The sequence below is a fragment of the Aythya marila genome (genome assembly GCF_965140915.1).
Source record: "Aythya marila genome assembly, chromosome: 1".
Classification (NCBI taxonomy): domain Eukaryota; kingdom Metazoa; phylum Chordata; class Aves; order Anseriformes; family Anatidae; genus Aythya; species Aythya marila.
In genome coordinates, this window is record NC_139042.1 from 90,063,995 (window position 1) to 90,352,352 (window position 288,358).

Here is a 288,358-nt window from a genome sequence, read left to right on the forward strand (position 1 = left end):
TTGCTTGCAGAGAGGCATGGTGAGCTCAGAATACATCTGCACTGTTAATTACTTATGTGTAAACCATCCAGTCACATTTTTGTCCCTGCCTCCCGGATTTTCACGTGGAAAAACCTTGTTTGGATTCAGCAACTGTAGTGCTGTTCCTAGATGAGCCTAACCTGAGGCTGCCTACTTCAGTGCAGCAGAGCAAGGTGGCTGCGTGGTGCTTACAAAGCTTCTGGCAACAGATTCATGACCTGGCAGCAGCCCAGGTCTGAGAGGCCGTGAATCCCTTCCGCTTGTGGTGGAAAACTCTACTATCACGATAGAAACCATCTAGTGCATTTGTGTGCACCAGGGGGTAACGCAGACAAGGATCAAAGCCAATTTACCATTGCAAAGTTGGCATGAAAATGCCATTTTGTGAAGATAACGAGTGAGATTGCAACACTAGCAATAAAAAAAATGGTGTTTTGTTTCTTTATAAATTTATAGTTTTTATATTTATGAGTATCCATTTCCACTGTTTCTTCTATCAGCTTACTGAATTCTTGTATTTCTCATTCAGTTTATTGGTCTGTGAAATCTGTGTGCATGCGTGACAGATTCGCAGTGTGGCTTCCATATACTACATTACATATGCCAAGAAATATGCTGGTGGAAGACTTTGAACATGAAACACATTCAAAGAGCCTGAGCTTGCATGATGTGTGAAAATCAGATCCCTGTAAGATCCCACACGTGTGATGTGTAAAGATGGGGGCACACAAAATCAGTGATCACTTTAATAAAATGTATTTCTCCCTACAAAATCTCCATTAATAGCTTCTTGAGTCAAAAAGCATGTTCTCTCATTTGCAGTCACTGAAGGATACAAATTATGGGGCTTTGTGTAAGTGTGATGAGTATTTGGAATGATGAAATTTAGGTAAAGGTAAAGTCATTTTTCTTTATTAGAGCATTTCTGCTTAGAGTCTTCTGGAAGTGCTGCTTTTACTGTTCCTCATTATTACCGGTGCTCCAATGCAAACATCCAGAATCCCCCAAGTCAGTTTTCTTCTGAATGTTGTTTTGTCTGACACCACATAGTTTTTGAAAAGAAATTTTTATAAAATTTTAAAACACCAAAGTCTGATTGCTTTGAAACTTTAACAGTCAAATATTTGTTTGCAACCGGGGACAGGAAAATGAAAGCTGAACAGGCACTCCTACTCATACTGGCAATATATATTTTTTTTAATTTATCTTTTAAAAATTAAAAAAAATATATTTTTCATGTGTTTCTATTGTTGGTTGCTATTGAAACTTTGAAAAACCTTCTTAGTGCTTAAAATGTGACACAAAGGAGAGATTGCTTCATTTTTGTCTCTCAAAGATAAGGAAATAATTTCAAAATTATTGAAAGCAATAAAAAGGAAAATGAAAAGCTAAACCAGAACAATTTTGATATTATCTATCTTACTGTGTCAGTGCTGAAAGACAAGAAGAACGAAGCCAAAAAGTCTCTCTCTCTCTCTCTCTGTACCTTAACTTTGGCAGGCTTCACATTTGAAAAATTTTGTGAAAGGTTTTGATTTGCTTTAACTGCAGTTTTTCTTGACATCCAATTCTTAATTTGCAGATAGTTCTGGGAATAAATATGAGTTGTTTTTGGGAAAAAAAAAAAAAAGAAAAAGAAAAAAAAGAATCCTTGCTAGATATGAACTGAAATCTCTTTTGTTATCTACAGAATGCTAAATTTGGACAGCTAGATTAAAAATAGCTAACTATATAATAATTGATTGCATGTCTTTGCTTCCGACTAATCTCCCTCCCCAAATTATGTGAGAAAATTAATTAAACTCATTTGTTAGTAATAGCTACCTTGCACTTATTTCCACAAGCCAAAACTGTCATCTGCAAACATGAGTAAAGACCATTAAAGTTACACTGACTGAATTTCAAGGAAATTTCTTGCAATATGTAAAAGTAATCATGTGCAAATGTATTTGCAGATTGGGACTGTATTCTCACCCAGATACATAATGCAGTTTCCAGGTGGTACCTGTCTGATATTATGTCTATTTTTGTTTTAGCACAATGAATACTCGGCAGCAGAGCAACACCACTCACTGCCTTTTCCTTCTAATATTGTTCATGGCAGAAATCCAATTTATACAGTGTAAATAATCATAATTTTCAATAGGTCGAGGATCTTTCCTGGCAAGAGCATAACCAATGTCATCTACTCTTACTTGTGTCATTCATGATATTTCAGTGACGTGAATTAGCATAAAGAATCCATTACCCATAGAAGGATTGTGGGAGGGGAAAAAAAAAGAAGAAAAAAGAAAACAGAGAACATGCCTAGTGCTGCAAGGCAGAGGGAATTAAAAGCAAATAGCAAAGCAGGTGGAAAAAGCTGACAAGGAAGCTTAATGCACTAAAGAAGTACTGAGAGCATGTGGCCCTGGGGAAGAGCACGGCAATCGGTGTCTTTGAGGCATTGTTCAATCCTCGCACATCATTACTTGGGAGTTAGTTATTGCTAAACACCACTTTTACGTGGGGCTTGCCACATTCCCTAAGCCCTCTCTGGAGACTCTTTTGATGTGTGAAGAAAGGATTTGAGAGTGGATGCCTTTCTCACCTGGAATGTGGTAGGGACTCAAATGCCAAGTGAAGCTCTTCAATTGTCCTGTGAAAAAAAGGATCCAGCAGGATGTTAAGGCAAGAGAGCTTTTCATCGCAGGCTTCTCAAACGGGAGTGATTCATACGCCATCTGTTTTGTCCCTCCACCCAATCGTATGCGCTCCCTGTTTGTGCTGGTTAATGTATTTGCCATCTATCAGAGGGAAAGGAAACTTTGAAGCAGTCAAAACAAACATGCCTGAGGAAGGCTGAAGTTTTGGAAGGGGCTGGTTGGAAAACTGCTGCTGCCCTCCCTGCCCATCGAAACGTGAAGTCCTGGGGGAAGAACTTGCCTGCTGTCAGGGAGCTCTGCCTGTTGGAGGCACGTCAGTGTTATGTGAAACTGTGCCTGAGCAAGCTCCAGAGTGCATGGGGTGGAGAAGAGCAGGGCATGGCACCATGCCCCATGCCCCTGCTCCTCAGTGCCACAGCTCAGTGGTGTGCAGAGGTGGCTGTCCTGCTCCAGAGGCTAACGAAGGTAGAGGATCAGGTGTGGGTTATAATACAGTGAGAAATTATGAGCAGTATGAAGAAGATGAATGGGGACTCTCAGAGCTGCCCAGAAGACATCATTCCTCCAGTGCAAAATCTGGGGGAAACAGATGAAAAGCACCTGTTGTCAGATTCAGAAAAGCCTGGGATATGCTCTGCTACCCAGCACACATCTGAACAGCAGAACTCTTTGCTGCATAATGCTGAAATCCTGTCTGGGACTTGAATAAATAAATGGGGAAGAATATCAAGAGCAATGAAATACAAAGAGAGAAACTCTGATTATTCTTCAGCATAAGCTCTACATAATTTTGGGACAAAAACTTGGCCTCCCAAATCACTAAGCTTTATAAAAGACACAACAGACCCCTGCCAGAATAAACAGGAAAATTAGATTACTGGTGCCTCAGCCATCCGTAGGCTGTAATTTTACTGCGTTTTTGCCTCTGAGCTCCTAGTGGTCAGCTAAAAAGTCTGTCAACAACAAGGTAATATCCCATCGGAGAACGTGGACTGAACATGGTGTGCTCCACCTCCTCTCCAAGACATTGCTTACAGACACCTTAGTGTGATAGTGACAGAGCTTTCTGACAGGACACTGGTAGGTGGTAATGCTGGAGGAAAATCAATAACGGTCTGGGCTCTTCTTAAGCTTTCCATCATGACAAGAGTCAAAAAGCTTGAACAGGGTGAAGGAAAGCTTATGAGAGTGCAGCCTGACCAAGGAGCAGCCTTCCCTCAGCAAACTCTGTCTTCGTCATGTGTTTGTATATAATTTCTCACAGGTTTTAAAATTTCATATGCAAATAGAGAAGGAGGTGCAAGACATGCTGTACACGTGAATGAAAAATATATCTTAAGTCACTGGTAGTTTCAGGTCCTCAGTGGGCAGCCTGACTCCATCACATACAGCACCCCAGAAAGAACTCACAGGTCTGGAGGCAGTTTCAGCCTTAGCCAGGACGTGTCACAGTCTTGTTCCAGCTGGTTTATGGGTTTCCTTTATCAGTGAAAATGTTACCTAGCCAAACGAGATGGAGGAACAAACCGTTCATATCACCAGAAGATCTCCCTCTGTAACAGTTTCCAAACATATGCATTAGGTAATGAGCCTGTTTCCCTGACTATGTGTCACAGCACTTGGTGCTATTCTGGTTGTATTTCGCAAGCTGCCGTTGCATTTTAATACGCTCGCTGCTGGTCTGTTCTGAATCAGCTGTTCTGCTTATTCTCAGGCTGCTTTTGTGAGAAACCGCAGTTACGCCAGGCAGCTTCTGTCAGCCCCACGCCATACTTCTTGCAGGAACATGATTTCCAGCTCTCTCCAGTTTTCCATTTTCATTTCTTCTGTCTCTTACTGCTATTCCTTCTTTCAGTGCAGTGTGAAACCCTTTGTAATGGCAAAGGGCACAGAACCCACTCCATTGGCCTTCATTGCATTTTTTTATTTTTTTTTTTGCCAGTGACAATAGCCACAAATGCACAGTGGTGTAATTCAGTAATTCACATAATTCATGAATGCATTCAGAGAATATGTGCAAGGTGTTGTTCAGAAATCTCAGCCTTTTGCCTGTGAATCTCTGAGACCTTCTTGTGCATTACATCAGCTTTCTTAACAGTTTACACGCCCTTTTCTGTTTCCACCCCTCTGGAAACATTTGTCACGCTGTATTATTTTATTCAGCCCAGCTGTACATAAAATGTAAAGTGTTAATACTTTATTTGGCTAAACGTACGTAATTTGGAAAGACAGGTGAAATGAAGGATTAATCATCAGGCTTTTAACTTTAAGTCTTGTTAGCTGCGGTTTTAAATGTTGTTTATTTGGAATTACAGCGTGGATATGATGTCTAAGTGGAAGTTCTTTACATATATAAATTAAAGCTCCTTCTGTGGTTGATAATAAGCTGGAGGTTTGATTTAGAATCTGTTATTTTCTCTTATACCTGAATATTCAGATAATCTTATCACAAATAACCCAGTGGTGAAGGTACAGCTACCACAGTGACAATAGCGTTTTCTTCCTGCTTTCTATTAATGTCCTTAAGCCTTGACTTACAGGATCTCTCCTGCTGGTTGTGGGAAGGTGATTACACCTGGATGCACACCTCACCTTTGGCATCAATTAAAACAGCTAATTCTGGCACTGTTTGTGATGGTTGGTTTGTGCTGCAGCTTTCCAGCAGCCACAAGTTCAGGTAAGGGAGAGCTGAGCTGTGCTCCTTGCTTTGCCCTTCTCCCTGACCTTCTCCAGCCTGGTCTGCATGTGAGCACCCCCAGACTGGGCTGTACAAGCATTCCCCCAGAAGAAGTCCTGCCTCCCCGCTGAAGGAGGTTTTCTAGCTCCTCTTCTGGAAAATTACAGACATCTGGTTACGTGGCTGTGAGTCTTTGGCATAGAAATAAATTGAAACCAATTTTACTGCTCTCACTGAGTAGTGAAATCACCCTTTATGCAGCTCACAGCTGTCCCAAGTCACCTTCTTTCCTATCTATTTATAGATTTCATGCTCAAGACATCTCAGCTTCAAAATAAATTCTTCTCAGGAAAGAGTGCAGTATTGTCTGGAAAGATAGTGGTACTCCTGCTTTGAATTTGTGCTGTGGAAGAGGGAGAGGTGAATATTACATTTGTCAGAACAGCAATTGAACCAAGAGAATGGAAAAGCACTCACATGATGCTAAGCCAAAAAGGGTATTTTAAAGGATCCTTTTGTGAAACAACTGCTTTGTTTAAACTAAAAGGACATTTTTCAACTTCATTCTGTGACTATTTTATCCTTTTAACCTTTTTCTGCTTTAGATTTTTTTTTTTTTAGAGAAATAGTGTCTTTTCAGAAGAGTTGCTTGTTTTGATGTCAGTCAGAACATAGAGGTATTTCTGAAATGAAGCATTTATGCTTCATTTGGATGCACTGAAGTGGCATCCAAACAGAGTGTTTTGATGTAACATTTCCAGTACTTTTCAAGTTTTATTTTGCAACAATTTTTTTTAGTTCCCAGAGATTTTTTGCCCAGTTTGGGTAAGGGTTGGTCTACATCAGGCAAAGATGATAAGCAAAATTCTTTCCTGAAAGAGACAGAGACAAAAGAATACTCTGAGAAGCAAATCCTTCTTCCTTGACTAGTGCTGGAGGGAAGCAGTTGATTAAATGGTCTTTAGCAGTGCTGTATGATGTTTTTCCATATTCTGCTCTCAGGAACTCATATTTCTTATCTTTCAGATCCGAGGAAAAGTGCCCAAAACTGTGTTGCTAATTGTCACAGAGAGCTGGCACACATGTCATTGTTGCCAGAAAAGTGCTTTTCTTTGAAGGGTTTTAACATTTCCATTTCATTTGTGACTGCCCTCTTTAGAAAGAATGCCATGATAACCATGTTCGAGTGCGGCCTGCTGACAGCACTGAAGATAGACCCTGCCTGCCCGAATATAACTATGCTTGGGAAATATATTAACTCTGAACGAGAAGAGAAGGGAATTTTGAGGAAATCATGGTCAGACTGCATTTCTGGTATCTTATGGAACTTACTTTCTGTGCCCCAGCATTCATCTCATTTCCTAGTGTACGGTTGGTTATATGGTAAAAGGCTCATTTCTTCAGACACCAAAATTCCTGGAGGAGCAGTGACAAGAGCACAGGGGTCTCAGGGGCAGGTGGGTCACCTTGGCCACCCAGGAAGAGAAAGGAGCCCAGCCCTAACCCCTCCCCAGGCTGTCCCAGGGGACCCTCAACCCTCTTATAAGACTCCATTTGTAGCTCTTTTCCCAGGTGAGGGATTCACTATGTAAGCATATGGGTGCAGCAGCTAGAGTCAGACCATGGATCAGAAGACCTATGTGTCTGTGGTGCTGCCACTGGAGAGACTGGAATGTGTAGGTGCATACCTAAGTGTGCAATCACCAGTGAATTTCAAGCTGGACTAGCTGACAAGTATGGTAAGTGCTGTAAGAGACAATATCGATGTGGCCATAGGTCTGGGCCAACTACTGGAGAGACCAGAAAGCTGTGAGCTGACTAACGGAGGGACCAAGGAGTCTAACCCAGCCCTTAGAGAGACCTCGAGGCCTGTGTATGCACACGTGTGTTTATGGGGGAAAGCTGAGGATGACAGGACCAAGGGCCAGCAACCAGCAGCGTGAATGTCTAAGCCCAGTCACAGGGGCATCCACAGTGTGTGTATGCCCACCCATGTGTGTGTGCCCACCCGTGTGTGCACGTGTGTGTCTACAGGGTTTACATGCTCAGTCTTGCTGCAGGCATGGAGCTGCAGCAGCTCTGCCAGCACAGCAGTGTATGGCCTGGCTTTTTAAGTCCACCTTGGTTTGTGTCCACTTCAGCGTGTCTTTGACAAGAGAAACTCTGGAAAATGTTTTCAGCAGTCAAACAGGAGGAGACGAGGACTTGCCAGCATTTGTCATCTGACAATAAGTGTGTAAACAGGCTGGCAAACAGCGTCTCAGATAATCTCTCCACTTGGGTCTGTGATTTATTTCAGTTGAGCCATGACAGAAGAGAAAAGCTTGCATGCATCTTTTATCTTCAGCTCCCACATCACTGGTTGCTGGTGATCCGAGACGCTGAAGAGGTTGTAGCTGGACCAAGCTGGAAGGAGCTGGAGTCTGTAAAGGTCTTTTCTGGGCAGCCACACACAGACCCTGCCACAGTGCAGGATCATCGCCTCTGAGGCCACTGAGGCATGTCATTTTCCAGAGCAAGAGGTTTTGCTCAGTCCTGGGATGCCTTCCAGGGAGGAATTTTTTCTAAACTGGCTTTTATCAGCTTTTCTCTTCCTAAATCACTCTCGCAATTGTTCATAGCTGGCTGTGTTTACTTCACATTTATACAGATTTCCTGTACTGAATAACCACCATTTTATATTAATTATTGGAACACAATGAGGAGAAGAATCGAGGAGAAAAGGAATCAGCTGTGAAATTATCTGTTCATTGCATCAGATTCATGTATTTTCACACAAGGTTTTCACTTCTATAAGAATCTCTAATGCATACCTTTTGCCAAGATAAAGGTATTTCATCCTACCCATTTTTTTTTCCCATCAGAATCCTGTTTTTCTTCCTTCTTTCAACTCATCTATTTATACAGCATTTCTATTGCAATTTACTGCATTGGAAGAAGAACTGTTCAAGCTCAATTTTGCCCTACCTCAAGCCTCTGTACTTTCTGGAGGACAGGATTTGTTGGCTAAGTGGATTAGCTTCTCTCTCTTTGCTGTCCAGGACTCCATCAATATGGTTACTAAAATAATTGGAGATAAAATCTTTGGCACTTAAAACTACATAATTCTGGGGCTGATGCATTTTACACAATGCACATTTGGGACCTGTAGGTGTTATATGGAGTTTGAGAATTTTATTGGATTTATTTTCGGATTTTTAATAACGGGATGAACTCCATTTAGGAAGCAAGTTTATTGTTACCCAGCAATGACCTGTTTGTCACTGTGCACAAGAGGATTTCAAATCTGCACTTTAGAAGATAAGAACGAATAGAAGTTCTGCTGATTGTGTTCCCTTTGGCCTCAGTATTGTGTCCAGACATCTGAGCTGTAGAAGCAGGGAGACAGAGGCAGATCAACCACTTTGTTTTTATCAACCTCTTCAATGTGCAGCATTTTGGGTAAAACCCTTGCTTCCCACTATGGCTGTCTTGTTCCACATCTGCTCTCTTAGCATCACTCATGTGCACCCTTAGCTTTGCTACAGGAAATATGTAGCAGCAGCATTGGTCACAAACACTGCTACAGTCTCTTTTGTTTAACTGATAGCAACTGCAAAATGGGACTGTGTGTGCCAGGCAAGCACATGGCCCAGGTCAGAATTAGGTTAATTAAAAGGAGATAAGCAAGGCAGGAAGTCCTGAAATAGATAATAGTAGTTGGCATGATCTTGACTTTGAGACTTACTTAATAGTTTTCCTTTTCAGACCATTTATTTCTTTTCTAAATTTTATTCTTTTGGGCAAGGAGGGAAGGAAATGTGATTAAGTGAGATTAAGTGTCATTTAATTTGCATTTTTTCCTCTTCCCAGCTATATGTCTACTACTCTTTTTGCTGAAGCCAGTGCTCTTGCCTTCACTGGGGACAGAACAAGAACCTGAATAAATAATTACATGCAGTCCTGTGAAAAGTGATCCACACAGGATTGCAGAATTGTGATGATACCAGTTGCAACAAAAGGCACAGATTTCATGGATAAAAAATGGTGTGTGCTAAAGTACAAGTCTGTGCGTTTGCTTAATTAAAGCTCCTGGAGTCAGGGCGACTGGGCTTGATGCATTTTGCCTGAGAAGGAAAGGAAGCAGCATTAGATCTCTCCCAGATCTTGCTACAGCTTTTTAATGGGGAGGATACCTGTTTGGAAAACCATTGCCAAAGAGTAACCTCTTGGCACTCATGTCCAAGTGTCAGGTCTGTTTTACCTCTTGAACACTTAAACTCACCTGTTACAGTGGTAACAACTCCTCTTTAGTTCTCTGACTGCAGAGAGAGAATATTTTCCTTCTACAAGCGGGTCATACCCTTACTTTGATGACATTACTAACTGTGGACAGCCAATGCAGCTGGCTCAGAAACATTACAGAAAGTTATTAATGAAAATAATTTGCAATGTGTATTTCCAGGGAAAAGCCGCACGTGAGCAGCAGCCACCTGCACAAGAGAGGGTGCCAACAGTGAAGCTCATGGCACACCCTACACCAGGGTGTCAGCACACTGAAAAGCACAAATTCACAGTCTTATTAGGCCTGGCGTAGTCTTGTCAGGATATAGTATCCTGATGAGGGGTTGTCAATACTTTCTGATTTGCGTAGGCTTAGTTTGTCCCCCTGAGACACCAAAGAGATGCTGACTGCCTGATGGCAAAATCTAGCCTTCCTTGCATTGCAGATATTTCAGACATGAAGTTTGGATTGGAAAGCTATACCTCCTCCAGCCACACAAAGAAAAGAATTTCTTTTCTCTAGAAATTAGATCCTCTATGAGATGAACTTCCCATGACTTTTTGGCAGTCAGAGGTATGTTTTTCGCTGAGTTGTATTCTTCACATATTGACTATGCTTCCCATGAAATTACAACTACATTTAACATGAAATTGGCCAGGTTTCACTATCAATTTTCTCATTTTCACCCTTGCAGAAGGGTCTCACAATGCTTAGTGATTGGGCAATTGAACGACAGAAGAAATTCAATGTCAATAAATGCGATGTGATGCATATAGGGGAAAAGCATCCTAGCTGCACATATGGAATGACAGTTTCTAAATTAGCTTTTAGCATTCAGGAAAGAGATTTGGGAGTCATTACCGATGAGTCCCACTGAAAATCAGTTAATTGCCCAGTGGTGGTCAAAAAGATTATTAGGAATTATTAGGAGAAGAATAGAGAGCAAACAAACAAGCAAAAAAAAAAAAAAAAAAAAAAAAAAAAAAGAAGGATGCTTCCATATAAATTCATGGTACATCTGCATCCTGAATATTATTCAGTGACCTCATCGACTCTCATCCACTCAACTCAGGATGGAGAGCTGCAAGTGGCCCAGATAAAGGAGTAAGCAGGCTTCCTGAACTGAGTGGCTTTTGTTTGAGCAAAGGTGAAATACACTGGGTATTTTCAGCCTGCCAAAGAGATGAAGCCTGATAACATCATGAATGGTAATAGGTAGTTGAGGAAAAGAGATTAATTATCATTCCTGACAATGTAAGAATAAGGGCTGATGAAATAATGAGCTGGGCGTTGAAAAAAGCAGCACTCCATCACCCAGCACGTGACGAAGTTGTACAACTCATGGCCACAGGATGTTACAGAGACCAAAATAATAGACGGGCACAAAAGCTGATCGGACAAATTCGCAGGGGATGGGGCCATCCGTTTATGTTCAAAATGATGTTCAGGATGAAACCTCCAGCTCTTCTGGGCTGGGAAGGGCCCCGAGGACCGAGACCCACCTTCCTCCCTGTCCTCCTCCCACTCTGTGTGTGCAGAAATGGCCATTAAGTGCCTTGCCATGCTCACGCCTCCCTGCCAGCCACCCCAGAGCTGGCCAAGACTGGGCTGCATCCACCCCTGTGACTAAGGCACAGTGAGAGAGGAAAATAAAACCCCTCAGTGTGGCAAAGCCCTGAAGTCCTTACTCAACATTGGGCCGAAGCCTCCGTGGTTTGGTCAAAGTCCAGTGGCACATTTGTGGAAGAGGTAGGAGCTGGATAAAGCCCTTTCCTTTCCTGGACACTAACCTCCAATTACAGCTGTCAGTGCAAAACACCTAATATATCCTTCTTCAATTTTCTTTTTCTTTTTCTTTTTTTTTTTTTTTAACCTTGTTGTAACTTTTTTTTTTTTATTGTGTGCTTTTTTTTTTTTTTTTTTTTTTTTTTCTTTATTTCTTTTTCTTTCCCTTTATAGCAGTTAGTTTCTCAGCATAGTCCCTGACCACAAATACTTTTGAGTGGAACATCTGGTTCTAATGTTCGCTCTAGAAATGTTACTTTCTGCAATATCCCACTCCTTCCCCAGATGATATTTTCCCTCTTGTGTTTGCCCAGCACGGCTTGAAAGCAGATCAGTATCTGAAGAAACAAAAGACCCGTCTGAGAACAAAGACTTCAAAAGCCACAAAGTGATTTCCCAGAGTCTGGGGCAGTTGCAAGAGGGTTAGCTTGCAGCCTGGCCATGCAGGCAGGGACACTAAGGGGCTGCCTTTCTCCTCTTCCTCCATACTAACCTTCCCTGCTGCTCCTACCAGCTACCATAACCACACAGACACTTTCAGCTGCTTTCCTTCCTTGTGGTCCCACCTAGTGATCTTCTCCTTTTTTCAGTTCTACTTCTAGGCAGACCCACTCCTCTTCAGAGGAGGAAATACTACTACCCAGACCCCCTTCTCTTGTTCCTCACTGCCATTAAAGCTGTTTTTTTTTTTTTTTTTTTTTTTTTTTCAGAATTGCTAGCTTAAAAGCTGCCCTGTGCTTTGTGAGTAAACAAACTTTCACCTACTTGTAGGCGGGGGGGAGTCCTGCTCTGCATAAAAGAGGCTGTGTAGTTGGTAAAGTGCAGATACAGGATGAAGCAGGAATGTGTAATGTATTTTTGGGCATAGGAAACATGAAAAGCCAGCTGAACTCCAGAGAAAACTGTAGTGCACTTCTGGTATGTTTGCAATACAGATGATGTAAATAATATATGACTCCTGGAAGGAGTGTAGAAATATATAAAGTTTTATGTAGGGAAGCACTGAACACATGTGGGAGATTCAGATGCACCGACAGATCATGGGCTGGGCGCCAAGCCCTGCAATGGTGCCTGCTGTAATTGGGGCTCGGGGACTGAACTACTTTGATTGCAACTCACATCCTGAAAGGGTAAATTGTGCACTGCCGCAACCCACCAAATTATTTAACTTCAGAAAGAAAAAAGAAGGTCCTCAGTGATGGGAGAGGAGGATTTATTATTCTGTTATGTTATCTTTACAAGCCATCCCAATAAACAAATATGATCATGGTTTCGTAAGAGTTCACAAGAACTAGGCTGTCTTACTGGACAACCACTTCATCATTGCCATGAAGCACGGAGAAATGGATCGTGACGCAAAGGCATGAAAAAAACCCAGAACCTTAGTTTAATCGTTTTAAGTCCCTTAGGGCCCTCGCTGTTGAGAGGTGAACAAATCTGAGCATGTTCAACAGATCCTGCTGTAAGTCTGTCCCTGTGCTGGCAGCTTGGCTGGGATCTTTTGTGTCCCCAGGACCTACTGTCTGACTGGGGAGGGAGACTTGCCTCTCCAACCCTGCCCTTTGAGGCAGATCTGGCATCTGGTGCCTCTCTTTCCGTTCAGCTGCCCTGCTTTTTCACATAGCCACTCCCCCAGATCCCTCTTTTTCATGAAAAAAACAGAAGGTAGGTGAGAAGGTCCCAGCTCAGCCTTTGACTCCCACTCTTAAGGCACCCTTTTTACAGTGTTCCTTTCTCCTCTCAACCCAGAGGACATGCCTAACGCCTTTTTCAGCATCAGGATCTTCAGCTATCCTTTTTTTCATCTGCTCATCCATCCATTTAATGCTTAGCATGACTGCAAATGTTTGCCATATGGGCCTGTCTCTTGATATTTTAGTCTGGCCTGAGTTTTGGGTCAGTGATGAGCAGAAAGAACAATTATAAAAAGTCTGTCACATTTGAAAGAAAACCAAATTATAATTTTTATTTATATAATATATAATTTTTATATATTATATAAGCCATATTCTTAACATAGCTTCTTGGACACCTGGGAAAATGTTTACATTGGGATTTTGTTCCAACTGTGCTGAAGTGACGCCAGTAGGACAGAAATTCCCTCTGTAATCATTTGCATGCTTCTGATGCTGGTTAGCACATGGTAAATATGATGAAATAGAGGAAATTGTTTGTAATGCTGGAGGTCAGTAGAAATTCCAATTATTTTACAAAACATGCCTGGAAAGCTAGCTGGCTCGGACAGTCACACCAGAGAGACCTAGTGATCACCACGCACAGCAGCCTCTCTGAAACCTCCCCAGAAATCTCTCTCAGCTTGAAGTCTGGTCTTTCGTGGTTGCTGCACTGGAGCAAATGAAGCAAACCTGCTGTGCTGGGCCCTCATCTTTGCCCAGCAGCTCTGTGAGTGTGGTGGCTTTAGGGAATAACTTTTGTTGTGATGCTGGAAACTGAGGAAAAGTGGCTCTAAAGGAGCAGGAATGTTGTGCTTTGGTGTTTTCTGAAAGTAGACTTTTCAATATAATTATTCAAGAAGATGGGTAAAAGACAGCTACTGCTTTGATCTGTTGCTTTCTCTCTGGTGGTCACAGGGACAACAGCCTGTGGTCACCCTCTGAATGCAGTTGTGCGGTGCTTACAGGATCTGTCCCCAGGGTCTCTACACAACAGGGAAACCCCACAAAAGGACTAGGAAGAACTTCTCAGAAGTCAAAAGGATCATGTTAGAAACTGAAGCAATTTAATAGTTGTCTTTTGTAAGAAGTGCTGTGACAGATAATTTTGTCTTCATTTATATATAAAAAAATATCTTTGATCTGAAAAAAATACCTAATTTTATAGGAAAAGTGCTTTATGGAAAAGGTATTTTGAACTCATTTAGACATAGCTGGCAAATTTTAATTATAGACGAACACTTACTTTAGCACTTTTTAGTCATATTTTACTCCTCGGGAAGCATGGTGGGTCTGAGTCAGCAAGATTCACAGCTGCCTCCAGCCCGGGGAGGAGGCTGGGCAGAGCAGACTCTGCAGCCTACAGATGTTGTGCTCTGTTTTCTTTTCAGCAGCCTCTTGTAACGCTTTGTGAGACCCGGTGATATACTGATTAAGGGGACTTTTATTTTTTATTTTTTTTAAGGGAGAATCTAGATGACAAAAATTACTAGAAACAGTACAATTCCCACAGGTCTGACTGAACGGCATCTGCTTCAGCTAAAGCACTGAGAGGTTTTTGAAACAAGGCAGATGTTCAGGTTTCATTGAAGTAAATATTTTAAGCTATTGTCTTAAGGAGGAATGGCTGGGAAAGCAAAGTTGGCTTATTTTGAGGCAAATGGCAAAGATCAAGCCAATCAACCACCCCCCTCACAAAGGAAGGAGTATGGTTTTGATGTACACTTTGAACTGTCTTTTTTTTTTTTTTTTTTTTTTTTTTATGCAGTAAAAAGTTGATGTTTTGGTCGTGTATCTGAAAGACTAATATTTTGGAAGGAAAGGAAGAAAAAAAAAAAAGAAGGAAACCTGCACTTGGGTGCAGAAACAGGGCTTGCCATGCTGGGGTGGAGGACGGCAATGCAGTGGAAGGGGTGGAAGTGAATTCATCTCTCTCCAAACTCTCTCCAAAACACAAGTATGCATGCTACATGAACATGCTCTTAAAACCCTAGCGGTGCATATATTTTGGACAAAAGTCTTGTTACTTCACCTGTCATTCTGATTTATGCTTCTTAGAGAACATCGAGCTGCAGTCAGGAAAAAAAGAGAAAAGCCATATGGCAGACTATCGTCAAACAAACAAACACATACAATATAGATGCCAAACAGATTTTGTTCAAACAAAAGGAGCAGAAAAACAATCCTAATCCCCTTTGATAACTTTATATGCTTTCATAAAAGAGTATTTACCTGGCTTTCTCTGCCCTTCAAACCTTCTGAACAGACTTGCTCTAAGAACACATGTGCTCAAGGTATTTTCTAATTCAGTCAGGTTTTAATAAGATCACAGTTCACAGGGATAAATATTGCTAACCCTGTAAAAAACTCTGGGAATGGCATCAATTGTAAGTGTTATTGGTGTGTTTTGCATAGCTGAAATATTGTGAGACAGAAAGCAGCTGACTGGGCAGGAGCTGTCATGCCTTGGAAATGGTCCTTCTGCAGGGCCCCCTTCAACCTGGGCTGAAAAATGAATCTTGCTCTCCTGGAGGCCACTGTCACCTCTTTCCCACTGTGGAAACCTCTGAAGCAACCCTTGCTCAGGCAAGCAAGACCTTGCTCATGCTGGGTCTGTGAGTTGGTGGATGCAGGGAGGCTTTTCAGGAACTTGCAATTACAGGGCTATTTTTTTCAAGGAGATAAGTGTCACATCATTTTGAAAGCCCTAGAGCAACACCATCATACCTTTCTGTAAGAGTAAATGAGGAAAGAAATAAAATTTTCTCTCTTCAACTTTTACTAAAGAGAGAAAATTCATTTTATCAATTGTGGAAACATGTAATCCTATTCAGGCTGCAGGACCACACGCAGCTGATGCACGCACACACACATTTCCAAGTACTAGAGTTGGCTTTGGGGTTGCATGCTGAAGTGGGACCGTGAACTTCACAGGGCAGAGACATCTGGATGAGGGGACAAGGACAGTCAGAACTAGGAAAAAAGTAAGAAAACTGGCACTGAGGGCAGGGAGGACAGCAAAACCAGGAATTTGGAGGAAAAGTCTAGAAGGATGGATGGGGCAGTTGCCCAAAGCAATGGAGAATGGAGAAAGTGAAAGGGGACTGAGAGCATCCACAAACACATCCAGAGCTGGCTCTTGTTTTTCCTAAATTCCTGTGCTTCATCATTCCCATACTTCTGGAGTTCTGTGAATGCCTTGGCAAAGTGATTATTTTAGTCATCTCTAAATGGATGCAGATCCTGGAGGCAGAGATTTGCACTAAGGACTGTGCCACAGCTCTGGATTCTTCACGCACAGTGCTAGCTGAATTCCCAAGATGAGACTGATAATTTTTTTCAATAGGAAATTGCTTGTTTCTTGCTCCCCACCCCCTTTTTACAAAAAGGGACTGCCATAGGTTATCTGTACTTTCATCCATGATAAAATGAGTAACTTAATCAGAATTTACCATGGATGCAGTATTATTCCACTCATCTTATTCCACACAGGAAAACTTGTGTTAATTGATTGTGTTAATCACATCCTCCCCTGTTCATCTTAATCCTTACATTTAATTTTATTTGGGTTGTGTTGTTCCCTTGAGGAACTGTGCTTGATCTGAGCACAGTTAGACTTGGCTATGTTTCCTGATGTGCCAAGGAGAGTGGAAGAGTGCTCTGAGGATGTGACTCAATCCAAAGCAAAAAGGACAGAAGGGAGGAAAATGCAAAGAAATCTTGCTGCAAAAAATGAAGTATTGTCTTGGGGCTTATCACTATGAAAATACTAACTAGCTATGCTTGTTCTAGGAAGCAAAGCAGACAGGAGCAAGTTCTTTCACACTGAGGGATGTGAACTAGCACCACCTGCCCCCATGCTGCTGCATGTTCTTCTCCCACAGAGCAAGTGGCCTTGTCCATGCAGCTGAATGGGAGCAGCTACAGCTCTGTGCTGTTTCTTGACATTGTGTGGCAGAGTGGTAATAGGCATGAATCTAAACCATACCTGGGAGTGTGCTAACATCTAAATACTGAGGACCTTCATAAGTGGTGCTTGAGCACAGGCCATGGCCCTGCTCAGTTTCCTTGTATTGATGTAGCTCATGGTCTCCAAACTATGGGCAGTATATTCTTGTTGTGTAAAGTCTGTGCTTATAGGATGCAGAAAGGAGATGCTGCTAGATGGGAATTCCAGATTTACCCTTGAAATTCTTTACTCTTGCAATTTCAGGTCAAATTCTTAGTGTTATGCTAATATAACTTTTCTTGATATAATTTGCCTTAGCCTCAATTTAGGATTGAGGGATTTTTCGTCATAATTTTTTGTAAGTGAGGTAATTACTGGGGATTTAGAATAGGTAATTTTACCCTTGACAATAATTCAGCAATCATTTGTGGTGAGGCAAATAGACATTCAAGCTGGGCAGAGTAAAGCTGAGGTAGAACCTCAAGGGATTATAAAAGGAACCTGCTGATGTGCAGGTTTCTGACTTCCTGGTGTCAGCATTAAGTGACACTATTCAGATAAAACAAGTCTTTTTCTGTGTGGAATAAAGCTTTGTTTCAAAATACCTGTTTGTACCTGCTGAGCAAGACATGAGAATTTGTGTACACAGATATAATGCTCTGTGTTTGATCAGCAAGCCTTAATATTAACCTGTCCCCCATCCTTCAAGTTTCACTGGTTGCAGCAATTAATTTATAATACAGTTATAAAAACACAGGTTGCTGTCACATATAAAAGACCTAAACTAAGCAGAAGCCTAAAGAAGCTTTGATTATATCTGTCCCCTAGGATCTCAAATCCAAACATGGGTTGTTGCAAGTGTTAACAACATGTGGTCACAAGAGGTCGGGCAGTGTCTTGCAAGGGGCTGCCTTCATTCTTAGGTGACAAAACAGGGCAGACTTTAAACAGTACAATAAAAATAATTTCTAAAGCCACAGGGATGTTGATAGCAATGCAATTCTGGTGCAAATCCCCTTGAAGGGCCTTCACTGAGCAACCCTGCTTGATTTCTTGCCACCAAATCTCAGAAATGTCCAAGAAGCAAGTAGACTATGACACTGCCCACTGTCTTGTCCTCTCTTTTGCCCTTCCTAAGCACAGGCCTGCTGTCTGCTCCCCTCCCATGGAAAGAGGATGCTCCAGACCAGCTGCCTGCAGAACTGACCAGCAGAACAGGCTCCCTGCAGATGCCCTCTTCTCTCAGCATTTCACTTTGGGAGCCTCTGTGGAGCTTTGCTTCCCCTGTTCAGGGGCATGCAATGCTGAGAGCTGAGACTACTCAACATACTTTGCAACAGGCTTTAGAAATCCAACGTTTTTTATTTTAACAAGGTTGTCTTTATTGATGGTACATTTGCTCTTGTTCTCTCCAGGCAAGTCTATTAATACACTGATAATGTTTAATCCTTCACCTATTCATGGATAGATAAGCAGGTTGGTACCACGTCTACTCTCCTTAGTGCAGTAGCATAAATTATAGCACAGTGCAAGACTTTCCTAAGCACCTGAGCACTTTATATAATCCCGGTGGAGTTAATAAAGATATTCCTTGCATTATAGCAGATTAATTTATTTTTATTAACGTATCACATCTTTGAATGTTGTAATCATGTCCTAGCTCCAACAAAATGCTGTGATCCCTGCTCCAAAGCTCTTAAAATTTTATGTTAGTCACAAGTCTTTTACCGTGATTAAAGAACTAACAGAGTAAGGGGGACAATAGGAGCCTGATGAAAGTTACAGTTACGAGGATGTCTGTTTTTCCAGAGGCATCACGGTTGCATCACTGAGATTTAGGATTTATTTATTTATTTATTTCTTCTGTTAACATTAGATTAGAAGATACTCACATACTGGCACGCAGTGTGTGAACTTCAAAGGAAAAGTCTTTGGGGAAGGAAAGAGTAAAGACAGTTTTCCAAGATAAAACAGGTACCTTCCTTTGAATCTTTGTTTTTTAATGACACATGAAAAAACACAATTAGAGAAGGAAGTTCTGACTAATTGTAGAGCTGAATGTTGACCTTCTGTACTAAAACACCTTGTCTTCCCACCTCCCTGCCTCTCTCCATCCCCCATCTTTCTTCCATCCTGAGCACAGACACCATCATATTTCTTGCAGTTGTGTAAATTCTTGTCCAGTAACAGTTTTGAAAAAGACCCCAAAATAAAATGACACAGTAATGTTAAAACAAGGGACTTTGAATTTTGGCTGAGGTGTTTAAAACAAAATAATTCAAAAGGCAATTTAAAAGCATTAGTGGACTCAGCCTAACCAAAACCACAATAAATAGCATTTTTCTTTTACTTAGTCCTTCCTTCTTTTTTTTTTTTTTTTTTCCTTAAATGACTTTTGTATTGAAATGGATGCTAATTAAAAGCAGGAAAATCACCAGCTATGTCAGTATAATTTGCATCAATTAGTCACCCAGAAGTTGCTGCAATTCAAGTTTGATCATGCAAAAAATAAAAAAAGCAATAGCCTAAGGGCCTCTGTAAAGGGGGACTAACATGCAGCCATAATACACTGCTAAAAATACCTTATAGCATTTCTGTGTAGACCATGGACAGCTTCTACTCTTTGAGGAGAAAGGTGAAGGTATCTTAAAAAATCCACGTGAGTTCTTAGAAGTGTTTTGTTTATTTTAGAAGCAACCTAACAGACATTTAAATATGAAGATATTCTTGTTTAAAATCCAAAAGGGAGAAGGACAACAAGAAGAAGCATAGTAATCGAGTACCAGCAAACACTACAGCTACCAAATGTTCCCCTCATTACAGCTGAAGACATTACTCTGATAAAGACCCAGTAATTTCTATTCACAACAAATTCCAGAGGCAACAGGATTGTCCAGCTTCATGCCAGCCTGTGCTTACCTTTTTTCTAGGCATTGGCTGATCAATTGTCATGGAAGGGTCAGCCTTGCAAATGCTTGCCCCATCCTTGTGCCTTTTTGGCCCAGCAAGGATTGATGATTTAGGATGTCTCTATGCAGTCCTTAAAAACAAAGCCAAACCCCCCAAAACAACACAACAATCTGCAAACCACAAACAGGAATGGATCTGAGGGTAGATGGGGTTCACTCACTCTTATTTGTTCTCCCTAGAGTTTACGTGTTTCTTACATACATAATGCATTCAGGTTTACTCATTTTTCACTTCAAACCCTACCACGGGTAAAGGGGGCTGATCAGAGTGCACTTACCTTTCCTGCTTGTCAGCTTTTTCAGAACATATGATTTCATACTTATAGACCAGTACTTGCAAGAGCAGCAGTAGAGAACGAAGATGCCAGTCCAGGAATGTGACTGGTCATGGGTTATTAGAAAGATTTTGGGGGCTATCATATTGCACAATTATGCAGTTTCACACTTTTGCCTTGTCCCTGTGCTCAGATTGGGATGCAGATCCTGTGATTGTGCACTGTTGCCCATGGCAAAAATGCTGGGCCCCAGAGGGGTCAGAGTGCAGCTCTTTGTCAGAGATGCTCCTGTTCTTCCAAGAGAAGGACAAACTTGTAGCTCTTGGGAGGAGAAACAGCCAAGTGCTTCTCCTCATTCTCTGGGAACATTTCCCCCTTCTCTTTGTGATTGTTGGTGTGGACACCTTGCAGTTTTTGGCAAAGATAAAACTGCAATTTCTGTTTTGATTTGCATTACCTGGAAATCAAACCAGGGCCTCTAAAGGGCAGTAGGGCTTCCGTGGCAGCTTTCTGGAGTCTCAGTGGCTACAGTGTGTCTGTCTATATGGAAAATATTTTTTAAAACATGCTTGCTATGAGGACTAAATGGCAACATGGGCTGTCTGCCAATAACCTCAAATCTGTAGTGAGAAGTAATTCAGTCTGCTAGCAAGCTGAGCTCTAGCCTTCCTCTCCTGTATAGACTGTCGATTGCTCTGTGATTTACTAAGGGTAGGTACAAAGCATATTTTATTAAGGCAACATCTTCCACTCAAATCATGGTTCTTAAAGTAAAATGCCAACATTTTACTCACTGGCTCCCCAGCACCTCTCAGTCCTACTTTTAAATGTGATATACGGTTGTGAGTGCTGGTCTGCATCACTTGTGGTGGCTTTCAGCATAAGTCATTGCTAGATTTAGCTGCTGCTCTCCATATATCATCAAGCATCTTGAAGCAAATTCATTACCAGAAGGTGGGTGTGTGTCCTTGCTGCATTTTTCCAGCTTATCTAAATTGTTGAAATGTTCAAGCAATGTGCTCTTAAAAGTGGAAGTCTGAAAGTATCAAGCTGAGTTTCAGCTGGCAGGTAAGTGAGGATGCAAGTGACATTTACCATTTACTTCTTATCAAATCCTGTAACAGAGCTGACAGAACATCTCCTTGAGAAAGCCCTTGCTGTTCTCACCAAAAGGAAACATAAAACTGCTGATGTCAGGCAAGGGAGGCAATGCCTCTCTTTCATTACGTGTTGTAACAACTGCCATGTGTGAGGTTACAAACCTTCAATACGAACTACATCTGAGTCTTTCTTCCAAGTGCACTTGGAGCAGGCCCTGGGAGGCTGCAGTCCAGATGTTGCTTTCTGACGTGTTGCATGGTGATGTGACATCCTGGTGTGACAGAGAGACGAGCCTCAAAAGAGATGTGGAATTACCCAACTCAACATTTGGTATGGGAAATGAATACATGTAAATGCCTAACCTATGCACATGCTGAAGATTTGCATGCCTTTGGTGCTGGCATGCCACAGCTCCATGGTCTCAGCAATGAAGGTGTTAAAGCCCAGCACCAGGTCCTTATTCTGTGTTCAAGCTCATGAAAATGTGGTGTGCACTGGCCACAGAAGTGGTGATGGCTGTGACCGGGAGATACCAGCATTCCTGAGGGCAGGGTGTAGGAGATAACAACCCCACAGATTGCATATTAAAAATGGCTCTCTCAATTAAAGACTCAGTTTATTAGCTGCAAGTAACCCTTTAAGGGGTGACTGCACTTGAACAACCCACAAAGAGAGAATGGGTCTGTAGGAATGGGAGCTTCCCCAGGGCAGCATCCTATTTTGTGCTTTGCCGAAGGATCTGGCAAGCCATTAAGGTGTTTGGGTTCAACATAACTGTGCAGGCTTTCCAGACTCTTAGGGCTCTGGCTGAGGCTCTTGGAGCTGCAACAGGTTCTAACAGCACTTTCAGCTGGATAAAATAAAGAGAGCAGGAACTGGAGCCAAGCCAGCATGCAGTTAGCAGAGAGATACAGTTTCCTTTTCATTTTTATAAATTTGTTCCAAGACTGTTTTACTAAGCTCTTGCATTCTTTACAGATGCTGCTTTAGTTTTCAGAAGGACTTCAGGTTGATTGGCAAACTGTCCCATGTCAGGGACATCAAGTCCATTAACGAAGTTCCAGCAAGGAAATGATGATCCTAAATGCTTGTGCACCGCTGTGGAGACCAGCAGCAAGCTGACTGGGGTGCTGGAAAGCTGGGGGGAATCTCCACCTTTGAAATGCATCAATTGTATGTTAGAGACCAGCTCTAGCCAGCATACCCTGTGATTTGGCAGGGCACTGGATGTGCATTACACAGGGTCTCCTGAAATATATGAGAATTGGGAAAGCCATGCAGGAAAAGCTAGGCAGACTTAGAGTGCTATAATTCTATGCCATTGCTGAGGCTGAGTTCCCTGAAATGTACATAAATGTGCTTCCTAGAAACCTTTTTTTTTTTTCTTTTTTTTTTTTTTTTTCTGTTCTCTCATGGCTGGCATGGACTACAGAAAAACCTGCCTGGCAGGTAGCTCCATGTGAGGAGCACACCTGAATGCTGGGAACCCCCAGGAGCTTGGTGGCCATATGTCAGCACCAACAGGCAGAAAGCGAGGAGCTGGAGCACACCTGCAGCCTCCCAAAAGCCAGAGAGAAAGGAGGTTCCTGAAGGGGTATCAGCAGCTGTTCCCAGAGCATACCACACTGAAAAAGTTGTTGTGATGATAACATTAGAGGCCAGAGTGAGGATGTGAAATAATGCTGATCTCAAATACAGGCCAAAAAGGAGGAGTTTGAAGAAAAACATCAGGGGACCAAATGCAGGGATATGTGGAGACACAAGATATTCCCACACACTGAAAATCCATGTGTAATTGAAGCCCTGATGCTTCAATTACACATGAGCACAGAGCAAGGGAAAAATATAGCTGTAGGGAAGGAGTTAGAGGTGCACACTAAAAATACTGCTGAGCCTTTCCTGGGAGGTCTGGAGAAGTACCAGGCTGCATGGGACTGAGGTGCTGTCAATGGGAACCTGTGTCTCCATCATACTTGTGGCTTTGAAGACCATGCCTGCAAGCTGCCCTGTGCTCCCACAGATACCAGAGATATCACGGCCACACAGCCAGGGGAACAGAGAGAAATGTGTGGCAGGGCCACAGGATCAGGCCCCACCAAAGCAGTGGCCAGGACTTTTGGGACACTGACTGCAGCACTGAGTACACGTATCTTGGTTAATGGGAGAGTATTTAAATCTGCATTGAGACCACGTTTTTTTTATGAGAGCTTAGGAGTTGGAATGTGGTGAGAGCAAGGGGGCGGAAGTAAATTTTATCAATTCAACTTAAATCTATTAGCATTTGGTTTGGTCAACTAGTTGCAAACCTGTATAGATATTTGTATTTCAGAGGGAAAAATGGATTATCGTAAGTTAGGTCAAACGAGAGAGGAATTCATTCCAGCCCAGATCAGACAGGTGGTGCTCAGGCTTGCGCTGGACTTGCCTGAAAAGCTGCTTCCCCTTTGTACTTAAAGGACTATATGTGGGAAGCTGAGTTAATTTTTGCATCTCAGCTGAAGGACAGTCACCTCTAGCTGAGGACAAACAGGTGTGCAAACTGATTGCCTTTTAAGCTAAATCAGTGTGAACCACTCTTAAACCAATTTAAACATCTTCTTAGAAATATGTTTCTAGAAAGATCTTATATTTTGCTGTTGCTTGATTGCATCAGCTTAAAATTCACCTTTCAATCAAATTGGTAGAAGTTCACATGTAGTCTAGTCTTCATGCTCCATGGTTCTCAAAAATTAATACAGCCTCAGTCTGAAGATGAATGAACAGGAGGGAAAAAAGCTTTATCTTAGACAGTAATCCTGAGTGTGACTCTGATCTTCTCCAAGTTTAACCTAATGCACTGATATCAAAGCAGATTTTCTCCCTTTACATAGAAATAAATTTGATCAGTGGTTAGGCTGTTAATTTGGCATTACTCAAACAGATGTAAGGTTTTTATAACATTACCAGTTTCTTAATAGTTGAAAAATGAAACTTTACATTAGTGTTGGAGTTGTGGGGGAGAAGCAGAATGAAGAATGGAAAAAGATGATAATATTTGCCCACGGCAGACGATTAAAGAGCAATCTACTTTAACAGTGTCACCTATATAATTTCTCCTGTCTACCCTTGCCACAGTTTTCCTCACCTCAGGGGCAGAGTTGGCATTCTTATCGGAGCTCCTAAATGCTTTCTTGTTTCTGTGAGGTGCTTTGAATATATATATATATATTATACACAGAAAGCCAAAAGTAAATCCACCCCCAGACTCCGCAGAAAAACACAATGATGTCAGGCCACTGCTGGTAGCAGGGAAGGAGTTGAATGTTGTTGCACAGCCACTGCCTTTCTGCTCTTAGACAGCAGAGTGGGCGCATTGCTTTGGCAAAATGAAAACTGTTACTTGATTTTTCATACATGTTAATGTATTACATGTGTTTTCTTAAAGATACCATCATCTTGTCTTTCCTGCTCATTTATTCAGCAAACTTTCCTGTGTGTGAGAGAAAAAAGAACCTTTAACTTTCAGGAATCTGGATTTCTTAAGTTAATGTCTGTTAAAATGCTGTTTTATGTTCAAGAAGCTTGAGCTCCTCATAGTAGTTTGTAGAAACACTTTCTATAAAGGATGTGTCTGAAACGATACATTTGTTTTGGATAAGCTGTGTGCAAGTTCTTCTGTCTTTTGGTGTTAGCCACTGTTTTTTGAAATTGATGCATGGTTGTGCTATCCTACCAGCCTGCTAAACTTCATAGTGTGACAAGATCTCCCCACATCACTAATATCACACTACATTGACATCGAATGTATATTTGAGAGCAACAGTTTATTGTGCAATCAGACAAGACAACTTGTCTATTTGGCTAGTACCTCTTGTTCCAGTGTTGCCTTACCAAAGATGCCAGTCCTTGGTCAGGTTCACTCCTCCCGGAGGCTGATTGCAGAGCTCCCATTGATTTCCATGAAAAAGTGACGCGTTTCTACAGGGAGACTCCAGATACGAGCAGTTATTTGGAGGAAGAAGGAAACCTGCTGCTGCCACAGTGCAACACAGAAATAGGTATGGAAGGACAAGATTTATCTGAGAACAGAATTCGAATAAAGTCATTAACCTGCCATGTCTATGTGTTTTTCATGTTGTCTGCTTTGGTTTGGCCTTTCTGTTATCACATAGGTTACAGAACCTGTTATATTAAATATTTGAAATGGTAATCCATGTAGCTAGGGATAAAAATATTAGATGCAGCAATTCACTTAAAATACACAAAATGAGCGCACCCTTTGAAAAACTCAGGCTTTGTGTTTTATGGCCCCAGTCTGTAGCAATTGCCTGTCTATCAAAGACACTGAGGATTTATGGCTGGATTTAAGAGCTAGTTTCAGGTGCATTCCAGCCATGAAACAACATCACCAGTGCCTCACTTAAAACATACAGAGGGAATAACTTCATGAGCATTTTTCAGCAATGTGGCCTTAAAGCGGCTGCATTTCATTCTGAACCTTTGTTTTGCATTTTGTAACCAGTGAAGAGAAACAAGCTTTACTCCTGCTGGTAGTTGTGAATAGGATAAATGATCTCCCAAAGATTCATGTTGACAGATTCCTATTTTTAGCGTCTGTCTCTTTCCTCTGTCTTCCTGGAAATTTTAAAAGGGTGCCCATTGCTTTGGTACCTAAAAACGTCATTCTTTTAAGCATTCTCTTTGGCCTCTGATATTAGCTTTTGGGTTAGACTCACCTCCATGGATAAATATAAGACTAGTTTACACAAGGAGTAAATATGAGCCCATGTCTCCTCTTTCAGAGGCTTAGACAAAGGTGCCAGTTATATGTAATGAAACCATTAGGCAATTCTTAATGTGCATTTGACTATTTCTTGCTATTTTCTTACACATGATTTAATTACATAGCATTTATTTGGCTTACAGGAAGCTACTTTTAGTATCTTTAATACTACTGCTGGATATCCTAGTGCATTAAACTTATTTCAGAACTGTAAGGCACTACAGAACATTTATAATGTAAGCTCTGTATAAGAAATTCTGAGTTAATCATAACAACACTTTTCATTTCACTTCGCTGTTACAAGCATATCCTCCTCTGGCATAACATTAGAGACATCACTAAATGTTTGAAAATGAAAAGGCAAAGCTAAAATGCTGTTATTAGTCTACCTTTCAGTGCCAACACATTTTCAAACAAGTTTTATGGCTTTGGTGATGGAAAACTGTCTGTTCTCAAGTCTTCCTTAAGGTCTTAAATTCAGCCCAGGCTGGTGTGTCCAAAAGTCATCACCCATTTGACTTGTCTCTGATTAGTTATAGTATTTAGAGCTGTAGAGGTGAGCTGTATGGCTGTCTGTCACAATTGGCATCTGCACCAGAAGTCTTATCAACAACTGGGTACTGAATACAAATGCTTTCTCAGTCCTACATCATCATCAGTTATTCTAATATATTTGTCTGTCAGTCCCCATAACATATATCAGATTTGTTTACACTGAAATGTATGATAGCTGAGTGCTTAATCTGGGATTCGGCAGAAGCATTATTCATTTCTAAGCCCTGAGGAAGCAGAGGTCAGAGACCTGGAGGTTTGACAGGGCCTTCTGTGGAGACCACATTTCCAATGAGGTGTGGATTGTAGCTGGAGGGAGAGCAGAGCCCATGACTTCAGGGGTAACCTAGTGGACAGTACAAGATAAGTAGTCTGGGAGACAAACTTCTTGTCAATCACCCAAAATAGTAGAACAACTGGCTGAAATGTTTCTAGCAAGACTTTGAATATGACTTAAGAAGTCAAAGGAATGTAATGGGTTTATGAGGCAAGGTTTTGGTAGCAGGGGGCTGCAGGGATGTCTTCTGTGACAAGGATCCAGAAGCTGCCCCATGTTAGTTAAGGGACAGTTTCAGACAGCTCCAAAAGGACCTGCCACTGGCCAGAGCCGAGCCAATAAGAGATGTTTGTGCCTCCATGAGAGGATATTTAAGAAAAGGAAAAAAAAATGCTGCACAACAGCAGCTGGAAGAGTGAGGAGTGAGACCTAGCCCTGCAGCCCCCCAGGTGAGTGCAGCAAGAGGGCAGGAGGTGCTCCAGGCAGGCAGCAGCAGTCTCCCTGTGGCCTGTGGAGAGGCCCCTGGTGGAGCAGGCTGTCCCCCTGCAGCCCATGGGTCCCACATGGAGCAGATCTCCACACTGCAGCCCCCCCATGGGTGGAGGAACCCCCGTGGAGCAGGTGGATGTGGCCTGGAGGAGGCTGCGGCCCATGGAGAGCCCCCACAGGAGCAGGGGGCCTGGGGGGAGCTGCCGCCCACCCGTGGGGGACCCGTGCTGGAGCAGTTTGCTCCTGGGGGATGGATGGACCCCGTGGGATGGAGCCGTGTGGGAGCAGTGCTTGAAGAGCTGCTGCCTGTGGGCAACCCATGTGGGATCAGCTGGGGAAGGACGGCATCCCGTGGGAGGGACCCCACGGGGAGTAGGGGCAGGGAGGGACCCTGAGGGAACGGTGGAGACCAAGCCTCATGGACTGACCACAGCCACCATTCCCCCATTTCCCTGTGTCACTCACTGGGAGGAGGTGGATGGGGGTGGATGGGAGGAAGGTGGTTTTACTTTGCTTTCAGTTTCTCAGTGCTCAAGCTTGTTAGTAATAGACAATATATTTATTTATTTCCCTATAAATTTATCTCCCTATACTGAGTCTGTTTGCCCATCACAATAACTACTGAGTGATCTCCCAGTCCTTATCTCAACCCTTGAGCTCTTTACCATCGTATGTTCTCCCCCTTTCCCTTTGGGGAGGGGCAACAAGAGAGCAGTTAGAGCAGTTGTGAAGCTCAGCTGCCCACCTGAGTAAAATGACCACAAGGAGAAAAGCTAGTCAGCCTCATTGGAGTGGAATCTATTTTGCTTATTTTTTTTAATGAAGTATGGGATAAAGTCAAATACTTTAACACCTTCCATTACACTAGACAAATGAAGGGCCTTTGAGGAATTTCTTTCTACTTTCTCTGTTTTCAGTATTACTGATCATAAGCAAATGTTGTAAATAATCAAATTGATGACAGAGTGCACAGGAAAATATTTTAAACTTAAATATTGGAAAAACAAGTGACAGAAAAACAGAAAAAATGAAAATGATCAAGCAGTATTAAAGTTTCCACAATCTGATGGATATGCAAGTTAGAAGATGAATTCTACAAAAAAAATCTTTTAATGTTTTGTATATTGTGAATTTCTCTGACAGAAGAATAAATAATACTTTTATATCTTCTTCAAGTTGTTTTGGTATGAGACAGAAAAATATGCATAAAAATGCTAGAATATTAGAAAAAGTGATACTTGAGTTGTTTAATTAGCTTCCATCCTGGAGTGCTCTTTTTCATGTATAGGAGATCTGAACTGTATTAAAATACTCCCAGTATTGAAAAATACAGCCTGCTGAGTAAAAAGCCCTCTCTGACATGTGCAGGACTTCTGAAGATCCTTTCGCAAGTAGTTTGGGCATGTTTACACCTTTCTTCTGAGCATACTGAACAAATACGTAACTTTGTCAATGTTGGGAGTGATAATACTTTAAATGAGTCTGTGTGGAGCTACCACAGCTACTTCTGAGCCAGTTGTGTGGGGAATTGTCCTTCTGAAGAAAGTATTCACCAGCAGAACTAGAAGTGGCAAGGCTTGTAAGTTTTGATGGCATCACTTAAAACAAAGAGACTTACTTTTTTTTTTATTGCCTTTGAGTCCTTTTCCTAAATTATCTGTCAGCTGTCATGACTCACATTTTCCTGGTAGAAAGAAGGAAAAACCCATCCAAGGAAGGAAGGAGATCCCTTCCCAGCAAATTTCAGGTCTTTTTGACACTTTTCTGAGCTGGAGAAGAGACAAATTCTTTTACTGGGTTGATGGGCTGTGTTGTAACAGATACTAGTTGGAAACAACTGGCTTACTTTTCAGATATCCAAGTATTATTGACTTAAAAATACAACCTGTTGCAATTGGTTTGACTGAACATCCGTTCAGGCTGACCAAAAAAGCCAGCACCTGAAGCCACAGGGTTGGACAACCTAGTCTCTGTTTTTCCAGGTACAATGTCACAGCTCAGTCATAAAATCATGACTAATTAAATGAAAAAGCACTTCAACAAAAAATCTTCAGCTTTTGATTTCTAAACCAAAATCAACACCTAAGGCATTTCAGAAACATGATTTGATTTTTTTTTTTTTTTTTTGTCCTAGGGGCCCTCTGGTGTTGGTTCCTGGCTTGCTTTAACCTACGTGTAGCTAAGGTGTTGATAACTGCTGTTCTCTAAAAAACAGATCAGAGACTGTGACTTTCTACTCTCTCCATTTGCTATTTTAAGAATAGGATTGGGCCAACCTCTGCCTCTGTATGAGGTAAGTTTTGGTAAGATACAAGCAGCTCCTCTAATTTCCCCTAGAGTAGACAAAACCTTTGTTCTGCCAGGGACAAAAAATGGTCCAGCAGTTTCACTGCCTGCTTTCTGCCCAAATGGGAATGCTTTAATGCTTCATCAGGGAGCTATAGTGCAACCTTCTTCACAGTATGTGCCCCCACCAGTGAAATGTGTGCCACTCAGCTTTGGATGAACATAGCAAGTTCTTAAAATAAATTATTTTTTCTTTATTTTTTTTTTCTTTATTTTTTTTCTTTTTTTTTTTTTTCTTTTTCTTTTTTTTTCAGCTTGCTGAGAGTTTGCCAGCATGTAAAACCTGGTGAGGTTTCTGCCCATTCGATCATGAAGTCTGATTTCTGTTATCAGAAATGGTTGAAAAGATGCAGTCATTCATAACAAGGAGAAGGGGAGGGAACAAGACTTTGCTGCCTTTAGAATTGAAGTTACAATTTTTCCTAATGGCATCATAAGCGCATAGATAGTCACCATAGTCTTCTGGTGACTATGACATTCTCCACACCAAAACAGTAAAACAAAGTATGTTTGTGACTAGCACAAAGCGGTCACTAGCATCAGTTCTGCTTCTGAGAGCTCGCCCCACGTAGGCTTTACGTTCTCTTCAAAATGTACATACACCACAGGGGAGAAGGAGGCGTGGGTTGCAGCCAAAGCTCCCATGGCTTCCTCGTTGTTCCTGCGATGGGGCTAAGAAAAGGCTCAGCTGGTAGTTTTCTAAGCTCAGGAACAGAAGCAATGGACTGAATGTTGCTGCATTTAATAAAGAGCAGAAGTCAATTACAGCACCACCCAGGAGGAGGGGTAATTGGGGAAGGAGGTTCAGTGGCACGTCCTTGCCAATTCTCCCTTTTGTTCAGCACAGTATTACCTTCAGTTATGTATGTAGTTATATATTCAATATCCTGAATATAGGCCATGCTGTGGAAGAAATCTACCTGGAGCTTGAGTTTTAAAAGCAAATTCATATTTGAATAATTCCAATACAAAAGACCTCCTAATTTTTGTTGGAGAAGTATTCTTGTTTCCTTCCATGGTTGTATAACACACACTAATGTGAGGGAGCTCTTTGTTCTCTCTGTCAAGGGTGCTGTACCTCTGCGCTATGTAGAACTACCTTGGCTCCTTGTACTGACATTAAGAAAATGAAGCTTTTGTCTGCAGACTATGAGGGGTGCTGTCTGCCAAGAACGATGAGAGTTAAGTCGTGAGGGCAGAAATTGAAGTTATAAGCTGGGCTTTTGGTTTGCCTGTCTGAATTAGTTATAACTCTTGCTGGCAAAGAAACCAGAGCAGCATAGAAGATAGCCCAGGGTTACAGTGATCAATACCGCAAAGTGATAAAGCAAGTCCTGAAGTGTGAGGCAAGGGCGCTCAGATCTTTTAGCACAGCTCCTTACAGGAGGAGACTGATTTCTTCACTTTGTTAAAATCTGCTAAGTCCCTATGTATCTCCTTTGGAAATATATGAATTCTTATCATTATCATTATTATACTGTCAGGTGCCAAACAAACCTAGAAGAAAAAGATGCCCATTTGCCTGGGAAATGTTTGGTGTCAGAATGAGAGGCAGCTGTCAGAGGCAGTCAGGAAATAAAGGAACAGAAAGAAAGTATGAAAACTATTTATCATCAGGAGAAACGGTGGGCTCAGCAAACCAGGAATTTTTGAACTGTTGACTTTCATTTTTGGTGATGAAAAAGATGGTTTTCCACTAAGTTGCAAAACCCCATCAACTTCAAAAGGAGGTAACTTGTGCTTTTAAGCACAAATGTGCAGAGATGACCTGATGCAATAACACTACAGAAGGCTCCCTAAAGCCCACTTAGGTTGCAACTTGCTTTGGTTAGCGCTTATATATTTATGTAATGACAACAGACAGTTTTACAAGTCTTAGACTCAGTCACACATCACCATCATTGGTATGAAAGCTTTCTAGTGATATTAGGCTAGTAAAGAAAACAAATTGAGAGCATGTGTGCACTCACAAGCTACTGCTGGAACTACTGCTTGTTGTGTCAAGCCAAAAGATGGTTGTTTTTTTGTAGCATGAATCTGAAGCTCTACTAACCTGTGCTCTTGCTAGTTGCTTACAGAAGTCAACATTAACATTTGTACTCCAGATGTAAGCCCAGAGTGTGGTTTAGTGCTGCAGTAATGGCATATTGTCCACTTGCAGCCAAGCTAATTTGTGTACCTCTAAAAGCTATCCAGGAATGCTGCAAGGTGCCAAGCACATACCTTCTGGTGCATTATCTGAGTCAATGTTCACCTGCCAGATGAGAGACTTACTTTGGATGCTTTGCTAGGTTTCACAACATTTAGATCTACACTGTAGGCATTGACCCCAGCCCCAGTCACCCTTGTCTCTCTGTATGGCAACTGGAAGAAACGGGCAGCTCTAGGGTACAGTATGTCTCAACTATTTTGGATGTCCCCTCTTCACAAGATAGAACAGCTATTTATCCCTGCAGACTAGGAAGGAACCTTGGCAACAACCTCAGATGTAGTGGTCAACAACATAGACATTCATACTTAGTTTGATGATTTCCATGTTAGATCTTATCTGCATGCTCAGAAGATCGATCCTTCATGAGCAGCCTGAGTGAGGTGGGCTGGCCACAGCTGGCCACCCAAGGGTGCTGGGCTACCTCATAGTGATTGCTTGGCCTCATCACACACACATTGACCACATAGTTTGTTAGGATGGTGGCAGACAGGAAGGAAGAGCCAACTGAGTCTCCTGTGATGCCTTTTGGCATGAATGAAGTGCATTTCTGGGTGCTTCTGTCTTTGTTCTGCCCCCCAAGCATGAACTGCAATCAACTGAGCATGAAAAGACACTGGAGAACATAGGGGATGTTAACTTCCACAAGAAAGAAACTCTGTCACATCCAAAGGATGTAATCTGGATGTCTCCCTGGATCCCAGACAAGACTGTTCTTCTATTTACGTTGTATGGGTGCTGCATGCAGGGGAAACATCGTGACCAGTGAGCAGAGACTTACCGAGGAAGTGGCCCATGTCTGTGTGTCTGCTTGTGCAGCTGCAGGAAACCAGAAGGGTGAAGCAAATGTTGTGGGTGGCCCCATGTTCTCCCCGAAATGCAGTGTCTGTGAGCATGCAGCACACCTGCTCTGCTCCAGCCCTGAGGAGGAAGCCTACATCTGCTAAGGGAGGAAACTGTGCTTTAGCAAAGTGCTGTGCAAGTGTATATAGCACATAGAAGGGAAACTGTTCAAGTATTTCCATAATGGGGCTTCCTATGGTCCAAGTGTGGTAGGAAATGGCAGGCCTGCCCATTCCCTTGTTCCGGTGTTTTTATGCCACAAAATAACCCAGATGTGCCCTCCCAATAATTAGGCCTTACAGGCCATCTGACCCCTTGCCCCCTGCCACCAGCAGTCCTGCTTCCCCATTAAGCCCCGTGCAAAGGCGCAGTGGCACAACCAGCTTCCTCTTCATCAGGTGCATAGAGAAGCTTAAGGGTGGCTGAAGAAAAACAACTGGAGCAGGAATAAATAGATCCAAACAGTCCTTAGCAAAACAATTAAGACGTACACTAGGAGTCTGTGTGCATCACCTGTGCCCTCCTGCTCTGCAGCCCCTTCTCCTGGAGGCTACAGGAGGCTTGGCTGATTTGTGCCCTGCTCTGCTGCTCTTTGCTGAAGGGTGGGATCCTCCTCCAGCAAGCAATCAGTCAATGGCAAATGAACAGGGAAGGCTGCTGAGGCTTCACTAACTGCATTCATTACAAACGTTGTAATTGTAAAGATTTGCTATAATTCAGTTAGCTGCCCTAAAACCCTTGGCAAGCCACATTATTGAAATGATTATTGTTACAAGATTGTTGTAAATTGGAGTCAATCATCCAGACGTGAAATTGTCTTTTTTATTTCTGTGTGGTAGGCAAAAGTCTTCTTATTTTTATTTCTTTAAATTAAAATCTCCTGGTTAGAGTACCTGGAGTACTGTGTAGGACAATGGGATCCTCCCATCTACCTTTCAGAATAACAAATAAAACTTCTTATCTCATAAACAGAAGAACACTGAATCCTCCTAATGTGAGAGCCCACACTGTTTCTCCCAGCAGTTTTTTTTTTTTTTGGTGTTGTTAAAAAAACAGCTGTCAGGGATTGCCTAGGTACAGCTGGCACAGGTTTGCAGAGGAAATAGGCAGCGGGACCGGACCAGAACTCCACCTGCACCCCATGGGAATGACTGCTAAGCAAGCAAATCAGTCAAGGAAAATCATATGTGCACACTTCCAGACACATTTCCAAGAACATATAAAGGAAAAGTAATTAATAAATATTCAAAGTTTCACCTTATTTTTATCAGTTATAAATCGGTGAGCTGTTGTGACAGCCCTGCGCAAGATGGTCTGCTGATTATTTTAAGAAGAGGATCTCTGGATTTGAAGTGGTGGAGGAGCATTGGACTTGCCCATCTCTTAAGGTGCTGGAAATCTTTCCTGGTGTTCAGGCTTGGTGCTTATCCCAGACTGAGCAAACATGATCCTCACCTCTGCTGCTGGTCTTATTGTGTTGCTTTGTGGCGTGAACTGCTGTAGCTGTCATGCAGTAGAATTTTGTGCAGGAGATCTTGTGTAATTAGGACATGTCACCTCTTGGGGCCATAGGAACCTGAAGGGGTGGAGATTATTCTCATCATTACAAATGCCAGCTCAATGATGGGAGTTTCTCCTAAAGGGACTTTGTGTTCTACCTAAAATGGTTAAAGGATACTCCAGTTAAAACTTTATCTGATGATTTGGTCAGGCGCTGGTACAGGCTTTGAAATGAACACTCAGTCTTTGGTCAGAGAAGCACATCTATAAGCAGGGTAAGTTTTACATCAGTTAAAATATAGCCAGCATAGTTGCTGTTAACATAACACTCGTTTGGTGTTAGTGCGCTTTCCCTGATGTGGGCTGCAAGCTCAATCAAAAAGAAAAGCAATCTCTTAGCTCTGGGTGAGCCGTGTTTCCCAAAGGAGCAGCAAAGTGGGAAGAAAAGAGAATTTTTTATCAGTGGGTACCTCTTTAGACTGTATGCCCAGTTTCCTGTCTAAACAAGGACAGATATCTTTAATCATGTGCTTGCACTGCAGGAGCAAAAAGGATCAGTTTTGATGCCCTTTGTTGCTTCCTGGTCAAGTGATAGCACCTGGTGCTGCTGTGGAAACTGTGGAAACAGACACTTCAGCTGTTCATTGCAAAACCCTTACAATTCTTCCTCTGATAAGCAAAGGTTCATGATGTTTTGAAGCTGAAAGCATGGCTAGATTCCAGTAGCTGTCATGAAAGCAGCAGGAAATGGGGCTGAACGTGTCTACCTTCTGCTTCTAGAAGCAGAGGGATGCTCTTGGTGCTTCCCATCCGCTGTGGGAGCAAAACTCCTCCCTTTTTCTCTGCCTGGTGCAGAGAAACCATGCAGTCCAAGAAAGTCTGGAGAGGGAGAAATGGAAAAAGCCAGTGCTTCATGTCTGGATTTATGCGATCTGCCAGCCTCCCCTGGCAGCACAGGAAGGTATCATATTGGAGATCACCCCACTGCTCTCTCCAAGAAGAACCCTTTGCTCCTCAGCACTGATAAGCTCCCCAGCCTAGGTGGAGTGTCACTGAGAAGCTATGTTTTGTCCATTGCTCTCCCTTCTGGAACAAATATATCATGTTTTGGGGGCTGATGAAGTGACTTCACCCCTCCATCTCTTTTTCTGGCTGGCAAACAGCACATACCGCTCCTCAAGCCTATCTCCATGCAACACCAACTAGGGCTTGGGTGGCTGTGACAGGCACACCAGTAACACCTTTTGGACATTTTTCTTCTGCTTATGCCTCTTCATTGTCCCTGGATGCATGCTGTCACCACGTAGTGTGCTCTGCTGCATTAGCACCAAGTAACCTGCCAGACAAGAAAGAGCTTCAGCATTAATTGTTTGGCTGTGACTTTTCCCTGCTCTCAGGTCACTCAGAAGTTTGTTGGTGTGTGACTCTCGAGGGTCCTTCAAACCACTACAGCTTTCATGAGCATCTCTCAAGTACTGCCTACCATGCCTCTCCTATCTCACACTGAAAAAACAGGTGACTTAACTGTGGCAGCAAGGAAAGATATGGAGAAGAAATTCACCAGGAAAAGAAATTATTATCTTCCTAAACAGAAAAGGTGTTATAACTTCAGGGAGGAAATACCAGATCAGGCCTGTGGATGATACTGCAACCTAGAGCCTAGGAGCCAGTTGTGGAATTTTAATTGTATGAACCTACACAATAAGCGTATTTTTCTTTTTACTTCACTTTTCTGTATTCAGCTGATGCTGATGCTATTGTTGTATCCACAAGACCAAATATAACTCCAACCCATTACCTCCCTTGGGAAGAAAGAAACATCAAATGCCTTGCAGATGAATTTGGGGTAAAGCTGAAAGTGAAAAGTTGTTAATTTCAAAGTGGGCAGTGAGAGTGCTGGTCAAATCGGGAGCCTGATGTATCACTGAGCTGAATATAAAGATCTTCTTCCTTTTTTTTTTTTTTTTTTCTCTTCTGAATCAAAAGATTTCATAGGCATTTAAATAAAACTGAAGTGATGTAATTAGTACAAGCCCACGAGAAGTGATTAAATTAATAAGTGTGGCTAGTGCTATAGCTGCATAATGGAAGCCTTCAGTTTTTATTAATTACATGTTTGAAAATCTGGATTAAATAACCAAACTAATAAGTCAAAACACCAATGGCCACGGCATTGTCACTCTGTATAGCAGGGCACCAATTCAGTGCCTAATTGATACAAGAGCTCTAATAACAGAGAGCATGTTTAATTAATAAGGCTCCTAATCAGTCATGAAACTTTTAACAGTTCCTAGTGCTGTGAAATTGTTGTAGTTTACATCCTGCGTGCTACCAAGTGTCAAATCTCTGCAGGCCATGCGTAACGTTGTGTTGGTAGGTGTGCATGAGAAAAGACGTCACCATGCTGCCACACTACAAGGGATGAGGCTGCCTTGTGCATCCTGGTGAGCTCAGTGTTCACGCCTTGGGGGTAAAGGGCTGGAGACCACTTAGCCTTGTTCATGGAGGAAGACCCACATGCCATGGGGATGACTTTTGGGAGACAGAGCAATTGGGTTGGCCCTCAAAAAGGCCTGTCTGGAGGGCAACTTTGCTGGACACAGGCCTCACATCTTTATCAACATACCGAAAATCAAAATTCATGTTTGAAGGTGTTTTGCTATCCTGTAAGTTAAAAAGATTGGAATTTTCCTTCGGTTTTGCTTTTCTGTGAAGAGGAGCAGGGCAAAATGTAGAGAGCCCAAGCAGTCGAGGTGAAGAGGCCGAAATGAGTGGTGGGGAAGCCCATTGGTTCTTCTCTCACTAGCTCCCACTCCTGATCTTTATTGCTGAGTCTAACAGGCACTCACAGACTGATTGTCCTGAGAAGCAGCTCTCTCAGCATTTTATAGACTTTTCAGGCAGGAACTTTCTATATTAAAGAATAGTGTTCACTTTAATGCTCAAGCCATATGCCAAAATTTATCATCCTTCCCATTTAAAGCAGTTCATCTAAATTTGATCCCAGACTTGTGCAATAAAAAGTATAATTAAAGCTGAATGTAAAAATTATTGAACAAATATAATAAAAGGGCAATTAAAATTATCAGGGAGAAGTTATAAAAGTGCAAGAAACTAATGCTAGCAAGTCTCCTAAACTATTACTACAGCAAATATATTTAATCATTCAGATGCCATACTTTTTTACCTCTTGCACGGAACTATAAGCAATACTGTTAAATCAAGGACACATTCTGTGTATTTTTTCTCTAATACCTAGAAAGATTAATTAGAAGGATAAGTTGCTATTAGTATAGGCTTCTGCTCTTTCTCTTAAAATTGGCATACTCATGGCAGCAATTCACTTGCTGAAGAGAACAGCTTATTTAACATTTCCTTCGTGGATTTATTTTCCTCATGAATATATCTAATACTTTTTTTTTTTTTTTTTTTTGTAAAGCTCATGTAATTTTTCAGCATTCCCAATTTCCCATAAAAAGAGGCTCTAAAGCTTAATTCAGTGAGCTGACAGCTGTGCTTTTCTATGCAAACCTGCTACCTGCGAGTTTCACTTTTAACTGGTGTTAGAAGAGACAGTGGAAATCATTCTTTTTTCTCTCTCTCCATGCTGCCTATTCACCAAAAACCATTCTTGTTTGCAGAAGAGCTGTCTAGTCAGTCTGAGCACACTGCATGAGGTCATCCTCCATTGTAAGATTAATGGGAAGAAGGTTCTAGGGAAAACACCTGGTTATCTGCAATGTTAACTGCAGAGAGGTGCTACAGCCAGTGACTGAGTTATGTGGTGACCAGGGGACTCTGAAGGAGGTAGAGAGCTGGACAAGTGGTTCTTGGAAGAGGGTTAGTTTCGAACTGCAAAGACACAGGATATGTGAAGAGAAACTAAATAGAGGAACTGTATCAGTAAGATGGAGCCAAGAGGAACTGTATCAGTAAGATGGAGCCAAACTGATCAGAAAATATTTTAACAACCAGATATGGCAAATGAAAGCATTTGTTTTAAATACTTCATGAACCTGAAAATACCAGATCCAGTACATTATGTAAATTGAGAAGAGCATTTAATCTGTGGTACGTTTTTCTTTGCACCAGGCTGCTAATCTGAAATGTATTGCCATTAGCAGGTGTGTTGTCGTGAAACTTCTGAGTCTTCTGGCTGTGATCAAAGGTGGAGTAGGCTGCAAATGGTGATTAATGAAGATACTGACTCTTTTTTTTTTTTTTTTCTTCAGTGAGCTAAAGCTGAGAATTTGTTTTTAATCCTTTATAAAGACAAAATCAAGAAGCAGCTAAACCAGGCAACAAATAAGCAGACACTTCTTTGTGTGCATGCGATACAACAAATAGGATAAAAGCTATTTCTGGGTTCAGCGGTGTTTGTTGTTTAACACCTACATGTTCTCTAATGGCAGTGGCTGCTGCTCGGTTAATATACTTGACTGGTTTGGTTCTCTGGCTTGTGGCTTTGCTTTGCGGAAACATTCAAAAGCTCACTGATGAAAGGAGTACATCAGAGCGAAGCTGAAGATGGGATGGATGTTTTGAAGCTAACTCAAAACCTCGTAGTCGTAGGAGGGTGGTTAAAGTCTCCAATTTTCCAGAGTTACTGTCTGGTTTGACGTGCGGGTACTCAGTAGTTAAAACCCCTTACAGTGAGTGCTTTTGTGCCGATCAGTGGCTATGCACAATACAATAACCACTGCTGGGAGGAAAGATCAGTGCCTCATGTCCAGAGCCATCATGAAGATGATGGTTAGCTGCAGAGGTTTTGGGGAACTATAGATATTCCCTTCAGAGCTGCAGCAGGTCAGGGCTATCCCGGGAGTAGAGAGGGACAAAGGATATGTGGTGGTCGCTGGAGACTGCCAGGTTATGGGAGAACTGCAAAGCTGTGCTTGCCCCAGGCTGTGAAATAGCTTCTGGTGTCTCCACCGCTGACAAACACCACTAACTCTGCTCTTTGGAGAGTTTTAGTCAGTGCTGGAGGTCAGAGGCCTCACCTGATACAACCCTAGGTAAGCAGGAATTTGTTTCCTGTAGCAGCTGTGTCTTGGCAGAGTAATCATTTGCTTGAGAGGAGACCGCTGCTGAGGGAACAGCATCTCCTCTTTTTTCTCTTTTACTGTAATGTCCATGTGAAAGATGTGATGCAAATGCTGGTTTTGGAGAAAAACTCTGGCTAAAATCCTGACCCCACTGAAGTCAATGGCAGCATTCCTACATATTTCAGAGGGGCCAGAGACGTGTCCTCTATCCTTCTGTTCCCAGCTTCTTCATCCTGGAGAACATGTTTGTTCAAACCAACAAATGTGATACATTCATGATCACAATGGGGGAAAATACAAAACAAACAAATGAACAACAACAACAACAAACAAAACAAAAAACAAACACACACACACAAAAAAAAAAAAAACAACAATGAAAGCAATGTTAAGAAAGATTGCAATGGCGTGAGAATGCCTGACAATGTGAGGGGTGGGGGCTTTTCTCAAGAATAGGGCCAGCTGGCTTCCAGACACAGTCTATTGGGCAAGCTGAGCTAATAGTGTAGTGAAAAATGCAGAGAAATAGCAAAGAGAAATGTCCAAAGCTTGGGGGTATTAGAAAATGCAATAATAAACTCAACTTGTGTCTGTCAGAAACCAAACTGATACAATTTAGGAGGAAATATGCTGGCAGTGTTTTTTTCCCCTCTTCCCTTTTTTATCTTCTTTGATTTTTCCAGCTGGCTCATCTAGCTGAAATTTGAACTGCGTCTGACTTCAAGTTCCTTTCAGGATATTGTGGAATATTTTACATAGCAGTCTGTCTGTCTGACAAAGCAAGATTGTGAAATCTGTAAACCGCAATGTCCTTACTGCCACAATGAAAACATAAATGATAACACTGCCCCATTACCCCGTTAATGGTTGCAGAACAACTCCCACTTGTGGTCTCCATGACTTGGGAGACAACTATATATGCTAGCTGAATATTTTAGCAGATATAGTAGCAGACTAATGCTGGGAATTTTTGGGGGAAGGGAGCATGGTATGAAAACAAACATGATCAATGGCTAAAAAATGCAGTGTGCTAACAAACATTAATAAGTGCTTACTAGGATGGACTTGAATCAAATCTTTAACTCCAGCAGACCATGAAGTATGGTGGGAGTTTGGAGTCCAACCCCAGATCTGCCATCTCATCAGCCTCTCTCTCTTTGCAAAGGGTTGAACCAAACCCACGAAATTCAAAGTCTGTCTGTTAAGAGGCCTGTTGGACATGGAGAACAAAAAAAATGTTGCCTGCATGGAAAAAAACTCCTTTGTTTTGAAGCATGTAAAGACAAAGACAGTTGAGGAAGTGTATTGCAGAGGTGTTTTATTGCCTTTTCAGATAATTTCTGTTGATTTTATTTTATGAGCTTTGGCCACGTTTTTACATTACTAGTGAATAAAGCTCTCATTGTTCAACGGGAGTCATCTGGTGACTCATGAATTTCTTCAAATGCTGCTGAAAAAAACCTTCATGTGATATTGAGAATGCTTCTATAATAGCTACAGGCCTACAGAAAATGAACCGCTGTTGAGCGTGATCAGTTACTGGACTGGGGAGGCTCAGACAATTCAGGATTGATGGCCACAAGGAAGAAGCAAGAGTATGGCATCATCTCTGCTCCTTATGGTAAATAAATCTCCTTGATTTTGTGTCACAAATGCTGATTCTGTGCTTCCAGCTCAGGACACATTCGCGTTCTATGAGTTGAATTTAAAGTGAGTTTAAGTTATTTTTTAATGAATGTTTGCTCTCTCCCTCTTTCAGGAAACACAAGTGTGGACATGCCTTACATAAAACTTGCTGTTAACAGGGAAGTCAAAGGATGTTTGGCTGGGCAAACAACTGCTTTACACGATTTGCCTAATTTTCTAGGTCGTTCTGTATGAAGTGAGTCTTTCAAACCCAGCTTCTCTAACAACTTCACAGTTTTGTGCTCAGGAGGCTCCCGGGTATGCTGTCTGTCTGCAGGCCAAGCAGCATGATGCTTTCGAGGAAAAGTGCCCTTCCTGTCTGGGTGAGTGACTACAGTCCAAAGTGCAGCTGTTGTTATTTTCAAAAAGTTGATGTGAGGGCAGAAGTGCACCAAGCCACTTTATAAACCAGCTGTGGCTTAACTTCCACTTACACATTTTCATTATACTGTTCAACTTATGTATTAGTAAAATGTTAAAAGGGTGATGTCTCACTCCTCTCCAGAGGAGTATCTGGTAATCTCATAGATCAGCTTTTGCCTTATTAAACCAAAACCATGTATAGTGCTCACTTTTTCTTCCTTTAGCTTGCTGTTTCATTATCTAGTATGTTACAGGCAATTCAGAAATACAGTACATTGTTCCCTGGTAAGAACTGCTTCAGGTAAGTAGAACTTAGATCCAAGTCAATGTCTGCTAAAAGAGGTTGGTAAAGATATGTATATATATTTTTTTCAACTTGTGAAGAATATCTTTACATGCACTATTGACATGGGAAATGTACCCTGCCAGGGTCAGTCTGGGGAGCAAAAAAAGCAAAAGTTTCCGTAAATCTGAACCCATGTTTAGAAATGAGAGTTTAAGACTGTGATTTTATACCCATGCTAATATGGGGGGGACAAATTGCATTGTCTGCTGTGATAGACTCTCCCAAGGAGAGTCTTACTTTGTTCCCTACCACTACATACCTTGCCTTAGCCTTAAGTGGGGTCTGGATGGAGCAGGTCCCACATCCTCCTGCAGGGTGCTCTCACATTAAAACGTTTCCCACAACATCCTTTGTCTGGGAGATTTTGCTGCATTTCCTATTTGCATTCTACAGTTCTTGCTGCTGTGTGGTGCTTTCAGGCAGATGGTTATTGCGTGCCTGGAAGCACAAGGGAGGAACCAGAGAGACGAGCTTATACTACACCAGAGAAAAAAAAATGCATCTTCAGTGGCAGCAGGGCCTTTAGGAAAGATCAACACTGAAGATCTTTTCCCTTTTCTGCATAACACTGAAATACTAGGGAGAAATAGGGAGGGCAGACAATATCAGTATAATCCCCTCGTTGACTCTGAAAGAGAGAATCGTGAGACATCTGTAAGTGGTCCCTCTGGGAGCTGGATAAGGTGATGTGTGCATTGACCATAAAGGTCTAAATAGCTGATCAAAATGTGGTTACAGACACTCAGGATGACCAGATTTTCAGGGGTGCTAAGAACTAATAAACGCCTCTGAAGCCAATGGGATTTGTGTGACCGGGTTGCCTTTGCAAATTAAGCATTATAAAACTGAGCCATGTTTTAATACAGCTTTAAAAATACATTAAAATGACCACCTTGCAACCCCAAATACTAAGTAATTTTACATGCAATGTATTAAGAAAAGATAGGAATTAACCTAATGCACCATAACTTATAATATTTAGTGAAAATATTGATATTTCTGTCCTAAACACTGTGCCTCTAATAAGGACACAAAACTATGAGCAGTTTAAATCCAAATCAATGCATTGACAAAACAGCAAATCTTCAAATTACCAAACAATTCAAAGTTAGTGTATTTCTCCATCTAACCTTTCCTATTACTTGCAGCAAACAAAGTCCCACTTACTCATGTGAATGCAACAGCTGACCAGTCAATAGTTAAATATCCTTGTAAGTCTGCCTATGCTGTATTACAAGATATCTGATTGATAATCCTACAAAGCTTCCTCAGTTTAAAAGGGCAATCCTCGATCAAATCTTCTCCGTTTAATGCCTGAACGTCAACTTCTCTCAGTGCCTGCATGCTGTCTGCAGCCATGTATCCTCTAAAATGAGGCCCTGGAAGCACCTCCATATCCTGTTCTTGTATCCTTTGGCTCCAACACAACCCTGCATCACCGTAAGTTCCTAAAATGGGCATGGGCATACCTCTTTTACTGCCATCTTACACCCCTAGTGCTGCAGAAAAGCATTTCTTCCCTCTTCAGAGAACCTGTGAACAGGAGCCCTACTATCAACTTCAGCAAGCAAAGACTATGTGCTCTCTCCTTAGCCTTTCCATAAAGTGGTAAGGGTGCACCAAGAAGGAAGTCCTCTTAGCTTGTACCATTACATTTGTACCATTTACCATTTGGCAAATGGCCAAATGGTAAACTGTCACATGAAGGAACTAAGTTTGTGTATCCACTTCTTACATAATTGCTACTGAATGTATCAGTCAGTGCCCCTGTGACTGATTTTGAATATTCAGTATGAGTTGAGTTGACACAACTAGCAGTGAAACAGATGCTTTGCTTTTCCTTCCCCTTCTGCAGGAAGAGTTCCAAGCCAGCACTGCCTTACAGTGAAACATGGGCTTGACCACAGGACTGGGTCAGTAAGGTCAGTGAATAACTCCTCTGGACACAGTCCTTGCAAGATCCATTTTTCATGGTTCTTGGGTAGGAAAGGATCTGAAATCTTATCCGACTGTGGGTTTTGAAGAAAAGGTAAGCTGTTTGTGGTTCTCAGAACTACCTTTTTAAGATATGAAAACTGAGTTTTCCCTTACAATTTAACATTTCCTCTGCTCTCAATCACAGGAAACATCAGGTGTCAGTGACTTTTCATGACTGATTGTCTGAGCTACATTTTTCATTAATGTAACTCCTGGCCCCCAAACCCAATTCCTGGAGAGGAAACAACAGACATCAATTAATTCTGTAGAGAGTACAGTGGATTACATAATGGTAACATGGGAAAACCAAACCAAACCTTTATCCAGCTATAATCCTGCCACAGTTCAGCTAAAGATTTCATCATTCTGACTAATAGGATTAACACGCACACCAAGGGGCTCCAATTGTCTAGTGTCACTGCCTTATTCATTTAGGTGCTGGCCAGTTTCAGAGCCAGGGAGATCCCTGAAAGGATACCAGTACCAAGCAACACATACTTTCCATTTTTGAGGAATGAATCTGAAGAAATCTTACTAGGACATTTGTTGTTAAAGGGGTAAAGTTATTCAGTATGGAAGTCAAGGTCCTGGGAATAATTTCCTGTAGGTCCTGTAGATAATATCCATGCTTGGCAGCATTCCCGTCTTTAGTCCCAGTTCGTGATTTTTTTTATTCTCCTTTGTTAAATCTTCTGCTTGACTTGCAACCCCAAATGCCAGTCCGCTCTTTTTTTTTTTTACTAGCTAAGTAAATACTAGAACTTTGCTTCATGAAGTGGTAATGTTGGTGTGCAGCAATGTCCAACAGATCTCTGAAAGCCAGGAGCCACAAGGCCTCTGTGCCAGAGCCCACCCAACCAGCCCCAGCACAGGAGCAGGGCGGGCCCAGAGATCATACGCAGGCTCCAACAAGTGTCTGGATCACCAGACAGGCTCATGTTGATGAGACACGAGGTCCAAGGTCAAGCTAGCAAGTCAATCAGTAGGTCAGATCCAGTGAATGCCAGTCAGCTCCAGAAAGACAAGGGAGGCCCAAGGTCAACCTGTGAAGTCAGTCCCTTGGTCAGGGCCTGCCAGGCAGGGACACAATTGTGGCTGAGCTGGAGCACACTCATTTCACAAAGCTTATACATAAACTCCAACTCAGTGAATGCTCAGCACTGAGCTTAAATATCCTGTGGAAGAGGGTATGGGTAGAGGCCCAGATTAGTTTTCTCAAGGTTGTTAAGATCTGATGTCTCACTTGTTCCGTTCTACTCCCTCCAACATCACAGCAATTCATTGGTAACTCATAGATAACACCTGTGGAAAGAAATCATCACAGTGAATGTTCATGATTAATTTTTAATATATAAAAATTTACATAAAAATTCACTTTGTCAACAGAATGATCTTTCTCTTTTTCTTGTTATAATTGAGACCAATGAAGTGCAATGACTGCATATAGGAGGGTCTCTATTAGGGATTCATTTGTTTTCTTTGTCAAAAGATGTTCCTTTAGTGAATATATTGGAGATTTATGAATTGTAGTCTTTAAAATCCTGGAAACAAATATTCAGTACTATCTATCTGAAAAGTGAATGTTGTATTTCCTCTACGTTTGTGTATCCACCTTATACCATGACACTGATTGAGGGTCATGAGTCAAACTCACTGTGCTATCCATGATGACAACATGGGCTGAAGTGATATCACTTGCCACAGGGACCTTAGGAAGGGGCTAGTGCTTATGTATTTAGTATTATGGAGCAGGGAGAAGGATACCAGTGCTCTGATTTCTCTGAGACACTCAGCACTGTATGGTACTACAAAGCAAAAAAACCTGCAAGAGACAGAAAATTGCTCTAATTTAACTTGGACATGTACAGTCTCTTCAAAGAGGAGATTTAGTCTATTAGATTCATCTGTAGTTTTGCTCCAGCTACTCAGCTGTAAGGGGGTTAAGCTGGAGGCAAACAGTGATTCAATTTTATGACCAGACTGAAAATACAAATAAATCTATCGCTCCTGTGTGCTAACTGTAATGTATGCTCAAGTGCAGAATGCTTTAATTGGATATAATAGCTCCGGGTCTGGACTTATATGCATGCACATCAAATCACTCCTTTTAAACCATAAAGTGCTATTCAAATAATTATTTTATTAGTTTCTTCATCTTCCTGTATGGAAGTGTGGAGCATATGACAAGCCCATCAAATGCCTATAGCCATCTCCCTGATAATGTTATTAAATAAGAAAAAGAAAAGGCATTATATTTTTGATGTACTGGCTGATAACACTCAGGAGGCTGAACTGAAGACTGCTGTTGTATTTGTCATCCTGGTGACTGCCTAATGGGAAACCCAGAAGACCAGCAAAGTGTGGGAAAAGTGACACATTGTTGAGGACTGAAGCCTGAGCACCGGGGCTAAGAAATTACAAGCAGTGACTAACACTTAATATTTGACAACAGTGCAGAAAAACAGCTTCTTTCTTCCAGTGAACAGGCTGATGACTATGAATAAAGTTCCAAGTTTCTTTGAGTGATTAGAAACTGGCAGTGTTGTGGGTGCCACATCCTAAAAGTCCTGGAGAAGAATATGGGCAATGCAGCTGCCAGCTAGTTCATGGAGAGCAGCTGCAGGAAGAAAAATAAATAAATAAATAAATAAAGCCTCTGCTTGCCCTTTCAGATGGATGAAAACATGAAAGAGCCCCTGTGAAGAACTGGGTTGCAGTTTCTAAGCAGATAAGTGCAGAGGAAACAGTAAGGAAACTCTGATCCCTGAATGGAAAAAATCCCAATTTTCCTGAATATCCCTTTCAAAGGAAAGGTTGCTTCTCCTTCCTGTGAGAAGTGCTCAGGGTAATGTAGAGCAGTGGAGAGTGAGGCTGTCTGCTCTCATAGACCAGGAGCTGGTGCCTCAGTCTTCTGGTTTAAAAATGCTGTGGGATGGGCTTTTCTGAGTGAGAAAGTCTTCTCCTGTTCAAAAGGTGGAGAGAAAGAAAGGGAAAAGCAGCTGCAAACAGGAGCTGAAACATGTGAATGAACATCACTGAAAGGGCATGGCAAATGCTTGAGCTGGGTTGCTCCTTTATTTAGTAATTTTGTTGTCAAGACGCTAGGGTGAGGAGAGTCTTGATTAGTTTTGTTGCTTCCTAATATCAGTAAGCAGTGCTTTACAACAAAGTACAAGGAAATACCCTTTTTGCTATGGAAACTGTGTGGAGATTTACATCAGTAAATAAGGAGCCCTGCCTCTGCAAGGTCTTTGATTTCCAAACAGAAATAAGAGTCTTTTTACTTCCCTAGGATTTTGGGGTAGCCTGCTGGGTGCTCAGGGGCAACACACAGGTAGCTGGGACTGTGATGAGGCAGCTGGCTTTGCTTTTGAAATATGCATAGCCTTTGTGAATTTAACTTAATTTTGGTTGTGAACAATCAAAATTCAGGAGAGTTATAAGGGGGATCCTATTTTCCTTTTCTCAGGAGAACCCACAGGAGTAAGATAGAGGAATATGTGTGTCTGTGTGAGAGAGAAGCTATTCCTCTCCTGGTACCGTCTATTTCTGCCCCAAGTTTGCAGAGATCTGTTGTGTGCCTCCTCAATGACTGTTTTTGGGATGCATAAGCTGGAGACAAGGAAACAGAAGGGTTCAGATAAATGACTTTACTGAGCAAGCACTCAGGCACGGAGGTGGAGAGCTTACACAGCTTGTGTGGAGTGGCAGGAGATTTGGATGGCTGGTCTGTGAAGCAGAACTGACCAGGAGCACCAGCTCCATCACAGATCCCATCAGGTACACCCATGCTCACAGGTACACACTGTAACTTGGCTTTGGGAAGTGACTGGTGAAAGAGATTGATTCATTCTTAATTTGCCTTTCCTCTGTTTAATAGCCCATATAACATGTAGTTTAAAGATATACACAAGCTAATTAGGAAAGATATATTCTGGATGGGAGTCACAGCTGCATGATGTGAAATTCCTGCAATCACTGAAAAAAAGCCATAAGGGGCTTGTTTACACACTTTAGGCATTCAACTTTAGCTACGCTGCTGTGAATGGCTGAACTTGTGACACTCCATTCTTCCTTCACAGTAAATATTTCTGCAAGAACTTGTAATGCTGCTTGTAATACCTGTCATTAGGATGCTCTTGAAGTCTGGTTTGTGTGCTCAAAATCTTGACCATTGTTTCCAACAGGAGCTGTTGTTTGAATAAAACATCGTTACAGATCCCCTGCAAAATTTGTTTCTTACCCTTAATATTTTCTCCCAGTGATATTGCTGGTATGATTTCTGGAGCTACTTCAGGTTCCATAGGTTTTCTCACCCTTAGATGAGGAATAGTTTATTTTCCTCTGCATCAAATTTTTAATTGTTTTGGTGCAGGCTCCCCTCTTCCCTTACAATACTTAAATGATTTCAAGTTTCTTTTCAGATCTTTTGCTGCTTATCTCTATGGCATTCATTATCAGCAATTTATCATCTTACTGCATTTTTTCATATTTAATATTTCATATTTAAATGCACAATCAATGCATATAACAGTAACAAATCTAAAAAATATTAACATAGCATATATTCCTTATAATGTACTATGTAGTGTGTGTATGCAAAACTATACGTAGTATACATATGATATGCATATACTGCACAATATATACTATACTCTATATACAGTATAGTATATACTATATATATAGTATACTATAGTATATATAGTATACTATAGTATATATAATATATATAGTATTTATATACTATATACTATATAATATACATATAGTATATAGTATAGTATATAGTATATATACTATATAGTATATATACACATACAGTATATAGTATATATAGTATATATACAGTATAGTATATACTGTGCAGTTGACTGTATTTGGTGCAGTATACAGGATTTTCTCTCCAGGTGGAATCAAACCAGTGATGAAGGTTTAATGGATTACCTTAAAACAACATTTTTAACTTAATTTTTCCTTTTTCATGGCTGCATTTTTGAAATTGAGATACTAAAAAGCTATGAAGAAGTCTTCATCATGAAAGATGATCTTTTCATGATACTGGATCCGAAGTGGTATGTACTTTTTCATGACTAGGTGGCTTATACATGTATATCTATTAGCACCCTTAGATTCAGAGTCTGCCCACTTAGTGCTAGCAGGAGATTATTTTCCCTTGCCTGATGTCAATGTGTAATGTAGAACACTCCAGAAAATTCTAGAAAACCTGTGAAGAAAATGTGTAATAGGTTTAAGACTCACGAACCTTAAATGGTTTGGAAAACCTTTAGATAAACTTTGAGGAAGACAGGCTTACTCATTACAAATATTGACTAGCTAAAGGACAAGACTTTGCAAATAAGATGATAAAGTCAATTGAACTCTTCTTATTGTGTGCAGATTAAGTGCTGCTTTCCCACTTTAAAGAAGGTTCCTGCTGTCTTCTGCAATACTGAGAGAGGAGTTCAGTTTACAGCAGAGACAGTAATTTTCAGTCTATCACAGAAAAGCAAACTTTGGTGGGACAGAAATTAGGACCGAAGGATAGATGGAATATCCACAGACAGACCAGAAGCTGGCTTGGAAGTCTGAAGGACCACATCAGATATCTTTTCTTGACTTGTCATACTTACTTACAGTACTTCCAACTGTGAGGATGGAGACTCCACCAAGGCTGGTACAAAACTGAGTTCTGAAACAGAACAGTAGATCTGAGTCTTTACAGTTATTTAAGAAACAGAAAGTGGATCTTAACATACATATTTCAGGATTAATCACCTGAAGTTGGTGTAAAGCAAATGGGAATAAAAAGAAGCCTTCCTTCCTTCTGATAAGGAGGTAATCAGGTGGTTAATAACATTGCAGGACACCAAAGGAGACATCAGGCTGTTCCAGTTCAGTGGCTGCCCTGTTAGGACAACAGTATAATAAGATACACCTAAATGCTGTTAACTTTGGTCTTGTTTCAGATGCAGATGTCCTAAGCAAAGAGTGCACAATTAGGAGGTCCTCATTACTAAAAAATAACTCTGGTCTCCTTTTCTTAGTCTGGAAGCTCTCTTGTTTGTCAGTATTTGCTCTCAGGAGTGTCACTGGGCTAAAGGAGATGTACAATAAAAGATGATACTATCAGGAATAATAAAATAAGAATGTTTATATGCAGGACATTGATTATGTGATAAAAAACCTCATCTCTGTGCACCAAGAAGATACACCAAGATGCACTATGGGCTGAGGGATGCCCACCCAGTGAATCAATGGAGAGGTGTTCTGCAGTGCCTTGCAGTACAAGAGGGTTGCTGGCTACAGGGATACAGGACTCATCATGGGATGCCAAGGAAGCGCATTCAGGAATAGCACAAGACAATACGGGGTGTTTAGGGAGGAACGAAATGTGGCGAAAGGGAGGGATCAAGGCAGTTGGGTGTCAGCAACTGGGGTGGGACTGCAAGATGAAGGTGTCACACACTGAGTGTGGAGGTTTGTATCAGGGTATGATCAACTAGCAAGGACCAACCTGGATGAGCTGGTGGGTAGGTGCAGTGGCAAGGAAGCCGGGGGGGGTATCTCTGAGGGTGAGACACATGGAAGAGCTGGCTACTAGAGGGACCAGGGGCTCCAGACAGCCTTCCAGACACTGTGGGGTCTAAGTGTTGAGTGCAAGACCCACTTACATATGTGTCTGTGTGCAGGTGTGCACTGATGTGCATTCTTCATAGTAATGGACCTCCATTCTGATCAGCCAGGGGAGGGAACAAGATGAGGTCATTGGTGCTGTCTGTGTTTGTATGAGTGCTTGATGTGCATGTGCTGTCCTGTGTGTGTATATATGTGTGATATACATGATTTGTGTGTGTGCCTAATTGGAAAAGATGTTCAGCCTCGCTACATATTGGACCTGGGGGCATGGAGCTGTGGCAGCCTCACCTGCATTGGCCTACTCTTTTTGCTAACTCCCTTGCAGACAGAGGTTTGGATAAAGAAGTTATTTATAATTGCAATAGAATGGAGGGATGAATGAGGATGACGATCTACATACTGTGTTCCTAACAAGTCATGGAGGAGAAAGAGTAAAATCTAACATTTGCCTTTCTACAGTCCTAAGGGAGCCATAAGCACGGTATCTCTGGGGCACTCAGACTACTCTCTCTGTCCCATTTCCATTCCCTAACAGTGGACCAGCCTTTCAGTGTACCCAAAGCTGTGACTAGAACAGAGTGCCTTGAAATGTCACTTGTCATTTTTGAAGGCCTGGGACCAGCTGCAGGGAACAAAAAAAAAGAGAGCTAGGTGAAATGTAAGCTTCCTGAATATGGGCCAGAGACCATGCTAAAGACTTAAAGGTTATTTTTCTTGCTAGGTCAGTCATCACAAAGACAGCTTATCCTCCTAAATGTTGAGGAATCATGCATTTTTCTTATGTATTTTCTGAACATGTATTTCATGACTATGCATGTTTACCAGATTGTAAAATAATGTTTACCAGGAATGCCAAATGCAGTTGATTTGACCGTTCTGTATAGCTGTCCATGTGCTTAGAGTGAAGGCACTAGCATGAGTGCATTTGTGAGCAAGCATATGAGTCTGCACCTGAAGCCAGGAAGGTAGGATGCATGCCTATGGGTTTTCCTCTGATTTACTAGAAGGTCAAGTGATGAAGAATTTGATGTCGGAGAAAATCATGTCAACATAACAGCACCATGGAAGGTCCGTTCTCGTTCAGTCTACATAGCTAAATCATGAAGGTTTAGCAATTCAGAAAGGTGTCTATGATGAAGCATGCTCGGTGTGGTGAGAATGAAGGCTTCTCATTGATATCTGCAGCATATTTCTTTCTGCTTATTTCTACAGGACAAAATGTCATAAGAGGCAACACAGACACAGGGACATTTAATTTAAAGATCAGTGAAGTAGTGTCAGGATATCATTAAGGTTACGGAGATCTGAGGCCAGTCCCAGTAAAACAGGCAGTGCTTTATGCAATAGGTGAGGAACATTCCTGCTCCTCTCCTCCTTTCTTTGGCTTCTATGGTGTAGGATAATGCACTTTGACCTCAACCAAGTGACCCAATATTACTGCTTGCTGCAGTTATAAATTTTGAATGGAAGTTTTTTCATCCTGGCTAGAGGTTTAATATCTAGCTCAATTTAATATCTAGACTGGATCACGGATGTTAGATCATCAAAAAGCAATTAAATTATTTATATTTAGCCTCCTGCATTCTGTTTTGATTGAATTGAAATGGGTATCCTACTTGGCAACAATTGCTTTTTAGTGCAATGTGACAAATACCTGGAACAGTAATGGTTTTGTTTTGCCCCCTGGACTAAGGATGAGGATTATTGCCCCCTGGACTAAGAACAATATAGGTCAAAAGTATGAACTGTGTGGCTGATAAGCTGCTGATCTACTTTCTAGAGGAAGCTAGAAAGCCTCTGGATGCTGTTTGCCTCTATTGTTTATATGATGGTGTTCTGTTGTTGTTTCTTATCTTCAGCTGCAGATTCAGTGAAGGGATCTTTCCTCTGAAATGTTCAGGGCTCCCACTTGCTATGGATAGACAAAGAGACAGGCTTTCTTTCCATGATTTAGTAGTCACTTAGCATATTTGGATAGGTTTTTGAGGCTTGCAGCTTCTTTTGCCAGGTAAAAATTACAGTGGAAGTGTTGTTAGAGGAGGGATGCTATGGATAGGCCTCACTTTAATACCCTGCAGTGACAGAGGAGTTGTCCCTATTTCAAAGATGATGCTCAGACTGCCTACAGACTGTGGAAAGCATCATGGCATCTGCAGCATTTGTTTCCTATTGTCATGCTCTACTTTATACATATAAGAACAGCCAAGCTTAGAATGACTCTCTTGCTCCCTGAAGCATGGCTCTGTAATGGCTGGCTTGGCAATGCTGATAATTGTATAATCTGTGGAGGATCTGGTCCATTTTCCCTGTAGTTCACTACAGATTTTCAATTTCCCAATGACTTTAGTGGACATAAATTCTTAAAATTAATAAGGCCTGGCCTTAGAAAGACTTATGCTATTGCTACAGTTTGTTGACATGAAAGTTGTTGTGGTTGCTATGGTTTTACACAAAGAGCAGCGTGATCTCATGGCTGTCTCTTTTAAAGTAATCAGCAGTACTTGATCTGTACTATACCTGCAGTATGAATAATCAGAAAAGAAGAAAGAGACTGTGTTGGATTTACATGGCAAGGGTTTGGTAGTGGGGGGCTGCAGGGGTGGCCTCTGTGAGCAGAGCCCAGCAGCTGCCCCATGTTGGCTCAAAAAGGGACCTGCCAGTGGCCAGAGCAAAGCCAGAGAGTGACACTGGGTGGGCTTCTGGGAGAGTTAAGAAAGGGAAACAACACCATGCAACAGCGGCTGGGAGAGAGGGGTGAGAAGCAGCCCTGCAGCCCCCAGGTGAGTGCAGCAGGAGGGCAGGAGGTGCTCCAGGCAGGCAGCAGCAGTTCCGCTGCGGCCTGTGCAGGGAGAGGCCCCTGGTGGAGCAGGCTGTCCCCCTGCAGCCCATGGGTCCCACATGGAGCAGATCTCCACACTGCAGCCCCCCCATGGGTGGAGGAGCCCCCGTGGAGCAGGTGGATGTGGCCTGGAGGAGGCTGCGGCCCATGGAGAGCCCCCGCAGGAGCAGGGGGTCTGGGGGGAGCTGCCGCCCACCCGTGGGGGACCCGTGCTGGAGCAGTTTGCTCCTGGGGGATGGATGGACCCCATGTGATGGAGCCTTGTGGGAGCAGTGCTTGAAGAGCTGCTGCCTGTGGGCAGCCCCTGCAGGCTCAGTTGGGGAAGGACGGCATCCCGTGGGAGGGACCCCATGGGGACCAGGGGACGAAGTGTCAGGGACTGACCGCAGCCCCCATTCCCCATTCCCCTGCACTGCTCGGGGGGACAAGGTGGAAGAGGGTGGATGGGGGAAGGTGTTTTTGGTTTCCTTTTAGTTTCTCACTGCTCTAGTCTGCTAGTGAAAGGCAATAAATTAATCTCCCTATACTGAGCCTGTTTTGCCCTTGACGGTAATGTTGTGTGATCACAACAATGAGCGTAAGTTAAGCAATTTGTGGTAGAATTTAGGGTTAGACATCTATATCCTAATTTCTTGTAATCAGGTCCAACATCTTGGTAGAAATGCCGTTCAAATAAAAAAAGTGTCTATTGAAAAAGGTGAAGGATTTGGACCCTGAATAATAATAACTAAAGCAGTTTAATGCTAAGATGAGTCAACTGAAGTGTGATCTATATCTAACTGAAACATTTTCAACAGGAAATTTTGAACGACATGTATTGTAACATGGAAGACAGAGGAACTGGAGATCTGCAAAAGTGTGAGGCAATAGTTGAACAAGACAAAGAATATGATGCTGCATCTTTGCAATTGGTATTACTTCATGAATGTGACATAGCGCAACTGTCATGTAAAGTAGCTACAGATAACCACAACAACACACCAGCTATGTCCCTGGTCTTACGAGTTTCTTCATCAAATCATCGTGTAATGAGGCAGGAGAAGCTGTACCATCTGCAGCTTTCAGAAGGATGAATATAGAGAATATTAATGTTAGTCTTGCAGTGGAAAGACACAGATGGACATTCATCATGACAGACCAGTACAACGTTGCCAAAGCAAGTGAATGCACTGCTTCTGATAACAATGCTGACAATCGTATGTGAGTCCCTGCAAATCTGTACAAAGAACTGAGACACACCAAGGGCTCACTGAGATTTTAAGTCATTGGTAGGTGAGCTAGAGGTGGGGGGGACCTACACATTACAATTTTGAGTAATATGTCATTTCTGGTGCTGCCTTGGGCTACAAAATGAACGTGCATAGATGGGCTTAAACTTTTAAGAAACTCAGACTTGATAAGGCAGGAATTTTCCTGGCAACAGGCACTCTGTTCTCCAGTGACTGAATTGGGTAGTAAAATGTCTCTTTGTTAACCAGTTCTAAATATCAGAAACCTTTGTATGCCCTGCTTCTGGGTCCAGCTCTAAGCAGGGGCTGCAGATGTGCAGGAGACTTTCTACATTATGTGCTGTAGCAGGTGCTTTCCATTCTTTACCTCTCACAACGTTCCCTCATGCTAAGATATTACATGGTCTATATATTAACAGAAAAGCTGTATTTCATACCCAGCACCCAATTTACTCATATTCTGGAGGGTTAGATAAAGACCTTTAATTCAGATTAGACAGGAGTGTTTGAGGGTAGGAGAAGACTATATGGTCCACAAAAAACTGTTTCTGTAAAGCTTCACAATTTATCAGCCCCTTCTACGTTGTTCAAATCTCATTAGTGATGGCACCTTTCTGACCTCTTTTCCTGGAAAAGTGTATCCAGCCATTCTGTAAGCACTCTTTTTCTGTATCTGTGGCTGACTTTGAATATGTGTTTTGCTCTATAGCCTTTTTTTTTTTTTTTTTTTAATAGACAGTCTGTCTGCACATCATAACATGTTTGCTACCAGGATAGGAGTGTGTCAGGCTATGACCCCTTGCTGACAAATTAGATACTATCATAAACAGCTTACTTCATCAGTCTGTTGCCCTCTTTCTCATAGGACTTCTTTACCTCTCACAGTCCCTTTATCCTCTAAGCTAGAAGATAAAGGGAAATAGGCAAATCTTTTTGAGTCACGTTCTCTGAACTCATCACTAGTGGTTTCCACCTTACCAATCCTTCCCCAGTGAACAAAGGTGGGTAGCTGAACACCACTTTGCTAATATTCTTTATGATCTTATCAAACCTTGTGACAAGATAACTAATACTGTATTATCTCACACATCCATGTTATATATTGCATGTCAAAAATAAAGTTAAAATAGCTTGAAAAGTCTAAATTGAATCTTTCAGCATCAGAAAATTCACCCTGAAGGCTGAACACAATACTTTCAATAGTATACTGAGTTCTACTTATGTTTCCCTAAGTTTTAAAATATGCATGGTCACATCCTTTAGACCTTATCGCATTGACAATGAAGGAAGGAGAATTTTTGCCCCGTATGAAGGTGCAAAAGGAAAGCTTTGTGGATATAAAATCTTGCAGTTTTGGCAGGACTGTCTGCAAATAATTCATAAGGATCAGAGAATGAGATTTTTTTTTCTTGTTGTTTTAACTTATTTAAATTCACTGTATTGCACAAAGGAGAATTGAGTGTCTTCATGGCATTAATTAAAAAGGTTAGCAACTTCACAGAGACTGAGCTTCAGAAAGCTCACTGCTTTGAAAGATTCTATCGGTGTAAAAATAAATTCTTTATACTTAAAATGGAGTGCATAATAAAATCCATAAGGATATTGCCTAGCCTAAGGCAATTGTGAGTGGTAATCTTCTGTTGATTCTGTTGGTACCAGTGTTTCACTTGGGGATGATAGGGAGTGGGAGGGAAATTATTTGTTTTATCCCAGAGGACATTTTGAGATTTTTTTTTCTTCCTTGCACAGAATAGGGAAAGAAAACTGAAATCCCGAAAGTTTTCAAGGACTGGCAATCTGAAAATTATGGATCATTTAATTTTCAAGTACCTTTTCAGATGAAACTAGTAGAAGCTGTTGAACAGAAGTCTTGCAAATGGGAGAAACTCCCAAAGTTCACACTTTTTTTTTTTTTTTTTCCCCTAAAAGCTGAAATGGAAATCATCTATTGAAATAGGCGATTTATCAAAAATTCTCAATCAAAATCTAGTCTCAGATTATTTTTCAAAGAATGGCTGACGTTGGAAGAGATACTTCAAGGTCATTTAGTCCAATGCCCTCTGCTCAATTAGGATCACCTGCAGCAAGCTGCTCAAGGGCCATGTCCAGATGGCTTTTGAATGGGTATTTATCCCATTGCTAAGATTCACCCCTCACCCTTCTTTTCTACAGGCTGCAGTCCCAGCTCTCTCAGCCTTTCCTCATAGGAGAGATGCTTCTGTCCTTTCCTCTTTGCGGCCCTTTTCTGGTTTCTCTCCAGCATGTCCATGTCTCTCTTGTACTGGGGAGCCCAGAACTGGGCACAATACTCCAAGGCGGCCTCACCGGGAGGAGGATCACCTGCTGGAAATATTTTGCCTAATGCAGTCCAGGATATCATGAACCCTCTTTGTCACAAGGGCACATTGCTGGTTCACGTTCATCTTGGTGTCCACCTGGGCCCCCATGTTCTTTTCTTCAGAGATGCTTTCCAGCTGGGTGGCCCCCTGCAGGTGCTGGTGCTTGGGGTTGTTCCTCCTGCAGGACTTTGCCCTTGCCCTTATTCGACTTTAGAGGGTTCCTGCCAGCCCACTTCTCCAGCCTGTCCACATCCCTCCAGATGGCAGTGCAACCCTCTGGCCTATCAGCCACAACTCCCCGTTTTGAGTCATCTGCAGATTAGCTCAGAAAACGCTTTGTCTCATCATCCAAATGATTAATGAAGATACTAAACAGGACTGGACCCAGTATTGACCTCTGCTGTACACCACTAGTTCCTGACCTCCAGATAGACTGTATCACTGATCACCATCCTCTGGAATAAATTTTTTTCAGTCCACCTCACTGTCTCCTCATCCAACCCATACTTCATCAGCTTCTCTACGATTATCTTATAGAAGGCAGTGTTAAAAGCCTTAGTGAAGTCTAGGTAGACAGTATCCACTGCTCTCGCCTCATCTAATAAGCCATAAACCACAAGTTTTTGTCTTTAACAAAGACTGACAGCATGTGATGAAACTAGATAGATGCGTGGAGGATATTTCTGAAGTCCCACAGTAGCCCTTAATATATTTTTATATATATGTATATATAAAATACGCTGTGTAAATATGTATGTGAAGTTTATGTAGATGAATGTCAACTTAGCAGTCTTTCTTAAATATGAAACAGACAAACAACATAAATGAAAAAGGTTTCTGGCTGGCTGACATATCCAGCTTTCAAACTTTTCTTCACTGCATTCCTGTGAGCTCCTCATGCAGACCAGTCCTCCCAGTTCTTCTGCAGTCAGCAATCTAAAATGCAGAGACAATGCTTCTTCTTTTGCCTGCCCCTACTGTCTAAATTGTAAACTGTATGCAGACCTGTTGCTTCAGGTTCTCTTGTTCTATCCTTCTGCAAGCTCAGTGTTTAGTCTGAACATGTCTCCATCAAAGCCCAGAGATCTGTTCTCTGTATTCAGAGACAGGTAACTCCAGGCTTCAGAGGGATGGTTGAGACAGATAGCTGAATCGTCCCTTGCTCTTCACAGACTAGTGCGAGATCATAAGCCTAATTTACCTTGATGAATGGTGTGAAAAGAGACAGTCAACAGGAACAATGGTTTTGAGGCTTTGCTTTGAGGTAGTCTAGATACTCAGGGAGCTGGATCTGGTATTGCAGGGGCCTCCCAGAAAACCCCTAAGGAAAGTCAGGGTACCAGCTGCTGCTGGGTGAGGTAAGCTAGAGGAGTCATGGGCTCCTGGCAAGCTGCAGCAGCCTCTCATGAACTCTGCAAGCTGTTCTTGATTAAGGGATGTATTGATTTTTTTGTTCGTTTGTTTGAGCTGACTCCTGAAAAAGCAGAGAAAAGAACACTCTGAACATCTGTGAAGGAGAAAGCCTATGTGAGGACCACCTCAGGGCACATAACTGTTGTCCATCATTGTCTTTCACAGAAGTGGTAATGGCCATTATACATGACTTTTTTTTCCTCTTTTTGGCCTCCGCAATGACATTTGAAAACCACAGATAAAAAATGCATCTTATTTGACATCACAAACATATAACTTTGTTTTTCTTTTTATTAGAAAATGTGCTTTGTAGTTTTATTTGATATTAGTAGTTTGCAACCCCTCCGTGTAACAGTTTCACAGATTTAGTGTATCTGCCACAGAAATATTTCTTTCCTTGCCGTGCTGCACAACCTGTTTGGTGGATAAGGAAATGGCTGGTTGGCCACATCCAAAGAGTAGTGATCAACAGCTTGAATGTCCTGGTGGAGAACAGTAAAGAGAGATGTCCCTCAGGGGGATCAGTCCCTCAGTATTGGGATCTACTGTTTACTATCTTTATAAATGACACAGTGAGATTGAGTGCACCCTCAGGAAGTCTGCAGATGATACCAAGCTGAGTGATGCAGGTGACATTTTGTGGGGAAGGGATGCTGTCCTGAGGTACCTTGAGAGGCTTGAGAAATGAGACCACATGAACCTCATGAAGTTCATCAAGGCCAAATGAAAGGTCCTGCATCTGTGTCAGAGCAATCCTAAACATTGGTACAGACTGCGTGATGAATGGATTGAGAGCAGCCCTGCAGAGAAGAACCTGAGGGTGCTGGTGCATGAAAAATTGGACATGAGATGGCAGTGGACATGCGGTGGTTTTACCTTGCTGGGCAGCTGAGCTCCACCACAACTGCTCTCTCACTCCCTTCTTCAAAAGAAGAGGGGAAGAAGAAAGTATGCTGGAAAGAAAAAAAAAAGACTCATGGATTGAGATAAGGGTAATTTAATTAAAGGGAAAAGAAAGAGAGGGAAAAACAAACAAACAAAAAAACAAACAAAACAAAACAAAACAACAAACGAGCAAAGGCCATTCAGAAGCACAGAGGGAAGAAAAAAAATTACTCTCTACTTCCCATCAACAAGTAATGTTCAGCCACATCCCAGGAAGCAGCATCTCAGTATGTGTAGCAGCTGTCTGGGAGGACAGACATCACCATGAGGGCCCCCCTCTCCTTCCCTTTCCCACCTTTTATTGCTGAGTGTGGCACCACATGGTATGGAATATCTCTTTGGTTGGTTTAGGGCAGCTGCCCTGGTGATGTCCCTTCCCCATGTCTTGCCCATCCCCAGCCTTATGGCTGTATGTGGGGGACATGTGTGGAGGGAGTCTTGATGCTGTGCCAACACTCGGTGAGCCCCATTCTTAAGAAGTCAAGAGGTGTAAAGGTGTCTGCTCTCTCCCACAGAGAAAGAAAGACTTTCTTGCCTGTAACTCCCTAACAGAGCACCTTCCTCCACTCCTGCTATCTAAGGCACGTTGTTCTGCTATTCCCCAATCTCCTGTCTGTGTTGCTTTTCTGAAGGGTTTCAGCAGCTGAGTTGAAATCAATCAGCAAGAAACTCTCAGGTTCACTCAAGAAAACCAAACATTAACCTCATGCCCCACAAAGATATAGATACTATCAGTCTGTAAAAACAAATGGTATTTTCTTTGTCTGCCAGTGATGTAAAGGGTTTTATAATCAACACTGCCTACAACAAGAACTCCTTTTCTCTTCAAATACAAGTATGTCTGTTTTCATTCATATGATTTGAAAAGTCCTTCTATCTTTTTATTTAAAAGTAGATCTCAGCACTGACCAAAATTGAAAGCAACCAGAGAAATTCCATCCTGATATCACAGATACTGTACTTGCAAGCACTGTACAGGAAGTTGTTCACTCCTTTCTTTATCTGTAATTAAATATATTTGTATTTCACATGGATCTAGTCATACCCAGCCATTTGAATTCACAACAAAGCCACAGTCCCATGCTTCTAACTAACCTTAACTTCTATGGCATCTGCAGACTTCAGTTTATGCAACACCCATCAATATGCCTTCTCAGCAAGGAACACAGTTAGGGATTGCTGCACTCCATCATATATTGTGCCCAGGCTTCCCTCCATCAGATGTCAGTTCCTATTCCAGGTACTGGTCCCTACTCTGTAAGCTACAGACTGCCTGTGAGTGTAATCTTCAAGACAGCTCCACGTGAGACAGCTGAAACCCCAATTCAGAGTCAGAATACATTGAATTTCCAGGTGCAAAATCTTATCTGGAGATTGGAGAGAGCCAATTGCAGAGCGAAAAGCAACGCTGGCAATCACAACATGAACCACTTGCCTAAATATAAACATGTAGGGTCACTTAAGATACCCTCAGGTATGGTTTGCAGATGTTTACAGAGGATTGGAAGACATGACACAGGGCTTTGTCACAAGCCATGCCTTCTGGAGAGGTAGCTATGGGCTGGTTGGGGTATCCAAACAGCAAACAAAGTCTTAGACATTTACATTTATGCAGCTAAATCCTGCCTTTGGTAGCAAAGAGGAGCAAAAACAAGAAAAAGAATCAACCCTGGTATGCTAACTAAGAGCAAAAAATCATTCCAAAGTAGAGCTGAGGATGTCTGCATCTGACCTGCTGGGCTGAGAAAAAGCTGCAGTGTTGCACCTCCCCTGACATTCTTAATTTCTGGAAGGGCAATAACGTCTGATGTTCACTTGGGTTGTCAGTCTGACCAATAGGCCTCACTGTTACAGGAAAAAAAAAAAAAAAAAAAAAAAAGAAAAGTAATGGAAAAAAAAGTGCTGGTTTAGGTATATCTGTCCTTTTTAATAGGATGTATCACACATACTCACCAGTGAGAACAGAGACTGGATTATATGTTCCCACATTTGTTCTTGTGCCCAGGTACTGAAATGACTGTGCAAAAAATATCACATTGGAAATAGCCTCTGGTTTAGATTTCAGCAACATGAGCCTTATTTTTTCTCATCAAAGTAAGAAACAAGTGGATGGCAAAACTCTCAGGGACTCTAATAAAAACAGTAACAGACCCCTGGACTTTGCCTCAAGAATCAAATATCATGAAGTTCAGAGGGGCTAGGGGGACCGGTCAGTGTTTGAACAGATGTCACTGTGGAAGTCACCAGACATGCTGAAAAATGTTAGAAATGTTGTGGGACTGGATGAAGGATGAAGAGATTTTATATAATTACTGATTTTTGCATATGTTTTCTAAGTATTTGATTATCTTTCTGTTTATACAGTGTTACTATTTCAACCCCTAGGTGAAAAAGGATAATTTTTTTAAGTCCACAAGTTTACTAACTTGACAAAAAATCCTAAAAAGGGGTAAAGTAGACTTTCAAACCTTCTTTAATAAGCAATATGAATTTTTGTTTGTATTTTTTCCTTTTTATGTTTTTGCTGAATTAAAGATAGATTCTGTGAATGTTGACAGTTCATCTTCTAGAAAGAAGCTTTTATGTTTGTTTCTCTTTTAATGTCATTTGATCCTCTGTTGTGTTTTTAACAATGCAAGAAAAGCCACTAATTCATGCATTATTTATTTCCTTTTTTGCTTTGCTATGTTTTGTTTTGTTCTTTCAGTCACTGTGTTTTAACACATTTTTGTCAGGTGTTTCTTTGACACTGCCTTAAATGAGGTTCTTATTAATATTTCAACTATTTTTTTTTTTTTTTTTGTATATGTAATACTCAAAAGTCTCAGAGTATGCAGAGTATGTAATAATACTGTACATTCTGTATAACTTTTATATTCCTACTGAGGTGACTTAGAAGCTTGGAATCACCTTCCCAATGTGTCATTCCAAGGAACATTACTCATTGAGATAAATGCCTCATTTCAAGGAGCATTATTCATTGTAGTCTTATTGTTAGTTCCATTACACGTTTGCTACTCCGTGGCATATATTGATCAAAATAATTTACATTAGAAATAGCAGATCATGGAACTGTGGTTGCTTAAGGAATCCTTGTTATTAAAGCAATGGCAGTTGCAGTTATTTAAATTACTTTCTATGCCTTTCAGTTGGAGATTTTTTATAAATTCTTCTCCATTTGAATCTTTTCAAGCAGAGGGTTATACCTGCAGTGCTTATCCCAAGAATCATAATACATCTTTTTACTACATTCTCCTTAATTTTCTGATGCTTTTCCAAAGCTCTAGCAGACCCTAGAATCATTAACAAGATAAAACAAACAAAAATATCCTAGGAAATGGGGAAAAAAATGTTTTATGTGTTCAAATCAGTCTTTGGTTTCAATAGTTATGATCTTGACCTTTTGACCTACCTGTGTTCTGAGTCTGGCTGTAACATTCAAGTGTTTAATATACAAAGTTCCAGTTTCAGAAAGTATTTAGAAATTTCATTTTTGTCAGAGACTTAGGAACCAAAGCTGTGAGGTTGTTTCCTTTCTTAATACATACTGGCTAACAAGTTACATTAACAGAGTTTTAGTCTGCAAATAAAATTCAGTACCTTAACAGTGAAAGAGATTTCTTGTGATTATTTCTGAAATGAATGTTCTACTATTTGAATAAGAATTGATAAAACATTTAAATAAAATGATGATATGCTGCTTTTAATTGATAAATATAAGCCATCTACTTGATGCCCACTGACAGGAACGGGGCAAAAAATTTTTTTCAAAAAACTTTATTTTAGCAGTTACTGCAAGGTCAATTCTCGTTTACAGTGCCGCTATTTCAAAGTATGGAAATGTTACATTTTTGGAGATATATTTTGACAGGAATTAATATTTCCAGTTATGACTGGTATAAAACAAGTACTGTAAAGGAGTTAATGAGTGCTCATACTTCAGATTTTAGATTTTTTTTTTTTTTAATAAATCATATGAGAATTACATCTTTAGCGCTACAGAAACATGAATTCTGTGATGCTTGTTTGTGCAGCTAACTGCAGAAATCCATCTAACGCCATCCCCACACAGAATTCTATGTACACCAATGAATAATCCCAGAATCACCGGATGGCCGAGGTTGGAAGGGACCTCTGAAGATCATCTAGTCCAAACCCCTCTGCCAAACAGGATCACCTAGAGCACATTGCACTGGATAGCATCCAGGTGGGTTTTGAATATCTCCAGAGAAGGAGACTCCACAGCCTCTCTGGGCAACCTCTTCCAGTGCTCTGTCACCCTTACAGTAAAGGATTGTCCCCTCATATTCATCTGAAACCTCCTGTGCTTCAGTATGTGCCCATTGCCTCTTGTCCTGTGGCTAGGCACAACTGAAAAGAGACTGGCTCCATCCTCTTGACACCATCCTCTCAGATATTTACATACATTAATAAATTCTCTCCTCAGTCTTCTCTTTTCCAGGCTAGACAGGTCCTATTCTCTCAGTCTGTCCTTGTACGACAGGTGCTCCTGGTGCTGGGGAGCCCAGAACTGGACCCAGTATTCCAGGTGAGGCCTCACCAGGGCTGAGTAGAGGGTGAGGATCACCTCCCTGATCTGCTGGCAAATGCCAAACTCTTCCAAATGCAGTCCAGGATAACATTGGCCTTCTTGGCCACAAGGGCACACAGCTGACTCATGGTCAACCTGCTGTCCACCAGGACTCCAAGGTCCTTCTCTGCAGAGCTGCTCTCCAGCAGGACACCCCCCCAGCATGTACTGGTGCTTGGGGTTATTCCTCCCTAGGTGCAGTAACCTGTACTTGCCCTTGTTGAACTTCACGAGGTTCCTCTCAGCCCAATCCTCCAGCTTGTCGAGGTCCCTCTGAATGGCAGCACAGCCCTCTGGGGTATCAGCCACTCCTCCCAGCTTTGTGTCATCCACAAACTTGCTGAGGGTGCACTCCATTACATCGTCCAGGTCGTTGATGACTAAGTTGAACAACACTGAACCCAGTACTGACCCCTGGGGGACACTGCTAGCTACAGGCCTCCAACTAGACTGCACCACAAAGCACAACTCTGAGCTCTGCCATCCAGCCAGTTCTCAATCCACCTCACCGCCCACTCATCTAGGCTGCACTTCCTGAGCTTGACCATGAGGATATAATGTGATACAGTGTAAAAGCCTTGCTGAAGTCAAGGTGGACAACATCTACTGCTCTCCCCTAATCTAACCAGCTAGTCGTTGTCTCATCATAGAAGGGTATCAGGTTGGTTAAACGTGACTTCCCCTTGGTGAATCCATGCTGACTATTCCTGATCACCTTCTTATCCTCCGCATGCTTGGAGATGACCTCCAGGATGAGCTGTTCCAGGGATGACCTTTCCAGGAGACCTTTCCAGGGATGGAGGTGAGGCTAACTGGCAGGTAGTTGCCTTGGTCCTCCTTCTTGCCTAAATAACCTAAAGGCCCGCTGTTGAGCACTTCAGCAGTAACAGTGCCACTGTTATATTAGAGATATGATGTCACTTTATCCTTTCTGCTTCTCCAGCTGTTTGTTTTGTATTGTGGAGATGTACATACCAGTTCTCCCTGGGGCAGGGACTGTACCACCTCATATGTCAAAACTCATGTCAGATGCTTCTATAAGTAATTAAAATTACAAGCACAATGCATGAGCCTTTCAGCAAGAAACTGAAAGGAGTAGAAGTAAACATCTCCCAGCAAAACCATATTTCTACAGCAGCCAAGCCAGTTACCAACTGCTCTGTTTCAGCTTCCTTGGGGCTAGCCCTGTTATAATACCTCTATAGCATCTGGAATGTATCTTTTCCATTAAAATAAATATATATAATTTTGGCTATTTAAAAGTACTTTAGCAAGAATGCCATTAGCTAGCTGTCTTTCACCTAGAGACACAATGGTATGTATTAGCACTGGCCACTGTCATTTGTGCCAGTCAGCTGACAAACCCTTTGGATGTTGTTTGTTTCTATGAGATACAGATGAATGCCCAAGATATGTGGGCCACCAGTTACTAAGTGCTATATATTGTCCATATAGCAACCCACATCAATCAGATACTGTTTGGCATTTAAAAATAAATTTAGTATTGCCAATTAGTCAGTCATGCCTCTAGTAACTTACTCGATGCTATGATGCTAATCACTTCTGGAAGGCCTTGACATTTTATAATTGAACTGCCAGGTTTGCATTTTGCTGCAATTCATTCACATGTAAGTGTGTCTTGTTAACCACATTATGTTGATTTCTTTTGAAGGCTGGAGGGAAGTGTGGAGTCATGATTCCTGTATTTGTGTGTGGTTACAGTATTCCAGCAACGTACTGGGAGGGTAAAGGATGTTGCTGTCTTTTAGTGAGCTAAACGAAAGGTTGTGAATGGCTTGTCTGTGGATGCACTGCTTACTGACTGACTGGCATTCACTGCCTGTTTCGTTTTACTTTCCTGTCTGTCTATCACCATATATGTCTTCCCTCTTTTCTAAAACTCATGCTCTTACATTTTGGGAGCAGGGACCCTGTTAGATTTTATATATGCAGCCCTTAATAGAGTGCCATGACTGGGAGTCCTAAGTCATGCAGAAAATAATCTAATCCCTTAGTATCTTCCCCTTCATTTTCTTCCCTATTCATTAGCTTAAAGCACTTAGCATCTACAAGAAAGGGGCATAATTTCTAGTGTAGGTTACTGAATAGTGTTAAGCCTGCTTAACAGACCATTTTTTTAATCAGTAACATCTTAGTGCATATCCTTATGAAGCATGGTATTCACTTGAAATAGCTTGTCATTGGGATAGGCTTATATCAAAATACAAAGGCAACTATCCACATACTCAGATGCCTCTGTCATGCCTGCCTGTATTTATTTTCTAAAATGAGATTAAGCAGCTTGAATTGAAATTGTGTGTCATGCATGGCACTGAATGTTGTCACAAAGAGGGTCTACATGCAGCTGAGACAAAACAGTTTAAAGAGATGTTATTTTCATGAGGCTTTCTATACAGAATGGTTAGGTAACTAAAGCAGCAACATCCATAAGATTTAAAGGGTATTAAGAGAAGGAAAAAATAAAAATTCAGTTGCACGACCCTTTATATATCACCATCAGGCTGGGAGGTACCTGTTCCTCATGGATTCACTCAGTTTGGTTCCAGATCTCAGCAGAAAAAATCTGTTGTTTATTCTTGCTGGACACATTTGAAATCTGGAACATTTGGAGTTTTAATGCTGTGAATTTCAAGAAACCAGGTAGCATCAACTACTTCAATTTCTCTGTGCAGAGCACATGAGCTGTGAATAAGAAGTAACCCCTGCAACCAGCCTCCAGCTGATTCACTTCACTTTCAATACGCTAAACCAAATTTGTTCTAGTCTATGGGTTTTCAGAGGAGTGAGATTTAGGCTGAATTTGCCCCATTACTACATCTTTACAGCATATATTATTTGACACTGTACTTTCTCCTGTAGGCTTATTTAACCTCCTGGTGCTTAGCAGTTACTTTAAATGAAGATGGTCAGCAGTTCACTGTGAACAAAGTATGTCTGTTGAGTATGATCTTTGGTGGGACAAACTTATTCTATGAGTTTCGATTGATAAACTCTTGCTCATCTGGAAATGAACTTTGTTTATCACTAATCAGTGGTCTGTCTTTCAAAACCACAGTGACAACAGTAAGGCTGGTAATACTTTCTAACCTGTTTAATGCCTGTTCATTAGAAGCAAACTAGAAATTGATTTTTATTTTTATTTTAATTATTATTATTTTCAGCAGAAGTTGTCAACAGGTAGCTGTTTGTTAAAACTAAAGTGTTCTTTTTCAGCTTTCAGAACATCTGTCTGTATTTCATTTACCACTTTTGCAGGGTGCAAATAACAGCAGGCACACAGACAGAGCTATTAAAAATGTAAGAGCTATTCCAGTAAATCAGTTAGTTTGCAGTAAATCAGTTAGTTTACCACTACTGAAGTTCTGTATGAAATAAGTATCACTGTTGGCAGAATATGATTTCGTAATAAATAATACAAAATATTATCTGTTTTTTTTTTTTTTTTTAAAGGAATTTTGTAGAGAGACTTCAACAATAAATGATTTAATGGGATACATGATGATCAATGGAGCCGCCTCACTGCATCTAAGAACATTGAAAATCCTGGTGTATACAAAATCCTTGGAGGACCTCTGCCTTTTAAAAGGTTGTTACTATCAGTTGACTCTTACTCTTTTCTATTTTTGAAAAGGTGAAAATCTGAGCTTCTAAAGCTTGTAAAGTGTTCAGGAGGGTGAATTATCTCTCCCTACTGGTGGTTGCAGTACTATCAAGTGAGATACATTATGGTCAGCAGAGGCATCTACCTAAATGGGCAGAGATCCTCTGGAGATTAGAGTGTGCAGAGGAAATCATTCTCCACTGGAAAGTGAGACCACTGCAGAGAATTAGATGGGCATACAGGAGAGAACATCTCAGAAATAGATAGGCTCTGTCAAACAGATTTCCTGTTTTGCGGTAGAAGGACAGAAGCAAAAGTGCATTTACACTACAGAAAGCTGGACAAGGTAGAATGAAGAAGGACGAAAGACATGAGGTACTATCCCACATCTAGCCCACCCCTCCATTGTAGCCTGTTTCTATCAACAGTCACATCAAAATCTCACAGAAGTGGCTCTGCACTAATCTTAAACACTCATATTACATGCTCCCCACAGGTTGGCTCCTCCCTATATCAATCACAATAAAGAAAAACTTCCAGTCCTGTATCATTCTTGAAGTTCTCAGATTCTCCCACATTCATCTACTTTCATTCGCCTTGTTGTCTAACAGAGATGGACTCAACAGCAGTTTCCTCCGTGTGAAACGCAAAAATAATATAAATCTACATTTATTCTTCTTGTACATCTAAGGACCACAGTAGCTCTATCAAGTTCTTTCCTCTTCCTTGTTTAATGTTTCTTTAGTTTTCTGTCATCTGCAGATTTTGAAGATAATAGTGTTCTTTCATTCCAGACTGAAAAAAACAAACAAGCAAATAAAAAACACATTCAAAAGCCTAAGGCCAGGGACCAGTCCCTGCGGAACCTCATTAGAAATACCTCCACTAAACCATATTCTCCTGTTTACAGAAAAGGAAAGTATATTTGGAACTTGCAGGCAAAGCAAAGCCAAAAAAAGAGTACGTCTTGGAAGCTTATGGGTGGATAATCACAACAAAAAGTAGTAGTAAAAAGTCTGCAGGAAGAGAGAACAGGAGTGATTAGAAAAGAAAATTACATTTAATGATCATGAAGTATCAGGACAGCCAAACAACATGTGAGATTATGAAAACCATTTAAGGAAAAACGAAAGGGACTGTTTTCCCAGGAAGATGTTATAGTCCTACACTTAAATGAATACTTCATCTTTCAAGAAGAAAATGGATTCCATTTGATTAAGCCAGGGCACAGATGCTCATTAGTGGAATGGGTATAGGGAAATGCAACATGCTATTCCCAAGGTGGAAGTAAAACTCATGAAGGTCATGAAGGTCAAGGCATCTGGATCAGCTGGGCTGGGTAGCATTCATTCTATGTACTGAACAAACTGACATTGAAATTGCAGTTATTTTAAAAACCTAGCATATTGAGAACTTATGCCATATGCGTAGCAAATAGTAAATGTACTGTCTACACTACAAGAAGTGGAAAAAACAACTTAAAAAACAGGACCATTAATCTGAATTCAATGGCATACAAGACTAGAGAACAAATTTTGAAAGAAAGAATATGCAAATACATGAAGATATACTGGTGCAACTTGGTTTCACAAAAAATAACTTGGGCCAGTTTTGTCTGATATTTATCTTTGATGAGATAACTGATTCTCTAGACAAGAAAATACATAGATCTAGTTTATCTAGATTTTCTTTTTTAATTGGTATCACACAAGAAGTTACTAGTTATGCTGAAGAAGAGGTGCATCGCTTATAAGGGGGTAAGGCACAAACTAGAAGGCAGATGACAGTCTTGTAGTGAAAGAGGAATCAACTAGTTTGAATGGGATTCTTAGTGCATTCTTCAAAGGCTAGTCTTGTGACTGATACTCAATTTTCTCATTACTGATAGCCAGAATAATGAATCCAATATTCCTTACATATCAATGCAGTGCTATAACTCCACTGGGAATTGTCTTTGATTAATAAATAAATTCTTCAAAATTTTGAGCTGGGAGTAGTTTGGTCCTTAAGGACTGTTTTGGGAAGCTATGTTCAACATCTTTTATAGATTACTTTGGCACCCGAGAAAATAAATAAATAAAAAAAATAGGAGGCTTGGTTAATCAGAGAAATATAAGATTTTTCTGCTGAGGAATAAGGCAACCTGGACAACTAGAATCATGGAAATACCGTAAAATGATGTAGTCATATACAACAGAGAGCCATGACTTTAGGAATTCATATGACTATGTATGAACCAGACTGATATGAGAAAAAAACACGTAAGTCTTTAACCTGAGTTGGCTGTATTTCCAGTTTATCCTCTTTGGTCTACTTCTCCAAATTACAGCCTACCCTTTCATGGAGACATTAATCTCTTGTCTTACTAAGATCCTTCCACTGTGACCTGAGATTCTGTCACGACTAGGTCAGCAAACCAGCTGCTCTGTGTTGGAGGGAAGATCCCATGCCTGACAACCCTGTAGCAGAAGATTCAGTATATGCCACTGTGGATTATTGAAAGCAGTGATAAACTGCCACTGAATTATAAAATGTAGGAGATTGTGAAAACCACATCTCTGAGGAGTTTACTCAGACAGCAGGAAACTGTGCTAGAGGCAAAAAGAAAAATATGAGTATCTAGGAAATATTAGTAAAAATCCCAGGTGCACAGCATGCCTCTGAATGTTCAGAGTATTGGCAAATATTGACTCCAGCTCTAGCTACTTATTATGACTGCTTTGCCAAGTCATAATGATGTAGGGTGATTATTTGCCCTTTTTTATTATTTCTTTCCTTGTTACAGATGGTTAATTTTAATTTGATGTTAATTTTAAACAACAAACAAACCAAAAAACTCTAGAAACATAGCTCAACCATTCAGTTGTCTACAGAGAGCAAAGAATAATCCAGGGGTAAGTTCTCTATAGCAGGACCCCAACAAAGAACCCATCAGTTAGAAATGAACATTATATCATACTTTCCAGACTATTCACAGGATTAAACCAACCGTATATACAGTAAGCTCTCTTTACAGATCTAAGAACAGCACAGGCACAGAGACCCATTTATTTTGGATGGTTTTCAAGACACAGCTATTGTTTATATTGTGCACTGGCCCAGGGCTGCAGTCTGGAAACTGTAGGTTGTAACGAGTAAGCTGGGGTACATACAGGACTGTGCTTTAGGAAAAAACAGTTCTCTAGCTGGAAATGGAGCCATTGCAAGTGACTGAAACAACAGGGATGTTGGTGTTGGAAGTGGACTTTTACAATACAAAGAAAATTACCAAAGAGAAAGAAGACACATCAAAGTGAGATGGTCAGCTAGGTCTGATGCTGACTCTGCTTCCAAGTTAAGTCAGCCCAGCTCTGTTGACAGTAGTGGTGAAAAGTTTGTGAAAACAAGTTAATCAAGAACAGATTTTGGCATTAAAGATTTTGTTGTTGTTCAGTGTGTTCTAAGATCAATATATTGCGTATTTAGTAAGCCTGGTCAAAGATTGTCTGCTGACTGTGGGCAGGTTGATGGGGAGGTATCTGTGGGTTTAGAAGGCAAGAAGGCTGTGAGAAACACTTGCTCTTGCACCCAGCCAGCTGAACACAGGTGAATTGGTTGCTTCCCACTTCAGTACCCTAACTCTCTCTTGCTTTGAGGTAGTCTAGTTATCAAGTGGAGAGCAGGAGAGGATTGTGTAAATAGTACTTCTCTGAAGCACTTTAGCAAAGTCAGTAGTGAGGACAATTGAGAGCTGAAGATGGTCTGATGCGTGACTGGTGTTGCCAGAAGCCAGCTGTTCTGGCTCAGCTTAAAAAATCTCTGTTAGCTTCAAAAGTGGCAATACAATGCAGAGAAACAAGAGATATATGGCCAGACCAGCAAAACTCTTAGGAGTTATGTACTTCAGTAAGCAAAATAAGACAGTGAATAAAACACATGTGCCACATAAGCTGTGGCATGGCATGGTGGCGAAGTCAGAGGCTGGAGGCAGAGGCTAAGGCTGGCAGTGGAGGCTCAGTTTCTGCCACAACTGCAAGCAGGTACAAGCTCAGGTCTGAGCTTTTCTTTCTCCTCCTGCAAGGGGTAATAACCTTTTAAAAATGTTTCCATTTTCCTTTATTAAAAAACCAAACCAAACCAAACAACAACAACTGCAACAAAACCAACCAACCAAACCAAAACAACAACAACAAAACGCAAAAAAGCCAAAACCAAAACCAAACAAAAAAACCCACCACACTACAAAGTGGTCAAGTTTCCATGCATGCATGTCTTTCTCAAGGCAGGTGTAAGAGCAGGCAACTGTGTGGTTGGCCTAGCTGGCTGGCTTGGTCCCTATCCCTCCATCCTGGCCTTCTGAACCCCTAATTCTCCCTTCTGCAGGTTCTGTCATGGGGCTGAGATGTGCCAAGTGGTGGGATGGTTTCCTGCTAGGAAACATTTTAAATGAGAACTGGTTGTAGGACACTCTGTTGAGGTAGTCAATCTCTGTTTCAAATTGCACTTATGTCCTTGCTTGCAGGCAGAGTGTATCTGTCCTTCTCCCAGTCTCTGTAGAACAGAACTCATATCTGAATACTGCTGTGCAATGCTCCTACATCAAGAGGACCAATACAAAGAAATCTAACACAGGAAACCAGTGGAGGAATGTCATGAGCACTCCTCATGCTCATGCAGGGGTACTTGCAAATAGAGAAGGCTTAGAGACTGTCACCTGATACTGTTAACTCTACCAAAACCCAGGAGGCTCAGCAATTTCCATTTAGAGGGTCGAGAAAGTGGTAACTGAACAATTAAAATAAGGTAATAGGAGGGAACAAAGACATGGCTGGACGCAGACAGGCAGCTGGAGGGATGCCCAGTCTCTGCAGCAGAATTGAGGTGGGGAGATTTCAGGTCTGCCTCAATACTACTGCTTTCCTCATGCAAAATATCACTGTTTTTAGTGAGCTTAAAAGATACTGTGCTTCATCTGGTTGTTAGGAAAGACATTTTACAGCACTTCTGACCAAGCTTAAATGAAAGCTAATGGGGCTGTGCTTACTGCCCTATGAACCAGGCTTACGTTTCCCTCTGTCAACCTGCAGGGAGTAAGACTTTGCATAATCTCCTGCATGAAATTAACATTTGGAAAATCAAGTGGAATAAATCAGAGCACCTTTGTGAGCTGCAGTGGAATGACATCTCTTCATACGTCTGATGAGTCTGGCTTTTCGCCCTTCTTGACATGGAAGGGAGGGACTGTTTATATCTAAGTGCTGACCTCCATCTCTGATGATGTTCTCAGCCACCTCTAAAGAAAACAAATGTAAGCACTCCAGTGGCTGTTTATTATACAGGTCTGGCAGCTCTTAGGTTTTGAGCATAAGAGTTGCTCTTTTCTGCTCCTATTTCACGCTCTGATGCCTTTCTCCTGCTCTGGCGTCCCATGTCCTCCTGAGCTCTTTCTCTAGACCTTGTCTTACGGAGTCACACACTTGACCCATACGGAAACCGCACCCGATAGGCAGCTCAGCATGTGTTGGGAGCTGGGGCAGCTTGAATTGCTCCCATATGTGCTTTTCTAATGGCCAAGATATTGTGTATTACTACCAAATTCATGAATGGACTGGTACTAAGCACCCACAGTCATCTCCTAGAGGAAAAAGTGTCATAATTCATTTTGTGGTTTTCACTGTTGTTAGTGAGTGCTATCTGTTTATGGGAAGTAGATCAGGGTAGCAAAGTGAAGGCACTAGTGTGAAGGATCTTTATATTAACCACACTGAAACTATTATCACATGAAAATAGGATGGATTATTCATTTTCATTTTGTAAAATTTCATGTTTGCAAACAGAGATTTTTAAACAAAACTGATATTTTTTCTAAGATCATTACTTTGTGGTGAGCTGAGCCACCATGGCCAGTTTGTCTCTCCTGTTGTCATTCTAGAATGGGTTATTCCTAATTCACGTTGCTTCTTCTCTCCAAAATGTTGGAATCTGGTAGACTGTGGGAATCTGGTTCAAGACTCTGGCCCACAGAGCTGAGTGAGGGCACAAAGCCATGGCTGTACAGGCCCTATGAGACATTGTAGTGACCTTTCTGATCTCAGGGATGGAGGGCTTGGTAAAAGATATTTGGATTTTCTGTTAGATGATTTTTGAAACACCTGTAAAATTCCTATAAACAATCAACAGGATTTTGTAATCTATTATTCTTAGTTACTGATGAAGATCAATGATTTTTGTTACAGTGGAAATCTTACTGGTTTTGAGTGAGCTCCATGGTACATGTAAAGGTCAAATCCACAGTTCTTTTTAAGGAAAGGAAAATTCATGTCTGTAGCTTTTGCTGTTTCCTGTACTGCAGAGGTCCTGCACAGTTTCACTTTTCAGCACTTACCTGTGCCAGAAATAATGCATGCCTAAGCAAACAGAGTTATTTTTTGAGACAATAACTTTCAGTTAAAAACACTGTAGGGAATAAAATTAAAGGTGAGGGGCTAAAATTCTTCAGTGCTGTTGGGGGAGCCTCCTGTGTAGCTCTGAAGAGGCAGTCACTCAGAATTTTCATTAGATTGATTGTGGGAATCTTCCATCAAATGTTTGTCCTTTTGCTGTCAGAAAAAAAAAAAAAAAAAAGATTCTACAGAAAAATGAAGATATCCAAAGGGAATTTTCTATTAAGACCAAAGTATTTGGTTTCTCATTAAGCCATCAAAATGAGATATTGTGTCACTATTCAGATGAAATCACAAATTTTCACTTTTTTTGTTTTGTGTTTAGCACCAAAGTGGAGGTTTACCATTGTGTGCTGTGCCTCAGAGGAGGTATAATTCATGTTCCCAGCTTTCCTTATGGGTATACAACTTACCTGGGACCTTTTGTTCTCTTCTAATACTAAACTGCCTGTTTTTTTTCCCTCTCAGGAATTGAATGTACTGATCTCTCTTCGATGCTAGGTTAGAGTTTTAAAGAATTTTTTATCACAGGAAGTTCTGTTAATTAGCCCTTCCTTTGATCTGGAATAAAATAAATAAATAAAATCAAACAATTGGAATTTCGCAAAGGAGAGAAATCGTGGTTTCCCCTCAGCTCTGTGGCCTCCTTGTAACTGACTACCACTCAGTCCCTCTCTTACTCCCTTGGAAAGGGAAGAGAAATTGCTCCAAATTGAAGTGCTTTAGTGTGGTCACTGTTTCAGTTTGAATTCAGTCACACTTAAAATAAGCCCAGGAGAGAGTTTGGCAGATACATAATGCGTTAAATGACACAAAAATGTAATTATTATGATATGGCATGCATTAACCGAGAATTTCTGATGTAGGTAAAAAAGCAGTGGTCCTTAGAAATGGATTTTCCTAGAGCATAAATGGTAGTCAAGTGCCAGGAAAGTGAGACATATCTTTTAAATTTCTTTTAATGGTCAATTTTGGCTCTAAAAATAAAAATGCAGATTAATTACTTTTTAAAAGCACTTTAATAATGCCACTATTTAACCTTTACAGGAACCCGGTGGAGCAGCTGAGTTTTAGTACTGCCAATTTAGAGATAATTAAGGAGCAGACCTGATAAAACTTCCTCACTTTGGGTACCTTCTATATTTTAGTGCCCACCTGGAGACTCCCAGCAGCTGAAAAGCCTCTGCACCCTCTGTTGATTTTGGGGTGATTTGTGGCACCTCAAAACATTTTGCATCCGAGGTTCCACCATGAACACCTGAGTCCGTGGGCATCCACATAAAATACTTCTGAAAACACACCCTTGTGTTGCTGGAGGCCATGCAGCATCAGGGAAGCAGCTGTCATATTGAACAGATTCATGATACAGGCATTTTTCCTGGCTTTCCACACCAAGTGATGTCCTTTATTTACCTTTTTATGGGCATTTTAAAATTAGTCCAGATGAAGATGAAAGACAGGTGAAGAGTTAAGGTTTGATTTTTTAATTTTTGTAGCAGAAATCATTTTGAAGTGACCCTGCAGGAGGGCTGGATCAATCATTACTGTCCTGACCCTCCAAGCTGCACTCAGATGGAGTGGGCTATGTGACAGCTGAAGGCTGCATGAAGATACAAGATGAATGGTTTTGAGAGCAGAACCTGATTGGTATCTTTAATGTCACTTTTCTCATATATAGTCACCAGTGGGTGACTCATTCAGCAACTTTCCTCCTAGGAGATCTCCACAAGCCACATGGGCATGGTTCTGGGCAGCCTGCTCTGGGTGGCCCTACCTGAACAGGGGGTTGGAGCAGATGGCCTCCAAAGGTGCTTGCCAACAGCAACCATTCTGTGATTCTGTTATTCTGTGATTACACGATTACTCTCTGCTACCACGTATCTTCTTCATCCCATGGTCATAGCCAAATTCCTTTATAAACCCTGCTCTCCCCCCCATTCCTTACACTGAGTGAGGTTGTGCCTGGGGACATGCAGTGGCAAATGCTGCTGCATTTTGTGCAGGTATGGAGGGCCAGGTATTTTGTGCAGGTATGGAGTCAGGTTGCTCCCTGCTAGACACAGAGAAATCAGCACTGAGGGTGGCCAAAGGTCCAGTGCCTGCACTCCCACCCTGACCACCTCCAATTGAATGGGCTGGATGCATTCAACAAAGCCAGCCCACTGGTTGACACAGGCACAGTAGCATCCATACCTCTTAGGACTGAGGAGAACAGTATCATTACTTGGGGTGTTTGACACTGCTAGAAATACTGTAGCATGTGCTTTGCTTGTGCAGCCTTCTGATGGCTTTCCTGTAGCCTAGAGTCCTGTGCTGTTCACCAGAAATGAAGTCTGAGGTTTGTGTAGACTTGTTATAGTGTATTCATGGGCCAGATAGACTTTGCAGGGAACAATAAGGACCAATGTCTTGTGTTAGGACATTCCTCGGCTTGACTTCAAGGGGTACAAACATTATGGCTGTCATCAGTAGGAAAGCTATGCTTTTCTGTGGGTTCTGGGGCAGTTGTCGGTCCCAAGGTAGCAAAAATAGAGGGGGGAAAAAGGCCAAAGGGACTCTAGCACTATTTAAAAATGCTTCATCAGAGGTACTGTTCTGGCAGAAAAGACAGTAGGCATGGAAAAAGCTTAAAAGCATACAGGCAAAGGAGCAAGTATGGGAAAACATGAGCATGTCCCTGCCACAGACTAATTAGAGAAGGAAAGTATTTTAGATCAATGGATAAAGCACTTGTTAGTGTGGATGACAGAAGTTTAGCTCTGGAAGGAAAACAACCATTTGTCAAATCTGCACATTTCTTCAGTTAAGAAATAAATAAAGTGAACTGTTGGAACAAGGAAACAGAAACTTTCTTGTTTTAGGTCCACACAGTTTAGTCACTACTGCTGGCAATGACCAGCACCAAAAGCCTGAAAGAAATCTGCAAAATACAGCTTAGTACAGGGTTACGAAATAAATTACAAGGCTGGTTTCTTCTTAACCATCACCAGTCAGAAGCTGGTTTATGCCTTGCTTGACATGAAAGGTTTATTCCCAATTTCTGGTGTTTCCAGCTCTCACAGTACATTGTCTCCTTGTTGAAGCCTTGACCATTCACTTCTGTGAATCTCTCAGCTTCCATTAAAACAATTAAACAAATTAACAAAACAAAGAATAAAAAAAAGAGGGAGAAAGAAGCCTTCCCATTTGTGGGAGAAAACTTGACAGGAGAGTTCAAAGGCTGACATGTATTCAGGGAAGACTGGACAAATCCATAGAAAAGAAATGCATCAAGTGTTACTAATTACACAGAAACCATTTCTAGCACAGAAAATGTCTCCACTTGAAAACAGTTGGACACTGGAAGAATATGAGAGGAGAATATCACAGGTTCTTGTCCTCTTCTTGCTCTTCTTTTGGGATTTGCTTATGGCAGCTATTGAAGATGGGACTTGATGGTCTTTTGATCTGATGCAGAATGGCCATTCATATAGTAAATAACATGTACTTTTTGTAAAAAGCAACCCAAATTCATAACACTAAAGCAAGAATGTCAAATTATTTATGTATTTCATCTCATAAGCCAGTTTTGGTATATTTTCTGGAAAAGCTGTGCACTTTTCCCTCAACATTTAGGACTGAACACCTCTCTCAGAAATTCCAGGTATTTAATTAGCCAATACTGAAATGCTTGGTATTCTTTTAGCTTTGGAATGGTAATAACCTTTAATAATAGCCAGAATGTGGTGCATTTTTTGAGACATTACCAGTTCTTTTTAAAAATAAGAACTTATGAGAACAGTTTAGTTTTAGCAACAGTTACAAATAATCATTTAATTTATTTATTTATGAAGGGAAACAAACGAACAAACAAACAAAAACTATTACCAGGAAATGATTGCTTTTACTGCAAGACTGAAACTACAGCACAAATTTGCATTCTTCACCATGTAGTTTCATTCTGGAACTGGAACTTTCAGGAGCTGAGGAGGTCCTCAAGGATCTTCTACTGGACCAAGGCCTTAGCTGACGGGATTCACAGTGTTTTAAATAGGCAGCACAGGGCCAGGGCCTGTGGGCTCCTGCAGTGATGCAAATGTTGAGGCAAAAGGCAAAGGCAAAGACTGTGCAAGAGGAAGTGAGCCCACTGGCTACTCATGATAAAAAAAAAAAAAAAAAAAAGACATTCAGAATTTCTGCATGGCAGCACAAATAATGTTTTACGGGCATAGATAGCATCTTCAGGGATGTTTCATTTTTAGCTTGAAAATTTTAATATGGGTAATTAATTTCAATTGGGATGTACAGCATAAACAGGCAGAAGCCTGCTGGTGAAATTAATTATCCACCCTAGGAAGGGACAAGGTATGTCTGAGGATGCTCAAACTGGGAAAGGGGAATTTGCTGTCTGGAAATGGCTGAAAACAAGGCATAACCTGAGTTCTGTGTGGAGTGCAAGAGGTGTGTGATGCACTCTTGTGATGCACAAGATGAAGAAGGCTGTGCATGGTGCCATGTGGTGTAGCTCGTTACAGCAGGGACAGAGCCCCAACTGTGTCACAGTAGAAACAATGGTAAAAAGCATTAACTAGAAAGGAAGAGCTGAAGTCTTTGAAACACTCTGTAGGATTTTCTGTCCAGGCTGAACCCTGTCATCCACGGACAGGAGGGAGGCATGAGAACAAGCTTAGCCTGGCTGACTCAGAAGCATCTTTCCTTGGCTGGAAGTTAAACAAACTCTACCAGCCCCTTACAGTGATTAAACCTACAGGTCTCTTCCCAGCCATGCTTTGATTAAGTACCTTGCAGGTAAAGGAAATTATCTTTAAATAAATGTAAAATTACAAAGGCAAAGATGTTTAATTTTACAGCTTGATGCAACCTTATTGTCACAAACCTATCTGAAGCATTCTGTGTAGTGCAGTCTGTGCAGTCCTATTGATGCAGTCCTGCTACCAGGCAGGTCTGGGAATGCTACAGATAGTGCAAGGGGAAGAAAGCTGGGGTGTCCCATATCTACACTCTCCTTCTCCAGACCTAGCATACCCTTCAGGTGAGCCTGCATCTTTTACTTCAGGGGTTTGTGTGTATGTGTGTGCCTGTGCATGTGAAAAAGAGACAGAGAGGGAGGGGAAGCTGTTCATTTTTTGGTGTCCCTTAATTAGAAGCATTGTTACCATGGCTCTGAGAAGAATTCAGCTATCATGGAGGTGGCTGTCACCATTCCCCCATGATAAAATTTGCAGGAGACCAATATACTTTCTTCACTCAGAGGGTGGTGAAGTACTGGCACAGGCTGCCCAGAGAAGCTGTGGATGCCCCATCCCTGGAGGTGCTCAAGGCCAGGCTGGATGGGGCTTTGGGCAGCCTGGTCTGGTGGGAGGTGTCCCTGCCCATGGCAGGGGGTTGGAACCAGGTGGTCTTTAAGGTCCCTTCCAACCCAAGCCATTCTATGATAATATAGTCAGTTCTATGACTGAGTTAGCGGTCAGAGTGGGAGAGAGAAGACCTACATGTCATCTCTGCCAATTAGAGAAGACAAAACAAAATGCTTGCAAGTCACTGCTCAACACATGCCTCTGTGTGTTATTCTGGGCTCTCTACTTCAGACTCTCAAAGCTGGGATCTAAACCCACCTCTGTTTGTGCTTCAGTCCTGGGTCTGCACCCTTCTCCTGAGCAATCACATATACAACACTTCATTTCATGTTTGGTCTGTTTCTTAACTGAGGAAAAAAAAAAAAAGAAAGGAAAGGAGAGGGAAAAGATGTTCTCCTGGCTATACCATCTGCAGCAGAGAGGCATAGTGCTGACACCCAGATGAGCAGTGCAGGCATTACAGGTGATGAGGTCCTTCCACAGCTTTCCAATATGAGCAGGGCTTTTGCTTCACAGCTCTTTTTGTGTCTGCACTATCTACATAAGCACCTGTCCCTGCATCCCATGACCTGCTGGTGCCCTTTGCCAGGTTTTCTTTGCCTACACCGTTCAAATTGCAAGGGATTCAGAGAGGTGGACAGAAGACAACCTAAGCTGCCATGAAGGCACAGTCTCCATGAAGTTTATTTAGGTGCTGTCCTCGAAGGCACAAAGGTAGGAGGAAGGGGCAGAAGGAGATTACTGACTTTTCTACATGCCAGCACCCTCCCCTAGTGAATAAGTTTGTGTGAGCATCTGTGAAGGCAACCCACAAACAGCAATAATTAACACTGAGCTGGAGCAGCCAGTGGCCTTCCCTTCCCTGGAAGTGACTTAATTCAGCAGGGGCTGCTTGTGCATTCTGGATGGGTACCTCGTCTTAGCAAACACACGATACACAGTCTGTTCATGTGATGCCACTTTCCTTACCATCTGTGAGAATGCTATTGTCCACAGGCTGATCCAATCTTGTCATCATTGTAGACTGGAAATGACCGGAGGACCCCATTGCCACTGATGTTAGAGAAGAATAAAGCACATAACAGACTTTTTTTTTGCATCGTTTTGTTTATAAGCCAGCTGTAAGAGGAAATGTCATTTAGACCTCACTTTTGAGACAAAAGATTTTTTCCTGCCTAATTGAAAGCATTAAAATCTGCCAAATCTAGCCATTAAAACCTTACATGTAAATTCAAGCCATAAACTTACCCAAATACTTAAAGCTTAAGTAAATTTGCAGTAAGATGTACATAGATTTATTCCACATATGGCTCCCCTATGGGAGTTTCACAGCTAAATCCCTGTGCATCTTACATCTTATTGAAAATACGTACACTAATGATGCATAGAAATGGCTTTCACAACCATGACTCGCCAGTAATTTTTGTTTGCATTACTTTTTACATTGTAATATAAAAAATCAGCAGTGATTTAATATTGAGGAATTCTAAACACTTTGTTATGGCCCTCTACTGAGGAGAAACTGCCACAGAGATCTGCAAACAATGGTTTTATTTGCCCAGCCACTGCATCTCACCTACTTGCATATCAGTAATAGTCCATCTGCTGCTGACAGTCTGTTCCCAACATAGTAATTTAACAAGTAATAGTATTATAGTAATGTAACATATCACAACAAACCATCCCATAAAGAACACAAAAGGTTTGCCAGGGTAGGTTTGAAAATACTTGTTCTGTGCATTATCTTTTTTTTGCCAGTGTCATTATGTTGGGAATGAGGCTTATGTGAATAATTGCTTGATGCTTGATCAGAAAAGTTAATATTTATTCAGGGGAATGGCCTATATGGAAAAAGATCAATGCAACTGGACACACATCTGCCATCAGAAGAGGGATTTAATATCTTGTGAGGGATGGCAGTAATTTTTTCCTGAGAGTTATGACTGATTTTGTTCCATTTTTTTCTTCTTAAAACCAAGGGTAAAAATCAGTACTGTACAGCTGGACTTAGCAGTGGGATACCTATTGTTGTGATGAGAAAGTACAAGACTATGTGATCCTAATCCACACTACTGGGCTCTTCCTTCTAAGATGCACTGAGAACCTGTTTTTCTCAGATGTGTTTGATGTGCCTTTCCTCTAAAGGGGAATGAGACAGAAAGAGCAGCGGCAGGTGACAGAGAGAAAAGTGCCTGTGCCAGATAAGAGGCAAGGACGGCTGAACCCCTAAAGATGATGAGGAGACCTGCTAAACCCTGTTCAGACCTGTATTCTCTCTGCAGTTAAATAATTCATCAGGAATATGCAGCCTTCAGGCATAGAGTTATGTGTCCACATTAGTGCTCAAATTTTATTTAATTTGTACAAAGGCTTGCATCTGCAGAAGCATGCATATCTTATGATTTATTTAGGGATTCTATGTATGTATGTATTTATTTATTTATTTTGGATTCATGCTACTGGGTTTATTCCTCCAAGAAATTATGCTAATGTCATTCTGGTTATAACAGTTTAGTTGCTAAAATGGAAGCACTGAACTATATGCTTGATGGGTACTCCTGTTTATGTATAATAGTCAAAACTTCTGTAAGTGATAGACCTTTAAATATTCATGAATACCCTCTAGTTACTACACCATTCCTGTAATCAATATTACCTTATCCTTCAGGTCCATGGTTTAGTCCAAGTGCAAATGATCAGAAGATCATGATCTGAATCTTTCCTCTTTGTCCTCATGGATGCCATTCAGACAGTGTGAAAGTTGGTCAGATCAGTCAGACATGAGTCCCAAACCAGGTTGTGAGGATACAGGGTCTTGTGTTAAATAAATAAATAAATACAGACACACTGAAAGAAAATGAAAATTAAAATAGGGGAAAAAGGACAGGGGAGGGGAGGGGAGGGAAAAGGGAAAGGGAGGGGAAAGGAAAAGGGAAAGAGAAGGGGAAGGGAAAGGGAATGGGAAGGAGAAGGTAGGAATAGAAAACCAGCACTGCAGTCATCTGTTCCTTCTGGTCAGGGTTTCAGGACAGAGGAGGAATTAGACTGAGACCCTATGACCTGTAATGCTGGATGAGATACTGCTGATTCATTCAGTAATGTGAATTTGATGTGGGTCAGGCATGGGCGCATAGCTGCATTTCTGTCCAGAGAGACAATGCACATGATAGGAAGTTCACGCTGGCTTTCTACCAGCTCTGGCAGGACTGATGATTCCTGCTCAGAAGCACAGCATGGTGTGAATACATGCCATGGTGTGAAGTCTGTCGGTATGAACCTGACCTCTTGATGTTGTTTCAGAAGATTTGAGTTCATTGAGTGCATTTATATTAGATCAATGCTTTGCATGATGTGGCCATGGCATTCTCCTTCTATATTAGCAGCCCTGAAGTTAGATTTACTGTGTAGTCAAACCATGGCTTGAATTGGCATAGGAAGAAAAGTTGTTTAAGGTCATGGTTGTGGCAGATTGTTGGATCTGTCTTGAGCAGCTTGTGTAACTGCTCCCCAAGCTCTACTGGCTCTGAGCATTGTGGTGTCTGGGTCTGTTACAGGATTTGTTTCTGAAAAGGGGAAAATAGATCAAGAAGTACAAAGTGAGCATGTTTACACAGGTTGTCCTTCTTGTACTAACACTTCATCCAGCTATAGCATGTGGTGAGGTTGTGGTTCAAGCAGATTCTGCTTTCCAAGACCACATTTTGTAAAGCAGAGAGTTCTATTTCAGAAACACTTCTGTCTTTAAAGAGAAAGCATTATTCATTAAAATCAAACTCACCGCTGTTGAGATGGAGCTTTCCTGGGACTGAATTATATCAGGCTTAAAAGGACAACAGCCAAGGATGTTAGGCTTTCCCTCCCATGAGAAAAAGCTCCATTTCCATAATTTTAATGTCCCTTAAAAATTAAGGTCTGGGAGAAAGACTTTGGAATAATCATTTTCTGTCTGGGAATTAGAAATTAGTATATCCAAATCCTTGCATGAGTAATGGAGAAAAATGGGTCAAAAAGTTCATAAATGGTTCTACTCTCCCATAAGGGCAGAGGACACTGGCTCCCTAGCTTTTGTCTAATTTCCTCAGGGCAGAGGTCTTTCAGTCTAGGCAGTCACTAGCCCTTCTTTGCAGAATGCAGAACTTTGGGGTAACCAGGGAAAGTAATTACAAAAATATTTGAAGGCAGGCTACAATATTGGGCATGCCATCATAGGAATGTTTTTGGTAATATTTTTTTCCAACGCACAGATATTTTTCCAGTTAATATCAGTAGCTTCATTTTGCCACCTCTGTCTGGATATATAACATGTACTAAAGATTCAAGACTTATCCTTCAGAGTTCCTTCCTTTCTGCACCAAGCGCAGCATGAAAGCAGGCCTCTATCTTGAAAAGTAATTTGCATCTATACAGCTGTAGAATAAGCTCTTTATTCAGTGGCAAAAAAATCTTGAAATATCCCAAAAGTACATATTCTTTATTATTTTGGCAGAAAATCACTAAAACATCTTTTTAGAAGCCAAGCAGGACCAGTTTAACAGATGTCTTCTAGTCATGCACCACTGTTTAAGTTCTGAAACTTAATGTACCACGTGAAAAGAGCAGTGGGAGGTGCTGGTGGCAGAAAGCATGGACTGGTACAGGCTGATGAATATAATTCCTCCAGGTCTGTGCTGAAAGCTGTAATTAAGGTTAAGTATCCTCTGATCAGCCTGCATATGTATTACGTGCAGGTGAATCAAACACCAGGTCCTGCAAGGAGTCATTCTCTTATTTTGCTAAAAAAGTTCATATATATTTGGAACCCTTTCAGGATGGTATAAATCCATTCATTTTACAGTTTACAATCAATTAGTCCTACATAATTTTTTAAAGTGCAGTGTAGCAAGGTCTTAGGACTAAGGAGCTCTAGTACACAACCCATTGATTATACCAGCTGCCTTTAATGTAGACAGGACCACTTTGATATCTTTGAAAATTCATTTTGAAATGACTTACTTAAAAAAATCTGTATTAAAAGAAAAAAAAAAAAAAGCAAAAAAAAGCACAGACCTCCTTTGTCACTTTGTGGAGAAGAAAAATGACAGCGAAGACTGATTTAAAATGCAAATAGGAAATGCGCTCTACAGGACTCATGACCTCTTCTGTGTAGATGCTGGTGGAATTAAGGACAGATTTTTTTTCCACTTTTAAAGTTGACACTTAAATAAAACTATCTAAATTGGTCACTTAATAAAGTGCTTTATTTTTATTTTTATTTTTTTTTCCCAAAGAGGCAAGGAAATGAAAAAAAAAAATACCCCAAACCAACAAACAAAAACCACCAAACATATCTTAAACTTTTGCAGTTCTATAACATCTGGAAATAGGCATATATTTCACTCCAACATTTCATAGAGTAATAGCATTCTGTAGTGAAAAACAAACAAACACAATTGTTCTTATTTAGTACAATGTTGCACATGATCACTTTTTAAAGAAAAATGATGTGATGCCCTTTCAGTCAGGCTGTGGACAGATACTGCCTTCCATGTTGAACTCTGCTGTAGGAAAAAGATGCTTACCCTAGCTTGCCCTAAGTTTCTCATCATACCCTGCATTTGGAGGCTATTGCTCTATTATCTGCCAGCACGGGCCCTTGTGAACACTCCCTAGCTTGTGTCAGTCCAGGAGGGACTGGTTAGCTTAAAGAAATCAAGTGGCAGGTGTTTGTTCATAGAGGTCATTTTAAATAAATTGCTTAGGGAGCAATCAGACAAGCAGCACTGCTAACAGATAAGAAAAAATTGGACATGAGCAGGGGTGATGACCTTACCACCAGCACAGCTGTTTGAAAGCAAATGTTTGTCTACACTATATGGGGTAGATGACAGGTTACCTTACCTGACTACAGTATAAATTGGATGTGAAATGGTGTGAATGGGGAAAAGAGAAAAGCTTGTTGTTACAGACTAAGTAATATAAACTCACTAGAAGTATTCACTCAAGTATTTGCCACATGCGTAGTTGTTATGTGAAACTGTACACATTTTTCATTCTTTCTCTCTCTCTCTCTCTCTCTTTTTTTTTTTTCAGAAGACTTTTGCTTGAGTAATTGATCTTGATAAAACATGTTTCAGTGGTTTCACATAGGTACTATTAAGCATGACTTCCCACATTTTGATGGTAAATGGCATCTTGATAAAGAATATTCAAGATTATATGCACTGAGGAAACTTTCCATTGATCCAAGCCCCTTTAATGAAACTCAGTTGAAGTCAGAAGAGATAAGACAACAAAGAATATGACATTTTCTATGTTTTACAGGAAAGGTAAGCAATCCCAAAGACAAAAAACAGAATGTCAATAGGCACATATGACTAGTTCAGAGAATGGCGTAGGAGAAACACATTTGTGTATGGAAAATTTAACCATCTGCTTCAACTCTTCATTCTTAGATTGCCCCTTTTGATGTACCTCTATCTCATAAGCTGAACGTTCCTGGTGCTGAGACCAACCAGCACAGAAAGGTCCATGTCTGTGGTGTTACATGCTCTCTTATTTTCTAAAACTCTTGTTTTTTTCTAGAGTGGTCCCTGGCTCTTTCCCAGTGAATGTTTGGGATAGTACTAGCTGGTCCAAGCTTCAGTTGTACAAGGGGCAACTTCACCCCAGTCTGGTAGAGGTGCTTCTGTTGTGGTGTCCAGAAATATCTTGCATGGTTTAATAAGCTAGCTTAGATTTCACTGGGTGTTTCATGGGGCCAGCCAGCATTTGTGGCAGTGCTTTACCACAGGCCATTCTTATTTGGACTATATGGCATGACACCCGATGCCTGGCAGTTTACAACTTTGTATGAAATTACTGATGTCCGTAACATTACCTGGAAGCGAGGCAGGGCTGGTTTTCAGAGCTACAACTAGAAAGGATATCTATACATACCTTGTTATGCTTGGTGTGGAATCTCAGCACTCCACAAAAGCCTTGAGTTTTTTTTTTTTTTTTCTGCATCCTTCCTCATTTTCTCTAGACAAAGGGTCTGAAAGTCCCTAGAACCATTACTGTGATACTGACAGTACTTTTACATTGTCCTTTTGCCGCTGGTACTTTGAATGAATTAGGAGTTATATCCCCACATCAACCTCCTTTTGAAGTAACTGGTAATGAGGCAATTTAGTTATTATTATCCCTAAGAACTTTACGGACCTCTGTGATTCCTTCTGTGCCACTGCACTTCAATAAATAAATAAATAAATAAATAATGACCAGAATAGATAGCCAACTAGTAAATGGCAGGGCTGAAGAAACCTTGGTGAGCGATAACTGCTGGCAAAAGAGCCACCTAGGGTGGTCTATAGATTGCTGCCAAGGTTTGCCCTCTTGATAACTCAGAACCATTCAAAGAACTGGCATAGATGAATTCTGCCGTCATTGTCTAGCTTTTTGAAGCTGTGATTTCTGTTATCTCAAACATGCTGAAGGATATAGCACGTGTTCAGTTCCATTTTATCCCACAGCTTGAAAAATCAAATGATAAAGAAGTTGTGGATCTGATGCCTTAATAGGATCAAGTACTTCAAAAACAGAACCATTTTTCTCCTCAGGTATTCAAAAAGATTTTCCTCCAAAGAAACTCCTTCTTTGTTCCTGTGTTTTAGTGTATAGAAAACAAGTGGCTTGCTACCCATCTTCACACAAATTCCATCTTGCTAGAAATCAAAGTACTACAGAAGAGGTGGAAATTTAAAACTGTCTATTCTCCTAGCATTAAAAGATGTCTTTTGTATTCAATTTCAACAGCTCTGGATGTGAGAAACAAAAGAATCTATTTCTAAAAAATTATTCCCTATCAAAGTATAATTATAAACCAATTAAACCCTCCAGAAACTTGCTTTTTGTCTGTAAGAATTAATAACCCACAAAGATCTTCCACAAAGAAAAAAATTGAAAGCCTTTATATATATATATATATATATATGTATATATACACACAAACACGCACACACATACACATAAAACTTTAAATGATATTGCCTGGTTAACTAATCTGCTAGATGCATTAAATGTAATTTCAATTGCAGTCACAACTTCAGCAAGACAATAAAAGCAAACCAGTTCATTGAACTGAACAACAAAATCCTAAGTGAAAACATGCCTAGGGCAAAGGTAATTTACTTTATAACAATTTTTAAGTGTATGTGTTCAGTGCCAAAATTACCCATCTGCATTTTTCCATCAGTGTCTTCCTGGGTCCATTTTGAAAACTATTCCTTAGCTAAATATGATTTTATTTTATTTTTTAAGTTAAAGCAAAATGGCAGTTCTGGTTATTTAGGAAAAAAAAAATCTTTCAGTCCGTAGTATCAGGCAATGGGAGGTCAACACAAAGCATAGCAAACACATCCTGGGTACAATTGATTAAGTCTCAGGTAGGTTTTTTGAACAGCTCCATGGATCAATAGGATCTAAACTAAAAAGATGAAGCCCAGGAAGATCTCAGAAATCCTCTGAATACACAACACTTGATGGCCACATCATCTTTTGATTCAGCAAACTTCTCCAATTGTTTATTTTCTACAGTTAAAAGAAATCTGTTCTGTATGTGTGTATGGAGTCATGGTGGTGGTGGTGGGGTGTTCATCACTCAGTATGCTTATTTGTGTCCAGTCTCTGCAAAACAGCTTGAGAGGAATTTACAACTTCACCAGATGATTCCACTGTGCAGATATCAAGGAAGTGCTACCACTTCAGCTTTTCCCAGCTTTCAAAGTACTGCTTAGAAAATGGAGTGCACATAAAGTCTTCCAGCTGATTTTGATAGGACTCACATAGGTACATACCAATAGCATTTGGACAGCACCTCATAGACCCAGATGTTCAGTTTCTGTCTGAACCTGTAGAGGGGTAAACCCCTTCTATTGTTCTGAAGAAGTGTGATAGGTTATAAATGAGGCACTGAAATGAGTAAAGGATTTTCATGCAGGGGCTAATATAAGTACCTCCCCGCATTTGCATAAAATATCAGATAGATAATCAAATAAAAGGAGGGCTTTATTAAAAATTTCAGACACCCACAGGTAGCATGTGTATTACACATGTGTGCCACACATGCACATGAAAGGCAGTTTTGTTGTGTTTGCTGCACACGCACAATAAACCTGACTCAAGCTGACACTGAATTTATGGGAAATCTGCCTTAAAACACTGCTGAATTAAAGCAAGGTACAAAGCCATTAGATTCTCATTAACAACATAACCCACTGTTACTGTGGCACCAAAGACATTGACCTAAGGGCAGGATAATGCTGTGCTGCAGGTCTGAACCTAACAGTAGGTCCATGCTGCTGCCTGAGTTTCAGGTATCCCAAAAGGTTGGTGGGGAAGAGGAAGGGGAAACTCAGAAATTTGGCACAACTAAGAGGTCTTGGTGTTATTCTGATCCTAACTTTAAAAAAGTGGAGAATGTTTCTTGTTTGAGGCAAAGTGTGGTTCAGCAGAGTCTCCTGACATCTCCTCTATGGATCTGAGGCAGGGAATTTACATGTAGGTGAAAAGTTTTAAGAGGTTTTATCTCACCTTGAAGTATTACTCTGAGCAATCACACAGTTAAGTTGTATGTCAGAATGTCTATCAGTCTTCCCTTCACACTAATTTCCAGTCTGCACTTCACACCCAAAAAGCTGGGAGAATTATCAGTGGGACCCTCTCCTCTCTTCTTTCTGTAATGTCCGCAGTGTGCCGCAGTGCTTGAAGTTATTTTTTACAGGGCTTTCTACAGCAGATGTTCCCAGCATTTTGCTTTCACTGACATTTTTCACTGCAAAGGGCAAGCTGTATCGATGAGGGCTGTCTCTGTCTAGGGTTAGAAAACCCCTCACACCAAAGATCACCCTGCTCCCTCCCAGTTGTGGTGTTCTGTGCGATGAGGTGGATTTAGATTGTACCCATTTTTACCCTTGCACTGCTAATGTAGCAAATGACAGTATTTACCACCTCTGTTTGCTATATTTGTCATTTGCAAGTGTTGTCTTCCCCTGCAGGGCAGCATGTGAATCTTATCCCCACCACAATCATCACCAAATCAAACTGATACTTCATTTTGTCAAATGTATTTGAGGTTTTCATCAACTGCTGGCTTCCTCTGTCTGGCTTTTCCAGGAGAGGATATGGTAAAAAGAACCGGACAATGTTGTGAATACAATTTTCGTGAATAATTTTTGTTCATCTTGGTCCCTTTCCTGCTTCTGTGGATTATCTGCACTGCTGGGAATAAGAAATAATAAAGCTGATAGGACCATACCTGGTTATTGCCCCCGGTTCTTGTTGAGAAATGGAACACTCCTAGAAGTTGTTTGTTACTAACAAGTTTCTTCCTCCTTCTGTGAGTTACTGCTTTTTCTTTCTCTTGTCTTGTTTTTCTTCCTTTGTGGAGTATTTTTTCTTTTCACTAGCCTGGATGCATTTTCAGCAATGTTTTTTCTTTTGTAAGAAGCCCAACCAATGCTGCTCCTCCACACCCTGCCTCCCCTCCCAGGGACACCAGGTGAGATCATGCTTCCACAGATTCATATTAGGCACAAGCATTTTCCCAAAGATTATGCACCAGATAAATCTCTCCATTTCAGCACATGGTTTATTGCTGAATATATTGTCTGCCTACACATGCAGGAACAGATAACCAGTGATTTATATTTTCATAATGACTACTGCAGTGATTCATTTACTCTGTGGTATATTGATGTCAGGGCAAATCACTTATATAAAAAGGGGAGAGGGATCAAGGAATGGATGACAATACAGAGCAACAAAAAAGACAAGAGGCTAAAAAAAAAGCCTGGCTTGACCTGAATACTTCCCATGACCCGAGGAAAGTTTTGGCAAAAGACTTCTGTTGTTCCTGCTGCTTTTTGTCACCTTCTCCTTGTTTTGCTTTCTGGATTTGCTGCTTCACACAAGGATGTTGTTCATGCCCAGCAGAGCCCAACCTTCTTCCCTCGGGAGGTTGCTTCAAGTGCCAGCATAGCATGTAGTTTGGAGTTATGCAATGTACTCAGTGAAGTTCCTGCTTCAGAAGTATCTCTGGTCAGGGCAACTCCTGACCCCTGAGCAGAAACCTAAAGGGACTTATGTGAGCCGCTAACTGCAGGCATGTGGCTTGCCAAGTTGGCTTAGCCCAGAGCTGTGCTACAGGTCACTTCGGAATAAGTTGTTGGTAATGTTACAATGCATGTGAACAACATGCTTTAAATTTTAACAGTCCATGTGAAGTCTTCCTTGGAGTTGAGAATTTGCTATATATTTTACAGGTGTATTTTGCACAGCATCAAATGCTTCTTATTCTTGGGTTATATCAAGTGGTTGTTTTTCTCCAGATACTTTAAGTAACAAATATTTTCATGTTGGGCATATGTTTAGTATTATTTGTGATTTCTTTCTATTCCTGAAGAAACCATGATGAGTTTAGCCATTTCAAATGCATTATTTGTGGTGATTCTGTAGCTAGATATGTTGGAAGACCTTTAATAAGTCTACCACAGAAAGGCAGTATTAAGGTACTTAGGACATTCTGCAAAAAAGGCAGATAACAGACACATCTACCACTAAAATATTAGCTAAAGCTGGTATTGCCATATATTTCATTAGTATTATTTATAAGAGTAGCTAATTTAGTGCTGATCAGCTGTAGGCTGATAACTACATGAATTCATATGCAAGTATGTGCACACAGGTATGCATCAGGACTGGAAAATCCTGCATGTGTCAGGGAGTCAGAAGGCAGCCACTTCTCCAAATAAAGGAAAACACACAGCAGATGCTCAAAACTTAAAATGTTGATAAATACCTGTTACGCATACTGAATGATTAATTGAAAAACTCTTGGCAATAATAACATTTGTGAACACTAAATGTATTCACCAGTACTTTGCAAATAAAAAAGGAGGCTAAGATTGTGAATAAATTGTTCAGTGTTTCTACTTTTAACCCTGGAATATTTGTTGATGGTTTTGTTGAAATCAGAGAGGGTATTTATGTGTTAATACTGAATAGTTTAAAGAAGAGATAACATCAAAATGGCACATTCTGAAAGAATCTCCTATCATTAGTAGAAATAGTGATTTTCTTGCAATAAATTCTTTCATAACTGCCTCCTTTATTTATTTTTTTTGTTTGTTTCACATGGTCTGAGATTTGCTCTGATTCAGAAATACTTAGTGACAGAAAGCATGTAACAGCCTGACTTTCTTAATTTTTATTCCAAAGGAAAATGCATCTTTTAGTCAATATAAAGCTATTGAATTAATGGAAATGTTTGGTGAGTGATTTTTGGTCAATGTGAAATATTTCCTTTAAGCATTTTCAAAAGGAAATGTCTTGGGTTTTCTCATTTAATATTCCTTTTTGAAATGGATTTTTCCAACATTTAAAAAGGAAATTAAAGAAATAAACCATGTTGGTGGGGTGGAAGAAAAAATGACAAAGCATAAATTCTCCCATCAGGTTGACCAAAGCCAGTTAATTTCTTATTTTTATTTTTTGCCAGCAAGCCATCTCATCTGTTATTCACCTATCTTTAGTTACCTCAGCCATATAATAAGGAGGCTGCTGTTTGCCTCTCAAATTACTGAGCTTGTTTTATGCCTGCTGGCAAGATGGTGGGGGACAGGTTTCATGTTTATCAACTTGCCACATTGCATAACAGCAGATGTAGTCTTGATAGCAGACTGGGGAATGCTTTTTGCAGGAAGTCAGACAGGTTTTGTACCACTATCTTGTCCTGGAAGATTTTCCTGAGGAAGAGATGCATATTGCTGTCATCAAAGCTTCTCCTAATGAAGCCAACATAGTCCCCTGGCTTGCATCAGAAACACCGTGGGGCAGGGCTGCTGCAGGTCTCTGGCAGATGATAGTTTGTTCTTGCCTGCATCCAGCTCTTCCCAGGCTTTCCATTGCTGGGCTCTGAATCTTGTCTATCCAAAGGACAAACTAGATATATTATGTGAGTTCATGCAATTACCTATTAAAGCAAAAGTAGGAAACAGCAGATAATAATTGTAAGATTTTTCTGCTGCATCTAGCCAAACACTCTTTGTCTGCTGTGATAGAATTTGAGTTTTCTTGTCTTCATCTCATTTGATGAGCTACAGGACACAGGTAAGAAGTAGGAGGGGTTCCAGCAAAACATCACAATAAGTGGTGTTTGTTATTGTGCTATCAGAGCTAGAAGGCGCAAGAAAAAAAGTAGTATTGGGAACAGCTAAGTAGTGACTTTCAGCCTTCCAGAAAACAAAGCAAGAATTGCTCAGACCAAACTAAAACAAACAAACAAACAAAAAAATCAAAACAGATACAGTATTTTTAAAACCTGTGGATTGCCCTCATATGTCCTAAGAGCACTTTCAGTTGTGCAGCAAGAATTGAGCACAATATTGTTTCTGTAAGAAAGGAGGGTTAAATGAGTTTTAAATAGCTTACAGACAAGCACAAATAAGTAAAGGGCCGTCCTCAGGAACCACTGATGCATGGAACTGGAATCCCCTAAATCACCTTTTGCTCACACTTCTTACCGTGTTGCCTCCTTCAGTAATGGGAGCACAGGGAGGGGATGGCACAGATGAATCTGATGCAGTACGGAACTTACATGTGCAAACAGAAATGAATCGACGGGACTTGGCAATACTATAAGCAAATCCAAATCCCAAAGCCTGAAATGGGGCCCCTCTGGTATGCTTGTTTCCTGAACATTATCTCCTTCCCCCTCCAATCAGCAGCTGACAAGGACCAATAAATGCCAATGTAACAGCTCTTTGGAGAGATGTATTGGCATCATTTTGCCTGTGGGAACTAGATGGAATTGCAGCATATCTGGACTGTTTATTTTCCCTACTTTTAAATATTCATATGAATACTTCTGAAGTTTTCTTTTGCCCATTGCCTTGAATGAAAGATAGCAAAAGTCATTTGGTGCTAATAATTCTGCCAAGAAAAAATAGTTTCCTTTTAGCCAGGATTCTGTTGTTTATAAACTGGCTGACAGAGAAGCACATCCGCCTGTGAAATGTAGAAAAAGGCCATCTCCATTCTAAAGGGAATTTTCCCCTCTCTGAAATAAGCATTGCACTGCATACGGAAGAATGGCAGTTGTAGGCAAAACAAGGGAGATCTGAGTCCAAACAGTTCTATCCCCTTCATCTCCCATGAAACAACGTGAAGGCACTGTTCATGGGCACTGGAGATTTTTGGTTTTCCTTGTTTGCAATGTTTTCCAGCTCCAGTTTTTACCACTACTTGCATTTTTTTCAGAGAATCTTCCAGCTTCCTCTCACTTTTTCTCTCCAGTGTCTCTATTTGCTTCCCCTTCATGTTCCTAAAATTCATGAATCTGGAGATTTTCCCACGAGATTTCTCCATTCTTTTAGACTTCCAGTCTCTTCCCCTCTACCACCATACAAGTCATGATTCATATCCACACATTTTTTTAGTGTGTGCCTGTTTTTTCCTTTGACAACATTTCTACTGCTTTCATTCCCCTGCAATCCGTCCTTTGCATGTGTTCTCTCTGTGCGCTTTTACTATTGCATGCCAGTGCATCCCCTGTTGACTGCCATTCCTTACTCCATGTTGCTTCTTCTTACCTCTCCTTTGTTGACCACACCATTTCTTAAAGAAGTTTGGCCAAAGAAAATATCTGAGTTTTTTTGTTTGTTTGTTTGTTTGTTTCACTTTTGGTATTTAGAGAACTGGATCCCTTGCTTAACATTTTCTCTGCAGAATTCCTCATTTTCTCAGCACTGCCTTTTCTTCTTCTCCCCTACCATAATGAAGTTACGTATTGCTTTCCTTTGACCCACCCTCTCCAATTTAGCCTTACTGCCAAAGTGTAACTCCTGACTCTGTATTTTCCACGTTATAAACCTTCATGATCATCTTATGTAAATTCATAGAATCATAGAGCCATAGACTATCCCAACTTGGAAGGGACCCACAAGGATCATCCTGGCTCCACACAGGACTACCTAACATTAAACCATATCTGAGAGCGTTGTCTTAATGCTTCTTGAACTCTGTCAGGCTCAGTGCCATGACCACTGCCCTGGGGAGCCTGTCCCAGTGCCCGACCCCCCTCTGGGTGCAGAACCTTTCCCTAACCCCCAGCCTGACCCTCCCCTGTCCCAGCTCCATGCCATCCCCTCGGGTCCTGTCGCTGTCCCCAGAGAGCAGAGCTCAGCGCCTGCCCCTCCGCTCCCCTCGTGAGGGAGCTGCAGGCTGCCATGAGGCCTCCCCTCAGCCTGCTCTGCTCGGGGCTGAGCAAACCAAGGGACCTCAGCTACTTCTCATATGTCTTCCAGACCTATCATTATCTTTGTAGGCCTTCTCTCTAACAGTCCTTATACTGTGGAGCCCCAAACTGTACGCAGTACTTGAGGGGAGGCTGCACCAGCACAAAGTAGAGTGTGACAGCTTGAAGACTCTTCTGACCCTTTACTTGTGTTCATTACACTTTTACTTGGGGTTTAAAATGTGTTTTAAAAGAAAGGACTTTACTCAATGCTATCTATTTCTGATCACACTGACCATAACTTCTCCTTTTCTCTGTCCATGTAAAATTTATGCTGGATTCATTTTGTTGCCTTAGGCTTACTGCAGTTGTCATGACTTTTACGGCCATTCTTCCAACCAGCCAGCTCTCAATTTGGAATTGTAAAGTCAAGCCTGCTTGCCAGCCACCCTGTCATGCCCCGTTTTGTAGTCCTCTAGACAAATTGCTTCTATTTTGTCCATTTTACCCAGGAGAACTTCCCAGAAATTTCAGAAACCTTGCTTGAATTCTCCTTTCCTGTGTGTGCCTGTAAAACAGAACACCATTTAGACTGCTGCTCTGTAAAAATCCTTAGAAGCTCCATTGCTTGTTGGTGTTTCATTACTGTTTTATGTTCACCCATCTGTTTGCATCTAACCACTCTCACTCCTACTGAAGGCAGTCTCTCTTCTTTTGTTCAGAGCCTGTACCATACTTTGCTCCATGGGAGCTTGGACCATGACAGATGAAGGTTGATGTATGGCCAGTACAAACACTGGGGAGGACTACTAAACATATCAATAGCAATCGTATGAGTCTTTTCTACTATATCATTCAGTTTTACAATTCTTGAAATAAATTTAAGACATTTGGGAACAAGCAAGAAGAGGATCCATGGTGCCTTTTTCTTTAATTATTATTTTTTTAAGGGTGTATTATTTTTGGCTGTGAGAAATATCAAGCATTATCTGAAGATTTTAGGTCCATCTCCAACAGTTCATGAGCAGGAGTCATATATTCTAAAGCAATTTTGAACACGTTTGAAACAACAGGAATTTTCAACAGGCATTTCTGCTATCAACACTACTAAAATCAGATGTAATTCAAGTATGACCAGTCAGAAGAAAATTCATTTTAATTGGTTACTTGATTAAAACTAATCTGAAGAATTAAATATTAATCAATGCTGTGAGGAAATTTTAGATGCTTTCTCTTTAGAGACAAATCAGATAAAGTGCATACTTGCTCTGTTGATTATTTGAAAACAAACACTAACGCCCCTATCCTAAAAGTGAAACTCTTATTTTTTGAAGAGTTTATCTAGCTCAGATTTTTATTTTCTATCATAAGTGTTCTTGGTAATGTCTAGATTGATTATAAAATAGGTGAAAACAATGAAGAATAAATTCTGATTTTGACTGAATTTTGACCAAAATCTGAAGTTCTAATTACTTTCACACCTCTCTGATCATACTTTCTTTGCAAAGAGATCATGGTTTCAAATGTAGTACTAGCAGAAGGAATGAAAGGACATCTAAAGAAACAAATTGTTTAAATGTCTCCATAGCAGAGAACATAGCTTAGAACAATAGAAGATGTGGAGATGCATCACGGTGTCTCTCTAATGCTTCCTTTCAGCATATCAGCAACCAACCGGTTTAGTAGCCCTTGGTAGCCTTTATATCCGCCTGCCAATTGTGAATGCTACATGCCTTGCATGGAAAGCTGCTCTCAGAAGATTGTTCTTGACACATATAAGACAAGCACCCTTCTGATTTCACTTCTGTGCAAGAACCTCAAATGGCAAAAATACTGCCATGATGAAAAGTAGTTCCTCAAGGATAATCAGTGATCAGCACCAGGACTATTTTTTTCTGTTGCCTTCCTCACCTTGCAAGGAGTTAATACAACCTTGTCTGAAGTTTAAGGGAGATTATGTAGCATAATGATTGTTTAGACAATATTAAAGTATTTCCAGGAGGAACCAGCCAGAAGAAACAGACACTCTCTTTCTTTGTTAATGCATATGGTTAACTAAGCTTAGTTTCCAAATCTATATTATCCTCGAAGGAAATGTCTAGATAATCCATTCAGAACAATATGTTGATGGATCTTTCTTCAGTTACCCAAGCACACTTCTCTGTTTTTTCCCCTCTTCTGTTCAGTGGTGGTGTTCACTACAGCTAAGAGAGAGCTCAGAAACCTGCCTGCTAGCTCATGTACCACTGCCATGTTCTATTAGACAGCCAAAACTGGATGGTATGAACGTTTACAGGATCCTCAGGGCTCAGACACAGACCTCAGATAATCAGTGCCTCCTAGACAGATCTTCTCCTCTTCAGGGGAAGAAGAGAGAAGAACTCATCTCTCCTGGCTATCACTGTGTATTACAGCTGAAGGAAGGACCTGTGAGATGTCTGTAGCAGGAATTTGTGTCTGGTACAATGGTATAGCTTTAGCGGGTGAACTTTAAATATAATTTCTTTGGTGTATTCCTTGCAGTGAATGAAATCCTTGCTCTGTATAGTCAACTGCCAAACAGCTCAGTGGGCTTACAAAATGAAGCAGATGAGATAAGGTGGTGATTGCCAGTCAGGATGCAGGTCACATCATCACCTTCTGTAAGTAAAAGACAGAAGAAAGGCTCGGGGGGTATCATCTGATCCATCTGAATGTGAACATTATCCTGTGTAAAAGATCCAAAAAATGCTTCTAGCTGACTCAGCTTAGTGCTCCTTTGTGCATTAGCACTGGTTTTGAATCAAGGTTTTGAACACCAATAGCTTTGTTGGTTTTTCTCTTTAAAGTGGGATGTTATGGCTTGCCAGACACACTATGGTCATGCATGGTGCTAGTGAGATCTTATGGTAAACACACAAAAAAATTCAATACAGCATACTTCAGACAGTAACTTTGGTATACTGGGGACAGCTGTAGAGAAAAAAAAAAAAAAGAGTAAAAAGAAATAATAATAAAATATAAAACCATTATTGTTACCTATTATTTATAGGTATTTATCCTTTTTGTAGCTTGAGATAGTCTGTACCAATACCATTCAACTGAAAACCTATTTGGCAATTTTCATCACTCTCAAATGGGAACTGATCCTCTGACAAAGTCTGGTTGCAGAAATGCTTTTCCTAAAAAGTATACAGAGCTGGAGACAGGTGTCTTCTCCCATTTTTTTTTTTTTTTTTCTCTCAGCTTCCTTTTAGACGTAAATGTCCCCTTGAGGGTTTATTACAATTCATAAACCAGATACTTACTGAAGATCTCAGGTTTTAATACTTCCCACAAAGGATTGTTGATTTCTAGAAATAGTCTCGAAACACTCATGTCCCTCAGGCATACTGGTATGGAGTTACTACCTGGTTAGACAGTAAACAAACCATTTACTGATGTGAAAGCAACATCTAGGAAATGACCTAATACCTGGTTGCAGTATAAACATATCTGTTATCCATTATCAATTAAATTCTCCCTGCAGTCAATTAAGGAAGATTTTTTTTCTCTCTTTTTTTACTTTTATAGCAATATGTGCACCTTTATAACCAATGCAATGACAAACACACTTTGTACAGATATATAGAATAGAACTAGAAATGTGGTTTCTTGCTAAGTCATGGTATAAACTAGATATAACAGTGAAGTAATAAAACCTTGTGCAAAGCATCACAGAGTCAAGTGACTTTTAAATGTCTTTCCAGGCTGCAAGTACATTTTCAAGCTGAAGTGCATTAATGTACCCTGAAGGATTCCACATGAAGGCAACAATCTCCAGTGATTAAAATTAATTTGAAATGGCCCAATTACGTGGCTTTAAAAAATAATAGTATTTTTTAGTTGTTTAGCAGATCTTCCAAACATACATATATTTTTTTAATGGCCAGCACCAATAACTGTATTGCTTAGAAGTTCCTGAGGTCTTAGATCAATCAACAAAAACAGTCTGTAACCTTAGTGTTTATTGATTTGGTTACTTTTTCCCAGAAAAACAAAACAAAACAAACAAACAAAAGAGAACAAAACCAACAACAACAACAACAAACACCACCACCAAGAATTATTGCTGTTACAAAAGCCAACTATTAACTGTTTGGTATGTGAACCATATTACCATTCACAAAATAATTGATTTGATCTAGAACTCATCACTTTCAGTGTCACATTTTAAACTAAAATATGTAGCTATTCTTTCTCATCACTTTTGTACAAAAGGTTAGGGATGGCATTCCCAGGATTAAGTTATGAATACAAAGATCACCTTGAAAGAAAGGAATGTGGAGGATTACATGAATGTTGATATTATATGTCTTCAGAAAAGTATGGGAAATTTAGAGAACAATGTAGGACCCAAGGACAAACACTTATTGGATTAAATGGTGAAACTTTCTGTTGTACATTGGTTGCTCTTCCTTGAGTGAGTGCTCCTGACTTCTCCTATACCATTCATCTATACTCAACCTTATGAGGATCCTTATAGGGTTATTTTTTTTCCCCCCAGGAATGATCAATAGAGCATTGTGCACAAGCAGATCTCCCAGAGCAAGAGCATACAAGCCCTTTTTTGAATAGAGAGCTACAGCAAAATAAGGCCTACCATCATAGGCCACAGGGCCCAGCCATGCTGATGAACCACGTAATACGTCAAAGTGTCACCACTTTGAAGCAGTTTGTCCATATGGCAGTGTGCATACCATCCTGAGAGACCCAAATGCAAATGCAAACAAGTACAATTATTCAACAGCAGAGACTTCTACCTGACAGGACATGTAAAAGATATTTCTTGCATTGCATACTCAAGTTTTAGTTAGGTTTCAGGCACTGCATATTCAGGGCCTAAAATCCTTGAGCTGACCATTGGATGACAAATAAAAGGTGAGAGGAACACCAAATAACAGAGAAAAATGAGAAAATATAACTTGAAATGTCCAGAAAATAATATTTTTTCAAAATGAAACATAAATTTATGTTGAAATAGAATTACTACAGTGTCCCCCTGTGAAAGAGAAGAGAGCCCAGACCTGTCTTCATGCAAGTTGCCAGAACCATAAATAATCAGTGCACTGACCTAGAGGAACTAAAGTTAAAAATAAATAAAGAAATAAAAATCTAAGATCTAAAGTGAAAACAAAACAAAACAAAAAACTAAGTCATTCCTTTGAGCTCCTAAACAAGGAAAAATTTTCATGGGCTCTCTACTGTGATTTACATTTCTTCATATCACTTATACACATCTCTGTTGTTTGGTGTCACAATAAAATAAAATACATTTTTAAACAGTGTTTCAAACATGCCAGTAGGTTTCTTTCTAGATCATCCGATAGGTACAGAGGTACTTTTTTCTCCTTTCCAGTCAACTTGTATGCATAAGTAATATAAAAATAATAAACATTTATTTGTAACCTGTGGACAAGAGGATTCCAGATACATTCCTACAGAATTGCATCGTTCACTCATAAAAAAACAAAACACAGTGATAAAGTATGATTGTAAGCAGTTATTTCTAGTGTAGAAACTACAGAACAATTAAGTCTGTTGAGCTGTTGAGGCCTGATTAATCTATTATGTCAAAAATGAATTTGTGTAAATATCTGAATTTTCATGAAGTGAACGACTGTGGGAAAAATTGATTTTAAATTTACCTTTTTTGTTTGTTTGTTTGTTTTCATGCTTCAGCAGAGCAACCTTTTAAAAATTTTTATCCAAGTCCAACAAGGTATTTGCTTTTGAATCAGACAAACTGGTTTTGTTTCTTTGCTTTACATTTTTTCACCTTTCTGAATGGTATTTCAGAGTAATTTTCAAACTGAAATGTCAATGCAAAATTCTAGATCAATGCATAACTATTTCAATATTTTCTATTTAAAAAAAAAATAAAACAACAAAAAACACAGTAGTTTTAGTCAAAGCAGTTGGAGAAATTTGATAAATTACATATGTATATTTTAGGTGAAGAAAGTAGCATCATCCTGTTGTTGTTTTAACAGAGACAACAATAAAGTTATATTAAAAAGGTACTACTAATAAAACTAGTACCTTTTCCTTGTTTTATATTCCTTAAGATTTATTATTATTAATAATATTATTTTATTTTATTTTATTTTATTTTATTTTATTTTATTTTATTTTATTTTATTTTATTTTATTTTATTTTATTTTATTTTATTTTATTTTATTTTATTACTGCTGTTTTGTTTCAGAATTAGAGCTAGGTAGTTTGTAAGTCAATAAGATTCCTTACTGAAGTCTTACCAGATTGTTTTTTGCCACTCCTATTTTCTTTGCCTGTCTTCACTCAATAACTGTTTAAACATTTCCAAGGAGAAATTAGTGACTACTAGGAATATGAATAGAACTACCTCTACTAAGTAAGCAATATCGTCACTGATGAAAAAATAATACAGACTTGGTCGATGACATTGTAGCTGCAACAACCTTCCAACTTTTTAAATATCATATCTATAAATCAGTCTAAGATTCAATTGTAAGCAGTCAAGTTGCCTTGACTGCAACTTGACTGCTTAGACAGACATGAAGATGGAGAGGAGAGGTTGCTCTTTAGCTATTAATACTGAAGGACACAACTCCTGTAATAGTCAACCCTCTATTTTTATTTGATGTACAGCTTTTTAATATAGTATACTTCCAAAAGGCAGCCTGACAAGTGGTAAATATGATTATTTTGAGATGAGACTAATAACAAGAGATTTTCAGGCCTTATTCCTATCTCTCCTAAGAAAAAATTCATAAGGCATTAAGCACATCTGCAGTCAGTTCTTTTCTATGAATGCTAATCATATTCTCAATGAATTAATTATAATTCCTATTGACTATAGTGATATTGTTTTGAGAAATTATCTCCCAGGTCAGATGAAAAGGTTTGACTTTGTGTGACACACCAGAGTGATTTGTTCTCCACTGTGACATTAGTATTCCTTAGCAGGAACTTCCTGAAGAATTATAAACAAATTAAACTGAGAAAGGGCCCCCTCTCCACTGAATTCTTCATTCAAAACATTGTACGGGGAATCTCCTCCATGGTCTGTCGTGTATAACTGAACAATGTAACAGACATTTTCTTCTCCACAGAATGCCTTCCAGGCTGCATCGCAGAATGCGTCTTCCGAGCGTACCTTTTCGTGATAGAGTTACACTGGCAACAAATTGAGATAGGGGTGCAGGTGGGAGTTATCAGTGGAGTTGCACCTGCTTAGCCTGGCTCTGAAATTCCCTCTGATCTGTTACAATCTGAAATGCAGCCTTTGTATGCACGGTATCTGTGGCAACTACACATTGTGTAGGAAAAAGCATGGAGTGCAAACCACTACTGATTTCTTCATTGCTGCCTTAGAGGAAAGATTCTGGGGAGCTGGGGCACAAGATTTCAGATGGTCTCTAGTTCTGCAGGAAGCAAAAGGAAGGCAGTGAGATCTCCTGGGCTGCACCCATCTTCCTCCCAGCTTCCCAGGACTTGAAGCTGATGGAGCATCTTAAATCTTGCTCCCAAGAGCTGAACCTGGATTTAGGCTGCTTGCAAAGCTCTCTGTGGATTTACAGTGGGTGACTCCAGAGTCTTGTAGGAAGGACCTGATCTACCTTGTATGTGTGATGTTGGTTATGTGGTATCATGAGAAACCAGATGGGGTATATGGCGAAGGCTGGGACCGACAAAGAATCTTAACACCCACGCAAGTTCATCCACAAGAGCTTTCTAAGATTTTAGAGAAGCCAGAGGAGAAGCCAGAGCTACCAGCTACCCCTGGTCACTTGGGCAGCAAAGAAATGCTCTGACAGGGCATTAGTATAAGTTAGTGAATCTGGCCTTGAAACTGCTTTTGCTGGCATGTCTTACTGCTTCTTACCTTGCAACTCACATGAGAGGGCAATAAGCAGTCCTGTCATTAATTTTTTGTTCTCCCATTCCTATTTCAGAAACAAACAAACAAAAAACCCTTAAGGTCTGTTAGTGGGTATCTGAATTAACCCAAATCAGTCTCTGAGTTGAACCCTTGAAGGACAGAGTACCACACTGCTTCTCATGGCACTGGCTCTGGCCATCAAATCCACTTCCACCCTTTCTCCTCTGTAGGCTATTTTCAACAGCTCAGTTGATAACCTGGAAAGAAGTGAAAGGCTTGTGATGGAGCTAGGGAGATGTGAAGGACATAGTTTTCTTCTGCACATATCCCAGATTTAGGAGGCCTGGAAAGGCCTGAGGAAGACAATGAGCACATTAACTTCAGAACAAAATGCAAAGCTCATTTGATCTGATTCAACTTCCCCATGAAAGAGTGCTCATAGCAAAATTAGATGGAAGATAGAGGGGAAAAATGAAATAAGAAATGCCAATGGAAAATAATTGCTTTTCAAGTTGCAAGGTATTAAGAGTGAACTGGGAAATCTGGGTGTGTGCCTCTGTGCCAAGAGACAAGGAGACAAAAACAGAGCCCTAAAGCTGTAAGCAAAGTGACTGCATCTGGGAGATACTGTACATAGAGCGCAACTGTGCGTGACTGCAGTGCTTAGAGGAATCAGCGTGTTCTGTACATCCTTCAGTTATGACATTGTTTAAAACAAAAGATAAGAGGAAGAAAAAATCCACTATTGTAGCATCCTTTCACTGTCAGATGTAGGAGGTGACATTCCCGCCGCAGGGATAAGGTGCTCTGGTGTCCTTTTTCAGGTCCGATATCCCATCAAAAGATGGCACAGCCCTGCCTGGCCACCCAGGGACATGAGGTATGTGCGTTCCCCTCCTTCAGTGGGAGGTGGAGGTGGAAGGCATGGGCCCACGACACAGCAGTTGTTGTGCTCTTCCTCTTCTCTGCCAAGCAGCGAGTGGAGTGCTCATCAGAGCCGAAGGAAGTCAGGGCAAGAGCGCTTATTGTGCCCTCATAGCCATCCACACAGCCACGCACTGTAGTGCTGCCAGTCTCGATGTCTCTTGAAAAGGAAGCAAAAAAGCATGTGCTCATTAAACTCATGTTCTGGCTCTCTCTTCTTTCTCATCGTGTTAAAAGAAGCCTATGTTCTTCACAGCCTGAAACCCAGGGTCTTTTCTTTTGAGGATTCCCAGATTCAATAGCTTAATTTTAGTTCCACCTTCTAATTTGCATTCTTTATGTCAGCTGCTAAGCAGTAAGTGAAATTATTTCAATTTGTGCAGATTTACAATTACTAATTGTACTGCCAATTGATTTTCTATCTTGTATTTTTAAAGAGACATCAAAAGATGTGATAGATATAAGATCCTCAATACTTAAAAGAAGGGAGAAAAAGGAGCAAAAAAGTCAATAAACCTAAGTGGAAAAAATCATCTATTGCAATCAGTTAGCTGTGTTATCTAACACTGTGCCTGAAAAAAAAAATAATAATAATAAAAAAAATCAACCTTCTCTTTCTCTGTAGGTGGCTGTTTGTATATTGAAATAAAAATATATGATGCTGTCTGAACCAGCTCAGAGAACGACATGAAGTGACATCACTCTGTTAATGGCAAAACCTGGGGGAGAGGGGAAAGCCCTTGTTCCCATAGAAACCAGTGAGCCATTAAAAAGACACACACCTCTAACATCTGAATTAAAAAAATGCTTCTAACTCAACACATTTTATTTAATACAAACCATTTTTTTCCTTGACTATTATAATGCTGGGTGGGTTACCTTGACTGCTGCTAGGGTTTTGTATTATTCACCTTCAGCAGCTGTCACAGAGAAGCAGAGAACACTCTTGGGTTAAACAACTCATAAACAGCTTATCACTAAAGTGAAGTCTCTCTCCAGTAGGTGGCTACCCCCTAAGTCTTATAATAATTTGCTCCCTCCGCCCCCTCTCCGTCTTATAATAATTTGAAGGAGGTGCTCAGAAGACAAAGAACCTTAAAATAAGAAGAGAAAAAAAAAAAAAAAGAAAAAGAAAAAGAAAAGCATTACTCTACATCCAGTTTTTGTACCAGCCTGACTATATGTATTAGAAGTGCAAATATTTAAGGAAAAAATCATAATAAACGTAACATGGATGTAAGCTGTATCTAGGTCTAGTACCAGCACAGCATCTTCCTCTTTCTATAATGAAATAAGCTATGCTGATATAAGCACTGATGTAACTGTATTTACCCTGTGCATTGGTATGTGTGTGGGGGATTTGTACTTCTGTAATTATATTAGTGTGTGTAGCAGTCTGTGTAAAGATAAGTTCTTAAAATTATGTTCAGGAGTCACATTTTCCCCTTGAAACCTCCTGCCTTTGTTTGCTGTTATATAACCTCATTTTGCTTTGCTTTGAAATATTTTCTCTTCTCTGTTGCTGTTGGAAATACCCACGCAAACCAAGAGGGGAAATGGGCTATAAACGGAACAAATGAAACTGAGTATTGACTTAAATTGGTTTTGGTCTGGTTCCAAATGTTGCCAAACACACAAGATAAATACACAGAGTGTGGAGAAAAACTGTCCCCTCTCTCACTCGTTTATAATGCTAGTAAATGTAGATGCCAGTTACAAACACTGTAAGTAGGAAAAAAATGGTTACCAGTACTCCTTATAATGCTAACACATGCAGACTGCTTATGGTTATGATGTATATTCTTACATTTTTAAAATATAAATATCTTAGAGGACCTGGTGAAGGTAAAAAGTAAGAAGACAATATCTATCTCAAATACATCCTCTGTTTTTCTATTTTTACCATCTTTTTCTTTCTTTTTTTTTTTTTTTTTTTTTTGGCTGAAGATCTTAAAATTAACACATTATTCGGGCCTGCAATTTTACAATTATGTTTTATTGATAAAATAAAGTTGATTTTATGGTGGTTCCTAGAACCTCCACTGAAAACTGGATTCTGTTATAGAAAGCTGCTTCCCCACACACATATACGCACAAATAAAGGCTATCCTTTTCCCAGCAAATTTACTGGTAGGTACAAGGCAAGTGTTAGAAATGAAATATGATTAACACTTCATAAATAGGTAACTGGGAGAAAGATGCAATGACGTATCCAAAATCACATGGCAGAGGTGTGGCAGAGCTTGATAACAAACCATTTGACTGAGACCCCATCCTGTGTTTAAATTGCAAGGTCCTCCTGCTCCCTCATCTTGGGCCATGCCTTCTCCTTTGCACCACACACATGTGTCTGGCTTTCCAATTTTATTGTAGGGTGTTCTCTGTTAGTGCAACTTCTTTTACAGCATTTTACGTAGCTCGCCTTTGAATTCCACCCAACCTTGTATCTCAGCTTTCTTGTCTCAGCCCTCGAGCAGTGCCAGTCTCCTTGGCTGTACCTGTCCTGGCCCCAGGTCATCCCTTACAGACAGCAGCTGCTAACAGCAGCTTTCCTGTTCCTTGCTTTCATGGTGGCATTCCCTGTTCACAGGAACTCTGAACCACTGTTTGTAGCTCAAACTTGCCTTCATTGTTAAGACACTTACAACAAAAATATCTTCTTGTCCACTGTGTCACCACATTGTGCCTTGCTCCTTCAGCCTTGCTACAGATGTTATATTTGCCTGTCTGTCCTTTATCCACAATTGTCTTTAGTGCATATGTAGGCAATAGGCACGAGGTGCATAAATCAGGTGTTGCTGCTGTCAAGACATTTAAGTTTTTTGAGAAACGAGCAAATCATGGCACCAACTTTGCTGCCAGACTTTATGGTCATGGAAGAGAATCAGTTATAATGAGGAAATTGCACATTTATAACAGACAATCTGAATACAACCCTTTAGACTTTCTTCAACCTTGACTTTATGGATGGATTGTCTGACAAAACCTGACCCACAAGGTCATTTACTCCTTCACAAACCTTCTCAAGAACCATTTTTACTGAGGTACCTGGAGGAAATTAGCCATTTTACAATGGGAAGGGCAGATGAGTCACTGAGGCAACCTTAGTCTGAAGAGAGAATTTTTAAGGACACTTCCCCATACAGTCTTCAAAAATTGTGAGATCTCAAGGCAGGGTATGTCTATAGCTCTGTTGAAGAACACGGCCAGTGACTGTTACTGGAATACTGTCATTACCAAAAAATAACCAGGATAATATTTAGGACTACATTAAAAAAGATCCACGAGTGACATTTTCTAAACAGGCTATTTATGCAGTCTTATGCCACGAGGGTCAGACTCATAAAGTACTTGAGAGACTAAGAAGGCCTCAAAATTCCTAAATGCATTGGCAAATTTGGACCCTAGTTTAAATTTTTGTACTTGATATGCATCCTAGAAATATTCCCCTACTATGTTTAATGGATCTGGGAGCAAATGAATTTGGAAAAATAAAGTCAAATAGACTTTTCTGAATCAATATTGCAGCATTTCACATTCTTGATAATTTGAATTGTAGTGCTGGAGCAATATTCAGCTGCTGCAAATTGATATGGCTGCAGTGAAACCAATAATATTACACTAATTTATTCCATCTGAGGGTGTGATTTTTACAGCATATCCCTGACCTTAGTTAATTGTTGTTATTGTGTTGCTGTTTTTATTTATTTTTTAATAAATGGGAAAAGAAAAAAAAAAAAAAAAAGCAGATTTCTGTATTTATAGAGAGAATGAAGAGATTAATTCTGCAAATAAACTGAAGGTACCAGTAACAAAACCAGGAAAGTTATCAGTCAATATTTTGTGGGGAAAAGAGCTCAATCAGAAAACAGAAACAGGGAAGCAGTGCATTGTTCTCTTTTCTTTTCCTTTCTCTAAGATAGAATTCTGAGTTATGGAAACAGGTAGGAAACATTAAAAAAAAAAAAAAAAAAAGTATGATATAGCCTCATTCAAGTGTACTAAAGCTGCAAATGCATACATATCCCCATGAGTTTTCTTTATGGTATCTAAAACTTTACCCGATTAGAAAGAGAATTTCTAATTCTCTTAGAGAGATTTCTAATTCTCTAAGAGACAGGGCAAATGTACAGGGGTCCTTCTTCTGACACACATATGCAACTTTGGGAACTTCTTGATGAGAAACTTTCTGATCTTGTTGATGTTTCTAGACCAGAGGTGTCAGTGGCCCTACATTCAATGAATCTCACTGACACCTGAGGGCAAATTTATGCTTTGGTTTCCACCACATCCGATGAGAATTAATTCTCCAGTCTTGTCTGAAGAGGTATTTTTTTGCTTTCAAACTGCTGGTTGATAATTTCATTATCAGTCTACCTGCTGTTGTAAGGTGAGAAAGAGTGAATAAATCATTAGCTATTCATCATCTCTACTCAGATGTATTGTCATGTATTATGTAGTCCATTATCTATTATCTGTCATCTAAACTATCCACTCTCCTTGTAACAAAACAGTTCTCCAAGTTTGGTCTTCTTTTCTCTGTAACTTGGTTCCAGCATACCCTTTAGAGGTGGGGTGAGGTGAACAATGCATACATAATGCACAGCAATAATTTACAGTATCATAATGTCATTTGATTTTTTCTCTTCTCCTTTCCTTAACATTCGTAATAGCCTATGTTTCTTAGATAATTCCTGAGCATTGAACCACTGTATTCAAAGTATTCAAAGAATTTTGGAAGACTCCTTCTATTCTTCTTAAGTAACATTAGATAATTTACCACCTGTCTGTCTCTATATAATAGCCTGTACATACATGCATGCCTATACATGCACATGTATATCTGTATTCCCTGTCTCTCTATAAGCAGAACATTACCCTTCTGCAACACTTTGCAGTTACTAATATGGAATTAAATAGAAAAATGTATTATCTTTTGTAATACTTCATGGTCTGCTTTAGGTTAGTCTTTTCTGTATAATTTTGTATCAGCTAATGTTATCAGTGTCCTTCTTTCTGCTTCCTGAAACATTTAGGAATACGTTGAGGAGCCCAGATCCCATCTATTAGCAGTACCATGAGTGACAGCATTATGCTGTGAAGACTGACAATTATTCTCATCTTTTTTCTTTTTCTTTTTTTTTTTTTTTTTTTTTTTAAAAAAAAAAAAAAGAAAATCACAGAATCACAGAATCACAGAATTTCTAGGTTGGAAGAGACCTCAAGATCATCGAGTCCAACCTCTACCTAACGCTAACAATCCCCACTAAACCATATCCCTAAGCTCTACGTCTAAACGTCTTTTAAAGACCTTCAGGGATGATGACTCCACCACTTCCCTGGGCAGCCTGTTCCAGTGTCCAACAACCCTTTCGGTAAAGAAGTTCTTCCTAACATCTAACCTAAAACTCCCCTGGCGCAACTTTAGCCCATTCCCCCTCGTCCTGTCACCAGGCACGTGGGAGAACAGGCCAACCCCCACCTCGCTACAGCCTCTAATTGATTATGTATTATGCATTAAACTGTTATTATCTCAGCCCCTAAGTTTTTATCTTTTGCTTTTCTGATTTTCTTCGCCCATCCTGCTGGGGCAATGGGGAGTGAGTGAGTGGCTGTGTGATGCTTAGCTGCCCACTGGGGTTAAACTACAGCAGGTACCAAAACTAACTTAGCCCCTAGTAGTTCAGTAATTTACAGAATTTATTTTAGGACTTATGCACATAATTTGTTCTTCTCATTTATATTTTTATTTTAAAATCATATGCCCAAATTTATTTTAATCCATTTTAATTGCATAAAATGTGTGTGTAGTATCTAGCACTATGGTCAAGGGAGACTGATATGCACTTCAAGGGGAAAATTCTTACTTTTTAAAAATATTCGTCTCTTCATATGATCTTTCTCTTTCTCTCAGACGTTTAGCTGATAAGCTCAGTCCAGTTTCCTAACCTACAGACAGCAACAGCCAAATGAACCCCACCCTAACATCTCAATTCATCAGGTTGTTCTAAAACCTCTTTTATGGACACTTTAATTTGAAGCAGTGCCTCCTTTGTTCTTATGTATGTCAAGAATCACTCTATCCAGGAGGTAGTGAACCATATTGATGATAAGCTCAGTGTATGTAAAAACATTCTCGTTTATTTGGGACCTCAAGTATTTCACTGTATTTTTCTTTACAGATATTGTTCCTCTTGTGATGCAATTCTCTGGAAAAAACATCTTTTCTAAAATGATTGCTTATTTCCTGCCTTCTCACTTTTCATTCCCTCTCTTGCTTTATGTATAGACTGCTAATGTCCTTTGATAATGATAATACTGCCATGCACTGCTGCAGTTAGCCTAAATTGAAGTCACCTTACTTTTCCACCTTGCCCTGGCTGCAGCAGTACAGTTACCTTTTCTATCATGCTTCTCACTGGGAATGTTTGTCCATTAGTTCCAAATGATTTTCAGCGTGAAAACAACTATTCCAGATCTATTCCAGATTCTACCTCATTTCCCCCTTTCTCACACACAAGCATGCACAAAACCAGGACTCATTAATGGTGGCTAAAATGACTATTTTGCCTATGAGATCAATGAAATAGTGAAACACCTTAGGCTGGGGGAAATGGATTTATTTCTTCAAGAACCAACTTTGCAAGAGATGTGGGTTATTTTACACAAAAAGTGAGAGTGTACTAATATGGTTAGCTGATGACATCCTGGGTGCAGACAGGGCATTCAGAATCTTTTACAGGTAGAATTCAAGGACAGTGTAGAAACTGGGTTAGTTTCACAACACGCAGTGTAAAATAAGATATATATGGACATATTAGTTGCAAGAACCCCTGCTGTCATTAGGTGCTCACCTGCTGAGATGGCAGAGAAGGAGAAAGGCTAAGATAAACACAGGTAACATCATATATAAGCTGTCAACATGACAGAAAAGCCAAAATCCCTGGAATCCCAGGTTGCATTTGGCAAGTTATCTCCTACAGAGAGAGGAGTGCACACATACACCACTGGCAGGTATAGTTTGATCACCCAGGATCAAAAATGATTGCATAAAAGCAGAATATAAGATTGACAAGGGCTCATGAGATAGTTAGGAAAGTGGAAAGCATATTATATGAAGGGATACTAGAAGAGGCTGTCTGTATTAATTTACCTGAATGGAGGTGAGAAGAAGCATTGCTTCTGCTGATAAATACCTCAGTGGGGTGAATGTTAAATAGGGATAAAGCTATTTTGCCTAGGCAGCAGAGCAAATAGGGCACCTGACGTGAGAAAATGGAGGCTGAAGAAAATGGAGGACTTCTGAAGGAAGTTCCTTAGCTGATAGGCAGGTAAGCTTTCGGGAACTTCCATCTAGAGTACCATGGCAAAGAAAATAACCTTTTCTGAGAGTATGCAAAGTATCATTCATCATGCTGTACTTGCAGTAACACCACACACAGAGGTAGGTTAGCCCCCAGATTTGAAATGGGGGAAATGATAACAAACCTTTTTGCTTCTGCAACTTGAGCAGAAAGCCAGGGAGCCACTGAGGCTGTGAAAATAAGAGGCAACAACCCAGCACCAGGGCATGGAGGCTTTGGGTTCCTCCATCTTCTCCTTCTGGCTCACTGGGTGTCCTCAAACCCAACTTGCTGTTTCCTGGGCTCTGATCTCCACAGTGGTAAAATGGGGGTAATAATACCGATGGCTACTGTAAAGCAGTTTGAGACCTGCCAGCAAGCAGGGCTAAATAGCAGCAAAGGTGTTATTCTAATTTCCAGAGACTTCAAAGGAAAGCAGAATCTGCCTTTCCAGCCATCAGGCAAAACAAAAGGGTGTGGGTGGGTGAGAATAAGGGCTGAGAGAATAATGGCCACATCACCTACACAGCTGAAGGCAACACCCGAGTATTATTCAGTTTTTAGAGAGAATATAAGTTAAAGAGAATCTTTGTGTACTTTTTAATAATTCACATTTCTGTGCATGAGTGATGATGATTTGAAATTAATACATTTCCTGACAGCAGGGACTGTAATGCCCTGCTTTTTTTTTTTTTTCTTTTTTCTTTTTTTTTTTTTCCTGACATTTTCATTCAATCATTGCTTTTTCCACTATAAACATCTGTCCCCAAAGTAGCTGCCTTTTTCTGGTAAGTGAATTGCTCCCTTCATAGCCTCTGCCACGTTTATTTTAACTTGGTCAGTACTGAGATTGGCTAAGACTGGATGAGTAGTACTGAAATATTAAATTATTCGAAGGAGGTCAAAGTTAGCCAGATTAGTGTGTTGCCAGTGCATTTTAAAAATGTTAAAAGATAAAAGAAAGTCCTAAAATATTAGTGTATTCCCCACCAACGAGGGAATGTTAAATATAAATAAGAGGGGAAAAATGCAACCAATCCCACAAATATTCCCAAAATGGAATTTATGGAAACATTGGACACCCACACATGCATTCCTTCATCTGTGCTGCCAACAGTCCCCTTTTGATAGGATCCTTCAGGTATCTGTCCTCTTTGACCATACCTCCATGACCTGCAGGCTTCCCAAATCTGGGAAACAGTGATAGACTACCATTGAAATTGTTGGCTGAGATTTCCCCTGAGGCACAAGGCTGTAAGCCTGAGGCCAATGTGGTTTATTCAAAGCACCCCCAGTTCCACTAGTGATGTGGGCAATCTGGGCGATCCTTTACACTGTACTGTCACTTTTGTAGCACTGGTAGTGATGGGAGTCCTTTTTTTTTTTTTTTTTTTTGGTGAGAAATGTTTCATCCTCACTCTGTCAGACGACATTTAAATAAGAAATAATACTAAACTCAGTTTGTAGCAATGTTTCTCCTGGAGAGACTCACAGAAATAAATAAGTATACTGTTTGGTTAGTCTTTTCAGTGCAAAGGTGGGTTGTGTCAAACAGTCTTCTGATAGAAAGACAGAAATTTTTACACATGGCAGACTAAACTCTTATTTTCAAGGGTAGGTGCCTCCAGATGCACCAGGAAATGATTCTCCATTACTTGTGACATTAAATTTCTCAGGTTATTCAGATGTACACTTGACTACACTGGCATATCCCAATAAAAACAAGACCAAATAGAAAAAGGAAAAAAGTTATTCAAGATGAAAAGGCTATGAGTTTAAGAACTTATTGAGTTAGTTACAGAGCATGGTCAGGTTTTCACTTTAAAGTACCAAAAGGTTCCTATGTGTCTGACAGTGCTAAGTGTGGTCTTAAGCTCTTTTTGCTAGAGGTAGCCCCTCTTGGTAAGTACAAGCATCTGTCTCTATCAGGCGGCTCACTGAACCAGAGCAACAGAAAACTTTTGCCTTCAGCATGATGTTCATGGCTTCCTTTTCAGATTGTTTCATCTTAAAGGTGCTTTCTCCCTGGTCTTTAGATAAATCAAGTGTGAAGGATGCCATGGACTCTGATAATATTAACACCTCACTTGAACTGAGTGATGCAAGCTTTGGGGTAGTGTCAGTTTGGAAGGGTTCCTTAAAATTTAAAAACAGCCATTAATACAAAACACAAGTAACAGTTGTCTCAAAGTATGCCAATGGTAATTCAGTACTGATGTTTACTTCGAACAACTATGAACATAATAAAATGCTAGTATTTTGAGCTTAAAATCAAAGGCAATGCTGCACATCCAACCAGTATTCAAAAATCTAAATATGGGTTCCTTGTTATGTTGACAAATATTAAATATCTTTTGTTCTTTTGCATGCACTGACACTGGCATTCCCTGTGTACAGCTTCATGTAAGTTAGGCATTTATGTTAAGTCACTGAGGTCTCAATGGAGAGGAAAAACCACTTCTAGAGGACAAGTCCTTCAAGTTTACATTGTCTGTGTCTATGTTGAGCTGAGATGAAAAGCTTGTATAAGTTACTGAGCCTTTAAATAATCCTACCTTTACTGCATGCTGTATTTTAACTGGAAAATAGGTATCCCTTTTTTGCAAGCTTTCACCTTGATGAAATTATTTGTTTCACCAAGGTTCACCAGGAAAATGTCTGTTTGAAATAAAAGAAGTTTTTGTTTAGCCAAACCTTGTCACATATGCTTTTTCTTTCTCTAACCACATACCATTGCTTACCAGTTACTTCTGGTTTCATGCTATAAGGTAACACTTTCTAACACATTAAACAGTACAGCAAAGGAATAAGTTACTCATGGAAGGTAGCATTCCCATCTCTGGAGGACGTTAGTCATCAGCTGGTCAGTGAGGAAAGGTTTCAGTGTAGCTGAATATACCTCAGAGTACTGACAGCATGAATGACCTACTGAGATTCTTTCCAGCCCATTTTTCTGTATTCTCTAGCTCTGGAATCACTAAAACACCGATAGTATAGTTAATCCAAATTGACCAGAAGATGTAAAAAAGGGTTACTGGGTGCAAACAGGAAGTGTTTATTGAAAAGAGAAAACCATTCATTTTTTAATGTCCTGGCCATGTGCTGCTGACTCCCCAGTCCTTCTGAAAAACTTATTTCAAGATGTTAGAACTGTATTACTTAACAGCCTGCTGCTTCCTAAACTCAGTATTCCTGGTGAGGTGCAGTCTGCAGCTAAGATGTATGCATTCAGAAAGTACTGTAACTGAATTTAGATGCGTGTAACTCTTAAATTACATAGCACTGTCAAGTATTGATGTTTATACTTGATAGCTTTAATATTACTATTTATGTCTCAATAAATTATACTTGCAGAAGTAAAAATGGAAAAGCCAGACTGCATGAATATCTATACTAAACATAAATCTCAAAACATAATTGACATGGATATTAGCAGTGTAATTTCAATAATATTAAATATGCCCATGTCTTGTGATAGGATCTTCTAAATGCACTGTACAAGTGGTGAAGTGAATCAGGTAGAAATACTTTTTTTTTTTGTAGAAACCTGGTTTGAAAGAATGATTGAAATACAGGTATTGGATTCGAGACACTGACTTGAAGTGAGAAACTTAAGACCTTTGATAAACAAAAGCAAGCTAAACCCCATTATTTTTAATACCACACTACAATGTGCCTTGAATTTTGGTCTGAAAATTATTCATATAATCTTTGTGGTTTTGCAGTGGAGCACACTTGTGTTATTTTCTCTGGAGAGGATAAATTCTTACTTGCCAGTCATGCTCCACAACAATTGGAGAAGGGGAAACATTTCCCTAGAGTAAAAGTGTATCTCTTAAATGTTTAAAAAAACAGTACACTATAGCAGAAGGTATCTGGCAAGTCAACCACAAGCTGCAGTCTTCATCAAATGCTTTCTGCTCAGTCTGCCTAATATATAATGGTTCCTGCAAAGTATCAGGGTTTGTGAAACACCAGTCCTGGTCAACTTCTATCAGCACTTTGGGAGATCAAACTTTAAACTGGGCTTGATGAAAACCAAGTTCTTAAATATTGTTTGCATTGAAAAGCTGCTGTGCCTCAGGTTGTTTCTGAAATGACAGGGTACCACATATCACCCTGAAGAGGGCTGTATTTCTATAACATTAAATCTATCTTCAGCTCCTCTTGATGATCTAACTTACAAGACTCTGTTGTTCACATTATGTATTTGTGCTTAATATGGGTGAGAGGAAGCTAAGAAGCTCGTAAAACTAGTGTATCTTTTGTGTGAGGGTGAGAAGTGCTTTAAATTGTTTCAACCATGAACTCCACAGATAGTGTAGCTACCCATATGTGAAATTACAATCCATAAAACAGCAATTTCACTCAAATCCATTAATGAATTTTCTAGCCTCCATGGGTTCCAGCATAGTTTTAATTTGGGTAGAGCATCTGCAGAGGAGGGGATGACTGTCATTTGAAAAACATCAATGTATAGGGACAGATCAACATTCTCTGTGGAGATGCCTGAGCTAAAACTCTGGAAAAGTTTGCAGGGTTGACCCTGCTGACTCCTCGATGAACCTTCACATACTAGGCAAGGGAGTGCTGGGGGGTGAGAGACTGAGCCCGTCTTAAAGGGTGTTTCACGGTCATTTTTGCTGCCCCCCAGCAAAGATGACCTTCTTTGATGACCATGACTATGTTCCCCAACATCTCTCTACCCTAGACATTCACCCCCAGAAGCTGTGGTGCTCTTTCTTCACTGTGTGCAGGGAAAATGAGTCCAGGGAGTGAATATAAATGAATTTCTTTTTGATATTCAGCTTACGGTTTCCTTTAAAAATTTCACTGCTTTACCTCAGTAATATTTTAGTGTCAACACAATTAATTGCCCTTTATTCAGGTTGTTTAAAGATGTTTCAAGGTTTGAGCTGTCTTTGTGGCCTTCTGTGAATGCCATGTAGCAAAACTATAACTTTGAAAAAAAAAAAAAAAGCTCTGAAATCAATGCTTGTAGAAATGAAAAGAATAAAGCTTCTCTTTTAACTCCTTTTGCTCAGCAGTTGACATGATTACAGGACTTGTAAACAGAATTTGCCTCCAATATCACAGCATCTTCAGCATGTAGAAAATATTTAAATGACGTGAATGGAATAGCCCACTGGCATAGCACTGTGGTAACCCTTTACTACCCAGTACAGGCTTTCACTTGACAGGAGGACTAATTGGCTTAACAAAAAATTGTAAGTCCATGAAGCATACTGGGAGACTAGCTAGAGTCTAAACAAAATGTGTGACTTGGTTCATGAAGCAGAATTCTGGACTTGTCCATAAATTAAAAAGAATGTTTTGGGCTTGATAAGGCAAGTACACCCTTATGCTTGGATGGTATGCTTATCCATGCCTTTGCCACTTGTAGAGTAGACCACTCATATGTTCCACATATGTTTACATCCCAGGAACCTTGTTCAGGTTGATTCAGCGCATTTACTAATGGAGTTTTATGCTGGTATCACATAATGCCAGAGTGCTACAGACTAAACAAGCTACCAGCTGATTTCTGAGCACAGCTTTATATTGATTTCATATGCATGGAAACATTCTATAAACAGCCAAAATAAACAGGAAACCGCCCGATGTCTCTTGTCCTCTCAAAATTAGAATTACATCTCCAGCAGATTTAGGTTTACATTGCCTGAAAACAGTTGATCTCTTCCTATCCATCTTTTCCTACTCACAGCTGAGGTTATCAGCATGACAAAGATATTCTTGTATAAAAGACAGACATACATCAAGAAGGGATTTTCTGAGGCCTGTTTTTTATTGCAGAGTGTTTTCCTTCTGCCATGAATTTCAGAACTCAGGTTAGCTAATCTCTCTACAAATGCTGCAAACACTTTTCAGAATTCAGACATTTGAAGAGAGTCTGGAGCCAGGTTGAGATAGGTTCTTGTTTGCAAGCTATAATGAAGCCGTAGGGTCAGAGCGAGTTGTAATTGTATGGGCTGGCAGCAACCTCACGAGAGATTCATCTCCCCTGACTACAGATGTATCACAGTTCAACATTTCACCTCAATTGTTTTCTTTTGAGTGAACAGCAGTCTAAGGAAGTTGGGAAGAAATTCTTATGGTGTTACCTTGAGAGTGAAGGAAGTGAACACCTAGCTCACCTTTGACACCTTGGATAAATTTTGTTTCTTTGGAATTTAAATATTGTTGGAAGCATTCACCATCTAGTGTAGACAATTCCAGCTCTTATATTTTGACAATTGAAATAAAATAATGAACAATCTGCCATGTATGATGAGGAAAAAAAAAAGAAGTCCTTCACAAAAACCCTGTATGGAACTTTACCTCCAGTTCCCTTGTTTGTCTTGGTTTTGTGTTTGATAAAGGGGAGAAGAAAAACATGACAAATAGAAATATGCTGGATCTCAGACCAACCTCTTCATTCTCAACTTTTTTTTTTTTTTCCTTTTTTTTTTTTTTTTCTTTTCCCTTTTCTTGCCTACTGTTAACATTCCTTGCCAGATCTGAGTTCTTGTTATCCCTTTCCGCTCCCAATCAGTTTCTGAGCAAGAACACCAGACATGGATGCGTGTCTGAGTATTTCCTTATACAAGATCTTCATCTCAAGCCTAATTGGGACAGTTAGGACATTAGCAGCAGGAGATTAGCAGCCCTATTGGGTTTACATGGCAAGGTTTTGGTAGCAGACAAAGGCGAGGTTGGCAGGAAGGCTGCAGAAGTGAGCAGAGCCCAGCAGCTGCCCCATGTCAAACCACAGCCAGCTCTAGCCAGCTCCAAAGGGACCTGCCACTGGCCAGAGCCGAGCCAGGGAGTGACACTGGGTGGGCCTCTGGGGGAGCAAAGTTAAGGAAGGGGAAGAAACACCATGCAACAGCAGCTAGGAGATAGGAGGGAGAACATGTGAGACACCCAGCCCTGAAGCCTCCCAGGTCAGTGCAGTGGGAGGGCAGGAGGTGCTCCAGGCAGGCAGCAGCAGTTCCCCTGTGGAGAGGTCCCTGGTGGAGCAGGTTGTTCCCCTGCAGCCCACAGGTCCCACAGCAGAGCAGGTATCTCCTTATCCCAACTCTTGAGCCCTTTTCCATTGTATTTTCTGCCCTTTTCCCTCTGAGGAGAGGGAATGGGAGAGCAGTTGTGTTGGAGCTCAGCTGCCCATGGAAGTGATACCACCCCAGCTGCAGACCTCCTGGCCTTGAGGGAAAGCCCTGAAGGCTTTATCCTCCAGGGCTCTGGATGCTGGTGCGGTACTGTGAAAATCCATTGCATAGAAAAACCCAGATCCTCTTTACAGGGGTTGGAGGGCAATAGTATGACTGAATACAGGGAATACTTGAATGCAGGCAAACAAAACAGCTCAGCAATTGCTTTGTAATGAGCAGAAATTCACGGACATTAACCGAAAAATAAAAAGGTCAAGAGAACAGACTTTTGTCACGTACATCTAGCTTGCTTCCTAACTCCTGTCAGTCATTTTTCTTCCACAAAGTCAATTTCTGGCAGACTCTGCAGTCTGATGGTGTTACAATGACTATTTTTTTTTTTTTTATTATTATTTTTCTTAAGGACATATCCCTTTGGAATGCTTCTGTGTGTGGCTTCTTTGTTGGGTGAGCAGGATATGCTTGCCAGTGAGACAGAACCTCATTTAGTTACAAAATACACTGCTTCTCTTAACGAAGTTGGGGGTATGTTCTGCAGGAAAAAAAAAAAAAAAAAACAAAAAAAAAACAACACACACACACACACAAAAAAGCAAACAACAGATGAGGGCCTCCTTAATATCATTCTGTAGGGCTACTACAGGTCATTTTAAAAGTACAAAAATTCTCTGAGGCACCAACTCCTTCAGTTTTTCAGCAGGTTTTGTTGAATTATATGTAACAAAGGTTTCATAAATTGACGCTGTGTTCCATCCTGAGATGAAAGGATTTTGTTTTTTGGGGGGTATTTTTTTAGCTTTCACTTACCACATTTCTACTCTGCAGGGATTTGCTTGAGCAAAAAGAAATGAGTTGTGTCACTTGAGCATGCATTTGAAATTAAGATTTTTTTTTTTTGTGCTTGATAATTATCAATTGCTTGAAGTGTATAAGATGTTGTCAGGTATGCTTGAGCTTTCTGGCAGTGGAAACTGGACAAAACTTAAGCTTGTTAGGCTGCACAGCTTTTTTTTTTTTTTTTTTACACCCTATAGGTGTATTCTTTGTGAAATATGCTTCTTCCTATAAAGATGAATCTGGCAGTCTTTCAGAGGCATTTATCCATGCTTTCTCATATTAATTCAACTGTTCTCTCTGATAATTTCTGCTTAAAGAAATATTTAAGCTGCTTAACTGCTTCCACTTCTCATTCTAGCCACACTGGTGACTTCTCATCATTGTACTCCATCAAGCATTTGTGCAGCTAAACTTGCTCTGGAGTGGCAGAATTGCCCATCTACTAACATTTACCTTACGTCTTCATCCTGTCTTTGGAAATCAACCCCTTTTCAGCCCTTGCAGTGCATTCTCTTTCTTACCAGAAATACAGCCTCTGTTGTTTCTATTCTATTGCAGGAGTGCTTATAGGACCCAGATGAGACTTGGCAGAGGGCTGAGCTGAGCACAGAGTTTACACAATATGTCACTCTTTGCCCTCAAAAGCTTGCTAACCAAATAAACAGGACCAAGAGCCAGAAGAAAGAAGAGAAATGACTGGCCAAGGTCACGCAGCAGACACTGGTGACAGTGGTGGGACTAGGTCAGAGGTTGCCTAAGTTCTAGGACAGCACCCTGTTGCGCAAGGCATGGGACTTTTTGCAGAGAGGATCTCAAGGCTCTCAGGATTCAGTTTTTTTGTTGTTGTTGCCTTCCCTCTGTTCCTGTTACATGTGACCAGCGGCAGCTGTGGTGTCGGCTATTGCCAAAGTAGTAAATAGAGTCTTCTATCCCCACTGAAAGGAGAGTGAATGATGTAATTTGGCTCCTTTTCCTTCCCACTGTCTGCCAAGACATTATTTCTGTATCAGTGCACATGGCCATTTGGCATCAAACGAGAGCCCTCTCTTTGTGTAAGTGGAGGCAGGATGTTAATTCTTTCCGATGTACCAGTAACATATCTGGAAAGGCGCAGCAGCATTTCTTTCAGGAGGCGACGGACTGTCCGTGTTCCTTAACAAAAAGGGAGTGTGTGCTCCTTTCATTGCACGTGGAGCAGCTGAGAAGGTAACCACATACCTCCTTTGGTGCAGCCCTGCTAACCACAGCTCAATTCTGTTGTGTACTTTTAATTTCAATGGGAAGGCAAGGCTGTTTATTTTTGCTTATTGTAGCAGTTCTGCTTCAAAGCACCTCCGCATTGAGTCATTAAACTTCTTTGTTCTACAGACTTCAAATTTGAGCATGATCCCTTTTAATGGCTGGAAGAAGCACTCAGGTTCTGTGTAACATGTATGAAGTCATACGGCACCTGCAAGGCTGTATTTCTGCCTCCTCGTCCTGTGTCTTCTGGCCAGATGAAAATATTCTCACTCCAGGGTCTTTACTTCAGATCATTGAGTTCTGTTTATTGCCTGTGAAGACAGTCCTATGAATTCTTCTTCTGAATTTTTGTGAACAGGAACAATTTGGAAGAAAGGGAGAGGAAGAGAATAGATCTACTAACAGCAATACAGATTTATTGTTGCCTGGCCTAAGACCTTGAGTAACTATACTTCCTCTTTAAGACCTCCTGCACCTCACACTGAATGGGATGATGGTGTCAGAGGATCCTTGTTTTTTCTCTTAGGAAAACAAATGGGAGTCCTGGACAAACGATGGATGCCAGTGGAGGTGCCAGAACCAGCAGGCAGGTGATTGTGGGTGTCTTTTGCACCCTGTGTCTACCTCTATAAGGAGAGAATGAGGCTGCTCTCATTCAGGTAGGAGAAGCCCAATAAAGAAACTGAATCTGAGGTCACAGGTTAATATAAAATACACACTATTCCATCTCATTTCAAACAGGAGAAAGAGTACTTGCATAGTGTCCACCATAACAGAGATGGAAATTCAGAGTAAGAGTACAAGCTGGTTCAGAACTCCACCCCAGGGCTATTCCTTTAACCAGGACAGCATCAACAAGGCATAATTTTTGAACTGCACATTAATTATCAGCTTGGCAATTCTTTTTCATTTTTACTGTATTTCCAAGTTGGCTTATCTACATAACCCAAGGCAGGCTCACATGCCTGTTCACAGGAACCTTGTTAATGAATGGTTGAAGGTTTTCATTGCCTTTGTGAACTGACACAGGCTCAGTCCTTCCTTTGCTGTTTGCTAGTCAAAGCAAAGGAGGCAGACTAGGCATGCCTGCACATGTAACATCCCAACATCCCAACTGTCTAGTGGTAGTGTTTATTGATCCACACTCAAGGGTAAATCCAGTGAATACCTGAGCCACTGTGAGTGGCTCTGGCACTGGAGAGGGTCGCGGTTTCAGAGTTTGCATGTGGATAAGTCTGGTAAAAAAGTTCTGGGGCTGGTGTCCAGGTGCAGCGCAGTCACCAAAGCAGACTGCAAGGCACTAATCCCATCCTGCTATGGAATGGGATTGCTCCTGTCCCACCACTACATCCCCACCACACCAGTGCCTTGGGACTGACCTGCAGAGGTGCATTTCTGCCACTTCTGCATCATAGCAGTGCCAAAAGCTCTTATAATGATGCAGGATCAAACCTATTCAGGCAAAAGGCTGGATTTGCCTCATCATGCACAGAGAAAAACACAGTTTTCTACTTTCCTTCCCGGGTAATCCCCCCCTCCCCCCCCCCCAAACAAACAAACAAAAAAACAACAAACAAACAATAAAAACACACGCTTGATTGCACTGTCTACATCCATTCTTCTCACTAGTCTTACTCCCTGAGTGTCTTATCTTCCATTCTCCCCTTTCCACTTGGAAAATAATTCATTAAAGTTGTTTTCCCAAGAGAAGAGGTATACAGCTAAGGGACAAGCACGTGCATGTATCTTCCCATTGACAAGATAACTGCAGGCAGTCAGGGCCGATGCAGTACAACAGGGCTCAGACTCAGACCCTTGGCTTCCACCTTGGAAAAAGTACTTGACCCAGAGACAGTGCAGAGTTTGACCACTTAGAAGATGAAGGTGAAGCTGGTCCTCTGTGGAAAAAGAGCAGAGTTCAGGGGAGAGCCACAGAGAATCAGGTTTTTTGCTCCTGCTGCTGCTGGGGAAAGGAGGGGATATGCTGTTGATGTGAGGGGCTCTCCCATCACACTTCCTGGACTTTGACATCTTCTTTGGAAGCAGCCTGACCATTGGAGGGGGAAACTGGTGGTGGAGTCACTTCTGCTATCAGCAACTGCCTGCTTTGCCAGTGCCTAGACTTTATAATTTAAGGACAAGCAAATCAGCTGCAGAAAATGTGTTCCCGAGCTTTCTCACTGCTTCCACCAGAACTCTTGGCAAGTGTGGCACTACCAGCTTGTCAAGTGCCCGTCTTCAGCTGTGTATGTGTGAAGCCCAGCATTTCAGCTCATCACTGGCCTCTCATTCCTGATTGTCTGCCACTTCAGCTTTCTCTCTGCCTGTACTCCTTTCTCATGGGGTTGCTTGTGGTGATCATTCAGCCAAGCTTTCTTCTGACTTGTCCAAATAAGTTTTCATCCTGTCAAAAATTTATGGATGCTCTGTTCATTTAAAAACTCATTCAGGAAGAATCTTATGCAAGAACATTTGTAACAGCCATTTTCCTTAGCTTCTTTTGCTGCAGAGTGAAACCTGGGAATGACAGCTGTGGATCAAAATGCTGTTTTCCTCAGCAGTGAAGGAACAACTCAACCAACGCTTACATGAGATTCAGCAATAGCTTTAATAGCAAGAGCCGAAGATTGTGGGAAAGCTCCTCACAATCAACACAAACTTTTGTTGAAAATTTTAGTTTGGATCAGGAGAAAATGCAAGCTTTGGAAGAGAAAGGATAAGCTGGTCCAGGCTCTACAGATCTATGCTCAGCTCCTGAACTTCATTTGGTGCTGCTTAAGATGAAAACTAAGCTAGCAATGGGTCTGGAAACTCCTAAACTCTGGACTCATGAAGGGGGGCTCACATCTACGATTCAGAACTAGAGCTAGGTGCTACTTCTGGAACGGAGCCTTTTTGTCCATGAGAAGGCTCAGATGTCCTTTTCCCTGAGCTACCTCTGGTGCTGAGACAGTAATAGGTGATGTTTCTGTCTGGGATCTAGCTGGGCCTCCCTGCTAATGCTCATGTGGGAGTGACAGACAGGGACCTGTTCTCAGCTCTGCATGTTTCTGTATTCAGGGCAGAACACAAGATGCAAAGTGTCTGCTCTATCCTCTGTGCCAAAGACACGAGATCCTTTGTTGCTTGGTAAAGGTGAAGACTTTCCTCTCTGGTCTGTGTACATGTATGTGTGTGTCTGTAGCCCTTTGGTCAATATCCTGGCTCTGAAACTCTCCACAGTTTATAGGAAGGGTTCAAAACCTTTAGGGCTGGCCAGTTGGCTGGCCAGTGTCTTCACTAACTGCTTATAAACAGAGTCCCACAGACCCACGTGTGCTCTTGCCAGAGCTCTGCTTCCCATATCTCTGTCATAGTCAGAGATGGCCCTAAGTACATCAGTAGAGCACTGTAATAAATGATACAATTATTCTTGCATAAGGCGCTGTTTCAAAGACACTTATTTTATCAGCCAGTGCATTTCAATGGGATTTATTTCCCCTCTCCTGCTATTCATTTACTTCTCTTCTTTCCATTGCAATAAAACTCTCAACAGAGAGGGAAAATCTGGATGTCAGTTCAAAACATTGTAGTAAATAATTCACAGTAATATAAGGAGAAATTGCTTTTTGTTGACTGGAGCTCATGCAGAGCATTGCATGTAGCTCAGACTGGATAAACATGGTCTGCTTTGGATACAGAAATTTAAAGTCTGTCTTCTTGTTTTATCCCTGGACTGATGTCATATACAGTATATTAACACCACTGCCAGTGCCATTACAGAGTGGGGTAATGTATGGGATAGCAGGCTGAGGAAAGTACAGGGCAGTTATTTCTTGTGTCTCAGCCTTATTCTGCCTTTGCTGCTTTTGTCATTGAGAAGAAGAAAATAGAGAGGTGAAATGTGAGGCCTTCCAGTTGCCTACATCTGTTAACCAATTTATTTTTTTTAAGGTAGAGGAAATGGGAGGGTAAAGAAGGTGAAGACAGGAGTATGTCTTAATCTACAAAAGATCTAGGTCAGCAAATAAATGTAATCATTCTTTGAGTTAGTGAGATCTATGTCAGTCACGTTAACCTGTTGAACCAATGACCCGTGGCTCCTGCCTTGAGTGTGGCTGGAAATATTAGTTTTAACAATGCCCAGGACTGCAGATTCAGCAAAGCCTTCCTGATGCTGCAAACAGTGATTGAAACCTACCTGGATTATGGAAACTAAACCCACACGAGCAAATGGAAAACAGCAAGCATTGTCCCTGTGGCTGGTTGACAGGACATTAATTCAGATACCATTCAAAACATTAATCTTTGCTCTGTTTCCAAGCCTGAGCTGAGGCAGACAGGCTAGAGTTACTGGACTCAGTATCATAACATGTGCATTTTAAAGTTGCTTTTTATCTTTCTGATCCATGACAGGGTAAAATACCGGGTTCTGGGAGAGCTGGTGACTCTGTAACAGATAATCTGGTTCCTGAATGCATTGGATTTCCAAGTGGGTCAAGGAGAAAAAGGTATTGGTAAGGAGGTGCTCAGGCTATTAATTTCATTTAATACAATGCTCTGCTGAGTACAGTGGTTGTGCAATAGAGAGGGGAGGACTGGGGAGGAATCTTGCTGCTTCTCTTCCACATTGCTGAAATGATAGGGCATAAATTGTCATGCAGAACCACACATGCTCTGTGTTTATTATTGTTTTGATAGCTAGCTTTGCAAAGTAGGACTCATGAGTGCAGATGATTTGAAAATAATGACTCTGACATTATATGACCTTTAGGTACATTGACAGCCACTCTAGACTACATGCTATTTGATGATTAAAAGAATATTTTTTTTTTTTGGTTGGGGGAGTCTGTTGATGGAAGAGGCTTAAATGTAATAAAACCAGAGTTATAGTCAAACAAAGTGACAGTCCTTGTTGTGGAACTCGCTGTAGGGGACATGAGATGATTTCTGTGCATGATAATGCATTTGCTTTTAAATGCCATCACTAGATTGATAATTATAGAATCCTTCATATTGCGCCTGGCGGGGAGTCAAGGCTGAATCTTACCAGTCTGTATGAGTGTGAGATAGAAAAGTCTGCTGAAAAACAGAGGAATTTAGTCAGAGTTTGTGCATGCAGCTGCTAAATGTATTTAAGATGTTATAGGAGAGCTAGCTTAGTCTCATCGGAGTCAGCATAAAGCCTGATGATGCTTTATTAGCACTTAGCATATTGGCAGGAAGGCTCTTAAGACCTCTTTGTGGCAAACAATGCACAAATGAACACCACCCCAAACATGTCCTTTCCCAATTTGGTTACGTACTACCGTTGCTATTTTAAGATGCAGAGAAATGTTTGAAAATCGTTTCGTTTCACTTTCAACATATACAGCAGCACAGTGAGGAGGAGTACAGAGCATCCAAAGCAGTATGAAGCTATTCAGTATCTGCAGCAGGCAGAGGACAGGCAACAGGAGAGATTATTCTGGTTGTGTTCCAACACCAACTTCTTCAACCAACTTACTCTCCTTAAAAAAATAGGTGGAAGTTCTAAGAACTCCATGACCTATAGAGTGAAAAAATTAAGGAAAAAAAAAAAAAAAGGCACAAAATCATAAATGTGCTCTTTGCATTGAATATACTGAAAATCATGGTTGTAATTGCCCGGATATAATCAATGTCACCAGCACAGCTCCCTTTGCTGATAGCAAATACTCAGTGTGTTTGCAGCAGTGTGCCATTCAGCTAAAGCCTTGTAAATTCTGTTGGTGAAAAATAGGATTTTTTACATGCCTTGTAGGATTCTGCTTTTAAGCAGGTAAAAAGTATCAAAAATGAAAACCAGTTTTGGGTGAACAAGCTGTCTGTGAACCCTTAGGTAAATATGTTTTGGTAAGGAGTTTTCCCTCATACTATGAAAGCCCCAGATGCCTATGTCTGAGTCATTGGCTGCAGGGGCAGCAAATGCCCAACAAAGATGGCAGCTTCTCCACACCTTCTTGAGAGTTGTTGAGGACCAGCAATGAGGAGAAAATCCACATGCCTCATTGCTTAGTAGCAAAAGCAACAGCCCAAGAGAAATCAAGGCTGAAGAGCCAAAGACTCAGCAGAAAAAGAATGAGAAGAATGAGAAAAGGACAGAACAAAAAAGACCAAGCTCACACAGAAAGCAGAAGAGGAAGAGGCACGCTAAAATCAGGAGGCAAAACAGGTTGTTGTCATTGTGTGGTGGTACAGAAATCTTAAAACTTGTACGGCAGGTAGCTTGGTAGTTGTACCTGCAGCATGAGAGGTCACATGTGGGCAAAGCTGGCCAGCCGTGCTGGAAAATCCAGCTGAAATAAGATCAATTCTTTGAAAGAATCTTTTTTTTTTTTTTTTTTTTGTGAGGCAAGAAATCTTTTAAGGTGCCTGGACAGGGTTGCAGTCTTATTCACAGCCACTCAGCATAAAATGTTTTAGGGTGTTATGAAGACAGAATACAATACACATACAAGAACACTGTAGTTGTATTTGTGTGCCGAGAAGCACTTCAATTTCTTTACACCAATACGTTAAAATAACAGGCTATTCACTGAGAAAGAAAACATGCTTAGTGTGCACTCAATCCAGTCCTAGTTATAAGCTGAAAATCCATTCTTAGGAAGATCCCTATGTGTTGGGTGGGTATCTGGGGAATGCTGAGCATTTTAATGACTCTGCATATTCTTATTTCAGTTAGAGAGGTCTGAACTAAAATTTATAAATTCAAATGAGAACTTCAAAAATGGCATGATTTTCAAGAGCCCTGAATTCTAGAGCTAAGTAACTTTTTCCCCCTGCAAGTGTAAAACATATCGTCTCCAGCTGCTGATATTTTTAGCAAACACACACACATATATATAGCTTGGTTGAAAATGAAACTAGCAATTTTGAAGTTAAAACCTGTTAAAAAGTTTCAATAAAAAAGAATATTTCTTTCCAAATGAGAAGCCATTTATAGTATTAAAATTGACAATTTTTTTTTGTTTGTTTCAAAATATTTAAATAGAATATTTGGATGTTAGATACAGAGGGAGATATTTTAATGAAATTGAGAAGAATGAGTAAATGTTTCATTGTCACAGAATCTGCATTTTTTCACTGACATAAAATTTCATTAAGAAGTATTAGATTTACCAAGTTCCTTCCAGTCTTCAGTGGACGTGACTGAAAAAGGTTTATTAAAGTGAGATAATTATTTGTGTGTATAACTGGATTTTGCAAAATCAACATCAGGCTAAGGTTTTAAAAAGAGTTTTTTTGTTTTGTTTTGTTTTGTTTTGTTTTGCCAGTGGTGTACTGTAGTTCATTATATAAGCAATTAGAACAAAGTCATAGATACACCAGATAAGTAACTAGAGCAGAGGGAAGACACCTTAAGATTTTAGTTACCCTAAGCTTGCTTACAGTCGTCATCACAATTATACTAGTAATTTCCTTTACTAGTTCAGCCTACATGGCTCAGGTTTGCTCAAATAAAACAGATGTTGATGTGACCAGGCAATGAGATGATTGGTTTCTCTTGTTTATCTTATTCCTATAATACACATTCCTACAATACTGACTTGGCTTTGCAGGCAGTTTTATTTTCATGCATCAGTTTCTTTCAGAAAGTGAAATGAAAAACAAACAAACAATAAATATTCCCTTCCCTTCCCTTCCCTTCCCTTCCCTTCCCTTCCCTTCCCTTCCCTTCCCTTCCCTTCCCTTCCCTTCCCTTCCCTTCCCTTCCCTTCCCTTCCCTTCCCTTCCCTTCCCTTCCCTTCCCTTCCCTTCCCTTCCCTTCCCTTCCCTTCCCTTCCCTTCCCTTCCCTTCCCTTCCCTCAATTATCACCACCAGACAAGATGGTCCATGAGTGACTAAAGCCTTGTTTTGGAAGCCTTCTGTGACTGCTGGTTGGATTCTCTGGTGTCTAATTTATCATAAGATCTGACTGAAGATTTTTACTACAGCTGAAGCTTTCATACCATCTGTTTCTCCTATTCTTCTTCTTCTGTTTCTCTGTCTCTGATGTCTACCAAGGTGCTCTAACATGTGCTTGTGTTAAACCCATTCTTCAGTGAGACAGATCACTACGAGATCTCAGCCCTTTACCAGCCATCCTTTCTTCCTGTCTCCTTCCCTGATTGTTTTTTTTCTTTTTTCTTTTTTTTTTTTTTCCAAACCTTTCTTCCTCTGTCAAATTTGTTTGAAATAAGCCAAGAATTTCAAAAACTGTTTGTCATGGGAAACATTCTGAGTGCCAGATGCCCATTCCCATAGACACGCACATCCAAACCTATGTAGCACAAAACAAGGCTAAGACATTTCAGAGGCACCACATTCCATACAAATGAGCACTTCTGGAGCTAATGAACATCTGTGAGAGCACTAACAAATTTTATATTTCATGTATCTTAGGAGTTTCCTAATTATAGCCCCATTGTGATGCAGGCAGGCATTAAAATCAATGCAAATCAATGACTTTGTGATGAGTCCATTCATAAAACACACTTGAAAGTTTCCCTCCCCAAAAATACATGAAGAAATTAAGCAGTGAGTAGAAGGGTCAAGTTCTTCTCATGGGCTGATACGTGATTAAAAGACAGGAAATAAATCCAAGTGTAAATGCTCAGTTCTCACAGTGCAGAAAATGCTGCAAGGGGTTACCACTGAGATCTGTGCTGGTACTTGTGCTCTCCAATGTATTAATGAATGATCTGGAAAGGAGAACACAGAAGAAAAGGGAAACCTTTGCTGAGGGGTAATGAAAGCTGAAATTGACTGTGAAGACTTGGAGGAGGATTGCATGATGCTGAGTGACGGGCAATAAAACAGCAGGTGAAATTGTCTTCTGGTCAGCTGAAAATCTGATGCACATGTAGGAAAATAATCCTGCCTATATATAAAGAGTGATGAGGTCTGCATCAGATGTTTAATTTAAACATCATTTAAAGAATTTAAATCTTTCATTTAAAGAATTAGATGTTCAGATCAGTGCAGGTTGCTCTGTGAAAATAGCCCAGGGGCAGTCATACAGAGTGCTAGAAGTTGTTAGCAAAGGAAGTGGAAACAAGGAAACCAAAGTGAACAGGGAAAAAGACAAAAGGAAAGCAAAACAAGTATTCAGGTCAGTAAATAGAGGAGTGATGCACATAAACTTTATAGTTCTGGTCTTGTCTTCTCTGGAACCAGAAAAGAATGAGCAGAGGTAGCTGAAAGAGCAACAGAAATGCCTGTTGTTACGGAATAGCCTCTGTACAATGAGAAACTAAATAACTTCTTCCTATCCATGAATAAAAAGGATAGGATACAATTGATTTCTGAAATCGTAGGTGATGCTGAAAGGAGGAGTAGGGAAAGGTTCTTTATTATTTCTTATACTACAAAACGAGTAGCTTTTAAATGAAACTCTCAAGCTAAGGCTTTAAAAGAAACTACAGGCAGCATTTTCCACACAGTGCATAATTAAACAGCAGAGCTGATTGCCACAGGGTGTTGCGGAAGCCAAGAGTATAAATTAGTTAAGAAAGCAATTAGACAAGCTCACAGATGAAAACTCCATCCATGGTTACTAACATGAAGATGTCAATCCACCTCAGGCCTAAAAAGTCCCCATTTCACATTTGTCCTGTTCTGGTATTTTGTCCTCCAGTTACTATTGCTGTTCAACGCCAGACACGGGATACAGGCAAAGATGGACTTCTGGTTTGGCCTAATATAACCTTCTTTTTGGTCTTGCTTGAGATGTAGTGAAATGAGGATGCGAGAAGATCGTTTAAATATGGGATTGCCAGCAGAAGTAGAATTAGAGCTTTTCCTTTTCTTGATCCACTGACTTGCTGGTGGGGGAAACCTCTTCCTTATCTCCGTATTTTACAATTCTGCAAGACCTGCTTTTATTCTTTATAGATTGCAGATTGCAGTTAAGTACTTCCAGGAGAGTCTGAGAGTATTTGGAAAGGAGCCTGGCCTTTGGGAAATACATATGAATATAAACAGATCAAACGGAATTTACCACAACCTTGTGCATCACTCCTGAATTTGGTTGGAATCTCAGGAGGAAGTGATCTGATGCAGAAGAGAAGGAACTGACAGTAGTGCTCCCAGGCCACTGGAAAATTTGAATTCCTCCTAATGCTCCGGGGAATTAATTGGAACATATGCAGTTATGAAAGTATTTTTGGAACTCTGGAACCAATTTTCTTTAGTCCAGCTTGCCAAAGAACTACAATGGAGTTGCATGTTTCAAGAGTTTCAAAGGGATAACAATTGATTATTATTTTATTTATTTATTTATTTTCAGAAAACAATCATACCATTAGTGCTTTTCAGAAAAGGCTTCAAATGAGAAGGTATCTGCAACACTTGTGGCAAAGAAACTTACTGAAAATCAGCTGCATCCTAATAAAGAAAATAAAAGCCACTGCAGGCTTAGATCAAAGCTGAAATCAATGAATCTGTGATCCAAGTGCAGATTTCAGTCAATGGGAGTAGACCTATGTACATGAAGAGTAAACGTGGCCTCTGGAGTCCATTGTGGGCTCTTTCAAATTTAATTATAGCCTAAATACCTTTCTTCATTGTGAAATAAAAAGGATTTTAGAATGTCAAGCTTCCTTGCTGGTATTCTCACTAGTGCCAGGGGACATTGTGACAGTAGGGAAGAGAAGACACTTACTGTATGTTAATTATTTTTTACTCAATTACAACCAAATTGGTGCATAAAGTGCAAACCAGGAAATATTTTCAAAGCATAAATAAATAAACAAGTAAATAAAATTATAGTCTAACAAAAGATACTTGGAAAGGGGTTATTCCTTTAAAAGGCCAAACAACAGCCTAATGCAACAGTATACTGACGAACTTCACTTGCTTTTCATTTTCTAGAGTGCTGCATTTGCTCTCAAAAAGGGAAAAATCAGCCTGAGACAAAACAACCTTTTCAGCGCAGCGGAGGAGCTGAGAGGCAGAAGGGAAGGAAGTGGTGGGAAGGTTTTGTGGGAAAGACACTGGAGACTCTGTGGCCACAGATTTCCTCTGTGTCACTTAGGCATGATTAGGGATTGATTTTTAAATGCAGTAGTAAGCACAATGAATGGGTACTGAGTATTCTGAGATTTTATTCAGTGCATCAGTTAGGCTTTTTACTGTCAGAAATGTTGATGTGATGTACCCAAGATGCTCAGGCAAAGGAATCTGAGATAATAACACCATGTACATGAACAAAGGAGTCATAGGACAACTCCATCTTTGTGGGGCTGAATTAGACCATGCCCCATGGAGAAAATGGTATGTGATCACATGATTATGGCCTGTACCTTAAAACACATAACAGCAGAGGTGAGAGGATGAATCTAAGCATTCTAATTTATTTATTTATTTATTTACATTTTGGAAGTGAATTTTGTAACATTAACAGTGTTCTGGTAATATCTAGATTAGAGGTTAGGAGGAAATTCTTCACTCAGAGGGCAGTGCATCACTGGCACAGGCTGCCCAGAGAAGCTGTGGATGCCCCATCCCTGGAGGTGCTCAAGGCCAGGCTGGATGGGGCCTTGGGCAACCTGGTGTGGTGGGAGGTGTCCCTTCCCATGGCAGGGGGTTGGAACCAGATAGTTTTTAAGGTCCCTTCCAACCCAAGCCATTCTATGGTTCAATGATTCTTCTTAAGGGTATGTTTATATGCAGGTTGGATATGCAGAGCTAGATCTGGACAGTTGTCTCTGAGTCTCACGGGTCGAGTCATGTGGAGGGTTCAGGATGAATCCTGCACACACTGTTTTAAGATCAAATTATAGTCTTGTATATATTTGCTTTAGTGTCACAACGAACATGAGAAAAAAGATAACACAGACAGAAGAACAGATGTACCTCATGCACAGCTGTTGGAATACTCTGACATTGCACTTTGCAAGGGTCTTGTCTACAAAAGACTTTATCTCACATCCATCTGCATTGTTAAAAAACAGACATACCTACAGCTTCAGCTACATATTGCAAACACGGTGTGACTGCAGAGTGCATGTAAGAAGCAAAGGGGATGTATCCCAGGAGCTCAAAGCTGATTTAGCACATTCTCCAACTCCTTTTTTCCCCCATTTTACTTCAAAAGCACAACTGAAAGGAAGGGTCATAGTTTGCGCATTTGCCTCCTTTGAAGACCTCAATCTGTTGGCAGCTGGCACTGGACTAGCACACAGAGAGCTGAACTGATTTAGGGCTGCACTGTGCTGCTGCTCAGCCCAGCTGGGCATCTGGGTCATGGCATCTTGTTCAGGATGCAAACCAGGGCTGTGCTTATTGAAGAGAGGTTAATCTCTGTATATGGCCGTGTCTGCAAATCATGTCAAAAGTCCATATCTAATAATAGTCTGGCTCCAACAGATGTTTCCAGGAATTAATCAGCCAAAAATGTGTCTGGTTGTGGCTTGATTTCTTTAAATAGAAGTGAAATGACATGTGATGGTATCTGGTTTAAACAGGGAAGTGGGGAACCGTACAGCAGTGGACATAGATATTCATACAACTAGCACAGGACATAAAACAGTCTCTCTATTTCCTAGGCAGGACAATGTCCATGTGAAGTTCTTCATTCTAGAAAGCCTGCATTTTCTGTGTTTGCCTATATCTATAACCACATAAATCAGACACCAAAAAACACCTGTCAAATCGTCTGTTCACTTACCTTTACCACTGCAAGGTTGTCTGCTGTAAAACATTTCCTAGAGTTTTGCCCCATCTGTGCTTTAGTTTGTATTTAATGCAATGCATTTTTTAATCTGCATGAATTGTAGTCACCCACCTTGAACTCCGATATCTTTGACAATGGTTTACAAACATGGTTAATCCTAAAAGCAAAGCACTCAATGAGATCATCTAAGAAAAAATAAATGAATTTGTTTCCCACTATCCTAAAAGTTTCCCCTCAGCAACATCTCCATTCTCCAAAAGTTCCCAGCGGTAATTGATTTTGCAATATACCTCACAGCACAGCATTTTTGTGCTATTTGTTGTAAATGCCAAAGTCAATGCATTACCCACACTGGCAAACTCCCTTCTTTTAAACTGGCCTTGGGGTTTTCCATTGAACTTGGCTCTGGCAACACACCCTTGAGGAGCTCTTCCCACTCCCACTGCAGAAAACATGCAATGACCCAGCAGTCTACAACTGCTTGGCCTCAGAAAACCTTGCTCAGGCTCACACTCCTGTGTTCAGGGAGCCAACAGCACAGGCACCCAGAGGCTCCAGAAGACAGAGTGAACTTCATGGCAGCCTTGACTGCCTCTCAGCACGCCCCACTAGGCCTTCCCCGACACTGTCCATGGCTGGGGTGGTGGGACAGGCGTCCCTGGGGAGCCCTCTGTACTAATAAAATGCTCTGAATTTCTCTTGTGAGGGCTTTTTGTGAGATATTGCTGACCAGGAAGCCCTCCTGATGCTGTTTCCCTGAGGCTGGCTCGCAGTGGCATGATGCCGAATAGAAACGGCGCTCCCACAGGGTGGGTGGCAGGGCTGCTCCCTCAGAGCCTGACCCCAGATAAATCTTATTGGAAATGCAAGGCCAGGCTCCTCCTTTGCCAGCGTATAATGCATTACATTCTTAAAGGAGGGAAAAAAAAGAAAAAAAAAATAAAAAGAAAAAGAAAAAAAAAGGTAATTACTTTCCAGATGCATTAGGGGAGTAGCTGTGAGTGCTTTCCTGTTCATCTTTTATTTATTATATATTACCTAACTGTTTAAAAATTTATTGTTGTGATGCCTATAATTGTCTGGGTTACAACAGACCATGCTTACTGTATGTTTTATTTTTAAGGCCTTTACCATATACCTTGCAAGGCAGGAAACTGGGAGCCTGAATGTCATTTTGCAAGCAAGAAAAATGCTTCCCTTTGCCCAGCAAATACTTAGGGCCAGACTCATTCCTTGAGAACTTCATTTTTGTATTGCCATTATGAATTTCTGGCCAGAACACTTAAGGGCACTGATTTGCAAAGCCAGAGGAATCAATATTTTCCTGTTAACAGGCAAACTGTCACATAAACAAATCTACTAAATATCCGCATGTAGTGGCCCTGCCAGCTATTCACTCCACAGCCATACTGGCATTTTTCTCTTCTTTAGATTGCTGATAAAAAAGTACCTTCCATCCTATTCTTATATTTTAATTATTTCTTATAATTCACCTAAAATTAATTTGTCTGGAGTCAGGTCATCTTTTTCTTACTTTGATCACTATCCTCTGTTCGGTAAGTTAATTTATATCTCCGTATAAACAAGAGGACAGTCTTTAATTATTTTTTTAATAGATCATTAAAAACAATCTGAAACAAAATGTTACACACTAACTCATATCTCATTTGTACTGTTTTTGAGTAATTTTTTTTCCAGATTTCCTCTTAAACTCGTTTATAACACTGATACACTTCTTTTTTTTAAAAAAAAAAAAAAAACAACTTTATTAATTTTGCCCCTTCTTCATTTTTATGCTTTTTAGTAGCACAGTTCTTCCCTGAAGCATCACAATATCCCCAAGTAGAAAAAATGATTCCTTAAAATAACATCTGCTTCATTACCATTTTGTCATCCAGCCTACAAGACAGTGTTTCCATTGACTTCTCTAAGCTGTGCATAAGGCTCCATATGTCTTAATTACAGAGCTTAACATAAGCTCCTTGCAGCTTTGCCCATGCATTGTGCTGTACTGTGCTCCACAATTTATAGGAGGACGGTGTCCAGAAAATGGTTTTGGCAAGGTCATGTAACAACACAGTCCTGGCACAAACAGCTTATTAGCTATGCAGAGAAGATGGATGAAATGTGGTGAGGGGAGAAGACCCCTGGAGAAGGAAAGGACCTTGCTCAGAGCTGCGAGAGAGGTTTCAAACAGAGCCATTATGCTCCATGAAAATAACTCATGGGCTGATACTATCATATCACTAATTTTGAAAGTAAAACGGGTCTATTGAAATGCTGCAACCATGTAAACACCTTTGTCAGTAAGTCCTCCTAATACTTCCTTTTTGCAAAGCATCTCCTGCCAAGTTTGATACAGGTTGATGAATCTTGTCTTTAACCATTTCTGTTGGTGTTGCATCTTTTGCAATAATTCTGATCAGGCTGATCAGGACCAAAGGCTGGCGTTGCATCATCTTTTGTCTTTGGGATGATGTCCTCTTGGCCCTCATGTAGGTCACGTACCTCATCACTTTCAAGCTCAGGGCTGATGACAGCTGAGATTGTTTTTGAACCTGCATGTTCCAGCTGCTTCAGTTCAGCCTGCCCACATTCCCTGAATAACTTTGGTTATGTCAATGCCAGTATGCACTTGCTAGGCATTAACAGGAATTTGAATTCTTCCTGCCACTCCAGAGAAGGCTTTATTACCCTCATGAGTCACACTGACTGTGGAACAACCATCCATTTTTTAAATCTAACATTTTATGAGTGTAGGTTGCTGGTTTGTCATCAAACTCCCAACCCTGTTATCTACTTTCTGACTTATTCCCACTTTTTTGACCAATGTTCATGACTCTGACAAGTTCTCAGTGTAACTACACACATCTGCTCTACCACAGCTTCAAGAGGCAAAAACCAGGGCAAGGGAATCAGCCACCACTGACTTCCCTTAATTCTTTCCCCAGGGAAGTCCCTGATATGCAGAAGCATTTCTCAGGGCTAAGTCTCCTTTTCTCAGCAATCTATCTAGAAAGCTTGAACTGGATGTTTCAGAGTAATAATGATGATGCTTTCAATAAGCAAGACTTTAATAGCTCGTGTTACCAGGGGCTGCCTTAAGTATCACCTTATATCATAGTCTCTTGTGGACTGTGTCTCTGTGACCGCCCAGTGAGAGCCTCTTCCACACCTTACCTTTCAGCTACATGGCTTACAGTAACAGAAGTCCTTTGGGGATCTATGGGACCTTATGCCCTCCAGCAGAACTCAGCTCAAGAGCAAAGCTCATCTACTGAGACCATTTATTTTCTTTATTATTCTTTTTTTCTCTTCCTAATTCTGAAATGATAGCTATTAAAAATGTTTACAAGGGCTTATTGTTTGCAGCGTCACTTTCCTGGAATGCAAAGCAGTTAAAACATTAGTTTAGGATGCCTTCTGGAAATATCGTATATGTTTTCCAGGAAATGTTACGATAGCTTGTGGTGCCATAGCACTTGGCTACAATTAACTAATACTAATGGCTTGATGCTGTGATAATTCATGGTAAGAGAAAATTCAGTATTTAACTAATGCTGCAATAACATCTCACTGTAGTGTTGTAATATAACTCCTTACTGAACTAGATGCTAACAACTTTTCTGCAGATGTAGTCTCTTCTGGATGGATGTGCCCTATGTCCCAGCTATCTTTGTCCTCAGAAAACCTGGTTCATCTCCCCTGGATGAACTGACCCCAGCACTACAACTTTTCATATTAAGGTAAGTCTTCTCATATTAAGGTCAGCAATGACAGCACCGCATCATTCTCTAGCAAAATAGTTACTTTGCGAATCATGAGCTGCTACATCTTTCTGAAAGGCAGCAGGATCTCTGAAAGGTATTTTATTAGCTTGAACCAATGTGATGAAGGTTGTATAAATTCTCCCTCCCGTTTCCACATATCCAGGGCATACACATTAAAGGGGGTTTCCACAAACTCAGTCGAAGTCATGGCATTGAAAGCTGTGCTCAGCCATAACTTTATAAGAGAGGTTTGCTGGCTATGCAACACCATCACCATGGTTTCGTCAGTGCAAACATTTATAGCTCTGACAAACTCTCTTCTGCTGAAGAAAGCAGCAGAAATCCTCTTCAGCAGCTGTTGCTTCTTTTCCTAAGCGTGATAACATTTTCTGACTTCATGCATCGTGCTACTCATCTTTATAACTCTCACTTTTCAGAACTGTCATCTATCAACTTAGTGGTCCACTATTGACCACTACAGAGTACAAAATTCAGTTCTTTGCCACTCTTGAATATGCAGAAAGTTCACTCTGGAAGAGTAAAAGTAAGATTTCTTAGAGTATAAGAAAGGAAAATATTTTATTTAATTACTCTTTGTTGGGTTTGAGTAAATAATTCTAAACATCTTGAGAACTGTTACTCACAGAAACAATACTTAAAAATAAGTGTGATGCCTCCCATTTGCCTCCCATGAGAGTACTCCCTGCCTTTCCTACACGCACACTTATTTATTCGAGTTGTAACTCTTTTGTTTGAAAAGCAAAGAGCTATGTGTTTGTTACCACCACTCCATTAAGCAGAGTCATAATTGATTACGTTATGTTTGCTGGTCTTTTTAGCTGCATCCTTCAGCCTTATGGTGCAGGTTTACAATGGAAGGTGGTACATCCATTTGAAAAGACATTGGTTGAAACAAGTTGTAATGATTGTCTAGAGAGTCCTTGAATTAGTTACGTGTTTTTTATTTCTTTAAAACAAAACAAACACACAAAAAACCCCTTTTGTACCATTCAAAAGATATCTTTAAATGTATGAGTAGTCATATAGGAGCAACTGCCAGCTCTGAATAAAGGGTGCACCTATGATGCTGAGGGGGTTTAAAGAAAGCTCATGTCTTCCTGTATCCAGCTGAGATTCCAGTCTGGAGGAGGAAATGGAGCCAGCTCTGTATATCACTCCATGCTGAGACACAGCACCACTGGCTGATAGATTTACTTCAGCATGAGGACACTTACTTACTCTTGAGGGGGTTTTCACTAAAAATGATGAAGAGACAGACTGGATAAGAATTCAGTTGAACTTCCATGTCAGGTTGTGAATCAGGGAGGGCTTTCCAGATAGTGATAAAGCAAAGCAAGGAACTGTTTTTCCATGCAGTTCTTCTGGAGGCAAGATCTACAGCCACTTGTTGCATTTAGATGGCTTGGAGCAGTGGAAGGATGGGATGTGCTAGCAGATTCTGCTGGGTCTTGGGGTGGATGAAATGGACCTGCCTAGCCCTGTGCATCTGGGAGTGAGGGAAGGAATGATACCAGGCTGAAAGGAGGAAATAAGGGGATTAAACAAATAGCTGTAATTCATGAATTAACACAGAGTGCTGTGCCTGCCCTGAGATCCGAATACAATGGCTTTCAGTTAAATACATTTTTCTGCTGAGCTGGTTTTTGGGATAGCTCATTGTAATGACTTCCTAAAACAGTGAACTTGAATAAATAGAAAAGCCCTCAGGGACTTGCTCCAACAGAGCTTTATTTCTTCCTAACACTCACCATGGTCTTTCCCTCCAGTAATAATAGCTATGGGAGCCAATGAAGAGCAATCCCCACTATGCAGCAGGGTACAACATTTACAACCCTGACCATAGTCACATAGCCACAGCAGGAAATAAAGGCATCCACTGTAGTAGTGTTTAGTTAGCTTATGGCTTTCCTATGGGATGTTAGAAGTGAACCAACGTTGCATAAGGACAAAGGAAATTGAGCTACCTGGATAACACATTATTGAAAACTTTTGACTTAAGGCCTAGATATTTGCTGGGATGGTACTGGCAGGCAAAGAAAGAATTGGATTTACCTAATAAAAATTAAGTGCATGGAATTAAATAAACACCGCTACTCAGCTTATGTTGTTGTAATGAAAAGGTATTCAGACCAGATTTGGGGCAGGATACAGTGTTTGTAGAAAAAACAGCCATTCTGTAAAACTGGATGGCAGCTAGGCAAATTTGCAAAGGAATATGAAAGCAAAATACAACCACAGGCATAAAGGGCAGAGCTCTGAGGTTAATAAAGAAATAGCATTCTTTCTTGGATCTCCTAATACATTTCCAAGCCTAGGTATTACAACTGACCAGCTAAGAACATGTAATCCACTTTAATTGAACATTTTGCTGCATGTTTCCTGGAGCTATGGAGCAGTAATGTCTTCACAGGAAAGATAATAGCTGTGTCTGTACTCTCAGGGGCAGCCCTCAGGCCTTGCTCAACACCAGCCTTGTCTTCCCTGCATACTGGAAACCTATTATTCTCATTAGATATCAAAGGCAAAGTCCAACATAATAGGTTTAAGCTGCTCCTGGAAAATACAGGTTAAGTAACAAAAAGAGAGCTGTGTACGAAAGGAAACTCAGGCAGCTGAACACATGACAAAACAGGGTCTTGAAGGGAGGTATTTCAAGTTCAATCCTACTATTATACATAATTTTTAGCAAGCAGCATCTAGGGGACAACAGTGTTCAATGCATTTCTGGATATGGAATTCAAATTTGTTTGGTTTACCTATTCTGAGGAAGAGGCAGACAAGGAGAAGTTGTCCAGTTTGCAAAATCAGCTCTGCGTTTTGCTGGTCCAGGTCTTCCCAGCTTCCACTGGTAAAAGAGAAAGGGCACCCAGCGCAAAAATTCATAAACTCTTTCAGAAACTTGTATTCTGTCCTTGGAAAGAGCCCTTAAGGTGTGTTACCTGCATAAAATGTACCGGCTGTTGCCCTGAAGAGCACTGCAGCTTGTTGAAATCTTGTGCTCTTCACCTTAGTGAACTCAACGTAAAAATAATCATAAGGAAAAAAAAAGGTTTTTGGACTGTTTTTATGGTTTGTGTGCTGTACTATTTAGATGTTAACAAAAAAAAAAAAAAAAAAAAAAAAAAAAAGAGGCCTGGCTGGGTTTTTATTTTGCCTTAAAACTTCTACTCATATTTTTTGCAAAGTTTTAAATTATTATTATTATTATTATTATTATTATTATTATTATTATTATTATTATTATTTAGTTTAGTGCCCTTCATGGAAAGGGGCAGGGAGGATAATGGCAGCAGGAAGGAAAAGTGTTAAAGAGAAGGGATAGAAAATGACAGGAAAGGTGAAGAATATCCTTCTTTCTTTTTCTCTCTCCTTTACAGAACCTTTCTGCTATACCAACAGTGATGTGGCATCCATGATTTCAAATTTGAAATCAACAGTACAAAAGCAATTAAAATACTCAGCCCACCAATAATACCTTTCACCATGGGATCTCAGAGCACTCTATCTTTATCCTGTACTATTCTACAATGTAGCTAGCTATTTGAGGAACTGAAATCATCATTGCCTCCTGTGCATTTTAGCAATCACACAGCATCTTTTTTTTTTTTTCTTAGCTCTGCCTTAGGGCAATGCTGGATGACTGAAGTTTCTGCCTCTCATCTTAACCAAAATGGAATCTTGGATCCATTTCTGAAAACTGCTGGCATGCCTTTACATTTCTGCATATATTACGCACCTTTATTATAGTTTTTTTTTCCTATCCTTAGTAAGATCATAGAGGGTAACATATATACCACTAAGCCTGTGAGCGTATTTAAGAAATTATTTAGGCTGAGCTTGGATGATTCAATAACTCCCGCTGTAGGGCTTCTAATACAACATCAAAAATGATGCAGCACTGGTCTAGATAAAACCCTTTCCCCTCCTTCAGATTTGCTCAAAAGTCTTACAGGTTAATTTTGTAGTGACAGTAATCTTTATAAGAAACTAGGTATCATCTGTGTTCTACTAGCATAAAACTAGCAGAAGTGCATCAGCCTTTGCACTATGGTTAATGTGGCAGAAATTTAATTGCACACCCAAGCCTGATCTGGATCTGATTTGTAGTGTTCCTGAAAGACAGACTGTGGAAAGGCAAGACTGACTGGTTTAGGTTGGATAAATTATGAATTAGATTCTATTGCTTGTAATACAAACAAATTTTGTAGCCATGTTTCTCCAGAAATCTCTGAAATAAAAGTAATGGAATAATAAAGTCTGTGAAATAAACATCTTTCTCTCTCTAGTCTAGCTGTTAAGATGATCAAGTCCATTCACAGAAATCTCCATTATAAGAGGTGAAAATTGTATTCAGATATATTGAATGTTTCAATGTATTTCAGTGGTATATATTTCAAGATGTTTCAATTACCTTTGAGTAGGAACTCTTCTCCCTCACTCAAAAAATCTGAACATTTATCTCCAGATGCCTTAAACAAAAGAAGAGGTAATATATAGTGGCATATTAATGCTTTCATGTACTTTGAAGCAGTATCTAACAGAAGAATAAATTACTTGCTTGGGTCTGAAAATATGTACAAAAGTAATGGACCTGGGGAATTACTGGTGGAACATCCTGGGGAACAACGTTACCTAAACAGAAGGGGAAGCTGCGTGTATGGTATACTAATAACTGTGGAGTCAGAACCAGAGCTCCTTTTCCTTTTTTTTTTTTTTTTTTTTTTTTTATTTTTTTCTTTTTTCACAGAAATTTTCTCCTTCATTCAGGTATGCAAGGGGAAGGAAGCATAAATCCCATGGAATTGTGAGGCACTGGTTTCGTGTGATTATTTATTGCCAGTGTTGTATCACCATCGTACCTACAGGATGCCTCAACTTAAAAATGGCCTGGTTGTGCTAAATGCCATACATACACGTCAGTGCAGAGAGCTCCTGCTTGAAGGAGATAGCAAGCCGCAGACAGGGAACACATAGCGAGGGGAAAGAGGAAGGATCATCTCTATTTCCTGAACAAGAAAGGGTGATACAGAGATGAAGTAACAGGGAATCTGAGTGCTTTGGGTCTGATTTTTCGAGGGGCAGGATAGTAGTGCCTTTTCTCCAGAATCACCATTGCTTCTGGAGATGCTAACAGACAATCTGCAGGGTTTTGGTAGGAGGTAAGCACTAACAAGCAGATAACCTCATGTACCATTGCCCTCAACAGCATAGAGCAAGACAGCACCAGACACCCATGACTGGTAGGAAATTCTCTCACAGTGGTGGATCTGGGGCTAAGCAGTAGGGAAAAAATGTAATTTTTGCCCCTCTATGCTTTGTCCTTGTCTCCTTTGCTTACAGAGAGGCCTTAAAAAGGATGGGCATGTCACAGATTTGAAGTGAAAGGAAACAAGAATCTGTCAGTAACATTTTTTTAGAAGAGCTGGTGCTTGAGTAATGAAAACAAAATTCACGCAGATAAGGGACTGTAAAAAAACCAACAATATTTATTCTTGACTCCTGCCATGTGATCTTGAGTTCTCTGTGCCCAGCTTCTCTGCATTTAGGTGTCCTAACTTGCAAATGCAGACTACAGCAGCTGAATGCACAGACAACCTGCAAGCTTCAGGTAAAATCTTTCTCTGAAAAGTATTATGCATCGTTAAGAGATGAGTATCAGTAAGATGTAGCAGTACAGTGTATCAGAAAGAGACCTTGCTTCGATCTAGATCTTCTCATTGCCTTCCACGTTGGACCACTAGACAAACTAGACAACTCATTTATCACTAATGTGGAGCACTTTGTAGAACTTGTTATTAGGGTTGTGTGCACATAATAACCTAGAAACTCTGGGTTATCACTGATGCTTGCAGCTGCCATGGCAACAGAGTTGGTAGGCATCTCTCAAAGATCCTTTTTTTTTTTTTTTTTTAAGGACTCCTTGAAAGTATGAAGCATTTATCATCCAGCATGCACAAGCAGGTTTAGCTATGAAAACAGTCTGCCAACAAAATGACAGGCAGTGTCTCCCTTTAGTTTCCCTATATATCATATTTTTTAGTTCCGTATTCATACTACTGCATTTAACAAGTTCTTATTTTTATGGCATATAACTAAACTAGGTTTTCAGGATTTTCCAGTGTTCAGGGTTTTAGCTTTGCAGTTCTCCTTGATGTGACTGGGTGTTGCCCAGAGCAATTTTCCTTGAAGATATTAGAAAATTTAGACCTCACTGCCTTTGTCTAGGAACAAAGGGAAAAAAAAAAAAAAAATAAGCTAAATCAGTGGAAAACTAAAGGTTTGTCATTTTCAAATGAGCATGGAAATACTGAGGATCCATCCACAGAAAGGGATGATTTTGGTTTTGTATAGGTCTAATATTTTCCTTTAAGGAACATTTGCTATGTGTTCCCTCCTAATGCCCCTGGAATAACCATTATATTTTCTGTATCTTAGAAAAGTGTTGCCCCTAAGGATGTGAACACCAGAGGGACTATTTAAATGGCAAGTAAACCACAATAACAAGGACTGTACAGACTGTGCTATGGAGTCTCCATCTAGCTGTCCCAAAGCCCTTAAAAATTGTGAAAGATTTAAGACAGACAGGACCAAAGAGTCATGAATTCTTTTTTGCCCCTCATTGACGGAGAATGGAGGCACTGACAGGTTAAGCCATATTAACTGACAGTTACTGAGTAAGCCAATCTCCAGCTCTGCCACTGGCCTGAGATTCCCCTTGAACCCACTTCTTGAGATTAATCACAGGATTATCTTCCTTTCCTTCCTAACTGTGCTTTTAAAGGACTGGATATAGACAGCTTGACACATCCAAGCTGATAACCTGGTCCAAATTTTTAGAAGACTAGGTTAAATCTACATGCTTTAGGATGAGTTATGAAGCCTGCCATTTATTATCCTTTATTTGTGTTGCACTGCACTTTCAGGATCAGAGCTCCGTTCTGCTAAGTGAGCGCTTGCAAATCAATTGCAGATGCCTTTGTGGGAAGAGATGACACACATGCTCTAGAAAGGCGTGATTCACGGCACAGCAGAGATGGAAAGCCTTGCTTCCTGTACAGTTCTGAAACCTCCACCTCTGTTAAATCCTTGGGGGTAAGTCATAGCTCCAAGAAGCACAGGGAGACTGGGGTCAGGTGAGTTGAGAAGCAGCACTGCTTTAGCAGAACTGCAACTCTTTGTGGAAATCAGAGTAACTACAGAGGCTCTGTTTGTCCTTCCTACGCTTGTACAGCCATGCAGCTGGTGACTCCACAACCATAGGCTGTATCCAGGCCCATGGTCATGCTATAACAAGGACTCCATGTGAGTGGTTTTCTAACAGTGAGTTCCTCTGGTTGCAGATGCAAATCCGCCCAGCCACTCCAGTGACATCCTTTGGAGACACCTCAGCACAGCCACCACAAAGCTCTGGTTTCTCTAGGGGAATGCTGAGGTGATAAGTTGAACTGATGCACAACAGACATGCAGAACAACATAAAATGTTTAAATGACAGCCAGCAATCTCATTAACAGCTGTATTTCTCTTTAAAATAGTTTGTTTATCTTCAGGGACTGAGAAATGTCCTTATGCTTTATATTTTGCATGAAAACAGCCTTTCCTCAATAAAAGAGTTGGGTTACTGAGTTCAAGGGAGTATGGCCACACATTAAACCAATAACAGCCTTTCTTCTATGTCTGGGCCTCTTTCTTCTGGAAATAATCTGGAAGCAGTGTCTGCCCAACAGTGAGAGCGGCAGCCCATCAGCCAGGCAGCAGTTGCTGATGGATCCAGCTTTATACCTGTACCTGCCAGGACTGGCCACCTTTGGTCCTTGGCAAATGTAGGCAAAAACATGTGACATAGTCTGCTGTGATGGTACTTTAATAAGAAATAACATAAAAGCTGCTAGGGAAACTTGGAGCTATGCACTACCATGATATACCTGCAGGAAGGCTCAAGAGTACTTGCTGTTCACAGAACATCTTTTTTTACAAGAAGGAGTGGCTGAGGATGTTGCTTTTGTTTTACAGGTGGATATTCTTGCATATGTTTCCTACATTAGGCTTTGCTTTAACCTTCTTATCATTTTGTTACATGTCTGTAAGCTCAGGATAGTTTAAAAGCAGTGTATCTTTCGTGTTCAGCTTCTGTATATATTGGCAAAGAACAAAATACGCTCATGGAGGGTATATAAAATGCTCAGCATTTGTGCTTCAGTGAATTCTCAAAGATCCTTCTGTAGCCTGCTTCTCTTCCCCATACCTTATAGATTGATATGACAGAGGCTAAGATGCCTGAAACCTTCAGTTATTTTCCTCCTAAAGGAGAAAAATGATTTGGTGGAACATTTTCTAGTGGGATGCTGTGTCCAGAATGGGTTGGAAAACTGTGAAAAAGAGAGGAAGAAAATGCCCATGAGTTTTTTTTTCCCTCTTTTGAAGCAGAGCATCTGGCCTATGGAAAATCAGTGTTGCTTCACAGAAAAAAACAGCAGGAATTACAAAGCAGCAAAGATGGGTCTTTCCTCCTACCAGAGGGCTTTATTACCATGGGTTTTTGTATACGTTTGGCTTTCATACAAGACCAATGCTACTTTCAGAGTTAAAAGTCAAATATGACTTGATCGTTATTGGTGAAGTTATCAGAAGACTCAGCAGAGTTATTTTAAAACTCATTTAATGAAGTCACCTGATTAGTCCCATCCTACCCTTTCACCACATCATGTGATTCCACAGCTGCTGGTTTCTGCTAAAGCAAGGCAAGGAAGGACTAAAATTGGCACTGCTTCTTATAAGAGACAAGGAAGTATATTTAAAGAAATATGAGGGGAAGATTGCTCCAGTGAGCCTCTAAGCCACTAAAGAGGAAGCCCGTGTTTGTGCTGACATATTATGAAGTGGCTTGAAGGATCTGATGGAGCTCCTTATGGACCAGAACTGAGAATCTGGGTTTATCCCACCTAACTTCAGGCACATACAAAAGACTTAAAATTCTTTTACAGCCAATGGGAAGAAAAAGTACACCCAAAAGTTCTCTCAGGTCAGCAGCAGTGGAGTGAATTACTTCATGAAATGCCACTGTCTTCTGATTTATGAATAATTTTTCATTGCTATAGACCAAATGTGATGCTACCCTTACTCTGGCAAGAAATTCACCTCCAAGATTCTATAGCAAAACCTCTTTCTCTCTTTCTTTTATCTGTGGTGAACCTGGGGTGCTCTGTGCTGTTTATTTCTCCACACACTGTGATAACATTTGCCTAAGTAGCTATTGCAAGGACAACACGCAGTCTTGGAGAAGTATTATGTTAGAGCAAACATCAAGAGAGGGCAAACTGCAGTATTACTTGAGGCACAATTTCTGTCACTGAGATGTTTTTATCTTTTATTATTGTTTTTGTTATTGTACCCAGAGTTTTCCAGTTATATTCTTAAGAGGGTAGGTTATGGCCTTGGGGCACAGATGGAGCTGGTTGGGGAGCCTGGTGCTTTGGCTACTGTTACAGAAGGGAGAAAGGAAGGAGGAGGAGGAGGAAGCAGAGGTAAAATTCCGTAATCCTTGTTGTTTGTTTAATCTGGCTGAGTGAAGCTGCTGACTTATGTTTCTTCCTTGGGATCTCACTTCTGTTAAAGAGGACATTAACTATGCTGACATGTTAAGGTCTGCAGAGTTTTAAAATGCTTTGTATGGCTGATGCAAATCTTGTGATATTGATCTGTGTTGCACATGTGCCTGTTCCCTTGTATGTGGGTATGCTTTTCACACATACGAATGCAAAATATCGATGCAATGAAATTGCTGTTTCACTTCATATATGACACTACTGCAATTAAAAGTAAACCTTTCTGCTTTCAGCATAACATATCAGTTTTTTTTTTCTTCTCTCCTGCATTGAAACTCTTTTGTTATGTTGTCTCAAAAGTGATGTGTAGCTATTTTGATAATGGAACAATTTAAGTACTTTGAAAGGGTTGTCTGTAACCTGGAACATTGGTTTTTAAAAGCCTAGAGCACTGACAATAACATATCGCTTTGTTTTGTGTGGTTTCTTTTCCAGCTTCATCCCATTACTCTTCTCAGGGGTCAGTAACATTGGTCCTGAATTGACTAGCAGCATGACAGGAGTGAAGGAAACAAGACAGCATCCTGGTTGTGGTTTCAGCACAGCAGTGTTTGGCATGGAGCATGAAATGAGTAAGGGACAAGCATCCTGTTGGTCCACTCTCCCTTGGCCAGTCCCAAGCCCAGAGCTGGCCAGGCTCAATGCAGAGCTGGAGGGGTCTTTACTTTCTGTTGATTGACACTGGCCCTCAGGGCTGGCCAAGGACGTGAAGGCCTGCAGGCAAACTCAATTCCCAGGCTCAGTGTGTGTGCTTCTCTTGGAGCAGTCTGTGCTGGAAGAAATATAAGGCTGCTCTTTTACCAGTGCCATGAAACACATCAACCCGCAGTGAGGGCAGGCCTCCTTGGCAAGTGGCCACATGGCCGCTCCAGATGAGGACTCTCCGCTTTCCCCAGAAATTTGACTTACACCTGCCTTTTCCTATATTTTTGTGGGTTTGAAAGCAACTCTCTGTGCTGCCTAGCCAGAGATGGCCACCTCCATGTTTGAAAAATTCACAACCTGGCGCTGCCTTTCAGACCCTTGCAATACATTAAAGCAAAAGACGCGATGCACAGTCTACAAGTTTCCCAATGAAGCAGAAGTTAGGTGAGGTCTGGGGAAAGAAGGAGGCAGGAGGAAGGCATCACCAGTTCTCCTGCCTGTGATTTATGTTGCCTGTGACTGCTACATGTGAGGAGCATCAGTTTAGTGAATTATTCCAGATGGTCTTACTGATGGAGGGAGTCTCTCTGCCACCATGGGGCAGGATTTACAGCCAGTGCAGCTCAGCTGTAACAGCTTCAGGTAAATCCAGGACTGGAGCCATGAGCTTGTCCACAGAATGACCGCTTCTCCAGGCCCCACATTGGCACCTGCCATCCAGCCCCATCCACCCTGAGCATTCCCTTGGGGTTACCCCATGCTGTGTACACCAGTGCCTGCTGTTGCAAGTTTGCTTTTTTCCCCACTCTCGCAAAATAGCAGATTACAGCGGATGGTTTCCCTCCATCTGTCTCAGAAATATGTGAATCACAGAGCCAAACGCGTGCTACCACACAGGGAGAAAAGATATTAAATCACGTCCTTCTCATAATGTGTCATGGTTATGTTGAGAATGACACACTGTACAGTGCTTGAGCCCACACTCCTTTTTTAAGTATGTTAAATGGCACCACATCATGTAGTTTATTGCACACTCAGCGTGTCTACCCAGAAGTGATTTTCTAGGGCTAGCAACAATTTTTTACCTGCTCATCAGGCATGGGGCTTCTCTATGCCCAATGAATCAATGCTGTTTCCATTGAGAAGCAGGCAGGAAACCTCCACTGTGGTTGGACCCAGCCAGCTCGAGTAATTAGTGCTTAAGACTTTCTGACTGCATTTGCACAAAGTGCTTTCTTCCCTCTTATTTCTCCCTGGTCTATTTTTGTAGTTCACCCCTAGATATTGATGACATCCTATAAATACCAGTGAGCATGCTTTCCAAGCTCCAGAAACATCTCAGGAGGCTTGAGGACATCAAGCTTCCACTTTTCTGGTTGTCCTCAGCGGGTTTACCTGGCCACTGAATGAATAAGAAGCTTTAGTGTAAATACAAGATTTTGGATGCACATATCCATTGCATTCAATAAGAGAAAACAGCTGTCAATACCTATAGAGCTGTGAAACAGTGCTAATCCTCAAAGCTCTTGTAATCTCCAGAAGCAAAGTTGGAAGATGGGGAAGAATGTCAGAACTGAGAGGAAATATATGGAAATGAGAAGGCAAATTTGAGGCAAAGAGGGCTCATGTCTTTGGTTGCCGTTCCTGTCATGCATGCAGGGAGTCGTAGCAGGAAGAATTATCATTTTTCCCCACATTTGTCTTAACAGCAGTCTGTGTCCTGGATTGTGGTGTCTGCCTGCTAGTGGGAAAAACAATGGAGCTGCAGTTTCATGGTAAAATGTACAAAGAGAAAAGACATGCACAAAGTAACAAAAGTTAAATACCTGTCAAGTTTGTAGTAAATCGTGAAATGACACCAGCTGACAGCTACATCTGGTCTGAAGGACCCACAGCGAGGACGCTGTAAGAACGCAGGTACCAAAATGGTATATTACTATATCATCAGCAACATGATGGTGAAGCAGAGTTAAACTGTTTTTTTCAGAGGGGCTGCCTTGTATTATGCATTCATGAGATGATGGGATCTGACAACTTATCATGTGCTTCTCCCCTCCTCTACTGGTGGTGACTTTCTTCCTGCTTCTCAGCAGAGACAGCACTAATGTGCTGAGATCAGAATGGCCCTGTGGGTGAGGGCTGTTGTGCTTTCATACATTGCATCTGTCTGAGGTGTTTCTGCCCCAGATGTTACTCTGGGAGAGAAACCTTTCTAAAACCCTTCCAACTCGGGCTGGAATCCAGTATAGCCAAAGAAGTCCTGGGCCAGAAAAGGAGAAGAGGAGGAACAGAGCAAGGCATAATTTGAAGATCTGTAGAACTAAGCCAGCAGCACACAAAAACTGTCGCGGTATACATTAAAGCTAACTAAAGTATAGCAGGGAACAGCATTAAGCCTTCAAGATTAACATCAGGCAGTCCTGACTGGTATGTATCATGGGGAGCTGCCTAGGTCATAGCTAGCTAGGAGTGCATCAACTGCACTGGTTATTACTGGTGCATCAACTAAGTAATGCACAAACGGTTCTTCTGTAGCAGAAGGCTAAGTGTGATACAATGAGGGGAGAGACCCTCTTCCCAGCTGAATAGATAGATACCTTGGATAAGTGTGTCTCAAAAAATCAATTGGGATAACCTTCCTCTGCAGCTCAAGTTCCATCTGTTACCAATAGTTTGATAATAATGGAAAAAAAAATGGAGATGTATGAAAATAATTCGTGTGGTTCAGTGCCACTTAGTGGTTCTGGCCCAGGATACTGAGGTTTGTTCAGAAAGGAAAATCTTCAAGTTTTTCTCCAGCACCTTGACCCACCAGCATAGAACCCTGCAGATTCATTCCTCTGTTAATTAGCACAGATATATGTCAGCTCATGAGGACCTCATTACTAGGATGTAATACTAACAACTGCTTGTCTGACAAAGTGTAATCTATAACTCTAACAGATAATTCTAGATAAGCATCAAGTATCATGTAGCAGACACATCAGGTGAAACTACCATACATGAAGACGCATACAGATAAAGCACTATGCTGCAAGTTCTTCATGGGCCCATGAAAAAAAAATTAATCTGTCCTGAGGATAGATAGTACACTCCTTACAAGAAAAACAGCGTGGACCATAATAGGTAGTTTGATTTCACAACAGTGAAATCCTGAATTACAAGTTAACAGCATAACAGTCAATCCTGATTTCATCTCTAAGGATTTCTTAAAATGCTTTTTGTTCTGTGGAGAGTTAACATGGATCTTGTGTGGAAAGAAACGGGTGGAGCACAAGTGTGTGTACACAAGCATATGTGCATGGTGCTCATAGGTTGTGGGGTTGACAACAAGAGGGTCTATTTATATGGGAACAAGGAAAACATGTTTTCTTTGCTCGCTTCAGGAGCAAATGAGCAGTGAGTGTGTGGGAGATGTAGGGAGTGCGTCTGTCTCTAATCATCTACGTTTTGGGTGGCTGAAGGAGTATGCTGGGAAGGATGCTGCTGCTTCCATGGCCTGGCATTTACAAGTTGTGCTGCACTTCTTAGGCAAAGTGACCCTGGAACATTTTCTGCCATGGCTCGTCCATTTTTTCCTAGTCTGGGGCTGGGCAAAGTGTGTGGTTCAGGCACCTACATAATCACTAGCATTGCAATGACACAAGCCCAAAGCCAGAAGTAAGCAAGAAGGCAACAACATGATATACTTATTCTTGATTTGTTTCTAAACTTGTCTTACCATTGCACTCTAACACATTATTGATCCTCTACCTCACACCCCCAAATCCACAATGCATTGACTCTTTCACTCCCAAATGAATAAAGTCTTCAAAGAAAGGAGCACAGACTTCAGCAATGCTGATGGATAATTTATAGCTTCCTCACTGGGGAAACTGTCCTATATAGCTGAATAAGCCATAGGGGCAGGTGGGTGAGGGGCTGGGCAGTGCTCTGGAGACCCATCGCTTGTAGCAATCTGAATACCTGAGATAGCAAAAGACTTCCTGGAAAGAAGAGCACAGGTGAAGAGAAACAATATACCTGAATTAGAAAGGAAAGTTGGGCAAAAATGCAGCACAGAGAAACTTCCAAATGTCTGAATGTACAGAGAAAAGAATATGAATTTTGCTCAGGCAAATGTGAACTTTTTAGCTACAGTAATTCACATTGAAGAAAAAAAGATCAAAGAAAAACAGCGAAATTAGTCAGCTGAATTTTAATATGTAACTGACTGAAGACTAAGGAAACTCTTACAGATGACAGTAGAAACACTTTCTAGAGATCAAAGTTTAGCTAGAGATAAAAGAGAGAACAACAAACTAACATTTTGTAATTTCCTCCCCACCCTGATAACATTTGCTATGCATTATTTATGAAAAGACCACTAGGCCTTTTTTACTAGGGAGAACATGGTAGATGCACCTTTGATAGGCTCCTTAAATTTCAGAAAGCACTGCAGTTGCAGTGGTCCCTGGCAAGTTTGCCATCAATTTCGACGGCATCAGAACTGGGTACATGGTAAATTTAACAAGGAAAATAAACCAGACACTTTAAGTTCCTTATGGTGTGTCCCAAATAGCTTATAAAACACAAATGCTTCCTCAATCATTAGGGATGAACAGGTCCCCTGGCATTCTAAATAGGATGCAAAGCGTGGATCAAAATGGGTAATAAATTGAATTAATGTGGCAAAGATATAGGCTGATGTCAAACTGATGTTAAGGGACTGACTTATATTGAACTTCTCCTTGGAGACAGCAACACAGAGAAATGGTTAGTGCTTCATTTCTAGCACAGCTACCAAGCAGCCTGTTGCCATGCTATTGTATCAAAGTGTCATCTAACTGGTGCACCTAAAAGAAAATCCTGGTTCCCTCAGTGTCAGTACCCAGTTTGGATGCTAGCAGAAGACTTGTGTACATCAGGTGAGAAATTTCTCTTCCTCCAGCTGTGACTTGGACCAGAGGAAGGTGGGGGCATGCCTCACAGCAGTGTCTCCACTTCACCATGGCACGCTCCTGAGATGACTACCTCACCCTCTGCACTGTGAGAGAGGGTGGAACTGAGCCATGTGCTAGATGATGCCTTTCACATCCTTCTGTGCCTGAGCTCTCATTTTCTCTAGAAGAATTGAACCTATTTAGTGTATAAATATGCCTCTGGAGAAACAAAATGGAGGGCAGGATTTGCCAGATAAAGGTTTACAATGGCAAAATTAAAGAATGCTGGGAAATCTTTCGAAAGGGAAGATGGAAGGCAGTAAATAGCTGAAAATACAGAAACACAAATCATGGAAAGAATCCAGAGAGGCAGAAAACAAAAAGCAAATAAATGGTATCATGAGTGAAGGTTAAGAAAATATTCCTGTTGACTTACAGGAAATTAATGGAAGTGGTCAATAGACTCTCCTTCATCTGGCACCAGCCCTTTTTCTCTGCAATCCCATAAATCAGGCACAGTATTGTACAAGTCCCAGCACTGGATAGACGCAAGGTAGTCAACCTATCTTCTAGCACAATGAGAATCAAAGCAGTGAGAATCAGAATCATGAACTTTCAAATCTATAACATCTGAAGCCTGTTTTTCCTTATCCAAATATCCAATTTTATGGCTCTAGTGGTGACTCTTCACACTGAAGCACTTATGAAAAGTGCTGCAGATACTGAGCAACTCATAGTTTAGGTTACACTTCCAGATGGCCACATGCTCGTGACCCCTCAGTGTTTTGGGAGCAGCTGCCTGGCCAGCCGTAATAAGCACTTAACTGAAAATGGCAGCAGCGCCTTTCTGTGGGCTTCATGAGCAGTGATTGGAAATACCCTTTATCAGCAGCTTCTCTCTGACATTTCATGGGTCAGCTTGGGTTCAGCCTGAGCCATGTCAATGCTGAGTCTCTTCTGGAGTTTCTCCAAAGTTAACTGTGTAGTGGATATGTGGAGAGAGAAGACAACACAGAAAGGAAAAATAGGCTTGGCTTGACTCCTTATCCAAGCACAGCAACCTACCAAACCACCAAACACAGCAACCTCCATGCTATGGGCTGCTCAATATTTGCACTCAAGGAGACATGTTCTGCAGCAGGAGTAAGAAGAGCAGCGACCCAGGCACAGCAAAAGCAGCAACAGAGCTGCTGCTGTTGCCTTTCCTGAGGAGAGCATGTTGGTAGGGGAGCTCGAATTTAATCACTCTATGTGCTTTTGCAGAAGCTGGAAACCACTGACCCCATAAAATGCCATCAGCTGCCTGTGATAGCTGCTCCTGTCTTTTCTCACCTCTTCTGTAACATAAAGTCATAAAGTGACAGGCTGCCTAGACAGAAGATCCAGAAAAATGCTCTTCACAAGTATTCAAAAAAGTCTGACACCTCACCATTATCATCTCAATAAAATCAAGTGGGGAAAAAAATAGAAAAAGAAGAAGAAGAAGAAAAAAGCCTCCAGAGGCTTTTTAAAAAATAAAACAGCAAGATAAGGTGCTACCCTGCAGGATACATGTCCTCATGCCCCAGAGTCCAGGGGCTGAGGAGAGGGGATGATGGCAAAGCCACCACACAACATGACTCCCCTTCCATAACCGTAGGGAAATGCTGGTGGGTTTACAGGCCTATTTTATACAATTTTTATATAACCTGGTGGATGACAGGGTGGCAGAGCACGGGGCCAGTGTGGGTGTTGCGCTGGAATGGGCCCAAGGGTGAGGCTGATGAGATGTGCCAGGCTGACCCCAGCCCTGGCAGCCTCACAAATGTTTTCTTTTGAGCTCATAGGTGCAGTCTTGAACAAAACTTTAGGTGTCTTCCTAGACAAAAGTGTGGCTTAAACTACCTTCAGCAGCATGTGCTAGCTCAGGGAACTTGGACTGGAGTAGTGCAACTCATCTCAGGTGGAGAAGGAATGAGCAGTGGAGACAAAGCATCAGGGACTGACTGCAGGCCCCATTCCCCCATTCCCCTGCACCACTTGGGGGGAGGAGGTAGGAGAGTGGGGATGTGAGGAAGGTGTTTCTGGTTTGCTTTTAGTTTCTCACTGCTCTAGTCTGCTAGGTATAGGTAATAAATTATATTAATCTCCCTATGCTGTCTGTTTTGCCCATGATGATAACTGGTGAGTGATCTCCTTGTCCTCATTTCAACCCTTGAGCCCTTTCCATCGTATTTTCTTCCCCAGTTCCTTTGAGGAGGGGGAGTGAGAGAGCAGTTGTGGTGGAGTTTGGCTGCTCAGCTGGGTAAAACCACTACAGAAATATATCTCAGTTCTTTATGGCAGCTCTTAAAAAAACTTTGTATTTACCTGCCCACCTTTTGAAAATGTATTGAAAGTAATAAACGCCACCGAAAAGGGGACGAGCCTACATAACAGCTGGGAAAAAGCATTCGGGGGAAGTTCTGGAGAAGAAAGTAATCATGCTCTTGGCAACCTGCAGTAACCAAGTAGGATGCACATCCAGTCAAGAGCATTGCAGAAAAGTCCTTCTCCCTGCAGTGGACTGAGGACTGTTGACACAGATTGATTTAAGTAATATGCTATCAGAAGCTCCTCTGAATGACTGCAAGCTATTATGTGGCCTTATACTTAAGTACTTTAAAAATGCGTATTATTTAATTGACACAGCATTATAGCCCCTTTATAGCCATTAAGGTTGCTCTTACCGTGGCAATGTGAATACAAAGTTGTCATTATGGTGGTACCAATACGTATACACATACAAGAAAAGGACAGAGATGCTACCATTCGTGGCATAGAAATGACATCTCAGCCTTAAGTATACCAGTACAATTTGTGCTGCTGGAATGCATGTCACCTTAATCCTTGGCTGAATGACTACGGGGATGCATATTCCTACTATGATGTTAATAGCAATTTTTACCAATTCCAGAAGCGCACTTGTCCCATGGTACTGTATATATCAAGGCAATGGCTGCAGTCTGCTGCTATACTTCCCACCCATTTTCTGTAATCTTTCTAACTGGGTCTCTGTATCAGCCGTGAAAGTAGAGGACATCAGAGGACATGCAACTACTACTACATTATGACCTGAAGAAAGGAAGGCATAGCTATATTTAAATCAATGTTCCATAGACAGTGTTCTGAGTTAGCAAATAAGTCCTTACACATTTACCTGTCATAAGATTGCCATATATTAATGCAGTAATGGTGATACATTTCAGCAATTTTTTCTTCCTTTGCTGATCACATATTTCTAATTCCTTTTTAGCCTGACTCTCTTTAGTGTGCAAATTCTAATTTGCAAGCTTAAAATACAAATTCTGTTTGTGAAGATAAGATTTCGTAAATATTACATCTCCTCTGGAAGAGGAGGAAATTATTTTACGTTCTCTTAAACAAATTATTTAGATAATATCAAGTCTGCTCCAGGTTAAAATTTTTGAGATGTAAATACATTTTAATATGCCAGCCTTATAGCAACTATATTATAAACATCCGTGCTATTTTAGGCACTTTAGAAGTTGATATGTTTCAGCAATACCCACAGTAGCAGACCTACTGCAGCTAGAAAAGCCACCCTACATTGTAGAACAAGAAAAGTGAAAAATAAACCAAACATCTCAAAAACAGGTATCCAGGCTGCATGTATCCTGAAGGGCACTGAAGGTGATACCATCCTGTCCCCATGCCGTTCAGCTCGGAGGACCAGCTGCAACACACCTTACACATTTAATGGGTGAAAATGTTTGGAAGTGTTGCTCTGGTATAGAATGACAAAGCAAATGAGAGCTAGAACAGCCAAAAAATATAGTTAAGAGGGCTGAGTAATTTCTAGAAGACAGTAGGAACTTCTCATTTCCACATGTTGAATCACTAAGCCCAGAATAAAAGGAAGAGAAAAGGATGGGGTCATAGTTTCAGACTCACCACGCTTCCATTGAGCTTCATAGGAGCTGGGAGCTAAGAGCAGCTGCTCCTCATGTGAACAAGAGCCCACCACAGCAAGACAAAGGGATCCTCTCAGCTCTGACCTGGGACCACAGCAGCAGGGAGAAGCCAGCAGTGTCTCCCACAAGAGCATGATCCTGCCACAGCGAGAAGCAGTGACTCTGCTGAGTTCTCAGCTCAGCTGGAGCAAGGAAACCAGCACTGTCTGCCTCTCACAGCACCGAGATATCACCAGTTGGCTGGCTGGCAGTGTCTTACCTCGCCGAGAGCCAAGGGCTTTTGGATCACAGCCTCTGGTGAGTTCCAAGTAAGATTTTGTCCCTGTGAGTACCGGCATCTCACAGTAACTGCTAAGCCCTGAATTCAGTAGGAACTTCTACCCAGGACATCCTTGCCTTTTCTGGCAAGGTATCACTGGAATCAAGCTGCCTTGCAGCTGTGCAAGTATGCTGATTAAGCTGGCTTTTTGGACACAGTGTTATTGATACAGAGGAAACCACTACATCAGCCAGTGCGGTTGTCAGTGGCTCCAGGCCTGACCCTTCTCCAGACCTGGCTGCAAAGATGCTGGAGAGGGTGCAAAGGGAACAGACCTACCGAGCTTGGGGGCAGGAGGTGGGGGCATTGCAGAGCCAGCAATGAGACAGCACAGGTTGCAGTGCAGTCACAGCCTGAAGGTGTGTGGATGGGAGTCCTTTTCTCAGAAGGGGGAAAGTCCCCATTTCTAAATTTAAGGTAGGGATGTAAGAGCTGCCTAGAGACCCTGCTGGAGCACTACTGCACAACTTCTGTTGGAGAATGAAGAAGAAACTTGGAAAGGTGAATATTTCTGGAGAAAAGACACAGTAGTATAAAGCTTAACCAAAAACATTGGGATAGGTCATGACCTACATTAAAAGGGCATTGGTTTCAGGGGCTCTTGGATCATTTTCATTCCATGGAAGGGAGAAGTTTTGTGCTCTGATGTAGCAGAAGTGCCCATCTTTAAGTATCACTTCTTGGAAACTCACTGTATGTTTGCAGTAATCAGTGGTTCCAAAATAATGAAAGTATGGGTATAAAATAACAAAAGTAATTAGTGTATGTTATAAGGTAATCATCTGTAAAAGGACCTTGAATGTCAGCTTTAATGCAGGCTGAATTTTTATGGTTATGTTGTATAAACCTTGAAAACATTAGTTTATATACTGGAAATGCTGACAAGCCCTGAACTACAGTGCTGTGACCAGCTAATTGAATCCATATTCCCCTGCATTCAGGGAATCAATAACTATTAGAAACAAAGGACACTGCCTTAAATGCCCAGCAAGCACTTCATGCAAAGGGGGACTCTTGTAACAAAAAGCTGTCTGTGAAACATGGTAGGAACACGTGCCAGGTGTTTGCAAGAGCATCAAGTTCAAAGCACAGCACACTAAGTACATGCACAGCTTAGCCCTAAGGAAATGCTGTCATTTTTCTCTTCCTTCCAGATTTAGGATGATAAACAGCCTGCTGTGCCAGCCTAAGAAAAATGCCGAGTTCAGGGATCCTAAACTGAGCTAAACAATACTGTTGGACACCAGTATCTTAACCAGGGTGTGAACACGCCAGGGAGCAACTGGGAGCGTGGAACCTATTTATAGCAGCAGCAGGCTGCTAAGCACTGGTATAACAAGCCTGACTAGTGACTTGTTACTTACTCATGCATGAAAACGACACCTTATGGTACACATGCTGCAGCTCAGTAATAACCCCAGGGGCAAGTGACTGGTGGAGAAAGGACCCAAGCACCTTTGCACAGGAGCAATATCCACCGTGACGTGGCGGCTCCCTCCCCTGGACAGGGATCCAGGTGCCCTTTGCCTGGGCTGCCTGCAGGGATGCAGGGCGAGGTGTGCCACCAGAGAAGCTGGTGCCAGAGCAGTGCTAAACACAGCTAGTTGCTCTTCAGAGTGTTCATTCTTAATGAAAAGCCCACTGAGGTTGTTTTCACATGGATTTTTAATATATATATATTTTTTTCCATAGCTAAATGCTGTCTGCTATTGCTTCTAGTGGCGAGGTCAGACCAGGACACTGAGATTGTCTGTGCGTGTGCGTGTAAATTTTTCATGCTTGCAGAGGAAGAGGGAGGGAGAAACAGGAATGAGAAACTATAACCATCAATTAAATACCATGTGTGCTCCAGAAATCCCAGAGAAAAGTATCTGTGCCTCCTGCTCATTTTCCTGCTTGCAGCTACCTTCAGTAAAATACTAAATCACATTCATGTTTGCACAGTGGATCCATCACGGTATATGAGCACATGCCTAACTACAGGCTTCTGAGAGTTTCCATTGCTGCTACTCACACTCACATGTAATGATGTTCTGGAAAGATTTATTGGTCTGGAATCCAGGAAAGAAAGGAGCTTTAAGAGCTCTTACAGGTCAGACTCCTCTCAGGATTACCTGGTGTGTACAGGTGGGTGCACTAAACCATCATTTTTGCTTTGTCTGGGACTGTTCCCCTTGCTCTTGTGACAGTTAATATGAGCTGCTGTACTGAATTGTTTTCTGCCTCTGGGTTGCTTGTAATTGCTTTGCTTTGATTGTTCATTATTATTTGTTTGCTGTCTGTGGCAAAGTTAGTCTTTTTTTTTTTTTTTTTTTGGAATGCTTTGGAAGGCACAGTTGTGTAAAAATGAAAAATACAAACCCAGAACATTTCTCATATATTTAAAAAACATCCACAAATATTCAAAAAACTCAATCTTATCCCCTCCTCTGCCCCTGTTAGGCCAAAATTATCCAGACAAACAAGCCTTCCTCTGATAAATTAAGTGATAACTTTAGGGTTAGCAGAGATAGTGGTATGCAGGAGTCAGCAGACTACATGAAAATACAACCCAGAGTGATTTTGTAAGTATTCAGACGAGAAGTCATGCTGACAGCTAGCCACATGGGCAGCGCAGACAGCTCCTCCAGCAGCAGATTTTGGGAGGATCAAACTGGCTGTGGCTTTTCTTTGCCCATGGCACAGCCTTGCAGACTTAGGCTGATGCTGTGAGAGCACAGGGGGCCAGGATGCCTGGGGATGCCAAGAGCACAGGGGGAGACAAGCAGCAGTGCTGCTGACCCCATCTCTCCCCTGGCATCATGAGATTGACTCTGCAGGGCTTCCCCATGCTCCTTCTCCTCTCTCTCTGACCTCAGGCTCTGTCTCCTCCTACTGTAACTTTGGCTTTCTTCCCTGTGAATCCCTGCAGCTTAAAGACAGCATAATATTTATCTTTGGGAGTTACCCCACCTCCATCACAGATTATACCAGGATCTGGAACCTTTGAATTTTGTAGTCACTGTAGTCCTTGCAGGGCAGAGTGGGAAGATGACTAGGTTTATCCTCTCCCTCTAGGGTAATCAGAGGGAGAACAAGAAACAGCATTCCTGCATTGGATGCTATTTTCTCCCCAGTGTTTCTGAAGAAAGAGAAGAGCTAGAGTGGGAGGAGGAATAAGGGCCTGCAGGGGAGAAGGGAGGTAGAGGAAAGAAGAAGTTTTGGCATGCTGGCTTGCCAAAACGTGAGCACAGATGGGAAGACACAGATGGAGCACTTCTACTGATAGTTCAAGAAATCAGACATTCAGGAGTAGCTCAGTTGCAGCAATTTCATTGCATAGCTGTGTTATTACGCACTGTAGCAGCAGTTCTTAAAGAACCAGGCTGTCACATCAGCAATGCTTTGGGAGCCAGCACGCCTAAATACAAGCAGTCACCCTAAAACTCTGCTGCAATAACCTCTTACCTGGCACAATGAGCTGAGAGGTTTTGTTTCAGCTCGCATTATGATTGCTGGTCCAGCTGGGAGCACACAGGAATTAAACCATGCTCTTCTAAACTTTCCCATAGACCAGCTGCAAAGCAGCAGATATATGAAGGCAGGTCCGCCTTCCTTTGTGCTCAGGTGCAGCAGAAGTCTGAAAAACAGAATATATGTTCATGTATGCAATAGTGATGTTGGCATACAAGCAGGGAGGAAAGGGATCCAGAGAAATGGCATAATGAATTCTGCAGGTACTGTATGTCGAGCTTCCTTATTAGCAACACTGAAATGACTGAACAGTCCCTGAAGCACCGTTCCTGTAAAGACCTGTCAAGACTTTCCAGTCTAATTAGCCTTTAAGAGAGTCTAGCAGCAGGCCTTGATATCCCTTATGTTTTGAAGAGATCTGTGGCTGGATATTCCTCTGTCTCTGTGGGAAAGTATGTGTTCCCATTCCTAACATCTTGGTTTCCATGGGGCCACTGTCCTGAATGACTTCTGCAGCTGGTGGCAGAGCAGGGGAGGCTGGAACAGTGCTCTGGCTCTGGTCCATGACACCAGTCCTCTATATCCCCTCAATACGCAAATGGATGCTTTTAGGAAGTTAATGTTGCTAGAAGCCTTCTCCAAGAGCAACTGAGCAGAGAGATGCAGCAATCCCTGCAGCATTTTCTTCCCCATCCCTCAAGAGAAAGATCCTGTGGAAATTCATTTTGTTACCTTGTCCTATTCTGTTTTGTTTCTTTTGCTGTGGAAGACTATGACCTGACTTAATGCTATTAAGATACATGTTGGGGTCAGCTCATAACACAAGAATTCCCTCTCTGTCTGTCTCGGTGTGTTTTTCTGAGGGTAGCTGTCTGTAGTGGGTTTATGTGGCAAGGTTTTGGTAGCAGGGAGCCATAGGGGTGGTTTCTGTGAGAAAGATCTAGAAGCTGCCCCATGTTTGGGAAGGGCCCAATTGTTTTCCAGATCCGAGCCAATAAGCGATGTTGTTTTGCGCCTCTGTGAGAGCATATTTAAGACAGGGAAAAAACGCTGCGCCACACAGCAGCCGGGAGAGTCAAGGGAGTGGGAGAACAGCCTTGCACCAAGGTCAGTGTAGAAGGAGGGGGAGAGGTGCTCCAGGCGCCGGAGCAGAAGTCCCCTGCGGCCTGTGGTGAGGACCATGGTGAAGCAGGATGTCCCCCTGCAGCCCATGGAGTACCACGGTGGAGCAGGGTTCCACGCTGCAGCCCGTGGAGGAGACCACGGTGGAGCAGGTGGCCCTGCACCGACGGAGGCTGCTGCCTGTGGAAGACCCCTGCCGGAGCAGATTCCGGGCCGGACCTGTAGCCCGTGGAGAGGAGCCCACGCAGGAGCAGGTGACCTGGCAGGAGCTGCTGCCCGTAGGGGAGCCAGGTTGGAGCAGTTTTCTCCTGAGGGATGGACCCCGTGGTACGGACCCATATCTGGAGCAGTTCTGGAAGAGCTGCTGCCTGTGGGAAGCCCACGCCGGATCAGTTCATCAAGGACTGCATCCTGTGGGTGGGACCCCACAGCACAGGGGACGAGAGTGACCGAGAAGGAGCGGCAGAGAAGAAGTGCTGTAGACTGACCATAACCCCCATTCCCCGTTCCCCTGCGCCGCTCGGGGGGAGGAGGTGGAAAAGGGTGGATGGGGGGGGAAGGTGCTTTTGTTTTTTTTTTTTTTTTCCTTTGTTTTCTCACTTCTCTCGCTTGTTAGTTGTAGGCAATAAATCTTACTATCTCCTTATGCCGAGTCTGTTTTGCCCGTTACAATAATTATTGCGTGATTTTCTCGTCCTTATCTCAATCCTTGAGCCCTTTTCACATATTTTCTCCCCATTCCTCTTTGAGGAGGGGGAGTGAGAGAGCGGCTGTGGTGGAGCTCGGCTGCCCACTCGAGCGGAACCACGACACTGTCACCATCACATCTGAGAAGAAAAATAGCTTTTGAAAATAACTTTTCTTTCAGATGTTGTGAGTCCCAGCATAGGCATTTTCTTGCCTCTCTCATTCTGATTTTTATCCTGCTGCAGTAAGCAAATGGGAGTTGGAGAAGTCATTAATGGCTAATTTAGACTGGTAATTAGGCAAAATCTAATGGGCTGCTCTCTGGCTTGGAAGCTAGCACTGCTCGTTGTAGGCTCTAATTCTGACACTGGCTTTTATTATGGCCAGGATGAATTCCTTTCCCTTGTGTAAAATGAAGAATTACTATTCCTTATGAAACGACATGCTGTTGGGGTTCATTACCTAGGATTCGTAAAATATTTTGGAAAGGGAAGCTAGGAAACATTATTTCTACATTTCAATGTGCCTCCAATCCCTTCCCCAGCTGTGATCATTTCAAAATCTCTGTCTTGGCTGAAAGAATTACCATTCTTGGCTGACTCACACTATAAATTCAGTAATAGCATTGGTCCAAAAGACACCTTGCTCGATGTAACTAATTAAGACGCCAGCGTTATGCAGTTACAGTTTGGCCAGCTAGAGAGATTGGTGAGGTAGAAAAAAGGTGACAGTGTTAACCACCCCTGACAAACAACAATTTCCATTAAGTCTGCGTGTATCTGGAACCCAACACCATCATGGAACATGATATATTTTGATATTCAATGTCACTGGACATCCTATGCATTAATTTATTTGTTTTCTGGCACTGTCATAAGCTGCAAGATCAAGATTGAGACAGCACTATCTTCCATTAAAAAAGACCCTCGAAAAAAGACCTTCTTAAGAGTTTTCAAGCACAACACAACCCTCTCAAAGAAATGAAAGGTTCATAACATAAATTTTCCCATAAAAGCTCCAGCTGCAGCTGCAGCCCCTTGATTGAATCTGAGCAGGGCTGAGCAGGGCTCTGTTCTTTACTCAAGCAGAGAGACCCAATACATGGGGTTAAAAAACTCCCATCTCCTATCTCTCTACAGATATTCAAGAAAGATGGAAAGAAGATAAAACCTGCAAAGGCACTATCCTCATTTAATACCATTGACACCAGCCACAGGGAGATAGCTGTCCCTGGGCTCAACCTCAGAAATTAGTTCTGGGGAGCACGAAATGATGGTGATGGCAATATAGACGCTGTATGTCACTCTACAAGGCCACTCTCACCAACATTTTTTGGTCACTGAGTCACCCTTATGGCTTAGCTGGCTTTGGTTCTTAGTGCTTTCGTTGTCTGGAAGAGATATGGTGCAAGTTAAAAAAGAGACTAGGCTGTATCACATACAAAATTGGTAGATGACAAATCCTGCAGCTTTGTTGAGGTCCCTTCTTACAGAAGCAGGGATGAGCATTCAGGCCTGTGTGGCAGGGACTGTTAATGTCCTAGCTTAAGCCTAACATGTCCTTTCAGGAAAATGGAGAGATATCCAAAATCCCTGGTAAGAGATACAATATCAATTTCCATTTCACATCTTGGTCTAAAGATGTGGTGGTATAGGTGCCTTTCTCACAAGATTTCATTCCTGATACTTGTTCTGAACTAGAGAGCACAGTTCTCTGGGAAAGGAAATACTTCCATATTCTGCCAGTCTTCCTGGTATTTGGGCCTTGTTTCCATTTGCTGTTATTTATTTTATTTTTTAATACCACTGGTGAGTTATTTTACATGTAATGTCATAGAGGATAATTACTTGTTTTAGCTTGTTACACAGTCCATTGATCACTGGTCTGCTCAACATTTTAAATTCTCTCTTTCAAAGTTTTCCTTTCACAGTGGCTTAATGCAACTAAGTAGATATGTGACAGATATTTATAAGAGGCATGAAAGTGAATAAAATAGGAGAATCCAATAAATTAGGAGTCTAGGGATGTTTGTACGAGCTCTTCAAGAGGGTTCTGCAATGTGAGCAGTTTACTGTCTGGCAGTTTATCTTTAGTTTGTTTCTCCCACACTATTCACTGTTAACCGTGATTAGCCTTTACTATGGCTAGGTTTATAAGCATGCTAGGTGAAGATTTACAACAAACAGCACATCTTTCACACACATCAAAATATATCACTCTTACACTTTTGGTAAGAGAAGGCATTTTAGACACAAATATTCAAGTTCTCTTTAAAAATTTACTCCTCTGTATACTAGCATTGTATTTCTGCTCCTTCAAGGACAGGACTGCAAATTCAGAAACATTTTTATCGTTGTCTTTCTAAAATAATCGGATGTGTAGATCAGATGTTTTAGGAATAGACTATTATTGTATTGCTTTAGGCTCTTCTAGGAGACAAGGATGGTGAGATAAGAACCTAGATATGAGAGAATCTGGTTTCCAGGACAATCGTCCCAAATCCAATTTATAAACTGTTAAATATATGAAGGGCAGACTGGAAAAATTCTCAGGAAAATTTAATGGCCTGGGCCCCAAAGCTATTGGCTTTCATTCTTTGTTGGGGCTTTGAAGAGAAGATACTTTCATGGTTGATACTCATGGATTGCTGTTTACAGCCCAACAAAGCACAAACAGCATTATGATGGAGATCAAACACATCTAATCGATTTTATAAACATTACAGATGTCATTTTTGCTCCTAGGAGTCACACCCTATGAACCATTGTGGGAAAAAATGCTCTGGCATTTGATGTAATCTGTCCCTCGGTTTCTAATAGCATAGTTACAGCTATTTATGAAGTACAATAGAATTTTGCCCTACATCCTTGATATAAATGTCAAGTGCCCTGCAGTATTGTGTACTGTTCCTAGAGAAATGATCCATTAAACCATCCATATGAGAGAGCAAGGATTCACAACACTCCAGAAAGAAATTACATCCTCACAGAATAATAGAGAAAATTGGCTGGCTTGCATGGACCATATTGACATGCAGCAAAGTTAGCCTCTTCATTTACTTCCTCTCCAGTGCTAAAACTAAGGACATCCTGCCTACACGGAGGCACAGAGGCTTCATTTATCTTTCTGCATTAGACCCCTTAATTACACGTAAGCAGGGCTGTGCAGCTGGACAAAAAGAAAATGTGTAAATTGTACCAATGATGAGGAATTTAGGCCAATAAAAGAGGTGTGAGAATGAAAAAAAATAAAAATTGGAAGACACTAATCCTATAGCTGATCCTCAGGTTACACAGGGGCAAAGAGGAGAAATCCTGTTTCATTCCTCAATGTACACTGAGCAAATTTCAAACGCATATGAAGAGATGGGTCCTTTTGCAGACAGGTTTGTACAGTGAGTAGTGCCAAATGCCTACCAGTCATGCCTAGACATTTCAGGTATTAGGACTTTGGGGCAAATTCACAGCAAAAGTCTGTCTCGATCTTCTTCCTTCCTTACAGAAAGTGCATGCATTCTCTGAAGAACCCTCCTCAGGGGAGCTAGATGTCCTCCTAAAGATCCTTCCTCTTTCAAGGCCTGTGCTGTTGCCTGTGCTTCCCAGGCTTGTCAGGCCCACAGCCTTGGGGCCAGAAGTGCATTTTTAAACTGTTTCTTTTCCAGATGCAGTAGCAATTTGTGTGACTCCCATTGAGCTGCAATCAAAATGTCTTGTTCACATGGAACAAATGTCCCTTGGCATTCTCTATTTTGACTATTTGAGAGTATATTTTTTCCTTTTAAAGTCCATGTGATATTCTGACTTCCTTTAATACCCAGGTGTTTTGCACATGTACGATCTACTACACCTGTCTTACTGACCTACATCTCTCACTGACAACCCATGCCATCATAATCCTGTTCATTTAGGCCCATTATTCCTGCCTCATATTTCCTGACCACCAGTCAGTTATTGACTTGCCTCATATTTAAAGTGCATGTTTTCTTGGGTAGAGGCTATGTTTTTGGTCTCTGTCCACAACCTAGCACACTGGAGTCCTATATTTAGATGGCTTTCTACGTGCTGAAGCAATACAAAAATACTCACGAGTATAATATGCTGTGATTTATCCCTAAAGCTCACTGTGTAGTCTAGTTATAATAAAATTAATTTATCAAAAGCACTTTCAATACCCAGTATCGCTGCCTTTCACACAGCAAAGAAACCAGCTCAGCCCAAAACACTTCACAACTACACCATTGTTTATTGTACTAGAGAATCTGTATGAATATCTAGATAGATTAAAGCCATGTCTAAAATTCACAGCCGTTTCATAATGTTATATCACAGATTTATAATCTTCCCTAAGGAAGCTAAATTATTATTTTTATTTTTTTTTAATACCAAGTGAGACAGGGATAATAAATAATCCATTCTAGTACCTCTAGAGATAATTGGTTGGAAAAATTTAGGGTGATAATTGTTAACCAACTTGAGGTCACTCCACTGAACATTAGCACCACTGAGGCATGCTTTTGAGTAACAAGAACATGCCCTTCAGACAAATATTAATTAAATGCAAAAGTTAAAAGAGAAGAAGCTGAATTCACAACACATTCTACATTTCAGAGGATTAGAAGAGTCAGTGTTTTAGCAGTAGAGATGAGTTTCTAATTCATCAGCTTGTCTAGGTCTTTGCATGCATATTTTATATCCAAAGGATTTGTTTGAGAGAAGTTTTCAAGAAAGGAAATCTGTTTAAGGTGCTGAACTTTAAAGAAAAAAGAAAATATGGAAATAGTTGGTTTCTTACAAGAAAAGTATCTCACTAACCTGCACTTTCAGTTCTACTAGGCTTCAGTTCCAGCTGGAGAAGGCTCCCTCTTCCTTCTTGGACTGGCCTGGAGGATGCTAGCATTCACTGCTGCAGCTCCTGCTGAACTCAACAGGAGTTTTGCCACTGGCTGTAGCAAGAGTGGCATTGTGCTTTCCGTCAGTGTGTTACTAAAAGGGAGGTAATTACTGCGTGATGAGGGGCCTGCCAAACTAGATATGGTAGCTTCTTATATTGGGCTTTAAGGCAGTTGAAAGCCATATTTAGCCTTATGAATTTCTTATAGCTAAGACACACCCAGTGGCTGCTTCTTCTTATACATCCTGTTTAGTCTGTTCAGAGGCTGACTGAGGTCACGCAGAGACACTCTCAGCTGCTTTGCACGCTCTGTGCAAAGGGACTATGCTCAAAGGAAACTGCCAGTGGTTCTTGCCTCAGGAACAATGGAAATGGTCTCTCCTTTTAACTTCACTGCATTCAACAATTTAAAAACACAGCACTCTCACTCATCCTGGGAGGACATGATTTCTGAAGCTCTTTTCCCTGTTGTTTTCTGACTTTAAAAGGATTCTAGCTCACAGCCCTCAGCCAAGGCAGTGTAAAGAACTGATCTGGTCAGAAATGATGCCAAGCAAGTTTCTAGTTTTAAGAATGTTTCTTTATGATTCTATTCAGCAATGAAGGATTAGCATGGCCCCAGGTTCAACAAAGAGGACTCTAATCCACCAGGAGATAACCTCCAGGTACTCACACTGACCTTTCCCATTGTCTTGCCCTGGTATCCTCTGCACGCTCAGTTGTGGCCCTCTCTCTGTGTTATTTTCCTTTAGAAACCCAGTTTCTTTAGGTTCCTACTCTGTACTTAAACTTTTACTGAAGCTAAAATGCCTAAGATTACCTATAGGCTGTGGGGTAGAGGTGTTCTATGGCATTCTCCACAGTTTTGTTCTTCCAGTTATCCAGATTTGGTATCTGCCCAGAGTACACGGTGTCTCTCTTTTGGGCCGTGTACTTCTCTATTTCTATATGGTTATGGAGAGGAATCAGGGCCAGCTCACTCTGTTGAGTTAGCTTTCAGTGAGAAAATTCCACAGTGTCTGCAGAATCCCCCCGGGTCCTACTGCAAAAGCAGTCCCTTTTCATAGAGCCCCATGGTCTACAGAAGTGAAACATATAGTCCTGTTATCCTGGGCATACTGTTTAAAATTCACATATTCATCCTTACAGTAGGCAATCCAGTGGCCACACACATGTAGAAGTTACATCACCTTGACATAATGATCCATCAGAAGTTGCCCTCAGATACATGTACTTTCCTTTACAAGTAAATGTGACCTAGGTCTCAGCTTCAAATCTTCCAGATATATGTTCATGAGGATATTAGAAGATGAAAGGGCAATTTCTAAGAGTCATCTCACATTTTAACTTACCCATCCCCTCAGAAGCTTATAAATCACTGCACTTCAGAGAAAGATACATATCCTTTTTATTTTTTAAACTTACAACCACTTTTTTTCTTGCATTAAAACCCCTTTTATTTTCAGAAACTTTCCACTTGAATTATGAAGCAGATCACAGGCCAGCAGAAAACCATTCCCAAAAGAAAAATGCAACATAATGGAACACAAATTAAAATACACATATAGGAACAAAGCACCAGGAGTGGTCTGCAACACCGCATGCACATCACTTTAAAAAATATAAAGTAAAAGAGTCCTAACACCCACACTTTAAAAATTGCAATGCCTCCTAATATCTTCCAGATGTGGATTTCATTAGGGCTAAAGTTAGATGGGTTACAACCTGCACTTAAAAAGCTTTTCTTTGACGTAGACTGAAGAGAGTAAAGATTTGCTGAAGCATAGGGAAAAGAAGGAGCTGAACCTCCGCCTGCCAAACACTCAACTAATGAATATGTGTATGTTACTGGCAACCAAGAGGAGAGGAGTGGTTTCCATTATAACTGGTTTATTCCTTACTGAGGTTGGTAGAACTTCTCACAGGAAGGATGTAACACAGAAGGTGGCTGATTAAAATCTCCTATTTCTAAATGGAGCCAACTGCTGTTTTCAAGCAAGTACACCCTGAAGACACCGAGGCACAAATACCTACCTAACAGCCTATAGCCAGCTAAATAAATTGCAGGCTTTCATAGATCTCTGGCTTGTGAGCAAATAGCCAATGATTCCTAACGGAATCCTGAAATCTTTCATCACACAACTCTCCAACAGCTTTCTGCATTTGTCCTAGAGCCACAGAACTGGCCCTCACCATTCCAGGCAAGGATTCCCAGAAGATGTAATTGCCCTTCTGTTGGAAAGACCCTAAGCCCCCTACCAAGACAAACCCTTCTGGAGTGACTGAGGGCATCAGGTACCGCACTTTCTATCCTGAATATGTGTTTTTTGATGACATTGCAAGATATGATGACATTGCAAGAAAGTGGATATTAAGAGGCATTTGGTTCCATGCATTGCCATATCATCTTGCACACCTCAGATAAACTTTGGAATTTTTCATCAGTCCTCCAGCATACAAAGAAATTTCAGACTCTTGTATGTGGAGGAACATCACCTACTTTAAGTAGCTACATCTACTTTTTCAGAACTGTATCCTTTTACATCAGCAGAGGATGTGAGGAAACAAAATGCTGCTAGGCCCTGACACTCAGTTAAGAACTTCATGAGTGGCTATACAAGCTAGCTTCAGTAGTAGAACATCTAGCAAAAGTCACTGCTCAAAGGTTGGTGGAACAGATATACTGCTGTATTGGGTTTACGTGGCAATTGTTAGTAAGGGACTGAAGGGCTGTCCTGTGTGAGCAGAGCCCAGCAGCTGCTCCATGTCAGATCAGAGCCAGCTCCAGCCAGCTCCAAAAGGGACCTGTGGCTGGCCAGAGCTGAGCCAATGAGCAATGTTGTTTGCACGTCTGTGAGTGCAGATCTAAGAAAAAAAAAAAAAAAAAAAAAAAATAGAAATGCTGCACAACAGCAGCTGGGAGAGAGAGGAGTGAGACCCAGCCCTGCAGTCCCCAAAGTCAGTGCAGCAGGAGGTGCTCCAGGCAGGCAGCAGCAGTTCCCCTGCGGCCTGTGCAGGGAGAGGCCCCTGGTGGAGCAGGCTGTCCCCCTGCAGCCCATGGGTCCCACATGGAGCAGATCTCCATGCTGCAGCCCCCCCAAGGGTGGAGGAGCCCCCGTGGAGCAGGTGGATGTGGCCTGGAGGAGGCTGTGGCCCATGGAGAACCCCTGCAGGAGCAGGGGGTCTGGGGGGGGAGCTGCCGCCCACCTGTGGGGGACCCGTGCTGGAGCAGTTTGCTCCTGGGGGATGGATGGACCCCGTGGGATGGAGCAGTGTGGGAGCAGTGCTTGAAGAGCTGCTGCCTGTGGGCAGCCCCCGCGGGCTTAGTTCGGGAAGGACGGCATCCTGTGGGAGGGACCCCACAGGGACCAAGGGCAGGGACTGACTGCAGCCACCATTGCCCATTAGCCTGCTGGGGTGAAGAAAGTAGAAAAGTGTGGATGGGAGAAGGTGTTTTTGGTTTCCTTTTAGTTTCTGACTGCTCTAACTTGTTAGTAATAGGCAATAAATTATATTAATCTCTCTATTTTGAGTCTGTTTTATCCGTGACAATAACTGGTGAGTGATCTCCTTGTCCTTATCTCAGCCCTTGAGCCCTTTTCATCATATTTTCTCCTCATTTCCCTTTGAGGAGGGAAAGTTAGAGATTGGTGGTGGTAGAGCTCTGCTGTCCAGCTGGGCAATACCACCACAACTGCACCTTTACTCTTTGGGCACCTTTTGGATTTGTAATTCTTAGGTTAATTGCATCTAACATGAACTGTCTGCCTCTGGCACTGCAGAATAAAATAAATAAATAAATAAAATAAAATAAAATTGAGAAAAAACACAATGGCTTGAAGTCAGAGAAGCAAATTTGCAGTTAGATGCCTGTTCTGCACATGAGACCTTTGCATCCATTTAATTCCCATGCCTCTTCTAAATCTGATAGCATAAAGGAGAACAACGAAGAGACTAAGTAGACCTCTGCAGTGTGGCAGGAGGAGAGAGGAACAAGAGGGAAAGCCATCCTGTAATTTGTCTTGGTTAACTCACGTGATTTAAGTTTACTTGGAAAATCAGTAGAAATGCAGGAAAACTATTTTCCTGTGTGCCAAAACTTTTGATCTTTTAACCTTTGTAATAACTAATTAGACAATTTCATAACTCTTATTGTAACTACATGTCCTTGCAAGACAAATCTGTTCCTGATGAAATTAGGGACGCATAACTTAAAAAGAATCAACAAACTTTTTAAAGGCAAAGATGGCTGTGAGCAGCAGAGGGGAAGGTAAGGCAAAGTGATCTTCAGAACATAATCAGGAAAGGAGGGAAGCAAAGATGTCCTCTGCACCTCCCTTGGCAAAATTCAGAGAACAACAAGGAAATAATTGAAAATCATCAGCCTGGAGAAAGATGTAGATAACAGAATAAGCTCAAGGAGAAGCATACACCAGTATGCAACAGTCCCATCAGGAATGTCTGTGCAAAACCGTGTGGCAGCAAGATGACTCCATTTATTACAGTTTAATTTATTGGCTGCTGACAATGTGTTCTATTCAGAACAAATATAGTGCAGTCTCTGTCCCCACAAGTATTCAGTTTAGCTATAAAAAAGATTAATTAAGATCTTTCAGAGTGCCCTCTGTTTATTTTAATGCAGAGGTGTTGCAGAGTCACTCTCTTGCATTCACTGATTTTATTAGCTATTGTATGCAAGAAGGAAGTTGCTTATTAACACGTTTGACCTCTTGGTTTGCCCATTTTCCTTGCAATTCTTTTTTCACCTTCCTCCCCAGACGGAAGCCTTTAGGCACAGACCAGAGGCTGGGGAGGATCATCTTTATCCATGTCCCATGCTAAGCCTTTTCTGTTTCTCAAAGGTGAGCCGCTACTGTGACATGGTGCAGACATAAGAGCCAAGAAATCAGTGGAAGCCATGAACCCTCCTGTCCTGCTCACTGTAGTGCAATGCTGCAGCCAAAGTTTGCAGCTATGGTTTTCATATTGAATGGGTATCACACTGTGCAAACATGATATTATAAAACATTCTGTGTTGCCCGAACTACGGCAACACAGCATGGAGAGGAAGACAAATTGCCTTTCAGAAACCATGTGTATTCATAAAGTTTTAATGGCTAGGGGAGGGATTGTTTCAGATATGTGTCAACTGGAGAGAGTTGAAGGATAACACATTAAAGAACTTAATTTTCATTTAAGGAAGGGAAGAAAAGAATAGTGCTCATCACAGTTTATGTTGTTGCCCATTGGTAAAGCTTCTCTTCACAAAATCTGGTTTAATGTGGTGTGGGGTACCTATTGTTGAAACCATTGAAGTTGAAAATTGAGCACATTAATTGCATTTATTGTTCTGGAATCTGGATGAAGGGTTCCCATGGCAGGAGTATGTGTATGTCTAGAGATGGAACTCTTTTCTACACATTACCAAGTGGCTGAATTTCTGATGGAGAATACAAGATAGTCGTTCAAATGGTAGTAATTCAGGTTGTAACAAAGAACCTGACATACTAATAAAAGCCCCATTTCTATTTTATAAGTCACAATAATGGACATCACATTCAGTGCTTCTTATAGTGAACAGGCTACATATTAGGCATAGTCTATGACTTTATTTCATTTTAAAATTGCCATCTTTTGCAATTATTCTAACTTTTTAGAATTTTCCCCCTTTTAAACCAGGATATTTTTAGCACGGACTACAAGTTACAAACAACAGAAGTTGCTATAGAAACAGAAAAGGCACTTTGTAGAATGAAAATGCAGGAAGAAATATAGTTCACTATTTATCTGGTGCAGACAGTAAGATAGAATCAATATATATGTATGTGTATGAGCGTATATATATATATATATATAAATACATATGTATGGATATATATGACTTTCCTTACTATCTTTATGAAGGCTTCAGTGCTCATCTTTATATCCTAACATTTAGCTGATTTTTGGCACTTCTGCACTAGAAGGCTGTTATCCCCAGCTGCATACAACTACCCTGTAGCTAGGTGCCCTGCAAGCATCTCTGTAATTCAGTCAGCCAAACCACTGCAAGTAAAACTGATGAGATATTGCAGCACAGCTAGAGACAAGTGCTAGAGACAAGATGGGATGGGGGGTGGGAAGCTGCTCAGCAGTCGGATCTCCCATTATGTGACACGGATCACCCACCATGTTGGACATTGCTAATAGAGGGGACTCAGCTGGTTCCTTTCCTCCCAACCTGAATCAGCCCCTGCCATACAACCATTGTGATTTCTCTTTTGCATTCCTTTGTTTGCTGTCTCAGTTATAAAAATAAACATCATGCTCTAGCAACTTTAAACTAAGCATAGGTAATTTCCAGTCACAGGATTTGGGTTATTTCTGAACACTGTATTTTAAATGCTGTGCAATTGCTGAGTCCTATCTATATGGGGCTAATATGGATGAAGTATTATATAATTTTAAGCTGCTGGGAATCAGACTCAAAGCCTAGTGCAACTGCATGGATTACTGAGACAGATTCATAGCAAAAAAAATAGTTTAGATTTCTCTTCATGCCCTCATTAGATTGTAACTATAAACATAGATGTTTCATGGGCAAGGTGTCTGCAAGACCGGACCTGAAATGTTTTTCTGGCTTCTGCTCCTACACCTTTTATTTAATCTCATTGTTCTTCAGAATGATTGTACAGGTCCGGTTTGCAATCCTTCTGTGTTAAGAACAGGTTGGAAAAGCAGCGATCAGAAATGATTTAGAAGTAGTTGCTCATGCCCTGGAGTAGAGATGCTGGAGGCAAAAGAATGAATTGGATAGGAATCAAGGACCCTTCCAAAGCTCTTTTTACATGTGTTCCATTATTGTTAGAGTAGCTCAACACTGCCTTAAGGAACATGGAAGTGATTCAGAATTCATACATAATGCCAGCAAACCACTTTGGATCAGATTTTGGAGTACTTAGGTGCCGCAAATTGGAGATAGTTGCTTGTAGTGATTGCCAAGAGGATCTTGAAAAAAAACACTAGGTATTTTTTTCATACATGTTAGTTGCCCAAATAACTGAGAAGTTTCCTTCCTGCCTGTCTTCTTTTCCTTCCTTCCTTCCTTCCTGCCTTCCTCCCTTTCTGCCTTCCTTCCTTCCTTCCTTTCTTCCTTTCTTCCTTTCTTTCTTCCTCTATAAGATTGTCATCAAGTGTGAGATCCTAGTTTCCCAGCTGTCTGCTTAGTTGTGGCCTTGAAGTCTGGTTTTCAGGAGAACTGTGGACTCTCAGCAACAACAGAAGCCAGCAGAGACATCCTGAAATGTCTGAAGCTGTGTGTTAAGTCCAACCACTCCAAAAGTAATTTGTCTTAATGGTTATCACTATATTCCAGATGCTGTGCACCCCATCCATGCCATAGCTCTCCGTCAGCACAAGACTCAGATGCGTCTCTGTAGGCAAGTGGTCTTGTCTGAAAAGCAGTCTGAACAGTCTGAATGGATGGTAAAGAATGGATCTCTGTGATCTAAAGGGAATCATCTAGCCAGAATGAAACCTTGAGGTGGAACATGCCCACCCTGCCACCTAGACATAACCAATTGGGCATCCGAAGGCTTTTTTTTTTTTTTTTTGTCAACTCATTTTGACTCAAATCATGGTTTACAAAAAGGGGTTATCAAGAAGAAGCTTTTGGAGCTTATGAAGTTATAAAGAGTAAAACAGAAATCCTCATGAGATAATTGAGGATTAACTTCCAAGGAGGCCTGGAAAAGTGTTCATGTTATAACAGCCTAGGAGAACATACTGAAAGGCAGACGAAAAGTAAAGTGTGAAGAGCTGCTTGTTAAATAAGCAACACACATCTAAGGTACCAAGTAAGGCAGGGATCCTAGAAAAAGAATAATAAATGACCCTGCAATTAGAGGCTGTATCCTGATGCACACTTTCCTAGGGAGAGATGAAGTACTCATAGGTAATATGAAATCTGACAATTCCTGTTTTCACAGCTTTACTTTCCTATGCTGGTCAGAGCGCAGGCAAAAGGTTAGTCTGTACCTGTCTATTTATACATACTTAGAGGCTTCCAAGGGGTTCAACCTTAATTACTGCTTAGAAAAGCAGGTTTGATTTCAGAATTTGAGTCAGCATCAGTACACGGTCATTACTGACCCATGGATGTGATTTATCTGTGCATTGTTTGGCAGATATTCTTGAGCAAGGTTATTTTCAATGCTGGTAATACTCAAGCAGTATACTACTTTTTAATATGCACATCATTGTCTCTGACTCAAGCTCCTCAGTTCTTGAATACATCTTTGTTAAAGAGAACATATGGTTTCGGTTTCACTAGATGAACTCTTAAGGGTAACTTCAAATCTGGGCAATACCACTGGTTATTTGGTTGAGCTATAATGTAGGCCTGAGAGTCTTTGCTACACTGCCCCAAGCCTGCCTGCTTCTCTTACCCTTTCAGACTTTCTTTAATTCCGGGTGGCCTTTGCAGCTAGAATAAAAGACCAGCATCATTCTCCAGACCAACCTTTTGTCTCTAATACCCACTTACAATAGGCAGCCAGCTGATCAGTGTTTTCACAGAATCACAGAATCACAGAATTTCCTAGGTTGGAAGAGACCTCAAGGTCATCGAGTCCAACCTCCAACCTAACGCTAACAGCCCTCCACTAAACCATATCCCTAAGCATCTAAACATCTAAACGTCTTTTGAAGACTTCCAGGGATGGTGACTCCACCACTTCCCTGGGCAGCCTGTTCCAGTGCCTCACAACCCTTTCAGTGAAGAAGTTCTTCCTAACATCTAACCTAAAACTCCCCTGGCTCAACTTAAACCCATTCCCCCTCGTCCTGTCACCAGGCACGTGGGAGAACAGGCCAACCCCCACCTCGCTACAGCCTCCCTTGAGGTACCTAAAAAGAGCGATAAGGTCACCCCTGAGCCTCCTCTTCTCCAGGCTGAACAAGCCCAGCTCCCTCAGCCTCTCCTCGTAGGACTTGTTCTCCAGGCCCCTCACCAGCTTCGTCGCCCTTCTCTGCACCCGCTCAAGCACCTCGATGTCCTTCTTGTAGCGAGGGGCCCAAAACTGAACACAGTACTCGAGGTGCGGCCTCACCAGAGCTGAGTACAGGGGGACGATCACCTCCCTAGCCCTGCTGGTCACGCTGTTCCTAATACAAGCCAGGATGCCGTTGGCCTTCTTGGCCACCTGAGCACACTGCTGGCTCATATTCAGCCGACTATCAACCATCACTCCCAGGTCCTTCTCTGCCTGGCAGCTTTCCAACCATTCCTCTCCCAGTCTGTAGCTCTGCTTGGGGTTATTGCGCCCCAGGTGCAGGACCCGGCACTTGGCCTTGTTAAACTTCATGCAGTTGACCTCAGCCCATCGGTGCAGCCTATCCAGATCCTCCTGCAGAGCTTTCCTACCCTCAAGCAGATCGACACACGCACCTAACTTGGTGTCATCTGCGAACTTACTGAGGGTGCACTGAGGGTTTTCTTCCAGTGTTTTAGATTTACTGTCCAGACTAAGCACAGGCACGGATGTAGCTACCATCTGAGCCCCAGCACTGCCATTGCAGCATGTGCAGGCAAGTGGATGACGTGGCTCAGGTCTGTGAGTGCACCAGCCCCATGTGCCTACCCTCGGCCTTGATGCTAGGCAGAACATTAGCATCATTAGCAATTTTTTTCACCCAGCACCAAAGTGATTCCTGCCTCTCCCATCTCTCAGCCCTGTGCAGCCCTACACACACACCCAAACATTGGAAGGACCTCTAAGGGAGGAGGCTGCCCTGGCACCTCTGCACAGTGCTTCTTGTCAGGGCCTCTGCAGCACCCTCCCAGGATATCCTTTCATCCTTGACATGCCTAATGGTCCTGGCACAAACAGTCATAGAGAGCTGGTCTCAGACCACAGTGATGTATGGGAAGACACTGAGGTGGGTAAAAAAAAGGCTGAATGACCAGGCCTAGAGGGTGGTGAGCAAGGGCACTAAGTCTGTTTGGAACCCTACGATGTTCACCAAGGAGAAGTGCAAAGTCCTGCACCTGGGGAGGAAAAACCCCGGGTACCAGACCGGGGGTTTATGGGGGCACCCAGGAAAAACAGCTTGGCAGAAAAAGACCTTGGGTTCCTGGCCTGCCTGAAACTGCCTCTTTTTTTTTTTTTTTTTTTTTTTTTTTTCCTTTTTTTTTTTTTTTCCTTTTTCTTTCATAATATTACAGCCAGATTTTTTTTCCTATCAAAACTTTATTGACTTAGAGTAAGTCTTTGCAAATGATAGATTAATTTTAACCTCATAAATATACAAAGCATTGTTAAAAGGGAGAGCCTGAAAGAATTACAATGTGCTAGATCTATTTCCCAAACATAAGTACATACAGTGGTTGAAATCAGTGATAAATGTGAAGCCCAGCAGCCTGGGCAAGTGCATCTGTGTTGTTGTATGACATGAGCAAAACACTGGCTGCTATACCTGTTTTCTGAACAAATTTCCCTGGAAATTACTTAGGTAGGCAGAGGTAGAGAAAGATTCTCAGAGATCAAAGACAGCACTTAACATAAGCGAAGCGATCAGTTCAAAGGGAGGCTGGCTATCTAGCTTTGTTTGAGATGGATGAAAGAGCTCCTTGGTTTAGGAGAGAGATCTACCTCATAAGTTACTTCTGGGTGTCCATGCTTCAGTGAGCCATGAGTTAGATTATGATTTAGTATATTTTTACAAGGGAGCCAGCTCTTTGTGACAAGCTTTCATTTTCCTGCACGGGACAGGGAAAAGAGCAGCAGGTGACCAAGAACAGGACTAGGAAATATGAGTGGGGAAGATAGGCTACATCAGGCTGTAATGACAAGCCATGTGAGGCGCTGGTCAAGCTATCAAGGAAAGCCTGCAGTCTGCAAGAGCAGCCTGGGGTGGTAGGAGGAAGTGGAATAGTGGTTTAAGATTCCTGCCAGATGCTCTGGCTGTAACATGAGTCCTGGTGTAGGGCTGTCTTTTTGACTCAAGTGAGGTCCTTATGAATTCTTGATGACAGGAAACAGATTCAGCATTAATCTCTCCTTTTGTAGAGGTCCTTGCCATTTTCTTAGTCTTTCAATGGGCCTTCCTGTAAAGCAGTCAGCCAACCAACTGGGGCTGCCACTTGTAAATCATCCTTGGAAGAGATGTGGCTGTGCGCCAGCACAGTATTAAGGTGTCGGCTGATTTAACAATAGAAACTACAAAGGATATGAGAAAGCAGAGTTTTACTTTAGAATTGCTCCTCTGAACTGCGTTAATAAGTATGATCCTGATCATATCAGCAAAATGTACCCACCAGACCCTTTGCATTATTTTTTGTAGCACCCTATAGTACCAGCCATCCCATTCAGAAAGTCATTTGATCGTGTTAATCAAGAGTACCGCCTCCTTTTGCTGCCCTCCCAACTCCTTTATGAAAGGAAGTATCAGGTCAACTCTCTCAGTAGAGCATTGCAATGAGAGCTAATGGTCTCTAAATTTGGACCTAGGCATCCAGGTTTTCCAGGGCAGTCTCCTCTCTATTGGTTTAACCTGTGTTCTGGTTCCCAGCAGTTGTACCTTGCATCTGACTGCATTAGATGTTCTCTGGTGGTTCCTGATTATTTAACCAAACAAACTGGACTGGAATGTGCTAATGGTCTGCTCTCATTATTAAATATTGCACTGATTCTGGTGCTGTTTGCAAATGTTGCAATGAATACTTAATGTTTTCCCAGTCAGAAGTCTTAAAGTTGTGGCTTATGGCCACTGTGGGTCTGTGTAGTCCTTCCCAGGGGCCAAAAAAGATAACCGAGAAAAGCATTCCTCCTGTCAGCCAGCTTTAGTTTCAGGATGGGGGGTGGGATGTGTTTCATAGCACGACAAATCTCATAAAAGCTTGAGCTAAGTCACTGATGACAATAGCAGTGTTAAAACAAAAACTGATTTCCTGGGACACTACAGGGAAGAGTCTCACTTGCTGATATCTGAGCCTTAGCAACTACCATCGGAGATGTGTCATGAACTAATTCTCAAGCCATCTAATACATGCTCTGTTAATTCCATATAATGCAAGCTTTTTAACCAAAATGTCATGCAGTTCTAAGTCAAATGCCTTGGAGAAATCTAAATGTATTATATCAACACAATCGTCTTTATCAACCAAACCTATAATCCTGTTTTCAAGAAGAGACAATGGGTTTATTTGACAAAACCTACCTCGTATGTTGCCTGGCATTAAGTATATTTTTAACTTCTAGTTCTTTGTGAATAGACTCCCACATCAACTGTTCCAGTATTATTGCTGGGATGAGTGTCACAATAATTGTTCCCTAGTTCCCTGAGCCATCCCTTTTGCCCTTTTCAAATATTAGGAATGTTTGTAGTTCTCCAGTCTTTTGGAATTCCTTATTTTCCCAAGAGTTAGTAAATAGCAACAGATCATTACAGCTCCCTATAGGGTTCCTTTAAATCACATTGAAACTAACTTATCAGATACGGTTTGTTTTAAAATGCTGAACCTAGGTGTGACTGCTCTGTCCCTTCCTTTCTTGCAGCTGTCAGGCCTCTGTTTTGGGACCATGCCAGCTGTCATATATTTACTTCACATGCAAGGTTTAGAAAAACAGGCAGTGGTGATTTGGTGTTTTCTGTATCACATATTTACAATGTTATCATCAAATTTTAACCCGAGCTTTTACCTAGCCTGCTTGTTTTGTTCGTTCCTGATTTTTGGATTCTTATTATATACAGTTGAATTGATTATTTATTATTGATACTGTATTGATTTTTTTTCTCTTCCCTTATAATTCTCCTATATTGTTAAACTTATAAAATGTATTAATGAGCATTTGCCTCTATTTTCCCTTCTATTTCTCAAATATTATTTAGATGTTTTATTGCTGTTTCCCTCTCTTTGCATAACAAGGATGAATTCTGGGTCAAAACAGACCTTTTTTTTGTGTCTGCACTAAGACAGCTTCTTGGCAGGATATTGAGTTGGCTGTTGACAAATGATTCTTAGTGTTCATTAATGTTTATATGTTTAATATGCATTATCAATTTATTTGGCTAATAAGATGTTTAAACTTTGGAAAGTATTATTTTCCAAATTTCAGAAAAGCACGCTAAAAGTACCACTTTTATTTTCATGAAGAAAACACAAGTTCTGCTGGCTGGTACATCCAATTGTCCATTTTTGGGGATTACAATTAACTCCTGTTTGTCCATCTTCTTTCAGTTAATTTCACTGATTCAGTCTGCAATGTTCAGGCCATCAGGTGTTGAGGTGCTGCCTGTTAGAAGAAGCTCTCTGGGAGTTTCAATATTATTTTCAAGTCATTTGAGTTGACCAGCAAGTACCTCCTTATTATTTTACCCAAATTTGTTCTCTTGTTGCTTCCTAACAGACCAGCTACTAAAATGTCTGATATGTCTAAATAAACATTTCTCATTACTTGGTCTCATACAATATTCATAAACTGATACAGATTAATTCCACAGTCTTCAGAGAGCCTGAGTTTTGTTTCCTTACTGTGTCATTCAGTGTTAGGAGAAGAGGCACAGAGACATTCCTTACTAAGGTAATGAAGCCATCGGAACAAATGGATGTTTTGGGTGTAGGTTAAAGACACTGCAAGAACCAGAAAGAGCTGGGAGGAAGTGAACAACTTTAGCTGACTGAACCACAGGCAAGCAGACAGATCTTACTCTCCTTAAGTCATGGCATAGTTTGTAACATATTTGTATACATAATACATCTTCTGGAATTTTCACATTAAAGTGGCAGCTGAGGGAAACTGACAGCTGAAAAATTAACTAATATACCATGGCTATGCCATTCCTAGGAACTCAGCTATCTTGGGGACAGGAAAATACAAAAACAAATGATTTTAAGAAAAAACTGATAATAAATAAAGTAAGCTCATAGGCTTGCATACTGAGTGACCTGAGAAAAATTACTGAGCCAAGCGGGCAGGAACTATGGGTTACTGTAGATCTACAGAGCCTTTGGAATCACTGTGCAGCAAAATGAATTAATTCCCATGAAAACTGTTTTTAGAATATTAATATAATCGGAATGACACTCGTATCAGTACTTTATTTTGCATTTTGTACTGTGGAAATAGCAGTGCATTTGTCTTACCTCTTATAGTAGAAGGTCCATAAAGTAGACACAAAATCTGTGATGCAAAACCAAAACTCTATAAAGAATTAGTAGGATGCAGTTCTCAAGCTGAAAGCTGAACATGCAATCAGGACAATTTTCATCAGCTTTGGTGTAACTCCTAGTGCAGTTGTCAACTCCCTCACAGACAAAGGAAAAAACATATGGCAGATTCATATTCTAGCTTTTGCACTGCTTAGCGGTAGGAAGTAGGATCTAAGAGCTTTCAGAAATCTCTGTGTGGCACTGAATTGTGTAGTCTTCTCTCCATTCTATGTTTTTTCTTACACCTTCTCTTTACTCCCTTCTCTCAACTAACTTCATCACTGATGCAATGAATTTCTTGTTGACACTGAAATATTCCTCAAAGTCTTGCTTTCTTTTATTTATATATGGAAATCTGTATTTTCTTTATTTTGTTTATAAGGTAGATCTATCAGTTAGAAAACTAAGTATTGTATGTTTCAGAGAAAGTGAGAGGTTTCAGAGGGAGCGAGAGAAGGAAAGAAGGAAAGAAGGAAAGAAGGAAAGAAGGAAGGGAGGAAGGGAGGAAGGGAGGGAGGGAGGGAGGGAGGGAGGAAGGAAGGAAGGAAGGAAGGAAGGAAGGAAGGAAGGAAGGAAGGAAGGAAGGAAGGAAGGAAGGAAGGAAGGAAGGAAGGAAGGAAGGAAGGAAGGAAGGAAGGAAGGAAGGAAGGAGAGAAAAGAAAAGAAAAGAAAAGAAAAGAAAAGAAAAGAAAAGAAAAGAAAAGAAAAGAAAAGAAAAGAAAAGAAAAGAAAAGAAAAGAAAAGAAAAGAAAAGAAAAGAAAAGAAAAGAAAAGAAAAGAAAAGAAAAGAAAGGAAAAGAAAGGAAAAGAGAGAAAGAAAGATTGATTGCTTTAAGACCTCCCAGCCAATGGGAAGATGAGTTAGAAAGAGCATCATGAGATTCTGTTTGGTCAGTAAAACCTTAACAGGTGACAAAAGGGAGGAAGAGCACATACAGTTTCTTACACCACACAGGATTTGTGTGGAAGTTAAGCTGGAGAGATTCAGCACAGGCGTAGTTTGCTGATGCTCTTGTTAGTGGAACAGCACAAACACATTGGAGGAAGGTCTGAATGTACAGAAGAGCAAGAAATCTATTCCAGAGCGTGTTGGTAACACTGAATATAGATGTTATAATTACAAAATACCCCGTACTGACACAGTGAAAACCATATTCACATCTGGCACAGAATATCAGTATCTGAAATGGATTCCTGGGAAAGTATAATAACAACAGCAGTAATAATAATAATCATAGAAATGTGCATAGCACAAAATGAAATAGCCTGATGGTATAAATATGGTGAGTTTCCTCATTGATATTAATACTTTCTGGCACCTTTCCTTATCCGATTGTATATAGCTTTGGGGTTATCTTTTTTCCTTTCCTTCTCTCTTTTCTCTTTGCATTGCTTTAAGGAAAAGACACAAAAATCTCATCATTCATACACTAGGGAGTCAATTAAAAGCCAAATGGACATGCTTTGCTGGTTTTACGAGTGGCTGTTCTCTGGGTCCAGTGATCCTAACTTTCCATCCTACACTATGTCTGAGTAGTGTCTGAGGAAGAGGTGCTAAATCTGTTCACCAGCCTCTGAGTTAGGTGTCGAGGAAGAAGAAATCTGCTAGCCCATCCATGGCCTCCCTCATCCCTGTGTGCTGGCCAGGTAATTGTGGAGTCAGCATTGCATTTTCAAGAGTATAAATAACTTTTAATGACCTCAAACTATAATGACTTTAATTCCTTCTCCAGCCACAGTCAAAGGGGATCTGTCACCTCAGTGCCAGCATTTTGAAATTTTGAAAATGTTATCCCAGCAACTGCCTTGCTCAGCGCAGGGCACAAAGCCTGTTCTGTTGCCTTCAAAGGGTGAGGTGTCTCCTGTGGAAGCTCCTTACTTGTGTCATGCATGAGGCTGTCCCACAGCCTAAGTGCTTCTCTTCTGAGGCTGATGAATGTCCTTTCACCCATGAACTGGATAAAGTTAGTGCCACTATGTAAAGACGTGGGGTGTGGCTGGCAGAAACGAAAAGCTACCTGAATCTTTTGCAAGCCCTATGTAAACACAGTGCTTCTGGTAAACACAAGCACACAGTGCCTCAAAAGGAAGGACACCACACATGTTCCTGGTTTCCTCCATTCTGTAGTATCGAGCATGAATGTTTCCTCTTCACAGCCACAGCCTTCACATTGATTCTCCCCTTGATAGCTGCACCATGTTCTCGGGGCCATGAGGGCACCCCCAGCCCTGACTGCCCCTTGGCAGCCCTCTGGGGCTCCCCCACCTGCCCAGGCCTGGGTCCCCACATCAGCCCAGGGCTGCCAGCCTTTTCTCCAGTGAGACCATTGCAGACCCAGGCTCCAGCTCCCCACGGCCCTGCCCTGCCTGGCCATGGGTCCTGCCCCGCCATGGGCCCAGCCTCAAGGGCACATGAGCCAAACCCAACCCTGGTTCACAATAGAAGGGGTGAAGAAAGCCTGTCTTCCTCGTTCCTCACTGCTACTGTTGTATACAAGACCTATCCCTTGGCCAGTGAAGGATTCCCTGCAAGGGAATAAAAGTAAAGGTATATTGAATGTAAAAGAGCAAACGTCGCATACAATACTTAAAGATACCAATGCCCGAAAATTTTACCCCAATGATTTATAATGTTATAGTTTGAAGATGCAGCAACAACCCCAGCTGTGCTGTATGCAGAAGTGAGCATTTCTTCCTGTGTGTTTCATCTGCCATGCGTTGTCCTGTTATATGTAAGAGCAGCAAAAGCAGTAGAAAGAACCAGTATAAATTGGCTATCTGTCAAGTTTACTGTACCCTGGCACTCCATAGCAGACCACAGCAAGATGAGATCCCCTAGACAAGCAAGCATGAAGTGTTATTTGAATAATTCTGAACTGATCATGAAAAATGCTTAGTTAGCCTTTCCCACATCAATACTTGGCAGTATACAAACATCATTAACATCATTTCCCCTTAAAATTGAACCAGCTGCCATTTTTTAAATGGATATATTGTCTGTCTGAAGTAGGAAAAGGGATTGATTTGCAATTATTTATTTCAGATCTTGTGTAGTTTGATACACAGTTCGATTTTCTTCCAGCAATTAAATTCTTTGTCTGTATATGTTACAGATAAATTCAAAATGATGCAGAATTGGGAAATAACAGCTTTTAACCAGATTGTTCTTTGACTAACCCACATGTACCCAGTGAACTCCAGCAATTACAATTCTCTCTGGGCATATCTCAAAACGTAGAATGAAAGCAGTATGCATCTGGTCTTGTTGAGTTCATCACAATAGACTTTCAGCATGGATGAATTAACTGCACACATACCCAGGAGTTCTTTCCCATACTGCCCTTCTTCAAGTAGCTCTTTTAAAATGATGTCTTTTATGACAACAAATTTAATGAAAGAAATGTTCATGAAATCAAAAGAAGTTTCAGTTTCCAAACCTAAAGAATTGTAGCATCTGTGAATTGCTATATGGAAAACACTACAATGAGCTTATTCATGAGGTAGAACAGGACAAGGAACAAACCTAAGAGACCTTCTCTATGGGAGACTTTAGAGCAGGAAGGGATGGCGGGTTCAGCCCCAGTAGAATTTTTAAAGCTCTTTAAAATGTTTGTTTGCCATCCGGTCTTAATGACCAAGTACAATGGTAGCATGAAGTAACAACTCGTAGAAACTTGTTATAGCATGTAACAGCCTGTTGTGATATGTGGAAAGTTATGCTAGTTTTAACTAAGGCCTAAATGTGTTACCAGGTTTCCAAGCTGTCCTGGGTCTGCATGAATGTCCTGAACCAGGACTTACCTGGCCACCCCAGATCTTCCAGAGATGACATGTGACAACCTACACAGGGCACAAAAAGGGATGTATAGTAGAAATTACAAGATATTTATGGAAGAAAAGAAGCCTTTACTGTTTTACAGCTGAGCATTCTCCTCTTTTAGTATTTACTTGAAAATGAATTACCTACATTGTTCTTTGGTAGAAAATTCTTTTAAAATTCTGTTACTTTCTACAGAAAAACACAAATAAATTGCACACACCTACTGCATAACTTTCTTTTGAGGTTCCTCTCAACTAAAAAGTACTAGATCTACTACATCTCAGGAGATCTGAAATTTATATAGGGTACAAACTCTAGTCATTAAGAGCGTTAGAAAATAAAAAGGCGATCGGCTCCGGGGCAGACGTGTTCTGCAGCAGAGCGGGGGATCGGGCCAGGCAGGGCTAATTTTTCCGGCATCGAGCCTACTTGAGGGAGGCACCAGGACCCGGCAGCCCTCGTGAGGGAGGCTGATGAGGCGAAGGTGGAGCCAGCAGCGCCCCCTCCCCAGCCATTCAAAAGCTGCCCCTAGGGAGCGCGGCGAACAGGGCGGGCAAACAGGGCATGGCGCGTCAGAAAGGAGTGGTGCGGCGGTTAGCACAGCAGTTCGCACAGGCAGGGCAGAGCGCTTTCCCCCTCCCATACAAACACCCCCTGTAATGACAGCCTCCTGTTAGCTAGGCTGCAATGGTTTCCACCAGGCACAGTGTGCTCTCCAGAAAGACAGTACACACCCAGACCCACTACCCATTCAAAAATACAGCAGCTCAGGTCACTGGGTGCAGGGAGTGTCTGAGCCTGTTCCTGCCATCGGTGGGAGGCAGAGAAACTGCGTGCGTGAGGTGCGAGCAGGTGGATGACCTGGTCCACATGGTGGCGGAGCTCAAGGAGGAGGTGGAGAGGTTGAGGGCCATCAGGGCGTGTGAGCGAGAGATAGACTTGTGGAGCTACTCCCTGCAGGGCCTCAAAGGGAGGTACCGAGGTGAGACTCCTCAAATGGGGGTGGACCCCCTGCCCTGTAGCCGTCGGGCAGAGGGAGGGGATCTGGGAGTTGAGGAGGAATGGAAACAGGTCCCTGCTCGACATCGCAGGTGACGCCCTCCCCTTCCGGCCCCGCATTCCCAGGTGCCCTTACACAACAGGTTCGAGGCCCTGGAGCTCGACAGACCAGTAGCTGAGGAAGAGGTAGCAAGTGTTCCCAGGAGGATGCCTAGGGCGAGGAGGTCGACTCCACGCCTCAGGACTGCCTCCGTCAAGAAAGAAAGGAGGGTTATTGTTGTTGGAGACTCTCTTCTTAGGGGAACAGAGGGCCCTATTTATCGGCCTGACCCTACCCGTAGGGAAGTCTGCTGCCTCCCTGGGGCCAGGGTCAGGGACGTTGCCAGGAAGCTTCGCAACCTGGTACGCCCCTCTGACTATTATCCTCTTTTGATAGTCCAGGCGGGCAGTGACAACATTGAAGAGAGAAGCCTGAAGGCTATCAAACGAGACTTTAGGGGGCTGGGTCGGTTAGTGGATGGAGCAGGAGTGCAGGTGGTGTTTTCATCCATCCCTACGGTGGCAGGGAGGGGTACAGAGAGGACACGGAAAGCCCACCTGTTAAACACGTGGCTCCGGGGCTGGTGCCAACGCAGAAATCTTGGGTTTTTTGATCATGGGGCACTTTACTCAGCACCTGGCCTGATGGCCGCAGACGGGTCCCTATCTTTTAGGGGAAAAAGGATCCTGGGCCAGGAGCTGGCAGGGCTCATTGAGAGGGCTTTAAACTAGGTAGGAAGGGGGATGGGGCTGAAGCTAGGATTGTTGGGGCTGTGCCAGGGGGAACGATGGCAAGGCCGGAGGATAAGGCAATGGCCCAGCTGAAGTGCATCTACACCAATGCACGTAGCATGGGTAACAAACAGGAGGAGCTGGAAGCCATCGTGCAGCAGGCAGGCTATGACTTGGTTGCCATCACGGAGACGTGGTGGGACCAGTCTCATGACTGGAGTGCTGCAATGCCTGGCTATAAGCTCTTCAGAAGGGACAGGCAGCACAGAAGGGGTGGTGGTGTGGCTCTCTATATTAGAGAGTCTTTCGAGGTTGTAGAACTCGAGGCTGGGAATGACAAGGTCGAGTCCCTTTGGGTTAGGTTCAGCAGGGACAACAAGGCTAGTGTCCTGGTCGGGGTCTGCTATAGAACCAGGATGAGGAGACGGATGAGGAATTCTACAGGCAGCTGACAGAAGTTGCGAAATCTTCAGCGCTTGTTCTCATGGGGGACTTCAACTTCCCTGACATATCCTGGAAGCACAACACAGCCCTGAGAAAGCAGTCTAGGAGGTTTCTGGAGAGCGTGGAAGATAGCTTCCTGACGCAGCTTGTTAGCGAACCTACCAGGGGTGGTGCCCTGCTAGACCTTCTCTTCACAAACAGAGAAGGACTGGTGGAGGATGTGATTGTCGGGAGCTGTCTTGGGCAGAGTGACCACGAAATGGTGGAGTTCACTATTCTAGGCGAGGCCAGGAAGGGGACCAGTAAAACTGCTGTATTGGACTTTCGGAGGGCTGACTTTGAGCTGCTCAGGACACTAGTTGGTGGAGTCCCTTGGGAGGCAGTTCTGAAGGGCAGAGGGGTCCAGGAAGGCTGGGTGCTCTTCAGGAGGGAAATCTTATTGGCGCAGGAATGGTCTGTCCCCACGTGCCCAAAGACGAGCTGGCGGGGAAGAAGACCAGCCTGGCTCAACAGAGAATTGTGGCTTGATCTTAGGAGAAAAAAGAGGGTTTATAATCTTTGGAAAAGTGGGCAGGCCACTAGGGAGGACTTTAAGGATGTTGCGAGGCTGTGCAGGGACAAAATTAGGAAGGCCAAAGCTCATCTGGAGCTCAATCTGGCTACTGCCGTTAAAGATAACAAAAAACATTTCTATAAATACATCAACACAAAAAGGAGGACTAAGGAGAATCTCCATCCTTTACTGGATGCGGGGGGAAACCTAGTTACAAAAGATGAGGAAAAGGCGGAGGTGCTCAATGTCTTCTTTGCCTCAGTCTTTAGCGGCAATACCGGTTGTTCTCTGGATACCCAGTACCCTGAGCTGGTGGAAGGGGATGGGGAGCAGGATGTGGCCCTCACTATCCATGAAGAACAGGTTGGTGACCTGCTACGGCACTTGGATATGCACAAGTCGATGGGGCCGGATGGGATCCACCCAACGGTACTGAGAGAACTGGCAGAGGAGCTGGCCAAGCCACTGTCCATCATTTATCAGCAGTCCTGGCGATTGGGGGAGGTCCCAGTTGACTGGCGGCTAGCAAATGTGATGCCCATCTACAAGAAGGGCCCGAGGGCAGACCCGGGGAACTACAGGCCTGTCAGTTTGACCTCAGTGTCAGGGAAGCTCATGGAGCAGATTATCTTGAGTGTCATCACGTGGCACTTGCAGGGCAAGCAGGCGATCAGGCCCAGTCAGCATGGGTTTATGAAAGGCAGGTCCTGCTTGACGAACCTGATCTCCTTCTATGACAAAGTGACGCGCTGGGTGGACGAGGGAAAGGCTGTGGATGTGGTCTACCTTGACTTCAGCAAGGCTTTTGACACCGTTTCCCACAGCATTCTCCTCAAGAAACTGGCTGCTCTTGGCTTGGACTGGCGCACACTTCATTGTGTTAGAAACTGGCTGGATAGCCAGGCCCAAAGAGTCGTGGTGAATGGAGCCAAGTCCAGTTGGAGGCCAGTCACTAGTGGTGTCCCCCAGGGCTCGGTGCTGGGGCCAGTCCTCTTTAATATCTTCATTGATGATCTGGACGAGGGCATCAAGTGCACCCTCAGTAAGTTCACAGATGACACCAAGTTAGGTGCGTGTGTCGATCTGCTTGAGGGTAGGAAAGCTCTGCAGGAGGATCTGGATAGGCTGCACCGATGGGCTGAGGTCAACTGCATGAAGTTCAACAAGGCCAAGTGCCGGGTCCTGCACCTGGGGCGCAATAACCCCAAGCAGAGCTACAGGCTGGGAGAGGAATGGTTGGAGAGCTGCCAGGCAGAGAAGGACCTGGGAGTGATGGTGGATAGTCGGCTGAATATGAGCCAGCAGTGTGCTCAGGTGGCCAAGAAGGCCAACGGCATCCTGGCTTGTATCAGAAACAGTGTGACCAGCAGGGCTAGGGAGGTGATCGTCCCCCTGTACTCAGCTCTGGTGAGGCCGCACCTCGAGTACTGTGTTCAGTTTTGGGCCCCTCGCTACAAGAAGGACATGGAGGTGCTTGAGCGGGTGCAGAGAAGGGTGACGAAGCTGGTGAGGGGCCTGGAGAACAAGTCCTACGAGGAGCGGCTGAGGGAGCTGGGCTTGTTCAGCCTGGAGAAGAGGAGGCTCAGGGGCGACCTTATCGCTCTTTTTAGGTACCTCAAGGGAGGCTGTGGCGAGGTGGGGGTTGGTCTGTTCTCCCACGTGCCTGGTGACAGGACGAGGGGGAATGGGCTTAAGTTGCGCCAGGGGAGTTTTAGGTTAGATGTTAGGAAGAACTTCTTTACCGAAAGGGTTGTTGGACACTGGAACAGGCTGCCCAGGGAAGTGGTGGAGTCACCATCCCTGGAAGTCTTCAAAAGACGTTTAGATGTAGAGCTTAGGGATATGGTTTAGTGGGGACTGCTAGCGTTAGGCCAGAGGTTGGACTCGATGATCTTGAGGTCTCTTCCAACCTAGAAATTCTGTGATTCTGTAAAATACTATATTCATTGGGATGAGCTTTATCACCTATCACCTTTGAACAGAGCATACCTTGACATCAGACATGAAAGCCTCATTGAAATGGAGAATGATTTAAAACCAAGTATTATATGAGAATAACTCCAGAGATATTATCATAGCATATCTCAGTTTATATGGAGCTTACCAGTAAGAGTGCTTTCAGACCACATTAAAAAATAAAAGAGAAAGAAGCAAGGTAAAACTTCTGTCTTTTAATGAACTAATTGCAGATGTTCAAATTAATCTCATCAGCATGCAAACAAGCAGAGATGGAGATCTCAATTACCTAATAGTATATTGGAAATATCTTAACAAGGTGCTGTGTCTTTATGCCCTCAGAAGTGAAATCCTGGCTGAAGTTGCATTGCATTTAATAGCATGCCTGAACTTCAAGCACATTACATCTGACAATAGATGTGAATTTATTAGTCCCACTGAGCTAAGCTATATTTACAGAGGATTTAAGATTGTACACAGCTAGTTTCACAGAGTTAGGTAGTGGTAGAGCAAGAAAATCCAGTCTTTTAAAACCTGCTAATGTCTGAACAGAGGAGAAAATACAAAGCCCTGCTATGAAGTACTGATGTTCTATCAGTTTGGTAAAAGTGATGTTCCTCACAAGCAACCAACAGACACTTTCTAAAGCAATAGTCACTTGAAGTTCACATGACTCCGTATACAAACACACTTTCAAACCTGCAGTTGCTATGATAATTTAGAAGAGCACAAATAACACTTCAATCTTTCAAGGTAATCTGAATAATTAACCAATGATTAAAAACTTGAAAATCATAGCAATCATTGTTGCCTCAGTGTGGATGAGAACATATGAACTGAAACTATTTACTTCACAGGTTGGGGAATAATCTGACAAAGATAAAGCAACTTCTTACGGACCCCAAACTGTATGATAGTAGGATTATCAGACCAGTCAGCGTGGGTTTGTGAAAGGCACTTCTGATTGACTAATCTGTTTTCCTTCTACGAGAAGATAACTTGCTTAGCAGACAAGGGAAAGGCTGTGGATATTGTTTACTTGGACATTCACAAAGCATTTGCCACTGTTTTGCACAGTGTTTTCCTAGAGATACTGGCTGTTCATGGCTTGGATGGATGTGTTTTCCAATAGGTGAAAAACTGGCTGTGTGGCTGAGCCCAAAGGGTCATTGGGAATGGATTGAAATCTGTTGGTGGTCCCCAGGGCTCAGTACTGGGGTCAATTTTGTTTAATATTTTTATCAATGACCTTGATGAGGGGATCAAGTGCCCCCTCAGTATGTTTTCAGAGGACATTTAAGTTGGGTGAGAGTATTGATCTGCTTGAAGGTAGGAAGGCTTTGCAGAGTGATCTAAATAGGTTAGATCCATGGGCTGCATCCAATTGTATTGGCATTCAACGAGGCTAAATGCCAGGTGCTGCACTTTAGTTGTAACAACCCCATGCAGTGGTATAGGCTTGGGGAAGAGTGGCTGTAAAGTTGCCTAGCAGAAAAGGACCTGGGGGTAGTTCTGATCTACAGACCTTCGAACATGAACAAGCAGTGTGCCCAGGTGGCCAAGAAGGCCAATGGCATCCTTGCCTTCATCACAAGTACCATGGCCAGCAAGACTAAGGAAGCAATTGTCCCTCAGTACTTAGCACTGGTGACACCACACCTCCAATATTGGGTTAATTTAGGGCTCCTGGCTACAAGAAAGATACTGAGTTACTGGAATGTTCAGAGAAGAGCAACAAAGCTGGTGAAGGGTCTAGAAAAGAAGACATTCGAGGAGTAGCTGAGAAAAGTGGAGCTGTTTAGTCTGGAGAAAAGAAGGCTGAGGGGAGACCTCATCACTCTCTACCACCACCTGAAAGGAAGTCATAGCGAGGTGAGTATTGGTCTCTTCTCAGGTGGCAAGTGATAGGATATAAGGAAATATCCTGAAGTTGTTCCAGAGGAGGTTAAGATTGAATACCAGGAGGAATTTCTTCATGGAAGTGGTGGTTAGGCATTGGAATGGGCTGCCCAGGAAAGTGGTGGAGATGCCATCACTGGAGGTATTTGAGAGATGTGTGGATGCAGTGCTTAGAGACATGGTTTAGTGCTATGTAGGCAGATGGTTAGGCCTGATGACCTTAAAGGTCTTTTCCAACCTAAATGGTTCTACAATTCCATGATTCTATGTGGCAGTAGAGGAGAAGGTCAAACTAGTCTGTCTGAATAAGACAAAATAATGAAATTTGTAAGTATTATTTCTAGGAGATGTTGGGACTACAGAATGAAATCCAACATACAGGATTCTTAGGAGCAAAGTTTAAAAAAAAAAAAAAAAAAGTCCTTGATTTAGTTGTGGTCATAAGAGATAACAGTTCCTATAAAAGTGGGATACATTGTGGTATCTCTCTCTCTCTCTCTTTTTTTCTTTTCTTTTCTTTTTTTTTTTTTTTTTTTTTTTCTCCATTATGTGATTTACATGGTGCAAATGTTCTTCTGGTCCCTCTTCTACAAAGAGAAGCCATGTGAAAATAGCAGAACACAACCACAGACAGGTGATCAAGGTTTTATGAATTGTTTCTGAAAAGTTAACTCTACATCAAGGACTGTAGATTTGAAATCAACAAGTCGACATAAATAACAGCAATTGCATTTAACAGACTTTAGGTTTGAGTTCCACATAGCAAAAGTTTCTGACATTTTTTTGTTTTCATTATATGACCTTAAGCAAATGAAATAGATGTGATTTATAACTTAAACGCATCAGAAGAAAGGTATTTCATTACTTGGAGGTGATGTTCCTGTATTTCCTATGATGTTACCTACTATTTCACATTTATTTTCAATTTATGTGATGACATGCGATGAAACAATATCACATTGTTTAAGAACGTCTTTTGTTTGCATGTTTTGTATGGTTTACTTGGCAATGAAACAGCTATTGATATAAAAAATACCATCCCAAGTGTAACTGCGTAATTCAAGATACACCCTCCAAGAACACAAAATCTTGATTGAATTTTATCTTTGATTAACTTGATTTTCCCAATGACAATTTAATTTAAGTCCCTGTAAAGATTTTCACAAATGTACTTGAGGGGAAATTCCAAGCTTCCCAGGATACTTTTATAAAATATATGTGCAAAATATTAATGTGAAGTTGTAGACATACCTTTCAAACTGAGTACTGAAATGCAGTGGTAACCTTGATATACAAGATTTCCAGTCACTTTCATATGTGCCTTTGCCAGGACATGTCAAGATGTCTATAATTTATTCACCTATTCAGATATCCATTATCAATATTACCTATTTGTTTGTATATTTCCTATAATCATTCTCTTTTACTTCCATGTGTTAAACAAATTTTAGTTTTTACAATTCTCTAAGGAAAAACAATGATACTGTTCAGATATGTTCAGGAACACTAGTGGGTTTTGGGTTTCCATTTCCACTTTTTTACTGTTTATTATATGAAAACAAAATCACTGTATTCAATATTTTATTATTATTATTATTTTTTTTCAGAGCATTTATTACTCTTTACATGCTTTACAGTTTTTTCTCTCTCTTTTTCTCTCGCTGTCTGACCTGTCCCCTGCTCGTTACATACAGGGCTAAATGAAAGCTTTAAAAAATGATTATATCTCCATGGCAATAAACAGACAAACAAACAAAACAACCATGTCTCATTTTTTTCTCCAGGATTCCTAGGTAAATGTTTTAAACTTTCTTGTGATGTGGATTCCAGTCAGGTCTCTCTGTGTGTGTATGTGTGGTTTCCTAACACAACTCGGACTTTCTTAGTGCTATAATATTTAATATTGTAGTTTCAAGCTATATTACACACCGACATGTAATATATGTTAATACATATAAAGTAGATCTTGTGAGATTCCATTTTTCCCAAACATTTTCATGGAAAAAATCTTCAGCTGCTTTGCGGACAAACAGCACAGAAAGTTGAAATGTTGTTTCCTTAGAAGATGTGAAGAACAGAGGTAGCAGCAGACATAACTTCTCCCCAGCATCTGCCACCTAAGACAGTTTGGCCTGGGAGGAAAAGACAGGAAGAGGAAAGAGTTTGATTTTTCTCTACCCATGTTCTGTGTTCTCTATCAGCACTGTGAACAAGGGCCCCAGTGCTCTAATCAAAATGGTTTGTTTCTTGCTCATGTTTTGTTAACAAGAGTCTGCCCCTAAAAGAGTAGACTATAGATCCAAAACAGAGAGCTAATGGCCCAGTGTGGGAAGCTGGACACTCATACAACATGGACTCTTCAGGCTGGTAATTGAAATTTAAAGTTTCAGTTTTAAAATTCAAAACCCTTTTAGGCAGGATGTGGGAGCAGAAAATTACTTAAAGTTACTCCTGATCTAATCATTTCTGCTCTCAAGTTTTCCCTATAATTTCCAGTCAAAATATAACACAAAACATCACATCTACATCAGGAAAGCCAAAATGAGAAGGCAGAATTTGATTATATGAAAAACACAGTAGATGTGACCAGGCCACTTTAATCTAGAGAGCCCTGCCTAGCCTGTCATCAGTGAATTGGTTATGACATATCAAAAAAGAGCTGAGACCCCACAATGTGCTTTTGGTTAACACACTAAACAAGCTTGTCCTTTCTTGAGGAAACCTGATCGCTAAAAGCCTTCATCTGTTATGCTGTCCACTGATAAGGAAGCCTGTCACACTTTTCTTCATCACTGACTGTCACTTCACTCAATGTACATTTGCATCTCAATCCTGACTTGATGTTTCAAAGTTTGCGGGGAACATGGGCAGAGGTCAAAGAGATACACTATTCAGATACTTGCAAGGTTATCATAGGATCAGAAGAGAGGACTTGTAATTTTCTAATGATTTTTTATGTTGACCTTTGAATAAAGTTTTGCACACTCTAGGAGTAACAGTTAAGCTAAAGCTTGTGGTCCAAATAAATTAGAGGTGAATTTAAAGGTATATGAATATATAAGCACACATATATATGTAACTTGCTTTCTGTTTCCTTGAAGGGCTTGCTCCTGCTACAGTCCAAACATCATTGCTAAATTCAGATTATTTTAAAAGGAATATATTCAGATTTAGGAACACTTTAAAATTCTGTGATTCTGTGAAAATGCCAATGCTAAAGCTTTAGATCTTTAGTAGTAATCCATACCTCTCTATTTCACGTTGTTTTATCTCCTTGTCAGAATTTAATTTTCATTTTAGCCAAATGAAAGACAGCCAAGTTTCTGTTATAAGAATGTGAATGAATAAGAGAATTGCAAGGGAATGAATGGGTGAGTGCACATATATTTGACCTAGCACAACAAAAGCAGAAATTTAATCCAGGGCAAAGATTCCTGAAGCGTGCAGCTGGAGGCTTGAGCATCCAAATGCCAACTGCTAGACAAAAATGTATGTGGGAACTGCCAGTGCAGGCTCTGGTAGTGATACAGAATCAAACGAAGGTTGGAGCTCCTGGTGTAGAGAACCACTTTCTGTAGTTATGAAACTGAAACCCCAGTTAGCAGTATATGGGGGCAGGTTTAAATCAATAGAAAGTTAATTCCAAGAGCAGAGATCTGTATTTCAGAATGTAGCTTTTTCAAGGTAAGTAGCTAAAGTTTTATAAGTAAGTAGCCATCAGTAATTCATAACAGAAACCAAGCATGGAGAGGACTTGCATTAGGTAAATAGGTGTGGTCTGAATCCTATAAGCCAGGAATGCTGATGGCACTGAGTGTGAGTTGAAGTAGAATTTCTAGGGCCAAGTGAATACCTGACATCACTGCAGGGGAATATAGCTGTCAAGGGCTCAGAAGAGGAATAATAACTTAATTTATCTGGTTGAAAGCGTGCAAATACCACTGTAAATCGTAAGATAGCCCACTTTTAACCTAATAAAAATGAGCATTTTTTTCAAGAAGTCTACCAAATGTAGATTGGTCTTCAAGAGCTGTTCAATGTAATGACAGGGTGTGGGCTATCTGGTAAGTGCAGAGGGACAGCATTTGCTATTTTCTATGAGTTCTCTTGTTAATGAAATAAGTGCACTAATTAACTACTTAGACATACTCTTTCACCTCAGGAAATCTTCCAAAATTTGTTCAGCACAGTTAGTGATTAGCTTTTGAAAAGTTAGTTCAGCATCACACACTAAGTTGTCATGCATTTATCCAGCATATCTATTAGCTGGCCCTGAGTTGCTCTGACAGGGCACTTTCCACACCGGTATGCATGGCTGTTTGGGTACCAAGCAGTCAGTAGATGCAGTCTTTCTATCCCCACTCTTTTTCTAGGGACTGCTATCTCTCCAGCTCCACTCTCACATGCGCCCTGGAAAAAAAAATTTTGAATTAGAAACAGAGAAAGCTCACACGTTTTCAGGACAGAAAACTTGTAAAGATAACTGCTGTCCGTCAGTCCCCAAGCTAGTACAATAGGGAAACCTATTTCCTGGAGTGACATGTACCCATTCATGGCAGAAGTTCAGCTGTCTGACATAAAGCCAGCTAAGGTAGACTTGAAAAATAGGATGTGTGTAGAAAGGTGGTCTCCATGTGCAAGATCAGTTGTTACCTGTCATTATTGCTATCAGCCTGCTCAGATGTTCCTGGGCTTTCTGAGTATCATCATTGCACACAGAACTGTACAACCTCATGTGACATGGCAGAACATCCCCATAGCAGCTCCCATGGTCATCACAGCCAGCTGGGGCAGGGTAGCCTCATCTTCCAGGCTTGGATTTAATGGGCAAATGGAAGCAGCACAAGACCAGCAGAGGCCTGGACGCTGATCCTAACGAACACCACCTGAAGGTCCCTCCCATGCCTGAGTAATCTGTTCTGAATACGTTACACTCACCTCACATACACATCACTCTTAATTCATACCACCAGAAAACCCCAATACAACTCACTAATAAAAATGACAGCCACCTTAATGCCAACAGTCAAAATGTACCAAACTCATAGTCAGTTTGAAAAAGACAGATAAGAATTACTGACAGATTTAGAATTCTATTACCAAATTGGAACCATTTCAATACACCTTTGCCCTGGTTTCGGCTAGGATACTGTTAATTTTCTTCATAGTGTCTGATACGGTGCCATGTTTTGAATTGACATGCAGAATAATGTTGATAACACACTGATAGTTCAGTTGTTGCTGAGCAGGGCTTGCATAGAGTCAAGGACTTTTCAGTTTCTCACACTTGTATGCTGGGGCACACAGGAAGCTGGGAAGGGGCAGAACCAGTACAGCTGATCCAACTGACCAAAAGGATATCCCGTACCTTATGGTGTCATGCTGAACAATAAAACAGGGAAGAGTTGGTCAGGGGGCCTACCATTGCTCATGAACTGGCTGGACATCAGTTGGCTGGCAGTGAAAAATTGTGTTGGGCATCACTTGTTTTGTGTATTCTTTTTTTTTTTTTTTTTTTTTTTTCCCTTTTCTTTTCTATTAAAGTGTCTTTATCTCAACCCATGAATTAGTAAGGGGGTTGAGCGAATGGCTCTGTGGTATTTAGCTGCCTGCCAGGTTAAACCACAACAACCCTTCATAAACAGTGCAAAGATATCTTGAAATTAGATTATTCCAAGCCCTTGGAAGGAAGTGCTAGATAAATAGAAGTTAAAACTACTTGTCCCTGTAGGGGAAGTCGTCTTTCAACTTCCTGTGTTGAGTGATGCTGAGCTGGGGAGCATTCAATATTTGTCTTTGATGACGGCAGCACAGATGTGAAAATGATGCCCATGTCATGTGGAAGTGATGAGGATTGGCTCTTCTAAGTTTTCTTGTGAGTGAATTTGGATGATGACTGAGTGCTTGGTTTCTGCCTTGCCCTGCTATCTTCTTGTCCATCCCTCCCCTTCTACTGGGCAACTTGGCCATCTGGTCTTTCTGACACCTCTTCTTCTTTATTCTGTCTTCCTTAGTTCTGACAAATGGATAGGTTACTTCTCCCTTTTATGGATCTTGTCAGACTTGCAGAGAAATTAATTTTCTAGCATTTTAACAATATCCTGCTGACAGACCAGGAGTGGACGCTGGAGCATTCAGCTGTTGAGTTTGGCAGGAAGAATGGAGGTCGGTACTAGGCACAGGCTGCAGGGTGAGGTTTCTCTGACAACACATAATTTTTTGTGTATGCATTGACAGTAATCTGGAAATTTCATATTTACAATCCAGTTCAGCTTCCTTGAAAGCCTGTGTCCTGTTCATTTACTTGAAACAAAATATCCAGACAAATAGATAAAATTTTTGATGTTACCTACTTACAAAGCTAAACCTGGAAGTTTTATCCACCCTCTGCCCCAGAACATAAAGTTTACACTGACATAGTACCACTGCTTTCCATGCACTTGTTTGTGATTTACATGGAATTAGAGAAAAATCAGATACTTCTACTGTGTTGCATCAAAGACCAGTTTCAGCCCTTGATTAAAAATATTACGAGTGTCTTGATTACAGCTGATAGCATTCATCTCACTCTAAATATCTGTTTTCACCATCTTCTAGAGCTGTCTCTTGCTAAGTAAGCATTTTGTTTTGCTGAGTAGAAGCTATTAGGTATTACAGAAAGTTACAGCATTTATAGTTTCACTCCAATTATAAAACACTATTTACTTCCAAATTTCCTTTCTTCCTTCCCTCTCCTCTCCAGTATACACAGCAATGAGCTGAATGGTCTCTGTTTCTCTTGCATGTATGGCATCAATCAGCACTTGCAAAGGATAGTGTATCCTTGGCTCTACTTGATTGAGATCTGCAGTTTCACATTTACATAATTAATATACACATCCATATTTAATCTGTTCAGATGAAGACAAAGTCATGACTGCTTAAATACCAAAGAGGTTGGCAAGCTTCCAACATTGGCAAAAAGCTGAACTCCCGTGCTTTCCTCTGGGTGGAATTGCAACTATTTAGCCAGCGCTATGACATATGTACTGAGCCTCTATTTTTCAGATGGGATAGCAGGAGACGGTAGTAACGCTACCCTCACATGCTCCCTGACACACTTGTGTAGTGTCCTCGTTACTGGAATACGCATTTGTGTCACTTTCTTCCTCCTCTTGCCTGCATTTCTACTTAAACAGAAGCAGAGACACTTGGTTTTGGTTGAGCCAGGTAGACATGGTACCATCACAGCATTTTTAGAGTTCTGAATTGATTTGTGAAAGCAGACCCTAACATAGTAGAAATTGCAAGGGTAAAGTAAAGGCATATTCTTTTGCTCCTGTAACAGGGACCAGGAGAAGCTGGGTCCTGGCTATGTAGGAACTTACATTACACAGCGGTATGTTCGCAGTAGATCTCAATACAGAGCTTGGATTCCCCACTCCTTCTTAACTTTATGTATCTGACAGAGGTACCTTCCTTCATGTCAGATTGTCCCCAGATCCTCTGTATGAGTCAGTAGGCTCTATGTTCAGTGAAATGTATTAAAGTGAGGTGAATTCAGACCTAAGACAGGAACATATATATATATATATATGCTTGAAGGGAATAAAAGATCTTCTGACGTTTTTTTAATTAGGAGTGGACAAGTGGCTGCCAGTGGCAGAATAGTCCGGTGTGACTAGGGAACTCCTACAAGCAGCAGAAGACCTTGATGTCCTGCCTTCTCCCACATCCCAGTGGGTATTAAGATCACCAGAAGCAGCTATAAGTAATCACCTTGTTAATTTTGTACCAGACAGTGTCCCCAGAGAAACCCTGTTTTTGCCAGCAGCCATAAACTTAATAGAAAGTAAGTATAATCAATATATGATATATAATGTTGTACGATATTTAATAAGGAACACTTTTAAATGGACTAGGGGCAAGGTTAAAAGGCTGAGTAAGAATGAACAAGGCCTACGTTTTAAATATCTTACATATGGGTGCCAGAAAGAGCCAGTTAACTTGCAAAAGAGCATATACATAGTTCATATTCCCCTTGACTGCTTAAGGAGAAGTAACTCCCTAGTCACATCACAGCTGGAAAAGAGCCATAAAAATGCATCCTAACAAACTTAACTTCCTGAAAAATAAAAGAAAAAGGAGAGGGCATTCCTGCAAAACTTCAGCCATCCTTACTCTCTGAAATCTAAAGATAACAAGAATTTTTAGGAAGAGATGTTAACAAACCAAAATTGATTTCCAGTTTTTAGCTATAGAGTGATCACTTTTTTTTTGTTGTTGTTGTTTTGTTTTTTACTTGTTATCTTAATACAATTTTGTTCTGTTTTATCATTAAACATTTCTTTTGTTCGTATCCCTGGAAAGCAATAAACACTACCCTATCACACACTACAGTCACAAGTTAGCATATCTTCAGGATACAGTGTTTTTTGGAGAAAAGTCTGAAGGACCTGCCCTTCAGGATATGTTTATACATTCCTGAATACCAGGAATTGAGAAATTTTCCATCAAGATATCAAAGACTAGTGAGGGAACTGATATTGCTCATTATTTTGTTTCATGAAGTAGTTCCATCCAACAGATAAAACTCATCATCAGAAAACTGATGAGCAATATTCTCTGACTCTAGGAAACACTAAACCATCACAACAAGATTTTGGTTATTCTGAGACTCATAATAGTCTCCAAACAGAAATTCTATAATAGGCATATTTGAAATGGGCCAAAAACACCTTCTCAGAAATTAATTCTAGTGAGGAATATTCTGGGAAGGGAAGATAACTGAATCAGGACAATGTGGCCTTTAATTTTTTTTTTTTTTCCAGGGGAACTGCTCTGCTACAGTTCTATCCTAGTGGGAGGATGAGGCATGGGATGAGAGAGAGATCTAATATAGTTTAAACCATTTTTCCATGATTTTATGTCGCTGTCAATACATATGGGGCTACCTACTGTATCTCCACAAACATGCTGTCAAAGAGTGGAGATAATGATGATTAACTAGCTACTTCAGAAAAGTGATTGCCTCTTTCTCCTTTTCAGAGACAGTCCAAGCTACTTTCTGTTTCCCAAAAAATAGGTGAAAATCATGGAGAGAAAAAAAATAAATAAATAAATACCTGAAGCACCTCTGATGAACTCATTTTTTCTGGCTGAATTGACAATCCAATTATGATGGGGAAGTGACATTAAATAATACAATTGATTTGGGATAGAAACTTATCATTGCCAAGGACTGGGGATGCAGAACAAAATCACCCAAACTCTTCTCCCAGGAGAAATTCATTAGACATTGCATGTTTCCATCAACTCAAGTCAAGAAACCAAATTCAAAGGGGTGGAGCATGCCCACCAGAAAGTACATTCTTAGCAGAATAATCACATCCAAGCTGGGACAACAGCTGTTCTCTATTGTTACATTAATGGCAGTGGTAACAAGGAATGGAGTGGTCTAGGATTCTTCCTTTAAGGTAGGCTAAGTATAACACTTTCATTTCAACTCTAATTATATCCTCCTTAAAAGATGTAGTTGTATTTTTAATGGATGCTGACTGGAGCACAATTAGTAGTTTCAGCAATCTGGAGTCAGACAGAAACAGCATTATTTTCTCTCCTAAAGGCAACATCTGAGCTGGCAACAGAACTGGCTTTTTCACCCCAGAGGAAGAGACTCTTTGGGGAGGTTTGGTGTTCTCTGCTGGAGGTCTGATACTGGGGGGTAGGACAGGATCTCAGTCCTGTTGCTCAGAACAGATGAATTGTGTTTTGCTCCCACGGATGGCAAGACAAGAGCCAGGAAGAAGCTGTTCCCTGTTTTCTGTCAGTCTTAAAACCACAAACATCTTTCTTTGGTTACAGCACCAATATTTTGCATGTATTTCTCAATACTTGTATGTTGTGCATAATAACAAAGAAAATTGTACTTGGAAATCTGATTTTAAGTATATTTCTTAGTCCAGTAGTACATGTTGGAATGATCTAAGTGTATATAGGACATAAAAATTAAAAAGCAAGTGGTAGTTTCCTGATATTCTCTCAGATTAAACATGTTGAAATCTCTGGCTTCCTACAATCTGTTTCCTTCTGTTTAACCCTCTTCTAATGGTGATACTGAATGACACATAGGAAAGTAAACAGGCTGTTTGCTCAGTAATAGAATACATTCTTAGAATCAATCAGATATAAAATAGCTCTAACAAAGGGTCCAGAGAAGCTAGATAAATTCACTTCCCCCCACCCTGGACAATTGGCAACATGGATTAAAATATCATTTCCACTCAGCTGGGAGCCTGGGCCATGATCTGACAAGGTCAATAGGGCTGTATGTAGTCAGCAGCTAGGTTAAAAAAAAAAAAGTCTGAAGAAGCACAGGAAAATGTATTAACAAGTAAGTACCTATAATTCTTTAACTTCACGCTAAATATTCAAAACCTGAGCTAATGAGATTCAACCCTATGCTTAAAGTAGTTGAGGGTCTGCAATGCAATGGGAGATACTTGGTAGTTTAAATGCTAGTTATAATTTTACTTCATTATTCAGATTGCAAGGTCTTTAGGGCAGAGAACATGTCTATCTGTATTCTCTTAAGCAGTGTGTATATTTATGGTGCTGTCTAGGTGCCTAAATGTAATGATAATATCAAGTTGTATTTCTATGGAGCTTTTAACTTGGTTGAGGATCAGGTCACCTGAGTATAAAAGGTACCAAAATACAGCTCTACCATGACCTCTCCAGGCTGAAGGATGCAGTTTCTTTCACGTGTACCTTCTCACCAATACAAAGTTTAAAATGAAGTGGCATTGACAAGTGACTTTGCTCTGAAAACTGACATTGCAGAAGTGGCAGCTTGCAGCTTGATGTTAATTCTACCTCAGTGAATACCCTTTCAGATTGCTCAGTGTATAACTGGGGGGAAAAAAATCATCATAAGTGCATGACTTTCCTGGTAACTAACCTGCAATTCTGCTGATACACTTTGTTGTCTTCTACTCTAGATATATGACACCATCATCCACAAATAAAATGAAAGACGTGTGAAAAATAAGGGTAGTGCAGAAGCAGACCTGACCTTTAGCAAAGTTTTTCTGACTTGTGCAGTGGAAGTGGACAAAGTATTCACACAGGCTAACATTAGGCATCTAGTTTAAGTGTCTAAATTGGAAGTCAGGAGCCTTTAGAGCTCTCCAATAGCAGCACACGAGGTAGGAGTTCACCCCTGTCCTTGGCCAGGCAATCTGTCCAAGCAGCATTGAGTAAAATGATCAGTTTTGTCATGGTTAGTGTTACACACCATGCAACAATTGCACACTGAACAATTATGGCACTGGACACAAACTCATTGAGGCTGTTCAGAAGGCTAGTGCACAGGTAAGGGAGACCCCAATATACTCATGGACCATACCTGTTGTTTAACTAATGCTCTGCTCATCAGTACTTACCTGTATTTGCATGGTGAGGAAGTAGTTTTTCCTATTTTGGATATTAACAAGCAGGGAGTGAACTTCTGCTCCACATTATATTCACCCCAGATAAGTACTGTCCCATAAAGAAAGCCAGATTTAGAAATCAGTGTAGCTCAGTGATTTCCAGTGCATGGTCCATTGAAATTCTGGGCACGTGAAGGTTCAAGAGGCCAACAAAAAAATAAGTAAAAAACAGGACATTGTCAATGGATTTGTGATCACTATAGAAAAAGGCTGGACACCCCTGGGGAGTGTTTTAGAGTTCAGTACATAAAAATAAATAAATATTGGAAACTATTATCCCAACAGAGTGGAAACAAACAGGGCAAGAATAGCTAGAGCCTTTTATTGGTAATAAAGTTACTGCAGGAAAAGTGGGATTTATGTTTGAGGACTGTGTTTTGCAAAATAGAATTTATTTTATGACAAAGCTTCATAGGTTTCTTTTTGTCTCTTGCAGGACTTAATTATTCCTAGATGAAACAATGGCTCCACAAAAATTAAGGACATTTTCAACTTCTGTGCAGTGACAATTAATTTTTATTGTTTCTCCCTTCTTGTTGCCACAAATGAAGCTTCCTTTGCTCTGTGTAATGACGAGTCTGGCTTCTTTTGAGAGACTCCCATCACAGCAAAACAAAAAAAATGGTTACGTATATCCAGCCAGAGAGAGGCAATACTTCTCCTGCCCCTCAGCTTGTTCAGGATACCCAGAGAGAAGAGGAAATAATCCCTCCAGTTGCTCTCTCTAGCCCATCCAGAAAGGTGTCATCAGACTTAGCTCTGCGGCATGGTGTGAAAGCATATAGTCCCTTCTCACCCTCTAGTGTACCATGAAGCTAGCTTTAACTGCCTCTCCCCACATATCAAGCTCTGCTCCAGGCTGCTAAAGCATCTTTCTCATGAGGGCACCCCTTAACAGGATTAAACTACTATATTAAATCCAAATTGAATTGTAGACTCATTGTACTCACATTTGATTCTATTACAGATTGTATTTGTTTCATTTCATTATTTACTGCCAGAAAATGAACAACCCCCTTTAAACAGCAGACTTATGGAGCTGAGGCACAGCCAACCTAAAGAGAAAGTTAACCAAGTTCCAGACTCTAGAGACAATAGCATATCTATGAACAATCACTACCATAAGAAACGAGGAGATTGTTTTAATATATTTGTGTATGAAATACAGGTCAGGAAAGAAAATTGATAATAGCTAGAATCAGTGCACTCAAAAAAAAAATCTAGATAAATTTGTATTGCCTAAGATTTTGATTATATTTTAATTTGGTAAAATCAATATATGCCTCATATTTCTGCAAGGAGAAGGCAAAGACTAATGAAACTGACACAATATATTTTCTCCAATATTATTGAGGTGTGAATTATAAAGGAGAATGCTGGAAATGTCTATAACTCATACATATCCTATATGTATTCCTTCATCTGCTTTTAGTGACTCATTTATTGCAGAAATCAATACAACAAACAAACAAATATTTTCAGCATTCTTCCTGCCATCCCCACCAGTGTCTAAAAGTAGTGTGTATCAAAACCTCAAGGAATGTTGTAATGCTTGTACTGCAAAAAGCAATACATATTTAACCTAGGAGCAACATACCAGATGGTTTTAAATATGCAATATTTACTATAAAATGAACACTAAGAGGAATGCTAACTTGACCCAATGCCAACTAAAGTCTAAAACCAATTTCTGTTGGTTTTCCAAGGACACTTGATCAAGTTCTAGCTTCAAATATATGATTGTACTTAAATTGTTTTATTTGCAGCTGCTAACAAGAAAGTGATGTATCAGAGCAGACCGAACAACAGTCTAGGCCAGGAACAGGAGTATGCTGATTGGTAATATCTGATGCATGGGAAATAAACAAACAAACAAATAAACAAATAAAGAGAGGAGCAAATGTCCAGCTCATTTTTATGCCTCAGTGATAGTTTCGGAAGGGCTATTTTTTGTCTCTAGGACGACGAAAATTCCCTGAAATCACAAGAGATGGGAAATCGATTAAAAATTGCAAATAAAAATGGAAACTTTTGCTCCATTCTGCCATCTCTCCACATTTGGTCTAGAAGTTTCACAGAATACACTGGCTCAGGGAGGCTGCTATAGCTCATTTATTGTCTGTTGTGAAGAAAACTTTGACCAATCTGTATTAACAAAATGAGTACTAAACCTCAATTTTTATTCTGATTTTACCTCAGAGAAATTACCACCTTCCTTTTTCTTCCTAGTCTCTTCCTGTCCTCATCCAGATTTGCCAGACAGACTTTCTTGTGCCTGCCTTTGACTGGAGAAGCTAACTTCTCTTGACAGCCTGAAAATTGTGTGCAGAGTGGTATGTGTGCATGTGGGTTTCTGCTATGTGCTGTAAACAGGAATGAAAGCAGGGGCCTTTTCCTTGGCTGGTTTCTTGCAGTAGTGTTCCTTATCTCATTGTCTTTGAACCCTCTGCAACATGAGGGTGCCACAGAAATGGGGGATCTGTGACCTGGCAGAGCAAATTGTGATGAAGTGGCATGGCCCTGTCTGGTTTTGGTTACAAAAAGATTTGCAAAATGAGCTTCTCAAGTGTTAAGAATCAATGGCATTGTAGGATTCGAATTTGCTGAATTTCAGTCTCTACGTCAAATTTCTTCCCTATGACCTTGCACCATTGCTATGTTGCTTTTTTATTTTTTATTTTTCTGAAGATAACAAATGAAAACTAAAAAATAAAACTAGAAAACTAAAGATGAAGGGACATTGCTTGTATAAACAAACTATTTGGGATGGTGCTTGATACTCTGTAACACTGCAGCAAGATTTAATATATCAGCCAGCAGTCAAAAGGGAGGAGGCACTGAACTGAATAACCAAAGGGAGCACTCACCCCAGTAAAGAGCATCTTCATGGCCAATGGAGCAGTGGGTGGAGAAATTACCAAGAGACCTTGCAGTGTTTCAGATGGATGTGGTTAAAGTCCATCTTGATTTATGAAAGGTGCCTTAACAGACAATAATGATGTAAACTGCGTAGTGCTCCTGATGGCTGTTTTATGGATGCAAATATTTAGCAAACATTGACAGGGGAGCTGGAAGCAGAAAAACTGCAAAGTTGTCCCAGTTTGGATTTTATCCTGTAATATTATCCCGAAGAACAATGCTTGCTGTCTGTACATTTGCATGGGAAGAACAAGAAAAACCTTAGGCTTACTGATCCCTGAGGGCTCTCTCCTTCCACTTGTGGACTGAGCTGTGACTGTGTATTGCGTTTACATGGCGATTATTCGAGAGATAGGTTGTGGTGGAGTTCAGCTGTCCAGCTGTGTAAAACCACCACAGACTGTCAGCTTCAGGGTTATCCACCAGTATTACTTTCATGTGTTCAAAATTCCACCCAAAAATTCCATCTTTGTTTGAAAAATGATAGGAACAACAATAATGCCATGCATCTTGACATTTCTGCCCTGCATGTCGTTCTCAAACGATTCAGTTTTAAAACTCTCAGTAGATTTGGGAATCTTCCTATCAGAAAAGAGAAACAGGAGAATGACCTGCATCTATTGCTCCCACAGCAAAATGCAGCAATTAAATCTTAAATCACTATCTCTGATAACCATCAATGAGTAAATCAATAACTGAGTCCTTTGTTTCTATAACCCACTGCATAATGGCATCTCTGCATGTTTTTACTAGTGATGCAGCAAAGCATCTAGGAAATGCATAAGCATGAACCATGTTTCAAATAATTTCAAACAATAAGCACATGAATAAAAATCAACTCTTCTCCTAGACAGTTCACAAAGAGTGAAATTCATCCCCAGACAGGGGCTGGCACAGAAATATTTCTCTTCTCTCTTCTTTCAAAAACCTTCAAAACAGAGTTTTAAAAGCAATTCAGCATTGCACAGACTTTGGTTTGGCCTTCTGTTCAGCAGTGAATTTCATCCACTGTGAATTACATGTGAGAGGACTTTGATTTTTCACCTAAGAAGAGAAAACGACTAAACGAGTAGGATGCATGATTCATTTCAACTAGGCAACCCACTTGCAATCAGCACTTATTGTCTCTGGTGCTTGTAAAGGACAAAGCAGGGTTGTCTTGGTATCTTGGAAAGAGCTATAGACGTTTGTACATAAAACGTGAAAAACAGGATGAAAAAGGGATGGGGGAGGAAGTGTTCTGTGAACTGATTTTTTCCCATTGCAATGGCAAGAAGAAGCTCTGCTATTGGAATGCAGGCAGCAAAAGGGTACCTGTGTGTATTTTGTCCAGAGTAACAGAGCTGCAGCTACAAAGGAAGCACCCCAAATTTGTACTGCTCAAGGAGTCCATGTGAGTGGTATTACAATAAATGTGTAAAGGTTATTTTGTTGTACTGGAACTTGAGAAATATTAATATTATATACTATTCTGGGCACCGGTAAAATTGCTTAGAGGTTTGAAATTGAAAAGGTGTTATGAAGGAAAATCTTAAATACTCCAGAGTTTTGGACTTTGAGTTATGAGGAGGGATTAGCCTGTGCTGGCCTCTTCAGCCTGAGGAAGAAATGAGGTAAAATGGGAGATTGTCAGAGAGGTAAACGAAATCCTGAGAGGAACAGATTGAAGGGAGTAAGCTGTTTAAGATAGCAACTAATTTGAAAACAAGATGCCTTGGACTAAAATTGGGAAGGGATGGGTGGTTGCACAGGCAATTCAGACAAAATTACTTCATGGAAAAGAGTCTGCAATTTGGCATGGAAGGGAAAAGTCATCTACTGAAGTGTGTGTGCTGGGGAGGGACTGGAGTGCAAACCCACTGTGAAAAGGAACAAGATGTATTTTCGGACAAGGGTAAAATTGAAGGTTGCAGCCACTAATTGGATTTTGAGGGATATGCTGAGATATTAGCTACCAGTAGATTGGTTGGTATTTTCTGGATTTGCAAGGGCAGACTTTTAACAGACTGATATTTCCACCTAGCAGTTAATGTTCTGGAGTCCTCAAGTCATGCGCAGCGTGAACCAGAGCTCGTGGAGGTTGGTGGGATTCCTTCCTCAGCTACAACAGGCTTTGGATCAGGCTACTCTGCTAGAAATTAGTAAAGCTTTAAGATTTTCTCAGCTCTGTGGATAATCTTGCTTTTTGATTACCAATAAGCCTTTTAAGTGAATTACAGCTATGGGAGAATAGTGCTTCTTTAAGCCTTTCCTTGTCCACGTGCTGAGTGCCCTTGGAGCCTCCCTTCCTTGCTGATTTGCTCTGGAGTCCCTGATGGTGTTAACTCATTCTGCTCATGCTTGTGCTACTGCTATCATGATTTCTAGGCATTGGCATAAAGTTTAACCTTCAGATCTTAAAAGAGTCATAGACTAGATTTCTATGACATCTGAAATCAATATCAGTAACAGCAATATTTACTTCAAAGCACAGAAGAGCAGGTAATTTTAAACAAAACCTTTTGAGGACACACCAGTGCTAACGATCAGTGCTCTGATATTGCATGTAATGTACACTTCCTCCAGTTGTCAAATAGCCACACAGAGCCTGTAAAGCAGAAAAGCAAAGTCCGCAGAACTCCGACTTGGACATCATAAGTCAATGAAACTGTTTCATTAACTATCTACTATCTACCAGGAGGAATTATGGTAGACTTGAGCATATTGCATGTAGAAAAGCACTGCATTACACGTATACCCAAGACAACATGCCACAAGGTAATACATTGATTTTATTTTGCAGCCTATGTGTACACTGGGAAATAATGCTGTGACTGCAGTCTTCAAAGGCAACAGGTGAATTTAATGTGAGTAGTGTCCACTCAGTCCTTTTATTTATTTATTTATTTATTTATTTTATTTTGTAAATAGTTCTAGGACTAGAAAGTCAGTAGAAGTCAGACTAAGTCTGCAAGTGTGTACTTTGAATCTTTTCCTTAAGGAATGAATGGGATAAACAAAACAAAACATAATGTACTAATATGCTCAGCAACTGCATGACTTTATAATTCATCTTTTCTAATATTTCTTCCTTTCTCTTTCTATCTCATGCATAAGAGGGATGAACCTGCAGGATCTGTGATTATGTGATTCTGTGAACGTATAATCTGGGCACTGCCACCCCTTTAGTGTTTTGGCTTCTTTTAAAGCAAACACAACTCTACATCTATACATCTATATATTTGGCTTTCAAAGTCAGAATGCCCTCCTCACTAAGCTTAGCCTAACACTGCTGAATTGTACTCTCTGTTTAATTCACTTTACACTTGTTTTTGTCAAGAAAGAAAAACAAATTTTAAGTCATGTTGAGTTGCATTTGCCAGTCTATCAATAAAATAAGAATAATTTCCATAGTCAGGTGTTACCCAGTAAGAATCCAGATGTAATTGGCATCCAGTGGAAAGTATTATTAAAGAAGTGGAAATGCAGGAACTTGACATCCTAATTTATATTAAGTAAAAACTTGAGTGAATATATAGAGTATTACAGCCTTGTTCAGAGGAACTTCCTTAAATGACAACCCTTTCATAGGACTATTTTTAACCTTGCAACAGTGCATATTTAAGGTAGGATTTTCCATTTGCTAAAAATAGTTTGGTAAGATGGCTGATGAAAATACATGCAAAGGTTATTATTCTGTGTTCTAATATGAAGATCATTCAATCCAATTTTATCAAGAAAGGCCACACCAGAATGATATCTACCTTTTTTCCTGGGTCACTTGGCTTCATCTTGAGATGTGGAATTATGTGATGTCAGTGGGTTTGCTCCACCCTCTCATAGCCCACTTTCCTATAGTACTTTGTAACTGCAGTGTGTAAAGACTTGAAAGAGCTTCACCCACCCAATATATAGAGCCAGAAATTCCCACAGTGATTAATTTTTCCCCCCAGAAATCAATAGAAATGTATTTTATAGTAATCTTAAGATCAATATTAAATAACTAAGCCAAGCTTTTGAAAAAAATAAAGTCCCTGACCATAAACTTTCCCTAAATCTAAGCTCTGAAATCAATTGAATCCATAGTATGCCCCAATACATTTTATGGCCTTTTGAACCATTGCTTTTATACTTAACACTGTATTTTGTTCTAGGAAAAGGTAATAAATATCTCTGCAGCACTGAAGAAAGCCAACAGGGGACACTGGTTGTTTGGAATATGGTCTTTCGAAGCATTTTTCTTTATGTTGCTGGAGGAGCTAAATTAGCTGGGAAAACTTGAACTAACAACTAGTTATCTATCACGGCCATCTGGGCCCTAATATCATTGTGCACAATTATTTTACAACATGAAAAGCCAACAGAACATGCACCGAGAGACACCCTATACTGAAAACCATCAGACAGGTGGTACTTTATGACTGAACCTAAAGCAGTTCAATTTGGATAATAGCATGTAGGAGTGAAGTATGGTAAATGGCAAAGGTTATGGAGGGCAGGGAGGAAATAAAAAAAAAAAAAGTGTCACACTCTCTGAATTAGCAGTAGTGCCTATCTTTTCTGCACCTGACTTTCAGACACAGATCACAATAAAGAACTCCCAAAACTGAGAGCAGGAAACCATTTAAACTCTGAACATTGTACAGCTGAGTATCTGGCAACCAAAGGCATGAAGCTTTGAGGAAATCCTCTGAAACACACTGCAGTGATGTTGTAAATCATTCTGTAATGAGTAAAAACAGATTGTGAGAGGATCCTGAAATGTGCTCAGACAGTAGGTAGGAAACTGTTGAAATATGGGCTCTGTTCTGGGCTCTGGGCTCTGAAAGTTTGGCTTTTGGTGTAAGCTTATGCTCCTGGAAATATGAACATGGGATACCTCAATGTCAGATCCACCTGACCCTGTCACATTGATTCAGGTCTTACAGATTTTTAGGGCCAGATAGGCAGTTCTGCAGAGCTGTGCTGTCATGGTTTAACCCAGCAGACAGCCTGTAGAGCATCACTCAGCCATTCACTCACTCACCCCTCCACACTGAAAAAAAAAAAAAAAAAAAAGTAACACTTGGGTTGAGATAATGATGGTTTAATAGGACAGAAAAAAGTGGGGAAATTATTGTTATTATTGTTATTATTATTATTAAGGAATATACAAATCAAGTGATGAGCAATACAGTTGCTCACCACCTGCTGACTGATGCAAAGCCAGACCCTAAGCATTGTTCCCCTTTGTGCTCTTTGTGCACTACAGGGACTTTATCCTCTGCTACAGTATATAACAGTTTTGACAGGGGAGAGGCAGCTCAATCGGCAGATCCCCTAATGTTGACTAACCAGCTTGCTTTTGCATTGTGTATCCCAGTGTTTGAATGACCCAGCACCCATTGCTCTCAGTGTAGTGTTTAACAGTCCATGGTATCATTCAGTTTTTCTCAGGGGCTGGTGCATGAGAGGGCATGTGATATATCCATTCAATGCCATGCTCTTTGGCCCAGGTATCTATGAGTTTTTTTTGGGAATGAGTCCTGTTGTCTGACTCAATTCTTTCCCGGGTGCCGTGTCACTGTAAGACTTGTTTTTCAAGGTCCAGGATAGTGTCCCAGGTGGTGGCATGGGTCATGGTATATGTTTTCAGACAGCCAATGTCTGCTTCCACTATTGTAAGCACATGGCACTGGCCATTGTAGGGCTTTGTTGAGTGTGATATAATCTATCTTTCAGGCCTCCTTATATTTATATTTTAGCCATCATCCTCTATACCAGAGAGGCTTTAACTGCTTGGCTTGCCTAAGTGCAGCATGTTTCACAATCATGGGTAACAAGTGCCATAGTTTCCATGGTCAAGTCCACCATGAGACCTCTATATGTTGCATCTCTTCCTTGATGGCCTGAGGTGTCATGGGACCAGTGAGCTAAAAATAACTTACCAGTCCAGATCCACCTGAGCCACTTCAATTCTAGCAGCCTGAGATCCACTTGCTGGTTGTTTCAGTGTTCTTCAGTGGCCTGACTTGTGGGTATATGAACATCTACATGATGTACTTTTACAACCAGGTTCTCTACCTGGGCAGAAATACCTTTCTGCAATGCAGCAGCCCAGATGGGTTTGTCTTTGCACTGCCAAGTTGCTCCACTTCCATTGCTATAACCGCCTCCTCTGAAGTGGCCTCCAGGATGGATTTAGGGCCACTGCCAAAGTTCACCTGCAGGAAAAAACAAACAAACAAACAAACAAACAAACAAAAAAAAAACAGAGGTGGCTGTTGGGTAGTCCGTTGTTGGTAGACATATTGTTGGTAGACAATATACCTGGCTGTTCAGAAGGAGTAGAAAAACATGGGCTAACGTTATAGGTGCATTTTGGAGATCCCAAAGATGTACTTCTCCATAGGTGGACAGGCCCTGAACTTCATACCAGGCACAGAGAAATGGTGTCTTGCACATCTCTTCAAATGCCCTGGTGGAAATACTGCAGAGTATGTACTCAGAATACATGATCCCCATGTGAGACTGTGACAGGTTGTTCCCTTCTTCACACATCAGGTTACCTGACAGACCTATTCAGATACTGAATCCATGCCCCGTACCTCCTAGCCTCATGCTCATCAGGTTCCTCAGGAAGGCTGTGGCTTCAGTGTGGAAGACTGGGAAATGGCACCTCCCCAGCGCAATGTACACAGAGATATTGTATGTTCCGTAATACTCTTTCTAAACTCAGGGACAAAATAACATGTCAGAGGATTTCTTTTGACACATAGTCAAGGGACTTCAACCCTGGAGCTGCCCAAGAGAAACTAAGATATCAGTTCACCTTCGTGGTATCTCTTGCTGCAAGAGCTGGTAGGACTTGCAGTGTCTGAACTCAACCTGGGCCTGCAAAGGCCTCTGATCTCCTGAAGCCTGCCTTTCAGAGGTGGTGTACATACACTATTACATGCCAGTGGCAGACACAAGGTCCAGTTTGGTCTGTGGAAGACAACCTGGACACAATACAAATAGTAAAGAGTGAAGAGATGAGGAAGAAACAGTAGCTCCAAAATTCATTTCCTCTCCTCTCTTCAGGGCACTGTTTGAATCCCAGCATTAGCAGCAGTGATGGCGAGAGGCCAGTTTTCCTGGACTGGCTCATTTTCAGAGTTTTCTTGTGCTTCTCTCTCCCTGCACAGCCAGGTAAGGACTACATATGGCTCAGCACAAGGATGTTTAGGCCACCGTAGTTCCTCTACAAGGAAATCCCAAGGAGGATGTGGAGTTCCCTTCAGCGGGAGTAGCAAGCAGTGGAATAATGTTTTTCGTACCCTTAAGTATTGGCAAAGGGATGGAAAAGATGATGCAAGTGACTTCCCAACTTCTGTGCAATACTTTTAGTCCATTTTCACTCTCAGGTGATTGGCTCTGTGACTTTCTGACCTTCGAGCCTCCCTCTTGAGCAAAACAAGCCTCCTCTTATGGTGAGCTTCCTCAATGTGGGTGTATATGTGTCTTTGTGGGAGTGCAGAGCACCATTTTATGGTACTGCACATATGTAATCTACAATCCTCCTATTTTTCTTCTTCTCACCTTGTTGACATTGTTTGGTTCCAGCCCAGCTCATTACCAGCTGCCAAGAGATTATCATGTACTGATAGAAATCCTCACAACTGCCTGAGAAAAGAAAAAGATGGAGAAAGAAAAGGGAGTCAAGACAAAGAATGGCCAAATAGATGTCTGACAGACAGACGGCCTCCTTCCTTTCCCCTACAACTTGAGCTGAAAGGGCAGAAGGCAGTTATCAGGACTGGTCTGTGAACAAAGAATTAAGCAGATGCCCATACACTCTCCTTTCAGCTCCAGTTATCCCTCTGTTTCCACCAGATATTGTTAAGTGCTGGCATCATGTTGGCAGTTGTAAAGCCATGGAACTTACCCTAATGCACTGACTGTGGAGATACTTAGCCTAGGTCTCCCTGAAATTTCTTAATTCAGGTTTACTCTTGGCTCGAAGGAAAATGTTACCTGGTGTTCCATTGATGATCTGGTTGCTACTTCAGGAATATGGGTAATTTGAAACAAAACCAGACTTTTTAGCTTGTGGAACACAAGGATAGTGTTAGTACATGGCTTATAAACTGGCAGCAGATATGAATTTGAACCTCATTTATGACTGAGCTATAAATAACTTTGTTCTCATTTATCAGCTAGCTGAGAGTCAAACTAGTTCTGGAGGAGATGAGTTGCTGGGAAAAACCCTCATTATTTCTCCCAGATGGCTACTGTTTGGAGTTATACAAAAATATCCAACCTACATTTTTCCTTTTGTCTCATACTCTCCCAGACACGTTAGATTGTGGTGGCAACACATTTGTTTCATTCATGTCTTCATACAAAATATGTGAGCTATGTGAGTATCACTTGGGAAGGGTTAGTGTCCTGAATACAAAGCTGTGGGCTCTGGACTTCATTTCTGTGGCCATGGGCAGCATAATAATGCAGTCACCTGCAAGTTTATTGAGCAGCCTGCCCGTTTATTCCCTGGCTCTTGCTCCAGGGGATACAAAAGAACCTGGGGCAAACATAGTATGGTGATTACCAGAATTTTGATAACAACAGGTAAGACTAGGGCAGTGCACACAGTGAATTCTATGGCTTTTTAAAGCACTTCATTTATTATTTTATTTTATTTTACTTTACTTTTCTTAATAACAATAATAACAAAGATAATAACAATAATTAATAACAGCTTGTTGAGTGGGGACAACTCTTCTTGTTGTCCCAAGTATATGCAGATGTACCTGGCTACACCACCACTGCCCAAACATACCTATGTCATGGGAAGCTACCGTTTCTTTATACTGCGTTCTTTGCATTAGAGAGCCTACCTTTCCTTCCACATGTCTCCCATTTGGCCTGTTCCACACCTGGAAATGTTTTACACACCTCAAGAGTGATGGGCTGCAGAAATACCCCCCAAAGAGCAAAGTGCACTTAGAAACTGCAAAAAGATTTGTTCTTATCATTGGTATCAAATGGGAGCTTCACAATGCTGTGATAATTCAGACACTCTTTAAAGTTTATACAGTTTACAGTGTTTTAAATCAGCCACAGAAGGTTAGAGGTGGGAGCTCGTACCCCATATACTGCTCACTTAGACCTTGCTAGTATGCCACTGAAGCCCAGAAAAACAAACAAGATGTTACATGATAGATGAGGAATAAAAAGATAATAACAAGAAAAAATAATGCAGCCTTACCTCAAATGTATGAACAGTAATAGCTACTCTATCTTAAGGAAAACTAGGCAAGATTCACAGAGGGACAATGAAAGTGATTGGGGGCCTGGAAAACCTTTCATATGAAAAAGTTTGTACTAGGACTGTTCATCTTAGAAAGGGAACCAATGAAGGTGAGTATGATAAAGATATATTAAATCCTGTCTATTGTAGCATTGCTGGCTAAAAATACTCAAGTAATTGAAAAGCAGCAATTTCCAGACTGATCAAATAAAACCTTTCTCACACAGGAGATAATAAAACCATGGAACTCTCTGCTGCAAGGTGCTGGGGAGGTCAGGCACTCAGTGGGATTGGAGAAGGGAAAGATTTCTGTCTAGTAACAAGGCTCTCCAGATTTCTGATAGCTAGACGTTACACAATTAAAGATAGTAACATCTGAATTGTAAGGAAGAGATTAGGAATAGTCTTTGGGGGATAGGAGTGGGAGGTGCTGCCTTGTGATTTTTTATGCTTGTTTCTGAAATGTCTTCAGCTGGGGGTAAAGCAGTGTTTTTGGCCACCTGCCTAACGAGATTGATGCCAATGTCCCTGTGGGGGCTCAGGTCACTGCCTGTTCCATCCAGCCATGTTAGGAAGCCTGGGTACACCAGGGGACGAGCCCTGAGTATCTGCACTCCCCACAGTGCATCTCCAGGGGTCCTCCAGTTGCTGTCACTTCTTCCATATCTGAGGTGGTCTGAGTCTACCAACTTCAGGGTTGATGTCCCCTTACTCACACCATGAATTTGCATCCTTACACCTCTCCTGCAGAGCACCCCTTGCTCTTGAGCCTCAGCATGGCCACACCACCAGTTCACTTGGGCCACAGGAGCAGCATTCAGGGGGTGGTTGCCCTTAAGAGTCATTGGTCCTGGAAGGAGGTCCAGAAAGGGCCTACAAAGACATTAGGGACAGCCTGCCTCACTGACTTTCTTTAAAAAAAGGCCTATATGTATAACATGTGGGTGACACTGTTTACATGCTTTTTGAAGAATTTAAATCAGCTGGATTTAAAAAAGTATGGCCAAAAGCTGCAGTGAGGTCTTGGCTTTTGTATGGGTGTTGGGTTTCTTCAGGGGCTGTGCCTGAAATCCCAGAGTTGTGTCTTTCTTTAGCCAGGACTATCCGAAAAATTTCTCTTTATGGCATCAGTCCTGCCACAGACCTTTCTTAATTATGCTTTGTTGTCTCAGGGCGTACATTTACTGAAGGAGATATAGTGTTAATCTACCCTTCAGATGAGAACACCACTGTAGGAAAGGCTGTCTTCTTCAATTTTATTTGAATCATAGAAAAATTTGTGTTGGAAAACACTTTCAAGATCACCAAGTCCAACCATCAACCCAACCTACTGAGTCCCACCACTAAAGCTTGAAGCTTCCAAGCAGAGATACAAAAGATTTCTGTATATATGATTTTGGTTATGTTCATGTTTTATTTCCACATCTATGCGAGTGAAAAGGATTGAGCTTTCCCATAGAGCTTGGATTTGGGTTGAAAATTTCATAAACATTTTGAAGTTCCGTGGTATCTTATTATCATAGGTGACCATGTCCTAGATGTTGCTGTGCTTGGAAAGCAACTGGACTGTGATGGCAGAAAAGGAAGCAAGTGCAGTTAGGCTGTATCTTTGCAGCAAAATTGTGACTATGCCGGTGCCGCCTGTCATAATGTGGTTTAGAAGCACTTAATTTTGACTTCCTGCCTGCACTCCCTGGCAGATTAGTTATTTATTAATTATTAAAAGCAGGTTTGAATTGTCATGCCAATAGCCGCACAGCTTCTTGAAATGCAAGAAGTGCCCAGCAATTTATTACAGCTGGCCTGCCACTTATTTAAGAAGCACAGACATAGCTGAACAATTTCCCATGACATCCTCCTCTGAGGAGGAAGTTTACATTTGAAATAAATTGTACTCTGACTCAAGGTCCCTTCAAAACCTTCTTCTATGGAATACAATGGATTTTACCCCCAGGCACCAATATCTTTCCTCTTTTAGGTTAGTAAGATGCAGAGCATGCAACCAGATCATATCTAGTCTTAAGAAAGAAACCCTGAACCAAATGTGTGGGAAATGGGAAGAGCCACAGCACCAGCTGCTTTGACCTAAGGATCTGCTCCTATTACAAAAGTGAATTGCTGAAGTAGAGGCACCCGTCGATCTTTTCCACTCTCAATGCCAGGTTCAGCTACACTTGCACAAAAGGGATTTGGGGGGCAACAATCACAATAAAGCATGAATTCTCAGACACGGTCAGCTTTCTTTGTTCAAGCAAGTAGTCAGGGATGATGTGTGGCAGGCTAAGAAAACTGAAATCTGCAGGAATCCCAGTCTTAATTCTATGAGTGGTCTTTTTTTTTTTTTTTTTTTTTTTTTTTTGTGTGTGTGTGTGTGTGTGTGTGTATCTAGAGCATCTCAGGTGAAATCAGCAGGCATATGCTCATCCATAACTGGCCCAGTGAGAGAGGAGTAAAATGGTGCTGATACTGACTGACAGAGGGCAGCTTTCCTAGACAAGTTAGAGCTAATGGAGGGAGAAAGGCTATAGTTAAGCTCTTGTAGGGGATGATTGAGTGCAGGATCTTATCATTCCCAACCAACTGAAGAGGAAACATAGGAAGGCTAATCTATCTCCCAAGGCTAAAGTTAGCATTTGGGTGTGCTCCCTCAGGTCCCATTAAATTCCCATTAAAAATCACTTCATTGGGAGCAGGATTTCATTATCTCTTCTTTAATAACCTAAAGCCAATGCCTTTTGTACTTCATCAGTTTCTTGAGTTCAGCTTGCAACATTTCTTCAAGATCCATTTTGTTCAATAGTCAGAAAACTATAGGATGCCTAGGTACCTAGATTTTAGTGTATCCTTTGGTACCACAAGGAATTTTCATGCAGATGCATAGTGGAAAGATGGAAATGGCAAAATAGTTATCATCTAAAAAGAAAAAAAAAAAGAAAAACCAAGAAGTTAAAGTCGACTGACAGTTTTGTTGTAAGTTTTACCAATTAACTTTTTTTTTCTTTTTTTCTTTTTTTTTTTTTTTCCTACTAAATTTACATTTTAAGGCAAAGTCAATTTGAACTGGATTTTTTTTTTCATTCCAAGCCAAAAAATTTAAACCAATATATATATATATTTTTTTTTTCTCTCAAAATGTTTTATAATTTAATCTGTTGGCATTTGATGTCAAAATATATTTCACTGAAAATTTCTGGGCAGTGGCATTACCAGTGATTCAATGCTTAATTTACTAAATGTTCCCGTGCTTAATTCTAACTAACGGATATTTTATAGTACAGTGAACCTTTGCAATTTATTAATCTGAAAAAAATAATATATATCTGCCTGACTAAAAACAGTGTTTTTGGACATGAAAAGACAGAATTGCTGTTCTTATAAATTCTTACCACTCATGTTGTTCTGAATGCATCAAACTGGTATCTCCTTTTCAAATGCTGAAGAATAATTTGCTCTACTAATAATTACATAGCTTTCATATGTACTGTGTGCCCTTTACAATATGACAAACAAACAAACTTGAATTATTCTACATGTGTAAAGCTAAGGTTGCAGCTAATATTTAAAAATTAAAAGTTTATTTATGGTTTGCAGTATCTCATATAAGGTTCAAAAATGCACGCACAAATGAAATCTATGTTGTTCTGCTTTCACAGACATTTGTGGTAAGGGACTGACAATTCTGTTCCTTGTGATGAGGTGCATTTCCTTCAAGCTGTGCTTCAAGAACACGTGACTGGAAAGATGGTGAAATGGCTGGAGACTTAACTGGTGAAGTTTCTCCTTGTAGTCATGTGAGTGGGACTGGTATATGGTAATTTAAGAGCTAAGGAATATATAGCTTCTTCCTCTTTCCCTTATGGGAATTTGAATACTGTATAGTATAGTGGTTTTAATTGGAATTACCTGCCTTCAAGCCTCCTTGATTCAATTCTTGCTTTTCCCTTGTCCTTCAGTAGACTCCTCCCTTTTTTGCCAACAGCCTCTGAAGGAGCTACTAATCAAATTTCAGTGCAGAATTCTGCAATATCTTATTTGCTTGCTTTGCCAGCTCTGGCATCATTCTGGTTTTGCCCTCCATACTCACATGGCACCTGAGACAAGTGTATGGATTTGCACTGGCTTCCAGGGAAGCACTGGTGTGCAGCTGTGGCTGTATCCTCCCTGCTCCGCATAGAGCTTTGCCTGACTCCAAACTTGGGGACCTTGTGTGACTGGAGGGAAGAGGCAAGGTCCTGGTCCCAGAGCCAGGCTGAGAAATCAGCAGGTGCTGAACTGGGTTTCCCTGCCTGTGTCAGGCAGTTCAGCTGTCCACAACTCTGTGCACTGCTTTTCACTTTGAAGACAGTTCTTCAGAAACCCTGAAGACTGAAACATTCAGGGCATCCCAAGTACCTCTCTGCTTTTGTGTGGATTTCCAGCCTTGGACTACTGAGAGTGACAATGATTCATTTTTTAAATATGGAAATCACAATTACTGTCAAAATGTAGGAAGTGTCATTGAATTTTCTCTGGAAGACTTTCCCTGGTGAAAAACCAGGATTGAAGCTAATAGTGCTAATGGCTCTTAAACAGCTCTTGATCCTTTTGAATTAATTACCAGGGGTGAAAGTTGCTGAGTTACTCGTGAGTCCATAGAAGTTGACAACTATTCTCTTGAAAGCATAAAGGATGAATATCATTTTGGTACAGTGAGATGTTAATGTTTTATTTCACAGTCGATGGGGACCTAAAATGAGGAAACAAGCAGTGTCCCTGTTGACTACTGATTATAAAAATTCAATGCAGAATCTGGTATCTCCAGCTGTAAGCCAAGGTGGATAATATTTTGAAATAAAATTTACCACTGTGTTTTTAAAAAACTTCCCAGGTCCACTGGCATATCTACCTGAAGTCCAAGTTCTTAGCTTCTCTAAAAATTATGCCTGCATTCTGTAAATACAAACACATTACCACTGACCAACACAGCCTAGGGCTTGATGTAAGATCCGTTGTGAGCACTGCTCCCGGTAATCTACACTCCCATCCAGTTATTTCATCTCCATAGTCAAGGATTCAGCTTTTCCTCAATATGCAGTTATTACCAGCTACATTTTGTCTTGCTGTGTGTGCATTTGTTAAAACATGCTATGTGCTGACAGTCTGTCCTACTCTGAGCCTCTCTTTATGCTCCTCTATGAGCACTGTCAAAACTGACTCTTCAGGCTGGAAAATTGGGGTTTGAAATCTTACCTGAAACTGTTTATTTCTGTATTCTAAGATATAGCTTCAGTGTAGAAGTGGGAGAACAGTCAGCTCCTCCTTCTGAGTTCAGGACAGAAGATAACAACTTGTCCCCAACATCCAAGCTGTGGGACAGTGTACTTCCCTTCATCTTCTCCTTCCTTTCACTCCCAGACCAACAAGGGCTGAAGATGCATTATGTATACAGTTTGCACTTAAATCTACCTACTGTAGCTCGATAAGGCAATTTTGAGTCATAGAAGTTTGACATGTCTGTGGCAATGACTTCTACATGTTAATGATATGTTCTATAAAAGCTTTCTTCTTTGAAAAGAATGATTTGCTGGCTTTTTGTCCCTTGTTAGCAATTTAGTATATATTTTTTAATCTTGTCTACAGAACATGATTTTATATACCCTAGTTGCATATCCTCCTTGTTTCCAGTCTAAGGAAAACAATCCTGACCCTTTTGTAGTGTCCTCACATGTCTTAGCCTTATCAAAAGCTGTCACCTGTCTGTCTCATGCCTTCTGCCTTTCTCAAAGCACGTTTACACTATTCTGGGTAGAAATGCAACCCTATAGGCTGCATCAATGCAGTACCCAAACCCTAAGGAGTGGGTGATCCCACTTTGTAAATGAGCAGTTCAAGGTTAAGATGATGGTGATTAAATGGAACAATGTGAAGAAACATAACAGGTAGATCATCTTTAACATTGTGATTTAGGTCAAGAATCTGGCCTTACAGACATTTTCAATCATAGATGTAAGAAGAAAAGTATGGCTCTCTCCCAAGTAAGCTAAAATTTCAGTGGCAATGAGTACAATGGAGAATAGATAATTCCTTACAGTTAAGCTCCCTATAGCTCTGGAAGAATTGTATTGTCCTCTCCTTGTGATCAGTATTCTGGGAATAGTCAGATAATTTACCAAAAAAAAAAAAAGATCAAAACTCTGATTTTTGGTGTCCTAAAAGTCAGTCAAAGAAGCTACTCCAGTCCTGTTGCTTAAATGAACTGCATAATGAGATGTAGAGAGCTCACCTTAGGCCTGATCCAATCCACACTGAAAGCAGTGAGATTTCTCCACTGGTTTCACTGAGAACAAAACTGGCTGCCAAAACAGAAATTGATCTTTCTGTTCAATGACACTGTAGTAAAGAAGCCCCACACACTCATTTTGCTTTTACCGTGGGCTCTGCAACATCATTTTGACAGATTTGATTGAAAAGAAGCAGTTAAAAATGCTCGGTAAAGAAAAACCGTGATGTAGGGCTAGGAACTTCTCTGAATTCCTAATAGCTTGTAACTCATCAATGTATATCTGTGCTCGGTTGAGAAATAGCCTGTTTTTGAGGAAAAGATTCACTTCTGTTCAATAGAAAAACGTAAAGTCTGCTACAGGGACTGCTTTGTGATTCAGACTGTGCCTCCAGAGTATACAGACCGTATATGTAAGTACCCTCCGCTAATTAAAACTGCACTATCACCCCACTAATTCATGCACAATAGAAGAGCTCTCCTGCCATTTCCCAAGGTAATAGAGAACTGGGAAAAATGCAGCTGTGAAAGTCTGAGGAATAACAGGGACTCCTTGGTGGGGAGCTGAAGCCAAAGATCCTGGCAAGTCTTCAGATCTCCCAGAGACACAGAAAAAGCCTCCCAGTTACAGAACCAAAGATACGTGCAGCACTCCCCTCTCCCAGTATAACTTCACAGTTTAAAGAAACAGGGCTGCTGAGTGACATAAGACATTACGAGGTATTTTACTATGAATCCAACATTGCTGTGGGCTTAGAGCGAAGGCCATCTGAGCCAAACCAGTAGATAAATGGTGTTTTTTCAGTGTAAAGCCAGTGAATATGTCAGCCAAATGATCTGCAGTCTGGAGTATTGAAGGGCTTACTGGACCACGAAGGAAGATGGGAAGGTGGAGAAAATGTATGCTGACATTCTAAGAAAATGTAGCATATATTAGAATAAGCTGAGATTTTCTGTCCTCTTAATGTCATCATCATCAGTGAAGAAGTACTCATTATGTCCCAGGCAGTCATGAGAAAGACATTATTTATTTATTTATTTATTTTCCCTAGGACATATAAATCCATCCAAAATCAGTGGAAACTTCTTTTAAGACAAGTTGATTGGAAGGCTGAGAATAAGGTGCCCCCTACCTTTGTCAACTCTGAAGAAAAAATAATGCTAATAGCAATAAGAGAATGTCTGTGGCCTCTTGCTTCTTCTATGCTGCCTGTGAAGCCAGCACTTCTTAGAAAGGAATCTTGACAATGCTGTGGTCCTCAGCTGATCACCATTCTCAGAAGGTACAAGAATTAAGGACAAGCTAGGACATTGAATGTCCTTATGACCATGCCACATGCAGTGATTTTAATGAGTAACTGATTGCTGATGGTAATGAGCAATTGATTGCCAGTGCAGCTGGACAGCATGTACGTCTGGGTTGTTGATTCTTCAGTAAAACTGGTGGCTACAGGTATTTTTCTTACAAAAAGGAATGTGGGCAAGGACTGGATACAAGCACAGAATTTCTGGGCTTGCAGGTAAATGAAAGGGAAGATTTAACAGCAGCACAGTGAAAGCTGATGACTGCTAACAAGAAATAGAAGCACCTTCCTAATTATTGGATGAGGTGCATCTGGAAGAAAGAAAGTGCAGAAATAAGTAAAATGAAGGCACTTTGACAGTCCCTGAGTGGAGAAGAGAGCTAGCATTTGAGGATAGTGTGCTGGGTCTGTCTGGGATGGAGTTAACTTTCCCTGCAGCAGCCCAGACAGTGCTGTGTTTTGCACTCATAGCTAGAACAGCACTGGTAGCACTCCAGTGTTGTGTCTGTTGCTGCATAGTGCTGGCACCGTATCAGGAGTCCCTCCAAGCCCCCAAGAGCCAGCAGGCTGGGGGTGGGCAAGTGATGGGCAGGGGACATCACCAGGGCAGCTGACCTAAATCGACCAAAGGGATATTCCATACCATGTGGTGTTACACTTAGCCATAAAAGGGGGGCTCCTGTGGTGGAAGGCCCCGTCCTCCTGAATAACTGTTATGTGTATTGAGGCCCTGCTTCCCAGGACGTGGCTGAACATTGCTCATTGATGGGAAGTAGAGAGTAACTTTTTTTTCCTCTCTCTGTGTGCTTCCATATGGTCATCATTGCACTAGGAGTACAAAATGCTATGTGGCTCAGATATGGAGAGAGGTCAGGGTTATTTCTGGATGCAAGATGTGCCTGAGAATCTCCCAAGAGTGTCTGACTGCACCCATGGGAATGAAACCTGTTCTGGCAACACACCTTGGCGACCTTGGGAAATAAACCTGCCTTCTGGAAGGGAGCAAGAGCCACAAAAATTTGGGAGCACATCTACGTGCAGCCTGCTTGTGGCCTTGGTGGATGCTCAGCAGGATTTCAGCCAAAAAACAGCACCCAGCTGTTCTTCCCTGACCTCCCCTGCCCAGCCCTTCCTTCTCATCCCCATGGCAGTTTCCAAGGAAAGGAAGCTGAGAGACTGGTGGCTTTTTAATGCTGACAAATGTTGTCCGCTGCAGGTATAATTTGCTGCTTAAAGTTGTAATGGCCGTTATATATACATTTTCTTGAACCATCATCCGTGAACAATGGGCTTTTCTATAGAAATGCGAGTTTAACAACCCTAGGGCTCTTCTAATTTACCCCAGCAAGCCGATGAAGGGAATAACTTAAAAATTAACTTTTCCTCCCCCTGTTTTATTCCTGCCCCAGTATAGTTACTGCAAGTAGAGACCTACAAAGTGAAGACTCAAAATGCAGCTGCTTCCTGCATTTCCCGTGCTTACAGCTCTGTCCTCAATTTCCAGAATTAACTCAAATAAATTATGCATTTCTACATGCTTAACCAGGAAAATTCTGCATAATGACAGTGCAGAGTCACTCAGGAAGGAAAAAAAAATCTGACCCTCTATTGCTATTGATGACAGCTATTTTTGTCTTTTGGCTGATACACTGCCACCTGGGATCATTTAGTCAAACAGAAAGTAATGATATTACTAAGGAAAGGAAAATTCCCACTGACATCTCAATGCAGAAAGATGCAATCCTGGCTGCAAATTTCTCAAAAAAGAAAAAAACAACACATTTCCATGGAGCCTCAGCTTCTAATCTGCCTTCAGTGTATAATGACAGAAAACTTGAGTTTATTGAAAGGAGATAGATGTGTGTTTTACCAAGGCAATGTGATGAACAAACTAAGGAAATTGCAGCAGGTGTGAGTGCTAATATTATTTTCCCCTTCTGCCCTGAAATGTGTTCCCTTTGCACATAAACCACAACTTTCCTTTAGTCTGTATCATTCCAGCTCTGTATTAGTTTTGAACTACTGAGTTTTATTGCAGTGCTATCTAAGGTGCAGACAAGCTGGCTGAGATCCTTTTGGGTAACTGTGCTAGGTGTACAGAGGGAGTAATGATGGCTGTGCTTAAAATTATGCTTAAACTGTTTCTTTTTCATGTGCTGACAATTTGTACTTGTCAGTGAGAGCCCACACAAACTGTGGACTCCTTATGAATCAGCACTCAATACGCAGCCCTTTAGGTTGAAGTGATGAACTGGTTGTAGTTTTAGAGAAGGATATACATCCATCTTCACATCAGGTTGGCATGCTTCACACATTCATATATTAATTTGATTCACAAATGTACACCTTTCATTTTCCATTGATCTCCCGGTCACCTCCAAAATTAGCTTTTGCAGTCTACATTTTCAATACCTTTTTTTCTCCCCCTTTCTGTGCTGATTTCTTGCCATTTTAAAGCAATGCCTTAAATTTTCTTTGAAAGAATTTAAGAGATCTAGCCTTGCAGCATTTACACATACACCCTTCTTTGGTTTTCCTCTAAATAAACATTTTCCAAAAATGACAGTTCTAAGGGGCATTAGAGGGGAATCCGAGTCCAGCTCACAGGGGCAGATGTCCTCAGCCTCCTGAAACAAAATGTACCAGGCCCTGCAAGCTCAACCTGTACAGACAGCAAGAACCAACACAATGCCCATTTTATTGCTTACCATTCATATTCCATGTATTTTAATGTTGGAAGGCAAATTTACTCCACCTACAAATGACAAAGCAAGATTTTGTTTTCATCTGTTAACCCCCCATTTTAGCCACTAGGTTACCTGAAACCCTCCTCAAACTTGTGTGTAAAGTCTTCACAACCCAGTACTGCTGAGCCAAAGTTTGAAATCTTAAAAAATCAAGGAAAATATGGGGACCTCTGATCTCGTGCGACTCTTTTTGCTTTTTTTAAAAAAATATTATTTTTATTTTTTATTTTTTTATTTTACAAGTGAGCACGGTTTTCTTAAATACTTGATTTAAAACACATGCCTTGCTATAGTGTGCTGAGATCATCACTAACAGATGAGGTCTTTGATATTCATGATTAGCAAAAAGAGAAGAAGCCACCATGTCTCCTGTTCTGAAAAATAACATCCAGTGCTGGTACAGGAATCTGGCATGCCATACATCTGTTTGTGTCTATTTCAATCCCAGCTGAAGTCCAAGACCAAAATTGGAAAATAACAGGCCAGACATGGGTTCAACTAAGAAATGGCTGAAGTATGTTTTTCTGAAACATCCATTGGAAAGTGACTTTGTTTTATACATGGCTTCATTTAGGAAGTAGAAGTTCTGCTATTGTTAGCCAAGATCCCATAATGATTTAGGTACAAGCACGCATACAACACAGAAACCCCGCTAAGTCAATATTTTACCATTTTTTTTGGTATGAAGACTGAACATACTGTGGGGATGGAGAATTTTATGGTCATGTCTTCTCCCAGCTTCCGTTCCAGGTGGGACAAAGTATCTTCCCTTTTATCAACCTCTCTCTCACAAGGTGCCAGCACATCATAAGGAGAAGTGGAGAAGTGCTCAGAATTAGTCCATAGAGTAAAATACATTTTTCCTTTTTAAATTCCTGAAATAAGGTCAGGAAATTCTCTTTCTGTTTGTGGACTTTCTGCAAGCTGGCAAAGAGGCTAAATTAACTGCATACATTATTCATTACAAATTATTCACTCTATGCAGTACATACTGATTGTTTAGAAAATTCATTCTTTCTGTCCTAGAAATGTCACTGGCTGTAACTCATTACCTCATCATTGACAAATTCTGTTGATTGCTTGACTAGTTGCTTCAACTAATCCAGGATTATGGGTCACAAGAATAAAAACAGGCACTTTGCTAGCACTTTGTGCATGAGTATCTCCAAACATGATTTCCAAATGCTAATTAATCCCCAGAGCACCTGGGAAGTGAAGTTTTCCTATCCTTATAACAGATTCGTAGCTCTTGGACCTTGTCAGGAGGTGGAAAGTCATTTTGCTGACTCACACAAGCTGCCAGGTCAGGTGGGTCTCATTAGCTCCAACCAGCTAGGATAAAAAAACCTGAGTATTAAAGATTAGAAAGGGGAAAAAAAAATCAAGTAAGAGGATATAGGATGGAGAAAAACCAGCAGGCAGTACTTTTGTTAGCTGCTGTGGGTTAGAGGAAGTATTGACAATGCTGTTTGGTTTCAGAACCTTGTTCTTAGTATAGTTGTTGAAGTAGCTAAATAAATGATAGGGAGTTAAATGGGATTGAACCCTTTCAGTTGAATTCAATAGGTTGATTCTTCTGGGCCTTTATTTATTTGTTTTCAGAGTGTTTCTGTGCCAGCCTATGCTAGAAGTCTTAAAATTGTATGAGGCAAGTCTACTGCGTACCTGTAGTTAACCTGCGTGGCTGCAGCGATTTGGAGTTGCTGTATACGCTGAGCTAAGCATGCAGTGCCTATTTGTCTTGGGCTTCTGCACTTTTAGTAGCCGGATGGTTTTTTGCTCAAATACAGTTATTTAGCTGCCACTAGAAGAAACTGTGTTTCATCTAAACAGGTTAATGTGACAGGCTGGCAAGCAGGTGGCTAGAGATTTTACTTTGCTGTGGATAACTTCCAGGTATGAAAATGTCTATAGTAGAGTTCTAAAAGCTAGATGCTGGAGCCAGACTATTTTTGGCTGGTGTAAGGACTGGTGGGAGAAGTTTTTGTTGTATATTTTCTACATTTACTATGCTGCTTTGCTCTCTCAGCTACTGGGAAACTGAGGCATGCAAGGCAAAAGTAATTCATTCACTTTCTGAATGTGTTGGAAGGTGTGGAGATTTTAATCACATCTTTTTATGAAAGGGTCTTTCATAAACAACAAATCTTCTTGTGTTTTAGATTTTTCTCTTAGCAGATCAAGTGGCATGACTGCTAGACACTGCTGTAAAGTGGAGCTCTGTAAGCCAAGCCTGTTGTGCTCTCCAGCAGAGGAACGTCAAGCAAGAGCACCCCACAAACTGCTCTTCATCAGTGGGCATTTGCAGGGGAAGTAAAGAGCAGGGGCTTTTAACAGTTAGAAAAAATACATAAGCAGGTGTTTTCCTTTTAAAAATAAGCAGGACTAGAGATTTAGGTGAAAAAAATATTATTAGGGCTGGACAGTCTGATGTATGCTAAAGGAGGGGAGTAAAAAAGGGGAGAGGGTGCGTTATTCCTAATACCACCTTTGTCTAGAAGCATGCAATAAGGCTGCTAACATTTGTGCTTTAAAAATAAAACTACCATCTGAAGAACTGAATTTAGACAGCAAGCAGAGGCAGAATGAGAGGTAGGGGCCAGTTCATGGCTGCAGTGCATTGGTGTTAGTTAATGTTGTTATGGCACTAAGACATTTTAAAAAAGAGAGAGGGGTGGGGGAAGGCAGAACAACAAAACACCCTGAAGGCTGTGAGCACTTGTGGTTCAAGGGAAAACAACATTCTGGCTAGCAGGGACATTTAGACTGAAAACGTGACAAACAAAAGCTTACATATTGCTGCAGGTTATACTGCAGGGCTCTATGACATTGATGTGAGTGCTTGATTAAGTAAGAGCAGTAGGGGGAATAGAGAGCTTCTGCTTAAATTTTAGGTAAAATATTCTTGCCATTCCACACTGATACCAAAAAAAAAAAAAAAAAGTCTGTGTCCATATGACCTAATTCTACTCTTGCTTGCACCAGCAGATGAAGGACTTGCTTTCTGGAGGTTAATGGCTTTAGACTGGTATGTAAATCAGAGAAAAGCCTGATCTTAAATCTCTAGGAAGCAAAAAATAGTGACACAATTTACTGCAGACCTCTTCCACAGAGGAAGCCTGTGGGAGCTGGCAGGGAGGGATTGTGCAATTAGAGGAGCCTTCAGCACTGCCATTCATTCTGCACTTGTTGTTACATTTCAGTGCTGGTGAGTGTGTGGATTTGAGGAGGAAGGAGGCAAAAGGACTCTGCAAAGGGCTGTCCCAGATCTCATGAGGGTGTGTTCTCGCTGACCCTTCCTGATGGTGTCTTTCAGGCCACGTTCCCTGATGGTCTGTGCTGTCTCACCTCGGGATGTGTTTGCAGCATCAGAGTGATGGATTGGGGGAAGCCTGGGCAGCAGTAAGCTCCTCCAGCCTTGGTGACTACTCTGTGTTTTCAGCTATCTGTCAACACAAACACCCTACACAACGTGGCGCTGCAGAAAAGGTGATAATACCACACCATCGTCACTGCAGGACTCTTCCAAAACTTAGTAAGGTGGAGGAGCACCAGGGTGCTTGACAAAGAGCAGGGTGTCTGCTTGTCCAACGGATGAGCCCTATGTTGGAGGAGCATGAACATAGCCAGATTTGGTTTTGCCCCGGTTGTTTTGATGAGGAAGGAGTACCCTGGGGGGAAGAGTCACTTTGCCCATTCCTACTCACGTTTCCCCTAAGGTCAGTGCCCCAGTCTGGCTCTGTTCTGGTTTCTCTTTTCCTTTTGTGACCAGGCTTTGTACCTCAGAGGCTGTTGTCAGCTCAGGTCTGCCCTCAGCAAAAAGACTAAGGAACATGGTTTAGTGATGGGACTTGGGAGCTCAGGTGGATGGTCGGACATGATAATCTTGATGGACTTTAGGAAACTAAATGATTCTGTGATTTCTGAGTGGGCATCAGAGCTGCTCCCCACATGCGTTGCTCACAGGTGTGTGTGGACAGAGAGGGATCTGATGAATGTGGTGATAAAACTCCTCCTTATGCTGATCTATGACTTCCTGTGGCACCTTTCTATCACCTGTGTGACAAGGAGGAGGACAGGACAGGCCCAAGCACAAATCAAAGGCTGGATGTCCACTTTGTGCTAAAGAATGAGATTTAAAGTCAAGGAGAACTGCAGTAATTGTATTCAAAGGGCAAAGAAAACAGCAGCATGTTCACCATGGAAATAAGCCACCTGAAAAACCAAATGGATCCCTGGTGTAATTTTATGAGCTTCAGCAAAATTAGTGCAGGATCAACAGCAGGCATTGAATTGAAAGTTTTCAGGTGAGAAATATTAAGTGCACACGTCTTTGCCTGCTGTGGAATGGATAATGTATTTCTCCTGCTTTGTCATCTGCAGGCTCAAAGGGTATCTGGAATTGGCATCCATTTGTTCTTCTTTTGGACAAGATATACGTGTTCTTGGGAGTGCAGAGTCCAGTTGTCTGCATATCTGGGGGGCAGGACCAATAATAAGGCAAAGAGCCTGAAGTCTTCCTGCCCTCTGAGTGATGACTGGGATGCCCAGGTGAGACAGGACATAGAAGCACATGCTGCTAAAACCTGTGCTCCCGTTTCTGCAATGGATAGATAAGTGACCTCAGGGCTTCTAGGGTGGCATTTCCCATATATGCTATAATTCATTCTTTGGAAGAGGAAAAATAATGTAATATATTCTGGCATTGCCTACATGATATAGGATTCTATTTGCCTTAATCTGTTCCTTCATTTGCTGTTTGCTGTCTTGTACCCTTTCTGTATATTTTTCTTCTCATTTCATTAAGAAATGAAATGTGATTTCCCTAGTTTTCTAGTTCCCTTGAATCATCAACAAAAACCTGGCAAGATTTTTTTTTCCAAGGTTTACTACTAATATACTTATAAAAATAACTTTAATCAATGCTACCTCTTAGGGAATTCTGAAGTAATTGCTAGAATATAACTAATTATTGTGCTGTTACTTTACTCTTCATTTGTTATTCTTCTGTGTAGTTGTAACTTTTGCTATCTAAATATTAGCTCTCTGATGAGCACTCCCATTAGGCTAAGCTTTTTTCCTCAAGAAACTGTGTAATTTGCTTAATTACTTTCACTCATCTGCTTAACTCCTGTGCTACCAAGTTACGACTTCTAAGAACACAATTTATAACTTAAAAGACTGAGAACTATGAAGTGGGAAGGAGGGAGGTGGCCTCAACTCTGAAAGGGCTTATGTACCGTGGGGGATTATCTCCAATAGTCTTTCAGAAAGTGATAAAGAGCCAAAATATCAACAACTTTTGTTTCCCATGTGGTTCAGAAAAGTTTAGGGACTTTTTTTTTTTAATATATCTTTTCACTAAGAAATTATTTACTTATATTGTTTAAAGCAGTTCCACTAAAATGTATGTAGTTTTATCACTTGCAATGTGTTACTATGTTTTCCATTTCCACATATGCTGTAGAATATGCTTTTTTTCTTTGCTAATAACCTTGTGTTTTTTTGCCTGTTCTTAGGTGCTATGTTCCTAGACATTGTCACAATGAATAGTCTGTGGTAGTTCATCACTCTTTCTATTGAAATCAGTATATTAGTAAAGAAAAACTATCACTGAGATCTGCAATACCAGCAGAAGCTGCTCTGTCTTCCAATTTCTGTAACACCATATGCTGATATGTAATAAAGACTTGAAAGAGTGCCCATAAAAGACACTTTTTCCCTAATTTGGTTAGAAAATCATGGAATTCTTGCAAGCATCAGACTTTATTTGGATTCTCTTGTAATATAAGTGTTTTGCTGTTGTTGCTTTTCATACTTTTTTTTTCCCCTCACTTTATCAAATGTCTGTTGACCTTTTAAGAATTGCTTCCACTTCTATTCCAAGTTACCCCCCTGAACAATAGCCCAAACCAGGCAGACCCTATGATGGCCAGGTCCTCAGTATGTCGAGCAGCAGTAGGTAACACCAGCATGGCTAACATGAGAGGTCCAGTCCCTGATTCCTCTCAGGTTCTTATCTCAGTTTCCAGGTCAGCGGTGTGTGGTCATGGGCAAAGCACTCAAACCCAAGGGGCAGCACAACATGGGAGGTGTGTTGGCTCTCTTGTTTTTTTAGTGCATCTTCACTCACCGGTTCACAGAATTATGTTATTAGCAACACTGATTGGCTTTATCTCCCTGTGCTTGTTGGCAAGGGGGAGGAAATTGCTGCTGCTTATATTTGCAGAATAAGGGAGAGGAAGATGTCCTCCTGTAAGGCTGCATGAGGAACAATGGTAAATAATAGAAAACTGAAATATTGGTGGAATTCCTCTTGCCCCTGGCATTTTCTGTAGTGCTACATAGCTTAGTTCTCATCAATCTGTGATTTATTGTAAAATGTCGTTCTCTTATACATTCTCCGTCTCTTCTTAATGAAGAGACAGGCATCATGAGAGTAGTTTGTAACAGATTTATTAGCCAGTCATATGCGTTTAATTAATATATAGCACTGTATTCTACTTACAAGCAAAAATTAATAACAAAGAGAAACAGATGGACATTTTTGTCTTGCAGAAAATGAAGGCACACTTAATTCTCTTTACTGATGATGTAATCCCAGACTGATTTGCTGCCAGAGGTTTTGGTGTTAAATTCATCTGCTGAATTATTCAGGGTGTAAAGAGTATTTGTATCAAGTTTGCCAACGTAATGGCAAGCAGCCTGTCTAAGAGGATGCAGCTTCATTCATGCACTGGGTGAGCTGTCTGCCTCACCTGCCCTCTCCCTTTCCTCCTCCTGACAGTGTTGTTTAAAGTATTTTCTTAGTACATGGAGAAACCTTACCCGGGAAGCCAAATAGACAGCAGGGTTGTTCGTGCCAGCAGTATGTTTGTGCAGGCTGCGTGTGACCCCAGTGATGCTCTGCCAAGGTCAGGTGGAGGTTGGCAAATCAGTCACACTTACACGGGACCCCACTGGGATGGCTCCTCCACCGTGTTAGCAGCTGTGAGCACTGACTGCAGTAATACTCTCCCAGGCCTTGCATGATGTTACCAGATAGTCCTTTAGCATCATAACTATTTTGATCTGATGAATGTGAAGGTTTCCTCGGGAATCAGTGGCAGGATGCTTTGGAGTGTGCGAACCTGTCATTAATTAGCTACAGGTGGCCTTTTTGTGTTAGATAATAAATATTACTTTATATTACTGAATCCTCCTGGAACTGGACACCATGAGTAACATGATCCCTAAAAATGCTTCTCTGATTTCTTTGGTTTTCAACTTGCTAATCATCCATGCTTTTCTCTGTGAGTGTAAGCCACACAAACCATGTATGAAGATCTTAAAATTGCAGGACTAAGATTTTAATTAATGCAGTTACATTAATGTGAAGACATAAGAAAACCCAAGAACGTCAGTATCTTCTACAATGGTTATCTATTTTTTAATAATTGTTATAAATTTTTTAAAACTTGTCCCAAAATGCAGATGACATTTGCAGATGACACTCTACCTGTGTTATGAGTATGTCACTTTAAAAAGAGCTGATCAGGTGATCTCTTTCTCTTCTGAAAAAAAAAATAAAAATAATACTGATTAGGCACAAGTTAGGCACAAGTACTAAATACTCAGGCCAATCAAGGCATTTTCTCTTGCACCGGAAACATTTTGTTCTGACTCCGTTTTTTTTTTCCTTCTTCCAATTTTCACATTCCAAGCTCAAAATTCTATTAGAAAGGGGAGACTGAAGAAAGCTAGTTCTTTATTTTTAAACAAAATATTTGTCATAGCCTGACAGCTTACAAAACATGCAGGTTTGGATGAAATGGCTTTTTCCTACAGAAAAAAAGAAAAAAAAAAGACAATCAAATTCTGATCAAATGGCTTCAGCATGTGAAGCAATGTACTATATTCAGTTATTCTGCCAGGTACTACCCCTAATGAGGCTGCTCAGTGGGCTATTCAGTCATGAACCTTAAGTGCTATTCTTCAGACAATAAAAAAAAGGAAGGAAACATCAAGCGATTGGGATGGGAAAACTGAGATTTGAGTGAGGGGAAGGGGTGAAATTAGTGGACCCGGGAATGCTGTTAGGCATAGCGCCACCATTAAAATACAAAAGAAAGCATATGGTGAACTGTGACACGATATTCTGTATAATCAGATAATTTAGCAAGATTTAGTGGGTTGCTTTATGACTGAAGCATGGGATAGAGCAATAATTATTAATCTGTCATTTCCATTGACTTTGACTACATAGGACAATTGCTGCTTGATGTACTCTACAAATTCAGGCTGGTCACATTCTCACTTAAACTGTGCTAATTTATGTTGTCAGAAGCTCAAATTGGTTGGTCCTAGGGATGCCCTGCCATGCCTGCTTTCCTCTGATAATGTCTCTTCTCCTTACAGCTGGGAGACAGGTATAGGAATGGCAATGATGTCTCCGCTATGCTCTGGGAACCTATAAAACAAAGGAAGCCTGGGATGACTGAACAAGTACAACAGCTCCCTTACTGAGATGACCCAGATCTATCCTAAATCTTGAAAGGCCTTGACTATAGCAAGGAGATGAAGGTTGCCTCTGCTTTTTTTGTTTAGTTTTGAAATGGAAGCAACATCTCCAGTATTATAATTGTTGTTCAGTATAACTTTAAACATCTTGCACAGCCTCTCGTTATGCCTGGTGAAAAGTGGTTGATTGAGCTGCACATTAAGGTGTTTCCCTGTCATTCTTTGTCATCTACCAATTTTTCCAGAACCCTTTTTGCAGTTATTGCTAATTTCCCACCTACACAAAAGATGGTCTTTTTTTTTCTTTTTTTTCTTTTTTTTTTTTCCCCCTCTCCCCTCCACCCCTTCCTCCTTACTTTCTTTTCTCACTCTTTCTAGGAGCACACTGTATTCAGCATAGATTTAAAGCCCTGGTAGGAGACACGCTTCAGTTCCATTACTGCTTGTTCATGAATGATCTGCAGACTGAGTAATTCACCTTTGCAGGATTCCTGTCACCCATGGGAACCTAAAGGCTGAGCGTAAGTACTGGCATTGCCATCACGATGGCCTTGGAGGCACCCGAGAAGCTGAAGTCTGTTTTACTTGCTGCAGTAAGCCAGAGCTATGGCACACAGCTGTATTTATGGAGGGTTACTGATACAGCACTGAATATTGATTCTTGTCTCAGTTATTCCTTTTTCAAAGTGCCTCCCAAAACAGCAGAATTCTGATTGTCAAAACACAGTGATAGTTAGCAGCACTGTGAGGATTTTATCCTGTAGTCTAAACAGAAATGATGTTTGATATCAAGTAAAAAAGGCTTCCTCAAACTCCCTGAGTCTTACCCCTGCACACACAAACAAGTTGCTCTGATTGCACAGCCTGAGACAGAGGTGCTGCAATTCATCTGGCTGCCTTGTCTTCAGGGTGCATAATACATCTGCCTTTCTGTAGCCAGACAGGCATATTTCTTGCTCACCAGTTTCCCAGCCACACAGAGATAAACACATTTTTCTGTCTAAAAGCTGAAAAGTAAACTGAAGGTGCCAAGAGGAGAAGCTGCAGGGTTTAGTGGCTGGACTGCAAAGTCTGGCTGCTTTTCTTATCCTCCTTATTGATCGTGTGTCTTCAGTGTGTCTCTCCTGCTCTCTTCATGTTTCCCTTACCATTGTTCTGCTGCTCCATCTCTGGCATAGGCAATTTGTCTTTCTGTGTGTGCTTGGTGCAACAGGCTGTGCTGAGCCAAGAAAAAAAATAAATAAAAATATGAGGCATCCTATAGAGGTGTGTTTGCTGTGAGGACTTAATCTCCTTCCGTGCTTGTAGATGATGACGGCTGCTTGCAGGCATAGTGACAAAACACAGACCTCCAACAGAAGCCATTCCCCCAAAGGTGGGGATGGCAAAGTGCCAGCTGTTCCCTGTGGTCTTCAGCATGCAGATCTGCCCTAGCCCTTGGGCCTCAATGCTTGTCTGTGTGTGCACTTCCCCTGGCGGGTCTCTGGTGCAGGGAGTTCTCCAGGAGCCCTGTATAATCTAGAAAAGAGTGATGGTGAGCAAGGTTCTCCTGGGCCTTCTCAGCCTGGGGGCCTGGCCTTGTTCTGGTGCCTGTGATGCTTCTCCACAGTGCTACAAGCCATCCCACTGCACTGCTGCTGGAGTACGTGCCTGTTTGCATGCTGATATATATATATATATATATATATATATATATATATATATATATATATATTTTTTAGTGAGAAATTTTGTTCCTGTCACTGCAGTTATTGATGAGTTAGCACTACTGCTCTCTTTTGTTCAATTTGTTGCTGTGATCCATATATGAGCTGTAACTGCCCTCTCTTATTGTGGGCCCTGCTTTTCAGCACCCCACCTCTGGTACTCTGCCATCAGTCCCTGTGTCCTGTGCTTCACCTCTTTTCCCCATGCTCAAGGCAGGGACATGCACAGCTCTGGCACAAATGACTTGATTTTTAAGAACAGCAAATCACCCCCCTGCAAAACTGCTGAACCATCTGCATATAGCAGAGCATATGACAAGTAACCTACCGCTGTGTTTCTGGCTGTCCTGGCTCCCCCCGCTCACCCCTCAGTGCTTGCTGTGCCACATGCGTCAGCATAAAGATCACGCTCTGTAGGGGTGGTGCTCAGTCTCTGTCTGGGCTATAAATCCCTGTGTACCATGGAAATGACAGGAAATCATCAGATAATCTCTCATGAAACTAACGGTGCTTCACGAGGTCGTGCAGATTATAATTTTTATCAGTTTTGAGTTTTTGCTATCCTAAGTATCATCTGCTAATGGTCCCTTCTCTACACGGGCTGATGATCACCCAGTATGCTGCTGTTTTTATTTGAAAACTTGTAATTTATTGGTATTAAAACTGCGAGGGAAGCTTGGATTAAAATTTCATGTTTCTTTATTGTACCTCTTCCTTAAAGAGGAGGGGATGTGTAGTACAGACATAGGTTAAACAACAGCTTTGTCAGGTGGGTTGTGTTTTTCCTTTCCAAAGAAGGATAAGAGGATTTTCCCTCAGCAGTGCTCTCCCGTTATATACTCGATAACAGACTGAAATAGGTTTAATATAATTCACTTAGCATTGTGGGAGGATACTTTGCCAAGTAGTGGAAACTGGCTTGTGGCAGCTTAAAAGGTCATTGCTGTGCAAGGGTGCCCCTTCATGCATTATCTGTAAGCACGGCTTCTGATTTAGTGTAATTGATTTTAAAGCCTGATAGTTTGCCAAACTGATTTATAATAGGAATCTCTGATGGGACTGAAATTTTTGAGTGGAAATGCAAGTGGTAAAAAACTTCATCAACCCAACCTGCTTTTGTTTGCAGCCTCTGCCTTCCTTATTATTGTGGTTAACTAATGTTTTCCACAGGAACTGGTAGAAATCCTTCAAGGCAACTCTGAAACATAAAGGCACACGTGGGCATTTTGCCTAGCACCTCCCTTGTAAGAGAAGACAATGCAAGTCGAAGCCAATTTAATTAGCAACAACGATGGGTCTATTTCTGATCTCATACAGGCAGATCTTTTGTCTGACTTCACTGTTTCACTGTATTTATTCCTGGAATACATCCTTTTCACTGTGGTCAAAATTATGTCTAATGTCCTTGTGATACAGGAGAATCTTCTAACTAGGAAAGTGCCTAAAAGTAGGCAGCAGTTTAAAATAAATAAATAAATAAATAAAAATAATAATAACAATAAAAAAGAACCACTAATTTAGAGAGACTACAATATAAGGAAATGGTAGAAGTGCTGCCTGTACAAAAGTTTATAATAATAAACTGTTTATAATAATAAACTGCAGGACAATGCCTTTGATTGCCTGGGTGCTTGCAGGAGAAATCATCTGATTTATTAGAATCAAGTAAAGCTGGAAAAAATCTTTAATACCAGAGAGAATAATTTCATTTCCACATAGAGCATAGAAAAGAAAATAATTATCTGATTTATAATAAACTGTAATATGCTGATATATGTGTAGAATGCAGGGTTCTGAAATAATTTTATCTTGACAGAACAATTTTTTTTTTTTTTTTTTTTTTTTTTTTTGGTATGGTAATCTCTGTGTGGGTTTGGGCTGCTGGCCAGCAGGGTGGCAAGCATATTTGCATTGCTTGTGCTACTGCATGTGAACTTTAAAGTTGATGGTATTCCTGAATGTTTGTGAGACAGTGACAGGAAACTACAAATGAACTGGTTCACAGAGTGAGAAAACAGAGGTAAAAAAAGTAGAGGGGCACCTCACAGGATGGCTTTAACATCAAGTGCACTGTCTGCTCTGTTGTTCAGTTTTTCCTTCCTCTAACTGCAGTATGAGGGTTTGAAAGATTTTCCAAAAAATCTGTCTGTCAGTTAGGATATTATTTTCTCCTCCGTGTGAGTTGTTTATTTAATTCCATAAAGTGTTAAGCAGCAGGAATCTTTGTGAATGACAACAAAATGGTATAATTGAGAAAAACTTGGGCCAATTTATTTTAGTCATCTTGTATTGCCGCCCTTATTAATGATGAATGCTGCATGACCCTCTTACTGTCGAAGCCTGAAAGTTGACCATTTTGGGTCACTTTAGTATGCAAAGGACTGGATTGGCCAGAAACAGAAGTACCTTTGAAGTATCGTTGGCATTGAAAATGTCTCCAGCAGTGATCTGTTGGTCTGCTCTAATTAGTAGACTTAAATTCTCATTGGTGTTTAGTGAAAATGATGATAAAAGAAATCTTTATCTTTCAGTGTGATAGATGTACCTGTTGTTTTATCTCATGTCTCAGCAAGGGTGAGGGAAGCCTTTGGTTGCAGGCTGTTTTCAGAGGCTGATGGTACTTGGCCTTGAGTGCCAGCATGGCAGAGAATTCAGTCTCACAAGGACAAGTTATGGAGAAAAGAATTAAAAAGAAAAAAAAAAAAAAGCTCACTGATAAACTGAGACACACCATCTGTTGCATCCAAAGTCTACCAAAAGATTTTAAGGAGGCATCATCAGACTATTGACACACTTCCACAGCTCAGGACCTGGCAGATAAGGAAATAGGAAAGAAATCAATTATTTTATGGGAAATATTCTCAAAGCAGGTGTCTAAGTTTTTTCCTGCACACCAAGGTTTCCATTTGGTTTCTTTCATCTAATGACATGTCATCTGTTATAAGAAACTTTTGTGACATTCAGAGCAGCCAGGTACATTTGTTTCCATGAAGTTAGCCTAAAATTCTGGGTTTTAACCACTGATTCAGAAATGCCACATGTATCAAAACTGTCATGTAAGCCCCAAACTCCCAAGCTGAGATCTTCTAGGAAAGAAAAAAAGTGTACCACACAGGCCATCTGATGAAGTCAGGACACGCACCTCCAGCCAAGAAGACTGCACAGATTTGAGAACATAAGGGAAACTCCTGATGCAGCTTGAAGATTTGTTCTCCAATTTGTCCTCTGAATGCAACTGAATGTCAGTCCTGCTGCAACAGAAAGATTACGCATTTGCTTCTTAGTCTGTTACTGCAGCAGAAGCACTTGAAGTTAAAGGATGAAGTGTACTATGTTAATTTTGGGTTTGTCAGAAGGCACAGAGTGGAAGATTAGAGGCATGGAGGAATAAGTGTACCCATGTGGCTTCTGTTGCTCTGCCTTTGAGATCATTTATGTTTTACACAATTAGATCTGCACCACCAATGCACGTTCTTGTAAGATGTTATCAGGCCATAAAATAAGATGCCTTCTGTTGTTGAGCTGAGGAAGACAAAAATTAAAAATCATATGTATGGCATGGCCTTTTTAATGCTGAAAAGCATTAATTGGAAGACTAAGATGTATCTACAGTTTCCTAGACTTGTAATGACAGGACCCCAACAAGCCAAAAGAGCTTCAGAAGACCTCTGCTTCAGCTTAATCTCCTAAACTTCACCTGCTTCTTGTCTGCATCTGTGCAATTCATCATCTGTGAAGCATCTTCAGACTAAGATCCACATGGAGCTGCTTGTGGGTAAGGAACAAGCTCTCTTGTTCATACAGGGGCTGCACCTTGCTACACAGCCATAGCAAAGCCACCATAAATTGAAAGCTTTCTTCTATGTTGCCCAGCCCAAAATACTTTTAACACAAAGTCCTGCACCAATGCATGGTATGAATGGCTCAGCAATGTCACCATTCACTGAGTTTTAGTGAACAGTAGTCACATTTTCTGAAATGATACTCAACTAAGAGGGTGACATTGCCAATGTTATGAAGGATGTGGTCACAGAGGAGTCTTACTCCAGTTTTCCCTATTTCTATCAAGCTTCGTTACCTGGTCATCTTTATCAACTATTGCCCCTTCTGCCATTAAAGGGTGCTCTGTAACTCATATGTTAAACATTTAGTTTAATTCTATGTTTCTAGTGGGGAAAATTACCTGAATTTCAATTGTCTTTCAGTGCTTTCAGCTTTCACTGGAAAAACAAACCACATTTCTCCTTCAAATATGATCACTTTTGGTCTGAAAAGATGACAGAAAGGTAGTTTGAGCATTGTTCCACAAATTTACCAAAATAAGACTGATTGGCTCAGGCCAATCAGCATTTCTGTACAGAGTCAAATGCAATGCAACTTTCATTACGATGATCCTTTTTCAGGGTTGTCCCACCATCCCTCTGCCACGTGCTTGCACATCAGGAGCAGCTCTGCCCTCATTGCATGGAGTCAGCCAGGATCCACTGCAGCCCAAATTGCAGTTGCATTACATGCTTCTAATGTGTGTTTGTTTCACTCTTAGAGATGCACTGGTTTCAGGCTGGCTGTTCCTATTTTCTCACATAATAACAAAAATAAATGCTCCCTAATGCTTCAGGGAGAAAAGCAGCCTTTTCCAGGAGGCTTCTCCAAGAAGGGCAAAAATTCCTGGTCTTTATTTTAGAAGTGCAATGGTTGATTAGAGCTGAGAAATTATCAGGTCCAAATAGGTTTAATTTGCATCTGCATTTTGAAATAGTGATATTTCTGCTAAAGCCAGGCATTGTGTTACAGAGTTGAGAAAAACAGGCATTTATAAGCTGTCACATGGCACATAAATGAACCAGTAGAACTCAAGGCTAACTTGCAATGAAGAAATGTAAGGTAAGCAAACATTGGGCAGGTTTGTTCCCCCCTCCCCCCCCCCCCCCCATTTTTATGCTTTTGTTGTTTTTATTATCTATTTATTTGTTTGTTTGTTTGTTTATTGAACGGGAAGAAGACCATCCTTTCAGAGGACATTTTTCTCTAGGGCTGCATTCCCATGAGCTCCATACAGCTTCTCCAAATAGCAGAAGCATCTCAGGGTGTGCTAGGACACGTCCTGACAGACCGGGTTTAGCAGGGGACAACAGTCACCAGAGACCCCAAGGCCAGCTGGGAGCAAAGGCTGCAGGGTGGTGCAGCCAGGTGAGCAGCTGGTGATGGATGGAAAGAGCTGGAGCAGCCAGTGGCAGCCCCGTGTGGGAGCTGGAGGCCTCCAGTGAGCCAGAGCCATGAGCAAGGGGCTGGTGTGGCATGGAGCTGGAGCACACTGGGCAGTAAATGCTGGGCTTCTCTTGACCTGCTAGGTCCAGCACACAGGTGGAAAGCAGCACAGGCAGTCCTGGGATCAGGAGGAGGGAGGCAGTCAGAGCTCAAGTGCTCTGCAAGGCACCAGCTCTGGTTCTGGAGATCATGTGAATTTTTGAAAGCAAGAATCATTTTATTTTCCTTTTTGTCCACCTCCAACAAAATTCTGTTTGCTTAGGTCCATCTGCTTAAATGACTGTTTGCAGGGGAAGGAACATTGCTCGTTTTGTGTCCAGGCTTGTTTTCTTCCTCTGGCTGGATCTGAGTCTGATGATGTTTGTGTTTTTAATGAAGACCATAAGAAATTGCATGTGGCCTTTCTTTCCTTCCAGTCAGTGCCCGGCAGAAGGATTATACTTGTGAAATCTATGAACCCAGCATAATACAAAAGGAACCGTACACCAGCTTGGCCACACTTCCAGCCTAGCAGGCAATAACAATACATTTGTTGTGCTTCATCTATCCTTTGAATTTAAAATGATTGACAGCTTGTAGCTGCCATCTGTCAGTGGAAAATCCAGTTATTACAAGAAAGCAATTTACTCACAAAATTTGAAAGGAGATTCTACTCTACTGCCTTCATTGTCAAGATGCAAAACACTGACGTGATAAAAAAAAAAAAATGTGGTAGCCATCACTTCAGGATTTTCTTTTGTATCCCTTGATGGGATCATGTATCTGCCCCAGGCGCCTGGGCCTATTAGCTGTAAAACCAATCCTGCTCCATGTTAGTAGGTGGAGTTTCAACCAACTGCTGAGGAATGGCATGAATGAAATTTCCTTTTAAAACAGTGTGAAAGTGAGGATGCTCACGTGAAAGTTTGCTTTTGTGATTGATATAATAAATATTCTCTCCATCTGCTCCTAATCACCTGAGTGGTGCCCAGGGTGTGCAAGTAGTGTGTGCAAGCATCAGGTGGTGAGGCAGTGCTGCTGCTCGGCACTGTGAGGATGCTGGGAGCTGGTTATCCACCATCTGAGAGTCCACTGCTGGTGATCAGAAGCCATCCCTGCTCATATTTGCTTGTCTTAGTAGAACCAGACTTTCAGGGCAAGAATTGACACAGGACTGGAAATGTTCTGGCTGAATGACTCTGACTAAAATTGCAGGTTTGTCAAAACTGATGCACTTCGTGAAGATTTGGCAATTCAGAGAAATTTGTTTTGAAAGTTAAGGAGAAAAAAAGACAACACTTTGAAGAGATTTGGCAATTCTGGTCAACTTCTTCAATATGGGAAGTTTCAACCTTTCTGTTTCAAACTAAGTTTGTTTTATTCTTTGTCTTTCTATAGTCTATAGAATGTGTTAATTAGACTGTTTTTGTTTTGTTTTGTTTTGTTTTTCAATTGACAGAATATCTATGAATGATACATTCAAGATTTTTGCTGTGGGCTTGTCTTCTTTGCTCTTTTTTCTCTATATGTCATTTTAATCCAGAGTGAAGAAAATTTAAAAATTCCTTGGGGATAAAGAAAAAAAAAAAAAAAAAAAAAAAACAACAATAAAAGTCCTCAGATTTTCTCTCTTCTTTTGCGCCAGATTATATTTTTGTCACAGACTTGGCAGATGGCTCTTTCACCTACACTGACTTCCGCCAAACTTCAGCTCATAGACACTTGAGAAGATGTGGGTAAGCAGACTGGTGATGTTTTGTGCTCTTTTTTTCTAACAGTAAATGTTCCAGACTGAAATAGAAACAGTTTGGTGTCTAAACCCCTCTCTGTTATTATGAAGCTTACATGTAGAATCAATGAATGTGCATTCAGGTAACCCATCATTAACCCAGAGACAGCTAAAATGTCCTGCTAGGTCTATATTCTTTAATTCTAAAAGAAAATAACAGTAATAGTAATAAAAATGAAGCTGGGATGTGAAGGAAGTGCTGTCAGATCACACAAACTGCTCACTGCTTTGTAGAAAGAGGTCAAGGAGAGGGAACTCCTGTCTGGGAGCAGAAACAGCCAGATCAACACGTAATCACGTCCTCACTGAATGTAAATCTCTTTGGTATCTTTTGTGTATTTTAGAAGCAGGGAAATGATTTGAAGAATATGCTGACCTAGTTGATTCAGGGGTATTAAGATTCAATCCAATTTTAGGACTGTGCATTCCCAGGGGGCAAAAGAAATTGTATCAACTTTCTACAAAAGCTGTCTCAGGAGCTCTTAGTAATAGCCAAAACCTTTTATTGGCACAATGCCACCCTAATTAACAAGAAAAGGCATTGGGAAGAAGCCCCACAGAAAACAAAACTGAGGATGAAAACTGGCAGCGTGGCAAGGGGAAGACACAGAACTATACACGATGCCTTAAAATTTCTCCTACTTCCAAAAAAAAACATCTGTGCCTGAACTTGGTGTAATGCAGGAGGGGATCCTCACATGTGCCTGGTCCATTAGTAAATACTGGCAGGTGGTAGCTATGCAGCAAGTGCAAGCATCTAGAAAAATGTTTGCTCTGCACTGCTGTAGGCTTGCTAGCAGGCAGGCAAAAACCTAGGCGTATTATCTGCTTTCTGCCATGGGGGCCTCTGCAGAGGGAATCAAACCCCATTAGTTTCCTAAGCAATCTAGCAGCATGCTGCAGCTGGAGTTACCACAGGACTTCAACCCACGACCAAGTGACAAAATATGCAGCAGCAGTAGCTCTGGAGTAAGGGCATACGCTTGTGGTTCTACCTTGTTTCTATAGCCTGCAACACTTAGGATAGCTGCAGAAATGTCAGAGGCATCTTACCTCTCAGTGGAGCAAACCACCACAGTGAATGTCTCACGGTGGGACTGGCTGCTTGCAAGAAAATATACTTCAGCTAGGCTATGAAAAATGGGAGGCATTGTAGGTTAAAACTGCTCAGAGCTAGGCTGGAGAGTCTTTTAATTTAAAATTGAACTGCTTCAGTCTTTTTTTTTTTTTTTTTTTGAAAGTGAACAGTGTTTTAAACAAGCTTTGTAAAATATATATTTTTTCCTTATACTATAAAATGTTAGATTATGACATTATTGATATTCTTATTTTCAATAGTAAAAGCAAATTGTCTTTCTAAATTGCTGGAATTTTTCAAGTTTTGTTTCATTTTTATTTTTGAGAATAGGTTGTTTCTTCTTGGGGGAAAAAAATAACAATTTGAAAGAAAAAACGCAGATCTTTTTTATTCTTACTTCCTACAACCTATTCCCTTTCTCCAGTTATTCATCTAATACATTGCCATCCTACTAGACAGCAACAGTAAATTGGATGCTTTAAAAATAATCTCCATGTTTTTGTAGACCCTTATTTGAATGCTACGGAGTTCATTTTCAGGTGATTGACATAGTTCAGGCACAGCTCCGCTCACATCACAGTGAAGACCCAGAACACTTGGCTTTGTTATTACTGTGTCTTAAATTTCCTCTCTGGAAGACTTGCATAAATATAAGCAAAAATGTAATGAAAGCAGCAAAAGTTGGACTGACACATGGAAAGATCAGGACCATTTGTGTGACTGAAGGTATGCCCTTTGTTTTCAGAAGCTCTTTAAAGAGATAAATGAAAAATTGAACTGATTTAGCAAGGAAGAGGAAATAAACTTGCTGTGAAAATGGGACTAAGGAGTGAAAACACATTCATACCGGTGAGTATGAAGGTTGCAGAAGAGGGAAACTGTGTGTACTATGTTCTTAGTATGATACTAGTACTAAAATATAATGGGCCATTTTAGTGGCCAGCATACTAAAATTAAAGGAAACAGAGAAAGCAAGCTGAACCAGCTACACACCTGACCATGAGCATTCAAGCAAACTGACCTCTGGGGCACTGGTAAAAAAAAAAAAAAAAAAAAAAAAAAAAAAAAAAAAACAGAACTGGATTTTTAGCCTCCAAGAGTTCTCAGGCAGCTGGGCTTTGTTCAAATGTGGGGATACCACCAGAGTAATAAAATGCTCCAGGTGCTAGCAGTTGTGCTTGCCACAGTCCTACTCTATTGGGTGTTGCATGCTTTAATTTGTTTTTATTTCTGCTAATGAAAATAAATAGAAATGAGAAAACTCCAGGGAGCAAAGAAAGGAACAGCATTTACGTTTCAAAGCTCAGCAGCCTGCTCTCTAGTGTGCAGTTGCAGTGAGAGGCAATGTTCATGCCTTGTTAAATAAAAAACAAAGAGCAAAAGAAGAAAACAGAGCTGTTTTACTAGAGAGCACAGATTCCATCTCTTATTCACCACTTTGCAGATTCTTTGCAATCTTTGGCCTGAGGCTACATGAACATGCATATCTGAATTTGAAATGCAATAGCTGAAATCTCTCTTTCCACCTTGAATACACTGACAAAAGCATCACGAAATTCAGATTCATGTTGAAAGGTATGGAAAGTTCCAAAAGAGTTAGTCTGCTATCTGTTTAACACAAAAAGAAGAGCCAACAGGCCTGTTTTTCAGTTCCTATATCTCCAGCAGAGAATGAGAGCTTGAGCCCTGTGCCTTATTATGGAGGCCCTCAAGTCATTAAATAGGAGCAATCCAAAGCATTCATCCGGCTTCACTCCATCAGCTTTTCCAATTAGGTCTGAAAAGGGGTCACTGTGAAACCTCCATTTCTGTCCTTGCTGCTAAAAACTTCAAGAGAAGTGGCAATTAAAAGTCTTTCGGTTAATCAGCACTCTGCCTTCTGCTTGGTTTGCAGACAATAGTCAATCAACAAGACTTGAAAGAGGCTGGCAAGCATGCATGTAGCACTGCCCCCGTGCAGCAGCTTGGATAAAATGATGAGTGCATTACCCTGAAGGATGTCAATTACCCTGAAGGATGTCACACCAAAGCAAAAGCTTAATAATTCAGCCCCAAAACCAGCACGTGTTATTGAGCAGTGGAGCCAGCTGTTGTGCTTTCTCAAGTTGTGACCTCATCGGATTTATGAAGTAAGCTGAACTGAGCTGCATTTATATTTGGCCCTGAAACCTCTTTTGAAAATCCAAAATAATGCAGGAAGTAGTGATGTGGATTCAACAGCAAATACGATTCCCCTCCAGTGTTGGACTGATGTGATGTTTTAGCACGGAGTGAGGAAGCAATGTGCTACTGGCAGGAGCTGTATTTCATATAAGGTATTAGCTCATTTTTATGAAAATCCACACAAAGCTTGCTCAAGGGATAGGTGCACTGCAGCACTTTCAATATAGAGTTGCCACTGGTATGCTCCAAAACAGAAAGAAAAGCAGAAACTGAACGCATCCTCTAGGACTCGAGATCCCCACTCCCTTACCTCTTTGCAAGTTACAGCATGACATTTACAGCTACTGCTCTCCACCTTTGCTCTGTATTCAGCCTGCAAAACAAGTTCTCTGCTTCAGTGACCCCCACCCCCCCACACACTCCCGGGTTTTCCTTGCCTGTATCAGTCCACACAGTCATTCTTTTAACTATGTACTTTGATGTGAGAGAGAAAGTAAAGGGGTCTGGCCTCTGTTACTGCTTTATCTACTTGCATTCCTTCCACATTCACTTTTTTGTGCTCTTTCCTCTCCTCCATCCCTGTTTGCTTTCCTTCCCCCAACAGTGCTGACATCGGAGATAAGGTAACTCTTCATCTCAGGACCAGAGTCAATACTTAAAAAGCCTTAAGACTCACCTTCTGCTTCCAGTTTTACCATGACTCCTGCACTGAAATAAATAAGGGTGCATTGCTGTATCTCTGAGCAGCCTCTGGCCGCTAGCATCAATGTGTTCCACATAATTTTCTATATATCCAAGATTTAATAAGTAGTTCAACTTTCTAGGTGAACCGTTGTTCTTCATGATAGCTTTAAAATCCATTCTGCATATGTCAAATGTAGATAGCTGCCCTTCATATTAGGGTGTCTTTTATCTCACCAAAAGCACAGGATTTCACCATATGCTTTAGTCTTCTCTAGTTTAGATATTTGCTGGTTGTGAAATGAGTGAAGTCTCCAACCTGTGAGATAGGGCTGTCTAAGGAAATGTACTCCCAGTGGCTTGTTGACTGGGTGGGTGAGTCAGTCAGCATTCACTCCTCATGTTGCTGGTGCTCTGCCCACTTGGACATTTGAATCAAGTGTTTTGGGTGGGGGTCCTAAAACTGGGAGCAATTGGAGACTCCTGGGTCACAGTAACAAACATTGGAGAGTCGGAAAAGATCGAAACCCAAAGGTCTAGTGGTCTGTGATGGTATTACCCTGCTACGCAGCTGAACTTTACCACAAATGCTTGCTCTCTCTCCCCTCCTTAAAGAGAAAGGGGGAGAAAACGTGATGAAAAGGGCTCAAGGGTTGAGATAAGGACAGGGAGATCACTCATCAGTTGTCATCATGGGCAAAACAGGCTCAAAATAGGGAGATTAATATAATTTATTTCCTATCACTAGCAGACTAGAGCAGTCTCTAGTCTACTAAAGTGAACTAAAAAAAAAGGTTACCCCATCCACCCTCTTCCACCTCCTCCTCCCCAAGCAGCACAGGGGAACAGGCAGTGGGGTCTGTGGTCAGTCTCTAGCATTTTGTCTCCGCCGCTCCCTCAGGGTCCCTCCCTGCCCCTCCCACAGGATGCCGTCCTTCCCCAGCTGAGCCTGCGGGGGCTGCCCACAGGCAGCAGCTCTTCAAGCGCTGCTCCCACACGGCTCCGTCCCATGGGGTCCATCCATCCATCCCCCAGGAGCAAACTGCTCCAGCACGGGTGGGCGGCAGCTCCCCCCAGACCCCCTGCTCCTGCGGGGGCTCTCCATGGGCCGCAGCCTCCTCCAGGCCACATCCACCTGCTCCACGGGGGCTCCTCCACCCATGGGGGGGCTGCAGCGTGGAGATCTGCTCCATGTGGGACCCATGGGCTGCAGGGGGACAGCCTGCTCCACCAGGGGCCTCTCCACAGGCTGCAGGGGAGCTGCTGCTGCCTGCCTGGAGCACCTCCTGCCCTCCTGCTGCACTCACCTGGGGGCTGCAGGGCTGCTTCTCTTACATGTTCTCTCTCCTCTCTCCCAGCTGCTCTGGAAAAGGGAAACAAAGGTGTTGTTTCCCTTTCCTAAATCTGCTCTCAAAGAGGCCCAACCAGCATAACCCCCTGGCTAGGCTCTGTCCATCAGCAGGTCCCTTTTGGAGCTGGCTGGAGCTGGCTCTGATCTGACACTGGGCAGCTACTGGGCTCTGCTCACAGAGGCCACCCCTGCAGTCCCCACTGCTACACAAACCTTGCCATGTAAGCCCAAGGCATGGGCACACACATCTTTCTGTCTCTCTCACTCAACAGGGAACCAAAACAGAACGTATGTCCTGCCACTCTTGGTGTGAAGAACACTATATTCCATTATTTTGGGCCAATATGTTTTTTTACTTATTTTCACAACGTGATGCCTCATGCACTATACAACAAATGAAGGTTGTGTTATATAGGAGATAGTGAGAGGCAGAAAAGTTGAATTTTAACACTTCCAGCTGTGTCACATAACTAGTTTCTGCACAAATTCAGAAATCCTGATATGACCCACAAGCAACTTATACAAGAAACCATCATCTTGCTAATAATACTCAGATGTAGTTGTAAATAGCAAATACACATCAAGGGAGCTTTCACTGGCATAAAGGAAGAGTTACTGACAGGATAATAGTACTGAGGGACATATTTGGGGAATTTCTCACTAGGTACAGGGGACTCTGAGGTTGGTCCCCTCCAGAGCAGGCTGCAAGGTGCTGCATTTCTCCTGCACACCTCAGTTATTCTAGTCGTGTGTTCAGAGGATAGATAAGCTGCTAATGTGCAATATGAATTGCATTTTTAAGAGTTTGTAAAGTGTTTCCAGCTGAGGTTACCCCTCAGACTCATTTGACCTTAGGGAAGGAAAAAAAAAAAAAAAAAAAGACACTCATTGGGTGATTTTTTATATCCTAGTAGGAAACGTAAATAAGTTAAGGAATCTGTATTGGATTTACATGGCAAAGGTTTGGTAGCAAGGGGACTGCAGGGGTGGCCTCTGTGAGCAGAGCCCAGCAGCTGCCCCATGTCAGATCAGAGCCAGCTCCAGCCGGCTCCAAAAGGGACCTGCAGCTGGCCAGAGCTGAGCCAGGGACCGATGCTGGGTGGGCCTCTGGAAGAATGGAGTTAAGGAAGGGAAACAACGCCATTCAAAAGTAGCTGAGAGAGAGGGGTGAGAACATGTGAGGGAACAAGCCCCCAGCAGTTCCCCAAGGTCAGTGCAGCAAGAGGTGCTCCAGGTGCCAGAGCCAGTGTTTCTCTGCAGCCTATGGAGAGGCCCCTGGTGGAGCAGGTGGAGACAAAGCATTGTGGGCTGACTGCAGGCCCCATTTTCCTGCACTACTTAGGGGGATAAGGTAGAAGAGAGTGGATGGAGGGCAGGTGGTTTTAGTTTGCTTAGTTTGCTTTTAGTTTCTCATTGGTCTTGTCTGATAGTAGTAGACAATAAATTTTGTTAATCTCCCTTCTGTGAATCTGTTTTGCCTGTCACGGTAATTGGATGGGCAATCATACTGTCCTTAGCTCAACCTGTGAGGTGTTTTCTTTTTTTTTTTTTTTTTTTTTTTTTTTTCCTCCTTCTCCTTCCTTCCTCCCCCTGTTCCTGTGAGCAGGGGAAGCGAGAGGGTGATGTGGTGGAGTTTCGTTGGTCATCAGTGTGAAATCACTACAGAATCTCTGCCTGAAGGTGCTTGTATTTCTCCTTGAGAGTAGAGGATTCCAGGCAACTGTTGCACTGGTATCTTGCAGATATCCTTCTGACAAGAATGGTTATTCATATCTGGAAATAATGCAAATCTCCTTTAAGTAGGCAAACTGACCAGGAAAAAGAAGAGCTCTTTTATATGACATCTATTAGTCTACTACCTTCCTCGTTTGCTTTTTCTTTGGAGCTCAAGTTTAACATCCACTTTAACGAACACAGAGAAACAACAAAATACTTTCATATTTATTGTTCATCATCAGAGAAAGAATGGCCTGTTTGGGAAGCTAAAACCATATCCTCAGTGGAAGAAGATGGGTACAGAATCAGCAGCTGGGCATGAACTTAATAACAATTAAATATTTTACTCCAGTTTGGTGATCCATAGAAAGAGTTGCTGCAAGAATGGATTCTCTCAATCCGTGCAAGGATGAGATGATTGAAGTGCTGAGTACCCAAAAGTCACCTTCAATGACACTCAATAACTCTCTAATGACTCCTCTAAACTTCAGGAGCTCTTTGAAAGACCAGAGTTAATGTGACCTATATAACCAAGAGATGAGATTTGGCATACTTTTAAAGAAATTATTACTTTCCAGATTTAAAATCATTTCTAACTTTACATTCCTGATGGATCATATGAATTTCGTATATATATGTATTAACTTATACACAAACAAGTATACTGCTAAGCTCCTAGAAAAAGCACAGGGTATTTTTGTTTTGCATCCTGAAATTAAAATTTCAGGAGATGAAACAGTTCATTATTCAGAAATTATTAATCATTTAGCTAAAATGTGAGGTTTGAGTCAAAGAAGGGTGATGGGGGTGGTCCTCAAACTAGCTAGCTCCCTGTTTTCATATTTCTTCTATGCAAATATTTAACTCTGCAGTTTTTGTGACAAGTTCCACTCTGAAAAAAAATAAAAATATTTACAACCAATTTATTAACCCTTCAAATGTAAGGGAGGGTGGAGATGATAGCCAGAAGATTAATGTGCAAACATCACATTTTATAATCATTATCACATGGTGCTATTTCTTTCCAACAGTAAAGCAGCAGCCCATCATGACAATAACTTAAAGTGACAAAGAGGATTACAGTGTAAAACTACAAGATTGTTTTATTCTATGAAATCTGTAGGACAGAGACCGTAATGACACACCATGACATGAATGCTGATCACTTTAATGCCATGGAAAGCCAGTGACTGGAGATCTGACCTCTAGCAGAAAAACACCTGTCTGGGTACATAATTCTACTCTATTAAAAAGAAAGAGGAAAGTGATGAGGGACTTTCAATCAATTTTTAATCGTCCCCACAAAAATGGGTATCTATCATGGTAATATGAGGGGAAGGACACAGATCATCCTATCACATTTGTTCATTGGAGAAAAAATACGCTTCTAAGTGGTGCTCCATCATTTCTTGCTGAGCCAGCCTGCCTTTGGTGGGCTGATGGACTGCTGTCTTTTAGAGGGGGAATAATTAATTACAGGCTAGTCCAGCTCCTGTAGAGTGCATTAGTAGTCTTCTTGCTAATTTACGTGGAGAACCAGAAGCCCTGAGTTTTAAATACTTAGCCAAATGCTTAAGTGTGTTTGAAATGGTAATTCTACTATCTAGTATTCTGTTCAGCCTGTTTACATCTTTTGTATCCTTTTTTTTTTTATATTTTTTATATATGCTTTTGATTACTTATGGCGGTGCAGCTAAATTTAGGCCTTTGGTCACCATGTTGGAGTCAGGCACCCTGAACTGCCTTGGTAAGCCAGGAAGAGAAACAGGAATTTTTATGGCACAATTCCTTTTACCACTTTTAGACATCTGCATTGTGATGAGATGATTTTCTTGTAAGAAGCAGTCATTTCTCTCTACTAAGGCCACTGTGGAAGACTACAAGGGGTAGTTCAGATGTCAGCATGTGCATTAGCGATGTTCTTTATTTGGCCAAATTAATACTGATTTGTTTGTTTAGTTTTTAACACAAATGCACCAGGCTCTTTACTATAGCATACATGTGCCTAGGACACAAGATTGCTGTGGTCTGCAAACAGCCCCAAGCAAGGGCAGCTGCTGCCTTGCTGTTTTCCATGTCTTGTTTGATCAGGCAATGGAAGGAGACAAGCACAGAGAACAAGACGTGCCTATAACAATACCCCATCAGGAGCACTCATGGGAACTTGTGTGCCAGCCCTTACATATTCAGTACAAACTCTACTGTGAGGTTATCCATCATGCACTACTCATACTTAATTTTCTCTGATGGTGGGTATCCCTGACCCAGCTTGGCTCACTTCTGTACCCATGTCAAACAGACCCAAGCAGAAGATGAGATCTTCTTCTTACATAGGATGTTCAATTTTATAAGGATATGGCTAGTTTATTCTGAGTTTGAATTGCCTTTTGTTTTGGAAGTAATTCAAGGAGTTTTACTTCATAGAAAGGCTTGGAGTGCTGTTTTCACACACACACATGCAACCTTTTTTCTTTTTTTTTTTTTGGCAGCTGTGGTTATCAGTGGACTTGTTATAAATACACAGTGTTGCCTGGGACGTGGAGAAAATGTAGCTGCAGGCACTGTGGAAAAAGGATCTTCTTGAGAGTGCTGGAAGAAGTCATCTGGTTTCATACTTTAATGGTGATGTGAATTACTTTCAACACTTTTCAGTGAGTTTCATAAATATTTTGTTATTTCTCTTAAGCGCGAAAGAAAATCCACGTGGTTGAGATCTTTCTATTTCTCCCTCAATTAATCCTCTCTCATTCCTCTTTACTTTTTGCTGTGTCTGGCTGTGTATTTTTTTCCTTTAATATTTTACCATCATGGGACTTTCAAATGCAAACACTTCCTTCTTCTAGTCAACTCTTGACCCCGTTTCAAACCTATTCTCTTTACAGCAGAAGATACAAGGAGCTAATGACATACAATGTTTCAGTGGCATCCAATCTTATGCAATTTAAGGAGAGGATGGTATCTTCATGTAGGTAGACACTTGTTTCTCAAGAATGACTGATCCTCTAGTAAGCTAATGTAGCTTGTTCAAATATTTGTTACTTCTATCTCCTCGAAAATATATTATCTCCACCAGATGGAACAAAAATATAGCCAACTGGTATGCTGACAGCTTCCAAGTAGAAACTTCTGAGGAAGTTAATAACATAACTTCTCTAAAGAGTTAATATAAAGCCTCTACCAAAGGTAGTCAGGAAAGGATCAGAACAATATACAAAGTTAAATTACAAAAATGTGGCAGAGGAGTTGTCTGAGGCATGTTTTGTAGGCATAGCCAGGACGACAGTCTCCATACAGAAAGACACAACGTACTTGGAAGCTTGCACAGACCTCAGAGGCTGCTGCTCTGCTTGCTGCGTGGTTCAGGGTTTTCTTCCCAGACTTGGTGGTCCTTTTGGGCAGGACATGGGAAGATGGGAATGGAGCAGAACTGCTACCACTCTCCTTCCTGTCCCCTTTGTGTCACCTTGTTTTACAGAAAAGGGAAAGAACTTTCCCAGACTTTCCCAAGGAAGGGACTGCTTTTATACCCAGAGGCCCATGATTTTCCTTCTCTGCTATGTAAAATTCCTTCTCTGTTCTGTAAAATCATCTGAATTTGTCACATTGGTCCTTTCTCTTCTGGACAGGAAACATACCAATTGTCTTACAAAAATTTCTTCTGAACATTGTGAACAAGTAAGAAATAGCAGCACTGGTCTCTCTTATCCCAAAAGGTTAAATTTCATTTAATAAAAAGTGAAAATTTTGGAATTGTTTCTTTTAGGAGGTAGCAGTTTAGAAAGAGAGAATGCTAATAACTATGGAAATTTTCTACATAAATCAAAAGAAGTTGGAGTTGAGCTCGGATTCTTTTTTTTTTTTTTTTTTTTTTTTTTCTTTTGGTAGGTCACAACCTGCTTTATTTAAATTTGCTTTGCTTTTTTATACCTAAGGTCATGAGGTTTTATTTTAAAAATATCAGTAAAGTCCTGCCATAACAATGCACCCACATGCCCTCCTTGGAAAAAGACAGAACAAGCTGTGAAGATGTTAAATGTGTTGGTTAATGAACTGGAGGGCGCTCAGACACAAAGGGTCTGTTGGAAGAATCTGGTCAGAGAACTTAATGTGTGGCCAAGTCAGGAATCATGATGATGATGTTCTCATGCAATGAGTTACAGCGAGGCTATAATATCAATAATCTGCATGTTAATGAGTCAGAAGTCTTCAGAATAAAGATTTTCCAAGTGAGCTGTGAGACAGCAGACCTTGGCAGCTTTATTGCTGTTGAATAGAATAGCTTTCTTAATTCTCTTTGATGGTGTTTTCCTCTGTCACTTTCATGGGGAATATAAGTCCTTCAATTGAATACTTCTATACCAGAAACAGAAAATCATGTATTTTACACATTTTTGTGTGTGTTATTGTTATAATAATCTTTGCTGTTATGAGGATTTTCGTACCTACAGGAATGCAAAAGAAGAATATATAAGAGATGAAACAGAGCTAAATCCTAATGCTAAACACTCAATTCTGAAGTTACTTCTAAGTTTCAGTTGTTGTTTTCATTTCATGCTGGAATGAACCCCAAACTTGTGGATGTTCTGGAAAACAAAACTGTGTCAAAATGTGTGTTTTCTGTCTGAAAAGATTTTCAATTCTAGTCTCTGACTAGGGAGTCCTTAACTTCATGCTTCAACTTTTCTGGGTGAGAACACCCTTGAGAATGTATCAGGAAAATGTTTAATCTTATAAAAAACAAAAACAAAAAAAACAAAACAAACAAACAAACAAACAAAAAAAACAACACGCACACACATGGCATTCTCTAACAAAAACACAATAATTGTATTCTAACCAGGAGCAATACTAGGCCCACAGACACTTGACCAGTTGGACCTATCCATATATATATGCCTACTATCCATATGGTAGACTTTAAAGTCTACTGCTGGGTACCCATCAGACTCCTCTGAAAGAGACTGAGCTGCCAAGGGAAGGGGAAGGACAGTGCCTGCTTAGGAGACCCGTGAGAGCCTTGGGAAATGAAAGACAAATGAGCCGAAGGCAGACATAGGGTTTATTTCTACTGGTGGAGCTCGAAGGATCACTGGAGTAGCTATTCACATGAGACCAACTACTTACTACATCCTTGCATCCTCCTTCCCTTGTCATTTGAAGGTCTTCCAAAATTTTTTACTGAATCACTTGACAATCCTCAGGTGCTCCATATGGAGTTCTAGCAGCATGGAGCCACCCAGGGTAGGGGAAAGAAAATCTGACAGATGACAGCCTGGCTGCCTGGGGGGCAGATGCTGTTTTGCTCAGCTACATAGCAGTGAAATTCTTTTACAGATCTAGCCCTAACAAATCTGGCTGTGGTCATTTATGAAATATGTAGCAGTCCTGTTTCTGAAGCACAGAGACTGGTTGGCACATCTCTTTTTTGGGTCTCTGTATTCAAAGTAATTGAGAAAGAGCACAGCTAATTATTTTTAAGGCTCATTACAATAACAATTCAAATTCCTTTCAGGCAAGCAAGACAACTGAAGGATGAAAGCTGAAAATTCTCTTCTTGTTTTACAAAGCTCAAACTCTGCTTCCTTAGCAACCCTCTATGACCATGAACTGAAATCTTGGTACAACAATAGAAATTTAGCTCTTCTCTTTTATTGTTACAGGATTTCAAACCTGTGTGATATTTTAACTGCATAGCCTCTGGTAAAATTGGAATCGTGCAACTCTTTGGAAATGGAGAAATTAGTAATATCTGGGTGGCTTGAATAGAATGTTCTGTGTCTGCAGTCTTCTACAAACTTTAGTAATCCACAACACTTCATGGATTATGTAATATTTTCTCTATCTTACCTGCATATGTATATTCTAACTGCAAAAGACCTCCAATATTGTAGCCAGCAGTTAAAAACACTGAGCTGTAATTAAGCAAGAAAACCTTGCACGGTTTGAAACAAGCAAGTTGCATCATAAAAGGAAAAAAAATCTCAGCATGGGTCCAAATTTTCTCATAGAGGCAATTTTAGAAATACCAAATATGAGATTCATTTAGATCATACCGTTTGTTCTTCTAGTATTAGTCCACAAGTACATATACATAAGTGTTATCAGAAGAAAACAAAACTAGCATTCTGCTATTTCCTCTACTGTTCTCTCAACATTATTAGATAAGAGAAAGATATTCAATAAAATATTTATGAGACAACTCCTGCTTTTACTAACAAGAACAAGGAATGTACTCATCCCATAGAAAATGTATAGAGGTAGAAAAATCAGACCCTTCCTTCTAGCTCCTACCCAAGGATGCAGTTGCAGGTTCAGGTCTTAAATCAGGATATTATGTCATATGGAGTGAGTTTCATCTCCGTAGTCTTCAGCTGCTGCAGGTGAAGCAGTGGGGAGGTCTGCAAGCAACAGGTAGTGGTGATTGTCTGCAATGGTTCTCTCTAGGGTAGTTTTGGACCCCACAATTGATATCTACTGTCACTGACCCAACAAATCTATGCTGTGCGTGGTTTTTTGCTCTGCAAAGAAGCACTGCCAGGTTTGTTGACTTGATGTCAACCACTGCTACCAATCATCATGGGCTATGGAGTAGCTGAAGGTGAGTGCTGAGCAGCCATCCACAGCCGGTACCACAGCAAGTTTCATGTCAGCTGAGCCCATGTAAGAAAGCAGTGTCAGCTCAGGTTTGGAACCAAAGCTGGAGCTTAAATGTTCATGTGCAGTCTGGAGATGAGGTAAGTTTTCATGGAAGTGCAAGTGTGGTTATGTCCTGATGGTACAGTCTGGCAAGCCCAGATGTGCTGTCTTTGCTGGCCTGAGCTTCAGCTTTACACTCACCTCCCAACATTTTTCTTGTGGAGGCCAGGGGGTGTTATTTTGGTCCCTTGAAATGCAGAAAGATTTCTTACTTGCCAGTCTATGACCCCTTTTCATTTCCAACTGGCTACTTCTACAGCATCACCCCGCTGAACTGTGCAAGGTAAAGAAAGCCCCAGTGAGATGCTATTGTCTCGATCCAAAATAGTTTTAATGTCTTGACCTCCTCAGCCCTCTTGTCCCTCCACTTGCTCAGGTTTGAGGGACAAGGGGCCAGGAAAGGGAGCTGAATGTGACTAACATTGGAAATAAAGCATTCAGAATATTTAATTCCTGTGGTAGCTGGTTCTGTTATGCATGCCTTTTAACAATGTTGTCAAAGGCATCTAGCAGCAGGGGTAACTGCCTCCTTGTCACGTGGGCTGACAAAGACATAAAGGTATAAAATGGGTTTTTCTCTTTCATTTTATGTGATAAAGGTAAATTCCCTTTGCTGAGAGCCCCCCTACCTGAACTGTATTGTTGCTAATTTACTATTTCTAACACAGTAATGTGTTGGCTCTGTAAGAGATCGATGTTCTGTACGCAAAGTGCTCCATGTAAATATAACAACAGAGAGACATTCTGCAAGCACTTAAACATAATAGTAAATGCTTTCTACACCACATGTTACTTGCTACTTTTTATTCACATTTACCTACCGGGTTTCAGTTGCTAATGTCGCCAGCACTGCAAATGTTTAGGAACAATTTTCCATGTGTTTCCTCCAAACCTTAGCAACAAGCCAAGAAGTTTGACTTCTCCAGCATGCAAAAATGTCTATAGGGAAAGGGGAGGTTTCTGAAAAGTTCAGAGCAGTGTCAGGCTGCCTTGATTTCCCATCTCATGCATAGCAAGGCAAAAAAGGGCTGCCACTGCCTTAGCATTTTTTAAAATGTCATCCTCCCCAAAAGGCCATCATTGTTAACCTGTGAATTTCTGCATGCCACTTAAACAAACCTCCCTCACCCGTCTTCTGATAATCCAAGTTTTAAAATGTTTTATAAAGAGGCTTAGGGCTAGAATGATCTGAAATACATGAAAATCCCAGCAATCTCTTTCAGAAACAACCTGTCTGGTCATCAGCATAACCTGGGTTGCGTCTTTATGAGCTAAATTAAGGCTTCGTCCTATTTTGCTCAGTCCTTCATAAAACTCCATTTGTAGTGTGTATCATCTCCCTGAGAACAGACAGGTCTCCTCTCTATCTGCAATGGTAATTTCTGCTTAAGCAACCTCAGATCACAAACTAAGAGCTCAGTAACTCTTCTTGGCTCTTTAACTGATAAATCAACAAGGCCATGCAGGCTTCCTGCATCTCCTAGCTTTCACTCTTAGGAGTGGACTGGACACAGCATCAGTAGTACATGAGCCGTGATTCATAAAGCCTCAAGAATAGGGCTGCTCTGTGAAAAGGGAAGGTATAGAAAATGAATGTTTCTTTTCCAAGGCAGCAAAGAAAAAATAATAGCAAAGTCAATCATGGCATGGTTCAAACTACAGCTACTATTCTGTAGTTCACTTTGAATTCCCAGTGGATATTGATTTTCATTCCCCATCCCACCCCCACTCTCCCCCACCAAAAAAAAAAAAAAAAAAAAAAAAAAAAGGAAAATATAATTTTTTGTGTAATTATGGACAAGTACATATGCTATGGACAAAATGGAAGTCTGTTTACAACTGCTACATAAATGCTTATTATGAGATTATGAGCAGTTTTTACCTACACTACAATTTATACAGAACAAATCTAGTGATGGGGAAGTTTTCTTAGGACAATAGGGAGCCTGAAGCAAATCCTAGATGGGACAGGATTTAACTGTGCCACCCTTACTCAAACTGTGTGTAGGAGCAGATTGCACACAGACCTCAAGTTCCCAAGAGTCACAGCTCTGTATGACCCCAGAACAGACCCAAACTTGAAAACACCAAACCTTTTAGCACCTAATTTATGCCCATGCGTGATGACAGTCCAGAATTTAGGCATTCCTATTTGCAAGCCCTGATAGAAATGATGTCCAGTGGGGTACTTGCAGCATATGCTATCTGTAGTAGACTTTCTACAAAACAGAATTATTACAGCTGATATGTTGTTATTTATTTATTTATTTTTTTTTTCCCTGTGAAATAAGAAGTAGGAAAAGTTTTTGCCATATCCCAAATCTACTTTATACCTTATTGCACAGGTTAGTCCGATCAACACAGGAAATGGAAGAACCTGTTTCAGGTCTTCCTTACACCCTACGCAGCCCTCTCTCAGGTGTGGGTTAAACTGAAAGTGTTTTTTGCTTTTTGTTTGTTTAATTTGTTCTCCCTTCTTGAAATCCTAACAATAAGCAGGAAAAACAAACAAACAAAAACTCTGAGGATGCTGGAGATGAAAATGAAGTGCAGGAGTCCTAGTGACTTGAGCATGTATGAATAAAGAGGAAAGCCTTACTCCTACTCCCAAGACCATATCTAAATACTTGAATTAAAGTATGTTGGTTCTTTGGATTCCTGTTCCGAGGGAACATTTTAAATGCAGGGACATGGACATGCAGTCTCTGCTGATACAACTGACTTTTGTGTGATACTGTTTGGATGCACTGACATGCAGATGTGCCTGACCGTTGTGTCCTGCCTCACTAGTGACCCTGATTTCGTGCAAGTTGTGAGGGCACTGCCTCAGGCGGCTAGAACAAGCAGCCAGCAATGCTAAGGCTGTGGTTTTCAAGCCCCTGAAAAATGGACCTTTCTCTGTTTACAGGCTGAGAGACTGCTAGGGCAATGTAGCCTACGTGCCTGGCCTAACTGTATTTTTCCTTAAGCAACCCCTTACAGCCACTGCTGGAAACAGAATAATGAGTTACAGACACCTTTGCAACCCCATGCAACTCTGGTCTTGTGTGACCCTTCCCACCTGCTACAGGGAGCACACTCACCATGGCCCAGGATTCGACCCTGGGTTTCAGACAGTGAAAAACTACACTTTGCAGCAGCTCACTTTTAAGCATTTATTTGGCTTGATCTTTGTGCGGGCTTGTCTGCAGGGAGAAGCAGATGAAACAACCTGTAATACACTGGAGATAGAGATAGTTGTCAGTCAGTTCCCATTTCAGAAAGAGATTTATCATCTCTTGCTGCTAACAGCTCCATCACCTTGCCCACTGTCCTGTTGTGAATTTTAGCAAACTACCTTGGCCAGAGTTCTCTACTGCAGTTATAATCAGTCAGACTTGGATCAGGATCTATCTGGCTGCAATGTGTGTGCCATTATTTTGCAGTATTCGGGTTCCGTGGCTCTGTTATTCATTTTTTCCCCACCAGAAGCATTATAATACAAATTTCAAAGAAAAATGCTCAAGGAATTTACTAAACCTGAACCAAACATCAGTCTGAAATGCCTCCTCTCTGACCTTCTGCCTCCACATTGAACTGGTGCTAAGCTTGAAGGTTTTTTGTTTGCTTGTTTGGTTGATTGGTTGTTTTTGAGGTCTTCATTGATCCTGTACTAGTACTGAGCCAAGAAAAGAATGAATATCTGGTTACTGCTTCAACACTGATTAAAAGCTGCCATTTTCTAACAGAAAAAGAAAATTCAGCTTGGAGACTGCGTACACTGGGGTCTGCAGAGCTGTGTGTCACTGCAACCTCTCCCTTCTCTCAATCAAATGTTTGGCACAAAGCTTTTCCTCTGCAAGGGGACACCCCGTACTGCTCTGTAGACTCCTAGAAGGAACCTGTTCAGCATAGGAACTTAAGGTATCCTCATAAATAACGTTCTGAGACAGGGATGTCTCTAGCCTTGTTTCCTAATCCCCTATTCTTTCTAAATGCTTCTCTACATAGAGATACCATCACTGGAGTACCTCACCACGTGAGCAGATGTTTAAACCTGAACATATCAGAGGTGTGCGCACAAAACCGGGCTCACAGGATCATTTCTGCCACCTGTCCTTTTGTTTCTTACCTCAACTCTGGCACCTCTTGCATTCCTTCTCTCTCTGCTCTGGTTTCTTCCTCCCACATGCCAGATTTAGGGCAATGAAGTGATGGAGCTCTGCTGGGAATATAAAATGGCAAACAGAGGCTGAAGTTTCTTGCCCTTGTCTACAGGTTTTCTCCATTTATATGATCCTTTCTGTTTGTAGATGTTGTATTTCTCAGTTTTGACTGTTTTCTAAACCCTGTTAGCTCTCAACCAGCTTTAGCTTTATCTCAGCCCATTGTGACAGTAAACAGGGAAATGTGGTGGTTTGTTTCCTTGGAAATGCCTTCTGCTGTTCTCTTCAGGCATTAATATTATGTGTTACAGCTGTTTAAAAATTCAGTGGTAATTATGTACTCCAGCAAAGATGACTTCATTGAGATGAGGAGTTCTTTTTTTTTATCCCAGGCCACTGCAGGGACATCTCTCCCATGTTGTCCCAGTTTGGGAAGACAATTGCATTGTGTCCCAATCACATCAGGGCTTCATCTACACGGGAGTGCCCTCTGCTCAAAGCAACACTGGCCTTCAGCAGTGTGTTGCAGTGGCAGCTCAGTGGGTTTCTGAACAGGCATTTTACCTGTAACATCTTCAGTATATACATTCAGCTTTGGGGAACATACAGAATTAAGCCTACATAAAATCTGGGATGTAAGAAACATATATTCTAACCAGGGGGTTGTTATCTAAAACTGACTGCTGATGGATTGAAACTGACCAAAAACTATCCATGAGAAGGAACAAGGTTGCATATATCAGGGGAAAATAACTTTAGGGACCTTTTTCCAGAGTGGGGGTAAGTCTGGGTTCAGTAGAAATGAATTGCAATTCCTTCTCAAGCTCTCCTGCAGTGTTGAATTTCAACATTTCCCATTTTAAATTGAGCAAGAGGATTGCTAAATGGCCACAGCGGTCTTTTCTACCTTAATGTCTTCAACACTTCACTTGCATGAGCCCAGAATTGATGACATTGCAGCATAGATCTCCTAATTTATAGCCTTGTTATCAATTCTTAACTGCTCCAAAAGAAGGTGATCCAAATTATTATGGGACAAGAGTTTTCATTGGTTTTATCATGAAAAAGACCATTAAACATCATAACCCAAAGACAGCCTTTTTCCTGTAGACATACCGATGCAATAGAGACAAACTGTAATGCTTGTGAAGGAAACTAGTTAACTATCTAATTGTAGTCTCTAAGCAGATTGCTGTCGTTCATGAATTCACTCTTCCCTTCCAAAAGCCACCTATTTCTTTTGTTTCCAAAAGTTTTGAAGGGCCTTTTCTTATTGCAGGTAACTAATGTTACAGAGGAGCATTAATTTCCTCCTGTTCACATTTGTAAGAAACATTGATTTACTGTATGCATGAGTACTGTGTTGATGAAACAGACAGTAGGGATTAGAGCTCTTGCGAAATCCAGGTCTTTAGTGCAAAAAGCCTCCCAATGACAATAAAATGGTATTTTGGATAACTGTTGATACAAAAACCTTTCTAGCAAAGCGACACAACCAGTACTCCTGCCAGTCAGAGTAGGTGCCCCATCTGTGCAAACACTATCCAATTTGGAGCAATCAAGCAGAACACTTTCACTGGCTGTCACATTTTCAACATGTTTTCTCAGTTCTTCCATCAAACCTCAGCCAGCGGTGGTAGATATTGGCAGACACCATCAGTTCCTGAATAATATCAGCATTTTCCTTCACTCACTGAACTTAAACACCCAGTTTCAGTGTCTGTTGCTTACATCAATTGAGTGAGAAAAATAGATACATGCAGCTGCTGAAAAATGAATTCATACTGGCACCTCAGCAACCTTTTCAAGTCTTTGCATCATTGTAGAGGCCCAGCCATAGCGTTCCAGTTGAGGTCACCACTCAGTGGAGCTCAAAGACACAAACTTTCTTGTAGTCCAAAAGCATTTGAGTTAGGAAGGAATTAATTGTAGGGCTATTGCATGTGTTGGCCCCTTCTGTTTCTCATTAGGTTTTGGTTTTCTTACAACAAACAAGCAAACAAAACAAAAAAAGCAACAGCAAAAAAAAAGAACACAAGCAACTATGTCAGGAAAACTCTCTGCTATTTTAAATCAGTGTACTGATTTCATGATGGCATTAAGTTGGATGGAGCTTTGAGCAGAGGACTGCATCCATTCAAACTGCTTCCTCTCTCCATGGCATTACAGGCAAACATCCTCTGTGCTTGGAGGTGCCTGAAATGGATACTACAGAGCCCGGGTCACCCTGTTCCTGGGAGGAGAGGAGCGAGGGGCTCACTGAGTGAGCCTGCCCAGGCTTACTTCATGCCCTAAGTCATACTCTTCTGCAAAAGGGCCGATAACAAAATGGCTTCTTCATGAAGTGGAGGCTATCACAGTAGTTATAATAACTTCCAGATCATTTGGGAAAGCTGGCCATGCCTGAAAATGGTCCAGGGGAGTAGGTTCCCTGAAAGAGTAGCCTGCAGGGCTGGGGTGAATAGGACTTGGCCAGAAGGGTGTTCGTGACTGGGAGATCTCTTTGGGACAGCAGCATGTTCCCTGTTTGCAGAAATAATTGTTGCTAGCATGTAAATTCGGTACAGCAGATGTAGGTTGCAGATGGGCTGTCTCAAAGGCTCCTAGTCCAACAGCCTGCACTGGGACAGGGGATGCAGCCTTTAGTATTGTCAGGAAGAAACAGAGCAAGTTGCACATCCAGGAAGGGGACAGCAGCCCATTTCCTGACCTGCACTGAACAAGGAAGGGAATATTCACCAGAAAGGAGTGACCCTCTGTCATTTTGCAGCTCTGCTCTGCCCCTTCCTCAGCATGGCTTTTAATTACACCAATTCTCCTGGACCCTTGCAAGGAAAAGGGAGGAAATGCAGTTTGGCAGACTTTGTGAGCCTATGTTCTCAATCAATTCTTTGTGGAGATGCTTAGAGACCAAACTTGGCACTTGAGGCAGGTTTTGGCAAAAACACGGTGGTGGTACAGCCCTTCCTTTCCTTGTGTTCTCACTGTCACTACCTCTTTTTTTCCCCTCTGTGTGCTGGGCTTACAAATATCATTTTGATGATGGAGATAATTAGGTAGCTATGTAAAAAAGTATGCACATCTAACATAAACAGTGGAGCCATTAGGAAAATTGAGGCAGATGAAGGGCAGGCAGGACTCTGCTGGGTGCCCTGTCCCTCCTAGTCTCTGCTTTGGTGCGGCAGAGCTGCCAGCTGTGACACAGCCTGGGTTTGTACCTCCAGACCTCGCGGCTGCCTGCAGAGTGTTGCAGAGCCGTAGCCAGCTGTGATTACAGCACCTTCTTTCAACAGCGAGTTTTTTTTTATCAACTGGAGGTTATTTATCTTGGTAGTCTGTTGTGCTGGGCTTCAGAGATATTTTAATCACTACACATGCCACAGAGAGGAATGCAAGTTTCTGAATGAAAGGGTAAAGCTGTTGGACTATATATTTTGCAAGAAAAGAGGTCTAATCTTCCTCACTCATACTATGGATTTTTAATATTTCTAGTACTGTGGGAAGGTATAAGCCATAGTTCAAATAAAAGAAGGTCTTAATTGGTACATTGGCATTTAGTTTTAGTTTCCATTTACCCATGCCTGAAGCCTAGTGAAATACTGATTCCCTGAGTCCTTCTGCCTATGGTTAATTTCAAGTTTGCAGACAGATACATCAAAATCCACAAAGTGCTGAAAATCAAGCATGTAGCCTGCTTTAAAATATAGTGGCTGTTAATAACATTGTGAGGACAAAGATGCAGCTCGAAGTGGTTGAAGCACGTCTCATTGAACCTGGTGGGTGTGTGTACTCTGCTCTCAGAGAAGGGCCAAGGAAAGGATGAGTCAAGTAGTACAGAAGTTGTTCTGACAAAGAGTTGGCCCACTGAAAATATGGAAATACTGAAAATATAGAAACTAGTGAAAATCACCATGGCCAGGCCTTACTTAAGAATCCCACATATAAACCTCTTATCTCTGACTGCAGCTTCAACGAGACGTTATTCATAATGACCTCTGCAAACACAGACTTAATGAGAGCAAGTTGTGAGGCTCTGAGTGAAGATAGGAATAGAACAAAACACAGTTTCCTTCACCTATTTATGGAAAGAAAAGATTCATAAGCACAGATGGGAATGCTGGGACTACCATAAACGCTCAGACTAAACTGTGTTAAAACAAATTTTCATATTGTAAGTGACATTTTAAACATGTGTCTCCTTCTGAAAAAAAAAAAATCAAGCAATGAATAATGGAGTTGAATCAAATGGAGCAAAAGGCATGTTGCAGCTACTGAGTGCTCAAAAGCACTGACTCACTTCAGATCTTTATTTTTTCTTTTTCTGAAAGCTTCACCTGCAATGAATGTGACCTAGTGAATTAAAGAAACAAAAAGACAGGAAAAAGCAGCAAATAGCTTACGAGCCATCTACTGAACCAAGATTTGTTAACATAAAACTTTCATTAAACAACTATGAATAATGAATTCACTTGTGTTTACACTGAACGATTTATTAGACTCTGGTTTCCTTTCCCCTGCTGGCAAAAAACAACTTCCATTTTCACAAGAATGCAAGAGCACCAGTCCAGAGGGAGATCCTGATGCACATTCTCTCCCTTCCTCCAAACAGACGTTACCTAGTGGTTAGTGAAGAGGATAAGGCTATGTGCTGGTTTCTGCTCCAAGTACCAATGTCTTTCAAAAGCTCCTGGGTTAAGTATGTGATCAGACCTAGAAATAGCACTAAAACAGGACCCTAAAGCTCGCTTGACTGGTCCTACACAACCTATTATAACACCAAGGCCACAGTCTGGGCTTTTTAGTTATTTACTCTCTTTCTGGCTCTGTAAGTACTTTGTCCTTGCCACACCATGTCATAAATTCAGCAGGAGAAGGTGAGGCCTGTCCTCTGCAGGTTACCCTACAGCACAACTGTACAGGTACCATTTTGGTAGATCCATCTGGAGGTTTGTGACCAGAAGCAGTAGGTCTTGGTGCCTACAAGAAGTCAGGGATCACCACTGATGCTTCTTTGTTGTGGATGATGCTTTGCTGGAGACCTCTTCCATGGAGGCAGATGGGAGAGGTCCTGGTCTGAGTGAAGGGAGGTGACTCTGCAGCACTGCAGCTCAGAGCTTCCTGAGGAAGTGGTAGGATTAAATGTCTGGGCTCCAGAGAAGATGGAAATCATCATCTTTCCCCACAGAGGACAGATTCACACACAAACAACAAAACCATCTTGCCCACCAAATTTGCTTAAAGAAAACACCCGTGCCCTGCTCACTTGAGAGCTCAGAAAAAAAGATTTGCCAAAGCATCCACTGCCCCTGGTCCATTCAGAAAGCCTCAGCCCCAAGAAGAGTTGGAGGGACATGCTTCTTTGTACTTTGGCCCAGAAAATTTCTTTCTCTGGGGAGCAGAAAAGCAGGGAGCAGGTCAGGACCGTGTCTTAAAGTTTACTTTCCTCATTGGCTGTAGAGCCTATATGTCATAGCTTTGTCCCTCCAAATAATCCTAGGAGAGAAGCAGCCAGGTAGCTTCTCTGAAAACAGGCATTCTTGAAAACAATGCCTTTGCTGAGCATTTCCTCCTTTTTTTTTTTTTTTTTTTTTTGGTGGAACTTCATCCAATTTTCATTCCACATAAAGGCATAATAAATGATTAGAGTGATGATATATTGATTATGGATGTCGTTATTGTTACCAGTCCTCCGGTTGCTCAAACTTTGAGGGCATACTTCCACTGCATTAGAAGAAACTCTGGTCTGCTCATTTCAAGGCAAAACAATCTAAATATGCCTTATAAGGCCAGATGTTATGGAATTGAGCTCTGAATTTGAGTCAATTACAGTTCAAATTTTACTTATGTCATTACCATAGACTGGCAAAGTCAGAGACCTGTTGGGCTGCTGTTTTTGAGAAGACCAAAACAATGGTATCTTTAGGCAACTTTGATAGTTCTGTTTTTAAATTCAGTCATATCTCCAGTTAAAAGACCCCTAAGGCCATCATAGATATATTATTAGTGGAAATAGATATATTATTAGTGGAAAGTTTGGGTTTCTTTTAAGTCCTGTGGGAGAGTAGAGCTCATTAAGTTGATTGAGTTAGCTCATTTAATCAGTTAGCTTAATTTCAGTGAGGCTGTGTTTCAGAAACATTGGAACACCGAGAAAAAGCAATTTCCTCTGTATTTCACATATAAAATCACATTGTTCCAAAACAGTAAAAATCATTGCAATGGGGTAACAGCAAATTTTGAATATTTGATAGCAGTGATGGGATTTTCACAGATCAATACATAAAGAATTATCCTTCAGATTTATTTATTTATTTATTTCTAGAGCAAAGGACAAAAAACAGTCTGACTTGTCTGAATGCATTCTAGTCTGAAAGGTTAATGTCAGGGCCAACACCAAAGGGGCTTTTCCTTACAAACCACTACAAAGAAAGATTACAAGACAAATCTTGACCCAAACTACTTTGTCATGATCATAAGACTGCATATTTGGCTTTACTAGTGCTGACATATTTTAATTTAAACTGCCAGCATTTGTTCAGAAGGATAATGTATACACACAGCCTGAAGGCTGGAGTTATGAAAGCATGCACAGAAGGAGTTAAAACACCAAACCTTTCATAGTGATGGGTTCCCAGGAGCAGAAAGCAGGTCCCAGAGCCATACACCTGGGATCCTTATGGAGCGAGGGATAGAAGCTGGCCATGAGGCATTGGGTTCACTGATGTTGTGCTAAGAGCCATCTGTGCGCTCCCAAGGAACACTAAGCAAGGGGACAAAATGAAAGTGTGCAGGGAATTAGAGGTGAAGATAGAATCAGCATTTACTCGCAGACTGATGTGACAGAAACCCAAGATAAAATCCCTTCCATGCTTCAAGGAAGCATGGCCCTTTAGCTCTGAGAGGATTGTAGGACACTTCATGTGAGGCTCTTCTAGTTTCTCCTTTCCATGTTATGTCTTGTTGCATGAAGTAACTAAACAAGTTCTGAGCCAGGGAGAGAAAGCAATAATGATTCCATAACTAGCAGCAAAAACTTTAGCAAGTGAAATATAAAACCCTGTTAAGGCGGTCTAAAAAAAAAAATAAGAGAAGAGGTTGTGAGGAGCAATTTGCTAAAGGCATGAAATTTAATAACAACAAAAACTTCAAAAGCATCAGAAATAGGACACCTACCGTGCTCACTGAGGTCCAGAATTGAACAAGAAGTAAAAGCATCACACAGGAACCAATTTCATTGCAAGAAAGCTGAATGAATACTGGAGGAATGAAACCCAATGTAAACAGGGATCTGCACAGCTGGTACCACATCTTCTGGGACAGGAAGGTATGAAGTGGCAGTAGCTGCTAGTGGTGAAAGGCATGTCCTTCGCTTCTCTTGGGAAAGGTGGTAGATTTCTCTGTCTCTGTGTTCTCCACAGAGAGGTGAAGGAGAGACATGAGACACTACTGTTCTTTAGCGGGTACATTCCCAGGGAATATCTGTCTTATCTGGAAAAAACAGAGGAATAGGATATGGAACAAATCAGTAAATAACAGTAAATAATTAAAAACAAAACAAAATTGTAAAACAGTTAAAGATTTTGTTTTATTCTCAGAGTAGACAAACTTCAGGTTCTAGATATCAAGAAAGTAGAAGAAAAGTTTTTGGTTTGGTTTGGTTTAACCAGGACTGCAAGAGAGAGATGGGAAAATATAGATTGTTATGCCTGGCTTTTGTACCAAACAAACTCATAGAAATTTATGTACAGAACAGATTTGCGAGATGTGCGGAAAAGTACAATTTATTGAGGAATAGTCAACATGGCTTTTACCAAGGCAAGTCATGACTCACAAATCTATGAGTGCTCTATGATGGAAACAAAGAAGTACATGAATAAAGGCGATTTATTTGATGTAGGTTTTGAGGGTTTCCAGACAGATCTCAAGAATGTTTCTCCGCAAAGGTTCTTAAAAAAAAAAAAAAAAAGTCATTTGGAGAGGCCTCTCAGGCCTCTCATAGAGTAATAACTGATTAAAAGACTAGAAACAAGAGCAAATGATAAATTTTTCACAGGAAAATGTTAGCTATGCTGAGGCTTCATCATATCTCAGGAGCAAGCTTGTAAAGGGGGCTGAGTGGCAATGCTTGGTAGTCATACAGAATTATTTATTGCAGTCAAATCTAAAGCTGACTGTGAATGACTGCAGAAGATCTTGCTATACTAACCATAATTCAGCACTGATAAGTGCAATGTAATGCATATGGGAAAAATATTTCTAGCCATGCATGTACTGTTCTTGGCTCTAAATTAGCTGTTACCATTCGAGAAGTAAATCTTGGAGTTGCACTGGATAGGTTTCTGTAAGCTCATTGCTCAGCAGCGGTCAAAAGGGCAAGCAGGCTGTTAAGAATTATTTGGAAGAAGAATTGAGAGCCAAACCAAAAGCACCTTAACCATTTGTATAAATGCCTGCTGCCAACATACTCTGAAGACTGCACCTATAGGACTAGACCTTCCCTCATGTTCTAAAAAGCAGAGGTGAAAGAATTACTGAACTGTTTGATCACTGAAAGAAAGAGATATGGTAAAACTGAATAAAGTTATTACATGGGTAGAGAACAAGCATGAGGAAGGACTATTCCCTGTTTCTGGACACACAAGAATTAATGGGACTTCGTTGCCAATGGATCAAGCAGCAGTTTTAAAGCAAGCCAAAGAAGGTGCTTTTTTACACAGCTCATAATTAAAGAAGGCTCTTGTTGCTGAGAGAAGCTGTGGAGGAAAAAATGCAAATAGAATCAGGAAAGGATTAGCTAAATCAGGACAGGTCCATTGGCACTCATTAAAAGGATGGTCTCTGCATGACCTTCAGCTCAGGTGATCTCGAAGGCACTGACTGCTAGAAGAGGTGTTTGGCCAAAGATCTGTCTGTACTTATTAACAACTTCCCCAATGTATCACCTGCTGGGTAGTTTGGGAAACAGGCTGTGGGGCTAGCTGGGCCTGATTCAGGCTGGTCATTATATACGTGTGTTATTGAACTGAGCATTTGGTGCATTCACTGCTTTGGGAACAACTTCTGTTCCAGAGAGGAAACCTCTTCCAGTGAGTGGATATGCCCTTGACTCAGCTGGTCATGTATGCTATTCCTAGGCATTTCTAATATGCTTTGCATAGGTAAAACAAGCATGTCCCTCCCCAAGAGGGACTATTTATACACATAATATACACAACTATAGGCTCACTGTTGGATATCAATGGTAAAATGTTCGTAGTATACCACCGTAAATACAGAACTTCTTTTCTGCAGTCTGAATTTAGGTGTATGTTAAATGACAGGCAAGGATGCAAAAATGTCACTGGATTATGTTGGGATTAAGTCAGATACAGACATACCAGCTGTTTTTACATTTTTCTATTAAAAAAAACAAAAAAACTGAAAATCTGCCTCCTTCTCAACAAGCATCTATTATCAGTTTAAGTTTAACATAAAATGAGCATTTACACAATATGGCAAACTGCTCTGTGGTGTTTGCTTGTATTATGCTAATATATTCCAGAATAAGGAAGCAAGGTGTAATAGCAGGTCCTCCCTGGCAGTTGTTCCTCAGGCAAAATCCTGGTGATATTACATGGCGGAGGAAATCCCTGAATAGATGAGCTACAAGATAAATCACCAAGAGTGTCAGGAATTATTTGTAGCATTTAGCAATAAACCACGATATTGTCAGCATCATGTAAGCCAGAATCTGATTTCAATAGCAGTAATTTAATGTGTGATAATATTGCTCTGTGCATGTGTGCTTGCTTGCATGCAGATGTGCTGGGAAGGGGGAAGGGAAGGGATGTGCTAAACAGGTTTAGCACCTGCCAGGAGCAGCTGCTGCTTATTCTGGGAGAATTCATGCAGAGCTAAGCACATCTGTGTACAATAGGATAGGTAGAAGAAGGCACGGGTATGAGTATGTGTCACTACAAGAAAACAGTAAGGGGGAAGTGGGAGTGCTGAGATGGCCCTAGTATGTTTCACTGCCAGTCCTGCATGGAGTGCTGATGTTTCAGCCAGCTTGTTTAATCTTGCTATGTTTTCTCTGAAAAGACGAGCTGCCCTGAGGACATCAGAGCTGAGTTTTGGCTGAGGGGCAGTGCTTGCTGGGGAGTGCATGCTGTTTTATGCTCCTTCTTACGGAACAGTGCTTCCCTCCACCTCCTCCATAGTCCTTTAGTCCTCTGTAGTGGCTATCCGCAGTCCTGTGCAGCTTTGTGCACTTAATGCACAGATGATAATGGTGCATATTTAATGTAATAGGAGCATTTTATGACAGATACACATATCATTTATCAGTGCAAGTGGAAAATGAGGGGTGAATTGTTATTACTTTACTCATTTAGCAATTTAATTCACAGAACACAAGTGCCTTCCTTGGTGAGCAGGTCCATAGCATTATACACACTATTGTATAGCAGGAGAAGTCAAGGCAGAGAACAGGGAAGCTACTTGCTCAAAGTCACCCAGAGCACAGGTTTTTTAAATCACAGGCTATTGCAGGCAAGGCTGCTTCCCATATACTGTATGCATTATTCAACAAGAGAGTTACTGTTCTATATGTGAAAAGTGATGTCAAATATAAAGCTTTTTCTTTTTTTTAGCTTTTTCTTTTTTTTTTCAGTGCTGAAAGATGAAGATGTGAAGGGTAGTGAATGAAATATGAGCTTGGCGTATTTTTCTTAAGGCAATGTCAATAATGTGACAATTAAGAAGGAGACCACAGAAACAAATGTTTCCTTTGCATGAAAACAATAAAGCAATCTGTTACACAGATAATATATATATTGATGTTAAAATTTAACCAACTACATTTCTACAGCAAATCAGTCTGCTTTTCAGACTGCTCGTGGAGGACTGAGTCCCTGTTGGTCCATGGACAGCTTCTAAATGACCCATGAAATGACACCACAAAGTCTGTGTTGACTCATGTTAGACTAGCTTTGGAGTTCTTCAGCTCTTACTTAGTGCTCAGCCCTATCTCTGAGATTCATAGATAGTTCTGATCAAAGACATTTTGTTTATTTGTCTATTTTTCAGGCAGTGCTATTGCCTCTGCCTGGAAATCTGTCCCATGGAAACAACAACCTTGTGAGCTCTTCAAAGAAAGCCAGTGACGAGGGTGAAATTTGCCACTGTCAACACCCTTTGCAGCACCTTGTGTGATTTTTATTTTAATTGTGATTTTGAAAGAAATTTGAGTTTGGATAGGAATTGAACCTATCACCACATTTGCTGAATTTGGCAGATGGTCTTGACCCAAAAGAAAGGATGAGGTTTTACCAGAAACCAAAAGTGGTGATGCCGAGGAAATTTTTCTGAAATAGAAAAATGTTTTATTACTACAGTTTTAAGTATTTGCTTTTTCTTTTTCAAATATTTTCCAAAAGTTATTGGTACTTTCTCCTCGTCTTAAGCTAAAGACATACAGGTCTTAGCCACACACAGGGGAAACAAAACATTTAATCTCAGACTGAATGACAAATTACAAGACATTTCAAAATGTTATAATTTCAGACACCAAACTCTTGAAGAAGGTTTATTTATTTTGAATGATTCCTCCCCCAAACTGTTCTGCTCAGCCAATGTGTTATTTCAGTGTGTTATTTAAATCAGTGTGGCAGAGCTGAGGTAGGGCTCAAATGTAAGAGAAACCTTTGCACCTGCCTTCATACATCTCAAGTGATCTGCTCAGATTTGACCCAATTAACTCAAGGCTGCTTGCTTCTTCAAGCTGGCAGTGCAAAGAGAGGGGAAAAAAAAAGACTCCACAGCAGCTACACAGTTTTCCCATGACTGTCATTACCCCATGTAAGCATTTTGATTGCTTCAGTGACTGTACCTACCCTAGATGTACAGCCTAGGTACAGACGTAGATGTTTGTTGCTTAAATCACCTGACTCATTCTGTAAGTCCAATGACAAAGTCTCATAGGCATAGCATGTATCACCATTATCAACACCAAAACTAGCAGTAGAACAGTACTCAACAGATCATTAGTGTTGGAAAAGAATAACACCTTTTACTAAAGACTTCAGAAACTCCATCAATTAGCAGGCAAACACTGCAATTTACAGTAATTCCAAGCAATTCAGTAAACCAATAGTGACTTGTTACTCAGATGAAAACTACAGAACCCCTGCCTTATTAAAAGCAAAACTATAAAGTTCAGCAGACAAAGCCAAACAGACCACAACATCAAAAGCCTTTTGAAGATTAATACATTGACTAAATTACCAGAGATTCATTTAGAAGTAAATGACACAGACATTCATTACATCTGCAGCCATTTTTAATTTATTGGAGTATGTTCTTCATTTGTAACATTCTTCATTTCTTAACTTATGGCTGTAGATGATAGGATCTTTTTTTTTTTTTTTCTTTTTTCTTTTTTCCCAGGATAAACTTTTTGGGGTTATGGTCTAGACGCCTTTAGAGGAAATCTTCTGAATCTCAAATGAGTCATTTGGAAAATATCCTACTAGAGAGAGTTATGTTTGCTGAAGCATGGATAGGAAAAGCTAGTGAGAACTGTTGCAGCTGTGTTATATAAAAGGAAGAGACAATTTAATGGAAAATTTCATACTTTTGCAGAAATTTGATTGCCTATTTTCTCTATGTAGATATCTTATTAGAGCAGCTACAGCTGCTGCACTGAAGGTATATTTTCACTGATGATGATCAGGATGGGAGTGCCACAGCAGTATGTGGAATTTAACATTTTATTCTGTTGCAGAATTACAGCAAACATTTACAAATCTCTCAGCTGTTATTTTCCTTTTATTAGACAGGAGTGAGAATTTGCTCTTTGTGGCTGCTCTTTTTTGTCCAAGGGACACAGAGTGTTGGTTCCAGGAACTTACTGGGTTGGGTATACTGGCAAAGAAATCATCAGTTAAGTATGTCTGTCTCACCTCCTGTTATACTGAATGCAAGATGAACTGGTTCCCTTAACACCATAAGTATAGACTGTCCTACATCATTCTCCCCTCCATATCCCCCTTCTTCACTGACTTTTTAAAATATTATATCCTTTTAAAATTTTATCACAATGCTGAGATCTGGATCTTCATAGATCTCTTTGTTTATAATTAGTATTGGAGGTGAACATGTCATAAATTCTACATCATAACATCTCTTAGTTTCACAGCTATGATAGTTCCATTTCTTCACTGAGGCCAAAATAATCCCAGAACTGCTGTCAAATGTTTTATGTTCTGCAATTTGGAGTTTATTACTGTTAACAGGGTAATGTGTTATACTATTTGTGGTGTACAAGGTGCTGCAGGCTAAACATTCTCAGACTACAGTGGTTCAATATCCAAAATAATTTTAAAGTCCTATCTACATATTCTTCACAGTATTTTATTTGATTTTCACAGGAACAAAACAAGAGATTTTTAGGGATATTTAAAGTAAAAGATTCTCTTTTCCTTCAAGTCTGTGATAATGATTCCTCAAGTTGAATCAATGAAAGTGAACCTCAAAATATTTTCAATTGTTCTTAAATATCTGGAGGAGGAGCCTTGTTGTCCCTGAAGCCCTAGGGTGAGTAACCCAGATGAAAAGCACAACAGCTGAAAGCAGCTGCTGTTAGTCTGGCTGCTTTCTGTCTCTCTTCCACACAGGACAATGGAGCAATGATGCATCATGTGAAGATGACTCTGTTTGGAGACATATCTTACAATGGATTTGCTGACATTCTCCCTCCTGATTTCGTAAAGACTTGTTTTTCTTTTTCTTTTTCATTATTTATTTCACATCTGTTTCCATCTGTCTATATTCACAGTCCTACGAAGCACAGTATAAGTAGTCTTGTAGGCCACCTCTACCTGGTCTAGAAATATATCATAGGTTCTTACATCAAACTCTTCAGAACTGCAGGCAATCCAGCTGAACAGTGGGTTGAAATAGCATCTTAATTAAAATAAATCTGTGGCAACCATAAGCTTAAGTGTTGCCAGAAACTGAGCAAATGTTGTATTACTAACCCTTCTTTTGTTCTGAGTTCCCATCAGGCATTATGGCACCATTCTAGATGACCCTCAGCAACTATAGAAAGAGGTGAAATGTCACAGAAGTGAATGGAGAAATGTTTCTCCAAGCACTGTGGTAGATGCACTTATAAGCATCTTATTCTCTCTGTCCTAACTCAAGGCTGAAGTCACTATGCTTAAAAATTACAGCTCCTGCTAGGGTCAGAGATAGCTTTTCATACCACCAGATGAACCTCTGGACAACAGATGAGTTATAGTTTAAGCAAAGGACTACAGAGTCCAACTTCTAGCAAGTTGTTTCTTTATAAAAAGGACTTTCAGGACATTTATAAAAATGTCCTGAAAGTCATTCAAGGCAATTTTCTTAAGAGAAGATGGCTTTCAACCTGTTCTGCCACTGTGATGGTATTGCAGCATGTTTGGAATTGTAGCTGGTATCTCAGAGCATCACAGGCAAAGCTCTGTCAGCAACAGCATCAAAGAGCCTGTTTAAAGTTTAAAACTATTCTACTGGTAAGATCTGAGTGCTGCTCTTTCAGTAAGCATATGTATGGTGCTTAGGAGAATAATGTGACAAGCAAGTGAGAGAAAACAAAGCAAAACAAAACATTTCTGGCTCCCAGCAGAGATTCCATTTGGAAATTCACAGTTTTTAGACAAATGAGAAGAGGAAAGCAGAGGAAAGGGAAATTGTCCATAATTACTTGTGTTGTTTGTGTGTTTGTTTTTTTTTACTGTTTGTTTTTACTGGATGAAGGTACCATTGTGAACAGCACAGTTATATGTCCATAAAACCATCTGAAATCCATTTTTTGATCTCTGTACATTGCATTGTGTTCTTATCCATGAGTGTGGAATTGACTTGAAGGAAAAATGGTCTTGAACTAATGGCAGAGACTGTCATCTTCAAGGAAAAAATGAGAGAAAGACAATGTCTTAGCTTCCTATTCTATCTGGAACTGAGATTGGAAGAGACTAGAAAATTTAGAACCAAAGCCTGCTGACTAACAAGTGCCATTTCATTTACTTTTGTGTCTTTAGATTGTATCCTTGGTTGAAGAGATTGGCTAGTGAGGAAAAGACTTCAGTTTGTGCTATTGATAATGACTTCCAGGGTGGAAAGGGAATTAAATTCCTACCTATATAGTGGACCCATACAAGACCATTATACCAGTTAAGACCAGAGCTAGTCCAGCTCCTTGACTTGGGTGGTCTTGAAGTGATACATACAGTTTGTACTGCTCCCTGTATTCAGGTGAGTTTCAGCCTAGGATTTACTGAAGTACCAGCAAGATTAGCATTTTTATCTTACCTGATTATTTTGCACACAGTCACTCTCCCCTCTCAACTTTTCCCTCTAGCAGGATGTTCACTACTGGTCTGGGAAAGTCAGGCAAAAGTCTTGCCAGTTCATGCTATACTGCTGCTCACAGTTAATGGTCTCAGGCATCACTGGCCAGGTCCCATAGCATCCCTCTGCATTTACCTCGATCCATCTCTCCAATCTCCAGGATCATCCCTCACTTACAGGAGCTTTCCTGTAGTGGAGAACTTCTTACTTTCCTTAGTCCAGGCATACTTCTCCTCCCCAAGGCAAATTCTTCATTTTAGGAACCCTTGTTTTAAGTTGTATTTTCTTCCCATAACCCAAAGTCTCCGCTTTTCCTAATCAAAATAGTCAATGTACAGAAGCACAATGTGACCTATTGTGATCAGCCTCCTAATTGCTGTTTCTGTCTTATGTGTCTTCATTAATGAGAGGATTCAGGACATGTCACATTTGTTTCGTACAGGTACTACCAAAATTCAGAACCAGCACATACATACTGCTTGCAGCTAGCAAGTGGCAGGTTTGTACGTGAGAGTTCAAAAGTACAGTTTTGGACAAGCATCAACATGCACATCTACACCCAATTATCTGCTACTTCCTAGCATTCACAATTTAAGCAGGTTTTTTCATCTGCAACAGTTTGTTCATCAGAAATGTGAGTAGCTGAGCAATTTTCACTCCTACTGGTTGAACACAGCCAAATTCAAACGCAAGGATGCTGAATTCTGCAAGAAACCCACAGTCATCCACTTCTCCCCATGGGATTTGCTCAAGATTAGGGATACAAACAAATATAAAATATGCTGTCAAACACAGCCTGATATAACTCTTTTGAAGGTACAAATGCATATTTGCTGAAATGTTTGCAGAATTTCCTTAGACCCAATAAGGTAGGGTTTCATTTAACTCCAGTGGGTCTGAATCAGAGATCAGCTGCTGAAACCACGTTCCAGAAGCAAATGATTTTCCTAACAACAATAAATATTATGATTGCCAGCTAGAGTTAAGAAAACTGAATTGCTGTAAGGTTAACAGCATCATGCAAGTTCCACTGTCTCTTCCTAATGAATTAATTAAATTAGTAAAGATGATCTTCCTGTCTCTGCTTTCCTAAAGAAGGGCTGAATCCTGCTGCCAATTAAATTAATTGTTAACTCCTTTTGACTTGAGCTGTACATGACTGAAGCTCAAATGAGGTTTAATTTGTACAAAGACTTAAAAACACAAGTGGAAGTATTTGCAGATTTCAAAGGTAGAGCAATGAGCTGCAAAGTTAGGCCAGGGACAAGTACATGCATACGTAATTCAGAAAGGTCTCTTCTAATCAGATGGGTTAATTAAAGAGGTATTAGCCAGTCAGCTTGGTATCTTGATGCATTATGTTTTCTTGGAGCTTCCTGAATGTATCCTGTAGATCACATCTTTGTTCAAACTGAACTCAAAATAGTTCTGTTGAAACCTGCTTATCTCACAGATAAATCATCTGAACATGCATCCTTTGACTCAAGTTCAGTGCAGTGTTCTGAAATAAAAATTTTTAAACAGATTTTGTTTCCCAGCACAGCAGGGAAGCCTCTTGTCCCTAACAGACAAGATTTGGAATGATGCTATAAATGAAAAGCTACAAAACATGAGACAGGAAAGAAAAGGAGGGGGGTGATTCTCACACTGAGAGACATTGTAGGTGCATAGCCATGGGAATGACAACACGAGACAAACATCATAAGAGCAGCAAGAGAAAATCACTGTCATGGCAGCTGAGCAAAAGGCTATGGAGCTGCGGGGGAAAGGCAGGCTGAAGAAATGCAAGCAGGAAGCCTTTGGCATGATACAGGTGAAGGCATTTTAAGTGTTGTACAATACTATCTTGCTGCAGGAAGGACCATTTCTGGCAGTAGTGATACACTGGCAAAATGTGAAGTGAAACCCTTCAGCTTCCCACAGTTCTGTTTCCCTTTTGATCCCTGACTCTATTCTGCCCCATCCCCTCCATTTTTTAAGTTGAGTGGGTAGGAAATGCCTCTTAGCAGGAGTTTATGTTGGCAAGTTCCTCAGGGCTGTCATCTCATTTGGGAACCCAATGTGCTGTGCCAATGCACATATCCCAGCAACTCCTCTCTGTCACTCTGCCTCAGCAAGTGTTGTACTGTCCTGAGCAAACATCCAGAAAGAGGTCTGGGACCCAGAGACTCCAGCTAATGTCTTCTGAGGGCAACATGGACAAGTTACAACCCCCAGTTAAGGTTTTGTGGAGTAGCAGAAAATTGCTCCTGGGGACTCCAAGGCAGGTATGGGGTGTGCAGTGCTCCAAGCCAGCCACCATGCACATGGAAAAAGTGGAAGAGCATGGCTGTAACTGCATGCAATGCTCAGTTGTTGCTGCAGTAGAGGTAAGACTAGCAGTGGGGACTGGTGATTAACACAGCATTAGTGCAGGATACTCTAATAAAAATATAGGTCAAAAAGCTTTCAGAGATCCTGCATTAAAGAGCTTATAACACATTTCCTGACATATTGATGGAAGCAAAGGTTAATCTTTTTCTGGGGTCACATGTAAGCAACTTCAGACAAGAGTCGTATTACGATGATTTTGCAGTCTGCTTTGGGACTACATACAGGTCCTACATCAGAAAAATGGAAGTTGAGTCAAGGGCTGACTGCTTTGCCTTAAGAATAAGGATTTTTGCCTCATGGGTAGCTACTAGGCTTTTACCTCCTGATCCCTTTTATCCTTGGAGACCTGCAGAGAAGGCTGCCTGGAGACTACAGGCCCCTCTGTGCAGTCTGCTCAGTGGGCTGCCAGGGGAGGTGCAGATGGGACAGGAAGAAATCTGGCTGCTTTCTGCCAGCAACCTGCACAGCAGGAAAGTTTTGAAGCCCATGTGCGCTAAACCCAGCCTCACAGATTCCCACACTCGGCAGTGTTTCGTTCTGATGAATCGGCATTTCTCGCTGGGAATGGGTTCCACCAGAAGATTTCCGGCCAGATTTAATCAGGGATGCTTGAAAGCAATCCAAAACACAGGCCAGGAAAGGAAATAGCTACTAAAAACCACCAGCTTTTTCACATTTTCTGAATTGTTCTGTAATTACATTTGTTGAAGATATAATTCATGCATGATTGTTTAGAGTTGTCCCTGCAACATTTATCAACTCACGCACAATTATCTTCCTTTCCTTCCAGCATCAGTCTGTAATCAGTTCTATAAACCCTTTGAGATATTTGTTTGAAGACAATGTTTTTTTGTAGGGAGTAAAAACGGGAAAGAAAAATGTTTTTGAAGATGTGGCCAAAGAGAAAGACAGTAATCAGAGAACTGAAAGGAAAATGCAGATTTTTCTGACCTAGTGAAAACGGATTTTTGAGGAAATTATATTTTCCCCTTTCTGCTCTTTCTTTTTACATGCCATATTCTACTTCTCTTGCTAAACAGTGTGAAACTCTAATGTTTTATCATAGATCTTTTATTTTTTTTTCTATATATGAGAAGCTCTATTGGTTTAACTCAATGATTGTACATGGATGCTGTGCTACACCAGCACAGTCCAAGTGGTATGATCTTTTTAATTTGAACGCAGCTGCACCAGGAGGTGCTTTATACTAGTCTGGGAATTAAACAAGCAAGGCAGCTATAATGAACTGTTATGCCAAGATAGCCATGCCCACGCTCAGGGTTTATGGGTGTGAATCTGTAGGAAACATTTCCTACCTGGCACAGTTACAGTGGTTAAAAACAAGAAAACCTTGTGTGTGTGAGGCCATAAGGATGAAATGTTGTTGGAAGTCTCCAGCTGCTTCATGCTCCTCTGGCAATATATAGTATCTATATATCTGGTTTAGCAGCCTAATTAATCAGGGTTACAGCAATTTGCATTGCTGGAGCTGCTCAGACAAAGCATACAGTAAATCCACCTTATGGAGCCTGCTTCTGCCCCACTTGTGCTGTCTTCGGCACCACATGCCTCCACAGAAAATTTGGGTGTAAAGGGCTGTGTTTTGTTGGAGGGTTTTGGTTTTGACCATGCATTTGTGCTTACATCGCTCTTTAGCTAACCCAGGCTGGCTATCTTGTTATCAACCTTCCTCCTGATCGTGTTAAATCCAGTTGTACTCTGTGATGCTCAGACCCACTGACAAGCTGTTCTGCGATAAGGAGAATGATGCTGGCTGTGGATGATCTTGTGACTCAGTAACAAATGCATGTGTTGTCATCTGGAAGACCAGGAGAACAGCGCCAGAAGCACAGCCATCTCTGGACGGCAGCACTTCAGCAAAGCTTGCTTTCTATGCCTCGTCAGCCTTTCCGGAGGGCATGAGTATTTCAGACTAACACAGCAGCAAGCTAGATCTATTTTTTTCAGAAATGAGATGGTGCAGAGGGCTTATTTACTCACTGACCTATGAGGGAAAGGGAGAGCAGAATGGTTATCTAAGCAGCAGTGCTAACAATGAGGTGTAGGCTGGACATTAAATGTTTGGATGCCCCTGTACTGAAAAACCCTAAGTGCCAAGTACACGACATATAAGGATTTTGAAGTTTCTTTCTTGTTAATGCAGGTGCCATTTGTAAAATGCAGCTCTGGATCCTGAGCATTCACAACACTTCTGGGTGTTCAGACCTCTGCTTGATTAGAGCCAGCCAACATAGTTAAAGGTACTTTTTCCTCACTGCAGGAGTTTATAATGTGATACTCTGCTATTGGTTCTTAAAATCAGTATTTATACAGTGCCACTAAGACGTGAAGTGCTTGATGCAAGAGTCTTGATGCTCTCTCCCAAGAGGTAAGTCTGGTGGTATAAAACTTAGATTTTTAATGAGTGAAGCAAAGCTCTCTTGTTTGGCTTCACTGATTTACCTGCATAAGGGCTACAAGTTGAATACAATTTGCAGACTCAAGCTAGACTAAAACTAGACAAAATAAGATGGGGGAAATATGTTACAGGCTTAATGAGAATGAAGGATAGAGATTGCAGTAATATAGTCAGAAAGTCACACTCAATGTATTATCGCAGCAGCACTGGTCCTCCTATTTTTAGGTTTAGTCCTTTGTGAGGGAAGATTAGCTTTTTGCAAAGGGTGTTTTAAGAGAGAAAGAGCAGAAGACTACTGGCAGGGTTAAGAGAGCAGGTCTAGGCATTAGGCATTGATGACAAAATGTCCATTAATAAGAACCAGAGAAGTGGATGAAGGAAGCAGACCATAAAAAGGGCTGGAAAAGAGAAATCCAGTGTTGCCAAAACAAACAAACAGAAAACCACCTTGTTCACAAACACTGTATTTCGGTTATGCTCCAGGACATGAAGACAAAAGCATTTCATGAGAAAGGGTTCCAGGAACATTCCAGTCTGAGAGTTGTAACACTAGTTCTGCTCCTATTACTGCTGTTTTCCAGCTCCTTCATCCTAGAACAGAAATCCTTAACAGAGGATTTCTGTTAAGTTTCCTTTCTCTCTTCCAATGAAAATGTGAAATTAACATGTTCCTGAAGAGGAGCCACCAGGGCAGCCCATTTCTAATTTTCCTGAAGAGTCAAAATCTTTAGGGGAAATAAGAATTTTCTACATGTAAATTCTGGATTTTGTGAAAATGTCATTTTCTGTTGGAATGATTTTTCCAGGAAAATCTCAACCATTTCTAATGTCAGTCAAAGCTTCCTGGCTAGTGCAGAGAACAAAAAGAAATGTCTCCCAAGATCTGGGCAACATCAAAAGTAGCTTAGATTTTGGAATCTTTCAGAGGGATTGTGTGACATCTCTCTTCAGACCTCTGGCCTTTGGGGTCCATCACCTTATACAACAGAGATCCCTCCTGGGCGTGAAAGTCACTGAAAGACAATTTCTTTTTTGCTAGTACCAGCTCTCAGACCTGTTCTTCCAGTGCCTGTGGAGACACATCTTTGAACGTTATAAATATATGCTAAGGGAGGAAGGTGGTAATCTCATGACTATTTCCCAGATTTCCTCCCATGTGTAATAATGATTGTCTAGTTAATTTGAAATCACTCTTTACTCAAAAGAAGTTCAGGCAAAATGAAAATTGAAATTTTTATGGTATCCAAAACAGATAGACAACACCAATTGCCAATATTTATAAAAGATACATGAAGATATGCAATGCACTTGTACCAAATTAATTCTTGAATTTCTCTCTCTTTCCCTGTCTGGCTGACTTGTTATAGGCTTTTTATGACCCATCCCTTGTGAGGCCCTCTGCCTTCCTTTGTGCCTTAGGTTTCATTCATCACAGGGAAACTGTTCTTAGTGGAGCGTGCCAGTTTCATAACTGATTTCTTTGAAGCCTCCAGGAGGAACTGGACAAAGTTAATCTTCCATCTCCTCTCCTCCATGAAATATATTTGCTTCTAATTTATTTGGGGCACTCCTGTAACTAAATTAAGAATCAGATCAGATCATTTATTTTTAAGATGCATGTGTCACCTTTACAATTCCTAGGTACAACAGAAGAAAAAAAAAAATCATCCCTTAACAGCCTTCAGTGACTCAGTATGCACCATTCAGCATGAACCATATCTGTCCATGAGACTTGCATTCCTATTGATCTGTACAATAACAAATATGTCAGATGTGGCAAACACAGGTGGCTGATTGGGTAGCTCACAGGTGGCTCTTGACTGGAACAGGCATTTGGCTTCCTTTGGGATAATGCAGGCAAAAGGCCAGGGAACTAGCTTTTGGAGGAGACTGGATGGACCTGGAGGCTGACTGTCTTTAAGAAGTCCTTAAGAAGTGTTGCATAGTTTTCTTTCAGCAATCTTTTCTGGAATAGGGTGGCACTTAACAGCACTGAAATCCTCTATCGTTATGGAAAATTGCATGTCAGTGAAAAATTAAAGATAGTAATGCAATCTGAAAATCATTATTTAAATACTGCCATGAGCAGAGTTTGCCATGAGAGAGCAGACGTGAAAGCAGCAGAAGCTCAGTGCTCAGAGAGTGGCTGGATTTAAGCACAAATAGCTACATAACATTGCAGCTATTTCATTGAAAGAAACAAGGTCCGGATCCACGCTGCAACTACACAAGGAAAAACAGGAGTGTCTAAGAAAATGAATGCTCCCTCCAGTACCAAAGATGCTGATGTTGAGTCAAACCTTGTAATTTCTCCAAGTTATGTTAATCTCATTAGCTTCCTCCTCTCCTCCTGCCCCCAGTCTTTGATAGTCATAGACCTTGATAGCTTGCAAGTCAACTTCTTGACTAGCAAGCAGCTTGTCCCAGTAGTTCTCCTGATGTGCTGGCTGCACAGTAAACATACCAGGCTGGCACTGGGCAATCCTTATGGCACATGTGCAAACATCATCTTCCTTTGCAAGGGAAGCTTTGGAGCAGCTCGGGAGGCTGACGTTGCAGTAACTGTACTTTGAGACTTCAGCACAATAAAGATAAACCACAAAGGATCAACGTTTGATCCCACATCTTCTCATACAGCGTCTTTAAGAAACCTCTATATAATTCAGAGAAAAAAGAAAGCTGTATCTATATTGTTAACATCTCCTTTTCATTTCTTAATTTAAGGATGGGGTTGAGCTTCCCTTGGTCTAAAGCTAAATTGTCAGCACAATTCTGGCAGCAGATTTTTAAACACCTTTGGTGGTATAAGAAATAAAAGAGAACCAATTGATTTTAAGATCAAAGGCTGAGTTTAGGTTGGCAAAAAAATAAAATAAATCCTCTTCTTACTTGTAAGCAGCACAAAGAAGCTATGCAAATCTCAGACAGAAAACTGCGATGGGACCGCACATTGTTACTCTCATAGTGCTTCTCTGGCTAGAGCCTACCCAGTGTTATCCTCTGGTTCAGACATACACCACAAATACCAGGTGTCATCTTGGGGAGGGTGTGAAACTCACTGGTCTCTGCTGTTGGAGACAAAAGCATGTTATGTAATGTATGTGGCAAAAATATTTCTGCTGGGAGATTAAAGAAATGACATGAATAGTCGACAGGCTGCTTCAGAGAGCAAGCAACTGACCGAGTGAGCACTCCCAAAGCTCATGCTGGCTGTGTCTTTCATCTGGGGAGTCTTTGAAGCATGTCTGTTGTTCCTGGATAGATAACCTTTGCTCCATCAGAATGGAGTAGTTTTTAACTGAATTATTTTAGCAATTATTTCCCTAAATGGAAAGTTAGTTAAACTGCATTGTTTCTCCTGTTCTCTGACATGAATCCTGTTGCTGCTCCATCAGTAAAGCAGAGAAAACCATGACTCTTCAACAGAACCCTGTGCTCCCCAGGGGTGGTTCACACCTGCTGGGTACCTTCTCTGCTCACATGCCCAGCTGCACAAGTTTTTCTCCAATACCCAGTTCCAGTGTCTCTGCTGTTCCTGTGCAGGTGAGGTGTGACCCTGATGGCACCAAGCTGCCCAGGGCTGTGACCCCACACCTCCATCTCCTTTGCACATAACCAGTGAAGCTCTGGCAGCCCCATGGGCCCATGGCTGCTGATGGTGGGTCATGTTCCTTAGGAAGAAGCTCAAGAAACATCACAGGGCACATTTGCTCCAGGAGCATGAAGGCTGTGAGCCCACCCTCAATACCCGCAGCAGTCTGTACTTGTTAAAGTGCTCTCCTAGGAAATGATAAAGCCTAAAGGTAGCAAGGGACTCTTTTTGGTGATTTTATTGTGGGTGGGGAATAAAATCTGTGGCATGAGGCCTTCTAGGTTTGAATACGTCTGTAGGCCAGCCATTGCACAGGCTGTGCATATCCCTGAACTACCTTTGGTTTACCAAACTGCAGTGCTTCTGGCAAGGAAACTGCAGTAGCCAGAGGCTCAGCATGAAAACAGTCCAACGAGACTTAATCGTTGTTTTTTTTTTTTTTTTTCTTCTTCAGTCTGTTCTGTGGCTCAGAGTGAGCTCCATGGACACACTGAACTGATTACAGTGAAGCTGGCTTATGTGCTCATCCAAAAGCTGTGGCACAGCTGCGTCCTTTGATAGTTCTTAAGTGCAGGCTTGTGGTTTGTGAACAGGGGCTTGTATCCCCCAGTTTCTCACCTGTGTGTGTTTCATCACTATGGTCAGTGGCAGTGATTCTGCCCAGGAATCACTGTGAGTCCTGCTGAACAGGACTCACCAGACACCACTGCTTTTGAACCAGGCAGATGGATCCTGCAGCCACCCTCACAGCCTGGGCCATGTTGGTGGCCAAGCAAGGAGCAGTGAAGCCACAGCTCTCCAATGCCTGGCCTTCAGACCAGCCCATGTGTGTCTCTGGGCTCCTTCTTCTTTCTCAGAGTAGCATCTGATGCTGTGCTGGCAAGTGCAGTCAACTGCTTTCATTCTTAATTCCTTTTGACCTGTGTATCAAAATGCTTTCTGATTTTTTATTTTATTTTATTTTATTTTTTTTTCCTCAGTACTGACAATTTTCCCTGGGCAGTTCTCCTATTGGAAACAAATTATGTGTCAGTTTTTGATGGAAATGTGTCAGCTGAAGCCTAAGTAAAGAGAATAAGACCCATCTCACTTGTGATGGGTACTCCAAGATTGAAACAAGACAGGCCTCCAAAGGCCAAAGACAAGCACATCAACTCACCCCTCTGTCCTGTTATTCTTTTTCTCCTCAGTGGCCTGTGGTCATTGCTGGCTGAGCACATCCCTAGGGCATATGGCAGCAAGTGACTATGACAACTCTTTTGAACTCAGGCAGTGTGTTTTGCCCATCTGCTCTCAGTGGTACCTACCAGACCAATCAAGCCCAGCAATCAGGGTGTATATTGGTTTTATGTGGCAAGATTTTGGTAGAGAGGTCCTGGAGAGGCCCCTGGTGGAGCAGGCTGTCCCCCTGCAGCCCATGGGTCCCACATGGAGCAGATCTCCACGCTGCAGCCCCCCCATGGGTGGAGGAGCCCCCATGGAGCAGGTGGATGTGGCCTGGAGGAGGCTGCGGCCCATGGAGAGCCCCCGCAGGAGCAGGGGGTCTGGGGGGAGCTGCCGCCCAGCCGTGGGGGACCCGTGCTGGAGCAGTTTGCTCCTGGGGGATGGATGGACCCCGTGGGACGGAGCCGTGTGGGAGCAGTGCTTGAAGAGCTGCTGCCTGTGGGCAGCCCCCGCAGGCTCAGTTGGGGAAGGACGACATCCCATGGGAGGAACCCCACGGGGAGCAGGGGCAGGGAGGGACCCTGAGGGAGCAGCAGAGGCAAAACGCTAGAGGCTGACCGCAGCCCCCATTTCCCATCCCCCCACACCACTTGGGGGGAGGAGGTAGGAGAGGGTGGATGGGGGAAGGTGGTTTTGTCTGCTTGTAGTTTCTCACTGCTCTAGTCTGTTAGTGATAGGAAATAGATTGTATTAATCTCCCTATGCTGAGTCTGTTTTGCCCACGATGACAACTGATGAGTGATCTCCCTGTCCTTATCTCAACCCTTGAGCCCTTTTTTTCTTCCTTTCCCTCTGAGGAGAGGGAATGAGAGAGCAGTTGTGGTGGAGTTCGGTGTCCCAGCTTGGTAAAACCACCACAGGGTGGTCGATGGGGGAACAATTAAAAGATGGAGGAAAGGGTCTCCTGAATAGTATCATCATATTTCATGGTACTGCATGCTAACACAGATCTGTGTTAGCTGTGATCTCGGGCTGTGATCTCAGCTTTTGCCACGAGTCCCCTGATATTCTAAACACCTTTAACCAGTGTGGAAGTTAGATGTTTGGTTAAAATGCAAATATGGGGACACTCATTCACAGAAGCAGGTAAAATACTGTAGAATTCAACCCCACTGCTTTGCACAGGTCTTTCAGGAGCCTTTCTTTCATTTATCTGTATCAACAGTGTATATCAACAGTGTATGGGACAAAAGTAATCTTCGCATGGGGACCAGTTAACTTCGGGACTGACTTGTTTGACATCCCTCAGAACACCAGCTATCTGGCAGATATGCTCACAGCTATTTACAGGGTAGTCTCAAGAGGTGGAAAGGATAAAAGTAGCAACAAATTCCCCCTCCAGGATTTCACTGGATTTCTCAATGCAAATCTCCCCAGAAAGTCTTTGAGGTCACAATTTACCAGGGAGGAAAGAGAGGGAAGGGAGAATGCCCAGGAAATACCCATGAGTTCAGACCAGCTTTCTAAACCATAAATACTTCAAAAACAGCCAAAGGTCAATAACTGCAATAAACCCTGATCAAATGATCAAAGTCAGCATTTACCTCAACATAAATATCTTCTTAATAGACTTTTTTTTTTTTTTTTTGGTTGAGCAAAGCTTAATAGAAAGCTTTCCATGCAAATGCCATTTTGTAGAATGAAAAGCAGCAGAAAAAAACCTCAGCCAGTCTCGGTTTAACACCATGTGTCACAGACTCTTATGACCCCTTGAGATCAGGATTGAATCTAGGCTGAGTGACATGTACATTGCATATAGTGTTTTAAAATCCTAAGTGAGAAAGGACTTCCTGACTTCAGCACATATATCACGTCTGTGAACATCAGCTGCTTTGTTTTCATTACACTTGCCTTCCTTGTCAGCACCCCAGCTAAAATAAAATAATCCCCAGGCAGCTTTCACAAACACACAGTGGGAAGAACATACATTCATATGTGGGGTCAAATTCAACATTGCACAACTCCATTTGCTTTAATTGAATGTGACTCACACAATATACACTGTGGGAAGTGCATATTTGCCTCTGTATATGGAAGCTTAGAAACTTCTTTGAATCAGCTACAATTATTTGCCTGGCATTGGTCTTTGGCATGGAGCACCTGAATGAAGGAGAAGTAAATTTTTAAATAATATTTCTACTGATTTATGAAAGCAGTAAACAGAAACTCCCATTCCATTCTCCATTCACTCTCCCCACTAACCACATAAATATTAAAGCTGCAGCAATGCCCAAACACCCCCCATGCCTAAACTAAAAATCCTGATTTATTATTGATTTTACTTTGGGCAAGTTATTCTCTCAGAACTTTGTACTACCTGAGTAAACACAAAACTAAGGAGTCCCCCAAAAAAGACTGAGGGATTATTTCAGATCCTGCCTGCAAATATTTCTAGCTACTACATTTCCAGTAGTTGCTTGCAGCTGATTATCACTTTGGAGCAGTTCCCCATATGTAAAAGATTGTCCAGTTCTCTGTTGTTTCTAAATCGCCTTTACTTTTGCAGAAGTCCAAGGAAGATGAAAATAAGTGAAAAGTCAGGCTGATGTGTGCTGAAAGGGCAACCTTCTTTCCTAGTCAATAAATAGATCCTTGAAATCCTCTTCTGGCAGTTTCGGAATTGGGCCTCTAGCATTAACGCCAAAGCCGTGATTTAAGGTTGTAGGGTACAATTCTCCCCTCTGTTACAGGGATGTAAATCTTTACTTTTAAGGAAGTCATCAGACTGAATTCAGGACAGATTTGCTGGGTTGGCTGTAGAGTAGATGAGATCTGGATCTTGTCCCACAGTCCTTTGAAGTATTAGCATTACCCCTTGAATCACAACACCGCATTTTCGCATTTCTAATTACACCCTTATCATACAGGATTTTGCTCATCTCTGATGGCTCCCCCCCCAACCCCCCCCCCCCAAGTGCTTTTGACTCAGTGTGGAAATCTGTAAGCTCAAATCAGCAAGAAACACTGCTGAGTTTTACTCCATAGTCTGTGACATGCATTCGAAAATGAAGAGGTTATTTTTAATTATAATTGACATTTTTTCTCCTGGTTCTCCCAGAGAATGCATTCATCTTGCTGGAAAAGTGGTGCCGTCATCATGATGGGAGCTCAGTGGAAGAAACTGTAAACAGACCTTGAGGGAACTTCAAAAAGCATCTGTCAATTAGACTGCAAAGTTTAAAACCAGGGAACTTGATTTTCCCAGCCCTTCTGAGGACATCTGACTAGGACTGGAAGAAGAAGAAAGAGCTTTTTCCCTGATCATACCATGGCCCTGAGGGCTGGGATTTATAGGTTGCCATGCTCTCAGAGGACATGTTGTCACTGATGATGCAGCATTGCTTCCAATATCAGTGTCCAAATCTGTAAACTGGGACCTGTTGCAGCCACATGCCAAGGTGAGACTTGGCAATGTACCCTGCTGCTATGCCTGCATTTGCCTGGAGGGGAAACACAGGCTCCATAGGTTTGTAGAAAAGTTCATACTCCAGAATCTGGGGCTGAGATTTCCCATTGACAGGTCTATTTGCTATTGCAATAAGCTATATACCACCTTCTTCATTTGTCCCCTTGTCCTTCCCTCCCCCTGCAACATCCCTGGCCAGGTCATCAACCAGGATTTATTGCCATAAGCACGCGATCAGCAAATGTGCTAGGTAAGTGCAGAAAGCACACGGTTACATTAGGAAGTAGCATCACCTCCACAGAGTGGGACTCTTCTCTGGGGATGCACATATCAGCACAGCAAAATGCTCTGAATCAGACAAGCTATTAAGAAATAAATGTTTAAGAAAGGCTTTAAGAAGAAATCTGAGGAATGGGAAAATATGCACCACTGAAAAGCCAGCTCCTGTGAAGCTTTCTGTCTCAGGTTTCTGC